The sequence below is a fragment of the Bos mutus genome, chromosome 26 (assembly GCF_027580195.1).
Source record: "Bos mutus isolate GX-2022 chromosome 26, NWIPB_WYAK_1.1, whole genome shotgun sequence".
Lineage (NCBI taxonomy): Eukaryota > Metazoa > Chordata > Mammalia > Artiodactyla > Bovidae > Bos > Bos mutus.
The window spans coordinates 15324986-15604561 of NC_091642.1; the positions used below are offsets into that span (position 1 = coordinate 15324986).

At 44.7% G+C, this 279576-nt stretch overlaps 1 protein-coding gene across 1 annotated transcript; it reads left to right on the forward strand.

Annotated features, from left to right (window-relative positions):
* Positions 1-58718: 58718 nt before the first annotated feature.
* On the forward strand, positions 58719-242685 carry GFRA1 (GDNF family receptor alpha 1). Its single transcript, XM_070363605.1, has 8 exons — positions 58719-58824; positions 80813-80827; positions 171262-171598; positions 204863-204972; positions 207783-207917; positions 211720-211901; positions 239597-239650; positions 240581-242685. Exons 1-8 carry the CDS (start codon positions 58719-58721, stop codon positions 240734-240736), a joined length of 1095 nt encoding a protein of 364 aa, XP_070219706.1. The 3' UTR covers positions 240737-242685.
* The last annotated feature ends 36891 nt before the right edge of the window (positions 242686-279576 follow it).

Below are 279576 nucleotides of genomic sequence, written 5' to 3' on the forward strand. Positions count from 1 at the left end.
CTAACCTAATCCTTTATATTCTTACACTGCTTGTCTATTCATTTCTTGTATTACATGTAGAATATTTCAGTGTTGGAAGTTCCCCAAACTACCCCCAGGTTGAATGATTTTCTAAAAAGATGCATAAGATTTCAGCATCTAGTTGTACTCACATGCTTGGTTGCTAAGTCATGTCCAACTCCTTGCAACCTTATGGACGGTAGCCCATGAGGCTCCTCTGTCCATGGGAGTCTCCAGGCAAGAATACTGGAGGGGGTTGCCATTTCCTTCTCTAGGAGATTTTCCTGACCTAGGGATCAATCCCACATTTCCTGTGTCTCCTGCATTGGCAGGTGGATTCTTTACCAGTGAGCCACTCGGGAAGTCCTGTTGTACTCATGGCCACGGTTTATTACAGTGAAAGGAGACAATGCAAGATGAGAAAGGGAAAAGGTATATGGGACAAAGTCTGAGGAAACCAGGCACAAATTTCAGAGTCTTCTCCCAGATGAGTCACACAGGATCCATTTAATTCTCCCAACAAGGCGTTGTGACAACATGTGAAAAATACTATGTAACAGGGAAGTTCACTAGAGATTTGGTGGCCAAGGTTTCTACTGGGGCTGGTCATATAGTCACCCTCTTTCCAGCATGAACCAAAATTCTAGACTCCCAGAAGAAAAGGGAGTATTTAGGATAAAGCATATTGTTTCCACAAACCATTTAGGCACAGTGAGTCATTCTTGTCAGGAAATGCTGGGAACCCTCCTGAAATCTAAGTTCCCTGATGCCAGTTAAGGGCCAATCTTTAAAACAGGGCATTCTCAGGATAGCACTTGAAGGTCTGCTGGGTTGCCTTTTTTCCCTGCACAGTTCCAAAGACATGTTTTCCACAATTCATTAGGTTTTGCTAATAAGTGTTTATGCTAACAGGGAATAGTGAATGCAGACATTACTCAGCTTCTCGGAGCACTCTTTCCAACTCATGCTGGGTTGATATACTTATCAATGAATTCAGATTTCTTCTATTTAGTAATTAAGATGACGCCTCTAAGAAGCCTGTAAAAGATGACAGAGTGAGTCTCAGCTATCTGGCAAAGCAACCTTTCTATCTCTGTTCCTACAACTCACTTGACCATGAGGTAAAAGTGGGAGTTCATCATACCTTTTTTAGAAGTATTACACTCAAGCATTTGGGTGCTGTTACAGACCAACTCCAAGCTGACCACAGGTTTCCAGAAATGAGTCTCTTTTTGGTAAGCTTGATGCTCATCTGCTCCAGGACATGCTTCTCTGCTCCAGAAATGGTGTAATCTGCAGCCCTTTCTCCTTCCAACCAAGTGACCACAAACTCAGTTACATGAAAATAAAATTGGTTGAAAATACTTTCAAGCTATTTCTCCCACGGATGCTGGTGTTTGACAGGGGGCACTAAGTATAGCAAAGCCTTAAAGATGGATCCTCAGCCAACAAAGCAGAGAATCATTTCTGTAGGATAGGAAGCTGTCCTGAACCCTCAGGTGAACCCTCTACGCACTCTAAATTGGAAGCATTCAACAGCAGCCTCAGTTAGTTCACTGAAAGGCTGCACTGACTTGATGTTCTTCACCATTTCTTATTTCTTATTCTTCATTTCTTAGTCTTCACAGTGATTACAGTGAGAATGACTCAGGTTAAGCCAACTGTCTCCTAATATTTTGCAGAGGCATATAGGTGAAGGGATCTAGGGTAATAATTCAAATCCGTATTTCCATTTGTCCATACTGTGTTTGGCCTTGATCATTCTTTAGCATTTCATGAAAGGATCAATTAGACAATTCACCAATCATTGTCACAGACATGTTTATATTCCACACCTATCAATTCAGTGCACTAGGGAGTGTAGAATATAAAAACGTGGGTTTTGCCCTTCAGAACATCATGACTCTTGGATTAATACTGTGGCATAAGGGGAAGGACACAGGACTTAGAACTTGGCTCTTCGACTAAGAAGCTGGGTAGCCTTGGGCTAATCAGTCTTTGGTAAGTCATTAAACAATCCTGAGCTTCAGTTTCCTCATCTGCTCAATCAAAAAAAAATCTTCTCTCTATCACCAAGTAGGTATCAGGATCAAATAGTGTGATTGAGTTCATGTAGGAGTGGTTGATAAACTACGAATTGTGTATGCTTGTGTATATGTGTGTGTGCGTGTGTGCATATGTACTTATAGAACAGGAGAAAGTGATTGCATTTAAGAAAACCAGCGTGTTTAATAAATGATGGCAATAACCCAGCCCCATTATGGGGAGCAGTTACTGCCATCCTTTGCTTCAACGATGGTGCAATTAACTTAATTAACACATACCTCTGCGGTGAGTCTGCTGAAATAACACTTTGCCTTTTCACATGGCCCAGCCTTGCCAGCAAGGCGTCTCCGACTCATGCATCTTCCAAGTTGAGAAGCCAGAATGTTAAATGGTTTTGAGTTGGTATGCAGAAAACAGAATTCCAGAACTCCCAAGTCGAATTACCTAGAGAAATATTAGAAACCTCATTGAAAACTTGTAGAATAAGGCAGACACCTTATTGGGAAAGATGGAAGGCAAAAGGGGAAGAGGGCAGTAGCGAATGAGACGGTTAGAGAGCATCACTGACTCAATGGATATGAATTTGAGCAAACTGTGGCAGATGGTGAAGGGCAGGGAAGCTTGGCTGCTGCAGTCCATGGCGCTGCAGAGTTAGACACAACTGAGCAACTGAACAGCAACACAAGCAACAACAACAAAGGCCGACGCCAATGCATCCTAAAGTGGAGGTATGGGATGGTTGTGGCCCCCTAAGGAAGTCATCCCCGCCAATGCCAGAATAAGTCCCCACAGAGACAGCATCCCATCCTTGCGTGTGAAAGTGACAGTCGCTCAGTCGTGTCCAACTCTTTGCGACCCCATGGACTATACAGTCCATGGAATTCTCTAGACCAGAATACTGGAGTGGGTAGCCTTTCCCTTCTCCAGGGGATCTTCCCAACCCAAGGATCGAACCCGAATCTCCCGCATTGCAGGCAGATTATTTACCAGCTGAGCTGAGCCACAAGGGAAGCCCAAGAATACTGGAGTGGGTAGCCTATCCCTTCGCTAGCGGATCTTCCCGACCAAGGGATTGAACCAGAGTCTCCGGCATTGCAGGCGGTTTCTTTACCAACGGAGCTATCAGGGAAGCCCTGCATGAGATACAAACAAAAGAGCTTTCCGCCCATCATGATAGCAACAAAGGCTTTGATAAATGAGAGTAAGTCTGTGCCTAGATAAGGAACAAGTCTGAGGATTGGCCACTTTGGTGTAGCATGGAGCCCTACTAATAGCCTTGACTGAACGCTCTAGAGGAATGCTTTAGGGAGACCTGGGATAAAGGGCATAATACTTCTCTTTGGGGGTTTTTCGTTTCATTCTAGTCCTTCAGAGTAGCTGAAAAGCTCTCAAGAATGTTCCTTCTACTCCATGACCCTCTCTTTCCCCCTTTTCTCAATTCCATGGTTCCACTCATTTTCTATCTTTCTACCTATCTCCTGCGACTTTGAAGAGCTTTATTTTTTATTTCCTTTCATGTTGACAATTCACCCTAGACTCCTTTACCATATTGATTATTTCAGGCACACAGCTCATCAATGAGATTACATTTTCCTTCAGCGCCGATGTTCTTCTGTTATTTCCCACAGCAATGGAGCAGGTGGCTGGTCCATGATAGAGTCTCAGGAAATAATTGCTGGATTTCTTTTTCTTTCTTTCTTTTCTTCCATTAGAAATTGGATGGACTAGTTCCACCAGATTGGCTGCTTGTATTGGAGACACAAGGGCTTTCCTGGTGGCTCAGTGGTAAAGAATCCACCTACAATGCAGGAGCTGGAGGAGACACGGGTTTGATCCCTCGGCCAGGAAGATCCCCTGGAGGAGGGCAGGGCAACCCACTGCAGTATTCTTGCCTGGAGAATCCCATGGACACAGGAGACTGGTGGGCTATAGTCCATAGGGTCACAAAGAGTTGGACATGACTGAAATGACATAGCACAGCACGGCATTGGAGACCCAATATAACAGTGGCTTAATAAGACACATTTATCTGTCTCTCACATAATGCTACGGAGATGGAAGGTCCAGGGTAGACAGGCAGCTTTGTTTCAGGAGGTCATCCTGGGGACTCAAGTCCCTTCTGTTTGCCGCTCTGTTTCTCTAGTTGCTCTTCTCACCTGCCTGGTCAAATGTAACACACCGAGCAGCAGGATGGAGAACAACAGAAAAATGTAGAGTAAGGATGGCCCTCAGAGATTCTTTACATCCTCTCTGTTACCTCTGATTCATCAGTTCCAGGCCACAGGACCACAACTGGCTGTAATGAAGGCTCAGAAGTATAATCTTTATTCTGTGGGGGTCAGATGTCCAAATAAAAATCAGAGCTTTAATTAATTTCGAGCAATGATTTTGAGGTTTTAACCATGATTCACGATAAGAAACACATTCTACATGACAATCCAATACAGGCATCAGACACATTCAGAAATTAAAAGTTTTTTGAAACTATTTTTACCCTTTCTCTGGGTAACGCATTTTTATATTTCATAAATGTTCTTTGTGACCAATGAATGGAGCATGGCCTGCAATTTGAAAGGTACTACTCTGAAAGGATGAGAGAAGAATCCTAGCGGGTAGTTAGGAGTCTCTATTGGGAAGGAAGTATTTGGGTCTGACCTTAGGCAAGATCAAGTGCCCGCATCCTTTGTAGTGTACATCACAGTACTATTCACAGTCCTGGATGTATACAAGAAAATAAATAAGTCAACCAAAGTAATCAGACCACGAATCAATTGGGCAATCAATGAAATCTTAGAAAATAAAGGTGAATCTCTACTGACGCTTGAGACAGAGTATTGAAGGCTAGAGGGGGCTTTCCACCAAGAGACCCTCTAGGGATGGGAAAAGAAGAAATTATTTTTGTCTCTTATTATGGGTTATGTGCAGATAAAACACTCACACAAATATCCATCCTATTGATCCTTCTGTATTTTAAGCTTAACAGATAATTCAGATCAAAACCAAATTGATCTTGTGTTAATTCTTTGTCATGGCCTCAAATTTATGAACTGTGTCAAGGGCAGTCTCACATTTTCATTGCTCTCGTGTATCTCCTAGACCATCCTAATTTACTTTTGTGCTAGAATAATCTATATAACAGATTTGTCATTCCTTCGATACATTTCAAGTCTGGGGAAAACCTCATACCGAGTGATGTTTTCTTCCTTGACAGTTTCAACTGACTTTTGTCAGATTTTTGACAGGGGAAAATAAAACCAACAACGCGAAGAACATTACACTGCATTTGTTTTCTGAGCAACAGTTTTGGATGAGTTTGAAATGACTTTTAAATGATGTCACAATCGATGCTTTAAAACAGGCCCAAATCCTTTGTGCTGCAAGCACTGTTGGCTTAATTAGTTCTGGTGGGGGCCGCATCATTAACTGCCGGCTAATTTTGTTAGTGGGCTCCTACTGCAGCGCTGCCAGAGGTTTTGGTTTTGGTAAACAGTGCATTTCCATGGCATTCATTGAAGGATGCCTGGGTAAGTGGCAGGACAAGGGTGTGCTTTGCTACAGAGCTTTTCATTGTTGCAGGCAGGGCCTCCGAACCACTCACTCCCAAGTTTTTGGTCGTCTTTCCTGCTTCTCTGTTTCATCACTGCTGGGAGAGGCCCCATCCTACCACTTTAGACCTAATGAGTAGCAAAAGAAGTCAGAAGTTTTTACTGCCTTCAAGGCTGCTAAAAGGCTTTTGAAGAAATGAGTCAGTGTTTTCAGGCTTGTTTTCATTCCACGTCCCAAAGCTCATCCGGATCGGCATCTGTGTTTGCTGCCTCCGGAGAGTGAGAGGCTAATTACTGGACAAAGCTGGGGATTAAGCTTCCCTCTTGCCCTCATGATGGAACAGTCCCTCCGGAACAGGGTTTAGGGCTTATCAGGAGAGCGGTGGAGAGAAAAGGTGTTTCCTCAGTGCAGCCCTTCCCCATCCTTTCTGGATAAAGAGGAATGAAATGTATAGGGCTTTTCATCTACCACTTTTGGCAATTGCTAAGAAAACCTCGCAAGTCCCCTGCAGATGGGGTATCTCTTGCCATCTAGCCAAGCAATAAGACATGACAGGCACTTTATTGCATCAGAGCTGCACACCTTGAATGCATTTTGTGGCATAAGGCCAAAGTACAAATGACTTCCAACTCTCACAAAATGCAATATTCGTTCACAAATGCATTAAAATGCATTGGCTTATTACTACTAAGAAATGAAAAGTGCTTGAAAACTAAGGAGGAAGTGAGGTTTCCTACCAGAGGCTCCTAAGGGTCAGGCACCTTGACAGCCAATAAGAAGCTTCCATTTGCAAATGATGTTCAAAAGACATACCTTAATATAGTCAGGCTGGAAAAGGGCTCTGAAATCTGAGAGCAACGGGCTCTTTCTATACCCACAAAGGGCAAACGTTGATGTACAGCCCTAAAGGGTGAAATTGGTGCTGCCATATTGACCCTATGCCAGCCTCCTAGATTTGGATGATTTCTAATATCTCATTTTTCTGAAAGACCGCACAAGGTCTTGCATGTTTATAAGAGAATTGCTAACACTCTGGATCAACTTGGCTTCTAAAAATTTGCTTTCGAGGATGAAGCCTACAGGTTAACTGTAATCTGGCCCTTCTAAATTCTTCTCTCCCAGAGACACATTTCTAGATGATTAGAGAACTTCAGGTGGGACTGTTACTCTGCCTCTGGCTTTATGCCTTAAAATATGACCTAAGGCAAGCTATCATTTCCCAGAAATGAAATATGTCATATGTTACTATTAAAATGAACCAGAAAAACAGCATTCTATTACAATAATGGTTTTTTTTAAAGTAAATGTCAAATCCCCAAAGGAATAATACATATTTGATACTATTATTGAAACAGCAATACCAGCAATTGCATGAGGTACTTATATTTAGTATTTTTCCTATAGTAAAGGGATTTTATGTAAATCTTTCAGTAGAATTATTGTGTCAGAGGAAAATGAGAAACAGCCTTACTTATTATGCATGGCATCAGTACATTTCTTGGAGGGGACGGTGTGTCCGTTATCACTCTAAATGGTGGGGATGCAAAAATAAAATGAGTAGAAAATGTTCCTGCCTTCAAGGAACTCACATTCCAGTTGAACATGCAGATATAGCAACCAACTACAATGCAATGTCACAGTAGTTGTGATAAAGACTCCAACTGGTCCATGAGAGGACACATTATAAACAACGATTCTTCCTAACCAAAGTCCTCACTATCCTTAATGACCTGTTAAAGCTTAGCTGGATATTCACATATCAGGATGAAAAGTGCATATGATGGAGATAGAACAGCATGGGCAAGCTTGTAGCAGGAAAAAAAACAAACAAACTATGGCACATTTAGGTAATAATGAGCAGTTTCGAGTAGTTACAGAGGTAAGCCTGTCAAACTGCCTAATGTCAAATACTTTGATAGACTAGTCTGAGTTTAAAAAAAAAAAAAACCTTGAGTGATTTGTGAGCAGTATAATTTGACAAAATGAATGTATTTTGCATTATATTCTATAGGACCAAGGCAGTGAAAGTAGGAGACAAAATACTGCATGGAATAAAACTGTCATACTCACCATGACTCATCTGTTAACTTATGAAAATACACTTACATCAAGAAATGCAAGAAAATTGCTCACTTCACGTGCTTATGGGTGGATTGAACCTAATTTTGTAGCATTAAACCAATTTCCCACTTAGAAAACATGTCACAGAGGATGGCATGAACCTTTATAATTATTAATAATATTTGATATTTCAATGTCACCTTTCATCCTGAGATCAGGCCTGTACACATGGGAACAGATAAGCTCCAAAGGAACAGAGATAATACTAATACAGTAATTCACACTGCATTTCTATCTTTTAAATTCCAAGGACTTTTCAGCCATGTATGTTTCTCGCTTTTAGAAAGTAGTGGATATAGTTGCAAAGCAGAGGTTTTTTTGAGCTCCTACTATAAGAAGTTTTAGGGTGGTGTAAGGGCCACATCTTTCTGCACACAGCTATCCTTGGCAGATCACTTCCCTTTCCTTAGTTTCTTTACCTGTTGATACTCTTCTGAGAATCAGCAGTGGGCTATGTTCTCATGGATTCTCCAACTTCCTTCGAACGATTAACATCATCATTATCATTACAATAATGGTGACTACTGTTGCTGCTTATAAAACACTCACTTTAGGCCTGCTTTGTTCTACTTTCTGAGAACTTTATATACACACCACATTAAATAATTTCACACCAACATTATAGAGTAGGACTGTTCAACAGAACTTTCTGTGATGATGGACATGTTCCATATCTATGCTGTCCGATATGGTGGCCACTAGCCACAGAGGGATATTGGGTACCTGAAATATACTTAGTGCTACTGAATAGTAAAAAATCTACCTGCAATGCGGGAGACCAGGTTTGATCTTTGGGTCAGGAAGATCCCCCGGAGAAGGGAATGGCTACCCACTCTACTATTCTTGCTTGGAGAATTCCCTGGACAGAAGAGACTGGCCGGCTACAGCCCATGGGTTCAAAAAGAGTCAGATACTGTTGAGTGACTCACACACAGTGCTACTGAGGAACTGCGTCTTTCTTTTATTTAATTTTCATTGAAATACTCACATGGCTAGTGAACTTTATATACACATCACATGAAATAATTTTACACCAACATTGTAAAGTTTTGTTCAACAGACCTTTCTCTGGTGATGGAAATGTGGCTAGTGACTATTGAGTTGGACAATACAGTTATATACTTTGTGGCTTATTTTTTTAAAACCCCATTTTCATCATCAGTAAGAACTTAATGAAGACTAGAGTGAGTGAAAAGTTCAGAAATATCTCAAAGCTTACAAATATTTTAAAAGAAGTTCTATATTTTACATTTGGAGAACTTTTATTTATATCTGCTCCCTGTCAAAATTTTATTTAAAAAAATGCCTGTGGAATGGTAAGAAAGCACAGGATACTTTAACAAAGAACCCTTATAAAAGACGTGGATGATGTCCTTAAATGAAATCTCATTGTCCTCCAACCATTCCATATGGTCTGCAATGACAAGCCCTAGTCCATCCATCCGATTACTTCCAAACGGAGATATTCACCATTACTTTTAAAATGGAGTGATCAAAGAGAGTTTTATGTTTTGGGTGTCCATGGAGAAACAGTCTTCAGATAAACTCTTAATTCACGTTTCTGCAATTCTCTCCACTGAAACCACCTCCCCAGGATTTCTCTAGTCTGTGTGTGAAAATATGGAAATAAACTGTTTTGACGTGGAGAAACTGATTGGAAGACTTAATTGCATTTCCGCTTAGTCCACTCTGTAACTTAGACTGTTACCACTGCCAGAGACTGAGACTGCAAGTAGCCTTTGGTTTGAACCATCTGTCGCGAAAATGTGACATATGTTTGCTTTGTTTACTCAACAACCAAGCGTAAACTGATACACTGAACAAGAAATCCGTGTGTGGTGTGGCTGTGTGTGTGTGTGCGCGTTTGTACGCGCGGCGCGTGTGAGGAGGGGGGGTGCTTGTTGAGGGTTTCATACCCGCCCCCGAGGAACACGTGCACAGGAGCGCAGATCCGTCGGATGTCCCCTCGGTTTGGAGCCAGTGTTGTTGCCCCCGCGCACTCCAAGCAAAGCGCAGCCCGCAACCCAGCGGCCGCCGCCGCGATGAGGGACACGCCTGATTGATGTGTAGTTGAATGGAGAGCTACGCAGCCCTCCGCTTCCTTCCTCCTTTCCCCCCGCCCTTACACCCCAGCCCCAAACTTCAACCCAAGCCCCTGCCCTTTTCAATTACCCACCCTTCCGTCGATCAAATTGACCGTCTCTCTCTGTCTCTCTGTCTCTCTCTCTGTCTCTCTCTCTCGGGCACCCCATTGTCTAGTACGATGGGTTTGCATATTTGACAGCTGGGCTCATCTAGACTGGATGCAAAACTGCTTCCTCAAGAGGTGAACTCAGACATCAGCAAAGATCCCATATATAAGTCCTGAGCGGCTGGATGAGCTTGCCACCGCGAGCTGTCGCCCAGACCCCTCTCTGGACCCAGTGTAGACGTTGGTGCCCCGTGCGCCCCCCGGCGTGTGAAGAGGGGAGCGTGTTTTCTGGGCGGGGGTGGGGTGGGGTAGGGGGTCAGCAGCCTGGCTGAGAATGAGTGGTCCCAGGGGTTGGGGTCGAGGGCTGCGCGTGTGAACCTTTAAATTTATTATTATTTTACATTTTACTCTTGAAACAGCCAAGATGGAGGTCGGCTTATAAATTTCCCAAAGCTAGGTCTAACGCGGTTGAAATGCAGTGGGCCAGGGGGTGCGCTTTTGTTTCCTCCTTTAGGCTCGAGAAGAGAGGCAGAGACTGCGTGTGCACGTGCGAGTGTGAGTGTGAGCGCGTTGGCGTGGATGACTGGCTGGACACATCCCGCGATCGCAGCCCCGAGGGCCAGGGTCTGAGTGTGTGTTCTAACACGCCAAATCTTGAGTCACAGCCGCGGGTGACGTGGGGAGAAACTTTGCGTTGAGAAGAGGCGCCTGGTTTGATTGTGCTAAGAGGGAAGGAAGAAAGAGGCCTTGTGTATTGTGCGTGTGTGTGTGTGTGTGTGAAAGAGAGAGAGAACAGAGAGAGAGAGGGAACAGAGAGAGAGAGAGACTAGCGGCGCTCGCGGCCGGCTGCAGAGCGCTGTGCGTCCTGTGCGCGCTTGCTGGATCCGGCCCTGGGTCCCACGGCCCGTGAGTGTGTGCATCTACGGCGTCCTTGCGGGCGAGTATCTGAGGGGCTGGCGGTGTGCTGCGAGGTGGCGGGAGCAGGAACAGGCAGAGGGTCCTCCGACAAAGAAATCTGGCCAAGGAACCCGCTGTTCGCCGCGCAGCTCCCAGTGACCACTAACATCCCTAAGGGACCTCCCGAGCCGGGGCTCTGCTCGGAAAACACCCTGGCCCAACTTGGTCCTCTGCGCTCTCGAAGATTACCGCATCTTTCTTCCTAGTGCAGAGAGGTGAGATTGGAAAGGGAAGGAGGGGGCGAGTACAACACCGCCCCCCGTAAATAAATAAACAAACTGGCATCTCGCCGCAGCTGGTTAAGTCCAGGTTGGTAGCATTTGGATAGATTTCTCCCATTCTGTCGGTTTGGGAACCCGTCGCCTCGCCCTCATTCCCCTCTACCCGTCTTGTGGGCGTCCCTGAACTTTGGGGCGCAGCGTCTTGCGCGGCGCGGGGCTGCACCTGCCCTGGCGCTCCAGAGCTGCGGGCCCTGTGCGCTCGGCCACGGTGACGGCGATGATGCGCGCGACTCCGGGGCGCTGGGCTAGTGTCTGCGCGGCGCGGACGCCAGAAAGCCGAGGACAGCGCGGCGGGTAGGGGCGCGCGAGCCGGGTTTCAGCCCCAACCGGGACATCGGTTCCCTCTCTCGCGACTGCCTCTGAATGGAGGCGAGCCTGAGGAGGAGGAGATACGGCAATGGGGGGCAGCGATTGGTGGTTTGGGTGGAGAGGGCCGGCTGAGCCAGAGAGCTGGCGCGAGGAGGGGGCGGTGAACTTCCCGGGAGAAGGGGCTCTTTCCGCGCCAGGGTTGGCGAGAAAGCTGCCGCCGCCGAGTGCTTCGACTCCAGGCAGCGGCCGGCTCGCTCTCGGAAAGTAACGTTATTTATTTATTTGCTTGCGTTCGACCTCTTGGATTGGACCCAGTAGACACCCCCTTGGACTTTGGGAACCCGCGTCTGACCTCTCCAGCCTTTACCCTGCGCGTGCGGGCGGCTCCCGGGAATACACGCACATGCACCCCCGGGGGCCCCCTCCCCGTGCCCAGATCCGGGTAGGGGTGGGCCCTTACCCGGGCGCTAAAAAGTCCCCAAGGCAGGAGCCAGGGAGGGGAGAGGGGCGGGGGAGGCTCCAGCGCTCTCCGCTCTGGTTTCAAAGCGCGCTCTCCCTTCCAGGTTGGGTCGGACCTGAACCCCTAAAAGCGGAACCGCCTCCCGCCCTCGCGCCAACCGCCCGCCCGGAGCTGAGTCGCCGGCGGCGGTGGCGGCGGACGGACCGGGGAGTTTCCTCTCGCCCTGGATGGAGCTGAACTTTGGGCGGCCAGAACAGCGCGACCGTCCGGGGATCACTGCATGCTGAGCTCCCTTGGCGAGACCGAGCGGCAGGCCGGGATTTTCGGGGGGGCGGGGACCAGCTGCGCGCCGGCACCATGTTCCTGGCGACCCTGTACTTCGTACTGCCGCTTCTGGGTAAGTCGAGGCCGCCGCTGGCTTTTTTATCTGCGGAGTCTTTCCGGGAGCACTAGCGGCAGCAAACCACCCCCACCCCCCAATTGTGTTGCTGGTGCGGTGGGGTGGGAGCGGGAAGTTTCGTTGCTGAACCCCCAGCAACCCCGGCTGGGGAGTGGGGCGCGGGCGGCGCGGCACTTGTCCGCAGTTTCTCTTCCTTGGTTTTTGTTTCCTACGTTTTGTATTGACCTAGCCTGCGGGCAATGAAAGGGTCTGAGCCCTCCAGCCCCGAGCCCGACGCTCCTTGCGAATCCACGGGAGCTCGCGGAGGCGCGGCGGGCAGGTTGGGTGTGGACGAGTACCCGACCAGGAGAGCAAAGTTGGAAGGGAAAAACTTTTTCCCCAATAGCATCTCAGGGCTCCCCACCGGGCGGGCCGGGGACCAGGACTCGCCTTCACCGTGGCCAGTGCCCAGCCCGCTGCTCTCGCCTTCCGAAAGCCCCTGGGCTTCAGTCGGGCCGGGCGGAGCGAATGGCTGGAACCGGGGCCGGCGGCCCTGGAGGTCGAGCGGACTCTGAGGCCGGTGGGTCTCGGGGCGGCAGGGCCGGCGCTCGCGATGGGCAGCGCTGGCTCGCGGGCAAATCGCGAGAAACCCGCAAGCTTCGGGATGGAGTAGGGGGAGACCGGTGGCAGGAGGTGCCGGGGCGGGAAGATGGACTCTGGGGCGTAGCGGGGCGGGCGTGCCGGGTTTGCCGGGAGCCCCAGAAGCAGGGTCCTGCGCGCGTCCTCCCTCCCCGCGGGCGCGCCGTGCCCCTGCCCCGCCGCACTCACGCGCCCTCCCCTCCGCCCGCAGACGTTCTCCTGTCGGCCGAGGTGAGCGGCGGGGACCGCCTGGACTGCGTGAAAGCCAGCGATCAGTGCCTGAAGGAGCAGAGCTGCAGCACCAAGTACCGCACGCTCCGGCAGTGCGTGGCGGGCAAGGAGACCAACTTCAGCTTGACCTCGGGCCTCGAGGCCAAGGACGAGTGCCGCAGCGCCATGGAGGCCCTCAAACAGAAGTCCCTTTACAACTGCCGCTGCAAGCGGGGCATGAAGAAGGAGAAGAACTGTCTGCGCATCTACTGGAGCATGTATCAGAGCCTGCAGGGTACGCGCGCCCGGCTCCTCTCCCCTCCCCCAGCCCCTGAAGGCAGGGGGCCCCTGGGCCCCGGGGTCTGGCTGACCTCATCTTCCACTCAGTTCTCCCCAGCTGCAGAATGAGGACCTTTCATGGGCCCTCAGGGACGTCGGCAGCTGGTGTTTGCTGCCTCCCTAGCAGCTCTGTCGGGGCCTGGTTGTTGGCAAACCCGTGATGGGGTGGAGGGACATCCCAGGGACCCCTGCTGACCTCTCTGAAACTTGGTCAGAACATCGGAGTTAGGAATCCATTAAAGGCCGCCTCGAGGAACCTGCGACTTCCCTCCAAGGAGGAGCACTGGCTCCACAGGATAATCGGAAAGCTTGCACTGCGTCTTGCCTGGAGTTTCTCTCTCTCTTCTCCCCTTTTATTCTGACACAAGATAAAGAATTCAGAATAAAAAGTCTAGTGGAATCTATTCTATCTTTACCATCCCTCCACCTCCAAACCTGATCAAAGGCAGATGTGGGGGGGAAAAAAATTGTCATCTTAGATGATCTGAGTCTTGAACCAGCTAGTGTGGTTCAGCCTTGGTTCATACAGAAATGACTTAGAGAGGGACAGGTCTACTTGTTATAGTCATCCATTACAATGGCAGTTTTTTGGTCCTTGTGTGCAGGAGGTGGCTCATGTTTGTAAATCTAACACAAACATTCAGTGCCTTCATTCTCCACTGAGACTCTTGCTGAAAATCTGTAATATACAGATTTGACCTCTCAGCTGCTACTTCCTCCAGAACCTGTTAATGAAAACCTATTTCAGAGGCTGACTGTTTAATAGCCAGAGTACCTGCTTTGTGACGGCATGCCATGTTTTGGGAGCAAAAAAAAAAAAACCAACCAAAATCGGGGGAGTGGGGGCTCTTTGGGGTCACCTTTCTTCCATTGGCTCCTGGAGGCAATCTGGGCGTGTGACGTCACTGATTCCTTCCTCTTTGGTTTCCTTCCTTTGCAAAGAGTGGGAGAGTTTTCTGGCAAGATCAGCCTGGGTTGTTCTCCAATGTTTTCATGGCACTCTGGGGAGAGCAAGGACAACAGAGGCAGAGGGAATGAAAAGAAATAACCAGAGCCAAATAGATGCATTTGAAATCTTTGAAAGTTTCAGCATCTTTTTGTTACACAATCATAACACAATTAGAATTCAGATTCAGTAACAAAAACTGCCTGAAATATGCCTGTTTTCCAATCTGAGCCCAGTCTTTCTGTTGTTTTTAGGAAATGATCTGCTTGAAGATTCTCCGTATGAGCCAGTAAACAGCAGATTGTCTGATATATTCCGGTGGTCCCATTCATACCAGGTAAGCAGATTCATACTTCCACTCTGATGCCTTCGCCGGCTTGAAATCCGTTGGCTTGCGTTCCCTTTGGCTCTCAAGCAGTGTATAAGGAGATAGTTGAATGGCACAGTGTTTCTGGGAAATTAGAAACAGGATGATGATAATGAAGAGGCAGAATGCCTAGAGATGATTGTACGACTTGAAAGTAATTCTAAATGAAGTAAATGTGGTGTGGTGGTTTGAAAGAGGTTGGAGGGAAGTGACTTGGTTGAATTTCTTCCCCCCGCCCCCCGCAATAAAATATGATTGGCCAACTCTTGCAAAGGGAGTGCCACTTCTGTCTGTAGGTGGCAATCGTATTCCCTTCTTGCTGCATACTGTACACGGTGCCTCCCTGGAAATGGGATCTATTTAAATGATGCTGCTTTACTTTACAAGATGCTTGAAGATCATCTTAGATTGTTGAAGACTTGGACAGACTCACGTGTCTGCCTTTGACTGAAAAGATTAAGCTCTACTATTTGTTAACATTTTTTTGTTTTGTTCTTAATTTTTCCCGAGCAAGTGTGTGCATATACGAAAGAATATGTTCCTGCCCTTTCAAAAGTGGTCTCACTTCCCATGGTTTGTTTTGTCTTTGCAAAGCTACATTTGGTTTGGAAGTGAACTTGGTTTTAGAGTTAAGTTTTCCATAACATCTGCATTCAGATAGCCCCACAAATAATGAGTGAGGCAGTGATTTCCCTTAATGACATACAGATTCCAGACTGATGTTGTCTTTATTTGTTTACAATTAAGACTTTCTCAAGTATACATGGCCATCACAAATTGTATGTTTCTTGGTGATTAAACGTGGTGGTTCACACTGAATGTAATTCTATGAGATGGTGGTTTGGTCCTGGTGAGCGTCTTCTAGTGTTCTAAATGTTTTATGCTTTCCTGCAGAAAGTCATAGAACCAAGACAGTATGTAAATACTGAAATTATGTGTGAGTGTATTATACACACATTCACTCAAGACATCCACTGAGCACCTGCTGCATTCTCACCATTGGGAGTTTGGCAGTGAGCCAGATAGAAGGCATATCTGCTCCCGTGAATCTTAGAAGCAGCCAGCAACTGGCATTTATTAAGCTCTTGTTATGTGCCAGGCACTGTTTAAGATCTTTTCATCACTGGCTTATGTAGTCATCATCAAGTGTGTCTTACATATTGTTATTTCCATTTTACAGATGAGATGATTGAGGCAAGGGGAAGTTAGGAAACCATCCCAAGATCACAGAGCTCCTAACTGGTGGAACCAGAATTTAAACTCAGATTTATTTGCAGGGTTTTGTAACATTTGTCTCTTACTGCTCAGACTGTGCTCCTCAGACCATCAGCATGAACTGATGTCACCTGGAAGTTTGTTAGAAGTATGGACTCTCAGGCTACTTCCCAGAGCTGTGGGATGAGCATTTACATTTTAGGAAGCTCCCTGGGCTGAGTGCTTTATATGCTCAAGAAACTTGAGAATCACTCTTCTCTATTATTTTTTTGGTTCAGAGAAAAAGTGTGTGTGTATGTGTGTGTGTGTTTGTATGGCCTCTTTCTGGGATAAAATATAAGAGGACAAGTTTAGTGTCAGAGACATTCATACATGATCCTAAATAATGTTGATAGCTTATACCCCAAATCCCTATTAATGTTCTCTGTCCCTTCGGCCCAGCCAGGACAGTGGCTCAGACAGTGTATCAGGAATGTGCAGACAAGAGTGTATGACCATCAGAGTTTTTGTGTTAGCAGATCAGTAGGAACTAGGGTGGGGTACCAGAAACCTGGCTGACCTTCCTGGTACCGAGAGGGGCAGTGCCTCCTGCTGGCTGCCTGTGCCCTGGAAGCATTACTGCTCAGTCTTTGTACCAATGCCTGGAAGGATATGAACCCTTCTCCCCTGCTGGGAAAGTGAGAGTAAGGAAATAGGTAAGGAAGAAGGTTCATCTGGGTTTTAATTTCAAAACTGTTATGAACTATAGGGCTGTAATAGACTCATTTTACTCTCTCTGGGTCTCTCTTTTTTTGGTATAATGAGACCATTGAAGTAAAAATCCCAATCCTAACAGTCCATGATTCTGAGGGTAGATTGAGGTCATCTCCAAAATCCCCCCCTTTTCAATCCTTGCATTCTTTCTCCACTTAAAGTGACCTGGCCATTCTTGGATACCACTGGCTTGTCTGGGTTTTTTTTTTTTTTTTTGATGGGTATCAAATGCTTCTGCCTGGACTAAGTCCCACCCATTCATTTTTTTGGATCGCTCTCTCACACAGATATGTTTTCATAACAAATATGTTGTAAGACCCAGCCTGCTGAGGACCCAGAAGTCATAACTCAGAGCCAGGAAGATCTTGTCTGGAGCTACATTTTATATCTCAAGGGCATTGGATTTAGGTTCCAGCTGTAATGAGCTTTGACCTCTACAGTGACTGTGTTCCTTAAGTGGGTATAGGAGAGCCAAATGGAGCCTCGAGAGGTTTCGAGCCATTGAATAATGCATATGATCCAGTTTGGCATTTGTAGGATGGAGAGGGACAGAGGATCGGGATGATGAATGCTGCTCTTCATGGTTTGAACCTGAGTTTCTAGAACATCTCTTCTGTTTTAAGACTGTCTCTGAGGAAACTGGGACAGCAGGGCCTTTGCCTTTTACAGATAGGGTAGCCATCAGAGTTTCCATATTTGGGTGTCTCTGCCCAAGGTGAAGAGAATGTTTATCCACATACGCTAAGGGTGAGCTGAATCCTTTCACTGAACAAGACATGTTTGACGTTCTTGCATTTCCATTTTCCTTGAACTCATCAAACCCACAGCCATCATTGGCACTGTTTACTTGATCACTAGTTAAAAGGCCATATGGAGATATTATCAGTGATGGGAACAAGGAAGGGACCAAAAATAAGGTAGAGTAATGTTAAAACTGTCATCTGAAGCCTGAACTGCAGAAGGGAAATCAAGCAGGCTAGTGTGGCGAGAATTGAGGTAGGAAGTTGGAGGGATTCTTCTCCTGGAAGCACAATAGCAGAAGTGGAAGCATTGGCCTCCAAGGCACTTTGAAGGGCTCTGGGAAGCGCCCTTTCTGCGGGTGGATGCCGGTGTGGTTTTTAGGGGTCCCACCACACAGTCAAGAAAGTGAATCAGTGAAGGAAGAAGTGAGTCAGTGCAAGAGGACGTCGGAAGAGAGGCCCAAACCCAGGAAAGTGTCTTGGGAGCCGAGAGGGCAGAGCTGTGTGGGTGCTCAGAGCGTCGGAGGTTGGAGCTGTCAAGTGATAATTTCACACTGTGACTCTTAGCCATGCCTTTACTCTTTCACTTCCATTCTGCTTTGCCTTTTCTTCCTCACAAAAGTTCAAATGCAGCAAGAAATAAATAGTAATTTGAAAGGAAGAGGAGCCTTTGAGCACTGTTTTTGGACTCTCTGGAAGGGGAGCGCAAAGCAGTGAGAAATTTGAAACGTGGAAGTGGAGTGGGTGCTGAGAAAAGCCTGGAGATGGAGGATCAGAGAGTGGATATAAGCCCCTCGAGGGCAGCAAGAGATATTTTTTAAGAAAGGGCTCCAAGGCTTAAAAGTATTGATTGGGAGGTCGGATTTTGAAGACAAGAGTCAAGAAATGTCAGACCTTCTTCAGGGGTAATCAAAGTCAATGGTATTTGCAAACAAGAGTCAAGTGGAGAGATTGTGGGACAAGACTGGTGCCAGTATTTGAACATTCTTTATCTGCTTTGGTGAAAGACAAAGTTCTAGTTCTTTGGCTTTGCAGCCATTTCCCTTCCAAACTCCCAGAGAGTGACTTAGATTTTCAGAGGAAACCTTAGGATCTTGAGGTTGGTTCCCATGTAATTGGAAATGGCTTGCCGCAGCATCAGATGCCCCTAAGCTGTCCTGAGTCTGGCTCCTTTTTGAATGATGCTGTAAATCATGAGCCAAGTTTAACATTTCTGTTTTAATGAACCATCATATTTATGTAACTATTAAATGAAAAGTTTCTTAAAATGTTTATATGTTGAAGAAGAGCCTTATAAGACCATCTGCTGTCTTGTCAAATCATGACAAGAGAGAAACGCTTGTAAGTACTAGCTGCTAGGGGTGTGTGGTGGTCCTCTCCTTTTCATTCAGCTCTCTAATCGTGTGTCCCTGTGTTGAGAACCCTTATAAGTCTTTTGTTCTCTATTCTGGTATGTATTAAAGTCCTTCACGGGGCTTCCAGGCGGTGCAGTGGTAAAGAATCAACTTGGTAATGCAGAAGAAGCAAGAGATGCAGATTGGATCCCTGGGTTGGGAAGATGCCCAAGAGTAGAAAATGGCAACCGACTCCAGTATTCTTACCTGGAAAGTTCCATGGACAGAGGAGCCTGGCAGGTTGCAGTCCATGGGGTTGCAAAGAGTTGGACACGACTGAGCGACTGAACACACAGCATACGACCATCTTCCTAGGCCACCTTGGCTCTGCCCTCCCTCTAGAAGCCACTGCCCCTCTCCAGTCAAGCTCACCGAGTAGACCATTCCCAGGTATTGCATGCATGTTTGCTTTCCCGTGCCTTGACACTTGGCTTTGCCTCTGTTTGGAAGGTTTCTATTAGTTCTTCAAGACCGAGATCAGGTTTCATCTCTGAGGGCCGTGCTGGAATTTCCCCAGACAGGCACTTCCACTCAGGATTCTCTCATGCTGCAGTTCGCTCTTGCCTTTATGGTAGCTGTTAATCACAGCCTATCGAGAGGACTTATTTATGCGTCTGTCTTTCTCACTGGAAAGTCGGGGATTTGCTTGAGATGCCGGGTGTTTGCTCAGCATCGAGCATCCTTCCCGGCTGTGAGCAGGCATTAGCACAACCATATGTGCTAAGTCACTTCAGTCCTGTCCGACTCTTGGAACCCCATGGACTGTAGCCCGCCAGGCTCCTCTGTCCATGCGATTCTCCAGGCAAGAATACTGGAGTGGGTTGCCATTTCCTACTCCAGAGGATCTTCCTGACTCAGGGATTGGACTGGCGTTTCTTACACCTCCTGCATTGGCAGGCAGGTTCTTTCCCACAAGTACCACCTGGGAAGCCTTTATCAACCATAGGTGGTTGAATATCAGAGAACAGATCTAGTCCAATCCTTTGCTTTTACAAAATTGAAGTTCAGAGCTGGGAAGCCATTTGGCCTGAGCCACATTACTTGAGGGTCTCCTCCAGAACCTTTTCTTGGATCTGGTACTGCCTTAGAGCATGTTGGCATTGACCTCTTTCTGTTCTGCCTACTGTCTGAACAGACATCATCTATCTCTGGGACCTCAGCTTCCATGGACACTATGACTCAGAGCCTTCCCTCCTACTCCTCTCCAGCCTCTCCTGAGCTCTAAACCAGCATTTCCAGTTGAAACCCAGCTGAATCCATCAGGATATATATATCTCAGTTACTTCAAACTCAGTGCATCCAAAATGGATCTCATCATCTCTCCCCTTTTCTCCTTACATCCTCCTCTCCCTGAGTCTCTTGTCTTACATAAAGGCATTGCCTGCCTAACTCGTAAGCTTTGGAATCATCTCCACCACCTCCCCTCCCCTCCTCAACTCCTTGCGCTGGACCCGTCACTAAGTCCTCCTGAAATTACTTGCTGTTTTTTGAATATCCTTTCTCTCCATTCCCTCAGTCTACCTATCTTACCTTTCACTTGAGCTTTGCATTGGCCTTCTTACTGGCTCCGTGCCTGTGTCTAGTTTCTCCTTGTTCAACCTGGCCACCCATTGCCAGATGTTACCTTAGCACCTTGGTGACTTCCAGGAGTGATCTGGTTTCAGTCTCCCTTGTTAGATTCTTCTATTAATCAACTTCCCATCTCACCCCAGTCGCCCGTGTCTAAAGAAACTAGGTTGACCAGCTGCTGTCCCACCAGTCCTCTGGGCAGCTTTGTGCCTCTTTCATCTTTGTATGTGCTGGTGCTGGAGAAGGGACACGTGCTCCAGAATTGCACTTACCTGGGTGGATCTCCAGCTCTGCCGCTTGTTTTGGGCAGGTCATTTGATCTCATGGTACCTCAGAATCCTTGGATATAAGATGAGATGGTGATACTACCTCCTTTACAGGTTCTTGGGAATTAAAAAGGCTATATGTAAAAAGCCTTGCCTCCTGCCTGAAATATAATTGGTCCTCAATAAAATCTCAGTCATTTTTAATACTGTGCCAAGGCCGTGTTAGCTGTCAGCTCACTCCTGACTCCAAAAGTGGGGCTCGTTTTCGACACACCATATTCCCTGGTCAGGGCTTCCCAGGTAGCTGAGTGGTAAAGATTCTGCCTCCCAGTGCAGGAGATACCGGAGACGTAAGTTCGATCCCTGGATCGGCAGGATCCCCTTGGGGAGGAATGGCAGTCCACTCCAGCATTCTTGCCTGGATAATCCCATGGACAGAGGAGCCTGGTGGGCTTCAGTCCATGGGCTCACACAGACTAGGATGCGACTGAGTGACTGAACATGCACATGTGATTCCCTGATCATGGAACCATGATTCTATGTCTAGAAAAGCATAGCAACCCCAAGCTTTCAGAAAGGCTGCTCATCAACTGGCTTGGACAAGAAAGAAGAAATCTATCTACTATCAAAAGGGCCCTGGAGGAAAGCCCTAACTTCTAATGACCCAATTTGAGTCTTAAATCCCCCCTGGGGAGGGTCTTCCTTTTGCCTGCTCTGATCCCCCTGTTCCTCTGGGGCCGGATCCTTCCTTTGGCTCTTGCTGCAGCTGGCTGTCACCCCGGGTGGGAGCTCTTCCTGTACTTAAGGATTCTTGTGATCAGCCTACCCTTCTCAGCTTGACTGATTCCCATTCTTCTAACCTCTCCCCATAAATCTTCTCTGCAACGCCCCTCATAGCGGGAAGAATTACTGCTGCCTGAGAAGGGCATGCCTTCAACCTGGGAAAGGCTTCCGTCTCCACAGGCCCTGCTAAGTACACTTCCATTTCACTTTCACAGACCGCTACTTTTGGCTTTTATTCTCTCACTCTCCGGCCCCTCAGCGATCCATGTTTATGGTACGACAGTAAGAAATTACAAACAGGTAGGAAAGGAAAGCGAATTTAAACCATTCATAGTCTCAGCTCCCAAAGATAACCGCTGTAAACATCTGATATGAGCCTTTGCAGCTTTTTTCCTATATATATGAATATATATAACTGTGTACATATATATTTATCTTTTTTTTCTTTTTTACAAAAATGAAGTCGTAGTCTACACCTGCTTTCTTATTACCTGCCTCATGACCTGAGGAATCTGGGTCTTCTTACGTCACTGACCCCTTCCTAAGGGCAAGCTTTATTATTTAGATGAACTGTCAACCTTGAGAAGTTCCGTGAGTAAGGCCTCAGGTCTTTGCAGTGTCTCGATACTTCTGGCAACGGCAGGAATGTTCCAGTGCAGGCTGTGGAAGTAGAGACAGTCAGATATTTTGCATAGAATTACTGTAGGTCCCGTTACCCAAAGAGGGGAGATAAAACATCGGTGAGTGACAGGTAATTGCATGAACTGAAGATTGTTACAAGGTGCAAAATTATTTATAGCCAATATGTCTGTCCTCATTCCTTCCCCTTAGTCTTCTGAAGTATTTCTTTCTGCCACCTCTTAATTTTTCTGCTGTCGAAGCTTATTTTTTCCAAAGGATGTCCTTTTTTTGTTGTTGTTGCTATTGTCTGGAATACAGTGGAGAATCATCAAGAGAAGTCATCAGGATCGTTTTATCCAAAGAGCACTGGTCCAGGAATCAAGAGCCTGTGTTCTGCCTCCAGCAGCTAGCCAGTGACCTTGGCAAGTTTTTGCCTTTCCAGAGAGACACCTTCTCCTTTTGTAAAATGAGGGCAGCCGCTGAAGATGACCTGTAATGTCTTCCTTCTTTCTCTAAGGGCCTGACTATGGAATCTTGTGTTATTCTGTGACTTACTGTTTTTCTATCCGGCCTTTTCTTCCTACCAGAGAAAATCATCATCTCGCCATATACATTTTCATATTAATGACATTTGTAAAGCATGATTTATTCAATATGTACCTTACTTTGCACCAGAGTGTATTTAAAGCATCTCATTTGAATACATGCAAGAAGATAAAATAAGAAAGTGGAGAAAATAAAGAAGAGGGCAAAACGAGAGTAGGAAAGAGAAAAGGAAGCCAGGAGTGAAGACAAAATGCATGTCATAAGATTATATTTTAACAAATCAAATTATTGGAAGTACAGTGTGAAAACAAAGGGATAAATATAATCCCTGATGGTAGATGCCATAGGACTTTTGGAGGTCATTCTAGTCCAATTCTTTTATTTTACTGATAAGAAAACTGAGAGTTCCATAAATTTCCAGGACGGTGAAACATAAATTGTCGAGGACAGTGATGACAAGTAAAATTAGGTATGTGTTTGTTTTTAAATTGATATTTGAAATTCTCCATCTCCTGGAATTTCCTCACCTCCTTTGAATTGTCCTTCACTCGCTCCTCAGCCATGCACCCTTTTAGTTTGCCAGACTTTGTTCTCACAGTTAGAGCGAGAAGCACAGCCTTTGACTTCAGTTAACGGGTTGGCTGTCCATTGTTTCGGAATTATTTCAGAACAAGGGTTAATTAATAGGTCTCTGTTTGGCAACAGAACCCAGTGGCCAGAATGTACATTTTCTTATCTTTTGACCCCCTTCAGAATTGTCTGCAATGAAAACTAAGAAATTATTTGTTGCTTGAAGCCTGCCCAGCCTTCACATTCAAAAAAAAATTAATCTTTTGTCTGGATTTTTTTTTGTTAAAGAAACTAACCACTTCCCGTAATTTAGAGACTCAACTAGCTGGGTCAGTGATGAGAACGAATGGGTAATTTGCATAAGGGGCTAATTTATTATGTCCCCTGGGCATTTCTTTCATCTCTCTTCCCATTCTAATTAATGTTCTAAGAGGGTCTATCACCATATCAGAAATTAAGGGTGAAAGCAGCCATTGTTAACCTTTATTCTTATGATTTTTTATCTTCTGTGATCTTTTAACCATTTTCTTTTCATATCCAGGGATTTACACAGATAGAGCTGGGAAGTGCAGGGAGAGGAGATTTTAGGGGTGTGCTCTTTTCTGATCTTTCTTCAAATAGTGGGTTGTTGTAAAAATAAAAATGACTCAGGGTAGCTTTCCAACCACAGAGGGATTTGTAAAACACACAGAAGGGTACAGTCATGGTGCAGAATTGTTACTGAATTTGAGCCCCTTAGAAACATCTATATAAACATGTATATACACACGCACAGATAGAGATATATTTATATATCTGCCTGTTCATGTGTATATGTGTATATTTATAGCATATGTGAGTGTGGATGTCTGTATTATTAAACATTTTGCCTCTAAAAGATCTTCCTTGACACGTGTTTCAGTCGGTTCTGGCTGTGACAAAGACAGCTGTGTGTGAGAGAGTGTGACACAGCTGAGGAAAGGCAAGAGAACAAGCAATTTCTTCGAAAATCAATTGCAATTTACTCCCACTAAATTGGCCCACGGTCCGCCCCGTCCGAGCATTAGCATATGACAGACTTTTAATCATTTGGTCAAATGGCCTATTTCTGGTCAAACCACAGTTGCCTCTGGGGCTCTGCCCTTAGTCCTAGAGCTGTATTGTCTCTAGACCTGCTGTCTCTTTAAAGAGGATATAACTGTGGGGAGAGGAGTTCCTAGGGGAGGCCCCGCTGAGTGCCCTCAAGGCCATTATTTCCTTTTGATCCCCACCTATGCTAAAAGGTGAGCCTTCCTGGTGGCTCAGACAATAAAGAATCTGCCTGTAATGTGGGAGACCCAGGTTCCATCCCTGGGTCAGGAAGATCCCCTGGAGAAGGGAATGGCAACCCACTTCAGTATCCTTGCCTGGAGAATTCCTTGGACAGAGGAGCCTGGCAGCTTACCAGTCCATGGGGTCCCAACGAGTCAAACTTGACTGAGCAGTTAGCACTTAATAGTATGCGAAAAGGTAGGTGTAATATTCTGATTCCTGAAAGGGAAACCTGAGATCAGAGAGGATGATTAACTTTCTCAGCACCACACCGCCATTAAGTAGAAGAGTTAAGTCTCACATCTTATTTCTGCATCTTCAAAGCCTGTGCTCTTTCTACTGTTATGTGATGAAATTTTAAGCACAGACCTGATCCTTTATTAAGGAGGAACCTACGTAGTTCCTGCTGTCTTCCCTTAATTCCCAGTTCCCTTTCCTCTGTCTTCTACCTTAAAGCACTATTTGACAAAAGCCCTTTAAAGTTGAAATATAAACCAATATCTATTATTTTAGTACTTAGCCCTGCATTCCGATGGGTTCTTAATTGACAAGTAAAATCCAGAACACGCGTGCTATTAAAACCATTCCTGCGGAACTGCAGAAATATTAACCAAAGAAGCAATTTCTGGTTTGTATCTTTTTTTTTTCATTTCAGTGTGAGATGGAAGGATTCTAAAGTAGAGCAGAATGCCTAGAGCCATTTTTTTTGTCATGTTGTTGTATAAATAGCATTACACAGTGGTAAAGAAAGGAGTACATACTTTAGTCCCACTTTAAGGTGACCTAATAGGCTATTCATTTGTCTTCCATCATACTGGTACCACTTCCCTTGACGTCCCTCTGATGGTGTAAGAAGCACCATGCCAACTGTTATTCCTGTTGCCCTGTGTACATTATTGTTTTGTGTATAGTTAATAGTGTATGAAAATAAGTATTGATTGCATTCTTTGTAGAAATAGGCCAGCAGGTTTCCTAAAGCCCATGTTTATGAAATGTTTCATTGATCCCTGTTAGTATGAGTTTCAAATAAACTCTTGATGAAGAAGAAACCAGGAGATCAGAGAATTCTGGAGAGTTCTTGATGGAACTATTATATTTTCATATGTTTAGGAATGGCAAGTGGGATTTGAATGGGAGGAGTGACCAGGTGAACTCTAAACATACTCCTGATGGAAATGGTTACCCTCCCCAGGAGACCTTAAGAAAAATAAAAATAATAATTAGCAACAGCTGTGAGAGGCAGTGAGCTAGGTGTTTTACACACAATAGCTTGTATTAACCTTGTTTAGTAGAAGGTGCTCTTAGCCCCACTTCCTGGCTGAGAAGACTGAGACCCAAGTAAGGAACTGGCCCGAGGGCACATGCCTAGGAATGGGTGGAGCTGCATTTTCACCCAGGAGGCCTGCTCCAGAACCCATGCTGTAGTGTCTGTCTGCATCCATATAACAGGAGAGATAGTCCCTGAAAGTCAAGAGCACAAACTGCATGAAGTCATAGACATTTTGTGCTGAGTTATATATATGTGTGTATGTGTATGATCGGAGAAGGCAGTGGCACCCCACGCCAGTACTCTTGCCTGGAAAATCCCACCGGCGGAGGAGCCTGGTGGGCTGCAGTCCATGGGGTCGCTAAGAGTTGGACACAACTGAGCAACTTCACTTGCACTTTTCACTTTCATGCATTGGAGAAGGAAATGGCAACCCACTTCAGTGTTCTTGCCTGGAGAATCCCAGGGATGGGGGAGCCTGGTGGGCTGCTGTCTATAGGGTTGCACAGAGTCGGACACGACTGAAACGACTTAGCAGCAGCAGCAGCATGTGTATGATATACACAGGTAATATATATTATATATAAAATAAGTACACTATAACGAAGAGAAGAATTGGTTGGTTTCTGTGATCTCTGTTGACTTTCAGTATTTTGGTGTGATAGAGTGGCATTTCTGTCAAATTCATTCATCACATACCTATTGAGAATGTATGATGAGCCTACTGAGAGGCCTAGGTGATTCAGACCCTACTGTTGCCTTTTAAGATTTCTTTTTTCTTGTTTTAGGGATAGGAATAAAACAAAACAAAATAGGTTATAGGTATATAACAAAACAAAAAAAAATAGGTTTTATGGATAGGTATAAAAAAAGCAGATTATGTTGCAAAATGGTAGGCAAATGAGTAGAACTCCGTACAGGCTCAGATGTAGCCCTAAGGAGAGAATATTTGACTAGATGGAGATATGGACCAGAAAAGGCTTCTGAAGGGGACTTTGAGCTGGGTTTTGAGGAGAGGATAGAAGTTTCCTACCTAGAGGTGGTGTGGGGGGAGCATTCCAGGCAGGGGCAACAGCGTGGGCAAAGATGCTGAGTGTCCAGGTTGCAGTTATAAGCTGCTGGAGACGTCAGTATGAGCAGTGGTGGAAGACAAGCTGGGCAGAGATGTGGGTTTTTCACGCTCAGAGGCTTGGCCTTTGTCTCAGCAGAACCAGGGAAGGATGACGGCTCGTGTATCTTAGCACAATCGGGATTTTTAGGTTGAATCGTATGAAATTGCCATTTTTGCAGGTCAGCATGGTAGAATAGCACACATTTCATATGGCTCAACCTAATATAGTTTTGTGTCATAAAAGCACGTAGGGTTCTGGATGCTCCCAGACTGGAGAATGACATAGGGTTAGGGTTTGTAACTCCTCATCTCAGAAAGTACCTGTTTATCTCAGCTCCTGATGGACACAGAGCAAGTGTAGGTCAAGTTTAAGCTTCTCTCTTTCAGACCTTCTCCCTGGGGGGAGAAGATGCCAAAGGTACCCATTGCACACAGCTCCCCATTTAGGTGCTCAGGGCGGGCAGAAGAGCTGGAGTCAGTGAGGCCGCCTGGACCTCACAGGGTGGGCTCGGAAAGGGAGTGGGGCGCCTGGAGAGCAGGTCACAGCGGGACTGAGTGCAGGAAGCAGGGTGGTCTGGGGCCAGGTTATGAAAAGTCTTCATGCTGTTATAGGAGACATATTGACTTGTAGCAGGAGAAAGGGTGTCCTGGAAAATTGTTCAGTGGAGCCCCTTAGCCACTGAGTGATCTGGCTGGTGAAAAGGGTTAGCCTGGAGGTCACTGGGATTGTGGACAGTTTTGGATCCCCCAGAGGAATGGTTCCCACCTGCCTTCTTTTTTTTCCCCCAAGATTAAATGTATCTATTTTTGGCTATGCTGGATCTTCATTGCTGCACGTGGGCTGTTGCAGAGAGCGGGGGCTACTCTCTGCGGTGCATGGGCTTCTCATTGTGGTGTCTTCCCTTGATGTGGAGCACAGGCTCAGTAGTTGTGGCACATGGGCTTTGTTGCTCTGAGGCATGTGGGGTCTTCCTGGAGCAGGGATCGAACCTGTGTCCCCTGAATTGGCAGTGGATTCTCTACCTCTCAACCACTCCAAGCTTCCCTCTTAGCTCAGTCGGTAAAGAATCTGCCTGCAATGCAGGAGACCTGGGTTCAGTTCCTGGGTTGGGAAGATCTCCTGGAGAAGGAAATGGCAACCCACTCCAGTATTCTTGCCTGGAGAACCCCATGGACAGAGGAGCCTGGCAGGCTTTGTAGTCCATAGGATCGCAAGGGTTGGACACGACTTAGTGACCAAACCACCACCATCTCAACCATTCCAATGCTTGCCGTCTACCTTCTGCAGTGCCTAAATCCAACCCCAGTGCTGTCCTCCAGCCTGGAATCAGGATGGGCTTCTGCTTTTTGACTTGGGGACAGTGGTCAGTCATGGGTCAGGTTTGATCTCCAGGCCAGAGTTGTCCTCCTGGCTGGGAGAGATGGCCCTGCTCACCTTGTCTGTGTCCACCTGTTGGGAGGACTTGATGTATGGGCTTGTTTCTGCATTTCTTTTCTAGATACTCTTTAATCCTTCTGGCTCCCTAGTCCTGGGTCTCACTTGGCAGTTTTCTGCGCCACATTCTTGACTTGCTTCAGAACGTTTTGCAAGAGTCTGTCTGAATAAAAACTCAAAGATTCTAAATGCTGGGAGTTGTCTTAATTGAAAGAGATGCCCGCTAACCCCAGGGCAAGCCCAGTGAGAGAAGGATGAGGAAGGAGGGCCTTTGGGATTGCAGCCAGTAATTGCTGAAGCTCACGGAGTGGTTCCTAAGAAGAAACCAAACCCTCTCTGTCGTTTTTTGAGCCCAGAGTGTGTTTATGATGGTGTTTTAATGATACCGCTGGGGTGGGAGCAGGAAGAGGTTGTACTTTGCCCTTTATGGCTGCTGCTGATCTCCTGTAAGAACGCACCCAGAGCCAGGGACCTTTTTGCTCAAGAGCCACTGGGCAGACCATCTGTATTCATTCCGGAGATTGGGGTGGGGCTGGGGAGGGGCAGGGGAATGAGGTCCCAGTGATCCTAGGAAATTATGGAATGCAGAATAGCAGTGGTAAAGAGCAAAGTCTTGGGGTTAAACACACCCAGATTTGAGTTCCACATGCCAGCACTTACTAGCTGTGGGACCCAGGGTTAATAGAGACTCGGCCTATAAGTGGGGATAATAATAGTATCCAATTCATAAAGTTATTGGCGGTAACACTTAGGATGAGCACTGAGAAGTGCTTGGGAAATGGTAGGTGAATGACTGCCAGGAGCTTCCTTTTATATGTGCCCTAACTTCCTGCCTTCTCCCTCCTCTCCCAATTTATTGGCATGAAACAGCAATAGTAGATTATCTGAGTGGATGTAGATTTCTTTTCTGCCCTGAAAGAAAAAAAAAAAGACACCAATAGCTATACGGGAAATGATGATCACCAATTCAGTTGAGTCCAAAACATCAATTATCTTCTCTAAAAATAATAGTAGTTGCATTCTCTGAGAACCTCCTGTGTGCCTGGCACTGGGCTAGTTGCTGGGGGGATGGTGGAACCAGGAAGAGGATGCAGGGCACAGGGATTGGCAGGCAGGGAGCGGGAAGGAAGAGCCACAAAGGGAAGTAGGATGCATTAGAGAGAGGAAAGCTCTGGGAGACAGAGGTGGAGTCCAGGTGAGCCAGGGTGCGCTGGTAGAAAGGGAAAGGAAACCCAGCAGAGAAATTAACATAAGATAGGCTAGCCCTGTGTTCAGCAGCTGTGAGCATGCTGCAAACCTAGTGTGTCTTTTTCTTGATTATTCTCAAGAATGTTTTAAAAAATGTGATGTTTGCAAACAAAGCAGAAACAGTCGAAGCATTGTTTTCTATTAGCAGTATAAGGTTCACTGGCTATGGCTGTTTTTTCATCCTTGTCTTCCAAATTGTAATTTTAAAAGATGAGGCATTTCATATTCAAGAGTTTCCTTTGTCTGAAATAAATTATTCATTTCTACCCACTTTTAGAAACAATGAACATAATACTTAATGCATCACAATTAAGCGGGTGTAGCTTCGTATAAAATTATGTTCTGTGCATCTTGGTGGCAAACAGAGCAGCGTATCCTATATCTTGTCGACATTTGTTCCTCATAAGCAAAACATAAAGAAGGAGAGACTCTGAAATGTGTTTTCTTTCCCCTCCCGATGGAGGAGGGGTAACTTTAGACCCGACCAGTCTTGTTTTTGACATTGCACAGCTGCTGGGGGCTGTGTCACTGCAGAGAAAGTGAAGTTACTGCCTCTATATTGTGCGCGGGGTCAGGTGAGGGTCAGGATTCTTGAGCACTGCCCATTCATCTCAGCCCCCTTTGTCTGGGTTTGCGATCCCTCTAGAATCCTCTCTGAGAAGAGTATTGCCTGGAAATGACTTCCTTCTGGATTTAGTGGCAACTGCTTCCTGAATGCTGGCCGGTTGGTCACACAATGCACTGTTTCTGAGCCTCTGGCATTTTGAAGTACCTTTTTCTTTGTGTATGTGACAAGATTCTACCTTAGGGAACTAGGCATTGCCAGCAAGGATTGAGATGTCCATCGAAAGCCTGTTCAGTCTTGAAGGGGATGGTCCCCAGGAACTCAAGTCCCAGCTGAGAGGTCAGAGTCAAAGCCGGCTATGATTGCCAGAGAGCAATTGTGAAGAACATCACTTGTGAAATGCCTGCTGGCTTCCCAGCAGTAGGATACCAGATGCCTCCTTAGATTATTTCATTTCATCCTGAGTGTTGGCCTGGGGTGGGGTGGAAACATTATTTCCATCTTATGTAAGAAGAAACCCAAACTCAGAAAAGTTAAGTGACGTGCCGAAGGCCACACAGCTAGTTTTTGGAAGATCTTGAATTCATGCCAAATTTGTCCAGCTCCTAAGATCTGGGTTCTGATAAGCTCTTCTGCTTGTTGCTTTTTTTTATTGTTAGGTCAGAAACAAAAGCAACCAAATGCAAGATGGGTTCTCAGTTAACTCTGGTCTCAGCACTATTGTATTTGAATAGAAACAATAGTATCTTTCTAATTTTAAAGAGGGTTGAAAGGTAGCTAGTAGAGCTTCCCAGGTGGCTCAGCGGTAAAGATTCTGCCTGCAATGCAGGAGCTACAGGAGATGTGGGTTTGATCCCTGGGTGGGGAAGATCCCCTGGAGGAGGGCAGGGCAACCCACTCCAGGATTCTTGGCTAGAGAATCCCATGGACAGAGGAGCCTGGAGGATCACAGTCCATGGGATTGCAAAGAGTTGGACACAACTGAAGTGACTTAGTTCACACCCATGCACAACTTAGTGACTGAGCAACAGCAACCAGGAAGATGCCCTGGACTTGGCCAAAGGTTTTCCCAGATACTTCCCTGCCCTTGAACTCTGGTATAGTGTGTTGAGTACCTGCCTTGGCTGGACTGACTGTGTCTGGCCTGTGGGTGTTCTCAGGGTCTCTGCTTCCACCTCCGTGCTGATGCAGCTCCTCTGGACTTTATTCTGAGTCCCTTGCTCTGACCCGTATCTCCCTTGGAGTCTTCGTACTCAGTTCGAGGAGCCCTCTTTGAGTCTCTTTGAGCTAAGTCAATCCAACTTCATGCTGGGTGGTGCCGCCAAATATTGGAGTTAATTCCGGTCGTAACTCAGATGTGCTCCATGTTAAATTCGCCTCTCTTAAACCAGGGGGAACCAGGAAGAGGCTTATTTAGAACCTTTAGGGAGATACTTTCATAGGTTGGGGAGAGCAGTGCCCAAGTGGAAAGAATGTGGATTTGGAGTCAGACCTGGGTTTGCATCCTGACTTCATCATCTCATAACTTTGGCAAGTTATTTACCTGCATTAAGCCTCCATTTCTCACTTTTTCCAGTGTGGATAATATCTACGCTGCAGGGTCATTGTGAGAACTGAGTTGTGAGACATTGTGTTTAAGTAGAAATGATAGAGGGCTTCCCTGGTGGCGCTAGTGGTAAAGAACCCACCTGCCAATGCAGGAGACACAGGAGATGCAGGTTCGATCCCTGGGTTGGGAAGATCCCTTGGAGAAGGAAACGGCAACCCACTCCAATATTCTTGCCTAGAAAACCCCATGGACAGAGGAGCCTGGCAAGTTACAGTCCATAGGGTCGCAAAGGGTCAGACATGTCTAAAACAACTTAGCACATGCACGCAGAAATGATAGAAATTCTTACTTAAAAAAAAATAATGATTCTTACTAAAAAAAATGAGAACTTACTCCTCAGCCTCAAGACATTGCACTGCACCCAGGGAGAGGGTGACAGTCCTGTGCCCAGCCTTCTGGATTTCCCTCAGACCAGGTGACTGCTTTCTGCGGACCTCCTGGTATATCTGCAGTTGCCACCTTGAGCTGCACGGTGACCAGTGGCCTGGTTCAGCTCATGAAGCCAAGCTGCACTGGCTGTTTCTGTTTTCTTGCTGTTATCTGAAATCCTGCCTTACAGCTCCTTGATTTCCCCAAACATTCTGCAGCCTGGTGGAGTAGGGTCGGTCCTGGACTTGTTCCTCCATGCCCTTGCCCTTAATTAAGAGAAAGTACAGCACACACTGGTAGACCTTCCAGAAAGTGCTCTTACGCCGATCCTGTGGCTGCTACTGTCGGGGTGCACCTTGGAGACTGGGGGAAGGAGAGTGCTTCGTGGGTTCACATGCCTGGTGAGGATGCTGAGTTGAATGTAGAATTTTCCTATCAGGAGCAAAACCAAAGAGCTTTTTAGATAAGCGCTCTGACGTGGGCCAGAAACGCAGGGCAAATATTTACCCTACATGTAAAACACTCACTAAGTTAAATGTTATTTAGAAGCCCTAAAATAGAAAAATTTACACTCAGGGTTTTATATCTGATGATTGTAAAAAAAAAAAAAAAAAGTCGATTGCTGTTTCCCCTTTCCTCTGAGCTGCTTTTTGTAACGTGGAATGACAGCAGAGCAGTACCCTCCTGGCCTGCCCATTCTGGAACTTTCCCTCTCAGTCCACCTTTATCCCATGCCCCTTTTAGACATGTACCCTTCCCTCCCACTCCCATCCCCAGTGACTCTGCTCTTCTGCTCTGGATGCCCTGATTTTGGACCTGGCACCACCTCATCTGTCCCTCCTTGTGGATCTCCACGTGCCAACTGTGGGATGCTGGCTTTGGCAGACTTCCCTCCCCACTGGTTTCCAGCTTCTGTTGACTGGGTTGTTTAAACTCCAAGAAGACCGGCACTGGGGGCCTTGAGAAGGTCTATGCTGCTGTCGGACACCTGGGTTTGAGACTGAGCATCCCATTAAAAGAGTTACTTTCCTTTGCTAGACCCCTCTGTTCCTCTCTGGCAAAGCAGCGAGAGGGCTGTGCTGGTGGTTCTGACCTGGCATCATAGAGCATTACGTACCATCATCGTCCTATGGGGGAGGTTTATGATATCCTGATGGCTCTCCCCACCCCACCCCAGGTGTGCTGTCTTGGCTGAAAATTGTTGGGCTACAACTCCATGATTTCCATGGGAACTTGTCGGTTTTGACCTGCCTTGTGGTCTTTGATGCTTTGTCAGGGATCTTAGGATGACTTCTTCCTTCCATTCATCAACCAGTTTTTACCGAGTCAATTGTCTGTGGGCTGGACACAGAGCTAGGTCCTGAGGACACAGCATGGGTGAGACAGATGGGGCTCTGAACTCAGGAAGCTTATGGTCTAGTGGAGGAGGCATAATGAGTCCAAAGAAGTTAGTGGTTTTTGATAACAGTAAGTAATATGAAGACGATAGGCCAATATGACAGCAAATAGAGGGGAGAGGGTAACCCCACCGTACCAGGACAACAGGAGGGCCTCCCTGAGCAAGTGACTTTGCTCGGAGCCCTAAATGACGAAGAACTACCCATCCTCAGCACTGATCGGAGTGCATTTAGCAGAGTGCAGAGGCCCCCGGGTGCCCTCTCCGTGAACAGGGAGGCCAGTGTGGTGGGAGACTTGTACCGTTTTGCCGGTGATGGTCTCTTGCTGCTGCCCTGGGCAGGGGGCCAGTGATGGGGGCAAGGCTGACACTGGGGGTCAGAAGGGAGCCACGGTGGAGGTGGGGGTGCAGGGAGCACTAGGAGGCTTTGGAGCCACGGTTCCTGCTTTGGGGAGGCACATTCATGCACCTTACACGAGAAAGGTTCCATGTCTCCGTTAACTGCTCTAGAATTCTGAGGTATGAGCAGAGCAGCTGCTGGGGTTGGACCTGGAGGCTTTGTGTTTGAGTGTTTCTGACTTTGCTGTGTTGCCCTCCTGATACATGTTTTGAAAATATAATTCTCGAATGAGAGTTCTCTTTCGAGTCTGGATTTATGGTTTCCATTGATTAGCCTCTTTTTTAAAGACAATGAAATGGAAGTTAATTGTAGACCATTGAGGATGAAAGAGTCTTTTCTGATCCCCAAGTCCAGGCCTTTGGCTGATGAATGGATGACTGGACTGGAGACTAGAATGGTTGAGGGGCTTGCTAAGGGGGCAGACTGATCCTGGGGCCCAGTCCCACACTCATGCCTCTCCCAGCTGATATATGCAGTGTGTCCGAGTAACTCATTCCTGAGGATGGGGAAGTTGAAGGCATGATGACTCTGTTCCGGCGGGCATCTGACTTTCCTTGGAAGAAGAATTTTTAAATAACTGAGTCCCTGTCTGCTTCGTCTTGCCCCTCATCTTGCCTTGTTCTCTTCCAGGGAGGGTGATAGATTCTTAAGCCACTCTGCTTTTTTGCCTGTCCCTCAAACACATTGAGTTTGTTCTGTCTCAGAGCCTTTGCTCTGGCTTCCCCTGTTTGTCTGGAGTGTTCTTCTGCGTTATCTTCCTTTGGCTGATTCCTCGTCATTTTCAACTCAGAGGGCTTCCATAACCACCTAGATAAGTAATTCGCTTCCCCCTCCTTCCTTATTCCATCTCCTTATTTCATTATCTTCACAGGTTTTACCACTGTCCAAAACTTTGTGGTTGATTTTCTTGTTTGCCTATTACTCTCACTTGAATGTTAAGTTGCATAAAAGCAAAGACCCCGTCTGGCTTGTCCTTTTCTCTCTCTTCAATCCGAGGAAGCCACATTTAGGCACCTAGCAAAAATTTGTTGAATGAATAAATGGGTGAATGGATGTACAGCGAGCTAGGGCCAGGTAGGTGAAGACAAATTATTCAGTACTTCTTCCATGCCTAGCACTTGGGTGGAACAGAAGTGTACAAAAACTAGGCTGGGAACTTTAACAGTTTTGTTAAAGAAGTACATCTATTGGATTCTTTGTCTTATAAATGGTGGAAAACTCACCCCTAAGAGGCTTGAATGCTGAATTACTACCTTTTAGATTATGCAAAATATCCAGAGATTAAGTGGGTTTATGTTATGTATGGATATGAGAGTTGGACTGTAAAGAAAGCTGAGCACCAAAGAATTGATGCTTTTGAACTGTGGTGTTGGAGAAGACTATTGAGAGTCCCTTGGACTGTGAGGAGATCCAACCAGTCCATCCTAAAGGAGATCAGTCCTGAATATTCTTTGGAAGGACTGATGCTGAAGCTGAAACGCCAATACTTTGGCCACCTAATGCAAAGAACTGACTCATGTGAAAAGACCCTGATGCTGGGAAAGATTGAAGGTAGGAGGAGAAGGGGACGACAGAGGATGAGATGGTTGGATGGTATCACCGACTCGATGGACATGAGTTTGAATAAGCTCCAGGAGTTGGTGATGGACAGGGAGGCCTGGTCTGCTGCAGTCCATGGGGTCACAAAGAGTCGGACATGACTGAGCGACTGAACCGAACTGAAGTGAATGGCGAACACTGCACCAAGAACATGGCTTCTTGACCTCTGGCTCTTGGATCTGCTCTTGGTATTGAACGGTCCCCTCCAGGGGTTGCAGGGTGACATCTTCCTGCCACCGCATACTCCTCCCTCATGGTCACAGAAGGTCCTCAGCATTTCCAGACCGTAAAGCCTCACATGTGCCATCCCTGGCTAGATACTTGGTATAATGAGAAACACAGACAGATTGGCTCTGTCCTCATGGAGTTTATAGTCTAGCAGGGGAGAGAGACACAATCACATGCATAGAAAGTTCCAGGTATAAAGAATGCTCATAAGGAGAGACAGGTGGGGCTGTATAAGAGCCAGTAATGGGGGTCAGACTTGGTCTGGGTGGGAAGAACATTCTAGGCAGGGAAGGGAGAGGTTGAGGCCGTGTGATGTGAGAGAGCAGGCGATGAAGGAGACCAGTGGGAGCTGAGACTGAGGAGCCACCTCCGGCTGGTTAGACTGGGCAGGGGAGGACTGGCCTGCACACGCAGCCTGTGTGCCTAAACGTCAGAATGCACCGTGGCAGGAACTGTGGGGCTGCATGGTTTTCTCAGCCCACTGTCGTCATTGTCACATTTGGGAAGGACTGACTACAGTCATCTGGGAAGAAGAGGCCCTGAGCCCGAGCTCTGGTTTCCAGGGCTTTCGCTCATTTGCGTTTCAGAAAGAACCCCCTTTTCTTTGATGCCCTCTGTCCTCCCAGGCTCAGTCTCCTCAATTGTGAAGTGGGGTCACACTCCGCCTGCCCTGGGTACTTCCTCGGCCCATCACAGGCAGGCGTGAGATGACACGTGGCCTGCGATGCTTTGTGAACTGGACTGGTCAAACCCAGGTTGTTTTGATTTTCCTTCAACTCTGGGGAGAGACTGGATTCAAGACAGTGTGAAATGATGAGCTCCAGAACTCTGGGACCCGAAGGAGCCCAAGGGAGCTTTTTGGTTGACGGCTCCTCTTTTCTCCTCCTGCCCCTTGGTCCCCAGCCCACCCACATTCTACGAGGAATTTGAGACTACAAATCTGTCTCATTCAACCTGTGGAACACACAAATGGCTCCTCAGTTTGCCTTCTATATTTTTCTTTTTTCTAACTTTTTATTTTACATTGGAGTGTGGCTCCACGGTAAAGAATCTGCCTAACAATTCAGGAGATGATGGAGACGAAAGTTCAATCCCTGGGTCTGGAAGATCCCCTGGAGGAGGGCATGGCAACCCACTCTATTATCCTTGCCTGGGGAATCCCATGGACAGAGGAGCCTGGCGGGCTACAGTCCATAGAATTGCAACGAGTCGGACACAACTGAAGCAACATCCACATAGTTGATTAACAATATTGTGTTAGTTTCAGGTGTACAACAAAGTGATTGAATCGTACATATACATGTAACTATTCCTTTTCAAATTCTTTTCCCAGTTGGGTTGGTACAGAATATGGAGCAGAGTTCCCTGTGCTATGCAGTAGTTCTTTGTTGGTTATCCATTTGAAGCTATTATATGTAAAGCTGATGTGTACAAAAGCATCACTAAATAACTGATTAATTCTCCAGGTGTTTTATGATTCTTTCTCTGGGCTAGGCGCTGTTCTGTATGTCGAGGATACAGTGAGGAACAAGCCAGGAAAGGGCCTTGCCCTCAAGGAGCCAGGGGGAGACAGATGATACAGGGATGTAGAATGAAAGCAAAGAGAGGAGAGAGAGATGAGAGGAGAAGAGGGTGAGCACTCACTTAGACACAGGAAGCCTTCTCTGGTGAGATGTTTGACCTGAAGTAACCGTGGAATCTGATACAGTGTTTGAGGAACCAGCCAATGCCCAGGCCCAGGGCTGGGGAACTGTTGGATCCTGAACATGGCGACCGATGGGAGGACAATGGAATGAGCTGGGGTAGAAGAGCCAGCTAGTGCTAGTGACATGGTTGGAGGACTTGCTGGGCTATGATAAGGACTTTGGGTTTGTACCACCTGGGACGAGAAGCTCTTGGAAGGACTGTGAAGGGTTCATTGTAGTTGTTGTTCAGTAGCTAAGTCATGCCCCACTGTTTGTGACTCCATGGACTGCAGCAAACCAAGCTTCTCTTTTCTTCACTGTCTCTCAGAGTTTGCTGAAATTCATATCCATTGAGTCGGTGATGCTATCTAACCAGCTCATCCTCTGTCGTCCCCTTCTTCTTTTGCCTTCAATCTTTCCCAGCATCACGGTCTTTTCCAATGAAGGATTTGTGGCAAGATAAAGTCATGATCTTAATTGTCTTAGAAGTAGCACTCTTGATTGCAGATCTTGCCTCTGGTAGGACAAGAGGAGAAGCCGAAAACCCAGTTAGAAGACTGTGTAGCATCAACCCTTGAGCCAATGGCAGCTCACACTGGGTTAGTGATTTGGAGCAGTTAGATTCGAGAGATGCACAGGACTTACTGATGGGTTGAGTATTAAGGGTGGGAGACAGAGAGAAGGCAGGGATGACTTCTAGGCAATGTGGGTGCTGTCATTTAGCTGGGTGAAAAATGGTGTCATTTTCTGAGATGGAAAAGACCAGGGGTGAGTGCTGTTATTTGCTCTGGGACGTGAGGATTTAGGATTCCATTTTGGACATGTTAAACTTTAAAATGCTTTTAGTCTTCTGAACAGAGGTCTTCCTCTCTGGAATTCAGTGTTCACAGGGCTGTTCATCTTGTCCATGTTTTGTGCTTTGCTGTATATGTTTTTTCATGAATGATAGTCCACTGTGGGTGGGCATTTAGGTTATTTCTGTGTTTTTGAGGTTACAAATAATGCCACAATAATTTTTTTTTCTGGCCTTTCTGTATGTATATGGCAGAATTTATACTTGGAAACAGAGCTACTGGGCTATGGGCCATGTACATTTTATTTTTGGTAACAGTTTTATTGAGATATAATTCACTTACCATATAAGGGGATGTATATTTTCATGTGTTTTTAAATCTTCCAAAACCACTTTCATTGTTTTTAAGTAGTCAGTACATTTTTCAATTTACTAACATATTTAACTGATTTATTTGCCAACCCTTCTGGGTGTTCTTTTTGCTGATGCATATCTTTTAATAGTTATTTCATTAAGTATCCATGCCTAGTAATTGCTGCCCTTTTTTTTCTTTCTAAAATCATAGACAATATTTTTAAATTTTAGATCTGTGGAAAAGCTAAGCAGATGGTGTAGAGGTTCCTATATAGCCTCCTCTTCCACGGTTCTCTCATTATTAATATCTTGCATTAATGTGGGACATTTGTTACAATTAATGAGCCAATATTGACATGTTATTATTAACAAATGTACTGTTCCCTTTTTCCGTTATGTAGTTCTGTGGGTTTCTGACAAATGTAGAATATCTTGTATCCACAATTACAGTATCATGGCTTCCCTGGTGGCTTAGCAGTAAAGAATCTCCCTGCCAGTGAGGAGATATAAGAGACATGGGTTTGATCCTTGGGTCAGGAAGGTCCCCTGGAGAAGGAAATGGCAACCCATTCTGGTATTCTTGCCTGGAAAATACCATGGACAGAGGAGCCTGGCGGGCTATAGTCTATGGGGTTAAAAATGAGTTGGAGAGGACTTAGCAACTAAACAATAACAGTATCAAATAGAATGGTTTCATCACTCTAAAAATCCCCTCTGCTACATCTGGTTATTTTTGCCCTTTCTTTGAGCCTGTGGCAACCACTGATCTTTTTACTGCCTCCCTAGTTTTGTCTTTTCCAAAATGCCACAGGTTGGAATTATACAACTTTCCTCCATGTCTTTTTGTGAGTTGGTAATTCATTTCTTTTTATTACTGAATGATAGCCATTGTCTGCATGAGCCACAGGTGTTTTTTTTTTTTTTTTTTTAATCCATTCACTTATGGAAGGATGTTTTCCTTCCAGCTTTGGTTGCTTTCAGTTTTTGGAGATTACAAATAAAGCTGTTATAAACATTTGTGTTGAGATTTTTTGTGGTGGCTATAGCTTTTCACACCTGACCTGCCTCTTGAGAAACCTATATGCAGGTCAGGAAGCAACAGTTAGAACTGGACATGGAACAACAGACTGGTTCCAAATAGGAAAAGGAGTACATCAAGGCTGTATATTGTCATCCTGCTTCTTTAACTTATATGCAGAGTACATCATGAGAAACGCTGAGCTGGAAGAAGCACAAGCTGGAATCAAGATTGTCAGGAGAAATATCAATAACCTCAGATATGCAGATGACACCACCCTTATGGCAGAAAGTGAAGAAGAACTAAAGAGCCTCTTGATGAAAGTGAAAGAGGAGAGTGAAAAAGTTGGCTTAAAGCTCAACATTCAGAAAACGAAGATCATGGCATCTGGTCCCATCACTTCATGGCAAATGGGAAACAGTGGAAACAGTGTCAGACTTTATTTTTGGGGCTCCAAAATCACTGCAGATGGTGACTGCAGCCATGAAATTAAAAGACGCTTACTCCTTGGAAGGAAAGTTATGACCAACCTAGGTAGCATATTCAAAAGCAGAGACATTACTTTGCCAACAAAGGTCCATCTAGCCAAGGCTATGGTTTTTCCAGTGGTCATGTATGGATGTGAGAGTTGGACTGTGAAGAAAGCTGAGTACTGAAGAATTGATGCTTTTGAACTGTGGTGTTGGAGAAGACTCTTGAGAGTCCCTTGGACTGCAAGGAGATCCAACCAGTCCATTCTGAAAGAGATCAGTCCTGGGTGTTCATTGGAAGGGACTGATGCTAAAGCCGAAACTCCAGTAGTTTGGCCACCTCATGCGAAGAGTTGACTCATTTGAAAAGACCCTGATGCTGGGAGGGATTGGGGTCAGAAGGAGAAGGGGACGACAGAGGATGAGATGGCTGGATGGCATCACCAACTCGATGGACATGAGTTTGAGTGAACTCCGGGAGTTTGTGATGGACAGGGAGGCCTGGTGTGCTGTGATTCATGGGGTCGCAAAGAGTCGGACACAACTGAGCGACTGATCTGAACTGAACTGAACAGCTTTTCAACTCATTTGTGGACATAGCTTTTCAACTCCTAAATACCTAGGAGTGCAATGGTTAGATTATTTTTTCGTGTATAGTTAGCATTGTGAAAACTGCCAAACTGTCTTCCAAATGGCCATGCGTTTTGTGTTCTCACCAGTGATGCATGAGAGTTCTGTAGCTCTGTATTCTCATCAGCTTTTGACATCGTCAGGTTTTTGGATTTTAGCCACTTTAATTGATGTGGAGTGATAGCTCATGGTTGTTTTAAACTGTAATTCCCTAGTAGCATATGCTGTCGAACACTTTTTCATACGCTTATTTGCCATCTGTGTATCTTCTTTGGTGAGAAGTCTGTTCAGATTTTTACTTATTTTGAAAACTGTGTTGTTTGCTTTCTTATTATTGATTTTTAAGAGTTCTCTATATGTTTTATATGTAATTTTTAAAATCAGTTATGTGTTTCGTTGCATCTTTTTACACTTCAAAATGTCTTAATTTAGTCTTCATTTTTGGATAATTTTCCTGAGTATAATACTTTAGTTTGGCAGTTAGTTTCTTTTAGCACTTTTACAATATTATTCCACTGCTAGTTGGCTTCTGTTGTTGCTGATGTGAAGTCTGTTGCCAGTCTACTGATTGTTTCTTGGAGCAGCCTTTTAATTTTTATTTCAAATTTTTCTTTCTTTCTACTGAATCTGAATAGTTTACGGTTTCCCTGTTGTTTTCTATTCACTGATTTCACTGATATTTGGGTAGGATTTGTTTTTAATTTGTCCTGTTTGGTAATAGGTATTATTCTGTCTTTTATCTGAACACCTGTACCTTTGTGTTGTTCTGGAAAATTCAGTGATGATCTCTTCCAGTATGTCTCTGTTCTTTCAATTCTCTTCCTTTTAAACTTCTGTAAGACAGAGGTCTTACTCTTTCCTCAATTTCTCAGAACTGTGGATCCATATTTTTATTTCTGTATTTCTCTGAGTTCTTCAGCCCTGTCTCCCTAGTCATTCTCTCTTCTATGTTTCACTGAACTCATCTATGGAAGTTTTTATTTAAACAGTATATTTTCATTTTAGAATCTCTGTGTTTTTAAAAAATCTTATTTTTTGAGCTGTGTTCTGGTGGCTCCCGTTTCTCTTTCTGTCTCACTGAATGTATATTTTTAAAAACTTTCACACTCATCTCCTCTCTCATTCTTCCAGTTGCTGCTCCTATCTACTTTGGTGTAGGTTTTAATATTTCAACTATAAGTTTATCTGTAGTGACAATGGCTTTCCCTCGAAGTACTGCAGAATTCTTGAAGGCAATGTAACTTGGCATAAACAGAGTCAAGTCTGAAGTTTTGGAAGCGTGTTTTAAAAATTTGACTAAAAACAGAAATCATTTCTTTTAAACTCCACTGTCTATAAAAAGTCACTTAAGCAGAGAATGACAATTTGTCCCCTCCCCAGACGAATGCATATTAAACAAAACATGTCCTTAACGGCTCTTCTTTGCTTCTCTCATTATTTTAGGAGAGAAGGTATCCATGAAAATAGGTTTTTTTTTTTTTAATTGCAGTATAGTTGATTTACAATGTTGTGTTAGAAAACAGTTTTTAATAACAGAGAGCCCCTTCAAAAATTGCTGCCTTCTTATTCCAGAAACCAAATTCAAGACCATAGGCTGTTGAGGTAATCTCTATTACTTGGCTGGGCTTTATGGATTTTATGGGTTTGGAACTCACACATCATGTGAAGAGCATTCTTGGGACTCCGCACTCTTAAAAGATTCAAGCTTCTTTCTGTGTTGCCCCAGGCTAGTGAACAGAGATACTCTGGGTCTCTTTTCAAGTTCTAGAACTTCTGGGTCTCTGGTTTCATGCAGGGAGGGCTTTCAGAGTTTTCTGGTCAAAGGTCTGTGACCATGGTGGCTGTTCCCTCACATCCCTCCAACAGTGTACATTGCAATCACCAGTGTACATTGGGTTGTACGCTGAAATCATTGGAATTCCATGTAGGTTGTACATGGAATGTACAATTCAAAATACATTGGAATCACCCGGGAGCTTTAGTATCCTGAAACCTGTACCTCACCACAGAGATTTTTTTTAAAGCTTCTAGTTGATTCTAAATGTGCAACCCACATTTATTAAGTTGAAAATTATTGCCTTATAAATATATACCAAGGCTTCCCAGGTGACTCAGTGGGTAAAGAATCCTCCTGCCATTGCAGGAGACATAAGAGATCTGGATTTGATCCCTGAAGTAGGAAATGGCAACCTGCTCCAGTAATCTTGCTTGGAAAATCCCATGGACAGAGGAGGCTAGCGGGTTATAGCCTATGGTGTTGTAAAGAGTTGGACACAATTGAGCATATACACATAAGCATGTGCCCAGTTCCCCAGATTTTTTTCTAGCTTTCATGAGTCTTTGTTGTTGTTTTTGCATTTAGTATTTTATCTTTTGGGGGAGGGTCGGGGAGGAGTTTATATATCTGCATCTGTTCGGGTTATCGTATTGACCGGAAATGAGAAGCACCACATTTAAACCAGTGTGTTTAGATAATCGGACTTAAATAGAAAGTTTCAAGAGGCCTCTCTGGCTTGTTGAATTCTTCGTGCAATTTTTAATTTCTCTGAAAAAGATAAGTCTTTTTCTGGAGCCCTCCCCTCTTCATTCCTTTCAGCATGTGTGCTTATCAAATATCTTTAATTAAAATGAATTTATAGTTTGGGGCTGCATTTGAGTTAGTGGCATTCTCTGCTTCTCCTTTGTGATATGAATATTTGAATATTTTCTGTAGTTGGAGATATATTCCAAAATAAGTTAGATTTGGAGGGGGGACACATGGGAATTATGGACTTTTGGGAGGGGGAAGAAAGCTGATAGTTCAAAAATCAAGGTGAAAAGAAGTGATATTTAGAAAGGAGGTCATTTTTCTAGCTGATTTAAGAAATATATTTTTGAAGTGAAAAAGGAAGCAATTTTTGAAGGGATTCTTTGTTACTAAAGCATTTGCTTTCATAGATAATTTCTCTCCTGAAATAATCAAATTAGGGCAGTTTTAAGGATTTGTTTTGTTTTATATGGATTAGGTTTTGGGGATAAATTGTCATTATCTGTGAAAGTGACTTTTTATAGGAGGTGGAGTTTAAAAGGAACAATCTCTGCTTTTAGTCAGAATTTCAAAACAGGTTTCCAAATCTTCAGACTTGACTGGTCTGGTCTGTGTTGAGTTACATCTGCATATAATTGTAACCATAGACACTTGTGTCCCTAAGTATGTACATCTGCAAATGATTGTATTTTCAATTGCCAATGCACAGGTTGGGTTTTAGGCTATGTCTAAATAAGAATAGTGGAGAGATGAAGCAATTATCTGGATAATTCAAGCTAAAAAAGAAGAGTCCCCCATATTATATCTTCACTTTTCTGGATATTTCACTTGAGAGGATGTTTTGATTGAAATCATCTGGGTAATTGCCTCAGTTTTCCACTTCACTTTGTATGTGTAAACACAGCTGTTGTATGATTGACTTTTTTCTTCCAATTTCCATTTTGGAAAGCACCATTTTTCAATGTCGAAACTCTTGCTTATGGATCGTATACTTGAACCTACTTTTCATATACTTGGGTACTGTCTGCCTTCTAGGGAAAATGGCTGGGTAGCAGGTTGATTTTCCTGCACCTAAGGTTGAAGGAGCTTCTTTTTGAACCTCGTGATATTTCTAGCTAACCTCTAGAGAAATCAGATGTCTAGCCAGTGCTATCAAGTCCTGCACATTAAAAAGGCTTCGGTCTTCACCTGTATCTAACAATCACAAATAGCATGGCAAATACTCCTGTGTTTAGAAAAATATCCAATTTGACCATCCTATCAGTTCCAGATGGTACCTGCTTCTGATGAGCCTCTGTTTACTGCCAAAGTGGAGGCTCAGCCAATGCATTTTAATTCCGTTCCCAAACTCATCTGCATTGTGCAGCAATACAGATTAATACCCGTGGAGCTGCTGCTTGGATCAGCTGAGGATGCTAACGCGGTCAGGGGGACAATGATGAGATTCTCAGTGAGGAGGTTTCGGAGACCTTCAGAGACTCTGCATTGTTGCATCAGGGTGAGAGCACGATAAGAGCTGAGAAATTGTGTGGCTGAGATCTGTTTTGACAGATTTGGTTCTCCAGGGCCCCTCTGCTTTCTCAGTCTCTTCCAGGCAATTTGAAATGCTCACAACCAGAGAGTTGGACCAAAGCATGGGGACCATGAACCTCCTGGTGACAGGTTCTTGGAAATGTGTGAATTCATTTTTTCCCCCTGTTGTTGATTTTTAAAGTTCTTTAAGTTCTGGCAAAAGACACCCTGATACTACAATGTCTGAGAGTATTGTTTTTCAAAAATGCACATGTTTTAGAAATCCAGTGTATCGTTAAATTATAAATTATCCATTATGTGAAAATAGTTGCATCTTAAGTAAGGACTTGCTTTTGAGGATTGAGAGCCATTTTATTAATCACTTAAGTACTTTAGCACAATGATTGAGAGCATAAGTTCTGGAACATATGCTTTTGTGCATGCCTGCTAAGTTGCTTCAGTTGTGTCTAACTCTTTGAAACTCTGTGGACCATAGCCTGCCGGGTTCCTCTGTCCGTAGGATTCTCCAGGCAAGAATACTGAAGTGGGTTGCCACGCCCTCCTCCAGGGGATCTTCCCAACCCAGGGATGGAACCCGTGTCTCTTACATCTCTGGCACTGGCAGACAGGTTCTTTACCTCCACCACCACCTGGGAAGCCCTATATGGTTTGATAACCAAGTCCCAATTCCTTAAGTCTTAGCTGGATAATTTAAACCTTTCTGTTTCATCATCTGCAAAACAGGATGATCTTGACATACCTTTACGTACCTTATGAGATTGTCTTGAAGATTAAAAGCTTAGTGTCTTCCCTGACATAGAGTGAGCACTCAGATGGTTTCATTCATTTATTCCTTTTAGTCTACAAATATTTGTGTGGTTACAGAGAAACATAAGATTTAGTCTCTATCCTCTGGCAAGCCGCTCATGGCTAATAGGTTTGAAAGGCAGGTGAAAGCTACCTGCGATACCCTATGATGAATGGTAGACAGACATACCCTTTCTAGTTGTTTCCTGCCTATATGAAGACCTTCTTTTTTCCCACTCAGATGTCATTTATGTGTCCATAAACGGAAAATGTTCAAAGTGAGTCATTCACTCTTTGGGTTCTTTGGTTTTTGAGAGAAGCTAAGACTCAACCCCTTGAAGAGAAATCCATCTTTAGGAAACACCTCTTTGTAAATTTAGTTTTGTTTCTGTTTATGGAGAAGAAAATAGCCATGGGTACGAAGATTTTAGTCTTAATTTTTGCTGCCTGGGGAGATGGCTGAGGCATTGTCTGAGCCCAGAAAGAATAATGCGAGGATAAAGCGGAGTCCGTGAGCCCAGGGTTGGGAGGTCTCACCATCCAGCAAGCACAGAGCTGTGGAGCAGTTAAGTCACAAGGATGCGAGTAAAAAGCCAAGTGTGTTAGGTTAGCCTGGCAAAACAGTAGGAGCTTTGTTCTAGGATTTAGGATTATGGCAGCTGATTCCTAAGACTCAAGTCACTTGGATTTTCTTGGTGGCTTGATGAACCAGATACAGAATTTTTAAATGCAGTGGCTTCCCATTTTTGATAATATACCATAGAGAAATCAAACACCTGCTGTAGACGCCTCTTTTTCTCTCGCTGAAGGTGAAGTGCTCTGATTTCCCAGATCCAGCAAGTCCTAAGAGATACATTGTGGCCTTTTAGTCTGATGACCCTCAACTCATATGATGAGGATCCCTGCTAATAGGGCTCCACTGTGCAACATTTTCAAGATTGCATTTATGGTTTTGCTCAGACTTAACTCTTCAAAAGTTTTGATAAATCCTGGGAGACTTGATTGTCGGCTTTGCTATTGTTGTTAGAGTAAAAAAAAAAAACCCAAATATAAATTATCTTTTAATGAAGACCAGTAACCTTCTTTTGTTGATGATGATACTTGTCTGTAACAAGATAAATAATCATTTTAATTATTACCATGGCATGGGAAACTACTTTTTCAAAAGAATTTCATTCTAAGTACATGACAGACTAAATTAGCATTTAGGAAGTATGAAAAGGAATTCATTGTTAAGTTACGTTTTTATCTTATGTCCTATCTGGCTTTCTTTCTTTAATTGAATGTTATTATTTTGGACCACATAATATTTGCTCTGGGTAAAATAACAATAACTCATTAGATTCACTGCCTCTGCATGAGATCAATAACAAAATTTCCATTATTTATTTTCCCAGAAGACCTTTAGACGCTGCACTTGCAGCATGGTATAAAGGAAAGGGATTTTTATAATGATTTACTTTAAAAAGATTTTCACCTCTGATATATATCCGGCAAAGACCCACTAGAATTGCACTGTGATAATAATAATTATAAAACAAAAATGTCAAGAAATTGTTCTGTCGTGATCTGCATTTTGACTATGAATGAAACCTGATAAACACAGGCGTGCAAAGCATAACAGTGTTTAGACACAGGCTTTGTTCACACAACATTTATTAACATGATGTGTTAGAAAGAACTATGTCTATAAACATTTTTAATGGAAACCCACAAATGAAGATGAACGTGTCTGTTGATTGATTGGCTGGATGTCGTCTGTCTCTTTCTCTCTGGACATCTTGGTAAAATGCATTTTTCTATTTGTTTCTAACATAGCTGAATGTGGCTCATGATATTCCTGCTTTGAGATTTCTGTTCTCCGTGTTTCAGGGTGAGCCCAGTTGAGGAAATGAAAGGCAAACACATAATCTTCAGAAATTTCTCACTTTAGGGGAATTGCAAATGTTAATCCTATAGCCAGCACGCTAGCCTTCAAGATGGGCAAAAATGATGGATTCTTTTTTGGTATTGCAACCTTTAAAAGGAATGGCCGTTTGTTTTGCATGTCAATAGTTTGGAATTAAATGGGGAGGAAGAGATTGAACTATTCTGTCTCAGGAAAATCTGTAATGTCGCATGGATTTTAGATTAAATGGATTAGATTAGAATAATTGGAGAGGACATTATTTCTTCATTGAGCAGATGACAACCAATTAAGTTGTAATTCTGAGCCCTTGTTGAATAAATAACTCTTATTATCAAACACGACAGCAAAGGATCAGAGGCAGGATGGGTGTGTGTTTCTCCAGGCAGTCACTCACTTTCCAGAAATTTCACATGTATACAGAATACACAGAGAGAACGTAGACACAGCATGGTGTATGTCATGTTCTGAGTCATTTTAAGTCTGGTTCATCTGAAGGCAGGCATCCCATGTCTTTGGAGGGGCTGGAAGGCTGAGTGCAGATGGTGATGTTTGTAATGTTCTCCTAACACAAGTCAGGAGAATTAAACCCTTCTGATACCTTGTGAGGTCACAGGGAGGTTACCTTCCTGGCCAGTTATCCCCGGGGCCTGTAGTGTTGAAAGACACAGCTTTCCTGTTGTCAGATACTGTACCTTCCCAGCAGCTGCTCACGAAGGCCTGTGAAGAAATCAGCTGTGTTTGAACGCACTTAATGTTGTATATAATTCTGGTGTTAAATTTATTGGACGGCTGAGCCGAACGTAAAACAGTGTGTGAAAACAAGGCTACATGTGTCAGCTTTTTGGCACATTTGGAAGGAGCTGAAGGTTTGGGGGATGTCTGCATTGTAGAGGAAAATCGGCTGTGAAGTCCGGGAGTGATCTGGAAGTTGGCTGTCTAATCCTTAGTGACGCTCAGATGTGTCGTTGTGGCCCCCGGGGTCTAGGCGCAGGTGTTGTTTGGCCCCAGGAACTCTCTTTTCGCACCTCCTTGTGACCTTCTTGAGCAGCCCTTTGGGGCTTTTGGCCAACAGAGGTGATGTTGCATCCATTCTAGGATGTCCTTCATCCAGAATCTGAATAGGATTAAACAATGTACAGGGATCAGGTGGGACCCGGGAATGGCTGAAAGTCTTTGTATACAGAAGTAGATGTGGGTATCTAAGGGAGTGGAGAAGAATAGTGGTTAACAGTGAAGAATGCAGGAAAGAAAGAGTTGCTCCTCTTGCTATTTTTTCTTTCTTTTTTATTTTTATATTTTTTGCAGTTTTGTTGGCTCATTAATCTACTCATTAAATATTTATTGAGTATCTGCTACATGCCAGGCATTGTGCCAGGCAACAAACACAGCAAATTGCTTAAGAGTTTAGGCTTGAATCGAATCAACTTGAGTCCTCTCTCTGCCACATACCAACTGTGTGACTTTGGACAAGTTCCTTAACCTCTCTGAGCCATAAGGTTTCTCATCTGTAAAATATCATAGTGTAAGCATCCATGTGTCTATCAGTAGAAGTGTGGTTAAATATATTCTGGTTCAATCACAGAGTGGAATTCCATATAGCTATAAGAAAAGTATGAGATAGTTTTCTATGTAAAGATCTCCAATATAAGTAAAAATTTCCAAGTGCAGAGCAACTTGTATAATATGCTACCTTTTATATAAAACATGAGACATATATACAACTGTGGTTGGATACATAAGACACGAATAATAATAGTTATATGTGAAAGGCCTTCCCTTGTGGCTCAGTGGTAAAGAATCTGCTTGCAATGCAGGAGATATAGGAGATGCAAGTTTATTCCTGGGTGGGGAAGATCCCCTGAAGGATGGAAATGCAGGAAAGGAGGAAAGGGCAACCCACTCCATTATTCTTGCCAGGAAAATGCCATGGACAGAGGAGCCTGGCAGGCTACAGTCCATGGGGTCACGAAGAGACAGACATGACTGAATGACTAAGCATAGCACATGTGAAAGGGGTGTGGCAACTTGGCCTCTGGGGGACTGCAGTGGGAGGGAGACTGTACTATATACCTTTATGTTGGTGTTTTTAAAAATATTTTTATACCATGTAAATATATTGCCTCTTATAAAATAATGATAGTAGAGCCTTGCAAGTTAGTTCTGAGGATTAAATGAGATCATGCACCTCAAGTTCTTATCCAAAGCCTGGCTCAAAATAAGCACGGGTTATGTTGCTGTGGTGGCAATGTTGAAACAAAGTTACATGTAAGAAGGAAGCCTTTCCTATGAAGTGGAGAAAGGATACTCACAGGATATTACCAATGTGGTGCCCGGGAAGGTATAAAACGTTCTGGGAGCCTAGTTGAGATTGTTTCCTCAGTGTCTTGGGGAAGAGATAGGGAGCCTTGCAGAGGTGATGACAACGCTGCTGCTGCTAAGTCGCTTCAGTCGTGTCCGACTCTGTGCGACCCCTGAGACGGCAGCCCACCAGGCTCCCCCGTCCCTGGGATTCTCCAGGCAAGAACACTGGAGTGGGTTGCCATTTCCTTCTCCAATGCATGAAAGTGAAAAGTGAAAGTGAAGTTGCTCAGTCATGTCCAACTCTGAGCGACCCCGTAGACTGCAGCCTACCAGGCTCCTCCGTCCATGGGATTTTCCAGGCAAGAGTACTGGAGTGGGGTGCCATTGCCTTCTCCAGGTGACAACGGTATATACCTTCAAATCCTTTCTTGATTAAATAAATGTGTCATTTAGTTCTAACAGCTGCTTCTTCCCTCATATGGGATACCCACAGTGGATATTTAATTTGTTTATATATGGAGGATTTATTCAGTAGTTTTCACTAGTTGCTTGGTTTTAATCATATTTTCCCCCACCTCTGGGTCTGTTTTTCCTCAGATCACCTGTCTCCTGGAAGGCAGGAACCATATTAATTTAGCTTGTTTTCTTCCTAGTGATTTGTTCTTACTTGGTAATTTTTATAAATATGAAACAGTATGTACTTTTCTCCTTTTGTATCTGGTCCTGGCAACCTTCTTTTTGGGAATGGAAGGAAAATTTTCCACCCGGGGCCCTGTTCCGTGCTGAAAGGGAATTGTTGTTCTCCGTTCTGTGGTTCCTGGCAAAGGCATTGCCTTCAGGATCCTTCCGGGGAGTTATTTGGTGAGGCAGGGGAGGGAGTGGCAGCCCCATTGTTTTGGGGCCCCTCCCCTCGGGGGACATTGGGTAGGGGTGGTTATTCTCAGCAGACACTAGGGGGCGCCCACGTTCATCTCCTGCTGGTTATGTGTCTCCAACAAATGCCAAAGCAATGGTAAATAGGTTGCGGTCAGAATAGACGTGACCTTTATGGCTCCCTTTACTGGATTCCTCCTCTGTCACTGTTCTGAAGGGCAATGGCAAAGCTCACAGGGGTGATGTCTTTCTCAGTTTACCCTATGGATTGAAGCCCGCCAGGCTGCTCTATCCATGGGATTCTCCAGGCAAGAATACTGGAGTGGGTTGCCATGCCTCCCCTCCAGGGGATCTTCCTGACTCTTATATCTCTTACATTGGCAGGCAAGTACTTTACCTCTAGCACCACGTGGGAAGCCCTTGGGCTGCCATAACAAACACCATAGACTGGGTGCCTTGACCAATAGAAATATGTTTCTCACTGGAGGCTGGGAAGGCCAAGATCAAGGTGCCAACAAGGTGTAGGTTTCATTCTGAGTCCTCTCCTCCTGGCTTGTAGGTGGCTGCCTTCTCTCTGTGTGCTCAAATCATCTCTTCGTGTCTGTTGGTAGTTAGGGGGTGGTTGGAATGTGGGGAGCAAGCTCTTTCCGGTGTCTCTTCTTCGAAGAGCTCTAATCTCAGCATGAGGGTTCTCATCTCTACCTGTCTGCCTCCCAAAGGCCTCATCTCCAAATACCATCATACTGGGAAGTGGGGTACCAGCATGATGCCATTTGAGGGGAGGGTGGTCATAGACATTCAGTCTGGTAGAAATGGACATCTGTCAGCTTTGGGGAGGGAAAGTTGCTGAAACTGATTCTGGTGGACTCTGCCATCTTACTCAGTGTGGGGCAGCCACTGGCTGGATCGACTTCTTTGGTTTGGATTGGGGTTCCATGTACTGGGGGTGGGTTATGAGTTAGCAAAATGTTCGGATATTCAATCAGATGTGGTCAGCACCATTTCACTCATTGTTAGGGAGAGTACATGCACTTGGAGATTTATTTCTTAAAAAAAGAAATCTGTGGATCAGAAAATGAAACTTTGATTAACAGCCTGGAGCTCCTTAGGAAAGGATGTACTTTCAGACAAGCTACAATGGTCCTTTCAGCTACACGTGTCTTCCCTTTGACTGGCCTTGGCAAACCAGCTCCAAGGGTTTGGTGTGGTTTGGTTATCTGATCTCTGAGAGGGGTACAGATCATCCTGACTCAGTGGATCTGGAGCTTGAAGACTGATTTTCCTAGTGCTACTCTGGGTTAGTGGTGTAGGTCCTTGTGTAACTTCAGCTCCATGCAGAGGCCCTGAGTAATACAGTTTTTGTATGTCTGTAGTATAATTTACATTACAGAGTGTTTGTGTATATAAGGGGGACAGTAAGAGATCAAATGCGTAATCTAATGGAGGGAAGAGTTTACAGGCCCATGTCTATGAAGAATTAGCTAATCTGGACCCCAATGAGTGGACCTCCCTTGAGTGAAGTCTCCATTGCTATGTATCCTGAGTTTAAGCTCTACTCTGAGGATTCAGAAATATCCACCCCAGGTGAAAAAGGCTGTCTAAATGTTAGGATTCTAGCCCTGATTTCCCCACACCAGTTGGAGCTGGTTTCTTCTTTATGTTTGTCCTTTTATATCGCTAGATCCCAAGATGCTCTCCAGTTAAAATAAGTGGTGTGACTTAGTCAAATGAGAATTCAATGAGTTTCTGTAGCTGGAAGTTCTTCCCAGCTCTTTAAAAGTTACACTGGACAGGGAACAAAACAACTCAGAGTGGGCATTTTCTTGAAAGGTAACCAAAAATCAGTGATCGTGGGGTCATCAGAGCACTTTTCTGGATTAGCACAAAAACTCGGCATGCAGCAGAGTTGTAAATGTAAGTGCAGTTCTACCTATTCCCAAAGAGTAAAGAGATTTAAAATGCTTATTTAACCCAGGGGCTGAGGAGCGAAACAAAAGGAACCATATCCAAAAGTGAATCGATTAGCAGCTGCCCATTCCAGGCATCAGTTATACTAAATAAAAGACTTTTCCCCAAAGCCATGTTAGTGAGGTTTAGGGAAAATAAATTCTTTTTTCCCCCTTTTATGTGAGACGGACTTTTATACATAATTTGTGTTGGGGGGAAAAAAATGAAAAAGTGTGTTGTGTTAAAAGAAGCCAGGCAAAGTATTTAGATTGTTGAGTTTTCAAAGAGGAAGCCATTTGGGCTGAATAGGAGAAAGATGCTGATAGATTGGGAGTGTCTCATGGGTTGTGGCTCTGGCTGGGAAGGAAGGAGGAGCCAGGTGAGCAAGGGAGCAGGCAGGCTGTGCCTCTGTGGAGCCCTAGGTGTAACAGGGCTTGGTGGGAGAGGGTCACCAGAGAGGAGAGTGAGCCCTGGGTCCTTAAACCAGGGAGACTCAGCATCCTAGCTGGGCCAGGCCAGGTTGCAGCAGTATGCGCCCTGGGCATCTGTGCAGGGAAATCATTAGCTGGATTGCTCTGAGATACTGGGGATTAATCCTGGGAACTCCCTGAGACACGGAATCCTTATAATTTAATATGCTCACACACTGCCAGGTGTACTCAGAAATCTGACTCACTCAATTCAACGTAACTATACTTTTTGAATTATCACAACACAGAACAGAAGGGAGTGTCTTAGAATTCTGGTTTAGGCGGAACTTAACTTTTTCTTTGACCTGAACAAGCAAGCTATACTGAAAGGTCAGAGATCTCCTAAGCAGGAAAATACCTGAGAAGTGGGCTTTCCAGGAGTTCCCTCTGAAGTGACTTATCAAGATCAAGATGGCACTTCACACTGATGATGACCCTTAGTTGTAGATCCTGGGAACATCTGAGCCTTTGGGGCCCTTGAATTGGAGATGGTCCCATAACCTTCCTGATTACTTTTTTTTAAAAACACCTTTGAGGAGTTTAATGATTAAAATGTGTTCCACTTCAGAAGACTTCAGAACAAGCTGTAAAAAGTAATTTGCAATTCTTCCTTTCTCCATATCTATGCCGAATGTGGTGTTTAATTACTCCATAATAGCTTTTTGTTCTGGTGATTTGTTACAAAAATAGACAAGTTCTTTATCATCATTAAACACCAGGATTCGTGGTTTTTTTTTTTTTAATTTGGAATCATTTAACTATTTTAAAAGGTTTAAAGAAAAATCCCGAGAACTTTTTTTGAGATATGGAATTTTAAACACAATGCCTTGATACTTGCAATAAATGAATTCATTAAAATGGTGTATATTTTAAAAAAGTCAAGGCACTAAAATACTCATCTCTTTAAATCACCCAATAGCTACTTAAGACAAGATTCTGGAGGGTGGCCAAATGATACTCTGTGATGTATATTCCCTGGGAGGATGAATTCTCTGGTGTTTTTATTCACGGTATTTCTGAATAATATGGAATATGTTTAATCTTTAACCTGTCTATTCTAACAGTTTCCAGAGTTCAACAGCTGTTTTGGATAGTTTGACATAAAGAGGCAGCCCTCTTATCTGAAACTCTTGACCTTTGAGTCCTTAGATATTTGTTGAAAAGAAGAGAATGTGAACCATTGAGGAAGAGAGAGGTTTGCTTCCCCTCTCTCTTCTCTTTGGCCATCCTCTCCATACCAGTAATAACATCATCATTCACATAGCCATATTTTGGGGGGAAAAAAAATCCCTCTGAAATGGTCCTCTTTGCAGATGGAAGTGCAGTTGATTCATATCTTGGCTGAATTCATTTTAAATAAGCTTGTGTGCCCAGGTCTTGATTTAGGTGCTGTGGAAATGTGAAATAATGCCTGCCACAGAGCATTAGCTTTTATATTGTAGTTAGAATTTAAATTTATGGGTATATTCCAACAGATTATTTTTCTTCACTAAGCAGGTGAGTTGGGAAAAACTTGGCAGCTGGTTTTAGTTAAGACAAAGATCTTGATTTGGAAAGGGAAAAGGGAATACTACTTTTTAAGGCTGGGAAAGGAAGACATTATTTAATCAAGGTAGCCTTCAAAATAAGAAACTTTCACCTGGATTTACTTAACATATATCATACATTAGAAAAAATACTTTACATAAATTATGTCTTTTGACTCCGCAATGAGATCCAAGTGATTTTTGAACTAGTTATCTCCATGCTTTTCATGATGCAAAGGCACATTTGCTGTGATGTGTACAGATTTGTAACTTTGTATCATAGCAGTTTAGAGCTAGATGGATTTTTAGCAATTACTTAGTTCAACCTCATCAGTTTAGGTATGTGAGGACTGAGGTTCAGGAAGTTAATCATAAGTTGACTCATGTCAGAGAGTGGTGAACAAGCTGGGACTAGAAATCTAGGCTCCTAGGCTCCAGACCTCCCAGACTCAGGACTGTACAGGGACCCACTGCCATTGCCAATCCCCATACCTGTCTCTGGAAATCTCTTAAAGCACAGCTGAAAACAGTTCCCTGTTCAGAAGGCTTCATGGTTCCCCTTGGAATGAATTTTAAATATATATATATATATATATAACAACATTTTTATAATGGAAAATAATGTCCAAACTTCCCTTAACATCATATTCAGTGCCTTCCCCAACCTGGAATCTAGCCCCCTCTTACCTTTCTAGCGTCCTCTCTGTTTTCTTCTGCCCTAAGAACACTGAGACGCTCTGTGTTTCCACATCCCCGTGTTTTCCTTCGGCTTCTGCTTTTGGAGTGTATCTTCTCTCTGAAGCGTACTCAGTTAATTTCAGCGCGTGCCTGGTTGCTCAATCTTTTCTGATCTTTGTGACCGCCTTAAACACTAGTCTGCCAGGCTCCTCTGTCCATGAGATTTTACGGGCAAGAATACTAAAGTGGGTTACCATTTCCTTCTCCAGGGGATCTTCCTAACCCAGGGGTTGAAGCTGTGTCTCGTGCATCTCCTGTACTGTCAGGTGGATTCTTTACCACTGAGCCACCTGAAGCCCATTAATTTCAGTGGCTGCTGCTTATTTAGAACCTTTCTAGCTGACAGCTTTGATACAATTCTTATTTTCTGTCTTATAATTGTGTGTATGTGTGCACATGTGTGTGTGCAGGCCTGATTTCTTTAGTAGAATGTGGGGCTCTGGCCTGTTTATATGCATGGCTTCTGTCTAATAGTTGCTCAATAAATATTTCTAGAATTGAAACCAGTCGTGTTTATGTCACCAAGAACCCGTCCCTGTACTAGTTAGAGAAGCTAGATTTCAACTGAGAATCTCATACACACACACACACACACACTGTAGCACTTTTTAAGAAATTTCTGGGGAACAAGTATTTTCCATCTGGAAGGCTGTCCAACATAGTGAGAAGAACCTGGATGCTGGCATGAGAAAGGCCTGATTCTGAATTCAAGCGCCTTTATTTAATCACACTGTGACCTTGAACATGTTATCAGTCTCAGTTTCCTCATCTGGGGATAATGAACTCGTCTTTTAGGGATGCTATTGGGATTAAATCAGAAAACACGTATGCAGTACGTTGAATAGGGTAGGCACTCAGGCAGTGGTGCTGAGAATCATCCTAATGGATCAGGAATCCCTTTGGTTAGGAACCATACTTTTGACAAGTTTGTCTGTTCTCAGTTACCCTATTTGCTATTCAGTGATTTGCTCTTTGGGTTGATGAAATTAAACACTGAGACCTCCAGAAAGTTGTCAAATAGGTGGATGACTACTTCCTTGGATGGATGATGTAATCAAGTACAAAGCGGCTCAAAGAAGCTCCAACACAATTATTTTTATCAGTGATAACTGCTTAAGATCAACTATCATCTCTTCCTTAAGGAGAAAAGGAAGAGGGAGAAGGGTGCCCACCAGTCCCTTCATCATGAACTAAGCCCCAGCAGTTAGTTCCAGAAACTAACATATTTCCTTCAAACATGTGTGTGTTGGGGGGAAGGGTAATCCTACAACTAACTTTCTGTATAGAAGCATCATGCTGCTGCTGCTGCTAAGTCACTTCAGTCATGTCTGACTCTGTGCGACCCCATAGACGGCAGCCCACCAGGCTCCCCCGTCCCTGGGATTCTCCAGGCAAGAACACTGGAGTGGGTTGCCGTGTCCTTCTCCAATGCATGAAAGTGAAAAGTGAAAGTGAAGTTGCCCAGTTGTATCCGACTCTTAGTGACCCCATGGACTGCAGCCTACCAGGCTCTGCTGTCCATGGGATTGTCCAGGCAAGAGTACTGTAGTGGGGTGCCATAGGCTTATGGTATAAGCCAGGAGAGGAGCAACCTCCTCATCTCCATTTGTCACTCCAAGTGTCTGCATTGAACACATCAGGCTACACTTAAGGAGGTTGTGTGTTAGTCGCTCAGTCGTGTCCGACTCTTTGTGACCCCATGGACTGTACAGCCTGCCAGGCTCCTCTGTCCATGGGATTTTCCAGGCAAGAATACTGGAGTGGGTTGCCATTTCCTTCTCCAGGGGATCTTCCTGACCCAGGGATTGAACCCGGGTCTCCTGCATTTCAGTCAGATGCTTTACCGACTGAGCTACTAGGGAAACCCCTTAAGGAGGTTGGGGAGGATCAAAGTCTTAGGAGCAAGACTCTGGGAATACTACTCTTGCTTTCTCTAATCTCCTTCCACACAAGAAGAGGTCTGTCTGATACTATGATGCTGAGCAGGTCCTAGATGAATAATGACGCGACAGTTCTGTAGGGTCGACAAGAACATACAGAATCAACCCAAAGTGTTGGCTCCTTCTCTGCGGCCCAGTGCTTTGGTGCAGTTTACACTTTCAGTCTCATCTTTGATGGGAGTTGTATGGGGTCATTCCATAGAAATGCTTGAGCTTCTTTGGGACAGAATGGACGAGTTGGTTAAGCCAGTTGTTTTGATTGTGCAGTCACTGCCTTGGTCACTTGTCCTCATTGCCTGATATCCCAATGTTTGGTTGGGTGTAACCAGAGTGTTGGTTTTCTTTTGCTGCCCCGACAGATTATTCCAAACTCAGTGGTTTAACCAATGTAAAGTTGTTATCTTGCAGTTCTATAGGTCAGAAGTCTATTTTGGGTCTTACTAGGCTAACGTCAACTTGTTAATAAGACTATGTTCTTTCTGCATACGCTAAGGGAGAATCTATTTCCTTGCCTTTTCCAACTTCTCGAGGACGCTTGCATTCCTTGGCTCATAGCTCTCTTCCTCCATAATCAAAATCAGCATCTTAGCATCTCTCTGGCCCTTTTTTCTGTCTGAGCATCTCTCTAGAGAAAGGCTCTCTGCTTTTAGAGATTCATGTGATTGTATTGTTTCCACCCAGATAATCTGAGATAACCTCCCCATTTTAAGACCCATCATTTAATCACATCTGCAAAGTCCTTTTTGCCAATTAAGGTAAAATAGACACAGATTGCTGGGATTAGAACATGGACATCTTTAAGGGACCATTATTCTGCCCAGCGTACTCAGAGATAAAGGAGAGGGTGTTGGCCCTGGCTATCCTTTGAAGCCATGTGGCTTCCTAGGAGTCTCTAGCTGGAGATAATTGAGATATCTTTGAACAGAGGGCTTCAGACTTAGGATGGTCTACAGTGTCATTTCCATCATAATTTCTTTACTTTTCCAAATCACACCATCCAGGGTTTTTCTAAGGCAGGCAATTGCTTACTGTCTGCCAGGCCTGGGAGAAAATGGAAGTGGTGGGAGGAGAATGGTTAATGAGAGCTTTGATTACCCGGGCCCTGCAACAGGCTGTCTAGAAATAGCCATGTTACAGCGGGTTCTTCTGAAACACAAAATCAGGTACATTTGGTAACGACTGCTATAATGTGAGACAACGTCTCAAGCCACAAACCAGCTCCAGAAATGAGCTTTGTTCTTTACAGCCCACTTTGCCCCAAACATAGGCCCTTTAAAATAACTTGGTAGGCACTTACTGAGGAACAGCCGAGAGGGCAGAGGCCCTGTTGTATGCGTCTCTGTATGTCCAGCGCTGAGCACTGTGCACGGCCTGCCTTGGGTGGTAGAACGAGCGAGCGTGGAACACGGCGTGCCCTCCACTTGTGTGGAAGAAGTGGGTCTTTTATGACAGGATGCTGAATGAAGCCCTGTGTTCCCTACTTCTTCTCACTGCACCCCCAGAAGAGGTGAAGGATCCTGAGAGATTTTGTCTCTGCTTCCATTATGCCGAGATTGGAGGTAATTAAGCCAATGAAACTTGCCTTCCATTTCAGTTTACTGGAGCCACTGAACAGAAGTAGGTGTAGGAACTGAAGAGCATCTCCCTTGAGGAGGCAGGATTCTGGTGCATATTATCTTTTCAAAACATGTCACCCTAAGCTTCTATTCACACCGCACACACCCCAGAGTGGTGTTTGTGGAATGAAAGGATGACAGTGTAGTTCAGCGCGGAAGAAGGTTGCTCGCTTTGGACTTCAGCCATCCCAAGTTGGAAGCGTAGCTGTGCCACTTACCAGGACTGCGACTCTGGATACCTTGCATCACCTCCAAACCTTCTCTCTCTCTCTTTTTAAAAAATATTCGTTTATTTATTTGGCTGCCTTGGGTCTGAGTTACGGCATATGGGAAACTCACTGTGGTTCACAGGCTCAACAGTTATGGGGTGTGGGCTCTCTAGTTTCAGTGCGTGGATTTAGTTCCCCAGTGGCATGTGGGATCTTAGTTCCCCGGCCAACAATCGAACTCACATCCCCTGTGTTGCAAGGCAGATTCTTAACCACTAGACCACCAGGGAAGTCCCCAAACCTTCTCTCTTAACTCCAGAGAGCCAAGGAATAAAAAGGTCAGTTGGCACACTTCTTTGGGCATTTGCTGAGTAAAGAAGAAACAATATGATGTTGTTGGTAGGGGGTCTCAGCTACTTTGTGATCTCAATTCATCTCCATAGCCTGCCACATCTGGGGTCCATTTCTGTGTCCTCTCCAGGGGCACAGACATACCTCTGGATTTCTTATAAAGTTTCAACAAGGTCAGAAGTGTAGAGCTTGCCTCTGCCCCATAGGCCCAGTTCTTATTACCCTGGACATGTGGATCAAAAAGGAAGTCAAAGAAGGAGAAGCGAAAATCTCTCTAAACAGCTCAGGGTTCATAAGTGAGGGCTGAAGGGAACCCTCGCAGATGACATGCAAAGCCCCTTGTAGATGGAATTTCTTTCAGCAGAAATTTTCCTTCTGTGAATAGGCGCCTGTCATTTCCGTGTGATCTTTAATCATTTTCAAAAGGCAACCCTTTTGATCGTGAGTCTTAAAGAGTTCAGATGAAATTTTCTGGGCCTGCCTTATTTGGGAAACATTTGTGCTTTGTGAAGACTCGGGCACGCCAATATTTAAAAGGCCAAGCCGAGCATCTTCATCTCTAGTCCAAGGGACCAATTGGCAGAGGGCAGCAAACAAGAGACCTTTTGTGCCTCCGTAATTGTAGAGCAGTGGGCATTTTATAACCACTGAGTGGACTTCAGAGTTAATTACCATTTAGAAGTCTGTAGAAGATAATCTTCCAAAACACTGGGGGTCAGGAAAGTTTCAGTGCTTTATTTATATTTAAAAACCTAAACCGGCACTGCCCCATAGAAATAGAATATGAGCTATAGATGTAATTTTAAATGTCCCTAGCTTCACATTCAAAAAATAAAAAAAGCACAGGTGAAATTAATTTTAATGTTTACTCTCACCCAGTCTGTCCAAAATATCATTTCAGCATGTTATTCAGTATAAACAATTATTAATGAGCGATTTTACCTTTTTTGCTCAGTCCTTGAAATTCAGTCTATTTTACGCTTTCAATTCAGACTCACCACGTTTAAGAGCTCGGTAGCCACCTGTGGCTAGGTTACACTGAAGCACTAGGTGGGGATCCCCTGAGAAATGAGGATGTTGTTTTTCATTTATGCACAGCTTTCTCGATGCCCAGTATGGTACCCAGTACCTAAGCATGATTCTTCAGATGTGTCCATAGGATGAAGTGCTGCATGCAGTTATGAGATTGGCTTGCCCGGCTGTGGCCCAAAGAAGTAGTGACCCTGCCAGTCATTAGAAGTGTAGCCAACAGCCCAAGACTCACTCTTTTTTCCCTCAATCTGTTTATTGAGATATAATTCACATACCATATAATTCACTCACTTAAAGTGTACAATATAGTGGGTTTTAGTATATTTGCAGAGTTGTCCTTCCATCAGTCAATTTTAAAATGTTTTCATTATCCCAAAAGAAACCCTGTGCCCCTGAACTGTCACTCCCTTCATCCTCTCCTGCCGTCTACCCTAGGTTACTATTTATTTTCTGTCTCTAGATTTACCTGTTCTGGACATTTCATACAAATGAAACCATACTTAGCATGCTGTTTTTCAAGATTCATCTGTAGCGTGTATTAGTACTTCATTTCTTTTCATTGCCAAATAATATCCCATTGTATGGATGTACTACATTTTACTTAAATATTTACCAGATGATGGTCATTTAGGGTGTTTTCAGTTTTTGGCTATTATGAATAATACTATTGTGAACATTCATGTATCGGTGGATGTGTGTGTTCCTTTTTGGGGGTAAACAGCTAGGAGTGGAATAGCTAGATCATATCATAAACTCTGTATTAACGACCTGAGGACCTGCCAGGTTTTCCAGTGGGTACACCATTTTACATTTCCACCAGCAGTGTTCCAGCCTCCCCAGATCTTTACCAAGTTATGTTTCTGACTGTAGCCATTCTATTACCCTAGTGGTGTGATGAGGTGTCTCACTGTGGTTTGATTTGCATCTCCCTGGTGCCTAGGGATGTGGAACATCTTTCCGTGTGCTAACTGGCCATTTGTATATCTTCTTTGGAGAATTGTCTGTTTGGATTCTTTGCCCATTTTTAAATTGAGTTATTTGTCTTTTATTTTTGAGTTGTAATTCATCTTTATATATAGTTTAGGTACAAATGTCTTATCAGATATGTGATTTGCAATTACTTTCTATAATTCTCTGGGTTGTCTTTGCACTTTCTTGATGATGCCCGTTGAGACACGTTTTTAATTTTGAAGTTGCTCAGTTTATCTATATTCTTTTTTTGTTGTTATTGTTCGTGTTTTTGATGTTGTACTTAAGAAACTCTGGCCTAATCCAAAGTCAAAAGATTTATCCCTGTGTTTGCTTTTAAGAGTTTTATAGTTTTACCTTTTTGAACCATTTTGAGGTGATTTTTGTATATGGTATGAAATTAAGTTATTAAATAAATTAAATAATCTAATTATTTTGCATGTAGATAGCAAGTTAATCCAGCACTGTTAGTTGAAAATATTATTTTCCCCCATTGAATTGTCTTATCAGAATTCAGTTGATCATAAATGTGAGGGTTCTTTTTATGGATTCTTAATTCTATTTCATAGATATGTGTCTAAAATATATAACCATGCCACAGATCACTGTTAGATCAGATCAGATCAGATCAGTCGCTCAGTCGTGTCTGACTCTTCGCGACCCCACGAATCGCAGCACGCCAGGCCTCCCTGTCCATCACCAACTCCCGGAGTTCACTGAGACTCGCGTCCATCGAGTCAGTGATGCCATCCAGCCATCTCATCCTCTGTCGTCCCCTTCTCCTCCTGCCCCCAATCCCTCCCAGCATCAGAGTCTTTTCAAATGAGTCAACTCTTCGCATGAGGTGGCCAAACTACTGGAGTTTCAGCTTTAGCATCATTCCTTCCAAAGAAATCCCAGGGCTGATCTCCTTCAGAATGGACTGGTTGGATCTCCTTGCAGTCCAAGGGACTCTCAAGAGTCTTCTCCAACACCACAGTTCAAAAGCATCAATTCTTCGGCATTCAGCCTTCTTCACAGTCCAACTCTCACATCCATACATGACCACAGGAAAAATCATAGCCTTGACTAGACGAACCTTTGTTGGCAAAGTAATGTCTCTGCTTTTGAATATGCTATCTAGGTTGGTCATAACTTTCCTTCCAAGGAGTAAGTGTCTTTTAATTTCATGGCTGCAGTCACCATCTGTAGTGATTTTGGAGCCCAGAAAAATAAAGTCTGACACTGTTTCCACTGTTTCCCCATCTATTTCCCATGAAGTGGTGGGACCGGATGCCATGATCTTCGTTTTCTGAATGTTGAGCTTTAAGCCAACCTTTTCACTCTCCGCTTTCACTTTCATCAAGAGGCTTTTGAGTTCCTCTTCACTTTCTGCCATAAGGGTAGTGTCATCTGCATATCTGAGGTTATTGATATTTCTCCCAGCAATCTTGAGTCCAGCTTGTGTTTCTTCCAGTCCAGCGTTTCTCATGATGTACTCTGCATATAAGTTAAATAAACAGGGTGACAATATACAGCCTTGACGAACTCCTTTTCCTATTTGGAACCAGTCTGTTGTTCCATGTCCAGTTCTAACTGTTTCTTCCTGACCTGCAATACAGATTTCTCAAGAGGCAGATCAGGTGTTCTGGTATTCCCATCTCTTTCAGAATTTTCCACAGTTTATTGTGATCCACACAATCAAAGGCTTTGGCATAGTCAATAAAGCAGAAATAGATGTTTTTCTGGAACTCTCTTGCTTTTTTGATGATCCAGTGGATGTTGGCAATTTGATCTCTGGTTCCTCTGCCTTTTCTAAAACCAGCTTGAACATCAGGAAGTTCACGGTTCACATATTGCTGAAGCCTGGCTTGGAGAATTTTGAGCATTACTTTACTAGTATGTGAGATGAGTGCAATTGTGCGGTAGTTTGAGCATTCTTTGGCATTTCCTTTCTTTGGGATTGGAATGAAAACTGACCTTTTCCAGTCCTGTGGAATGGGTGAATTTAACTCAGATCACCATTATATCTACTACTGCGGGCAGGAATCCCTCAGAAGAAATGGAGTGGCCATCATGGTCAACAAAAGAGTCCAAAATGCAGTACTTGGATGCAATCTCAAAAATGACAGAATGATCTCTGTTCGTTTCCAAGGCAAACCATTCAGTATCACAGTAATCCAAGTCTGTGCCCCACCTTGTAACGCTGAAGAAGCTGAAGTTGAAAGGTTCTCTGAAGACCTACAAGACCTTTTAGAACTAACACCCCAAAAAGATGTCCTTTTCATTATAGGGGACTGGAATGCAAAAGTAGGAAGTCAAGAAACACCTGGAGTAACAGGCAAATTTGGCCTTGGAATACGGAATGAAGCAGGGCAAAGACTGATAGAGTTTTGCCAAGAAAATGCACTGGTCATAACAAACACCCTCTTCCAACAACACAAGAGAAGACTCTACACATGGACATCACCAGATGGTCAACACCGAAATCAGATTGATTATATTCTTTGCAGCCAAAGATGGAGAATCTCTATACAGTCAGCAAAAACAAGACCAGGAGCTGACTGTGGCTCAGACCATGAACTCCTTATTGCCAAATTCAGACTTAAATTGAAGAAAGTAGGGAAAACCACTAGACCATTCAAGTATGACCTAAATCAAATCCCTTATGATTATACAGTGGAAGTGAGAAATAGATTTAAGGGCCTAGATCTGATAGATAGAGTGCCTGATGAACTATGGAATGAGGTTCATGACATTGTACAGGAGACAGGGATCAAGACCATCCCCATGGAAAAGAAATGCAAAAAAGCAAAATGGCTGTCTGGGGAGGCCTTACAAATAGCTGTGAAAAGAAGAGAAGCAAAAATCAAAGGAGAAAAGGAAAAATATAAACATCTGAATGCAGAGTTCCAAAGAATAGCAAGAAGAGATAAGAAAGCCTTCTTCAGCAATCAATGCAAAGAAATAGAGGAAAACTACAGAATGAGAAAAACTAGGGATCTCTTCAAGAAAATCAGAGATACCAAAGGAACATTTCATGCAAAGATGAGCTCAATAAAGGACAGAAATGGTATGGACCTAACAGAAGCAGAAGATATTAAGAAGAGATGGCAAGAATACACAGAAGAACTGTACAAAAAAGCTCTTCACGACCCAGATAATCACGATGGTGTGATCACTGACCTAGAGCCAGACATCCTGGAATGTGAAGTCCAGTGGGCCTTAGAAAGCATCACTAAGAACAAAGCTAGTGGAGGTGATGGAATTCCAGTTGAGCTATTCCAAATCCTGAAAGATGATGCTGTGAAAGTGCTGCACTCAGTATGCCAGCAAATTTGGAAAACTCAGCAGTAGCTTTGTAGTAAGTTTTGAAGTCAGGAAATACAGTCTTCCAATTTTGTTCTCTTTCAAGATTTTTTGGCAGTTCAAGATCCCTTACAATTCCATTTGAATTTTAGGATCGACTCACCAATTTCTGCAAAGAAATAATGGAATTTTGATGGGATTGTGTTGGATCTGTAGATGAGTTTGGGGAGAATTGCCATTTTTTTCCACCATAGATTAATTTTCCTTTTCTAGAATTTCATATTAATGAAACTGTACAGTATATACTCTTTTTGTGTAAGGCCTCTTCCACTCAGCCTAGTATTAATGAGATTCATTCATGTTCTGTGTTATTACTATTTATGTTCCTTTATATTGTTGAGTAGTGTTCTATTTGATGAATATGTTGTACTTATGGTTATTTATCCGTTCTTCTGTTGATGGACACCTGGACTGTTTCTAACTATTATGAAGATTTACATACAAGTTGTTTTTGAGGAATTTGTTTTCATTTGTCTTAAGTAAGTACCTAGAAGCAGAATTGCAGGATCATGGTGTAGGTGTATTTTTAGTTTTATAAGAAATTACTAGACCTATTCCCAAAGTAGTGCAGTTTTACATCCCCCCTAACAATGAATGAGAGTTTTAGCTGTTATTTATCCTCACTGGCATATGGTTTTGTGAATTTCTTTAACTTTAGCCATCCTAGTAAGTGTATAGAGATATGCTATTGTGGTTTTCATTTGCATTTTCTTTATGACTAATAATATTGGACAATTTTTGTGTGCTTATTGGTCATTGGACTGCAAGGAGGTCCAACCAGTCCATCCTAAAGGAGATCAGTCCTGGGTGTTCACTGGAAGGACTGATGTTGAAGCTGAAACTCTGATATTTTGGCCACCTGATGTGAAGAGCTGACTCATTTGAAAAGACCCTGATGCTGGGAAAGATTGAGGGCAGGAGGAGAAGGGGACGACAAGGATGAGATGGTTGGATGGGATCACCGACTCAATGGACATGGGTTTGGGTGAACTCCAGGAATTGGTGATGGACAGGGAGGCCTGGCGTGCTTCGGTTCATGGGGTCGCAAAGAGTCGGACACAACTGAGCAACTGAACTGAACTGAACTGATTGGTCATTTGTATATCTTCCTTGGTGAACTCTCTGTTCAAATATTTTGCCCATTTGAGTAACAGGTTGTTTGTCTTTCTGTTAGTGAGTTGTAGATGAATTTACCTACTCCTAAGGCACTGGAGTATTTTGCTGTTTTTTTTTTTTTTTTTCTAGAAATGTTGCAGTTTTAGCATTTATTTGCAGGTCTATGACTTATCATGAGTTTTTCTGAGTATGGAGTGAAGTAAGGGTCTAAATTTGTTATTCTCTATATGGATGTTCTGGGGAAGGCAATGGCACCCCACTCCAGTACTCTTGCTTGGAAAATCCCATGGACGGAGGAGCCTGGTAGGCTGTAGTCCGTGGGGTTGCTAAGAGTTGGACACGACTGAGCGACTTCACTTTCACTTTTCACTTTCATGCACTGGAGAAGGAAATGGCAACCCACTCCAGGGTTCTTGCCTGGAGAATCCCAGGGACGGGGGAGCCTGGTGGGCTGCCGTCTATGGGGTCGCACAGAGTCGGACACGACTGAAGTGGCTTAGCATAGCATAGCATATGGATGTTCAGGTACCAGTGGCTGAAGAGACTTGCCTTTCCTCACTGGATTGCATTGGCTCCTTTGTCAGAAATCACGTGATTGTAAAGCTGCGGGTCTGTTTCTGGACTTAACTATTTTGCTCCATTGATCTATTCGTCTATCCAAATGTTAGCAACACTCTGTCTTGATTATTATAGCTTTATTGTATGTTTTGAGGTCAAGTAGTGTCAGTCCTCTGACTTTACCCTTTTTCAGGATTATTTTGATTACTCTAGATTCTTATATTTCCTATACATTTTACAACTGGCTTTTCATTTCCCACCAGGAGTCTGGTGGAATTGCTGTTAGGATTGTGTTCCATATGTAGCTCAACTTGGGGAGAATTAGTATCTTAAAAATATTGAGTCTTCCAGCTGGTAAATACTGAAATGTTTTCTGATTCACTTATCATGCTGTTCCCTTTTCCCTCGTTTTCATGTTTTGAGTCCCAAGAGGTGTGGTGGTGAGGAAGGGCCTTACAATCAGCTTGCCTGTGGGATCTTTGACAGATTAACCTGATTGGTTAAATGGGAATAAGAATGATAGTTACTTCTTCGAGTTTTGGGGAGCATTATGTGGAATATTTAAGAAAAGTTCTCAGAATTGAGGGCTTCATAAGTGTTGGATTTGTTTAGGACTGCCCTTCAGGATCTGGCTTAGATTGTACCTGGTCCATGAAGACTGCTCAGAGTCCCAACCTTGAAGTATCTCTTTTCTTCACTGTGCTGTTTTCCTCCCTGTGTAGAATTTAGCACCTTTTCCTTGAGTGTGTATCACTTGCCTTATCATTATAAGCTCTTTGACTATAAGGTCTGGGTTTTAGCTTCTTTGGGGTCCATGAAGTGCTCATTATAGTGTGTTAGCGCTGGTAGACACTAAAAAACTATGAAGAATTTTAAGTTTTTTTTTTTCTGAATGTGATCACATCTACTATCTTATATTTTCCTCAAAGAAATAGTTAAAGCAGAGTTTATTCTCAATTACAGATGAGGAAACTGAGGTGGAGCCCAAGAGAGGCTAAGGTACTAACCATAACCATTTAGGGACAGAGCTAGGACCAGAATCTAGCCCTCTGGACATGAAGAGTAATACTGTGATGTTTTATTCTATTATATAATTTTTATATATTCTGTATTATATTATACTTGTGTATATATCATATTTATTATATTGTATATATATATATTTTTATTATGTTATCATGCTTGTGCTCAGTGCTCAGTTGTGTCCAACTCTTTGCGACCCCATGGTAGCCTGCTAGGCTCCTGTGTCCATGAGATCTCTCAGGCAAGAATCCTAGAGTGGGTTGTCATTTCCTACCTTAGGACATCTTCCAGACCCAGGGATGGAACCCATATCTCTTACATCTCCTGCATTTACAGGTAGTTTCTTTACCACTGAGCCACCTAGAAAGCCCTATTATGTTATATATGCATATTATATACAATATGTATATTACATATGCAATGTATGTTACAGTATTTATATATATATATATATACATATACGGAGAAGGCAATGGCACCCGACTCCAATACTCTTGCCTGGAAAATCCCATGGATGGAGGAGCCTGGTAGGCTGTAGTTCATGGGGTTGCTAAGAGTTGGACACGACTGAGCGACTTCACTTTCACTTTTCACTTTCATGCACTGGAGAAGGAAATGGCAACCCACTCCAGGGTTCTTGCCTGGAGAATCCCAGGGACGGGGGATCCTGGTGGGCTGCTGTCTATGTGGTCGCACAGAGTCGGACACGACTGAAGTGACTTAGCAGCAGCACATATATATATAAATTTCTTAAGGTCTGTGAGATGCTGGAATCCCTTTATTCAGGGCAAGCCAACCTCACAAATCCTTCATGAAAATGACATTTACATTTCATGACTTTGTGACTAGGTGAATAATATAATACAGGTTTAAATGAACTTCCCCTTTTCCTTTTGAAACTAGGTGAAATATACCATACGGGTTTAAATGAGCACCTTTTGCAAAGGTGCTCAGTGGGATACCGTCTGTGGTAAGCACATTTACTGCCTGCTGACTCTTCAGCAGGATGGACATTTACAACTACAGAGGTTGTTTGTAAGGTGTCCTCAGCTCTTCTCTCTGCCCCATGATCTGCCTGGCTTCACGGTAGAAGAGCCCAGCACAGTGTGAGGTCCTGCTGTCCAGCCGTGACTGACGTGGATGATGGAGGGACAAGAGTTGCGTTTGCTCCTGAGCCTGTGAGTGGGTGACTTTAAAAACATGTACTGCCTTCCACGAGAAGGACTTGTGCTCTGACCGATTCATGATGCATCTAGAGTTCACCTTTGATTACTTGCTCTGAGCTACCCATGAAAAATACTAGCACTTACGTGATGTAGAGTGTGGGGTAATACTTCTAGGCTTTAATGTTTGTTCATGTGATAAGCATTGATCCTGCTTCCAGAGCACACCTGTGACTAGGAGGGATTGCGTGCTCCCCTGCTAGAGATGTTTTCTATATCTCTCCCTGCCCCTCCGGCATTTTTCCATGCTGGAGGGTGGTGGACCTGGAGAGCAGGCTCCGTGATATTTTACTAGAGTCTGATTGTTTGATTGTAGAATCCATGCAAGTACATTTTATTCATCCCAATATAGGCTGGGGTGTCAAAGAACTTCGTTGATCTTAGTGATACCCTGAAACTCAATTTCTCCCAAGTCTCTGTCCAGATTACCTGCTTCCAATAAGTGCCTTCTGTGTATCAGGCCCTGTGTTGAGTCTTTAGGAGCTTAACATCCTTTAATCCTGACAACAGCCTCTGTCACTCCCACCGTATCAGGTGGAGATGCTGAGACAGAGAGAGGGCTTCTAACTTTGCCAGCGGCAGAGCCGGGATCAAAACGCAACTTCGGAGCCCGCATGCGTATTACCTCCCCTGACTTACCAATTACTTCCATTCTTTCCCTCCCACCACCTCTCTCCACCTGTCACACCCTCCTTTCCATGAATCCTAGTAAGATGACAGCTGGATCAGGAGCAGCTGCACACATCTTTGCAACTCAGCCATGTGTCCTTGTGTTTTCTTCTTTTCCCGATCCTCTTCTTGGAATTCTCCTCTTTTCATTCAGCGCTGCATCCTTCCCCCTTGCCTTAGCTGTTGCCATAAACCTACTGAGATAGTTGCTTTTTTTTTTTTTTAAAGAGAATTTGTAAAATTTTAAAAAGGTAAAGGCGCATCTAGGTGGTTTCTGCAATTGGACCCCAAATCTGCAGATAATAAAGGTTAGAACTCTAGACATACAGGGATTATGGTATTAAAAATATGGGCATGGCTCAAATTAACTCCTGGGGGTGGGAGGCTTGGAAAGAATGCATGCGAAGTCGCTTCACTGATGTCCTGCTCTGTGCGACCCTATGGACTGTAGCCTGCCAGGCTCCTCTGTCCATGGAATTCTCTAGGCAAGGATACTAGAGTGGGTTGCCATGCTCTCCTCCAGGGCATCTTCCCAACCCAGTGATTGAACCCATATCTCTTACTTCTTATGGATTGGCAAGCAGGTTCTTTACCACTAGGGCCGCTTGGGAAGCCCCAAGAATGTGATATGTTTGCTCAATCATCTATCCATACATCTACCAACTGGGCTATCATTGAGACAGTGTAACAGTGGTGTAGAGTTAGTCTCTGAGACCAGACTGCTTAGGTTGAATCCCAGATCACTTCTTCCCTGTGACTTTTGACAACTTTAATTATTACCTTCTCTGAGTCTCTGCTTCCTTATCTGCTTATAGTTCTAACTACCTCTTATGGTGATTGATAGGATTAAAGCAAAGTCTGTCATACACTTAAAATAGCACCTGATATATGAGAAGCTTTGAAAACACGTTAGTTATTGTTACGGTTCAGTCACCAAGTTGTGTCCATCTCTTTGTGACCCCCTAATCTGCAGCATGCCAAAAAGGGCCAGCTATGCTCTGATATTCTTCCCTGGATTTGGACACATCAGTGGACAAAACATCCCTGGAATCATAGTGCTTTCAGCTTAGTGAGAAGGAGAGAGAGAGAATTACAAGTGTGAGAGAATTGCAAGTGTGTACCTGTGCACTAAGAAGACACACAGGTGGGGTTTGAGTGTATCATAGAGGGTCCTACTGAAAGATCCTGATTGTGTTCACTATACAACTTTAGAGCAGGAAAGAATTGCGGAGACTCTCTAGTCAAACCTTCTTTGGAATCTAGAAAGCTTAGATGACTTGCCCCATTTATTCAGAGGTTTATGGAAGAGCCAGGACAGAACCTGTATCTCCTGAAACTGATGTTAGACTAGTGAACATCACATGGCCAAACCTCCTCCTTGAAGACTTGAGCCAATTTGCTGTAACATTTACTCCAAAATCATTCTCATCAACAATGCTTGATGCTGGGGCAGCTTCTCTGAACTCAGACTTTAATTGTTTCTGGCTCCCGGGAGCTCTTATGACAGTAATTTGTGCCAAGTCATCAGAATAATGATGATGCCATTGTCTTACATTTACTTAAAAGTTGTCCATCCTGGTAATGATCACCTGGCAAAGAAAGATTGTCTAGATTATTCTACTAGACATTTGTAAATATCTAGTTTGGTTTTAGGAGACTGGGTAACCAATCAAATTAAAACCCAGATCTCACAGACCTGCCTGAGGAATTCACATATGATAAAACTAATCAGTTGGCTTTGAAATGGAGATGAAAGCATCTTTAGGGAAGTATATGTTGGATGGGGGTGGAAGTGGATAAAAACTGATTCAAAGAAGCATAACCCTTAAAAGTTTCAGATGATTTATAATTTATCTGTAATGGGAAAAATACTTTACCATCAAGATAAGATCTTGGAATACATTTGAAATCACTAGCCATATTATGGATATGTTTGTGGATGTATGTGAATTGTAGGGAATGAAATTTTTTCTGTGAATGTAATTTAGCGTGAATGAGATGACAAATAAGCTATATGCCATAAAGCCCATTTGATATAATGTGTATAATTTTAAACTTAAAAGCATCATGTTTAAGAACATAAGGGACGTTAGACATCATCTAATACAAGTCACTTTGCAGATGGAGGAACAGAACCCCAGAGAAGGCAAGTGGCTTGGCCCATAGTGTGAACTGGAATCCAGATATTTAGATTATTGAGTTTGGAGATTTTTTTTAGAACATAAGGTGTGATACCCACACGCTCACTTTTAGTATTTTTTTAACCCATAGTGGTTTTATGGCATTGTTAATCATAGCTATAATTGATTTCTTTTGCAAGATGAACCAATTCTTCAGCCCTTTATACATGTCGGTGCTTAATAAAAGTATTTTCTGTGACTCCTAATTAATGCTGAAATAAATTTAGAGAAGTTATAACAATATTGTTTGTCAGCATCTTCCTTGGTTTGAGCTATTAATGTGGTTTCTTATGATTTCCCAGCTAGCTGATTTAAAAGAATTCAGAGAAAGTCATATATGCTGTGCTTTTCAAAGCAAAGCCCTGGTTGCTAGAGGGATGGAGTTTAATATAGTTTCATATCACAGAGGTTTTAATAATGCAGTCTAAAGTATTTGTACATGAATTCATTAGGCCCAGATTAGTCTTATTATAATTACTCAAAAAGTAATTCAATTTAAGAGAAAACATTTTAAATGGATATAAAATACCCTGTTAGCTGGGAAGCCATACTGTTCTACTTTATCAGCTCCATAAAGTACTAGCAGATTTGAACATAACTTTCACAGTATACAGAATGCAATCATAAAAAGTATTATTCCTAAATCTATTTTTTTATGTTCTTTCAGTAGTTAAGAGCTTTATCCTTCTGTGCTAGGAATGAGATATACTCGGGATAGAGTGTCATAAAAATGTTAGGGACTTAACTAACTCACAGCCTGTGCACCGCCTCCCCAACTCAGTGTCAGCTGATGGGCCACAAGTCCAGAGCCTCAGATTGATGCTGGTCGCACATTCCAGAGGAAGTGGAGCAGGAAGAGACTTTGGGGCTTTTGCAAGTTCTTTCTTACTCAACAACAGTGACAGGTGAAGGAGGGGTCTTCATTTCTAACATGGTAAAAGGTGAGGGGAGCCAGGAGCAAGGAAAACAATAGAACTTTCCCTGGCCCGCATCCTAAATGGGACAGAGAAGAAAAAGGAGAGCGTGATGATATAGATCATACAAGTTAAAGAACAAGTTAGTGTTTGGCACAGAGGGCAGGAGATGGGGAATGAAGCCTTGCAGTTGGTCCTTAACTACCAAGGCTCACCGGGCTCCGGGCGGTGAGAAGCTGCCTGGGTACCCCTGGGGAAGCAGGAGGGGCAGGGAGATGAGGTCTGTGGCCACGTGGCTGCCTGAGCTGTCTGTGCTGTCTGGCTTTGGAGACACAGAAAACTAATCACAGCCCCCGTGTGGTGCCATCGAGGCCAGGCAGGGGCTCTGGCTGGACTCCAAGAGAGCACAGACCTGCACTCGGACAGGAAGGGGTTCCACTTAAGTGGTTTGTTGTGTTCAAACTTTTACTAATTTATTTGATGAGTAGCAGATCCCTTTCCAGGCAAATTCTTCATTGAACCCCACTGTCCTGAGCAGAGTGGTTCTCAGTTCAGCTGCCACATGCAGTCTTACCTTTTTTAAACCCTGGACCTCCACTCATCACACCCTAGGGCAGGGATGGGTGAGCCCCTTCCCTGGTGGCCTTGAGACATAATGGCACAGGCACTGCCAGAGGGGTGAAGTGGTGCCAAAAATGAAGGCCAGGCTCTGGATTTCTGGAACATCTGGTGCTCATTACAGCCCCGTAAAACTGGAGTTTGGAGATAGGATGGCAATAGATCTTTGATCTTAAAGATTAAAAATAATTCATTCATAAAATAATATTTAATAATTCCTTAGAGTTTCTTAATGGTATGTAGCTATGGATGACAAGAAGGAATTAAAACGATCATTTAATTTTAATGGATTTTCCTCTTATGATATTTTACAGTCCTGTACAAGTCACAACTGGTGATTATTTTCAAATAAGAGCCCCTGGAGACCGGAATGGCTACCCATTCCAGTATTTGTGCCTAGAGAATCCCATGGACAGAGGAGCCTGGTGGGTATACAGTCCATAGGGTCGCAAGGAGTCAGACATGACTGAGTACCTAAGCACATTCCCCACATACAAGTCACAAATGATGATTATTTTCAAATAGTAGGCAATCAATAAATGTCTGTTGGCTAGTAATGCTATAAGTTATAGAAGTCTATCTAAATATTAGTCACTGTGCACTTTATCAGAGAAGGCAATGGCACCCCACTCCAGTACTATTGCCTGGAAAATCCCATGGATGGAGGAGCCTGGTGGACTGCAGTCCATGAGGTCGCTAAGAGTCGGACACGACTAAGTGACTCCACTTTCACTTTTGACTTTCATGTATTGGAGAAGGAAATGGCAACCTACTCCAGTGTTCTTGCTTGGAGAATCCCAGGGATGGGGGAGCCTGGTGGGCTGCCGACTATGGGGTCGCACAGAGTCGGACACGACTGAAGTGACTTAGCAGCAGCAGCAGCAGTGCACTTTATATGCTTTACCTCGTTTAATCTCCAAAGCAATTTATGAGCCAGCACAAAAATTAGCTATTTTTATTATCTGCATGTTGCTGATGAGAAAAACAAGGCTTCGGAAGGTTAAGTAATTTGCCTGTGATCACACAGCGAGAAATGGAACTAGTTCTGACTTCAGGACCTGAGTTCTTTGCTACCTTGCTACCCTATTCTGTTGCTTATTGTTACACCAACATTAAATTCAGTTATTGAATGTCTACCATAAACCAGCTCCATGTCCTAAAAGTGCTTTACATATATGATCTGGGTTATCCTTACGAATTTTGAAAGAAATTTTGTTATCATCATTTTTTACGTATAGAAACTGAGACTCAAAGAGGTTGAATAGTGGCCCAAGATGGCTAGGATAGTAGACTAGCAAGTATTTGAACCTGGTATTATGTGACTTTGAAGTCTATGAGCTGCATGCTGATTAAATGATCTAACTTGACCGTCATGATACTCCTATGGTAGGACAGAAGCTTATCTCTATCAGCTGATTGTACAAGTCAGAACATAGGCTACAGGAAGCTTCACTTTGGGTTTCCACCTGGCGAGGGGCTGGGACCCAGTCTTAGGTCATGGGTTCAGGTGGCCAGAATCATGTGGAGACTCAGCCCTGGACTGTATTTGGGAGAGAAAGCCATTGTTGGACCTAGACTTCTTCAGTTTGAAGCTGAACTATTCTGGAGTGCTGGGGAGGCTTTGGTGAGCCCCACTTGTCAACCTTGAAAATAAATAATTTCAGTTCATTTACAGAGATTTGCAGAGGTATACAGACTGAATTCTAGAAACTCTTCAATATCGGTGCCTAGAGCTTGCTGGTTTTTGAAACTTCGTGAGGGGGCAGCTCCGCTGACCTTGAATTTGACTTTGGTTAATGGTGAACTTGACCCCATCCAAGGAAGTGATGTTCATTCCAACTGCTCCCTACGTCCCTTCTTTTGCCCCTGGTTAGTTAGGTCCCAGTAGCATTTATGGGGCTTTGCTGTAATGACATTTGAAAGAGAATGGTACTTGAAAGAGAATTTTCTTTCTGTAGTTCAAACCACAGGAGGACTCACAAGACAGCTCTTTCCCCAGGTGAGACTTCCTAAATGGGAGTTAAGTACAGGCATTTTCAAGAAACTAAACTCCCTTCATACATAATTTAACCTAGAAAAGAAAGCAAAATTGAGAGAGTGGTATGATCACATTGTTCGAGGGCCAGTAACTACTTCCCCCAGTCTTAGAGAAGTCAGGCACACTTTCACTATTTGGCATTTCTTTAATGCTGTGGGATGTGGGCTAAATGTGATTCTATAATAATAGTGGGGGTTTCTCTAACCATAGTTATGAGCTGAGCTATGGATTGAAATAGTAAATTATTCCTAGCAGACTGAACGGGCAATAAGACTGCCATCTAGTTCCCCTCATAAAACAAAGCAATAGATAAATAAAGGAGATCCAACTCACTTAACCTGCGTGGCTCTGTGCACCGCTAATTATTAACCCAGGCACAAGAGAAGGGTTCACCCAGAGTGTGGTTAAATCATTTTTAATAGAGGTAAACACGAGCCATGTGGATGAGTAGCACTCAAGCAAGTTTTTAATCAGCAACGTTTAGGAATCACCCAGCCTAATTGCCATAACTTATTAATAATAATAAATAATCTGGTCTTTTTATGGCTCCTGTCTCTGGAGGACTCAGTGCATTAAAGATCTCTGGGGTGTGAATCTCTCAGTAGCTATGGGGGTGGTGGGCAAATATCCTTGATGCTCATTCCTAACAGAAGAAAGTGGACATTGAGGCCAAGAAAGGCAAATCTGAGTTCGTTCTTTCTTACTTGCTTCTTCCTACATCTGAATCGCCAATTTATAGATGCCCTTTCATCTGTCTATAGGACCAGAATGGCTCTGGTGGGGGTGGGGTCGGAGAACAGGCTTTTCTTTGTTGACGTGAATGGTTAGGGTTGAGGTTTTTTCCCTTGGGAAGTGAGTATGAGCAGAGCTTTGTCTGAAGGAGTTCATTTCCTCTGCACAAGTATCCCTGGTGTCCTTTGGGTTCAACCTGACTGTGGCTAGGCTGGGTACTGGAAACTCCTAACTCCTTAATTGCATGATTTCCAGTTCCTGGCGGAGCAGAGAAGATGGCACCGAGTCTTATTCTCAGTCATTCTCTGCTGCAGCGGATGGGGATGAGGAAAGGTTTTTGTAAATCATCAGACTTAACCTCCCCAACGCAATGGCATGAGCGTTAAAATCTCTCCAGGTCAGCTTGGTTCAAAGGTTGTAAGTGATTTACTCCCAAATAATTCTTAGTGGTTGGTTAGACTGGACGGAGATGACTGCCCTCGAAGTTTGAGACCATTTAATTCCTATAAGTGACTAGTTCTTGGGGTTGGAGGTGGTGGATACATGCACCAGAATAGAAGATGACAAAAGGTATTTCTGTGGCTGATGTCCTCTGAGGTCTGCAGTTCGGCAGGTGTAAAATGGCACACAATCTACCTTCTTCTCACTTATTTTCCATTCTTCTGTCCATGAATCATTTGAACATGAGCCTGGATGGCTGCTTCTGTCTGGAAAAGTGAAATTTTAAAGAGGATACCCAAGCAGTTATTATTCAGAGCAAAGAGCTAAGTAATGCTAAGAATGGAATGATTTATGTCATAGAGTACAAAAGACATAAATTTAGAGTGTAAATTACAAGATAACTCATGTGCAAAATTGTTGTAATATTTATACTAGTGTTTATTAAAATTTACATTTGAATAAAAAGGTGCAAAATGTAAATGAAGCTGAAAAGTGGATTTGAAAAGAATCTGAAATAGCTTATATGAAAATCAGGAGAGTTTTCTGGGATAGAAGATAGGAATAGTACTCTATGTAGGTTTGTCTGTTAAACCATGACATATACAGTGGGATTGGAATGAATAAGGTCTCTGATTCCTGAATTTCTGCCTGAATTTCCTCCCTCCCTGCCCACTGATACTTTCCAGTAACTCAGATCAGTACTGAAAGCCATGGAGAGGAGGTTGAAGTTTCTGGACGGATGTCGAGGCTGGATCCGTATTTGAAAGGCTAATCTCATTTCACTGATGTTTTCAATGTTGGAAATTTTTTTCTGTATTCATTAAAGGATAATGATAAATCTCTAATTTGTACTTTGCTACTAATAGGGATGATTTTGTGCTTCATTAAGGTTAAATGAATCTCATGTCGTCCTGGCTCAGCCTTTCACAGACACCATGTGTGATCTTGGGAGAGATCTCTTCCTTCTCTGGGACTCAGTTTCTTCATCTATAAAACAAGGGGGTTGTAGCAGATGAGTGTTGAGAGAGACCAGCCCCCTGCCCTTCCCTCCTGTGTGGGAACACCCTATGCCAGGCAGTTAGGATCCACAAAGGCCATCAAGACGCATAGCTCTTGTTCTCAGGAGCACATGGTCTTCATAAATAACTAATTATAGTATGAACTCTAATTGCAACATGCACAAGTTACTCTGGGAGCACAGAGGCAGAAAGAGCCACTTCCTTCTCTGCAGGGATAGGCTCTGAGAAACTTCACAGTGGCCGTGACATTTGAAGGGGGAGGAGGAGGGCTTCTCCAGGTGTGCAGGCTGGTCAGAGGGTGGATGGTTCAGACTGTGCATTGCAGGCGGCAGATGCCCGTGACTGTGGTAATTTAGGGAGCTGCACATGGTCCTTCTCACCGTCTCTGGACCGTCAGGGCATGGGGGCCGAGTAGCTTTGTATACACTGCTGTGTCAGAACTTGGGCCAGTGATGAATTACTGAGGTTAGAGAGTAATGTATGGCATGTATAAATTAAAGCAGGGTTTAAGTTTTCCTGTAATGGCACCAGTCTGGCCCATTTACATTCCAGTTGGCTTTCCTGAGTGTGAGAGAAGGGGTGGTGATTTAGCCAACTCCCTGGGAGTTGTAAGCCTATGTTGGTCTCATCTGTCCTATAGCCACTGGCCTAGGTGTGCCCTGGGGAGCATGTGTATTGCATGTGAGTGACACCCCTTATGAGGGCACATGTGCCCCAGTGGGGGCTTTCCTGGTGGCTCAGATGGTAAAGCATCTACCTGCAATGTAGGAGACCCAGATTTGATCCTTGGGTCAGGAAGATCCCCTGGAGAAGGGACTGGCAATCCACTCCAGTATTCTTGCCTGGAGATTTCCATGGGCGGAGGAACCTGGAATGAAAACTGTTCTCACTGGTTTTCTCTCCTTGCAGTCTGTTTAACCCATTAAGTACATGGTTATCCACACCATTTGTGGCCCCTTGGCTCTTTGTGACCTTGTGGGAGCTGATGTTTTAGCTGAAGACTGACAGCAAATACAGATGTTGATGATATAATTCTCATTTAGTTTTTAAGATGCAGGTAAATTTTAAATTCAGCTTGTAATTGTAGGGCATGTTCATTGTTAAATTTAAAATAATACAGAAATTCTTATATAATATTTAAAATGGTCCCAGATGCAATTACCTGAAGGTTAACATTTCTGTGACCATCATCACAGGTCTCTAGACATACACACCCATACATGCACATACACGGGCTCAGGATACATGTTGCATGTTACTTTCTGATTTCTTTGTTCAAAAATAATAAAAATCTTCCCCCTTTTTAAATGGCTGAACCATAGAATGGATGTATTGTTTTTGATTTGATTCTCTATTGACAGGCAAATAGACAATCTCTGTTGCTTGTCCTTTATACACAATGCTGTAATGAACATCTTTGTAGACTTTAGGTATTTCATTAGATGACATCCTTAGCAGTGGTGTTGTTAGGTTAAGGATGTATATTTAACTTTTCCATACATACTGTCAAACTATCTTGTAGAAGTTTCGTACCTATTTATAACCCCATGTTGGCTCAGATGGTAAAGAATATACCTGCAGTGTGGGAGACCCTGGTTTGAACCCTGGGTTGGGAAGATGCCCTGGAGGAGGACATGACAACCCACTTCAGCGTTCTTGCCTGGAGAATCTCCATGGAGAGAGGAGCCTGGCAGGCTACAGTCCCTAGGGTTGCAAAGAGTCGGACGTGACTGAGCATGGCACAACCCCATGATCAGGGCAGGAACTGGCTTACATCTGCATGGTGGTGTCTGTATTGCCAATGCTATCCTCCATCTTTGAATTACTGGATGAGAAAGTAGGACCAGACAGGAATATTTTGGGGGTGATTGGGAGTCTGTAGAAGCAGGGTGAGCCTGATGTCAAAAAGTACCTTGTAGGGACTTCCCTGGCAGTCCAGTGTTAAGACTGCACCTTCCAATGCAAGGGGCAAGGTTTCAATCCCTGGTCAGGAAACTAAGATCCCACATGCCTCGTGACCAAAAACCCAAAGCATAACAGAAGCAATATTGTAACAGATTAAGTAAGACTTTAAAAATTGTCCACATCAAAAAAAAAAAATTCTTGAAAAATGTACCTGACTTATGCATTCATGTTCACCAAAAGATATGGACAAAACATCACAGTTTGTAATTGCCCAACAATTGATCTTCAGAAACAATCCAAATATCCATCCACATTAGGATGGAGAAATAAATTATGATAAAATCATAAAATCACCCAGTAGAATACTACCTGGCAGTGAGAATGAATGACCTACTACATGCCACAGCATGGATGACCCCCATAATCACTGTAGAGTAAAGAAGGCAGACAGAACAAATTCGTTTTGGATTAATCCATTTATACAAAGCCTGTTGGCTCAACAGGTAAAGAACCTGCCTGCAATGCAGGAGATATGGGTTCAATCCCTGGGTCAGGAAGATCCCCTGGAGGAGGAGGCCATGGCAACCCACTCTAATATTCTTGCCTGGAAAATCTCATGGAGAGAGGAGTCTGGTGGGCTGCGGTCACAAAGAGCTGACCATAACTGAAGCAAATGAGCACAGAGCCCAGAAGTATACCTAGTGGTTACTACTGGCGGGCGTTAGCCAGTGCTTGTTAATTTATGCTCTTTGCTAATATGTGTGTTTTCAGATGCCAGACCTAGTGCTTGGCATATAGTAGCCTCTCAAATATTTGTTGAAAATGATGAATAAGTATTTTTTTTTCAACTTGTCACAGATTTTGACTTCAGATTTTATATGAAGACCTGGTGTTATTAGTTGTGAATTGTATGTGGAGAATTCATACAGATTTTGTGCTTATTATGATTTAAATACGGAACTGTAGTAGATTCACAGGTCTTTCCTCTGTTTATCCTGTGGTGTGCCGTTGTCACTTGGGTTGTTTATAAACCAGCCCGGCAGCTTAGTAGCAGGCAGGAAGATGGTTTGTGGAATCAGGAGATTGGGTTCAATCCTGAGCTCATTGCTTATTCCTCTGTGGTCTTGGATCAGTTTCTCAACCATCCGGAAGCTCAGTTTCCCTATCTATACAGTAAGGATAATATTGCAACTTGCCTCATAGGGTTGTAGTGAAAATAATAATATTAAAATGAATAGTAACTGGCAACTTTTGTATGTTTACCGTGTTCTGGACACCAGTCTAAGACTTTAAAACACAGGACACAGTTTGTTTAATCTTTCCAATGCAAATGTATTTGTGGTTTAGGAATCTGTAAGCCACAGGGTTAGTAAGCATCGAGCCAGGATTTAAACCCACGCAGTTCCCTTCCAGAGCTCAAGCTTTTAACCGCTGCCTCTGAGTAGAGGAAATATTGTACTGAGAGTGTTTAGGACAGTCAGTGTGTGTTAGCTGTGATGCTCATCACTGTCATTTGCAACATAATTACTAATTTTTTTCTCCTTTCTCTCTGCCTTTTTCCTCCTGCTTTTCCTTCCTCCTGGCAGATGTTTTCCAGCAAGGTAAGCTCATTGCCTCCTCTCTGCTTTTCTATTGCTTGTGCTCTTTTGGGAAAGAGTATCACCTGTGTGCAGAGGGTTATGGGGCTTTCCATCCTTCTGTGGACGTGCCACGGGGACTTTAGGACAGACGTACCGTGAGGAGCATGGCCCGGGGTGGCCTGAAGTGCCATGAGCCTTCCAGAGCCTCTGCTATCCAGCCTCTGCCCCTTCCTCTGGACCTTGCTTGGGGGTAGAACGAGGACTGGACAGTTGGGGCAGGGACATTGGGCACGGGTTCATGCCCAGGCATCTGTCCGAGGGCAGGGCTGCTGTGGGCTTGTGAGACAGGTGGGGAGCAGATGTCTCTGGAGGGCATCGGGTGGAGGCCCCTGTTTCTCAGAGCTCCTTCATCCAGGCCAGCTTCTGCTTGGTCAGGTCTCCACACGCCACCTCCACCTGGGGGCTTCTCTGTCAAGCAAAGGTGTGGGCAAGACCATGGCTGGCTGGTCACTTTGTGCCCTTTAGCCCAGGGGAACCTCACAACCCCTCCAATTGGGCCAGTGATTGAGAGGAACCCAGTAAGGGTATGCAGTGTCTTACACATTTTCCCAGTCAAGTTTATATGTTCTGGGGAGCTGGAGAGGGACAGCGTAGGCTACGTGTCCTTCTGGCTCATGTTTAAGTCCCCATTCAGGATACACAGCTTCTGCACTCTGGGAGTCTCGCGGGCATGGCCTTACCGAACCCACTAGATACACATTCAGGGCAACTGCCTCTTTCCGTTTTTCATCACCATCTCAAACTACTGGAAGAAAGTGGACAGACCGGATTGTTTATATATTCAAGATGGGAAGCATGTGTATTCCATGCCTGCCACCTCATTCTCGAATCCCAGGCTGCCTTAGGATAAAAGAGACCAGTGTAAAAAAAAAAAAAAAAAATCCAGGCATCCCATAAGTAGCTTCCAAATGATTTTATGGGCTGGATATTTTCTCGACGATTATTTTACCCCAAACATGCAGTGTGTGATGGAGAAGGTCTGTCTGCTTTCTCTGATCGAAGTGCAGTTGTGGGTAACAACGAAGGGACTTGTGTTGTCTTTTAAGAGTGCGGAGTCATAGACCTACTTTTATAAATAATTCATAAATCTAAACCAGCCAGAAGTAATAAGTTCCATTTGGCTGGAGACGAAGCGATGGGCAAAATTGAGAAGGTGCCACGACTGTGGGTGTAAGGCATGTGCTGCTGTCAGGGTCCTGGCTACAGTGCGTTTTCCTCCTTGACACATTGAGGGTTCAATGACATGCTCTGGGAGGCAGTTTTTATTTTTTTCTATAAACTAGAGAGCCAAGCTCTCCCCAATGCAAAACTACATGTCTTCTTTTGAGACATAAAATGCGTGAGTTTGGAAAAGTCTCACTGGAGCCGGTGTGCCGAGGCCCCTGGAGAATGGAAAGAGAAAAGGTTGGTATCAGATCTGGCTTTTCTACCTAAAACCATGAGCGTTCAGTTATTGTATTCAGTATAAAAAATGGCTTATCAGGCTGCTCATGTCAAGTTTGCCTCCTTTTTAATCAGTCATGCCATTCCATTGATGGGATTTGACTGTCGGTAACAATGATATGCAAAACTTATAATCACCTGCAAATCTCGGACTATCGAGACTTAATAGCATCTTCCACAGACAGAAGCTGCTAGCTACCCCTGGCCCTGTGAGATAGTACTAGCATTACAGATGGGGAGAACTGAACTTGCTTTTGTGAATTATTTACATGGCTCTGGCCTTGCAGGACTGTTTCATACAGAGGGACATTCTCTGAAATGATGGCCAAGAACTCACCAGCTGGTACCCCACCTTACCTCTGCTTCTGGCCATTCTGCCTGTGAAATGAATGCTCAGTAAAATGTGACAGTAAAAATGTGTCAGTGACAGTAACCTCAGGAAAAAGACAAAGCTTCTGTGTCTTGCAGACAATGTCTGAAACGTGACTGCACAGCTTCTTCTTGGGGCGGGGGATGGGGGGTGGGTGCACGGAGACTCTGCTACCAGATTGTGCCATTAACTTGAAACGCAGGGGCCATGAAGTGTGCTAGAAATAAACAGCAGAAAACTATGTGGTTTCAGGTGAACAGGAGCCACAGGGCCATTTCTGCCGCCCATCTACACGAGGCCACTGTGAGTGGCTCTGGGCTGGCCATGCCATGGGCATCAGGCCTGGCTTGCTTTGGTTTACCCAGGGACTGAAGGGCAGCTGGGTTGCGGGGTGCTGGCCTGCAAAAATGTACTCTTGGCCGTGAGTGAGTGAGGTCTCTTTGACCAGAGGAATCCTTGCATGTTGGGGCTGCTGTGCACTAGGGCTGGCAGAAGAGGGAAACAGACTTGCAAGTTGACAACATCAGATGTTCTCAGAGGAAACAAGTTTTTTCCTCTGGATAGCATTATCTTTTCTTTCACTACAGATCAATCTTGTTATAGCGGGTGACAGCGCAGCAGCTACTGCCGGCCTTTCTCTGCTGGTACTGTGGTGTGTGCACATGGGAGCCGATTTCTACCCTCAGAGCCGTTTCTGAGCTCGTCTCGGTTCTTTCATCTGTAAATGCCACTTGCTGTGACAGTTAGACCACAGGGCCCGAGGACAGTCAGGGACCAGTGGGTCCGCAGCTGGGTTTTCCGTGTGTAGGAGTTCTGGGGACCATGGGCCCACATGTTCAAGGAGCCTTAATTGACCCACATTCTCTGGCATCCACAGAGCTCATGAGCCATTGGATGGCTCTCAGGAATTCTGAAGAGCCACAGAATTGCTCTTCACAACATCAAATGCAATTGAAAATGCTGTACGTGCACATGTGTCTAGAATCTTGAGTTTTAGGGCACTTTTATACTGATTCGTTTAATAATGAAGTCAAGACTGCACACACACACTGCACAGCTCATTTGAAGTTACTGAAGCACCTTTGAATGCTCATCCATGGGCTCAACCTTGATTCTGAAATCGAACAGAAACTGAGTGGCTTGGAAATGAGAATACCACCACTCAGCTGGGCATTTGAAAGCGTCAGCAGGCACCATATAAAGATTTCACCATTGAGTTAATTCTCTGCTCAGTGAACTGAAGTCCTTTATAGACTCTGTGCCTTAAGAGGCATAGCCTTCCCTCCTCCTCACTTCTCACCTGGAGCTGGGATCTTGCTATTAGAGAGGGTTTTCTTCCAGCTCAAGTAATTTTTGATACCTTTCAAACATAGTGCACTTGTTTATCTTGTAACCGGTAACTGTGTGTGAGGTACTTTCTATGAGGATAAAGGAGTGACTGAGACGGCGAAGTCCCCTGTTCTCATGGAACTCATGGTCGAGCTTGGGGAACATTTGGTGCCAGGCATGCAAATTAATAAACAAGGTAAATTTCAAGAGGGATACAAGAAGTAAGGGCTTCTCTAGTAGCTCAGCTGGTAAAGAATCTGCTTGCAACACAGGATACCCCTTTCGATTCCTGGGTTGGGAAGATCCCCTGGAGAAGGGATAGGCTACCCACTCCAGTATTCTTGGGCTTGCCCTGATGGCTCACATAGTAAAGAATCCGCCTGCAATGCGGGAGACCTGGGTTCAATTTCTGGATTGGGAAGATCCCCTGGAGGAAGGCATGGCAACCCACTCCAGTATTCTTAGCTGGAGAATCCCCATGGATTCTCCATGGTCTGTAGTCCATGTGATTGCAAAGAGTTGAACATGACTGAGCGATTAAGCACAGCACAGCATAAGCAGTGAAGAAAATATCATGGATGGTACGCTAGGTGCTCAGAGGGCCAGGGATGTTACATGGATGTGGCCAGAGAGTGACAAGGAAGACCAGCTATTGGAAAATCTGGGGACCAGCAAGAAAACTTGCAAGGGAGGGGCCTGGTGGGCAGGAACACCCCCATATTCCAGAATCAGAAAGAGGCTGGTGTGAGAGAGGAAGTTGTATGAAATGAGCAGAGAGAGGAGGGCAGGCATGGTCTAGGGATCAGAGGAAGGAAGTCCATGGTGGTAGTGGTGAGTTTTAAGTAGAAGAGTCACATGGTCTTAGTAACATTTAAAAGCACCACACTGACTGCTGTGAAAATGCACGAGAACAGCATGTAAGAAGTTAAAACCAGGACCGAGGCTGAGTGCTGAGCATGCTCGAGCCGGGCTGAGATGGGGCCCTGCCCTCAGGCCCTAGTTGCTCCCTTGAGGAAGTGTGGTGGGTAGTGGGAACTTCCACCCAGCCAGCTCACCTCTGCTGAGCACCATATTTTGTGCCTGTGTGAAGTCTTGTGCCATGACTTAAGGCTCGCAAATTATACTCCTCAAAGACACCAATAAAATATTCTTCTATGTGTCTTCAGATTGTAAAAAGCCACTTTGCTCCAGTGCATATGTATGTGTTCATCATCTGTATTACATATACATTATTAATGTATTCGCTTCCCTGGTGGCTCAGATGGTAGGGAATCCATCCGCCTGCAATGCAGGAGACCTGGGTTCAATCCCTGGGTTGGGAAGATCCCCTGGAGGAGGGCATGGCAGTCTACTCCAGTATTCTTGCCTGGAGAATCCCCCTGGATAGAGGAACCTGGCAGGTTAAAGTCGATGAGGTTGCAAAGAGCTGAACACGACTGAGCAACTAAGCACAGCACATTACTGTGTGTGTATAAATATGCCTAGTAGACATCAGTTTTTCCCCCAGTCGGGCTGTTGCTTTGTTGAGGAGGTTGGGCCAATAGCTTTGCCCAGCAGCCTCGGTTTTCTTATCTGTAAAATGAGAGTTGGGGAGATCCTTGACCCAATGTGGCCTCCTGCTGACGCTCTGTTTTAAGAAGTTTTAAGTGAACTTGAGTTAATAAGAGTACAAAAATGTCCCATGCTGCAGATTTTGAGTATTGCCCAGAGAACATGGGTGGAAACAGGTTGAGAATGAGGTGGCTGAGAATTAAGGTGAAAAGAAGCACGGTTGCAGAAGTGTAACGTACTCTCAAGGCTTTTTGGAAACATCAGTTCTTTCCTATGTGTGTTAATAATGGAATTCACACTGGGTGGCATTGCTTTTACTAATCTGAAAAGAACAATAAATCATAGTTTGCTTTCTGGCAGCCCAGCCCAGCTCGTTAATTGTTGAGGTGGGTTTGTGATGACAGTGACCACTGCCATTTATAATGTGCTTGACTTAAGCTCTTTTGCATTTTTCAAATGTGTTGGTCTAACTGCTGGAGTTGGATCTTAGGTTTTTCCCAACCACTTCAGAAAACCCATCTGTTATAAAACTCTGACCCTTTAGCCATGAATTATGGTCCCCCTGGTAACATTATACATTATGAAATATTGTTTTCTTTATGAATGTGGGATTTGGGTGAATAAATTAAATCTATGGTTACCACCTCCAGGGAAAAACTCCAAGTTGTCATATGATGCTAACTAGTAAATGAGAAAAATGCGTGAACATTCTTATGGTGGAAAGTGGCTGGTTCCCTGGTCACACGTTTCTATGCTAATATTTATGTTGTATATATATCATCCCCCTTTCTGTTCAGACTCAGTAGAATATTCCGAGTCATGTAGGAAATGCATTCATCTTTCCAGCACAAACTGAACATTACCATTTAATTTCACGTAGATTCACTTTGTGTGAGTGTGTTGTGTAGGAAAACGAGAGGCATATTTAAATAATCACATTCTCTGAGATGCTTCATAACATTCTGCGTGGGCTCTGCAAGGTGATCTGTTCCCTGCCAGCTGGCCTCGAGTAATGCTTTTCCTTGTAGCAGATTCTCTGTCCTCACTCCAATCCTGAAGTATGCATTTCAGGTGAGGTCTCAGAGTCTCCCTCCCAGTTACTTGAGTTTCACAATTGCCAGATCAATGAAAGGGGGTCAGTTTTATTGTTGAGATGGTTGCTAATAACAAGAGGAATTTTTATTTTGCAAATTTTATTTTATTGGGATGATAATAATGATGATGATGGGACCATCAGTATTTGTCCACGTCCTGTATTCCAGGCATTGGGACAATTGCTTTGTACACATTTTCTCGTTGAATCTGTCCCCGTATTTTTTGAAGTAGGTTTTATAACCAATAATCCCACTTCACAGGGGAGAAAACTGAAGCACAGAGTAGAATTCATCTAGTGATGTTTATATAAGTAATGAGTAGTAGAGGCAGGATTTTATTTTATATTTTGTGGGTTCGAATCCCACCAGGGTCAATTTTATTTTTTCCTTTCCTCTTTTTCTGACTTTTTCTTAAAGGCTCCCACCCTTCTCCCCCTACACTATCTCAGTGTTTTCCAGCTGGTTTCAGTTCCAACCTCAGCCTCTGCTCTGCTCTCTTCTTTACTTACCTGTCTGCCCTGGGGGGCTTGGGCCGAGGAGAGCAAGACTGGGAGTGGGAGACAGAAGGGGAGGGAAAGTGGGTGTGAATGCTGAGATAAAGGCAGGGCCCTGGCTCTGGGAAGGAGAAGACAATGGCAACCCACTCCAGTACTCTTGCCTGGAAAATCCCATGGACGGAGGAGCTTGGTGGGCTGCGGTCTATGGGGTTGCACAGAGTCAGACACGACTGAGCGACTTCACTTTCCCTTTTCACTTTCATGCATTGGAGAAGGAAATGGTGACCCACTCCAGTGGTCTTGCCTGGACAATCCCAGGGACGGGGGAGCCTGGTGGGCTGCCATCTATGGGGTTGCATAGAGTCAGACATGACTGAAGTGACTTAGCAGCAGCAGTTGGCTCCGGGATACATGGGGATTTAATAACCACTTTATACTATGCACTAGGGACTCAGGAAAGGACTGGGGCTGGACTGGGGGCAGAGGGTACAATCTTAGACACAAGAGGCTGGGAACAGGGAGAAGGGACAGGGACCAGGGAAATATATATTTATTTATTTTGGTTGAAAGACCTTATTCTACAGTAAAGTTTTAGATTTTCTGAAAAATTGTGAAGCTAGAGAGTCACCATATACCCTGCATCCCGTTTCCCCATTACTAACATCTTACATTAACGTGGTTCATTTGTTACAACTAATGACCCAATATTGACCCATTATTATTAGCTAAACTCCATGGCTTATTCAGATTCCCTTGCATGAGTGCATGTGTGCATGATCATTCGCTCAGTTGTGTCTGATTCTTTGCAACCCCATAGACTGTAGCCTTCCAGGCTCCTCTTTACATATAATTTTTTCAGGCAAGAATACTGGAGTGGGTTGCATTTCCTCCTCCAGGGGATCTTACCAAGCCAGGGGTTGAACCTGCGTCTCCTTTGTCTCCTGCAGTGGCAGGCGGATTCTTTACCACTGCGCCACCTGGGAAGCCCATTCTTATTCCCGTAGTTTTTACCTAAGTTCCATCTCTTTTCGGGGATCCTATCCAAGACATCACATTAACTTTTAGTATCCATGTCTTCTTAGACTCCTCTTGGCAGTGACGGTTTCTAAGACTTCCCTTGTTTTCGATGACCTTGACAGTGTTGAGGAGTCCTGGTGTTTTGAGAAGTCTCTGTTGTAGATGTCCCTCTCTGGGAATTTGAATGATGTTTTTCTCATGATTAGACAGAGGTTATGGGTTTTGGGGAAGATCACAGAGATAAAGCTCCATTTGCCTGACTTCATATCAAAGGCATTTCCTGTCATCATGATCTATGACTCTTGATGTTGATCTTGAACACCTGGCTGACGTAGTGTTTGTCAAGTTTTTCCACTGCAAAATTACTTTCTGACTCCTTTCCACACTGTACTCTTTGGAAGGAAATCTATGCATAGCCTAGTCTTAGTGAAAGTGCGGAGCTATGTTCCATTGTTCCATCTTATTATACAGAGGCTAGCTACTCAAGTTATTTTTCTACAAGGGAGATTTGGTTCCTATGCTTCATTTATTACTTTATTCAATCATATATTTAGATCAGTATGGACTTATGATTATTTATTCTATTTTGTTGTGGTCATTTAGTCGCTAAGTTGTTCCTGACTTTTCGCAAGTCCATGGGCTGTAGCCTGCCAGACTCCTCTGTCTGTGGGGTTTCCCAGGCAAAAATACCAGAGTGGGTTGCCATTTCCTTCTCCAGGGGATCTTCTTGACCCAGGGATCCGACTCACAACTCATGCTCTGGCAAAGGATTCTCTATCTTACGTGATAGTTGCTCAGTTGTGTCTGATTCTTTGCGACCCCATGGACTGTAGCTCACCAGGCTCCTCACCTCATAGAATTTTACTCTAAACCTTGGGTTACAATGTAATACACATTTAATTTATTTTCTTGGCTTGTCGATTGGAAGCTCTTTCAGCAGACTTCTTGTGTCCCTTTGACATATCACTGTCAATTATTTTTTGAGGCCTTCTGCAATACTTTCTGATACTATAAGATGCTCCATGCTCATCTTGTGTATTTCCCATCTCTGTCCTTGACTCAGGCATTTCCTAAAGAAGCCCTGCTTCCTTTTATTGGAGAATGATGTTAGAAACCAAGATCTGGGTGCTGGGTATGCTTATTGTTATTGGGGTGTCATTTCTTTTAGGCCCTCTCAGTTAACAGAGCAAAAAACGCATGTGTGTGTATTCTAACCCATGTATATATGCCTGTCTGTTTCTATGTACAACCAGTTGTATCTATATTAAATGCGAGTTCTTACTGGTGTGTCTAGCTCTCATCATTACCACATGGATCATTCTAGGCTTCTCCCCTTGCTTATCTGCACATTCCTACTCCCAAGGTTAAGTCAGGGTTTTCAACTCACGAAGTCTGACTTAGGTTTTACAACACACTGTCATGATTCCCACTGAAGGACTTTCTTCTACTCCTGGTGAATTGCAGTCGCAGATCCTTGACCTTCCCTAGGCTCAACAGGACCACCCAGATGCAGAGGGGTGAGTTTATTAGATACCTATCTATGTCAGTTCCGGCTGTTGTAACAAAATGCCATAAACTGGGGAGTGGGGTGGGGTGTCGAATAGCAAGCATTTATTTCTCATGGTTCTGGAGCCTGAAAGTATGAGATCAAGTTGCTGGTAGATTCCATGTCTGCTGCGGGCTAGTTTCCTGATCTGGAGAAAGCTGTATTTTCTCTGTGTCCCCAGGAAGCAGAAGGGAATGAGCTCTTTGGTCCATGCTGATGTCTCCAATGAGTGTGTGTGTGTGTGAGAAGCAAGCTTGCATTTTCACAGTCTCCTCTAATGTCTTTATTAGGATCATGCTTACAATCCCTGCAATGACATTTTATCTTGAAATGGTTGTGAGTTCAGCTCCCCTCCCAGTTCCTCTCCTAGATATGTCCCTGCTCCTGCTCACTTTGTAAAACTCAGGATAAGTCTCTGCTGGGTTACCCTGACTCACTCGTCCCAACAGGTGGGGAATTTGCCTTCTACTCTGTGGAGTTTCGTATCACCCCGTCCTGCCTCCTTCAGCACTTCTCTCAACTCATGTTGTTGTAATGATCTGTTTGAGCAAGTCTTCCCACCCCAGATTAAGCCCCTGGACAGAAGGAACTGTGTCTTTTAATTTGAATTCCCAGCACCAAGTGCAGTGCTTAGCACATAGTGGGTGCTCAATAGATGTTTGATGAATAACAGTGGACTAAAACAACAAAGCTCAGAGGAACTGCATTTTGTGTGTATGGTTTATGTGTGTGCACATGCATGAACGTGCACACACATGTACACACACTTCCTTTTATATTCGACAATTTAAGTGCTTAGTAAGGTTGAAGCAGATGCTGTCACTGCATCAGTTGGATGTTGACAGCAAAGCCAAATCTTTTCTTATCCATGAGTCCAAAAGTCTTTTTTCCATTCTGTTTCCTTCACCAGTGTTTTGTTTTTTTTTTTTTTTTGAGGGGACAGGTTTTGGACCCAGAATGAATCAGTAGGTATTACGTACTGTGGTCTGTGTGGGTATGAACAGAAACATGAGGTATATAGCAGACACATTTCTACCTTCCAAGAGTTGACACTTTATTGGAAACTCAAAGCCAGTCTGTCTAGGGGCCAATGGGCACTACCCTTTCTCAGTGCTGGAGGAAGTCATAGAGGGTGGGGGTTCTTCCGCTGAAAGAGCGGGGCTGGAGATGGTTTAAAGAAGGCGGAAGACCTGAGTGGACAGGACCAGGGCAGACCTGTAGGTGGGCAGATGGAAGACAGTCTGAATGGAGGTGGAGGCAAAGACAAGTTTGGTGTTGTGCTTGTGGGATGTTGAGAGTGCAGTAAACTCACCAGGCTCTAGGTTAGGACTGGGTGGGACCAGTGATGGAGGCTTCACAGACTGTCAAGGGCCAAAAGCCTCTCTGCTTTCTTGTGCCCCAAAATCTACCAGTGTGATTGAAAAGATTTTGTCTACCAAGTGCATAGTATTGTTGTTGAGTTACTGCACTTCCTTATTCATTTTATTATGCCTTTTGCTGTTTAAGGTTGACCAATCAGTGTTTCTAATCTTTACAGTGAATTAGTTATGCCCTTGAGTTGATGGAAGTTTAATCCATAAAAAAACTAGCTTGATATTTTAGATAGCTTGAACAATAGTTTTCTTGGTTATTTTTAAATCTAGGCAGCAAAATTTAGATTTGTTCTAGGAACCACAAGAAAGCCATTGTAGCTTTTTGAGCAGAGAAATAGCATGTACTGTGTACACGATGAAAGTGCTATGTGTTGGGTGGCAGAGGATAAAGACGGCCTCTGCTTACTTGTGTACAATGTGCCAGGCACATACTTTAACGCCTTTCTTCCCCAGAATGACCCTAAGAGTTTCACGTACTCATTTATCTTCATTTTTTATCCCCATTTTTCATATGCTGAAATAGATTCAGAAAGCTCACGTAGCTTTACTTTGTAGAGGGTCTCCCATCTAGTAAAGAACAGGGCCTGAATTCAGAACCAGGCAATTGGACTTAGTTCAAATTCTTACCACCGTATCACAAAGTCATTTTGGAGGGACCAGATTAATGGTTAATGTAGGTGTTAGCTATATGGGTGTTCATTGCAAATTATCTCACCTTTGCTATATGTTTGAAGACTTCATAATAAAATATGGAGAAAACAAAGAAACCTTAGTTGGGTTCTTCATAGGAATAGAGATCACATGGCCTCCACAGTCATGGATAACGAGAAGGTCAGTCAGAGGTTGGGCCTCCCTAGAGGAGTGGGCCGGTCCTGGGGTCCAGCTGTGGGACTCCAGGTGAGGTGGGGACCCAGGTGAGAGACAGGTGGAGAGCAGGCTGAGTGCTCTGCTAGTTTCCTGGGTGCTCTTGTAATGAATAACCAAAAACTTGAGGGCTTAAAACAACAGAATTTTATTCTCTCACAGTTTCAGAAGTCAAGGGTCTGAAGTCAGGATGTTGGCAGGACCCTGCTCTCTCTGAAGGTTCTAGGGGAGGGTCCTTCCCTGCCTCTTAACCAGGCTGTGGAGGCTCCCAGAAACTCTTGGTTTTCCTCAGCTTGTAGCTGCATCTTTCCAATCTCTTCCTTCACCATCATACAGCCTCTTCTCATAAGTACAACAGTCACTGGATTTAGGGGCCACTCTAATCCAATGTGACCATGTCATAACTTGATGACATCTACAGAGACCTTATTTCCAAGCAAGATCACGTATTGAGGTTCAGAGTGGACATGAACTTTTGAGTTGGGGACACCACTCAACCATGACAAGTGACCAGCCAATCTGGGAGGTCCAGTATAAGGAGAGGGGATTATGGGAGGACAAGGTGGCTGAAAAGAAAGTAAAGGGTTAAAAGATAGGGAGGGAACCCTGAGCAGAGTGGAGAAGAAAATTGAATTAAATTTGGTAAGAGAAAGAAACAAGGGCTCCAGAGAGAGGAAAACAAGGCAAGTAGGTTTTCGAGGAAAGGGCTGTGTCTCAACCATGGGCCTCTCTGTTTATTTATCTCCTGAGTATCTTAAAGAATTAAAATGTAAATCTCGGAAATTAAATCTACGGGCACAATGTCAACAGAGAGGGCTTTTGCAGAGCAGACAAAGCTGTTCTTTTTCCTTGTGAAACAGCCATGGTGGGAAACCACGTCTGTATGCACAAGATTTATTTGAGATGGATTAAGGTTCGTGATGAGCGAATCTCTGAAGGATTGGAGGTGCAGTTCTCATAAGCCTGCAAAAGTTCAGCTCCTTATCTGAGGCTTATCCAAACCTGACGAAACCTTTTAGGCCAGCATGGAGGTTAGGGACCTCCAGCAGCTGAAAGCTAATATCCTGCGTCAGGAAACCACCTGCATTGTGAGGGGCGGTGGGGAGAGAGGCGTATAAATTAATGTGCTCTTGGAAGGGAGGCCCTCTGTGGCTTGGGGCTTCCTGAGCGTGGACCACCCACTCTCTTTGGTGGGGGGATTACAAGCTCAGTCCTTTGAGCCCTTTGAGGGAGGGAGGTAATACCTCCTGGTTCTTGAGATCTTTCACCACATTCAGTTCTCATGTCAGATTCAGTTCTCGGTCACCTCCTTAGGCATCCATTTGGGCTCTTGGACCCCAGAACATTCTTCCTGTAGCAGGCTGCTCTTTGTTAGGCAATCACCTCTTCAGAGATGCCTTCCCTGGCCATCTTTGCTGAAGATATTTCCCCAGACACGTTCCTCCATGGCCTCATCTATTTCCTTAGAGCGCTGAACAAGATGGGTATTGGGGTAATAGTGTGCCCAGGGAACTTCCTGGTGGTCCAGTGATTAAGACATCGCACTTCCAAGACAGGTGGTGCCTGTTCAATTCCTGGTTAGGGAACTAAGATTCCATATGCCACAAAGGACAGCAAAATCTTTTTCTTAAAATTTAAGATATAAAGGGTACAATTAAATGGTTTAAAAATAACTAGTATGCCCCCCAAATTCATGCTCCCTGAAACCTCACAATGTGACCTTATTTGGAAATAGTGTGAGTGAAGGATCTTGAGATGAAATCGTCCTGGATTTAGAGGGGGTCCTATAATGACTAGCTATTCTTGTAAGAAGAAGAGAGGCCCCAGAGAACTACAGAGAGAAGGTCACATGAAGATGCAGGCAGCAATTGGAGTGATGCTGCCACAAGCCGTGGACCACCTGGAGCCACCAGAACCCGGAAGAGACAAAGAAGGATTCTCTGCTAGAAACTTTAGAGGGTATGCGGCTCTACTGATGCCTTCATTTTAACCTTCTGTCCTCCAGAACTGCAAGAAAATACATTTTTGTTATCTTCATTCACCAAGTTTGTGGTCATTTGTTGTAACAGTCCTAAGAAACGAACATGGCACCCAATACTGTCTGAAATCATTTGTTCATTTTTTTGTTTGCTTATGGTTTTCCTGTCTCTCCAGCTGGAATATAAACTACTCAGGTACCAGGGCCTTGCTGTGTTGTTCATCCCTACATCCCAGTGTTTAGAATAGTGCTGAGCAGAGTGTAGGTGCTCAATAAGTATTTGTCACATTAATGAACCCTGTGGGATAAGCGTTGTCTTGATCTCTGGGTGATAAAAATGTCACCCAGAGAGGTTTATTCACTCACCCAAAGTCACACATTTGGAAGAGTCGGGATTCAAACTCAAGCCTTCTGGTCCTCAGGTTGAGGTTTAGTCTACTACATCACAAAAGCTTTATTGAAATTAAAAATGTTATCCTTAGAATCTTTATGACTTATTTGAAATGCATCTCCCCCAAATAGTATAGTTTTATACCTTACCAAGCCAGAGCTGGAACGTTCCCTGGGAGGTTTGGGGTCTTAGCCTGTCCTGGAGCAGAAGGAAGTCCTCACAGGCACAGGGACAGGCAGCCTCCATGCACACCCCACCGGAGCCCAAGGCTGGACTCCCCTGGGGCCTGACCTTCCATGAGGGAGCTGGATGCTGTTCACACCTGGGCCAGATGAGTATGCCGCTATAGACAGACCGGGAAGGCACAGCACTCCGGTGGACTGTAACTCTGATGGTCACCCCTCCTCTCCTCTCCCCGCAAAAAGAAAAAAGAAAACTTGGATTTGACTTTTTTTTCTCCTTTTCACTCAAACACATCTCTTTCACCCAGTAGGGCCTGCTGTTTGTCTTAGAATTGATCATCCTGTGGATTTGACTCCTGATGAATCTCTTCGTGCCTTATCTTAACTCTCACCTCTAGTTCTCAAGGTCAGCAGGCTCACGTCACTCGTCATTTTAGTTCCTGAGGGTCTGCTTGTGCCTGCATCTTTTCTAGCCCACCCTAGTGCCATTTACCTGCTTCTCTCTGTCTCTCTCTTTCTCTCACACATACACATGATTTTAACTTTTTTTTGGTAAAAATGTACATACTTTGATTTTTTTATTGAAGGAAATATGCTTTGATGCACCCGCAGACCTTCTCTAGCCTCTCTGTACTGTAAGACTATGTGACTTCATATTTAGTATCTACAAACAAATTTTCCAGTTTTTACAGTTTTTAGCCAAAGGGAGTTACATTGTAGGACTTTTGTATAAAGCTTGTCTTTCCCCTTATTATAACTTTCTCTCTCTCTTTTTTTTTTTTTGGTAAATAATAAAACGTGATTCTTAAGAAAAAGTAGTATAGAATATAGGTTTTCTAATATCCTTTCCTAGTGCATGTCTGGTTATATGAGGATGACTGGATTTTGGAAATAAGTTCAAGGTCACTCAAAGTTCATATCGCTATCTGAAGTGAGCCAGTCATCAGCTGTGGTATTGCCAGTCTGGGTCTGAAATAGAATGTAGTGTTAGGGGTAGCAGAATGGCTTTCCTGTCTCCTCCACTAGACTACAGGCTTCTTGTTGGGGGGACCCATCTTAGTCATCCTTTTATTTCTAGGCCTGCTACACAGTGGGTATTTAATGGGAGTTTGAATGAATGGATGGGTGGATGGATGACTAATAGCTTTATGGTGAGCCTTATTCTGAAAAATAACCTTGTATAGAATTTAGAAAAGTGATTATATGTGTGGCCACTCTAAAGGTACATATTAGCATTCTGTTCTGTTCAAGGAGGCCCCTGGCTGTATGGTCATGGCTTATATGTTTGAGTGGATAAGTGTTAATCGCACAGTCGTTCCTGACTCTCTGCGACCCCATGGACTGCAGCCCACCAGGCTCCTCTGTCAATGAGATTTTCCAGGCAAGGATACTGGAGTGGGTTGCCATTTCCTTAAATTCTTGCCTTATGTTTTCTTTGGGGAAGGGGGTGATGAAGTATAAAAGGATAGCTTTATTGCTTTGCTAGGCAAAGGGAGACACACCAGGCTTCTGCTTCAAAAAACTATGTGTCTCAACCCCAGAGAACTTGATGAGGGTTTTTATAATGATGGATCAAAGGTGTGGTTCTTATGTTTTCTTATAGTCACTAAAGTGTAATTGCTCTAAAATCTTAAAAATGTATAGAGTGAAAAGTAGAAAATTCATGTCGTAGTACACTGGCATTGAGGAGGACTTGGGGACTTTTGGGGGGATTGTACCTAACTACTGTGTTATCAGGGAAGTTAGTTTCAATGCTTGAATTTTCTCATCTATGAGATGAAGGGATTAGACAACATCTTGAAGACTAACCCTGTGTAGTCTATTATTCTATGAAATGATGACTTCCAACCACTTCTGCTTTGATACTGTAAGCTGTTTATACCTTGTCTCTCTCCCCAACCCCACCCCCAGTTTGAATCTTTCCTTCTTAACTAGCTTTTAGGCCTCTCCTCCATCATGGCATCCCCAGGGGCATGGTGAGCTGTGTATGTGTATTTCATCTCACTTTGAACTAAGTGTTAATCACCCTGAGACTGCCTTGGTTTTTTCAACAGCTCATCAGGACTTTATCTCTTCTGTGAACCTGCTTCTTGTTTGAAATAGTGGTATTCAGGTTTCCAAAAAGTCAATCCGAATTTTGGGGGCAGCTTTTGAAGCCTTACTCAAAAGGTTTCTCTGTTTCTGGTGGGGATTCCCAGTGTGGAGCGGCCCGGCTGGCAGCACAACGCTCCTTCAGAAACTAATGCCTCTCTCTTTCTCCATTCATCCCCTATTCTTTTAGATTTTAAAGATAGTATGGCAGACAGAATATTGGCCCACCAAGGATCTGTGCCTCGAAATCCTTGAAACGTGTGAACTACGTTATGTTGCATGGTAAAAAAGACTTTGCTTAGGGCACCCATGTATGCAGGGATGAGGGGTGCTCAAACATTATCAAATATGGTTTAGAAAAGCCTATAAGACTCTTCTTAAAAAAGAATACAAGATATATGTGGAAAAGGTTGTTTGATGCATAGTTTGGGATAACTAGAAGAACCCTAAAGGAACCCTCTTCCTTGGTGAGGCTTAGGGTTCACTGAACAGAGTTTGCAAGTTTGAGTCTGAGCTGAATTGCTGGAAACTAAGTAGGGAATCTGAGAGCCCCACTGATGGTCCCGGTTACCCTCCCCTGAAACAGCACTTGTCCTGCCTCCTACAAGAATGCTGAGATACTGTTTAAAGGCTGTCAATTTGAAGGGCACAAAATTAGCAGTCCATTTGGCAGGCTGTGACACTCAGTCTGATAGTGAAAGTATAACAAAAAAGGTAGAACTAAATCAGTAGGTCAACTTAAAGTAGGGAAGAAGTTCTCCCCAAAGACACTAAGGAAGGCTCAGTGGGGGATTTTTTTTTTCTAAACTTGGTCCTGAAGGAAACAAAAGTATTATTTTAGTATAGGGGGCTCATAAACTGTGGCCTGCTAGCTGGTTATTTTTATGAATAAAACTATGTTGGAACACAGCCACACCCCCTCATTTGAATATTGTTTATGGCTGCTTTCATACTGTAGTGGTGGTTGAATGGTTTCCACAAAGCCTGTGTGACCTACAGACTGAAAACATTTAGTATTTGCCAACCCCTGTCCTCCTTTCCTCCGCAGCAGGTGTTTGGTCAGCAGACAAAATGAATCAGCGGTTTCAGAGATGGTTCTCAGTCTGTTGAGGGAATTAACATGAAGATGTTGATGGACTGATGAAATGAGCTTCTCAATGTCTCAGAAGGGCTCCTAAAAGTTGGAGTATCTTCTTAATTCAGTCATGTAGCAAAAAATTATTGATGCTCCTCTATGTGTGAATCAGTAGGCTAAGGGTTGGTTATAAAAAAGTTTCTGAGTGTTTTTGTTTTGGTTCTAATTGTTAAGCATTGGTAATCCATGGATATAGGGTAATTCTGTGTCAACCAGAATACTTCATTATTCAGAAAACTGGTCCTTGATCCAGCTAAATATTGTGCACTTAGTTAGATATCGACAAGAGCTATACTAGAAATTTTAATTAACCTTTCAAACTCCCTTTCGATTTCTTCAAGATAATTTAGAGAGCATGGAGAGTCTACTGGGTTCACCCAAAGTAAGAAGTAGTTTAAAGGTGACCCAGAAAGGTGAGCTGGGTCAGGAATGATTCATTGGAGATGGCTTTGTTGTCTTGACTTTCTGGTGGAAAAGAATTTCTGTGGTTATTTTTAGATTTTCTGTTCTCATTTAGCAGTCAACTTTGGCAACATTGATTTACCTAACAGACCCAATTTGTAAATAGTGAAATAAGTCCACAGGAATATTTAGAAACTAATGTCTGCATATACAGCAGGTTGAGAGACGGCAAATTATTAGTAACTCGTTCACCATCCTAAAGCTTCTCATTTAAGAGTTTATAATGAGCTTCCTTTTTATAGACTGTTGACTGGTTGACTTGGGTATAGGGCTGGCACAGGTAAATGGAGGGAGGGAGTGAGTGCTACCTGGAAGCAAGTTCAAATGTAAGAGGACCCCCACTGGACTTGGCTTTGAGACTGTCTGCAGCCTCTTTGCCTGTCTTCTGAGGTAGCAGAATACAGAATTTTTCCAACAAAGACAGGATTTGTATCTCTTAGGAGACCAGTCCTTCTCTGCTGGCTACATCAGAAAATACAAGACAGATGTGATTGATGGTGAGGGATTGGTGACATTTCCATGAACTTGGGACTTAATGAAGCCCTTTATCTCTTATCCCCAACGTAGTTTTTTTTTTTTCACTTCATCTCCCCAGAATGTATTTGGTTTTAATTTCCTTTGAATGGTAAAGAATAAGTTAATAGATTTTTAAGAATCAACTCAAAAAACCCCAACGTCTTAAAAATCTTTTGTGTTTCCTGCCCCTCCCCAGACTTTAATAGCCCCTGGAGTGGGTGTGGAGGTGGCAGGAGTCTTTTGTACTTTCTAAACCTGCTGTTTGCAGAAGTGGCTGTTATGACTGCCACAACATAATTGCTCTTAAAATGCCTCAATAATGAGGAAAAAAAATCTATTTTTATTTCATAATCTTGATGCTCCTTGGCTTCCATTTTTTCAGGCCACTTTTGTAACTTCCGAAAATTAGCCTGACAAATATGGTTTCCCAGCTTGATCAGAGAGCAGCTCTTTGTCATGGGGGTTGGCTGTGTGAGTGGAGGGGAGCTGGGGAGAGATGAGGGTGGAGGGGCAAGCTGTGAGAAGGGTGGAGGGACTTGATTCCTAGGTGGCAGCTGTTTCTGCCTTCACTTGACCACTTTAAAACATAAAGGCAGAAAGTGTACCTTCTCACACTCCCCTGGGACTGCCTCTGTTTCTCCAGGCTTGGTTGAGAAAGAAAGGAAACATTTCAAATTCTCTGACTGTTCTTGGTGCCCAGAACTGGTTGTTGGGACGGCCAGTTTGGATCTTGAGCACTGTGGAGGGCCCAGCCACCTTCATATGGAGTTTTCCGTGTTTTTATAAGCCCTGCTTCTAAGAGGATGTGCTTGGGCTGAGGCTGGATGGACAGAAACTTATCAGCTTTGAGAGAGAGGTTTTCTCCTGGGGTGAAGGTGCGCTATGCAGGTTCTTATGATTCTCAGATTCTTCAGTTTGACTCTTCGTGGATTCAGCCTCCAGACAAAGCCAGCTCTGTATTTGCCTTGGACAGTTCACTCACCCCTCACTAGACCCTTGGTGTTGATCTGACTTGGGATGCCCTGGAAGCAGGGACTCCATCTACTAACTTCCCTGGTGGCTCAGCTGGTAAAGAACCCGCCTGCCAGTGCAGGAAACTCAAGAGACCTGAGTTGGATCCCTGGGTCACGAAGATCTTCTGGAAAGGGAAATGCAACCCACTCCAGTATTCTTGCCTGGAAAGTTCTATGGACAGAGGAGCATGGCAAGCTACAGTTCATGGGGTCCCAAAGAGTCAGACACAACTGAGCGCATATGCACAATCCACCATTAAAGATGGAGGTGCTGGGGACAGGTAATTGAATGGTGGTTCCTGGGCATAACAGCCCCTAACAACTAGGTGCAAACAGAGACCTACCTCAGCTCTTTTCCTTGATGAGAGGCCTCAAGGCACCCAGCCTGCAAACCCCAACTCCCAGTCTCTGGTCGGAATGTGGATGTATTTGTTTGCTTTAAGATAGACATTCTTCACCCAGAGGGACAAAGAATTGCTTGGGGGTGGGGTGGGGCATTCAAAACAAGTTCATTTTATCTCAGTACAGGCAAGAAGCCCCAAACCACCAAGTAATGAAATTATTCCTTTACTCGTAGGGACGAACAAAAGAAAGGATTCATTTGTGCTCTGCCAGACAATTCCTACCCTCCTGTTGGCTGCAAACTAACTTGGATTTGTTCATGTTATCCTGATCACCGAAATATCGTCAGGCCTTTAGTTTTCTTTTAAATGCTTTAGCTCATTTCAAAATGTTTTTAGGTACAGTCCACCTCCCAACCCTGTCCCGGAATTGTAGAGGATCAATTCCAGGACCTCCCATGGATACCAAAATTTGAGGATGCTGAAGCCTCTTATCTAACATGATATAGAATTTGCATATTACCTACACCCATCCTTCTATATATTTTAAATTATCTCTAGAAATCTCTAGATTATTTATAATACCTAATACAGGGTAAGGCTTCCTTGGAGGCTCAGTGGTAAAGAATTTGCCTGCCGTTGCAGAAGACACAGGTTCTATCCCTGGGTCAGGAAGATCCCCTGGAACAGGAAATGGCAACCCACTCCAGTATTCTTGTCTGGGAAATCCCATGGACAGAGGAGCCTGGTGGTCTGTAGTCCATGGGGTCACAAATTGCTGGACAAGACTTGGCAACTCAACAACAACAACAATACTAGGTAAATAGTTGTAAGTACATGTAAATGCTATGTCTCACTTTATGGAACTTTTGTAGAATTTTTTTTCTTTTTTCTGAATACTTTTGATCCGTGATTGGTTGATTCCACAATGTGGAACCTGTGGCTCCAGAGGGCCAACTGTATTTGGAGGAGACAGCCTAGTAAAAACCTTGTCATCTTTCCCTGGCAATGTGTGAGTTGTCCCTTCTTGCAGGGTGAAAGGTGTCATTAAAATTAAGTCACCTTGCAGGATGCTGTGTGGTTTAGAATGTCAGTTTTTCATGGTGTGGCTGCTGAAAAGTTTATTGCCTTGTGCCAAAAAAAGTCATTGTGATTTCATTTTTGAAAGTTGAATTTAAAACTCAGAATACACTTTCTTTATAATTATGCTTCTTATTTGGCAACATATGGTGAAAATTTATACGGCCTATCAATGTAAAAGAACAGAGCTGAGGCTCTAGGCTTTTATGGTGATTACATCTACCTGTATGGGGGCTTTATGTGCTTACAATTTGAATCATTTATAGATGCACACTCAACAGAGTTCTAGCATAACTAGTACTGTGAGTTTTTTTTGCTGACTAAATGATAGGCAAAGCAATTTTCCACAAATGTCTCCCAGTAGGCTGTCATCATAGAAGCCTTGTAATATTGTTTTTAACCTTCGCACTGGCAGCTATCCAGAAATTATTGCATTGATACCAAACTGCCTTGCACCAGGCAGTTGCCCTTTTCTCCATGGGAACCCCTGAACGCTCAAGTAGGTGCCTGCTCCCCCTCTCGAGTCCCCTTGTTTTTTATTTCAGAGAGATCTTTTACCTGTTCTTGTTCAGCTGTAGGTAGCCGGGCACACGGAAGTTTAAAAATATGGCAAAACAATTCTCTGGATTGTGTTATTATGCCTTTAATGCATTCAATTAACATTCAGGGCTTTGTCACCAAATAAATGACGCACATCGGTGGCACAAAGGGAATGAAGGGAAAGGCTTTGTGGGTTTTTTTTTTTCCCCCCTTAGACAGAGTCAGATCAGACTTCCTTTTTTCTTCCTTCTCTCCCAGCTCTTTGCTTTCCGCTTTCTTTCAGAACCTCTCGTAAATGGCTTTTGGGAATTGGCAGATCCTGATTCTGTGTTTGGGGGAAGGATTTTTGAGACTTCTTTGGAAGGACTGAATGAGACATACATTCTGCAGTTTTCCTGCATAGGAGGTGGAGCAGAGGGTGGGATCCAGGTGGCAGTCTTCAGGTCTCTGCAGGAAAGGAGCCCCCAGTGGGAGGAAATGATAGCTCCCCACCCCAACTTCCTGTCTGGGAGCCCTGGCTCCAGTGGACCTGACCTCCTGGGAGCCCACTGCTCTTGAACCTCAGTAAGTGCAGCGCTCAGCTCTTCTGTCTAGGTTGAGAGAAGTACAATCTGGGGATGATTCGGTTCTAGAAGTTTGATTTCAAACACCCGTGAAGTTTTGGGTACACCCACTGTGTGTCGTGGTGGGTGCTGGGAACCTCACAGAGAATAAACGATTCTGATTTATTCGATGGGAGCCAGCTGTTGTGTTTGCATGCTGTATCAGCTCTGGGCCTGACTTTTGACTGCTCCCCTCAGCTGCATCCCAATTATAAAATGTGAGCCCTCCCCAGCTCTGGTTTCTCTGCCTGCCTTGCCTGGGGGCTCTCATCAGGTTTGAAATGCCTCCACGAGGGGTATTTGTCTCCTTCTAGAATGGCACCCCACTCCAGTACTCTTGCCTGGAAAATCCCATGGATGGAGGAGCCTGGTGGGCTGCAGTCCATGGGATCGCTAAGAGTCGGACAAGACTCAGCGACTTCACTTTCACTTTTCACTTTCCTGCATTGGAGAAGGCAATGGCAACCCACTCCAGTGTTCTTGCCTGGAGAATCCCAGGGACGGGGGAGCCTCATGGGCTGCCGTCTATGGGGTCGCACAGAGTTGGACACAACTGAGGCGACTTAGCAGCAGCAGCAAAAAGCCTATGCCCACCTTCACCTTCTTCAGGAAAAGAGTTCTTTCAAAAAAAAACAACCCCCCCCCAAAAAAAAACCCTCTAGCCTAATACATTTGCCTTGACCGTCTAAAATGATGAGTGCTATAAGTGGAGAAATGGATAACTATTATATATCCCTGGTTTTCAAAGAAAATTCTGTCTTTGGCTTGGAAAGAAAGCATTGTACTGGATAAAATTGGAACTGTAAACTGTAATAGAAAATCAAACTCAAAGCGTTGAATATAATTGGGGAAGTCAATGGTTTTCAATCTACTTTCTTTATTTCTCTTGCCTAAGAGATGTTTCACTCAAGAAGTATCCATGAACAGCTGTATGACTGAATTTCAGAACCTGTTTATGTACTAATTCTGCTGCACCTGATACTTGAAGGGAATAAAACTTAAGATGGTTAATGTATCTAGTTGCAGATATAAATGTTGCCCCAAAGAGTAAAACAGACGGGGTATATCCGGAGTAGGGGTGGGAGCGTGTGGCGGCAGGACAGAGGGACGATGCATTCCGAGGCAGAGCGGAAGGTGAATGTGTAGATGAACACAGCAGAGAGCTCAGTGGAGCTGAGGGGGTGCTAGTCCTTCGGTAACAAGATATGTTGGTCAAGAATGGTCCTTGGAGGAAATGTTTCTTGAGCTGGGACTTGGAGGAACAGAAGTATTGTGTGCCGGTTGCCCCCCGAGACCCTCCGCCTCAAGCACTTGCCCTCTTTGGGGGGAAGGACGTTTATTCCACCTTTAAATCAGGGAAGAGGCAGAACCACATCTCTCCCTGCAGGTGGATTCATTAACTGGCCCAGGGAGCATGTTTTGGTGCATTAAAAATGCCCAATTGCCTGCCCATCTATCTTTTCCTTATAATTCTAGTAATATACATGTTACTTGTTCAATCATGTCCAATTCTGTGTGACCCCTTGGACTGTAGCCCATCAGGCTCCTCTGTCCATGGGGATTCTCCAGGGGAGAATACGGGAGTGGGTGGCCATGCCCTCCTTCAGGGGATCTCCCCGACCCAGGGATGGAACCCACGTCTCTCGCATTGCAGGTGGATTCTTTGCTATGTGAGCCACCAGGGAAGCCGTATTTAATGCCTCTGAACTGTACACACGTAAGTGGTTACAATGGTCAATTTTATGTTAGGTGTGCCTAACGTTTTAACCATTTTTGTGTGTACAATTCAGAGGGGTTAAATACATTCACACTGCTGTGTAGCCATTGCCACTGGGCATCTCTAGCACTTTTTCACGTTCCCAGATTGAAACCCTGTACCCCTTATACAATAGCTCCTCTTTCTCCCCTACCCTCGCCCCTGAGAGCCTGCCTTCTGCTTTCTGTCTCCGTGAATTTGACAATTCTAGACACCTCATATAAGAGAAGTCATACCACATTTGTCATTTCGTGCCTGGCTTACTTCATTGTTGTCTACTTTTTTGGAGACTGGTTTATCATAACCAAGAGTCTATGTAACAGGTATTTGTTCTTCTCAACCTCGGCTCCTATGGGCATATTTTCATGTGACTAGATCCCTCCCTCTGCAGATTTTTTGGCTTAAGTGGTGTTGCCTCAAAAGGGGCCCCACACCCCAACCGTCCTAAGAGGTTCTGTTTCCCCATCTTGGTCTCTGAATTCTCCTTGTTGCCCTGTGCTGTGTGCTAGGGCTTCCCAGGTGGTGCTAGTGGTAAAGAACCCGCCCACCAATGCAGGAGACATAAGAAATGCGGGTTCGATCCCTGGGTTGGGAAGATCCCCTGAAGGAGGGCATGGCAACCCACTCCAGTATTCTTGCCTGGAGAATCTCATGGACAGAGAAGCCTGGTGGGCTACAGTCCATAGGGTTGCAAAGAGCATCCTATCTTTGTTTTTTTTTTAATTAATTTATTTATTTTAATTGGAGGCTAATTACTTTACAATATTGTGGTGGTCTTTGCCATACATTGACATGAATGAGCCATAGGTGTACATGTGTCCCCCATCCTGAACCCCCTCCCACCTCTCGCCTTATCCCATCCCTCTGGGTTGTCCCAGTGCACTGAAGAGCATCCTATCTTAAGATCCCTTCCCCCTCTTGGCCCCTGTATTCTGCTTATTGCTCTAATTTTTCCTGTCTGCCTGAATTATGTATAGGTTTATGGTTTCCTCCTCATTGTCTGATGGCTCCACCAGCTTACAAGATCTGAGAGGGCTGGGGCGTCTAGGCATCTAGATGTCTATCTGGAGCATGACCTAGTGCTCACTTATCACATGATAAGTGCTCAGTAAACATTGTAGTGTAGTGTAGTGGATGGAGGGTGAAGGAAGGCGTCTGGCTCTAGCCTTGGCTGTGAACCCTCATGAGGTCATACATGTGTCTGTGTTTTGAGCGCTTCAGAGATAAATGCTAACTTTTCTCATTAGAGTCTGCCCAACCTTTACAAAGGAGTTTCCAGCACAAGCACTTGGATTTCAGACTGCTCCTTTTCCTAGTGCAACAAGATTGTGAACGGCTTTGCTCTAGCCCTTCCATGGGTATGTACTCGGAGAAGGTTAATATCCACCTAAATAAAACACAATTAAAAGCTAAAACATTTCTTCTACAGAAAAGTCAATCCCCACCTTCCTGTGCCTGATAAAATGATAAAATGCCTTATGGCTGAGCTGCTTCACTGGATTATTGAAGCCGCTAACTCTTAGATTATTATGCTAATTAGACCTTATTAATATTAAAAATAAGATAGCAGTTTTCAGGCCTGGAGAATTCGAATATAACTCTTTGAAGAAGGCTAGGAAGTGTCCGAGGGGCCTCACTGAGCACCTAGTCCAACTGAGTCACTGTGTGAAGGAGATACTGCAGGAGGTGACTTCCGGGGACACCCAGAGTTCTCCAGAAATGCTGGCCGAGCAAACACTGGAACAGGGTTCTGAGAAAACAGTGTGTGAATACTAAACACTCACAGAGTATTTGCATTCAGGAAGAGTGAAATCTTTTTCTAGAATTCTTGGTACTTTTTAAAACAAATATAAGTATTGCCCTCATTGTTTTTTACACCTCACTGCCCTGAAAACCTCATCTTCCACTGACATGCAGTGCTTTAAATAGCAGTCATCTGAAGGCACCTGTGAAAATCCTCAAGGTACCTGTACATTGAGTTCTCACGTTCGAGTTCCCAGGAACATTACTGGTTCTTGAGAAAAGTGCAGAGATGTGACCCCGTGTGCACAGGTCATCTCTAGTTTGGGGGAGTAACAGCTTGAAGGGACATTAGCTTGAGCCTGGCTGGTGAGTGGAAAAAGCATTTGATGTTTGCTTAAAGCTCACATGGACTTGAGACATGAACTGCGGTTAATATTGTTCTGTTTCTTTGAGGAAAAAAGTCATATTCCTTATAAATACCATACCTTCATTTGCTGGGAAAATCTCATTTCTTTTATGTTCTGTTCACCTGAAATGCAAATAGGAGTTTGCTTGCGATTAATTAAGCGGATGATAGATGGCACTTAAAATGAACATTCAGCATTTCCCCCCATCTGTATACAGAGTACAGAGATAATTGGATGGGAAACAATATGGCATTTAAGTGTAAGTTTTTTTAAAAGAGCCTTTCCCCTTTGACTTATGCAGATAAAGAGTCTGGCCTTTCAGAATTGTGTAGTGTCACTGGCATATGTATGAACCAATCAGTTGGGCCACATGCCCTCATTCTGTAAGTGTCCCGCTCACTTGGCTGTTGGCAAGACCTTGCTTAGTGGCGCATCAGTAATTAGGAACTGCCACCACCTCTGCGGGAAGTAATGTGGCTTCTTTTCCTCTTGTCATTTGGTTCCTCGGAGGAGGTATGGGGGAGTTACATTTCATCACTGGTAAAATGCAAACCTATTTGGAAATGACAAGGTGGTCCGGAACTGTTTTAACTGCATTTGAACCTTCGGCCGTCTCTCTCTTTCCTGGGGACTGTCACTGGGCTGGTGCTGCTGCCACTCCAGTTAGCACTAGAGGCTTTCTTGCAATCCCGTGCTGGGATCAAACCACAGAATAGGTACTGCTGGCTGACCCAGTGTCCTAAGGCCCTGAGAAGAAATTCCCTGTGGTACTTTCTCCATCACACCCCCCAAAAAAGAATAAAGTAAAATAAATTCAAGAGGTTCAAAACGGAGTGGCATTGACATTTATACACTACCATGTGTAAAATAGGTAGCTAGTGGGAAGCAGCTGTATAGCACAGGGAGCTCAGCTCGATGCTCTGTGATGACCTAGAGGGGTGGATTGGAGGGGTGGGATGGTGAGGTGGGAAGGAGGCTCAGGAAGAAGGGGATATATGTTTACATACAGCTGATTCACCTCTTTATAGAGAGGAAACTAACACGACATTGTAAGCCAACTATGCGTGCCCAGTCGCATCCAACTCTTTGCGACCCCATGAACTGTAGCCCGCCAGGCTCTTCTGTCCGTGGAATTCTCCAGGCAAGAATACTGGAGTGGGTTGCCATTCCCTTCTCTGAGGGATCTTTCTGACCCAGAGATTGAATTCGAGTCTCCTGCATCTCCTGCATTGGCGGGAAGATTCTTTACCACTAAGCCACCTGGGAAGTCATCCCCAAAATAATGAAGTTCATGAAAAAAAAAAAAAGAGGCCCTAAACTGCAGCTTTCCTGACGGTACAGAGTTCGCCTGCCTAGATATCAACTAGGGGAATTTAGTCCTATAGGACATTGTGAAAGGTACAATAATACCTATAGTTTAAAAAGTAACGATAACAATGGTTCCCAGCCTTTATTGTCCAGCTAGCATTCAGCAGACTCTGAGAAGAGAATGTGTGTGCAAATAATTCCTTAAGGAAGAACTGCCTGAAAAACTGGGAAGGGAGCAGGGGAGGCAGGACAGAGAAGCGGGAGAAGCCAGGACAGATTTGGATGAAGGCCTTTTGGCATGTGGGCTCCTGGGGAAAGGGGTGTCCCGCCAAATACGCTCTCCACATGGGTCCCCGCTCCAAAGCGAAGAAGCTTCTAGTTCATCGGCCAGGGCTCTGGTTAAACAGCCAAGACCCCAGGGTGTAACTGATGTGGCCAGTTTTCCCTGAGCCTCCTGCTTTGAGAACTCAATCCTGCCGCCTGCCATGGCAGAGAAGAGGCACCGAGGGGGCCTCGTATCTCTGCTGTGACCTCTGAGAAGACGTTTCAATTAGTCCTGGGGCAGCCAGCCAGGGAGCCCGGCTACGGTGCCACCTCCTGTTGGAGGTCAGGGCCTTGTGAGAGAGCAGCCTTCTCTGGTGGCCAAAAGCCACCCCAGCCTGTCTGGCGATTGGTTTGGGGCTGTACCCAGAAGCTGCAGGTCCCTGCCAGGCCCAGTAAAGGAACACGTTGTTCCTCTAGGGAAACGCTGTCACTTATCATTAGCTTGGTGAGTTGAGGGCATATTTGAAAATTAGGGAAGCTGATGGATGCTGGCATGTGGACCTAGAGAGAAGGAGCCCGCCTGCCCTGTCTTCCTCTAAGCTGGGTTATTTCTCATTCTTCTAGTTGCTCAGTTGTGTCCGACTCTTTGCGACCAGGTGGACTATATAGTCCATAGAATTCTCCAGGCCAGAATACTGGAGTGGGTAGCCTTTCCAAAACCTCTCCTGTAACAGCCAGTCAGGAGGTCCTGGCAGCCTGTGCTTTTGAGGGGCTCCCCTGGTTGTCTGGGGGCTTTGGAGGGCATCTCATTGCTTGCCTGGCAATATGACAACCTGGTTAATAGAAAGTCAGGAAAGCTTCCCCTCTGGGCCTGTGTTTACAGGATACGGAAATCATAGAATCTGTTACAGGTGTGCATTTCATGAGTAGTTGGGCTTAGGCAAAAGCAGGTGACTTTCTTGGAAGGCTTCCTGGTGTGGTGGGCACCACACCTTGTGAAAATGATCCATGCGACCTCAGGAAGCACTTTCTGCAGCCGGTGCCCTGGGATGCTCCCGAGCACTGGCCCAGGCAGTGACGCTCACACCAGTGAACTTCCCAGGGGAGGCAGTGGTGTGACGTGAAGAACATTAGTCTGGTGATCTGGAGATCTGTCCCGGATCCTGATCTTGAAGTCAGAGCATGTCCCTGGGGATGTTGAGATGGAGAAAACACTCTCCCAGCCTTCAGGGATCTCGAGCAGAAACTGGATCTATAGGTGGGCAGTGATGCTCAGATCAGCCCTGATGGGTCACCAAACACAGAGCAGCCTGGCACCAAAATGCCTAGTCAAGGACATCAGCCCTTGTTACCTTTATCTGAATGAGGGACCCAGTGACCATCGAGAAGGAGTAGGTGAATGAGCAAAGGAAGAAACGGGGACAGGGTGAAAAGAAGAGGGAGGACCATGAACTGGACATCTCTTCCCAGCCTGAGGAGCCCTCGGCCTTTCCCAGAGTGGAGAAGGATGGGAAAAGGAAGAACTGCTAGTGTCTTCCTCTTCCTGCTTCTCATGCTTTTACCAGTTTATGGCATATAAGCACCTTGCCCTCCATCCACTGGGTTCAGCCCACTTGGTGCTGAAAGTGGGGGTGAAACAGCATGACCCACCAGTATTCAAATCCAGCCTCTTGATCTTGAGTAAGTTAACCTCTCTAAGCCTGAGATCCTCCAGGGAATGGGTATAATAAGGGGCACCTTGTGGGCTGTTGAGACAATTTCATAACATAATGCATTTAAAACCCTTAGTAGACAGTGGCAAGGGATACACACTGCAGGCAGTGAGTATGAGCTGTTAGAATGAGGATGGACCAGTTGGGGTGCTCTCTGAATGGTGGGTAACCTCCCAGTGTGAGGTGCTGTTCTTGCCCACTTGGCTTTATCTGATCCGAGGGGATCAATCAGCATTGAACTCCAGTCCCAGGGAGCCAAGCTGCTTCCTTGTCTTTCCAGAATGTACCGATGAGATGGTATTGAAATAGTGAAAGAAAAGAAAATTGATCAACAAATGCCACGCTTGTTCTCTTAGAGGAAAAGAATACATTTTTTTCTCCCTTTAATACTCAAGACTTGGGAAAGTCAGGAAGTAAAGAACAATGAAGAGGGAAAAGTGTGTCCAGACAGATATTTGGGGAGGCCCTTGGACTTCCCTGGTGGCTCAGATGGTAAAGCATCTGCCTATAACACGGGAGACCTGGGTTCGATCCCTGGGTTGGGAAGATCCCCTGGAGAAGGAAATGGCAACCCACTCCAGTGTTCTTGCCTGGAGAATCCCATGGATGGAGGAGCCTGGTGGGCTACAGTCCATGGGGTCACAGTCGGACATGACTTCACTTTCACTTTCTTTCTTTTGGGTGACCTTGATTCTGATGGATAAATTGCCCTGTGCTGTCATCACAAACTCCTGGGCTACTTTAGGCTGGAAGTGTGGGGGAACCAGGGTCTCAAGATTGTTGTGAAGTGTATTCCTGGTGGGCTCAGCCCTTGGTGAGACTTGAAGGTGGAGGTCATTGCCCAAGTGACTACAGCCATCAGTCCTAGACTTGGCTTGCTGCCTGCTGCGCTCCAAGCCCAAGCCTGGACAGCTCTCACAACCAGCAAAGTGGTAGCGACTAGTCCTTTGCATGTCTTTCCATCTGTGGTGCGTGAGAATGGTATGGGTGGGGTTTTCTAGTGGCCCAGAAGCTGGACAGGAGACAAATGGTGGTTTGTTGGCTCCTGAGTCACTGAGTCACGGAGCTGCTTCTGGATCATCTCCAGTTCAGAAGATGGGGAACAACTTGGTCTGCTGTGATACTGGCCTTAGCATCTAGGGTGTTCCTGAACGTCGGGCAGTGACTGCTGCTGGCCACAGAGTCGAGAGCGCTGCAGATCTGCTTACTCAGCAACTTTGGAAGTGCTTTTTAAATTAGGCTTTGACTTCTGGGGCTTGGGGGCAGGGGAGTGATTACAGACAGAATGATGTTCAATCCAAATTCTGCCACTTAAAACACGTTTGCTTTTTAAGTGAACATATAAGACATGTTCTCTTCCTGTGGTTCCTAAATGAAATTCAGAGCCAGAAAGAAAATTCTTGTGTTATTATTAATATCATTTTGTCAGTTAGTCATCCTCCCTGATTTATGGAAGACAGTTGTCACTACATTGTCAAAGGGGCAGCATCAGGCTTTTTGGTTTATCTAGGTTTATCTAGCTTTGGTATATCTAGGTTTCCCCCCTTCCTTTCTCATCTGTGCCCTCCTTCCCACCCTTGACCCCCACTCACATGTGTTTAGTCTGTGTTCTTGAATATGTGTGTTCATGAATATATGTGTATCCATGAAAAAGATGCTTTTATGTGCCCATTTTTTAAAAAGCACAAATGATATTGCACTTCAGAGCTTGTTCAGTTTCTTATATTTCCACACAAAACTTTTTAAAAGATCAACTCGTGTTTTTGAAGGTAGAAAGAGTTCATAGCTTCTTCTGCAGGAGCATTTTAATAAATTCTTGGAGGGACTTCCTTGGTGGTCCAGTGGTTAAGACCTCGCCTTCCAATGCAGGGGGCTTACAGGTTCGATCCCTGGTCAGGGAGCTAAGCTCTCACCATGCCTCGCGACCGAAAAACTAAAGCATAGAAGCAATATTGTAAAAATTCAATAAATGCACTTTAAAATGGTCCATATCAAAATAGTCTTTAAGAAAATAGTAAATTCTTGGAAAAAGTTGTGCTATTATGGCTATTTTGCAAATAACTAAGCTGAGACTTCGAGCCTAAGAACATATATGAAGGTGTACAGCAGAGCTTCCCAGGTCGTTCTAGTGGTGAAGAACCTGCTTGCCAGTGCAGGAGATGAAAGAGATGTGGGTTCAGTCCCTGAGTTGGGAAGATCCCCTGGAGGAGGGCATGGCAACCCATCCCGGTATTCTTGCGTGGAAAATTCTATGGACAGAGGAGTCTGGTGGGCTACGGTCCATAAGGTCGCAAAGAGTCAAACACGACTAGAACGACTTGGCACATACACGGCAGAGCCAGGCCTCACCTCTAACTCCCATTCTGTGCTCTTTCCATCACTGTGTCCGTGACCTCAGTTTTTTAAAACCTCTCGGTGACTTGAGCCTGTTAAAGGGTCTGATCATGGTCATCTTGTTGATTACATCCTTATCAACCCCTTGGACAGAGCCTGAGCACCCAGGCTTTTGGCCTCTCCCCTCCTGTTCTATTAGTCTCACAAAGGCTGTGCTCACAGACACAGCCATTTCTACCCATGTTTTCTGCTCTTTGCTACTCAACAGGAGCTAGCAGTGCCTCCCATACTCTAGTGCAAAGGTAGTCTTCCCAGCATGTGATTATTCTTATGGGCATAAGAATAATAGTGTCTTTGTTTCTAGGTTCTCACAAATGGAGTCCAGTGGGCTTGTTTCAGTTCATTATTAGCATCCACCTCAAGAGCTTCATCAAAATCGGCGCTCTACCAGGAAACACATTACTTACGGATGACAATAGTTGCGTGCGATGATTTAGAAGGGAGGAGAAGATTGGGCTTCTGGACCCAAGGCTTTTCCTTATTAGAATTGTGGCTCTGTGGCTCTGTTCAGAAATGGAACAAAGATCTCAGAAGAGGGATGCTTTTTCTAAAGAGACTACAGACACAATTTACAGACAAGTCTAGAAAGAATATTATTTGAAGAGGGTGGTGATGGAGCTATGGAAGCTGAGAAGGGATGGAGCTTTTAATTGGAACAAAAAAGAAGCTTCAATCCCAGAATTCAAAACCGAAACAGAGCTTAGAATCCTTAAAAGAAGATAAGAAGGAGGGGAAAAGCAGGTAGAAAGAGGCCAATGTCTGTCTGTTGTTGGGGATAGAAGCTAGAAAGTAAGGATGAGGGACAGGCACACCTCGGAAATACTGCAGGTTTTGTTCCGGACCACCACAATAAAGCAGGTATTGTAATAAAGTGAGTCACACAGTTTTTGGTTTTCCAGTGCATATAAAGGTTATGTTTACACTATAAACATATATTTACTACACCTAGCCTGCTAGGTGTACAGTAGCATTATATTGCTAAAAAAAGTACATACCTTAATTCAAAATACTTTGTTGCTAAAAACCATCTTCTAACCATCATCTGGGCTTCCCTGGTGGCTCAGTGGTAAAGAATCTCCCTACTAAGCAGGAGACTCGGGTTCTCTCCCTTGGTCGGGAAGATCTCCTAGAGAAGGAAACGGCAACCCACTCCAGTATTCTTGTCTGGGAAATCCGATGGACAGACGAGCTTGGCAGACGAAAGAGTTGAACACGACTTACTAACTAAGCAGCAACAATAACCATCATCTGAGCCTTCAGTGAGTCTTAGTGGTCACATCAAAGATCAGTGATCACAGATCATGGTAATAAAAATAATAATAATGGAAAAGTTTGAAATACGGCGAAAATTACCGAACTATGACCCAAACTGAGCAAACGCTGTTGGAAAAAATGGCACCAATAGTCTTGGTAGACATGAACTGTCAAATTTGCAAAAAATGCAATATCTGTGAAGCACGATAAAGCAAAGTGCAATCAAACCAAACGAGGTCTGCTTGTAATTAGTTTTGTTGGGAGGAAAAGTTAAGAAGTTAGTGACAAAATTTGTAGTGACTGAATATTGGCTGAAAGTTGGTACATAACTTTAATTATATCTTTCTGTTATTTGTTACTCTATTGTTACAACCCTTATTATTTAGCAACTGAATAATGAGAGAGAGCATTGATATTGATGAAGACCTTCAAGCCGAAATATTTATCACGGGCCCCAACTTTCTTGGAATATGTGTCAGGGAGCATAGATTCACAAAAGAAAATTTCATATTTGTGAGGACAGTATAAGTATTTGGCTTTTATTTATGTTCCCACACGCTACACAAATAGGTTTTCTGTCCAGTGTGCTGGAATTTATGCTGCCAAGTCTTATTACAGTATTGTAAATTGAACTACGTATGATTTTTCCTTTGGAAATACCATTATTTTTCCTGCATGTTCACCTCAGCCAAGCACTTTAAAAACCTTTGAGTCAAAAAGGTGTTGTCTGAATTAATTCTGTATTTGTTCAGGAAGAAATATTTGCTGAATGGCGTGGATGGGAATAATGATTATTAGGGAATTGAATTCTTTTGACAAATTGTGGATTAACAGCGTTACAGGAGTCAGGAAATAACATGTCTCCTTTGCAAGGTCATCTTGGTGGGTGACCTCAAGTCTGGGGGACAGTGCATAGGGCCAGCCTCTCTGGACCAATGACTCCTGAATTCTAGACTCTGCCCCTTGCTCTTCTGTTCCCATAAAACATGTGTCTCTCTAGAGTACCTGCTCACTTCCAAACCCCTGTGACTCTTCAGAGCCTTCAGGACTGGTGAGTTGTCTCCAGCTGCCTCGTGCAGGCGCCTTTGCCCTATGATGAGCACAGGACACAGTCCAGCCTTCTCTCCCACTGACTCTCCCGCTGTCCCCAACACTCCAGCCGAGCGAGTTTATTCAGGATCCCTCAGCACTTTCTGGGCTCTCTTTCTGAGCCTTTTTCTGCCTGGAGTAGCCTGTTTCCAGCCCTCTCTTTCTGTCTAAATCCCACTCCTTATTCCAGGCCCACACCGTGCCTCTCCATCTCTGACCATTCTCTCAGACCACTGGCCCCAAAGGGCCGGCTGTGTCTTTTGTCTCTGGAGGCCAGTCCTGGTGTCTGCACGAGTGAAGGACCATGTATTGTGATGGCCAAGGGGATGGTTCAAATGCCAGCTCAGCCACCTACCAGCCACGTAACCACAGCTGGCCACTTATCCTCCATGCCTCCGTTTCCTCATCAGCAAGAAGGTGATGAAAGTATTTGCCTCATAGGTTTTGTTTTTTAAAATTTTAAAATGTATTTATTTTTGACTGAAGGATAATCACTTTACAGAATTGTGTTGGTTTCTACCAAACCTCAGTGTGAATCAGCCATAGGTGTACATATGTCCCCTCCCTCTTGAACCTCCTTTTTACCTCCCTCCCCATTCCATCCCTCTAGGTTGTTACAGAACCCTGGTTTGAGTTCCCTGAGTCATACTGCAAATTCTCATTGGCTATCTATTTTACATGTGGGAATGTCCTCATAGGGTTTTAATGAAGAGTTAATTAGTTACTCTTTATGAACTTAGATCAGTACCTGACATATCCTGGGCTTAATATGTTAAATAGAGTCCTGAGAGTATAGCCATTTGATACTGAGGGCCTAGTTGGTTAGGTTGGGGTTGCAGTTGGTCTTCTCATCTGGACCATCATCTTCTTGGGGGCCAGCCAGCCCCATGCTTCTGTGTAGCTCCCTCTCCATCTAACACTGTATAACACATCAGCATGGTTGAGGAAGGAAACAGATGAGAGCTGGGCCTGGCTGGGAAGAGCTTTGGCTCTTGCAAACAGAGGTGGTCCCCCTATATACAGAGTGCTCCAGTGCTTATGAGGGCTTCAAAGGATGGACTTGAAACTCCTCTTAGTGACCCCGAGGATGACCCCTTGGGGGAAGGGCTCTAGAAGAGCACAGGGGAGAAGGGGGAAGGCACAGGGCGATGCTTCTCTATTTGTGTGCCTCTGTTCCTTTTGGGACAGTGTTTTTGGGTTCCACTCAAGGCTCCCTTGGTTTGAGTATATTTACTGACTAGCCAACAAAGGTCCATATAGTTAAAGCCATGGTTTTTCTGGTAGTCATGTACAGATGTGAGAGTTGGACCATAAAGAAGGCTGAACACCAAAGAGATGATGCTTTCAAACTGTGGTGCTAGAGATGACTCTTGAGTCCCTTGGGCTGCAAGGAAATCAAACCAGTCAATCCTAACGGAAATCAGTCCTAAATATTCATTGGAAGGACTGATGCTAAAGCTGAAGCTCCAATACTTTGGCTGCCTGATGCAAAGAGCTGACTCACTGGAAAAGACCCTGATGCTGGGAGAGATTGAGGGCAGGAAGAGAAGGGGGCAAAAGAAGATGAGATGATTGTATGGCATCATCAACACAATGAACATGAATTTGAGCAGACTCTGGGACATAGTGAAGGACAGGGAAGCCTGGCATGCTACAGTCCATGGGGTTGCAGAGTTGGTCACTGCTTAGCAACTGAACACCATCAACTGACTTCAGCAAAGACGTACACCATGAAGGACCTCGATCAGATCACAGATGGTAATTAACCCCAGCCCTCTTCTGGGTGTCCAGTGCCCATGGTTTCTCCCTCTTTTAGAACTTGGTGCAGTTACTCATCGGTTATGGATGTGTCTCCTGCACCCAATTTTGAAACCTTTTGGATTGCTTCTCCAAACTGCTAAATGACATTCATGAAGCGGTGAAGTTGTTGAGTGCATTCCTGCATGGGAACTCACAGAACAGTGTAAATCTGCCCATCTTAAGAAGCCTGACATCTGACTAAATGACAATTAAATAATAATAAATCAAGAAGTAGTTAATTAACAATACATTCTGTGTGAGTTTTGGTGGGGGAGAGAGAGCCCCTATCCCACCACACACACACCTTGTGGGCTGGAGTACTCCAGGGGAGGGCTCCTGGTGCTGTGAAGATCTGTGTGTTTATAATTCAGCTTTATTTGAAAACTTCGCAATTTACCAGTTGGGAATAAGCCAAGCCCTGACAAAATCTATATGCAGTTCAAGGAACACTGCAGGCAGAACTGTCCCTGCTTTTGAAAGTGTGCATTTTATAAGTCTAATGTGCATACTTTATTGTAAGAAGTGCCAAAGTGCAGATTTTGAGAATGTAGTTGTAGCAGTAGGACCTGTTGTTAGTGGATATGGCAGAATGGGCTTAGACTGGGGTCTCATGGCTGCTCTGATCCTAGGCTCCTTGGTGGAGACTGTTTCGTGGTAGCTCAAGAATTGGAAGGACTGATCCTGAAGCTAGAGCTCAAGCTCCAATACTTTGGCTACCTAATGCGAAAAGCCAGACTCACTGGAAAAGACCCAGACATTGGGAAAGATTGAGGGTGGGAGGAAAAGGGGAAGACAGAGGATGAGATGGTTAGATAGCATTATCGACTCAATGGAAATGAGTTTGAGCAAACTCCAGGAGATAGTGAAGGACAGGCAAGCCTGGTGTGCTGCAGTCTATGGGGTCACAAAGAGTTGGACATGACTTAGTGACTGAACAACAAAAACAGGAGTTGGGACATTTGGCTTTGTCCTCAATGCTCCCAAATACACAGGTGTGTGTACTTACTTGTCAAGAGGAATAAACAGGAGGAGGTGAGTAGAGGTGTTTAATATTTATAGTGGTATGATGCAGATGTTCAGGAAGCAGTTTTATTGCTCCTTGTCCGTGTGATACATTTTCCAGGGTAAAGTACCATCTCGGTGGTGCCTCATGTTCCTGTGGAGATTGGGAGTGAATGCTTGCTCCCTCTTTTTTTCCCCTCGCTTTCCTGCATAGTCTCATCTGCCCTCCTGGTTGCAATCACCCACCTGTATTCTGATACCTGCCAACTGGCCCAGGCCTTCCTCCCAAGCTCCAGATCCTCATTTCTGATGCTTCTCCCTCAGCCTTCTCTGCCTCATCCGTGCCCCAAGCCCAGGCCTGCGCGCTTCCTGTGTTTCCTATCAGAAACACTGTGTCAGCCCTGAGCCTGGACTCAGCCTATTTCCTCCTGTTCCTCCCCTCTCCATTCACCACGTGGATATTCCTTAGGATCCGGGATTCTTCCTTCTGGGTCAATTTTGAGTCCTCCTCGTTGGTCCCATTCCTGTAGCTCCTCTCTTAGCCCAGGCCCTAGTTATGTTGCCTGGACTATCACACATGCCTCTTGATGGCCATGCTCTCTCTGTCCTCCGCACTGCCGCTGTGGTCACCGTCATCACACACAGATATGCCCCTATAATTGTCTAGTTCAAGAAACCTGGGTGACTCCTTATTGCTGGAGGAGGAGGGTTACGTTTCTTATAAGCCTTTGATATTCTTCACAGTCAGGGCTCCATGTTCCTTTACACCTTAGCTTATCTAGCATCCTCTATTTTTAGTGACTTTTTGCCTTTCCCAAACAAGCCAGATTTGGTACAACCTCTGTGCTTTTGATCATGCTGTCTGTTCGTCTCTGTCTATCTTGTTTCCTTCAAGAATGACTGCTCAGCCTTCAAGCCTCAGCTCAGAAGTCTCTTCTCTGTAAAGCTCTGTACACAGACCCCAGCTCTACATCATCACCTGCCATACTGCCTGGCAGTCTCCTGCATGTCTGTTGGTGCATTAGTAGAAGGTAACTTCTTGAATCTTATCTTTGTATCTCCAGGGTCAGTCCATGGTAGGCTTGATATCACTGGTGCAGGGATGGTTTGAAAGATAGAAGGAGGGATAGCTGGATAGATGGAAGGATGGAAGGAAGGAGAGTTAGGGAAGACAGGAAGGAAGGGAAAAGGGGGAAAGGTGGAAGAAAGGAATGAATGAATTCCGTTCGGTATTCTGTTCTCCAAGCAGACGCTTCTGTCTCGTCTCCCTGATGCCTGAGGATGTCATGGACTTTTTGTTTGCTGCTCCATGTCTAACCAGGAGCACTGGCACATTGTAGGCTCTTAGTATTTATCGATGGATGTGTTTATGAAAAATGTGCTTTAAAACTCTTGGGCTATGGAAAAGAAAAGAAGAAAAGCTGGTTGGTAGTTTTTTTCTGCTTATAAATTGAAGATTTTGTTTGTCATCTTTTTAAAAAATAGTGCATTTGCTGGGTTACTTGTGGTGGAAACAGTCTGCCCGCATCAGACATTAGTAGCCCCTATATTTTTTAAAGCCTCCACTTAGGAAAAAGCTAAAGGAAGGGCATTTGGTAACCAGCTGGGAACTCCATCTCCCATGCAGGCCTGCTTTTTAACTTAATGCTTAGGCCCTGCAAAGTTGAAATGGCCAGGTCCCTTTGGAAAATAAGGCAATGAACTTAACAAAAAGAGAAAATCAAGATTTCCATTTTCTCCTGAACATGGAAAGCAGCATAACTAAATTCTTTGTTTCCTTTTATTACCGTATTGATGGTTACATTTTGTAACTATGGTTAAATGGAGCAGTCCCGTGGTGAGGGATGCAGGGTAAGCAGTGCCCCATAAACATAGGGACCCTGAGGATGGGAAATGTCTGTGCAGTTACCTTTACTCATTTTTCTGAAGCTCATAATTTAGCCCACAAAGTCAAGCTAAGCAAGGGAATCCTAAGATGAGGTTCCCCGGCAAGGATTGTAATGAGCGTAAAATCAACCCGCATTCATCTCGCCCTTTAATGATCTATGCATGGTAATCTAACTTTGCATTTTTTCCCTTCTCTGTCCTTGGTGGAAGGCAGCCTGCTGGGCTCTCACTTGCCCACGCTTTCTGATAAATGTCAAGCCTATCTTGTGGAGCTGGCACGTAGTTAGAAGTCACATGTTTCCTCCAAGTCATCCTTTCTCCCAAGGATAAGGCTCCATGTTGAGGATAAAACCCAGTGCACATTCTGCACTCGGCTCAGAACAAACGCTATTAACCTGGAGGAAAGCTGACATTTCTGCAGGCTGCTGCAGCGTTGGTATTTTATTTGCTTCCCCTGGGGCCTGACTGTATCCTGCCTTTCGCCGTGATGTGCTCAGGTGAAGCTTGAATGCCGTGTGCAGGTTTTCTAACAGGTTGCGGAAGAAAGAGATTTCATTTGGAGTCCTAGGACCAAGGGAACCAGGTGCACCTGCCACCCAAAATTGATTAGGATAGTGCATTTGCAGGCAGGACCCGTGGTTGGGGCTTTCTCATCAGTTACGGGAAATGGTCGTGCAAATCTTTTGGAAAAAAAAATACGATAAATCCATAGCTCTCTCAGAGCCATTTATATATTATATTTTGCTTTCAATATCGAGAGAAAAATCATGGTTTAAAGCTTATTAAAATGTTACCCATATAGATAGTTTTAAAAGATAATTTATATTAGCACTGGTGCATAGCTTTTTAAATTAATAATTCAGAACTGTGACTAGAGGTTTCAGTAATCTCCAGTAGTATATTATCTGACTGTTCCACTGAGAAATTAGCACTTATGGACTAAGGAATAAAATTGAAAAATCTAACCCATTTGGTGAGTCTGTTCTCAGTTACGAGAGCCTTCTTAAATGAAAGTCTATTAGTGTGAGAATTCTGATTTCTAGAATCAAATCTGTTTTAGGTCATTATGGAGTTTTATAAAGAAAAGCCTCCTCTGCTCAGCCTAACAACACGTTGAAGTCTTAAAAGTAGGCAGACTATTGATTTTTAGCAAGAGTTTTACTGCCCCAGACACTGAAGAATGATTCTCATGACTAAAATTTATAGGTTATTAAGGAGAAGAATGCAGAGAAAAGACTAGTTGAAAGATTCAGAAAATTAGCTCATTTTGTTCGTTAGAATTCACTAAGCACCCTTTCCTGAAATATAGATATATCAGAGTCTGGAAAGGGCCTCTTGGTTACATGGTAAATTTATATGGATCAGAAATATAGTGGAATCGTATTTTAGCCCACAAGGACACGATCACTCTTTGGAGGTTTGTGAGGAAAAAGCAAAGTGCTCTTTTTAAAGAAGCTTAATTCGAAAAGATCAGGGTTGGCAGATCGGACCACTGGTGGACTTTTTTTTTCACCTGCCAAAAAACCTGTTCAGTCCAAACTAAACAGACATAACAGAAAGCTTCTTCTAGATTAAGGAGGTAGTCATGCAATGTTTTGTTTTTAAAATATCAAATTCTGTGCTTCAGTTTCGAATAGGGGAATCGTTCTGAATCCTTGGGGGTACTAATCTGTCTGGTACCTTTCAAAGGGAATGTGTAGAGTTACTGGAAAGCCAATCGTGTGAAAGCAGTAGGGGTACTCTTCATTGTACTTGGATTAAAATATAAAATGTGCCTTATGCCAGAGGCAGGGCAGTATAGGAGAAATCACTGCACGGGGAAGGTTTGAAAGGGGCATCTGGTCTCAGCTCCATCATTGAGCTTCTGTGACACTGGACACTCTGAACCTCAGTTTCTGTATATGTGTGATGGGGTTCGTAGCAGCCATCATGCCTCCATCATACCCACCCTCAGAACTGTGATCCAGCCTTTCCTATAAAGGAATCGAGACCACGTGGCTCAGCAACCGGAAAAGCACCGGTCCCATAGCACCTGCTCCAGGAAGTGAGGTAGAAGTTCTCACTACCCAGGACTGCAGGGGTGAAGTGTGAAGTGTTCGTCAATGAGTCATGTCTGACTCTTTGCTACTGCATGGACTGTAGCCCGCCAGGTGCCTCTGTCCATGGAGTTCTCCAAGCAAGAATACTGGAGTGGGTAGCCATTCCCTTCTCCAAGGTATCTTCCCGACCCAGGGATCAAACCCAGGTCTTCTGCATTGCAGGCAGATTCTTTACCATCTGAGCCACCAGAGAAGCCCCAAAGAGGTGGTGGTGGTGGTGGTTTAGTTGCTTAGCTGTGTCCAACTCTTTGCAACCCCATGGACTACAGCCCGCCAGACCCCTCTGTGCCTGTGGAATCCTCCAGGCAAGAATACTGGAGTGGGTTGCCAACCCAGGGCTCAAACCTGGTCTCCGGCATTGCAGGTAGATTCTTTACCCTCTGAACCACCAGGACGGTGTTCTCAGTATCCAGGGCTGCAGGGGTGAGGATGAGACCAAATCATCTATACGAAAGTACTCTTTAAAGTGTATTGATGTACAGTATACTAACGCATATATATGGAATTTAGAAAGATGGTTAACGATGACCCTATATGGGAGACAGCAGAAGAGACACAAATGTATAGAATAGTCTTTTGGACTCTGTGGGAGAAGGCAAGGGTGGGATGATTTGAGAGAATAGCATTTAAACTTGTATATTATTATCATGTATGAAACAGATCACCAGTCCAGGTTCGATGCATGAGACAGGGTGCTCAGGGCTGGTGCATTGGGATGACTCTGACTCTGAGGGATGGAATGGGGAGGGGGGTTCAGAATGGGGAACACATGTACATCCATGGCTAATTCATGTCAATGTATGGCAAAAACCACTACAATATTGTAAAGTAATTAGCCTCCAATTAAAATAATTAAAAAAAGAGAGACACATGTAACCCAGTGTTCATTGCAGCAATATTTACAATAGCCAGGACATGAAAGCAACCTAGATGTCCATTGACAGATGAATGGTTAAAGAAGATGTAGTACCTATATGTGATGGAATATTACTCAGCCATAAAAAGGAATGGATTTGAATCAGTTGTATTGAGGTAGATGAACCTAGAACCTGTTATACAGAGTGAAGTAAGTCAGAAAGAGAAAAACAAGTATTGGAATATATATATGGAATTTAGAAAAATGGTACTGATGAGCCTAGCAGAGAACAGACTTGTGGCCAAGGTGAGGGTGAGACGAACTGAGAAAGCAGCGTTGACTATCATGTATAATGTGTAAAATAGATAGCTAGTAGGAAGTTGCCGTATACACAGGGAGCCCAGCCTGGTGCTGTGTGATGACCTAGAGGAGAGGGATGCGGGGAGGGGAGGGAGGTTCAAGAGGGAGAGGAGATATATATATATATGATTGATTTACGACAGAAACCAACACAACATAGTAAAGCAATTTTCTACCAATAAAAAAAAAAAGTGTGTTGATATAAGAAACTGAGCCTGTAACAACTTATGATTGTAAAGAGTTATGTATCCAATACCAGAGACACAGAATATATTCCGCAGATGTGTGTATATGTGTATATATATGTGTATATATATATTTATATAGCATGAGTGAATGAATTTACGTATCAAAATTGATACTGCCTCCTTCAAAGTAACCCCTGAAAGGTGCAGCTCACGGCCCACTGAGGATGTTTTTGTATCAGGTATCTTGTCCTCACGGCTCTAGATGTCGACAACAGCTAACCAATAGGCTCTGGGTCTCTGAGCGCGCCCTTTCTTAAGCCCGCCTTCTCACAGAGATGCCTTCCGCCAGCACAGAGCTGAGCAAGTCGGTCTGTCCAGCAAGCAAGAGGGTGGGGATTGAAACCCTCAGGTGGTGACTGCGCAGCCCTGTTGGAATAGGGTCCCCACACCTCGTCCTACACGCAGGCCATGCACTTTGTGACTCCTGCCAGCTCTCCAGCCTCCTCCTACACAGACTGCGCTGCAGGCGGGCTGGAACTACTCAAGTGCCCCCTAAGTTCCAGTCCCTGTGTGGCCTCCTGCCTTCACAGCTGCCCCCCTTTCTGCCTGGCCCTCTCTCTCTGGACCTGTCCCTTTCGAGAAGGGACACAAGTACTACTTTTTCTTGAAAACCTCTGCATCTTCTCTTCCACCAATGTCTGGGCTTCCTCCTGTTTCACACTGACAACCTTACCATGTTGGACTGTGATTTTTAGGATCTGTGTCTGCCTTCCTTACTAGATTCTGAACTTAGCAAGAGGAGGATTCCTGGGTCTTTGTTTCTCCTCCCTACCACCTCAGCCTCATAGGCTCTCACTAAACATCTGTTGGGAGGGTGGATGGATGGATGGATGGATGGAGATATGAAAGCTTCCACGTCTTACCTGGTAACTTCTAGTATATCAATTCCCAGGATCAAACAGCCTGGCAAAGAGATTGGGGACTGCATATTCTATTAAGATAGTGAGTCATCCCGGATTCTTTCTGCTCTTGTTCCAGCAAAACCCCAAAGGCTTTTTAAGGCTTTTGGCAAAATCTGGCTCAGAAACATTTGACCTGGTCTCAGTTTCCAAGGGGTTCTCAGAACTGAGGATAGTCAAGGATAATGTCTTGAAATGCAGCTTCCGGACAAGGAAGGCATTCAGTTGGTGGGGGGCAGGGGGCGGGGGGAAGTTGCTGTTGGAGATGCAGGAGAAGGGAAGAGGTGAAACCACCAAGCTGGAACGTGAGACATTTGCGTGGGGACTAATCTGAGTGTTTTTTTCCTTGACACACCTTCCCCTCTGCTTCTTTCCACACCAACACCTGCAGGGTGACCCTTCCTGGGGACTCTTCTTTAATTGCAAGTGGGAGGGAGTCAGTAGGCAGAAACATTCGAAACCTCAGAGTCCATGGGAGAGGGCATGTGAAACTGATGAACTCTTGGTCTGAGAAGCAGGGAGGTTCACGGAGAGCCACTGCCAAGATGTGATTGTGGTTCAGCATCTGCCAGCAGTCACCATCGTTCCAGCTGTGTGTGTCCTGCTTCAGGAAGCCTAATAAATCTGGTGATTTAATTACACTAAATTACTTCATCAGAGAACTTTTTTATGCTGCAAATTCTTACTTTAATAAACCAGAGAGAATAAAGAAAAATTTCTTGAATATCTTTGCCAAATCAGTCTAGGCATCCATTTTCAATATAATAACTAATAGCGGAGGAGATTGAAATAGATGTTATTACAGATTTTTACAAGGCAAAATATATTTAAACAGGATCAGAAGGTTAATTAAAATTATAGTTGGGTCTTGTCATTACCCAGCCACCCTTTTTTTTCTGCACAGTTGCTCCCAGTTTAGCGTCTGTTTGATAAAAATGCTTAAAATGGAATCCTCATTTAAAAGAGAATTAGGCTCGGTATTATTTCTGAGCCTGATCTCATGTACCTACGTCGGAAATAAATGCATAATTAACCCTTTTTCATGATAAATTAACATTCATTTTCCTAGGATTAGTAGGAAATAGCATAATACAGGGCAGGGTTTGCCTTCATTCCGACAGTCTCCCGGGACCTCTAACACTCTTAACGGATTAGTGAAGCCTATGATTCACAGTGTGTCTACGTACATGAAAATACAAGGCAGTTCCTGACTGTCAGAGAGAGAGCGTGTTTCCTAATTGACAGCTTTTACAACTAAACATGGAAAGATTAGCCTGCAAATATTGTGAGGATGACTTTGGAGTCCTGGCCAGGGTGTGTTAGCCAAAGGAAGTGTCCTGTGAATATTTAACATTGAAAATGAATTCTTCTAGAACTTTTCGACATCAGGTTAACAGCAGCCATGCAAATCACGTTCCCTGGAGAACAGATAAGCTTTCAGGAGAAGCTCTTTGTCTGGTGCCTTCTCGTCTAAAACTCTTGGAGGTTTTCTTTGCTATCTGAGCCCAGCTTTATCAACTGATAGGTTTAAATTTACATAAACAGTCTAGCTTGTTTCATTTGATTTATTATGATCAGGTTGGAAAAAGCAGGGGCCTGTTGGAGAATAGAATCCCGAGCCTTGTTGAGTCTTTAACTCAAAATTTCCAAAGCCTTGACCAACATGAATAAATTGCCTTCAGATATTTATTGAACATTCCAAAGTCACAGCGTCAGATCTGCTTTTTATGTGTTTAAGGGAAGAGGTGGGGAAGGAGAGAGTGGAAGAGACTTCTGCTATTGCAGTCAGTTACAAAGAGGTACAGGTTTTCTTTGATTTGGCCCAAAATATGGGAGTTTAGCAGGGCGAGTGGAGCAGCATCTGTTGAGTAACTATGATTTCCAGGTCATATTCCTAGCATTTTGCGTGAATTATCTGTTGAGAACTTGAAAGTAGAGTGAGATGCTTGTGAGCCTTGTAGCCCAGAGAGAGTACAAGGTTAACCTCTCCCTCTTCCTTTGCAATGTCACATACCCAGTGGATGCTAAAAAAATGGTTAAGGATTCTTCTCAATGTGTCCTATTCACTTGTTGTCGTTCAGCGACTTAGTCATGTCCGACTCTTTGCAACCCCATGGTCTGCAGCACACCAGGCTTCTCTGTCCTTCACTATCTCCTGGAGTTTGCTCAAACTCATGTTCATTGAGTCAGTGATGCAATCCAACCATCTCATCCTCTGCCACCCCCTTCTTTTCCTGCCCTCAGTCTTTCCTAGCATCAGTGAGTAAAAGTCGCTCAGTCGTGTCTGACTTTTTGCGACCGCATGGACTATACAGTCCATGGAATTCTCTAGGCCAGAGTACTGGAGTGGGTTGCCTTTCCCTTCTCCAGGGGGTCTTCCCAGCCCAGGGATTGAACCCAGGTCTCCCACATTGTGGGCGGATTCTTTACCAGCTGAACCACAAGGGAAGCCCTTCCCAGCATCAGGGTGTTTTTCACTGAGTCAGCTCTTCATGTCAGGTGGACAAAGCATTGGAGCTTCAGCATCAGTCCTTCCAGTGAATATTCAGGGTTGATTTCCTTTAGGATTGACTGGTTTGATCTCCTTGCTGTCCAAGGGACTCTCAAGAGTCTTCTCCAACACCACAGTTCGAAAGCAGCTCGATACTTCAGCGCTCGGCCTTCTTTATGATCCAGCTCTTCACTTAGTAGACTCCGTAACAAGACAGGCTCAGTGTCAAGTTGTGGATAACTTGGTCCTTTTCCTCCTAGTCTATCCTTATAGTGAGTTCATTGAGGCCTTTGATGAGTGGGTAGTTAGGGTCAGCTTTGGGGGAAGGAGTATTTTATTTCACTTTTTAAAGTTTAGGATACAGATGAGCCTTTGAAAGGCAAAGAATGAACTATAATACTCAAGTCAAGGAGAATCTTAATGCCCACATGGTGCACTGGGTGAATCTGACAAAGGCCCTGGAGTTCATCCTGTGTTTTGAATTTGCAGGCAGAACTTCTTAGTGGAGAGAAGCACCAGTGCAGGGAATGGGTACAAAGTGAGTAAAGGTCAGGGAATGAGACCCAGCCCACGGCCTGCCTCGAGAAATGGCTGCTCATTTCCCAGGGGCAAAGGCTGCCCCATCTGGATACCCCCTGAAATACCACTTGGGGTTTTGTTTTCAAAGGGAAGCTACTGATGTGATCAGAAGTACTAACAGATTGTTTACATAGCAGAGGCATTGTGGGTTTTATCTCTGAAAGAAAATCTAGTATGTATGTAATCTGCACGCTGAATGTGGTTGGCGTCAAGAAACAGTTGGATCAAATAAAAGTAACAATGAATAAAACAGCTCTAAAACAGCAGCCGATACACATGAAAGATGCAGCACCCAGCCCCACAGCCTCTGCCTGCCAGACAGTGGAAGAGAGGCTCTCTGGGGACCTTAGGAAAACCTCTTGCCCAGACCCCTCAGGGCTACCCTGTCCTCTCCCTCCCCTGCCCCCCTGCCGTGTCACCTGAAGGGGGACCGAGCATTTACTTCCACAGGGCAGCCCCTCTGCCCTTCCTTCAAAGGCCTTCTGAGCAGGTGGGACCGGACCAGGGCCAAGGATGACACAGCAGCAGACAGACATTTGGGGAAGGAAGTAGCTGATGCAGGTGGATCTCGGGCCAGGGCTGCCCAGTGTGGAAACTGGTTTCACAGGCTCTGGATACACTTGTGGTTTGACCCTATGAGAAACTTTGGAAACCAGTTTTTCCCTGCCTTGTCCTCTCTTGAGACCTGGTAACAGGTTTGGGGAGAGCACTGATGCCCAGGCTCCTCCAAAAGTCAAGCCTCTCAGGTGGGCAGGTTTTTTGCTTTGTCTAACTCATTGCCATATTCCAAGTACCTAGAACAGTGCCTTGTACCTAGTAGGCTCTCAAGGAATAATTATCAGTGGACAATCACGCTTACCTGTTTGACCTAAAAAGGTTATGACCACTGACTCTTAATAAGAATTTCATGAATCAGGACTGAACTTTGCACCTGATCCAGAGGTTCACTCTCATGGGTATTTCATAAGCAGGGTTATATTGGGATTCTGAGTAGAAAGCAGGCTTCCTCGAAGTGTGTCATGGTATCACAGAATGCTTGATGAAGATACAGGTTTTGGAGATCGGGCCTAGACCCACTGCTTCAGCTGATCTGAGGGGCAGAGCCTGGTAATCTCCATCTTAAACTCCAGGTTCTCTGAATTATTCTGCACAGTACAGTCTGAGAGCTTTTGGTCTTCCGGGGCCACCAAATGAGATTCTAACAAAGAAACTGGGAAAGGAAAAAAACGACTTGGGTCACAGGTAATTTTGAAAATGAACTCCTTCAGCATGCAGCAGGGGTTCCATACCAGGCACTGGGCCAAATGCACAGAGGTTTTAAGAGGATAGAGACAGTCTCCATCAGCAACAAGGTTAGGATCTGGCCAGGGAGGGAATGATGTGAATAGAGATGACCTTGAGGTAGAGAGGAAGAGGGTGGCATCAGATAAAGTGTTAACAGTTGTTCAGGGGAGAGAAAAACAGAGGGGAGCAAAGACAAAGGCATCATGGAGCTGGACCTGCAGTGGTGGGTTGGAGTCAGACAGTTGGTGACAGCAGGAAGACAAGTTCAAGTCTGAGGAAATTTTTAGCCTAAGTTCTGATATGGGAAAGACTTGCAGAGCAGATGGCAAATTAGGAAGACCTTGAGAGTCTGGTGTCAGGGAGGGATGCCCATGAAGGGAACAGTTGACAGTCTCCTGCTATTTCAAGGTTAAAAAAAATATGTCTGAGAACACGCTGTTGGATTTGAGATTAAGGAGGGCATTGGATCTTTCAAGGGAGGAACTTCCATGGCCGGTTTTGGCTGAAATCAGAGTTAAAGAAATGGGTTGGTCTGTTAAGGAAAGGATAAGAAAAGGGATTGAAGTGTTAGCTCTACTCTTTCCAACTTCAGGACGGATCTGGGATTGTCCATAGTACCATGGCAATTTGAGGAGCTGAGGGGAGGTGTTTTTTGGAGAGGGGATCTGAATATATTTATGCACAGAAAAAGACTTTGTGGAGAGATCGAGATTAACTGAAGATGAAAGATATAAGGGAAGCGGCCCCACAAAACAAGGATAGATATGGGAATGGGTTTAATTAGCCATGAGGTCACATTCCTGTCTCTGTCTCTCTTTCATGTGTATATGAGGAGGGTGTTTGTGTGTGTGTGTGTGTATGTTAGAAAGAGACAGAGATAGATAGAGAGACACAAACAGACAGACCAAGACCAAGGCAGTAACTGGAAACTTCATAGCTGCACAGTGGCTTCCAGAATTGTTCTGTGGGCTGGGAGAGTAGCAATAATTCCCCAGTCTTATCCTGGCTAGAAGTGATTTCAGGGACCAAAGAAAATACTCTTAATAACTGTGGGTGGGTAGTTGATCTGAAGCACTACTGAGCGAGCAGAAAGAAGGGGGAAGCAGAGGATGAGATGGTGTTAGACAGCATCACTGATTCAATGGACAGGAATCTGAGCAAACTCGTGGAGATAATGAAGGACAGGGGAGCCTGGCGTGCTGCAGTCCGTGGGATTGCAAAGAGTCGGCCAGGACTGAGCGACTGAACAGCAACAATCCACGATAGGAGATGCATATTTGAGTGATAAAAACAAAGTATCACAATGCAGAGTCTTCATATGTCTGCTCTTTTGAGCCTTCTTAAGATGTTTTTGACCACTGGGACGTGTTGAAGACAGGCCAAGGTACTTAAGAGAGAGCCACCAAAGAAATTTAAGACTAGTTGATTCAAAACTTAACGCAGGTGCAGAGACTTTAGGACTAAAAGCTCTGAGAAGCCTGGTGTTTCCAGAGAAGAGAGTCTGAAGACCAGTTATAAAATCCAGTAACTCGTTATTAAGAGCTGTCTGTCCTTGAGAGGTAGAATGCGAAAACACAATATCAGGAAGTAGTGTCAGTAACATCTGTGAAAAGAACAATAGTTTTTTTTTTTATAAGAAATCTTCCAAAAATTTCGTATGAGTGATTTCATAAGTGAGGAACAAGATGTCAGCCATACTTTTAAATGATCTTTTTTGACACTGGTCGTTGGGAAAAAAAACAAGGGATGGTTTTTGGAGGGAGGACAGGTCTGGTCAGGCTTCCACTTGCTAAAGGGTGACACTGAGTTGCTGCTGTTTGGAAGTGGAGTAAAGATCTTATTTTTCAAGTGCAAATCGTATCTGACTCTAATAGTACGAATTCTGTCAAGTAGTCCATAGAATAAATTTGCACACAGTTTAACATAACACAAGTACATTAAATAGGATTTGGCATTAAAAGACCCAACACCAAATGGGAATCCGAAAATAAATGCCCACATTCTCCCCAGAAGACCATTCACCCTGAGGCCTTGGGCATTAATTTAACTGAATGAGGAAGCCACTGGGGCAGCTGTCAGGAGCTTATTTGATTTGTGAATAAACAATGCCTTCATTTTAAATGCTGTTCACTCTAGCCCAAACCCAAGCAGGACCTACAGCACAAAAGAGACTAATTGGTTACACAAAAACTACCAAAAAAACCAAGCAGTCTGAGGGTTTTAGGGGGCCAGTGTTGAATTTTTATTCAAAGGGAAATACAGAATAGGAGAGGTGCTGGAGGGTTTGATGCTCTGTGAGTGCTGCCTCGCCCCAGGTTGTGCCTTGCTGTTCGTGGATACGGTGCATTCAGACATCCAGTAATGAGGAGCTGGGGTGTGACGGGCCATCCAGGAGAGTGTGATCTTTGGGCTTGTCAGTCTGAATTAGCCAGCATTCTGTCTGGGGCACACAGAACCCGTGTGACAAGAGGGGCTAAGAAGCACGGCTGTCCTTTGTCGATCCCCTCAGGGGATCTAGGGCTGTGCAGACCTCTTCAGGGACAGGAATGATGTCAGCTGAACAGAGGTTCAGTGGGAGCATCTATGGAGCATCCGCAGCAAGGACGGTTGACACTGTGTAGGGACCACTGGCGTGCAACGTCCGGATCACCCTGGTGCTGGGGAGAGGGACTAAATTGAAGACACAGACCCTCAAGGGCTCACCTGAGTCAATCCCTAAATGTGAAGACCTGTGACCAGCGTTGAAGGAGAGTATGAGGCTGTGGCTCACCCAGGGTCCCCCTGCCTCTATGACCCCCACAGTCACCGTGTGCCTTCCAGTCTGCAAAGGGAAGGTGGGGGGTCCAGGACCCCTAAGTGAGGGCCATGTGCTTTGCGTTCTGTGGACCTGCCTTGGGCTATCTCATACGGGGGGCAGGGACACAGCCCAGCCCAGCGGGGAGGGAGGCCTCTTGGGAAAGGCCAAGGCCTGTTTCCAAGGAGCAAATTGTATTTATTCATGAATTCACATGAATTTCAAGATGCTGCCGGGCATTTGCACTTAGCAACTGACAACCAGCAATGAAATGGGCCTTGAAGGATTGTGATGCTAGAAATTTTGGACTGTGGATAAGTTTTTTTTCAACAACGTCTTCCATGAGTTCAGAACAGATAGCTCATCTGGGGTGTGGGCCTCTGCTTTGGCCCCTGGTGTTTCTCCAGCAAGTACTGGCTTGTAGGCACGTAGTGAATGCTGAACCCCAGCAAGGGTGGTGGGCATGTACAGAAACGAGACTGAAAGTGTTATTTAGAGTGCTCGTGAGTCCTTTTTCTCCCCAAGTCACGTGTGTTAATGGAGCGTGGGGTTATGCCCTATTCACAGATTTTTATGGTATTCTCTTTCCTGAAGAGCCAGCTAATAACCAGAGGTGTTCAGTGACCTTCTTTATGAGTGGGCTTCTCTTATGGGTCATTACATTGATTTCCCCGTCCAGGCCCAGGGAGGTTAAGAGTGGGGCACTTGGTCTTTCCCACACTGTGGACCAGGGGTCGCCTGCCAGCAGCAGCCTGTGGCATGAGAGTGGTCAGTTGCCTTGCGACCATTACAGTGAGGAGGTGGCTGCTTCCCATTCTATTCCACATGAAGGTATATCTTGCCCTTTGTAAGACAGAGCCTCCAGATCCAAAATCTGTCTTTGTGAATCTAGTCACCTTGTCCTTCCACTCAAGGCAGGTGTAGCCGTGGCAAAGAAGTCTTTTCTAAGTCGGTGTCTTTTTTTAAGCAAGTGGGATATAATTTGCATACCATTGACGTCACCCTTTGGGGTTCCCCCGTGGCTCAGCAGTGAAGAATTCGTCTACAGTGTAGGAGTCGCAGGAGTCGCAGGTTTGATCCCTGGATGGAAGATCTCCTGGAGGAGGCAGTGGCGCCCCACTCCAGTACTCTTGCCTGGAGAGTCCCTTGGACAGAAGAGCCTGGCAGGCTACAGCCATGAGGTCCCAAAGAGTCAGACACGACTAAAGTGACTTAGCACACAGGCATGATATCACCCTTTAGAGTGCCTGTTAGTATATTCACAGAGCTGTACAACCGTCACAGCACAGGGTCCTTTGAAGGATGGAATAGTTGTCTTTTAAAAAATCTATTTTGATGGTTGAAAGTTTTAAACATGAGATTTTTGCACTCCTGTGAGCTTTTTGCGTTGTGAAGTGTCCGTGTGTGTGTGTGTACGTTGTGTGTGTGTGTGTACGTTGTGTGTGTGTGTGTGTGTTCTCCAGAGGCTCTGTAGATGAACTTTGGGATGGACTGTGAGGCCTGACCGCGTAGCAAGAAGGGACTGTGAGCCAGCTGAGCTTTGGAAGTCCTACCCAGGAAGGCAGCAGTTTGGGGAGGCCATCAAGATTGCCTCAGCCCCCAGCCACTTCCTCACTGATTAATTTGGTGTTCAGGTATTCACCAAAGCTGATGGAGAAGTAATGCTCTGAGCTCTGAGACTAGAGTTAATGCTACTCTGTAGGCTCTCTGATCTCTGCCTCTCTTACCTAGACCTCGGTCCCTGGCCTTCTCTGGCTTGACTTTCTCCCACTCTGATCCATGACATGGGCCAGGCCAGGCCTGGCTGCAGAGACTCCAGGTCCAGTTACTGCTGGCTTAACCCAGTCTTGGCATCTTTGGATTCTGCCAGAGCTGATAAGACATGATGTGGTCAGAACTCAGGAGAGTCCCAGATAACAAATTCAGGAAGATAATCCTACGAACCTGAGGGGGAAAGTGGTAGCAGGAAGCAACATGGAAAACAAACCCCTTCTTAGCTGAGTGTTACTATCTGAGGTTGTGGCCTAAGGGAATTCTGAGTGTCTTAAATGGCCCTCTGCTGCTGCTGCTGCTAAGTCGCTTCAGTCGTGTCCGACTCTGTGCGACCCCATAGACGGCAGCCCACCAGGCTTCGCCGTCCCCAGGATTCTCCAGGCAAGAACACTGGAGTGGGTTGCCGTTGCCTTCTCCAACGCATAAAAGTGAAAAGTGAAAGTGAAGCCGCTCAGTCCTGTCCGACTCTGAGCGACCCCATGGACTGTAGCCTACCAGCTCAGTACTTTGTTAACAAGGGCCATTTGAAAATGAGCTTATATGTGAGCCATTTGCAGATGAGCTTACAATTTTTGTGCACAATAGTAGTGGATTTTGCAAAGGATGCCCTTTTTTCATGGTGTAGTTGTAATCGGCTTCCTTCTTGACATAGGCGATTTCCAGGCTCTGTTACAGAAACGCCACTATTTCCAAATTTGTTCTTGTACAACATGGTGGGGTTTATCCTACATGAGAATCTGCAGGTTTGGGAGTTGGAAGGTGAGAGTCTTGGATTCCGAACCAGCAGGAGAAACAACACATCAGATGCTGTTAGTCATGGGAGAAGCATCAGATTGGAGAATTGATCTCTCAGTGACCTCACTGAAGAAAACTTGGAGTTTCAGAAGACCATGCAGAGTATGTTTTCTAGAGGGAAATTTCCCCAACTGTGCTTAAAGATGCACCCTCCCACCCTAATTTTGTTAGTCTTATGAATGAAGCCCGAGGCACTGGGGCTCACCTCTCTTCTCCCAGTTGGCAGCTTAGCTCTCATGCCTGTACTGAGTTCTGCCTCCCCAGCCCATCCTGCAGGCTGAAAACCAGCCTCTGTCTCTGGTTGCCTGCTGAGAAGGAGACACAGCCCCTGGTATGTCCCGGTTTCTACTTTTGCATGGATTTCCTATGAGAAAATGAGCAGTAAATTAAGATCCTGTAGCCATAGAATTAATAATTCATTGTTGTTATTGACAGGTGTCCTCCTTTCCGAGTAGTTCAGGAACCCATGGTGGCTTGCGTAGAATTGAATGTGGCATGTGAATGGAGATTCAGATCTATTCATGGCCGTGTGCCTGGTGGTCCCTGCCACTTGGGGGTTGTCTAAAGGCATGATTTGTTAAAGGCAATACATCCTTTTGTGAAACTTATATTGCCCATTAATTGGTCATTGATCTCCAGCCCATTTAGGACAGTTATTCTTACAGATAATTGTATGCCTTTGTCATGTTGTATAACACTGGATCTTAGTTTATTGCTTGTGGAATATGGTTTCATCCCAGGCACTTGAATGATGTCTAATGATTTCTTACTGACATTCATCCAGCAAATATTCCTTGAGCATCTAGTGTGAGTGAGATGAAACACCATGCCTGTGCTACTCAGATGCATAAGTGATGCTTGCTGCCCGCTAGGCATTTTCTAGACTGGTTGTGAAAATAAGACATACACCCAAATAACTATTACAGGAAAGTGCTCAGCACCCTTCTATAGTGTTGGCAGGAATGTAAAATGGTTACATCAGTTTGGGAGAGTAATTTGACAATGTCTTTTAAAATTAAAAATAGCCTTTCCTATGACTCTGCTATCCCGTCTCTAAGAATTGAGGGTAAAAACGTGATGCCTAAAGACATAAAGTCTGGAATACTTATTGCCACATTATTTGTAACAACAGAAAATAAAAGCCAAAAGGAAAAAAAAAATCTTTTATGTTCAGCAACAGAGGACTGGGGGATAAGTGACAGTTAATTACAAGGGGGTAGAGTGAAGATGGCGTGGATGAGGAGGTTGTGTGATGACCAGGAAGGATGTCCTTAATATATTGGTTGGTGGGGGAAAAAAAATCACTTAATTGTTTTTGTAAAGAAAATCAGTGTTGCATATTTGAATCTTTAGGGTTCAGTCATCAATGGGAGGTGGGATTAATTAGTAGCTTACATGATTTGTAAGGGCATCCCAGGTGGCACTAGTGATAAAGACCCACCTGCCACAGGCAGGAGACCTAAGAGACGTGACTTTGATCTCTGGATTGGAAGATCCCCTGGAGGAGGGCACGACAACCCACTCCAGTATTCTTGCCTGGAGAATCCCACGGACAGAGGAGCCTGGCGCACTACAGTCCACGGGTCGCAAAGAGTCGGACAAGACCAAAGCGACTTAGCACAGCCCAGCGTGCTGTGTAAATTGCAAATCGGTGTTCTCTTTGTTTTCCAAATCTATCTAAATGCAGCTCTGGGGCGGAGGGGTGGGGAAGCATGTACTACCCTCTGGCCCTCTGTACGTGGCCACCTATGGCCCGCACGCCGCAGGAGGGCACCTAGGGTCAGCAGAGCGGGCTGGCGGCTCCTTCGCAGCCACAGTCTCTCACCTCACCTGTCTGCGGACAGTGTGAACCAAAGCCTTGCTGGGTACAGAGAGCCTTCTGAGTTCTCACTTCCGGCCAGCCAGACCCAAGGGTCTGGGCACCATGGAGCTTTAGACCCTGAAAGGAGCCCCGTCCTGTGGGGAGCTTTCCTGTGACAGAAAACTCTGGCTTCCTCTATTCTGGGGCCCATTCTGGGAAGGACGGTGGGGGACACGTGTTACCCGCTTGGGCATCGTCCACACGGTAGCCTCTAAAGTCTCTGAGGAGGTCTGCAGTGACAACACGTGCTCACGGGAGAGGGACTGGGCCCAGGAGGCAGGAAGATGGGGTAGGGGGAGGAAGGGGAACAAGAAAGAAATGTGTTCCGCTTCTTTTGAACCAGGATGGCCCGGGTCTTTTGGACTGAGGAAACCTTCACGTGACCCCCTTCCTCCAGTTCTGAGGGGCACGTGAGGGAAGCGCTGGGTTGGGAGATCCACGGGTGTAGAGGGAGTTGGGGACAGTGGGGTTCCGGGTTACCCTGCCCCCCTTCAGAGAGGCTGGGCCAGAAGGTAACCTGGGGCCCTGATCTTTGTGACTTTGAGGTCAGGACAGAGACTGGTTTGCTTTTCCTCCACCATTTTGGCCTGCGCTCACTCATTTTGGCCCATGGCTATGTCATCCGTATTTGAATACCGTCAGGACACACACTGGCGTCTGTTTTTAACGTAGCTGTTTCTCTCAGGGTGTGAGAGTGCACTCTTGCCTTCCAGCACAACAGTCTGCTGTGGACGATGGGCCGCCCCTGTGTTTGGTGGCGCCGAGGGGCCCAGGGTGTGTGGGTGTATCATTTGTGGGGTGCAGGTTGTGTCAGTGTGGGGCCTTCAGCACTGCTACCGAGCTTGGAGCACCCTGCACCCCCGTGAGCTCGCCCCTGGGCACCCGCTGCCCTTGCACCAGGGTAGCCCCCAGGACTCTGGGCTCTAGCTTTCTGCAGGAACCCTCTTTGTTTTGCTCTCTCTGAATGTTCCCTGGGGGCAGAGGGAACAGGTCTCCTCTCCCCCTTCCTCATCTCTGGTGGATCCAGCATCCGCTGAGCATTGGCTAGACCCCAGTGTCTTCAGGCTGACTCTGTCCTCCCAGCACTGCTGGCTTCTCCTCTGGACTGATGGTCTCCTGTCTGTTGACCTGGCCCCGCTCCAGGACCTTACGCCTCATGCCTGCCTTGCATTAGATGCCTGATGTTCAACTGCAACTTGCATAGAGCCATCTCTTTGGGCCTGCAGACTTTCCTCATGAGTAAAATGCACAGCAAACCACCTGTTTTGCCCACCATCCAAGTGTTTGCCTGAATCATTCCTTCGACCTGCCCATCGTTGATCCCAGCCCTCAGGGAGTTTTCATTCCAGAAATCTGGTCATGGCATTTCTGAATGCGCTTGATCACTGGCACAAGGGAGAGCTTCAGTCATGGGGTCACTCTGACTACATTGCTCTCTGGGCAGCATGCTGACCAGGAGTAGCCCTCTCACCTTCCAGCCCATGGATGTTGACTCTTGGCAGAGTGTACTTACTGCCTCCACTGGTGGGTAGGAGAGGGGATGGATCTGGTAGGGATTCTGCATCAACATAACTCAGGGACAACTAGTGAAAGCGGGAATGACAGGTCACACACCACCAGGACTAGTTAGTAGAAGTAAATCCAGGATGGATGATGATCTTCCTAGTTGGAGGTTTTCAGACCTGCCGAGCTTACTCTTTGAGGAACAGAAGGTTCCGGTCAGTTCAGGTTTGCCGTGTTTATGCAAAGCTAGGGGCTTGCCTGGTGGCTCTGATGGTCAAGAATCTGCCTGCAATGTGGGAGACCTGGGTTCATTCCCTGGGTTGGGAAGAACCCTTGGAGGAGGGCATGGCAACCCACTCCAGTATTCTTTCTTGAAGAGTCCCACGGACAGAGGAGCCTGGCAGGCTACAGTCCATGGGGTTGCAAAGAATTGGACATGACTGAGTGACTAAACACAGCACAGGGGAACCTCAGAGCACATCAGAGATGCCCCTCATCACCACCCCGAGATTCAAGACGAGAACTGGACTCTGTGGCCATCTGTCTATCCATTCACTCAGTCCTTCATCAGGAATCACTGCTGTATACGGCACTAGGAATGCAAAGCTTATGAAGGTAGTTCTGTAGTAAAGAACTCTCAGTTTAGCAGGACAGACAGACATGCCCACAAGTGCGGGACAAGGGTCACCGGTTCTGTGAGAGTGTGGCCTGGCCCAGAAGAAGATCAGCCTCATGGAGGACAAAGGCAGCATGGTAAAGCTGGCAGGGAAGGCTTTTTCTTTAGGGACAAGGAGGAAATTGGCAGAAGAGTGAGGAGGTGCTAAGGGCATAGGGGCGGCGTGTTCAGAAGCATGAAGGCCTGGTCAAGCAGAACCCTAGATTCTATGGAAAGTGGTAGAACAGATGGTGTCTCCTTTTGCCATTAGTGACCTAAGAGCAGGTGGGCAGAGTATTCCCCAGGCGGCTAGTTCAGAAATGTGCAAGAAACAGCATATCTGCCTCTCCTGGGCATTTGACACCCTGATCTTGCAGCTTTTGCGAATCAGACCCTCAGAAGAAATCACTAGAACCCTACTTTGGAATCCACCTGGAGAGGAATTTGCATTCAGGTCAGCCAGCAAGATTTTCTCAATAAACTCTTTGGGAATACTCTCCCTCCAGATTTTACTGTCCACTCACGTAACGCATCCAGAGAGCTGAGGCCAGAGGAAGTGTTTGGATTCGCCTTTCCTTTTAATGTGTGATGTTTGAAAGCACCTTTTCACTTAGTTCTCACCTGAGTCATTAGACGTGGGAGACCAACGCGGGTTGAGATCGAGTCCATTGTCTCATGGTTTGAAGACAGTTTCTGCTGCTAAACTGCAAAGGAGTTATTCGTTAGTTGAGAGTAGTTGGTTATAATTAGCCAGCATTGGCAATGTTAAATTTATAAATGAGGGCACTGTAGTGCCACACATTGAAGGAGGAGATAATGAACCCTCCCCTAGTTTGGTAAAACAATGGGTGTAACTCAAATTAAAGAACAAAAGAGAAACAGTATAAAGCCTACAATGAAATATCGTCTCTAATTGGGTTTTCCTTCCACAATAGCACAGTTGAAATGCAGAAGAGTATCAACGTAACCTTTCCATTTGCTGCCTTTGTCAGCCAAAAACAGATGGTTAACATGATTTAGATTTTTGTTCTTATTGTAGTACTTAGCCGTTTAATTGGAATCCGATTATCAAACCACTTTGTAAACAACCTAGAATTGAGGTGTTTGTTTTATCACTGAATAAAATAAATAAAGAATCAGTTGGGATGGAACGTGTGATCGATGGAACTGGAAAAAACACTGTCTGGCAGACGTGCGGGGCAAGACAGAGTTTTGAAACAGTTTTAGTTGTATTTCAGCATTCCGACTACCACACGGTTCTATACACGGACAAGGTTTGTAAAACATGTAAATATTACTTGTCTTCTGAATGAAACATGCAAAATAAAATTCTCGGTAAATTCTGTGGAAAACTGAAGAAAATCATTGAAACCCATAACTTAATTTGAAATTACTCCTAATGACCTGTAATTTCCTCCTTTTGAAATAGTCCCATTACATTAATCCGATTGATGTGGTGGTGATAGATTATTCTCATTAAAAGGAATCTTCTTTTGTTGTCCTTGCCAATCTACCATCTAAGTTCTGGAAGCAGGAACCGTTCAGAAAGCTGTGGTTCTATCCCACCCTTCAGTTTGGTTGAACATGAAGCCCTTTATCGCTTTCTTCCTTGACTCAAGAGACCCATTTGTAGATGCAAATAATCTCGTTAGGTACCAGCTTCACACGCAGCCAGTTTTTCGGGGCCACCCAGGTCTGCGTGGAATGGTGGCCTTCTTTGTTTTCTAGCATTTTCTTTCAGCGGGTGTGCTGGAAAGCCTGTTCCAACAAAGGGCTTCTCCCTTTCCAACGGGCTAGATTCATCACCCAGGGTTGGTCTTTATAACCATCTATTTTTTTTTACCAAATCTGTAAAGCGTTATGGCTCTTGGCACAGCCCGTGGCTCCACCATGCATCTAGCGTGATGGCTTTGTGGCACGGAAGCAGGGCTGTTTACACCCTGACAGCCAAACCTTCAATTTTTCATGAGGTGCTAGAGAACTAATTGTGCCTTCTTGCATTTTCCCCAGCACACTGCTTTCAGAGCTTGCCTTTGTTCACTGGGTTTCCTTGAATCTGACTGTTGATAAAAATTGCCCAGCAAATCAGTGAACCTGGGCGGTGAAATATAAAATCATATTTTATCATCTTGTATTCCATTAATGTTTGATCAGTTTCTGGGCTCTGGAAGAGAAAGGTCTTTGTTTCCATCAGGGCCTTCTCTAGATGTTGACGGATGACTTGGAGCAAATCGTTCTTACCTTGAGGCTGCCTGTCCGCACCCTGTGAGTGACAGGCAGGTGACAGCTGGCCTCCTATGTTTACCTCTTCCCTACCTCGACTAGTGGGTGGAGGATTTAGAGGTAGAGTGTGTCGCTGTGTTGCTTTAAGAGCCACCAGTTCTTGAAAGGTATGCAAGCACAGGAACCTGCATTGAATTCGTTTTGTTCTGCCAGTCCTCGGCTTCGTGACCGGGGGGCAAGTTACTTCACCTGCTTTAAATCTATTTTCGTATTTTAAGTATGGGAATAATAAGATATATCTCCTCGGATTGCTGTGAGGATTAAATGACGTCAAATTCCTGACATATAAGAGTTCTGAGAAACTCTTTAAGAGGAGACTGAAAGTAGCAAGTATTTTCAGCTTTACTATATCTAGTAAATAACCCCCGACTCTAGAACACAGGTAAGGTTCTGGACTGTTGATTCTGTTACTCAGGGTGATTCCCTTTTCTGAAGAACTGGTAGAGTTGCTTTCAGTTGGATATCTCCTGGTTAGTGTCTGGTTAATTGTCTATTGATTTAATAGTCTCCACTGATTAGGCGGCAGCAGCCAAGGCGGTGGGACTCAGGGACTTCAAAGCTGGAAGTGAGGGGACCTGATCTTCTGCAGGAGCAGATCTCCTTTCCTCTCTGCTGCAGGCCAGGACTATGTATATTGTAGGTGCTCAATAAGTGCTTGTGATGAAGGTGTTAGGGGTCGGTATTTTTAAAGTTAACTTTTCACTGAAGTTAACTATACAGCTAGGTGCAGCTGTGCAGAGTGAACCCAGCCATGGAAGCACCACCTGATGGAGAAGTAGGGCATTGCCAGCATCCAGGAGCCCACCTGTACCCTCCTGGTCACTGTTCCCCCAGAGGTGGCCACCCTATTCTGCCCTCTTTCAGCATGGATTGAGTTTGCCCATTTGCACATTTCATACGTGGAAATTGTATAATATGTACTTTTTGAGGCTTGTTCCTTTTTACACAACTTTATTATGTTCATGAGATATATCCGTGTTGCCACATGGAGAGACAGTCTATTCATTTTCATTGCTATATAGTATTCCATCTTGTGACTACATCACACCTTGCCTGCTCTATAGTTGTTAGACATTTGGTCATATTCAGTTTGGGGCTATGGATAATGTTCCAATAAAACTCTGCTCAATGTTATGTGGTAGCCTGGGTGGGAGGGGAGTTTGCAGGAGAATAGATACATGTATCTTTTTGACTGAGTCCCTTTGCTGTTCACCCTAAAGTATAACAACCTTGTTAGTTAGCTATACCTCAATACAAAATAAAAAGTTTTTAAAATTCTTGTATGTTTCTTTTGGTGAATATGTACATACTTTTATGCTAAATAAAATGACAATGCTTATATGCAGTTTTATGTTACCAGTTTATTTTTCCAAAGTGGTTGTACCAATTGATGCTCCCACCAGTAGGCTATAAGAGAACTACAACTCCAAAATCTCCCTTACATATTTTTTAAAAATTTGTCCCTTCATTTTAGTTATCTTGGTGGGTTTGTAGTGGGATCTCATTGCAGTTTTATTTTGCATTTCTCTGATGACTAATGATATTGAGCACTTTATATGGTTTTTTTCGGCCACTTGAAAGTTGTCTTTAGTGAATGCATGTTTGAGTGTTTTGCCCATTTTTCAACTGGTTCACCTGTCTTTCTGTGATTCATTTGTAGAGTGCTTATAAAGCCCCGACACAAGCCCTTTGTCAGATAAATGTATTGTAAATATCTCCTCCCACACCATAGATTGCCTTTCATTTTTGAAATGATACCATTTGATGAACAAAAGTTTATTTAGTGTATTCCAACTCATCAGTTTTTTCTATGATAACTGCTCTTTGTGTTTAGTTTTAGAAATTTTTGCCTATCTCAAGTCATTAATATATTTTCCTATTTTCTAGAAAGTTTGTTATTTACTTTCAGAGATAGTAGAATTACTACTTTTTAAAGAACTCTCAAACAGGGAGTTATCCAAGGGGACATCGTAAGGTGATGACTCTTTAATTTCCAAAGCAGCAGGTAACACCCAACTTGTCAGGAACTCTAGCATGGCTTAGGTGGGATGGATTTTATAAAGTCCTGTTGCTCCACAAAGGACCTGACCCTGACCAGGTAGCCATAGGAGATTGCTGACTTTTCACAACTGTCCTAGTCTTCTTCTGTAGTAACCCACTTCTGCTCTAGGAATTCCAGATAGATTTATAAAGGGAGAGGGCATGGTGAAATGGTAGCCTTGGGTGCTCTGAGAAAGTCTTAATTTTTTGTTCAGAACTCCTCTTACTTACCTTGTCTCTGCATCCTTTGAAAATCCTGGCGTCCATCTTCTAAGCAGTTCGCCTGGCTCAGGAACTCCATAGATTGCTGGCTTTGTACTGTTAAACAGATTACTTAACTGTCCTGAGTCTGTTTCTTGATCTTTAAAATTGGGACAATAAAGAGGACCTCTTAGGGTATTTATTTGTTGGATGGATGGATGGATGGTTGGTTGATTGATTGTTCTGTCCATTACATAAGACTAGGTTTATAAAGTACTCAGTCCAGTGTTGACATATGGTTTTGTGTTCAGTAAAAGAACTTACAGGGCTTCCCAGGTGGCTCAGTGGTAAAGAATCTGCCTGCCAATTCAGGAGACACAGGTTAGATCCCTGGGTCTCCTGCCAATTCAGGAGACACAGGTTAGATCCCTCCCTCCCTGGAGGAGGAAATGGCAGCTCACTTCAGTATTCTTGCCTGGAAAATCCCATGGACAGAGGAGACTGGTGGGCTATAGTCCATGGCGTTGCAAAGAGTTGGATACCACTGAGCGACTGAGCACCTGGAAAAGGACTTATTTTTCTACTCCCTGCCTAACTTCAGCAATAGTTATTTGTTCAATAATAATGTCATCAGCTTAGCTTATCTAGTGCAGCAGGTACTAATATAAGTTTAAATTATGTAAGACGTCCACTTTGTCCATGTACAGCTTTGTCCTGTGATCATGGTAGCAAAGGTGTGCGATTTTGAGATAACATCCAAATAAATGTATAAAAGACACTGCATATTTAAATTGGAGTATAAGTGACTGCAGAAAGTTCTTCTTCACTTCTGCACTTTCTGCAGAAAGCGAAGAAGAACTAAAGAGCCTCTTGATGAAGTGAAAGAGGAGAGTGGAAAAGTTGGCTTAAAACTCAACATTCAAAAACTAAAATCATATCTTCTGGTCCCATCACTTCGTGGAAAAGAGATGGGAAAACAATAGAAACCATGACAGACTTTATTTTTCTGGGCTCCAAAATCACTGCAGATGGTGACTGCAGCCATGAAATTAAAAGACGCTGACTCCTTGGAAGAAAAGCTATGACCAACCTAAACAGCATATTAAAAAGCAGAGACATTACTTTACCAACAAAGGTCCATCTAGTCAAAGCTATGGTTTTTCCAGTGGTCGTGTATGGATGTGAGAGTTGGACTATAGAGAAAGCTGAGTGCCAAAGAATTGATGCTTTTGAACTGTGGTGTTGGAGAAGACTCTTGAGAGTCCCTTGGACTGCAAGGAGATCCAACGTGTCAGTCCTAAAGGAGATCAGTCCTGAGTGTTCATTGTAAGGACTGATGTTGAAGCTGAAACTCCAATACTCTGGCCACCTGATGCAAAGGACCAACTCATTAGAAGAGACCCTGATGCTGGGAAAGATTGAAGGTGGGAGGAGAAGGGGACAACAGAGGATGAGATAGTTGGATGGCTTCACCAGAGTGATGGACTTGAGTTTGAGTAGGCTCTGGGAGTTGATGATGGACAGGGAGGCCTGGCGTGCTGCAGTCCATGGGATCGCAAAAAACCGATACGACTGAGTGACTGAACTGAACTGATACCTGACTGCTACCAAGTGGGTGAATATGCTGTTAGAGAGGGACGTTTGGATGAACATTGTTAAATGGTGGTCATGAAGATGATATTGTGATATTATATAGCGTGGAGGGTACAAAATAATTGCAGTAGCCTCCCAGCTGGGATTCCTGCTTCCTCTCTGGTCCACCTAACACCACCATGCCCATCCACTGTCCACCCAGCAGACGTGAGTTGGGTCTTGTCACTTCCTTGATGAGAACTCTTCAGTGATTTCCCGTTGCACTTAGGATATTATCCAGATGCTTTCCTGGGCTTCTGAATCTGCATAGCTGACCCTTGCCAGCTTTTCCATCTTATTTCCTACCTCTTCTCCCTCTCACATTGTGTTCTAGACACAATAGTCTCCTTCCTGGAGTCTCCAAGTCACCAAGCTTGGCTTAATCCTTGAGATCTGAGAAAGCTCTTCCTTGACTTCTCCCCCTATAGTTGGGTGGTAGAATTGATTGTTTCTCTTAGCACGATATTATATATCTCTTAGCACGATATTATATATCTTGTTTGTGTATTTGTTTGTTTTTCTTGCTTCTCTCCCTCACTAAATCTAAGCTGTGGTTCACTCCTGGAACACAGCAGATGCTCAATAACTGAATAAATAAATGAATGACCACCTGTCATCAGCCTCTGCACATCCTGGATTCTAGGGCCCCCAGCCTGCCAGGTGGTCATCATGGATCTGTTCTCCCACATCCTACCCTCACCAACCACCAGGCCGGCTCTCTTCCCCTTTCACTGACAGTCACAGATTCCGGGCAGGCTCTCTTCCTTCCATTTTGCCATAGGAGCTTGAACCTCTCGTCTTCCTGGCAGATTCATCATTTCCATTCAAGTATCATCTCCAGTTCCATTTTATCCAGTGATAAGTTACTGCTCCAGTCCCCCATTAATGATCATAGGCTACCTGCCCTTACAAAGAGTCAGTGGTTGTGACTTAATACGTGCCCTTCCCAGTTTGGCCTAATGCGTGCCCCTCCCACTTTGGCCTCATGGTGGGTGTGTGTTTGTAGCCTCCCTGTCTGAGGGGCTTCCTTCATCAGTAGCATAAAGTATCAAGCTTCCCCTTTGAAATGTTTCTTCCTCCATGGTTTCAGTGGTTGGGAAAACAGAAACCAACTCCACCTGCTTAATTTATAGAGGGGACTAGGAACCTGGGTGTGTCTTTTGGAAACCTAGGCACTGAAGGCCCATTTGGGGCTTATAAAAGGGTCTTGCCTCAATACCCTTTTTTGGTTTTAGCAGTTAGCGGAGAGCACTGGAATCCTGTTCATCAGAATAGAGAAAGGAAGAGGAATATGCTGGACTGGGAATATGCTGGCCTGGGGTGGGGGTGGGAGCAAGAAGGACCTTCAGGAATGCAGTGGACTGAGAGGTGAGGCCTCTGCCTGAATTCAGATCGCAGCCCCAGCACCTCGCCTTTCTGGGCCTCCATTTCCTCATCTTTAAAATGGGAAGAACAGAGTAGGATGATGCGGGTAGAGTGCTTAGTTGACACCAAGCTAGACATATAGTCAACCCTCCATAAATGTTAACTGATATAACTAGTAATCTTCAGAAAGCTGTAAATATTAATTGATGTAACCAATAATCTTTAGAAGGCTGTAATTGACCTGCCCCCAGTGGGTCATTCTTGGAGCACTTGGAACATGTTAAGAAGGAAGATTCTATATGAGTCTCTCTTGGCCCCTGGGACCCTGATTCCAAACTTTAGAAGAATTTCCCAGGCAAGAATACTGGAGTGGGTTGCCGTTTCCTTCTCCAGGGGATCTTCCTGACCCAGGGATCGAACCTACAGCTCCTGCACTGGCAGGTGGGTTCTTTACCACTGAGCCACCAGGGAAGCCCTTTAAAATGGTAGTGGCTTTATTTTTATAAATACTAAACCACTCTCATATGTGACCCACCCGGAGGATTTAAGGGACTTATTTTTATCTTTACATAACTGGGAATGTGCATAAGAGGGTCCTAGATCGGGTCCTTTTTTTGAATGCCCTCAATGAACATGTCAGAAGGTACAACATTAAGGATGGGCTGAGTCCTTAAGTAGATTGGTAATGAATCGACCTGGACTGATATGAAATGCTTGGAAATTATAAAGCAGTGGAGATCACGTACCAGAAAAAGAATACATTTTCTACTTCTCAAATTATCGGTGCCTTCCTGCAGGGGGACACGTGTTTTCTGCCTTCAGTGTGTAGTAGGCAGTTTGTGTGCACACAGCTTAATACCCCTTCAGCTATGCATTTTCTTTGATCCTGAGCTTATTAAAAAATGCAAATCTAAATTGTATCTTATTAATGTGATCCTTTGTGTTAAAGCTGTGGGGGTTAAAAATCCCAGTTTCTCTGGCATATTTGGATTTTTAATGTGCAAAGTGCGACAAGAGCCTGACTATCTGCAGGCCATATTTTCTAATCAGCTGTTATATGAAAGATCTTTTATTGTGCTGCTATTTCTTGCTTTCTTGGAATTCAGGGAGATAAAGAGTAATGACTTCATTGTTATACCCCAAGTATTCTCAGGCATATTGAGACCCTTATTAATTTGCTATAACTTCTCCAACATGACAGTGGCTCTTGTCTTCCAGGTGCACACTGGAAGCATATTTTAAAGATGCGTGTAACATGGGAGATGGTTAATCCATATAATTTGCTAGTGACTCCCCTAGGCCTGGGCTTCCCAGGTGGTGGTCGTGGTAAAGAACCCACCTGCCACTGCAAGAGATGCAAGAGACATGGGTTTGAGCCCTGGAGGACAGCATGGCAACCTATTCCAGTATTCTTGCCTGGAAAATCCTATGGACAGAGGAGCCTGGTGGACTGCAGTCCATGGGGTCACAAAGAATCAGACACAACTAAAGCGACTTAGCATGCACACATGCTCCGGGGCTTCTGGGGCACGTGCGTGGTGACCGTGCCCAGATAGACTTTTGTCCAGGTATGTGCAGTCACCCTTAGACCCAGTGGGTTCTTATTATTAGAGCGATTTCTTTCCTTTAAAAAATACCGTGTTGGAGATTTTATTTGAATCGAGTCAAAAATTGATTCCATGAGAATAGAGATGCATTTTTCTCACTTGTCTTATTTCTAGTTTACCAGCTTCTTATCTTCTCATCCTTCCTCTCTTTTCTCCATGTCTTGAGAAAAAGCTGCATCCTCGTGTTTAATCATTTTTTTACTTAAGATCAAAGCCAATTATTTTATAGAAGTCATCATATGGAAATGCTCATTTTCTGTGTATTAGTCTGTCAGTAGGTACCCACAGTAAAGCTCTTTCTGGAACAAGGCAGGTGATAGTGGAGTCATGGCAATGTGGAAGAAGTAAGCGAACTAGTTAATGATAAAACTAGAACAGGCAACACTATTGGCGGGTCTGTGTGTGAGGCAGACATTATCTCATTTAATCCTCACAACACCTCCAAGAGGTTCCTACTCTGATAGCCTGTCCCCATTTAACAGATGAAGAGATGGCAGAATAGAGGTTAAGTAACTTGTCCAGAATCACGTGACTGTAGGGGTCCGGGTTGAAAGTCTGTGCCCAGAGCCACTCAGGTTCCTGCTGTGGGAAGACTGAGTGCTTGTCCTGCTTCTGCTCTTAGCTTTGCTGTGTGGCTTTTTCTCACCTTTAAATGAGAATATTGGACTAGATGATCTCCACACTGAGCCTTTAAGTTTTAAAATTCACCATAATTATTACAATAAAGTGCTCCAAGCTTAAGCCAGAAGACAAAAGGCACAATTCTGAAAACATCCTCCCCGCCTCCTCCCCTTTACCTCCCACCAAATAATTTGCATCAGTATCACTTTTGATGACAGCACAGTGGAAAGAATTCCAGCAGTCCCATGCTATAATATCCATCGTTTCATGAAGAAACTGTTACACAACTCATATTCCAAAAAAGGCTCCGTGTGGCTTTCTGACACCTCCACGGTGGTCCCCGGGAAACAAGTATCTGGGGAAGGAACGTTCGTCGGCGGGGAGAGTGGAGGGTCTATTTTTAACTTGAGATCTTTTTGGAGGGTTGCTTCCTCCTCTGTCACCTCCAGTTGGAGGAGGCGAGATTTCACCTCACTGTCATTCACTGAGGTGGCCATCGTGGTTCATAAAGGAAATTTTCTGTTGCTTGCTGTTGAAGTGTTTTACAAAAGGAGGTTTGATGTGCTCTGTGAGAGCGTGGCAGGTGGCAGCTTCTTGTGTCACCCTTTGACATGTGCTAGCTGATGTGAAGTGACATGTGGTGAGAGTCACACTTGGCGCGGGCGCTTTCTTTTGTGTTGATAAAAACAGGTAGCCTTTCTGTGGGGAGTCAGGAGCAGGGACAAGAGCCGGCCTCTCCTGGAAGAAGGATGTGTCACCGTGTGCATTTTTAGAGGCATCTGTGACACTCAGGCATCTGGATAAGGGGAAGCTGATGTTGCAGATACGTTTAGTTTGAGTTTAGCAGGATATATTTAGGTGTGAACCCCCAGCTGTAGCCAGTAGTGCCCGTGAGCTTGACCTTTGGCGATGGTCAGCTGTCGCAAGAGCCGTCGGGCTTTCAGTGCCTCTGGAGCCGTGAACTCTCATAGCTGTTTCTGCAGGGCTCTCTGCCACCCTTCCCCAGGAGACTTGGGAATGCAGGCACATTCAGTGGGCTCCATGTTCCCCGCCAGTATCTCTTAATGGAACATTTCGCTTATACAAACATAAACAGTAACATAAATGTAATATACAAGTACCCACCAACCCGGCTTCCTCAAATCTTAACATTTTGCTGTATTTGCATCTGATCTGTGTGTGTGTGTGTGTGTGTCTCTCTCTGTCTCTCTCACACACAGACTCAGACAGACACGCACATGCAGATAAATAAATCATTGCAGATCCCTTCATCATCCCCAGCTCCCCAGGGACGGATTTGCTGTGAAGCTAATGAAACTTAAGGTGACGGTCCCTTTCTTCTACAATCTCTAAGAGAGGCCCTAGCAAAGTGTCTCAATAATTATATATTTTTATAAAGCTTTGCAAAATTCACACAAGTGAGAGATTTTAGCGGCAATTGGTGAAGATTGCAGTCTCTTTCCACCCTGACCTTTCTTCCATCACATATTCCCTCCTGTGTCCAGAGGATCAGACGTGTCTCAGACACTCAAGCATCTGGATAAGGGGAAGCTGATGTTGCAAATACCTTTAGTTTGAGTTTAGCAGGATATGTTTAGGAGGCTCCCAGTTACTTCATTGTATTTTTAAGTTACAGCAAGACATCCCGGTAGAGGCATGATGGCACAGCTTCCAGGAATACCCCACTGCCCACTGTTCCCACCCACTAGCAACACGACATGAGGGCACAGGACCAGAAGTCATAGAGTAACATGGATGTGTCCTGTGGTGCCCACACCTGATATTTGTGGGTAGAAGAGGAGAAACAGTTTGAGATGTATAGAGTCAGAAACTAGCCTCTGAAAAAAATGTCACATCATTCAACATGTTAAGTTATAAGCAAACTGTCCTACTTTGATCAATCCTAACTCACATTGGAAATACTCTATTAGAAATATATTTGATAATGTAGCATACACAGTGGTAAACACATCGTGATTTCTGCTCAAAACTCTGTGTTCATGTTTCAAAGAGCTCCTCCTGTTGTGTATGCTGTGGCCTCCAAGCCTGTGGTGTGCTTAGACTCTACATTCTCTTCCCCTCTTGATTTGGTGTTTCTCATTCTCTTGCATGTTTTTCTTTTTTAAAAACATATGTGTTTGTGTGTGTACACTTTTTAAAAAATTATTTCTTTATATAAATTGTTACTGAAAGAAAGTGAAAGTCGCTCAGTTATGTCTGACTCTTTGCAACCCCATGGAGTTCTCCAGGCCAGAATACTGGAGTGGGTAGCCTTTCCCTTCTCCAGGGGATCTTCCCAACCCAGGAATCAAACCAGGGTCTCCTGCATTGCAGGTGAACTCTTTACCAGCTGAGCTCTCAGGGGCGACCCCATGGACTGCAGCCCACCAGGCTCCTCCGTCCATGGGATTTTCCAGGCAAGAGTACTGGAGTAGGGTGCCATTGCCTTCTCCAAAATTGTTATTAATTCAGTACAAATACTTCTACAACTTATTTTCAGACATTGTTTTGAGAGTTATACATTTTGATACATATTGCTCTTGTTTGTTTATTTTCACTGGATTTATAGTTTTTATATGGGGTTCCCTGGTGGTTCAGATAGTGAAGAATCCTCCTGTAGTATACAGTACAGTGATCGAATCTGCCCAGGTTCAGTCTCTGGGTCAGGAAAATCCCCTGGAGGAGGAAATGGCAACCCACTCCAGTATTCTTGCACAGGAAGTCCTATGGACCCAGGAGCCTAGCAGGCTGTAGTCCATGGGGTCGCAAAGTCAGACACAGCTGAGCGACTAACGCTTTCATAGTTTTCAAGGTGTGAATATACTATAATTTATTTGTCCTATGTTCTGTCTATGGGCACTTGGGTTATAATAATGACGACATGGAAGTAAACAGCACACAATGAAAATCTTATTCATCTGTGTGAGAGATGCTCTATAGCTGTGACCTGTAAACTCTTTTTGCTCGGATATTTCCTAAAAAAATTTTGAAAAACTGTGTAACTCTTCATACATTTTTAATTGGCATCTAAAAAGTATTTCAATCTAACTTTATGTAGTTGGAAAGGATTAATTTGCATAACATTGTAATATAGATATTTAAAAATAAAACTGAAGATTGAAAAAGAATTCAATGAAATGAAAATAGTGTAATGATTTGACTCTCACTAGCATCCATTTAAACAATATACTATTAAGATATCCTTTAATAGTTAGAAAGTTTATATTATTTCCTTTGCCCTTTGAATTTGAAATTCTATTTTTCCATTCTCAGAATTTTATCTTGATGCAGTATATTTTTATGTTTGACAGTCTATTATTGATAATCCCATCATATTTCTCTCTCATATTGATTCAGAGAAGTTCTAAATGATTTTGGGGTATCATTCTGTTGTCATTTTTTGGGTTTAAGTACCTTTTTCTAGTCGTGGCATGTCTTTGTTCTGTGTGTTTGGATATTTTTTGTTCTACTAGGTTTTAAATTTTAATGCAGTTAGTTTATTAACATTTCCTTTATGGTCTGAGGATTTATGTGTCTTCTTTAAAAATTTCTTATCTTAAAGTGATAAGTATAATTTATGTTTTCTTCTAAAGGTTTAAAGTTTTGTTTTTCATATTTAATTCTTTCATTTATTTAGAATTTATTTTTGTAAATGGATGCCTTAGATATCTAATTTTATTTTAGTTTTTTTCAAGGGAATATCCAGTTGTCATAGGACTGTTTTTAAATAGGTCAACTTTTGCCTAGTGACCGTTTTTGCTAAATTCAAATATGTATATATATATACACACACACATTCATATATATATATATACACACACACATACATACAAACACATATATGTGTGTGTGTTTTATTCCTTGGGTATGCTTGTTCCTTGAGATTTTTAACATGAAAGGGCTAACTTGCTTAGCTGGCATTATTTTGTAGTCTTCACAGGTAACCAGCACTGCAGTTAAGCCCATGCAATTTGTTTAGCTAATATTCACTAACTTGACCTAAATGTAAGTGAATAGTCACGTGCATTTCCTGTCTTAGAATAACAGGGGCAAAATTTAGGCAACTTAGCCTCATAGTAAACACAATAAATGTTAATGTTAAAATATGAGTGAATGATTGAATGAGTGAATTGATGAAGGAGTTATATGATAGAATTCTTAAAGGATACTTGTTATAGCTTAGATTATTATTGGTTTATCTTATACTTTAGGATGCAGGAAATTGATCTCATTAATGGACTTGGCTTTCTAGGAAGCCGTTTTCTCTTAGGAGAGCAGTACTTCTCAAAATGTGGCCTTGCAGAATCACATGGAAGTGTGTTAAAATGCACATTACAGGATCCCACCCCAGATCCACTGAATCAGACTCTGTAGAGTGGGATCCAAGGTCTCCAGGAGATTCTTAATCGCTCATCAGAATTTTAAGTCACCTGTTTAGTGAAATGTCATTCAGAATCCCTGTTCAGATATTCTACCCGACAGAGCAGCGTCATTTAGGCCAGCTCACCTCTTTTAGCAAATCCATCACACTCGCAGGTCAAAACACATTAGAGTGGAGAAAACATTAGCTTAAGATTGGATCCTGGAGTCTCATATTCCTGGCTTTTTCTGAGGTCATGTGACCTCCTCATGCATGTTTCTTATTTCCCTGTGTGTTAATTTCCCCATCTGTGGCTCTTCCTGCTCCTTGGAGATACAGTTAAATTGGCCATGTTCATTGTAGGGGAGAGAGAGTTAAACTAGGACCAGAAGCCCTGCCACCTGCTATCTTGTCCTCGGCCCGTAAATCTAAATAACATTCGGGTAGCAGTTGCAATGTACAGATATTTTGTTATGAGTTCAGAGCAAAATGACCCTTTCTGAAATCTGGCTTGGGGGTCCAACCTGGAAACCACCATCACTGGCATTTGTAGGTTGTTAGCCACTCAAACAGTTGTTTACACAGAGTGCCTGAGGGTCAGTGGACCCATCGTGCTATGCTAAAGACAACCAAAGAATTTTATTCAATCCATCCTTCTTAGGAGAGTCATTAGGACTTCTAGGTATTAAAAAAAAAAATAAAAGGGAACTGACAGTTCCTGTTTGTCTGAGAAGTGCTTTGCCCAGTGTCCTAAAACCCAGCCTCAGGAACTAGTTCATCACAAGTCTCCAAAATACTCCCAGCCTTTTCTCTTCACAGTAATTCAATTTGAATGAACATACACTCAGAGTATATGAACCGAACAACTGGTTTTAAGCAGGGATAAAGCTGGGATCATCCTCACCTCCATCCTGAATGGTACAATCATCTTTTATTTCATTCTGCTCGGCAGTGGTGGCAATTAAAGCTCCCAAAGTATGAAATGTTTTCATCAAGTCAGGCATTAAAAATACCGGCCTGTCAGAGAGGGCAGTGGACCTGTGCTTAACTGCCGCTATTCTTCAGCTGCACCAGGGCATGGAGTGGTGAGAAGCATTCATTTCATGCAGTGGGGAAATAAGGCCAACTTCGGCTTTAATCTTTATTATGAGGAGGCAAGTCTCTGTTGGAGGGTAATGAGTGGATGCACCCCATTTAGCTTAAAGTAACAGATCTATATAGAGTTGTTAATTTGTAGATAAATATGGGTTTTTTTTTTTTTGTACCATCGATGTCTCTTGATCCACACAAAGTGGTTATATTAATACTGAAACATTATTAATCAATAGTTTGCTCTTTAAAAATACATCAGTAGGACTACCCAATTACCTTTAAGTATATATCAAAGAGCACAAAGCAATCTGATGTGTACTCAAAGTCCATTAGAGGCCACCAGACATATTAATTAAAATTTCTAGTTACAATGAACTTTACAATGTGCATAAAAATTTTCTGCTTTGAGTAACAAATAGGTATGGGCTAGCTGAAAAGCTGGAGCTTGTAGATCTATTTGAGGGCAGGGGAGGGCCTTCGTGGAACCTGGGAATGATTTTATTTTACTTGAATCCAACATATAAAGGGCTGTTACTCAGGATTGTGAATGGAAAGGGACAGGGTCCTCTCCTGTGTGTGTGTTGAAGGGAAGGGAGGAATTCTCATAATTTGAAATTAAGCATTACCAAAATGGTGCGTAGGCCTTCCCTCATAGCTCAGTTGGTAAAGAATCTGCCTGCAGTGCAGGAGATCGGGGTTCAATTCCTGGGTCGGGAAGATCCTCTGGAGAAAGAAATGGCAACCCACTCCAGTATTCTCGCCTGGAGAATCCCATAGATAGCGGAGCCTGGCAGGCTACAGTCCATGGGATCACAAGAGTCGGACATGACAGCAACTAAAAACCACCACCCAAAATAGTGCCTGTGTGAGTGCTGAGTTGCTTCATTCGTATCCAACTCTTTTCGAACCTATGGACTGTAGCCCGCCAGTCTCCTCTGTCCATAGGATTCTCCAGGCAAGAATACTAGAGTGGGTTGCCATGCCCTTCTCCAGGGGATGTTCCCGACCCAGAGACTGAACCCACATCTCCTGTATTGGCAGGCAGGTTCTTTCACTACTGCCACCTGGGAAGCCTGCGAAATTGGTGGGTGCAGTGAAACTTCACTGGAGATTAAAGACGAAACTAAACACTAAGATGTGTGTCATCCAGCCTAGCCGATCCTGCTGTGTGGCCAGGCAGTGTTGCATTTGATCAATCTGGTTGTGGCAAAGGCCCACAATGAATGAGCCCCACAGCAGGGTCTCTGCCCTGCAGTAGCTATTTGTACTAATGGACACCTCTGAATTTGTACTGAGAGGTAGATAATCTACCATTTTGTCATCTAACAACAGTAGTGAGCTTTCCTTTCAGACTTCGGTTCTTACTGCCAACAGCCCAGCTGTATCTCCTGTCCAAGGAGAAGACTGATTGAGAAGACTCAATCAGCTAAACTATTTACCAGACTGGTCCCCAAATCACAGACAATCTAGGCGCTTAAAGAAAAGGAGGAGAGAAAGCCAAGACATGAGAATGCTGTTTCCCCCGCCTCCCCTGCCTTGCCCACACCACCCCCACCCTCCCCCACACACATCTGGGTTCTGTGCATCTGGTTATTGCAAGGAGAGAGAGCATAAGCTCTTAAGGCCCAGGAATGGGATTTACAGTAATATGCTCACTAAACAAAACTCAGCAACTAAGACCTGGATGCCCTGAGGAACGTGCTGTAATGGTTCTGGACTCTATAGCCTCGTACATTTCTAATGACTTTGTCAGAAAGTGGCAGCCTCATCAGATCTAAGGAGGTGGCATTTAGATATGAGATCCATATTTAAGCATCACATACCCGAGCATCGCTGATTTAGGGATGTACTCTCCCCCTACCCCTTGGCGTCTGTCCCTGGGCCGTTATCCAGCACAAGTCATCCACCGAGACTAGTGTCAGGTGTAACTGATTGTCATTCAACGCAAGTGAAATCTTTAGGTGGATATTAGTCACTGCTTTAGACATGTTAGCTTCAAGTGGAAGCAGTCAATTACAGACCAGAGGTTTTATGGCTACATTATTACCATCATACGATTAGGTTTTCAGCAGTAGCATTCTGTCTGATCGATCTGTTCAAGGACATTGATGGATCACTTTGTTCTTCAAATGTCAAATATGTGGGACTTCTGTGCTTTATGTATTTACTGACACGCTCATCTCCTGTGGATACCTTTTCCCCTCTGTGGTGTTCAGTTTTAGCAGATGATTGCCATCCCTTTCCTTCAAAGACAGTGTGGATTATATGTAATCACGTTTATAATTTTCTTCCTATTCTCTCTCCAGTGAGAAGCACTTCTGAGTTAACAGTACTATAAAGAAGTCTTTACCACACTAGGAGGATCTCTCATTGGTGTCAAGAAATAGATTTAGACAATTTTATTTAGCTTTCTAATATGCAGAGATTAATTCCCAATTGCAGGGTATAGGTTAGACTTCCAAAAGTTTGATTCTCTGTTATTATGCTATTATGCTATGTTTAATTTTTGCTTTTTTTTTAACAAATGTATTCCTAAGTCAAATCTCCGAACTGCATAAGCCACCACTATCACCTTCAAACACCAGTAAATATGTTCACACTTTTAATATTGAACAGGATTTCTTATGTGAACTCCTTGACGGGCTCATAGAACAGAGAGGGAGCTACTTTCAGTAAAACTGTTAGGTCTTAAATCTTACCCTGAAGATCATCAGTCCTATGCAATAGATAAAACAAAAACTGGGAAAGCTTTATTCCCCAAAAAATAGCCAACTGGGCTTCCATTTTGTTTTAAGAACTTCTCAGAGTGCACACGATGGTCCTGGGAATGCCAGCTTTCTTACTGAGTCAGAGCAATCCCCATTTCTACTTTAGGACCTATAGTTCTACCATATTTCTCTTTATATTTATTTTGTTTATTTGGCTGCTCCTGGTCTTAGTTGCTGCATGGCACATGGGATCTTTTAGTAGCAGCACACGTGATATACTTTGCTGACCAGGGATTGAACCTGGGCCTCTGGCATGGGAGCGCAGAGTCTTAGCCACTGGGCCTCTACGGAAGTCCCCTCTACCAAATTTTCTACTTTAGGAACTTTCCCAACTCTCTTGGGTCAATTTTATTAGCTAGTACCACAGGGAGAAAACCGTCTAGTTTTTCCCAGTAAGGGAGGCAACTCTAGACACATCAAGGGAAATTCTCAGGAGTTGTTCATTATTCATTTTTTAAGGCCAACCGTGTGTTTGGCAATATTGTGGTGTGTGCTTAGTTGCTCAGTCGTGTCTGACTCTTGCAACCTCATGGATTGTAGCCCGCCAGGCTCCTCTGTCCACGGGACTCTCCAGGCAAGAATACTGGAGTGGGTAGCTGTTCGCTTCTCCAGGCAATCTTCCCAACCCAGGAATCAAACCCTGGTCTCCCTCACTGCGGGCAGATTCTTTACCATCTGAGCTACCAGAAGGCTAAATCACAGACCTAAAAGGTCTGGCTTTGTGTGGTTGGTTCTTCTTGTGTCTTGAAACAAGATTTTCTGCAACACAGAGCTTCTTCCATGAATGCAGGGGTGTTTGGGGCCCAGGCCTTCCTCCCATAAAGCAGAAATTCACAGCTGCTTTTCTTCTCTCTATCCCTTTCCTACCAGAGAGCAGCGTGGCTGGCCACTCTGCAGCTGGCCCTTCTCACTTCTGTTGTCCCTGAATGCCCTCGCAAAAGGGTGACCCTGTACCTCTGGCGTGTCCACGGGTGCTGAGGACAGCATTAGCAGCTGGCCTGCACCCTGGCACTTACGCTGAATGTCATTCTGATCTCTCCAGGCATAAAGTTGATGGAATCATCTTGACCCCAGCACTCACATCCAGCTTCAGCCCAGGGTTAAATGTAACCATTTGAGTGGCCATTTCTTGAAAAAAAAAAAAAAAAAAAACAAACTAGCTAATACACAAAACTGGATCTCTTATCAAAAAAGGCACATTTTGATGCTTGAAGAAGTTTTAGGGTAGAACACATGTATTTTGCCTAAAATGTATCTTTTTTTTCAGGAAGGGGGCTTCCCTGGTGGCCTATATGGTAAAGAGTCTGCCTGCAATGTGGGAGACCTGGGCTCAATCCCTGGGTCAGGAAGATACCCTGAAGAAGGGAAAGGGCACCCACTCCCAGGTGGTGCTAGTGGTAGAGAACCTGCCTGCCAATGCAGGAGACATTAGAGATGTGGGTTTGACCACTGGGTTGGGAAGATCCCCTGGAAGAGGGCATGGCAACCCACTCCAGTATTCTTACCTAGAGAATCCCGTGGACACAGGAGCCTGGTGGGCTACAGTCCACAGGGTCGCAAAGAGTTGGACACGACTGAAGTGACTTAGCACACACAGTACCTGTTTTGATGAAGTGCATGTTGTTTAGTTGCTAAGTCGGGTCCAACTTGGAAAAGAGTTGGACACCACTTGGCAACCTCATGGACTGTAGCCTGCCAGGCTCCTCTGTCCATGGCATTTCCCAGGCAAGAATACTGGAGTGGGTTGCCATTTCCTTCTCCAGGGGATCTTCCTGACCCAGGAATCGAACCCACAACTCCTGCATTGGCAGGTGGATTTTTTCTTTTTTTACCACTGAGCCACCCGGGAAGCTCTCTGAAGCACATAGCTAAGTGGAAATATCAGGTTCTAGGAGCTGTGGTTGCTCTCATTGAGCCCAGTGTTCTTCAGGAACACACTGTGTGTGTACATCAGAGACACAGCCGCTCTGTAGCTGATATGCTCCTGTGAGACAGTGAGGAAGGACGCGTTCTAGAAGCAGCCTGAGACTTCTGGGTTACCCCCTGCCTCAACCTGCCTCAGCAGCCTTGCAGCATCCCATGGATGGGAACCAGGTGGGAGAGCACCTCCAGGGAGGAGATGTGGCTAGGTGCCCACTAACCACCATGTGGAGATAGCTGTATTTACTCTGCCATTCCTGCAGGAGACAGAGCTGCAGATTAAGTTGCACAGACACAACGGAGGTAATGTAAAAATTCCTGGGTTTTAAACTTAATCCTTGAGCTCACTGATACAGTCATTCAAATGGGGATCTAAGGAAAGTTATGCTGGGGCTCAGAAGGGTAAACGTGTGAATGCATTTGGAACCAATTTACAGCTAGAAATGAAATGAACAAGGACGCTTGCTAATACACCATTAAAATAAAACCCGTAGGCTCACTGAGGCACGTACATAGACGGACATACATGCCCGTTCTGGTCCTGCTGTCTGCTTTCTCTGCAGCTCATGAGAGGTTGTGGGGGACATGGGGTGGGAGAGGCCTTGTCTTAGCCCACCTTAGAAGTATCCGGGCTGGGACTCCCTGATAAATCTATTCTGGGCTCCATTATGAAGTTACACTGGAAGCACAGTCATGGAGGATCCTCTCCTCAACGAGGTCTTCATGGAATGAGGCCTGAATGAGCCACCCACTGGAAGGTACCTCTTGGGGACTGCACTCCTGAAAATGTTACCAGAACCAACCAGAAAGTCTAGATTTCCTAGGAAAATAAATGGAGGTACAGGTGGATAGTAAAAAGAAATGCTTAACTGACTGAAGACCAAGGAATTCCAAGTCTGACCATTGGTAGTACCTGCTCCTGCTGCTGCCAAGTCGCTTCAGTCGTGTCTGACTCTGGGAGCTTTGTAAAAATACAGATTCTTGGGAGGATAGCACAGGAAAAACTTAGGAATCTGTGTGTTTGGGGCTTTCCCCCCCTTATTTCTTCAAGTTTGTTCTCCAGAGGTTTCTGAGGTCCCTGAGGTTTGTCACTGCTTGAAGCAACCAACTTTTCAAACACTTAAAACCTGTTGGCAAAAAAGAGAGAAGGTGTGCTAATTTTCATTGAAATAGGTCACCTAAGAATCTTTAACCAAACAAAATTTTATTAACCCAACTTGATATGAAACACCTTCTTGAATAAAGCAAAAACATCATTTAAAAAAACATATATAAATAATGATGAGCTTCCCTGGTGGATTAGCAGTAAAGAATCTGCCTGCAATGTAGGAGCCATAGGAGACATGAGTTCGATTCCTGGGTCAGAAAGATTCCCTGCAGAAGGAAATAGCCACCCACTCCAGTGGGGAATTCCATGGACAGAGGAACCTGGCAGGATACAATACGGTCGCAAAGAGTTGGGCACGAATGAAGCAACTTAGTATGCACGCATGCATATAGATAAAATCCAGATTCACAAATCCAGTTAAGATGGATGTCCCTTCTCCCCATCATTTTCTGGAATGTGGCTACACTAAGTCTAGACATTTCTGCCCAGCTGGTGGCTTTCTCTCCCTGAAACCAGCCTCAGCGTCTGGCTACTATCTTTTGAGAAAGCACACCCTGAAAATACAAAAGCCTGCCATTATTATTCATGCAGCTTTTGTTTATCTTCCCCAAAGAAACAATTGAGCTGTAGCAGATGAGTGATGGTTGCCGGGCTGTGGCAGAGGTAAAAGCCACTGCAGGTGGAGCGGCTTAATGGGGTATTAATTGGGAAGCAGGTGAAGGCAAATAGGTAGCACAGCAGGTATGTAAATAGGCTCGTGGGAAGAAAGGCATTGGATTTTATGCTCTTTAACTAAAAATAAAGACCTGATATTTAGCTTATCTTTGCTGAAATCCTGCACCGTGAGGGCCCTGACAAACGCCAACATCATCAGTGATTCATTATTATCTCAGCATCGTCCAGGGGACTTAATAGGATCTTCAGCCTCTTCATTTTTCATTGTTTCAGCTGATTCTTTGGCTTTAGAATGCATATTTTTCTTCTCTGTTTATATATCAGAGGTCAGAAAAACTGTTATAGAATGTATAGTGATGACAACATTTAAGCCTCCAGCCTGCCTTCTGGTAGCATCCTTTTGCTGTGTCTCATTGGAGAAATGCAGCACATCGGTATGAGTATGGATAGAAAAACTACCAAGAGCACATACATCCAAATTCATCTTGTCCTTCCAATAGTCACCTCGAGGAAAAACACTTATTCCAGGGCTCTCATTGGATCAAAACCTGTTCAGGAAAACCACTTCAATGGTCATTTTCATGACCAATTTGTAAGTGCCCCCATATGAAAAAATTCTTACATATATTTATCACTTATTTTCTTCCCCTAAACATTACCCAGTGGCACCCCACTCCAGTACTCTTGCCTGGAAAATCCCATGGATGGAGGAGCCTGGCAGGATGCAGTCCATGGGGTCGCTAAGAGTCAGACACGACTGAGTGACTTCACTTTCACTTTTCACTTTCATGCATTGGAGAAGGAAATGGCAGTCCACTCCAGTGTTCTTGCCTGGACAGTCCCAGGGATGGGAGAGCCTGGTGGGCTGCCATCTGTGGGGTCGCACAGAGTCAGACACAACTGAAGCAACTTAGCAGGAGCAGCAAACATTACCCAGCATCATCACCTATTTCATGACCACACTTAGTGCTATATGACATTTAGCTTTTAAAATCCATCCCTGATGCAGAGGTTCGCTGCTGCTCAGAATATTCCAGAGAACACGCCTCCTTAGGCTTCTAGGGAAGAGTTCCATGAAACGTCCAGAGTGTTGGCAGCCTGTTTGGGATAAGTGTCCAGCTTCTCAGAGCAAAGACTTTCCATGGCACACACTTAGAAATTTCTAAATTTGGGCATGCTAGTTTGAAAGTTCAGGCCCATTATTTTAAGGCTTTCTTATTTTATAGTAACTCAGAAAACTGTTAAACAAACCACTCCATGTTTCCTTTCCAGTTAGCTCTCTTTGGCATGTTGGTGGAAAAGCGATGGGAAATTTAGGTTCTTGGTTGCTTGGTTGGCCCACGTTTATTGTTTTCTCAGGGAAGAAGCAGCAGTAGTTTTGAAGAAGTGTTTAGCACTTCACTGTTGAAACGACTAGATATCAGTGAAGCTTTCACAAGCTAAATATTAGTGGAGCCACAGTGTATACCCCGTAAAATGAATTAGGTTTACATTATCATACAGATCTTTTCCTGTAGTTGAAGTACTCATTAATTTTACTGCTAAAGAGATGTTAGTAATTAAATACCTCTAATTAATGAAAATCAGACAAAAGCAAGGGCTGCTCTTTGTATCTTCAAAGATAGAGATGTTTGTAGATCCATCTCGTTGTGACTTTTGTCTGTAGCAGGACCACAAATCTGAGCTAGTTGGGATCAAGTGTTTGGGTCCAGAGAAAGTCATTTAAAGACTTTGCTTTTGGAAAATTAAAGGAGTAGGCATTTGAGGATGTTATAAAGATGATCTGAGATTCGGGGGGAAAAAATACTCATAAGTGAGAGTCAGTCTACATGTAATAGCAAATTTCATGGTTGAAGATACAACAGCGTTGAAGACAATTAATAGTTCTGAAGCAGTGGCTGAGTTCTGGGGTAGGCCCTCGAACACATAATTAGATTATTAAAAATGGCCTGTCTTAGGCTGACTATTACTAAATTGAAATCCAATTACGGCTTTATGATTTTGCTGAAAAATATTTAGCTGTTTTATTTGAATCCTTGTAAGAGATCATTTCCTCTTTGCATCAGCGTTTGCACATGTCTTAATATATTTTCCAAACAAATCTGACCTCAATTATCTTGGAATCTATCGTACATTAGATAAAATATATTTTAATGAGTGTTTTTATGTCTAATATCATACTTGTGCCTCTCCACACTTGAGGAATTGAAAGATGGCAGTAGAAGACTTTGCGAGTATCTTTTTAATGAGAGGCATGCATATTTTAGAAATAACTAAATTGTGCCATCTTAATACACAGAAAGGCATTATGTTCAAGTATGTGCCTGAGTGTGCTGCAACGCAGACTTGGTTCAATTCTCAGTAATTGGCATTGGAACTGAAATAAAGCAGTTGTTTGCAAAGAGATGGGCTTGGAATTTTCATGCACTCCTGCAGTGTGGATTTAAATGCTAAGTTAAATATTTATGAACCCGAGATTTTTATAATTGATCATTGTATGATTTATACACAGTAATTATAATTAGGTTGAAAGAGATTTTAAAAAGCCAGTTTCCTGGTAGCCAAGGCCATTAAATAACGCTAAGCTGCCAGAACAAAAATTAGATGGGAACCCAGCCATCAAGTTCCGAGTGCCTGTCCCCAGGTCCCATGTACAATGAGGCACTGCCCCTCACCAGCCACCTCACCTGGGCACCAGCTCCTGCATCACCTGCTATCGTTTTTCATGCCTTTGTTTCAAAGCTAGTTGAACATAAACAAGTAGAAAACTTCAGAGATCCGATGTGTAACAAAAGGAAAAGGTGGAGGAGGTTGGAAAGGTTAATTAAAAATGTAATGATCCCATTTGCTGAGACAGCACTATTAATCATTTTGCAGCAGCAAGCATGTGACTTACTTACACACCACTTATAGGAGGCATCTAATTTTTTAAGATATGGATGGTGTGGAGGGTGTGGGCCACAGTGTGTTCTTTATGGAAACAGAAGCTCTAATGGGTGAACTTGGAGTGAGCAAGCATGGGGCGAGTGCCTGACTCGTGGTTAATACAGGGCACTGTCTTCACCAGGCAGAAGAATTATATCCAAATTCACAGATATTCAGAATAATTCAGTCACTGTGAACCCTAGAGAGAAATCTTGGATATGACTTGAGGCTTAATGTAGTTGTGGAAGGTGTGAAAAAACAGGGCAAGGAGGAAATTCATCATTGTGTAATACAATATGTCTCAAACGGTGTATGAAGGACAAAATGGGCTCCAAAGAGCCAACATTGCCTTTTAAATGTAATTTTTAGCACCCCAGCTGGAAAAGGCCAAGCTCTTGTAGGATCGATTACAAGGGTCACAGCCTGTACGATCAGATTTGCCATCTGATCCACGTGGACAGCAGAAGACCAGACTGTCCATGTGAGCTTCCAGAAAAGCCTGCTCTACCCCTGTGAAGAGCTTGGAGCTTTTTGAGTATTTTTTATTTGCTGGGATAACACGTTAGAGGGAGCCTATTAGGAGAAGAACAGTAGTTATGTCAACATGGTAATTAATCAAGCCAGAAAGTAAGAGGAAACTGGTTGTGAATTCAATTCTGCAGCCTTAAAAAGAAAGGCAGAAAGATACCCGGAAATTGGCAAGCATTTGTAAACAACGGTCTTTCACTGTGTCTTGTGAACTTTCTGCTTAATAAAAACGCATCTTCATGCGAGCCATGCAAATTTTAATATAGTTACTGTTCTATTCCACCTCATAACCTATAGAAATGATTTCTAGATCCTTGCATCTGTGTTTCATCCTGAATCATTTTGACTGGTTTGCTGGTCTGAGCATTTGCCAATAATGGTGGCGTTTTCTAACTGTAAATAATGAAGGGCTGCCAGACACAGCGATAGCCTCTTTGATTTGGGACAGTGTGAGGATTGTACTTGAGATAAAGGCAGATCCTTGCGCCAGAGGAATTTAGAATGTGAAAACGTCTCCCAGTGCGTAATTCATCCTTGACACCTCCACATCTCCCTGTATTGCAGGGACTCTTTACATTTGCTCCGTCTGAAGGTCGGGGTGGAAATCGTTGGTTCGTATACTCTTCGGAGCAGCAAACAGCTGAGAGGTCAAGAGCTGGCTTGGTTTTGGTTTTCGTTTTTTATCTTCCATCCCTGATCAAGTTGTATCCTAAATACTCGATATTATAATCAGAAAAGGCAATTTACATTATAAGCATCAAATAAAAAACCCTGAGGCTTGAAGGGACCTTAGATATATCATCTTACAAGTGGGGAAACTGAGGCCCACCCAGGAAAAGCACTCAGGTAACTGGACCATGTTTCAACCCCCTGACTCTGAATTCATTGCTCCTTTAGCAACATCTTTTTATTCTATGGTCTGGGAGCTGGCCCTCCAGTTGCTGTGAAGGTTATACCTCCCAAGAAAACAGGAAACAAGTCACATCAGATGTGATCACAGCCAGAAAAGCTTAGAATGATGACAGAGAAAGCCATATGTAACCCGCAAAGTAACAGCGGGGTGATGTGTAACTTTGAAAGGAAAAGCTGGGTAATGGGCTTCTCCATCACACAGTGCCCGGCGGGTGCTGGAGGGAGTTCTTTAGCCCGCCAAACCCACATGCACACGCCCTCCCCCAGAAGAAAGAATTTCTAGTAAACAGCCTTCATTCTGAGAATGCTTCCCATTCAGACAGCATCCCAGACATTCTACCGAGTTAAAGAATGAGTAACAGCAGATGGAGGGGGAGATTAGAGTTGGAGGAGGAGGGGGGTAGCAACAGTTTAATGCTGAGCTCTAAAATGAGCTGTGGAGAGGATGGTGCTCAGAGTTATGGTAAAGCTGTTCCAAAGCCCTCCCACACAGGCGAGAAGGTGCGCGTGCCCAGCCCGTAAACCAGGCGCGCGCCTGCGCCTCCGCCCTCCCGTGTGTGAGTGGATGGGGTGTTGGGTGTGACTCAGTGCCCTAAATCCATGTCTTCTGGCCACTTCTCCCTCTGCCCTCAAATCTGTGAGGTCGCAGTGTTGTGCACTGGGAAATGCATTTAATACATATGGGGCATCAATCTTCCCACCAAGTAAAAGCTCACTTCTGACTGCTATGTCCTTCACCTCTGCTTATTGTGAACTTCACTGCAGCAGGGTATCTGAGAGAGAGCTGGCAGTGAATTTGTGAGGACTCTTAAGAGGGAGGTGAAAGTTTTCGGTGCTAAGGGTTGTTGTTTTCCATATTCTGTGCATGTGAGACTTTTCTTTAAAAAAAAGAATAAGGTATATACATGAATCAACTTTTTTCAGTGTTTTGTTTGCACATTTTCAAACATACAGTCGCCTTCTAGAAGCTACCATGACATTTGAATGTAGTTGCTCTGTAAGTATCCATCCACCCATCCTTCTGTGCATCTAGCAGTTCATCAAAGTTTTAAAAATTCAGATATCAATATGCTTCCCCTAAATGCTTCAGGATATTTACCATTAGCCAGTTTTTAATATTTATTTTTCTTTGAGGTAAAATTTCTGTATGTACAGACGTTGTGTCCCATTCTGAGTTTTGACCAAAATTTCTACTGAGATAGAGAATATTACTGTCACTCCAGAAAGTTCCTCTTGCCTTTTTCCAATCAGCCCCCACCTCCATCCCCTAGAAGCAACCACTCTTCAGATTATTTTTCAATCATAAATTAATTTTGCCTTTTCCAGAACTAGCAAGTATATGTTGAGTTGGATAAAAAGATGTTAAGGAAAAAAAAATCCAAACGAACTTTTTGGCCAACCCAAAATTATTCAGTGTGTACTTTTTTCGTAAAGCTTCCTCCCTCCCCCTTAGAACAGTGTTTTTGAGATTTATCCATGCCACTGTGTGTATTAATAGTTCATCTGTTCTTATTTCTGAGGGTTATTCCATTATGTGGATAGACCACGGATTGCTAGGCATTTTCTTACTGATGGATACATAAGCTGTTTCTAGTCTTTGGTTGTTATCAATAAAGTGCTGTCATACTCTTGTCCTAATATTTTTATGGACATATATCCTCATTTTTGGGGGTGAATACCTAGAAGTGGAAATGCTGGGCTATAGGGTAGGTATATGTGTAATTTTATAAAAATCTGCCCCCAGCTTTCCCAAGTGGATGGACGATTTTACTTTCCTTTTGGAATGTATGAGATTTCAGGAGCTCCACATCTTTGTAAACATTTGAAGTTGTCAGATTTAAATTTAACCACCAATATAGTGGTTGTAATTTGCATTTCCCTGATAACTAATGATGTTTGACACTTTTTATGTGCTTACTGACCATTCATACAACTTCTTTTATGAAGAAAAACCCGTTTTTCAATTGGGTTGTTTTTTATGTTGGGCTTCTCATGTAGCTCAGTGGTAAAGAATCCCCCTGCCAATCACCCCTGCAGAAGACACGGACTGGATCCCTGTGTTGCAAAGATTCCTGGAGAAGGAAACGTCAGCCCACTCCAGTATTCTTTCCTAGGAAATCCCATGGACAGAGGAGTCTGGCAGGCTACAGTCCGTGGGGTTACAAAGAGTTGGACATGACTTAGCGACTGAGCAAGAATGCAAATATGTTTTAGATATTTGTCCTTTGTCAGATACATGTTTTGCAAATATTTTCTTCTAGTCTGTGATTTGTCTTATTTGTTTTCTTCATTTCTTAAGAAATTAAGTGTCTTTTGATGAGTTTTTAACTTAGTGAAATCTAACTTATCAGTTTATTTAATGTTGTTGTTTTTTGTACTCTTTTCTAAGAAATATTTGCCTGTAATTTTCTTCTTGTTTTGCATTAGATTCTACTATTTGGGCAATGCTGGCTTCATGTATCAATTTGGGAAGGGTTATGAGAATGTTTTGTGTGAATAAGAATTAGAAGCAAAAAGTGACTCATTTACCTGTAAGCTGGAAATCAGTTAGTGGCCTCTTGCCTATCGTAATGTGCCAGGTTTCACACTCTGGAATCTGGCTGAAATGATGATAAGGAGATGGTGCTCTAGCAGTGTTATTTATCAGTGAAAACAGAATCAGCTCAAAGTGAGGCTGAAGCATGCCAGGTGCTGAATGGAGTGAACTATGAGCCATTGGTTTGGACATAAAATGATTCATCCTATTCCCACTTCATGCAAAACTTTTCTTTGGATTTCACATATAAATGTGATCAGACGATATTTGTCTCTGTCTGACGTATTGTACTCAGCATAGTGCTCTCCAGGTTCACCTGTGTTGTTGCAAATAGCAGTATTTCCTTCCTTTTATGGCTGGATAGGGTTCCATTGAAAATCTACACCACATTTTTGTTATCTGTTTGTTCCTTGATGAACACTTGACTATTGTAAATGATGCTTTAATGAACATGGGAGTGCAGATATTTCTTTGACAAAGTGATTTTGTTTCCTTTGGATATATACCCAGGAGTGGAATTGCTGGATCATATGATAGCTCGCAGTCGTGTGAAAATGTTAGCTCTATTTTTAATTTTTTGAGCAATCTTTTTACTGTTTTCTCTGTTTTCTGTAGTGACTGTACCAATTTACAGTCCCACCAACTGTACACAAGGCTTCTCTTTTCTCCACCATCTCACCAGCACTTATTATCTCTTGTCTTTCTGACAAGTTCTCTTGATGACAGTTATTCTAACAGGCCTGAGGTGATATCTCATTGTGGTTTGATTTTCATTTCCCTACCAATCAGCATCTTTTCATGGACCTGTTGGCCTTTCATATATCTTCTTTGGAAAAATGTCTCTTCAGGTCCTTTGCCCATTTTTAAACTTGAGTTATTATTATTATTGTTGTTACTTTGGTGATTGAATCGTATAAGTTCTTTATATATTTTGGAAATTGACTCCATATCAGAACATGATTTGCAAGTATTTTCTCCCATTCCATAAGTCACCTTTTCATTCTGTTGATGGTTTTCTTTGCTGTGCAAAAGCTTTCTAGTTTGGTGTAATTCATCTTGTTTATTTTTTGTTGTTATGGGTTATGTCATACCCAAAAAATCACTGCCAAAACCCATGTCAAAGAGCTTTTTTCCAGGCCAATTTTTAAAAACTGTATTATATGGATAACTGCCAGAGAGAAGTAAATTTTCTGGACCTTGGGTGTTAAGTTTAATTATTTTCATTATAATTTTATTTGAAGTTTATAAACATAAAACCATCAGCTCTTATTCTTTGCTTTTATACAAACTGTAAAGACAACACACACAAATTAAGTGTTAACAAAACATTAAAAACTATGAAATGTGAGTTGATAACATACATGTAATATGAGAAATAATACTGTCTGCTGAAACTTACAGTTTGTATGTAATTCTCTGTTTCAGCATGTACTGTTTTGAGTTTGACAGTTTGAGTTTGACAGGCCTGCACTTAATTTTTCTGTCATTTTTCTCCATTTGAACTTACATGAACTGTTTGTTCCTATGTCCCTGGCTACATCATGTAAGTATTAGGTCAACCTCTGCGCCTGTATTCCTTTCATTTTAGCCAGAGATCATAAAGTATATCCATCTGATGCGAAGAGCTAGCTCATTGGAAAAGACCCTGATGCCGGGAAAGATTGAGGGCAGGGGGAGAAGGGGGCGACAGAGGATGAAATGGTTAGATGGCATCGCTGATTCAATGGATGTTAGTTTGAGCAAACTCTGGGAGATAGTGAAGGACAGGGAAGCCTGGCATGCTGCAGTCCATGGGGTCACAGAGCGGGACACGACTTATCAACTAGCCTTAAGGGCCTTATCCGGATGATCCAGAGTTTGGTCATATTCCTTTATTTTAGATCATCATTCCAAAATGCATAACTTAGAAAGCTCCAAATCTTCCTTTGGTAGTCCAGTGGTTAAGAACCTGCCTGCCAATGCAGGGGACCTGGGGGGTTAGATCCCTGGTCTAGGAAGATTCCAGATGCCGTGGGGCAGCTAGGCCCATGTGCCACAGCTACTGAGCTCACACACTCTGGAGCGCACGTTACGTACCTAGAGCATATCCCCACTGGCCGCAACCAGAGAAAACCCAGGCGCAGCAATGAAGACCCAGACAGCTTTAAATGAAAATAAATAAAAGAAATCTACAGTTGTAGTCCTTCAGGATTATCCATCACTGCTGCCAGCGGGCCCAACAGCACCACCTCTCAAAAGAGGAAAAAACCAGAAGTGTCACCAGGGCCTGGTGGAGGCCCTGGGGATCTGTTGGGGCATGTGGTGAATATTTCACTCCTTGGGTCCTGAAATGCCTGAGTGTGAAAACAGAGGCGCAGGAGCGAAGCCACTTTGGGAAGATCATGATGGAGAAAGTGCTTCAGGTGTGCTTGTTAAACCAGCAGGATGTGCGTGCAGCTGCTGGCGTCCTGCACTGCTCACCTAAGAAGGGCGGAAGGTCTTGTTTATAGCCTTGCACATTAAATTGTTCAATTCGCATGTCATAGAGAGAAACATGAACCCGGGGCATCGTAAGATACTGCTGGTAGTGCCCAAGTATATTTTTGTGATTTCAGATATTTACACATAGTTCTTTCTTAAAGTGAGGCACACCATCAGTAGACCAAGGAGAATTTTTGATTCCCTGAAATGTTGGACTTATTGTGTCTGTTCTTGTATAAAATTTTGCTTTATAACAGTAGAATATTTAACATGAGATCCCGGTGGCTCACATGGTAAAAAGAATCTGCCTGCAATGCAGAACACCTAGGTTTGGTCTCTGGATTGGGAAGATCCCCTAGAGAAGGAAATGGCAACACATTCCAGTATTCTTGCCTGGAAAATCCCAGGCCCAGAGGAGCCTGGTGGGCTACAGTCCATGGGGTCACAGAGTCAGACTTGGCTGAGTGACTAACACTATATTCTTAACATATTTCTTTTTTACATTTTATTGATTTACAGTGTTGATTTACGATGTTCTGTCAGTTTCCATACACATATATACATTCTCTCCCATTTTTCTCCACCATGGTTTGTCACAGGATACTGAATATCGTTCCCTGTGCTATACAGTAAGGACCTCATTGTTTATCCGTTCTATATATAATAGTTTGCCTTTGCTAATCCCAAACTCCTGTATCTTCTCTCCCCTAACCCCACTCCCCCTTGGCAACCACAAGCCTGTTGTCTTTATCTGTGAGTCTGTTATTGTTTCATAGATATGTTGATTTGTATTGTATTTTAGATTCCACATATAAGTGATATCATATGGCATTTGTCTTTCTCTTTCTGACTTAGTTCACTTAGTATGATAATTTTTAGGTACCAGTGGTCAGAAGACCTAAATAGACCTTTCTCCAAAGAAGATATACAGATGGCCAATAGATGGATGAAAAGATGCTCAACATCACATTAAGAGAAATGCAAATCATAACTACAGTGAGGTATCACCTCACATCAGACAGAATGGCCATCATTAAAAAGTCTCCAATATGCAAATGCTGGAGAGGATGTAGAGGAAAGGGAACCCTCTTCCACTGTTGATGGAAATGTAAATTGGTGCAGTCACTGTGGAAAACAGTTTGGAGGTTCCTCAAAAAACCTAAAAATAGAGCTGCCTTATGATTCAGCAGTCCCATTCCTGGGCGTATACTCAGATGAAACTATCATTTGAAAAGATATATGCACTCCTATGTTTACTGCAGCACTATTTACATTAGCCAAGACATGGAAACAACCAAAGTGTACATGGACAGATCAATGGGTAAAGAAGACGTGGTTTATATACACGGTGGAATATTACTCAGCCATCAAAAAGAGTGAAATCATGCCACTTAGATTTTAAGTGCACAATATGGTATTGTTAACTGTAACTGTGATGCTGTACAGCAGATCTCTAGAACTTACTCATCTTGCATCAGTGAAACTGTATACTTCTTGAATAACAACTCCTCATTTCCTCCCTTGCTGGAACAAGGGAGGAAATGGGGAGTAGGACCACTTATACTATTGAGTAGCAGCAACTATCATTTGTACTGTTGAACAGCAGAAACTACCATTCAACTCTCTGCTTCTATGAGTCTGAGAGTTTTAGATGCCTTGCACATGTAGAGTCATAGAGGATACTGTCCTCCTGTGACTGGTTTATCTCACTTAGTATCATGTCCTTAAGGCTCATTCATGTTTTTGGACATGGCATGTTTCCTTCTTTCTTTAAGGTGGAAAAACATCCCAGGTGCCCTTTATATGGACACTAAACGCACTGTCCTGTCTTTCGGTCCCATCCAGTCCGGCCGAACTCTCTTTCCTCTCGTGCTAATTCTCAAATGCCTTCATGGTCCCCATCAATGGGGGACATAAAGAGAATGAAAGGGGGTTTCAGGACCCAAGAAGGGACTGAGGCCTGAGCGGAAACTTCCTGGGCTTTGAATCCCACAGTTGTAGGGTGCCTGCCTGTTGCCTCCTAGCTGTTTCCGGAGGGTCATTGCTGCACCTAATTGTTAATTTTCCATGGGCCATATTATATATAACTTGGCTCTCGGAGGTTTTTCCATCACTTTCCCCTCTCTTTAGTAAGACCTATATTGTGAAAAATAGGCTTCGTTTCCCTTGTCCATTCATTTTTAACTTTGCCCATTGGACTTGGCCCTGCCAGCCCACCCAGCCACCCCAGTGGGCCCCACCTCCTCTGTGTTCTGTCTCCAGCCTCACAGAAGGCCTCCTGGCCGTGGATGGCCCTGGTTTCTCTGAAAGCCTGAGCACAGAGGGCTTGGGCAGAAGGCAACCTATGTTTTGTGAGATTTCTAAGGCCTATGGTTTGTAAGCCCCCTGAAATTCTATCCAGGATACTAACTGAATTTTTCTAATCTGCAACCTCAGTACTCATAGATCCCACATTTTCTGTGTGGTAAGTTAAATGGTAATTGAGGTTTGCAAATTTTTACATAATTTATGCTGGTTTCCTTCCAGTGGCCTGTGAGCTCAAACTTAAATACAGCTTCGATGTAGTGGCTTCTTCCTGTTTAGAGAGCTGGCATAATATTTTGTCTTCTGGGCTCAAATAACCATGCAATTACTCTGTAATCATATAGTAATTAGCATGTGCTATGTGCATTTATTACATAATTATATTCCTGGAGGATCGCATGGCAATTATACTTACATTCAGCATATCATTTTATATACTATATAATAAACAAGTATATAATTTGCTGCTTTTTTCTTTTATCCTAATTTCAGTTTACCAGCCAGGAGCTGGAAACTTGTTCTCCTGTTGCCTTGTTTAGACCCAGGCAGGCAGGTGTCTGAGCTCCTTTGGCCTCACTCAGTACCTCCTAATTATACCTCTGAGACAATGCTAGGAGCTTGTGTGCAGCCTCGGGCTCCTAGCCTCTGTGCCCCTGATGCTTCCTCATTGTCACAAACTCATTAAGTTATTAGCTTCAAAACACAGAGCTGAGGAGAGCTGCCAGGCCTGCCAGGTGGTGAGAGGCCAGGTCTCCGTGCAAGCAGAGGACCTGTGCAAGCTGCCCCGGCACCCAGCCCTGTGGTCACCTGCCTCTCTCTCCTTTCCGCAGTGGAGCACATCTCGAAAGGGAACAACTGCCTGGACGCTGCCAAGGCCTGCAACCTGGACGACACCTGCAAGAAGTACCGGTCGGCCTACATCACCCCGTGCACCACCAGCATGTCCAATGACGTCTGCAACCGGCGCAAGTGCCACAAGGCCCTCCGGCAGTTCTTCGACAAGGTCCCGGCCAAGCACAGCTATGGGATGCTCTTCTGTTCCTGCCGGGACATCGCCTGCACCGAGCGGAGGCGGCAGACCATTGTGCCCGTGTGCTCCTACGAGGAGAGGGAGAAACCCAACTGCTTGAACTTGCAGGACTCCTGCAAGACCAATTACATCTGCAGGTAAGTGAGCTGGCAGCTGCGTGATGAATGAGGTGGCGGAGAGAACCTTTTCGCGGCTTCAGTGGCCCGGTTTCTGTTTTCTCAATTTATGCATGGGGTGGGAGAGGGGAGTGGTTGGGATGGATGGGGCCAAAACTGACCTCTGCCTCCAGTACAAGGTCCTTCAGAAACTGGTCAGGCATCAGGCTCTTGCACTCAGGAAGGTTTCCATCTTTAATGTGAGAATGAGGGAATGAGGGAAATAGGACTGTACTCAGTAAGTTTGGAGAGTCACCTGAGGTCAGGTGAGCTTGAAGGCATGTGCCCTCACTACTAGAACTGAGATCTGCCAGGGGTCCAAAAGGGTTAAGTAAGGGGGATGAGGGCTGATAGAAATATAGGGGCTCTTTGCATCAAGATCACAAAGCTGGAAGACAGCAGCAAGAGGGTGGAGCTGTGTCCAGCCCTGAAGAGAACTTCCAGAATGCCTAGGTCTGTTCTGGGCCATTTAATCATCAACCTGTCTGAGAATAGATACTTTCCATGCTTCTGGATCTTAGCCCCGATCAGAGACCTGGCAGAGTCTGGGCTGTGTTGCCGAAAACAGGCACTTGCTTTTCCTTTTTGGCCATGTATTAATTTATTTTAATGTTTCGGGGACTCCATGAATATATTCTATATATATATATTTTTTTTTTTCAGAGCAAAAAAGCTGTAGAGAATTAAGTAGAAAGAAAGGAAAGGTTTCTTTTCTTTCTGTTCTCACTTGCTCCCAGCCGTCACTGTCAACAATTTGATGTGTGTCCTTCCAGAACCTCGGGTTGAATTCATTGCTGATGGAAGCCGGTAGATTTTGATTAGCAGAGGCTCGAGTCTTCGCAGCCTGAGGCAATGCCGGTGCTGCATTCAGAGCACAGGGTGGATGTCAGGTTAAAGATGCAGACGGGGGCATCGTCGGTCAGCGCCTGTACTCTGCCCCTGGGACAGAGTCAGGAGTCTTCAAATACGGTCGCTGACAAAATCCCACGCACTTGATGAATTTCACGGGCGGACAAGTAGGTGAAGGTGTGACTCTATGCTTGTTTTCTTGTAAGTTTCCCCTTTCTCAGGAGCAGAAGGCAGAGAAGAATCTGTCTGATTAGTTGGGAGGATTCTGGTGAGGGAAAGTTCTGGTCGGTTTTTCTTCTGATAGACTGGAGTCCCATTCTTTCCTTAGACTAGCTCTAATAGTGACCAAAGGAAAATAGAAGTGCTCGTTAATCGTAGAACCCCCCTCGTGCTGAAGACTTTCTGGAAGTAGTGTCTCCATTTTTTTTCCAAGACGGAAATTATATGAGGAAGAACTCAAATGACTGAGCTCGTTGTGGGAGAAGTCAGGTGTTCAGGCAGTGAGGCCCTTCCTCACCTGTCACCCCTGTTTCAGTGAGACCCTCCTAGCTGAGCGCTTCGAGCAGGGATGGCTGTATTCTAAGGGTCCTGAGGAAGAGGCAGGGCCTCCTTGCAGCCATAACCTGGGGAAACCAGTCATCCCGGGACTCTGAGAACTCTCTAATGCTAAGTCACTTCAGTCCTGTCTGACTCTTTGTGATCCCCATGGACTGTAGCCCGCCAGGCCCCTCTGTCCATGGGATTCTCCAGGCAAGAATACTGGAGTGGGTTGCCAGGCCCTCCTTCAGGGGATCTTCCCCACCCAGGGATCAAACACACGTCTCTTATGTCCCCTGCATTGGCAGGCAAGTTCTTTACCACTGAGTGCAATGAGGGGCCAGACCAAGGGAGAAACTGCGGAGCTTCCTCTCAGATTAGAATGCCAGGGAGCTGAAAATCTAAAAATTATCACCTGAAGACCCTGCACCTGAATCCCATGTTCCTGGTCCCCTTCAGTCTTTGGTTTGAGCAGAAGGAATCCTTTTGCTAAGAGCAGGACTTTCCAGGGTTTTCCTTGGCTGGAAGCCAGCTACAGCCATCCCTGTCTCTGCAGGAAACATTACCTTTTCACTGATGGTTCAAGCCAGGAGGCCTGGAGATGGGAGGCTGCTATAAGCGGGGAATGGAGCAGTGAGTCAGCCCTCTGTCCACTGGGCCACGGCTGGGAGGAGGGAGAGAGCATGGTGATGGAGCCTTCCCTCCTCTTCTAGCGAGGTGTGTCTTGCACGAGAGGTCCAGAGGGGGTTCCTGATACCCCTCTGCAGCCTGAAAGCCTATTCTGAGGGTTCGTTTGCATCACTTGGCCTGCCCTATGAAAAGAGAGACTCTTTGGAGGGTTGGTGAGAACTAGTCAAATCAGATTGCTTCCCTGCTAAGCTGCAGTGAGAAACAGCAAGAAGTTTGGGAACTTGCGAGTGTTCCGAGGAGGAGGAAGGAAGAATCTGTAGGTAAGGGGATGGTTTGGGTGCTGTTTAGGGACCAGGTTGGCTCCAGGGACTATGTGTGTTGCGGCAGCCCTGGTGGCATGGAGTGACTTCAGCTGATGGAGTGACAAGGAACAGGGGACAGCTGGACAGCCCTCACCTAAGGACTGACTGTGCCTGGTCACTCCGAAGGTCGGGCTGTGGTGACAGCAGCCACCACTGGACTGGAAGTGACAACCAGAAGCCGCTTTTGTGTGTCTGCCGTGTTTCTGGCTCTGGGCTGTTTGGGAGTCTAGATCCTAGACTGTCGGGGGCCCTACCAGGGGAAATTGGCCTCAGTGTGATTGATGGGTTTTATACCCTGTCTTGAGTCCTCTCTAGGAAGGTGATTCAGTGACTTCCCCTGGTGTTACCTGTCGTTATTTAGGCTGGAATTTCTTTCCCTAGCTGAGCCTGGACTTATTACTCATGATTACCCCCTCCCTGTCGCATGTGGTAAATGTAATTTAAGCTGCTAGGTAGGCTGGCAGTGTTTTCTTTCATCAGGTTTTATTAATCTTGTCTTTAATTTTATGCCTTTTATTGCATCCCTGCTCGATCCATCTCGGTGAAGCCATTGTAGTTACTACTACCCACAGCAGCAACTGGAGCTTTGGCGGAGGGGGATTCCTGTTAAAGTAGCTACAATGTTAAAGTAGCTCTGACCTAGATCCACTGGAGGAAGGGAGGTACCCCCAGTGGGATGGCGAAAGGCCCAATGTGAGGATCCCTAAAGGGAAGGGATGACAAGAGGGGAAATCACTTCCTAAAAAGCATATTCTTTGAAAGCTTGCCTTTCAAATGCTCCATTGCCATCTCAACATCAGCCATTATCAAAGAGCTGCTGAAGCTCATTAAAACTTCCCTGCACTTAATGTTTTCCAACTCGAAGCACACAGGTTTCCTTCCCCAGGGATCAGCAGCGCCTCTGCACAAAACCTGTCTCTCCGGCCTTATGCCTTCAAACAGAGCAGATGCAACTTCAGCGTTGCCTTTTGACTTTATTTGCCTTTACTGCCTTCCCCTTTTAGAGAAGCCGACAGGTTTTTTTCCTCTTGGAGCGGCAAGGGAGAGGCGAGAGCTTGAGTGTTTAGTCCTCCTAAGCTTGTCTGCAGAAAAGCAAACTGGGAGGCAGTAGCAGGAAGGGGGTGATGAAATGTAACAGCCTCCAGGTCTTACCCTGAAGCGCAGTATCTCCCTTGCCAGTTTTCTCTGGTTGTCTTCCTTAGTGCCTGGAAGAATGTCAGGACTGGGTTTGATCCTAAAGGGAGCCGATTCCTTTATCCTTGATGCACCTGGTTATATGTACAAAATTTAAACTGGCAACTCTTCTCCTTCCCCCCAAACTCTGACATACTAAGTAAGCTCAGCACTTGGACCCTGGCTCAGTTCAGTTCAGTCGCTCAGTCGTGTCCGACTCTGCGACCCCACGGACTACAGCACGCCAGGCCTCCCTGTCCATCACTAACTCCCGGAATTTACTCAAATTCATGTCCATTGAGTCGGTGATGCCATCCAACCATCTCATCCTCTGGCGTCCCCTTCTCCTCATGCCTTCAGTCTTTCCCAGCATCAGGGTCTTTTCAAATGAGTCAATGCTTCACATCAGGTGGCCAGAGTATTGGAGCTTCAGCTTCAGCATCAATCCTTCCAGTGAATATTCAGGACTGATTTCCTTTAAGATGGACTGGTTGGATATCCTTGCAGTCCAAGGGACTCTCAAGAGTCTTCTCCAACACCACAGTTCAAAAGCATCAATTCTTTGGCACTCAGCTTTCTTTAGAGTCCAACTCTCACATCCATACATGACTACTGGAAAAACCATAGCTTTGGCTAGATGGACCTTTGTTAATAAAGTAATGTCTCTGCTTTTTAATATGCTGTCTAGGTTGGTCATAACTTTTCTTCCAAGGAGCAAGCGTCTTTTAATTTCATGGCTGCAGCCACCATCTGCAGTGATTTGAGAGCCCCCCAAAATAAAGTCTGTCACTGTTTCCAGTGTTTCCCCGTCTACTTGCCATGAAGTGATGGGACCAGATGCCATGATCTTAGTTTTCTGAATGTTGAGTTTTAAGCCAACTTTTCCACTCTTCTCTTTCACTTTCATCAAGAGGCTCTTTAGTTCTTCTTCGCTTTCTCCCATAAGGATGGTGTCATCTGCATGTCTGAGGTTATTGGGTGCTACAAACAAATATGTTCATAGCTCTTTAATTTTTCTAATTAATCACTCAGGCACCTTCGCTGTTCTTCATTATCAAAAGGACTAGCATCTTCCTCTTGAGCAAGCCCCCTCCTGTTTTCATCTACGAATTATAGACTTATGTGCCAGAACTTGTTCTGCTTCCAAAGAGGGAAGCCGGAGGCAAAGAGGGAGCCAGAGGCTACTGACCAGCGCTCCTGACTTGTGACTCTTGCAGCCGCCTCATGGTGTCGCTGTTGCGAGCAGCCTGGACTATGCTTGGTGGTTTGGTGGCTGTGCCCTTCTTGGTTATTCTGCACCTGCAGCTCAGGTGCCACATCCTTGGGTGCAGACTAACAACTCTTAGTTCCTACTCAGTCTGCACCCACTATTTCCCAAAATGTGACATTTTGCCCTGGGGGCTGGGTCCTAGGGGATTCCCATCAGATCCAGCCCTGCAGCTTGAACACAGCATCTCAGACTCTCCCTTGACTGGCAGTGCATCCTAGGTGGAATTGAGTGTTGTAGTTAACATTTTCCTTCTTTTCTTGAAGTTTTATTGTGTTCAGTTCAGTTCAGTCACTCAGTCCTGTCCACCTCTTTACGACCCCATGGACTGCAGCACGCCAGGCCTCCCTGTCCATCACCAACTCCCAGAGTTTACCCAAACCCGTGTCCATTGAGTCGGTGATGCCATCCAGCCATGTCATCCTCTGTCATCCCCTTCTCCTCCTGCCCTCAATCTTTCCCAGGATCAGGGTCTTTTCAAATGAGTCAGCTCTTCGCATCAGGTGGCCAAAGTATTGGAGTTTCAGCTTCAGCATCAGTCCTTCCAATGAACACCCAGGACTGATCTCCTTTAGGATGGACTGGTTGAATCTCCCTGCAGTCCAAGGGACTCTCAAGAGTCTTCTCCAACACCACAGTTCAAAAGCATCAATTCTTTAGCACTCAGCTTTCTTTATAGTCCAACTCTCACATCCATACGTGACCACAGGAAAAACCATAGCCTTGACTAGACGGACCTTGGTCGCCAAAGTAATGTCTCTGCTTTTGAATATGCTGTCTAGGTTGGTCATAACTTTCCTTCCAAGGAGTAAGCGTCTTTTAATTTCATGGCTGCAATCACCATCTGCAGTGGTTTTGGAGCCCAGAAAAATAAAGTCAGCCACTGTTTCTACTGTTTCCCTATCTATTTGCCATTAAGTGATGGGACCAGATGCCATGATCTTAGTTTTCTGAATGTTGAGCTTTAAGCCAACTTTTTCACTCTCCTGTTTTACTTTCATCAAGAGGCTCTTTAGTTCTTCTTCATTTTCTACCATAAGAACACTTAATATGAAATCTACTCTCTTAGCAGGTTGTTAAGTGTGCAATATGGAATTGTCTACAGGCAAAATATTGTACAGTAGAACTCTAGAACTTACTCATCTTGCATAATTGAACTTTTGTTCCCACTGATCAGAAACTATCTGCTTCTGCTTCCCCTAGTTCCTGGCAGCAGACAGTTCTGTTCTCTGCTTCTGTGAGTTTGATGATTTTAGGTACCTCATGTAAAGTGAAATGATGCAGTATTTGTCCTTCTGTGACTGTTTTATTTCACTTAACATAATGCCCTTCAGGTTCATCCATATTGTTTCATATTGCTTTTTTAAGGCTTAAACAGTGCTTGGTCAAGGGTATTGCATACCTTTTCAACAGATTCTGATAATATTGAATTTTAAAAGGAAAGGGATCGGGACCCTCTGTCTCCAAGGCTTTCTCGTCCACACCTACTCCAGGATTGACTTGCTTCTCTGCCAATGCAGGGGCTTTCTAGGGGGCGCTAGTGGTAAAGAAAGCATCGACCAATGCAGGAGACATAAAAGACGTAGGTTCAATCCCTGTGTTGGGGAAGTCCCCAGGAGGAGCGCATGGCAGTCCACTCCAGTATTCTTGCCTGGAGAGTCCCATGGACAGAGGAGCCTGGTGGGGTCACAAAGAGTCATTGGGTCACAAACAGTTGGACATGACTGAAGCGACTTAACATATACACACACTGCCAGTGCAGGAGACTGGTTTTCGATCCCTGGGTTGGAAAGATCTCCTGGAGAAGGAAATGGCAACCCACCCCAGTATTCTTGCCTAGGAAATCCCATGGACAGAGGAGCCTGCAGGCTATACAGTCCATGGAGTTGCAAAAGTGTCAGGCACAACTTAGCAACTAAACAAAACTGACTCAGTACCCAGGCTCTGCCTCCCCATAGTTGCTAAGAGTGGTAGCTTTGACCAAGTGACCAAGCATATACGGATTTACCTTTTCCCGGAACTAAGGATCCTATAATTGTATCCTGGAGGCCTGGTTGTGTTGTGTTTTGTTTAGCTTTTTTAGCAGAACCATGAAGGTCTGCTTTGGTACAGCTCCAGAGGAACAGCATATGTAACTTTCAAAATTCTGCCCTAGCCAACACCACATTTTCCACACTGAGGCTGACCCTGTTATACGTAGAGGAAATATGTTGTTGTTAATGTGTTAACTGGACAACTGGGGAAGCATGTTACAAGACCATGCAGCGAATTTCTTCTCCAGTGACTTACTTGGTCTGACAGTGTTAATATATCTTTAAAAGAGGAGAATGTATTTCCTTTGCTTGGAATCAAAGCTCTTTTGCATAGTAAACTGCGACTTTTAAAGAGCAAGGACATCCTCCGCTCTTTGGGCTACCTTCCTGAGTTGAAAACTAGATTCGACATCACGCGATCTCCGGGCTTGTGTTGACATGTGGCAAGCGCACGAGAAAATGGCTCAGAGGATAATTAATGCCTAAAACTAGAAGGGGAGATTAATTTGGCACTTAATTTTATTTTACGCTGATTCATTCACAAATGGAAATCAGCAATTAGACAATGCAAACTTTTGAACCATGGAAAGAAAGGTTCAGGAATATGACAAAACACAAGTAAAACATTTTCCAGTTCATTTGAGCAGTTTTCATTTCAAATGATTACATGGGTGTCTTTAGCGATGCAGGGTGGGATGGCTCATCCTGCCACCCAGTCCGGGCTGGAGCCCCCCGGGACTCCCATGGGGTCGGGGAAAGCTTCTGTATGTGTAGAGATTCAGCAAGCAGAGAGTAGGGCTGTCTCCCCCCAGCATCTGCTGAATGGTGGGGAGGAGCGCACTTCCTGGTGGATCTTCCAGATCTCCACCCCCGAGCCAGCGCATCCACTTGGCACCAGCTAAGCAGGGTCTGAGCCTGCCATGTCCCTGTCTCACAGGGGTAACCTGAGCTGTGAATCAAGCGGAAACCCACTACAACTTTCTCCGTCTTGTCGCCTCCTATCTCTCTCCTTATCTCTCCTTTGGCAGAGGCGGGTGTGAAGCCATTTGTCTGTTCCTGCTGGAGCCTGTTGTTGAAAAATGCCTGTCCAGATATACTCAGCTTTCTGGCTCTCCCCAGCCAGGCCCTCCCTGCGCCTGCGCAGCGCAGGGGCTCTGCTTCCTTCCCCCCACCCAAGATAAGAGGTGCTTATCTTGTCATCTCACCATCAAAGAGTGGGCTTCCCCCACTGAAACCTGTTGGGAAAATCCCAGTCACAGACTTTAGCCTTGTTTGGCTCGTGTGCCCATCCCTGGACCAGCCAGAGGGCCCATGTCCTCTGGCCCAGTGGAAGCCACCGTTGGCAGTGTCTACAGCAAGAGGGAGGGGAGAGTACCAGCCTCAGGGAAATGAAATGGGGTTCACAGTGCACGCTTCCACCCACCTGGAAGTGCCCATACAGCCAGGCACTCAGAGATGAAGGCGCAGGCCTTCTAATGATCTCAGAGTCCAACATGAACCATCCCCTTGCCCTTGCCTGTCTGGCTTCTTCTCTGGCTCCCCTGTCTCTGCTTCATCTGTTTCAGACACTCTGGTCCCTTTGCTGGTCTTCGAATGCACCATGCGTGTCCACCTCTAGCCTTTGGTCCAGCTGTTGTCTCTGCTGGCCCACTCTTTCCCCAGATGCTTCCAGACAAACTCCATCACCTCCAAGTCTCCTTAAATCTCCTTTTAATGTGTTCACACTGGTCACCTTATTTAACATGTAAGTCCTTGCCCACTCCCCTAATCAGCTTCTAACATACTATATAATTTATTTATTTGTTTTGATTATCGTTTGCCTCTTTTGTCCACTATAATGTAACTTCCCCAGTTAGGGTTCTTGAACTGTGATATATCCCAAGTGCCTAAAACTGTGCCTGAACAGTATTCTACACTTAGTATTTGCTGAATAAATAAATGAGTGAATCAGTGTAAAACTTGAGGGAAGGTCCGAGAAGGGGGTTGGATATAGGGATAGATTTGAGGATCATCAACATAGAAGTCATTGAGGGTGTAAATATGATAGAATTTATTCCCCAGAGAAAGTGGGTGAGAGGAGAAATAGGCCAAAGACTGAACCTGTGGAACACCAGGTTTATGGTAAAAAGTATCTGTAAAGGCAATGGCACCCCACTCCAGTACTCTTGCCTGGAAAATCCCATGGATGGAGGAGCCTGGTGGGCCGCAGTCCGTGGGGTCACAAAGAGTCGGACACGACTGATCGACTTCACTTTGACTTTTCACTTTCATGCGTTGGAGAAGGAAATGGCAACCCACTCCAGTGTTCTTGCCTGGAGAATCCCAGGGATGGGGGAGCCTCGTGGGCTGCCGTCTATGGGGTCACACAGAGTCGGACACTACTGAAGCGACTTAGCAGCAGCAGCAGCAAAGGCCTTACGGAGGCAGGAAGTTGGAGAGTTGGAGAATCCACAAAAGACCTCAGCAGAGCTGAGGGAGATCAGGTTCTTAGGAATAAAAGTGGGGTGAGCCTTGTTGTGTCATTCAAAGGTATAGAGGGTGGAAGAGGAGAATTCAGAATGGATTTAGCATACAGGAAATCTACCTGCCCATCTATCCATCCATACCTATATCTCTCCCTTCCTCCAGTTACCCATCCATCCATCCCTCGTCTATCCATCCATCCTCTTATCCATCTGTCTGTCTATCCGTCCATCCATCCAGCTGGTCTGCAGTTACTGTGCCAGGAGTAAAGACCTGGTTTCTCAGCAGCCATACAAAAAAGAAGACAGCTGCAAATACAGTTATTTCAGCCTGGTGTGGGAGTCTGTGCTCAGGAAGACGCAAAGTGCCATGGGAGGGCAGAGGTAAGAATAGCCGACTGGGCCTTGGCCTGGGTGGGGGTCAGCAAAACCTCCTGGAGAAGCTGCCCTCTGAATAGGGCTGAAAGGATGAGCGGCATGGAGGAGACCAGCGGTGGTAGAAACGGGATAGAGGCCCAGGGCTGTGGATTTGAGGAAGACGTGGGAGCAACAACCCATTTGCTGGGTTTTAATGATGAGAGGCGCTGGTCTCCGTGATCCCAGCCCACACGGAGGAGCTGGATATCAGCCTGCTCTCGCTCACTCCGAAACCTGTTTTCTGTCATTCTTTCCAAACGATTGTCTTTCACGACAAGAATGTAATGTTCTTACATCGTTCAGCCTTACTACCTTTCGTTCCAGACAGGCAGAATGATCATCCTGGCCAGCCTCTGGATCTCGACGCTCTTTATGGCTCAGTAACTAAGACAGCATCAGTTTTAAAGACAGTTTTCACAGAGCTTAGGACATAATGTTCATCACAGCCTCTTAGCATCATTCGAAACATTAAAAAAAAAAAAAAAGCGCTCCTCAGGTAATACATGTTCATTAAGTTCTTACTTTATCTAATTTCCTTTTGAGCACTCATTGCTTATTGTAGAGTGGTTTCTCTGTGACAGCTTACTGATGGCAAAAGTTGTTTCTACAAATAGGAAAAAATCTTTCCAGACCACACTGATTTTCTTAGTATTAACTCAACCGCTTACTCGGGCGCATTCACTGAGCACAGTCTGTCTGACCCGAGGGTCCCAGCTGTGTAAGTCACGTGACTGTTACCCAGGAGTTCCCACTCACCTGGTTGCCTGGGCTCCCTCCATAACTCCTTGCTGAACTGTCGCCGGAGTTTAGAGTCCTTGACCCTCACCTTGCCCTGGGCAGCAGATACCAAGGACTTGGCTGTGTATCTCAGGGGGAGATGAACTCTCTGCTGTCACAGAGTGACAGCTGGCTCTAAACAGTTCATGGTTTTGTCCCCAAGTTGGGGTCATCCAAGTGCTGGTCTTCCTACGTATGTTCTCCTTGCCCTCTGGCCAGTTCATGAATCATAGGAAGACCTCCATGCTGTGGCTTGCGTCTTGAATGAAGTGTGGATAAAACAGGCGGTGGGTGAAAAGTGATGAAACGGAGGTGGGTGGGGGACTTGCAGGGAGCTCTGGGACCCTAGATTTCAGCCCATTTTGTTGAAGATCCCAGTTGGTCCCCTCTGCTGCTTTGTGCAGATTGTTACTCTTCCAAGGGGACTCTTCTGCTCTGCCCAGTGACCTTTTCAGGTACTAGGGCCCATGAAGTTCCCAGACAGCGTCACCTAGCTCCCCTCTTAAGTCTAGACCTAAATCCAACATACAGATTTTGGAGTCTCTCTCTCTCTCTTTTTTTTTTTTTTCTCTGTTGTTTCAGAAGGGGATGCTTTCATTTCATACCCTTCTTTTTTTCACATGTGTTTTATCCACGGAGCAAACAATTGGGGGGAAGAGAGGTCCTAGTAGTCCCAGAGGGCTTTCCCCTTATCCAGACCAACAGCCTTTGGGGTCCACGGGTACCCATTCTGGCGGGCATACTGGGCCCTTAAGCTGAGGCTGCTCCCTCCCATCCCAGCCTCCACAGGACACTCAACTTCTTTTGATTACGCGCAGTTTGTTGCTGACAGTGGTTCCCTTAGCCTGTGACCCAGAGCCATCTCATTTTGTGCAGGAAAGTCCGCCCCCCACCCCGCCCTGCACCAGGTGGCTGTCACGTTGACTAGTGCCTGGCTCTCACACCCAAACTTGGAGTCCCACTCCACCCGAGAACACCCCGGATCCCCACTCAGGCAGTGCCCCAACTTAGACATCCTGCAGTCACGTTGGCATTTGCATTTCTACGAGGCATTTCCAGCTCAGTGAATGGGAAATTGCTCTGTGATTTCCGAAAGCAATTAATTATGCAGAAAATGTTGCATCAAAAAAAAAAACCAAGCATTTAAAACAACCATCAATGTGAAAAGTGCCACCAAGCTGGAGTTGGGCCTTTCTTCCCCCTTCAGTAAGCTGTCAGTGTGTTTGTGAGTGAGGCGGCCCTGGGCTCTCATCTGGGTTCTGCTGGTTCAAGGACATGAACAGCTCATGGCCTCAGTTTTGCATCTATAAATGGAGGTAATGACTCCATCTTCACAGGGCAGCCATAAGGGTTAAATGCAATATCTAGGCAAAGGCGTTAGCACAGAGCCTGCCACCTAACAGAGCAAACATTCAATAAATCTTTTTTCCTTTCTCCCTCCCTCACGCTTTCCACACATTTTGATCATAGAGGACAAAGGAAGTGTAAGATTCCAAATGCAACATTTCCCACCCCATCCCTGCTCCATCAGCAGACGGAGACCTTTAAAGTAGGATTTGTGGGTGGAAAGGGTAGATTTTTACTGCTTTACACTTTTATGCACCCACAGCATTAAGCAGCACGCGGAAATTCCAACACTGTTACATCCAACACAGCACTGAAGCTGTGCTGCTAAGCTTCGTATTGATACATCACCATCTTTTCAGTTGGTACCATTAGGGAAAAGTGGGAGGCGGAGGTGGGGGTTGACAGAGTCCAGAGGTGTTTGGAGCATGCGTCATCTCAAGAACGCTTCTGTCTATAAGAGAGAATTATCACCATACAAAGATACCCACTGAGATGCGGATGGAGCTGGCCACGAGTTTGTTGGGCCTGGAGTCCTAGATTCACTATTGTTTAAACTGAATGGGCAGTGGGGGTGCCCCTGGCAGCCTCTCCGGGCACGTGCTGCTTCAGTGACCCAGAGTAACCATGAATAAAGTGTCCTTAGAGGTGCTTGTGTCTGAGTCAGGGATGTGAGGCACCCAGCAAAGGGCAGTCACTGACTCAGGGCTGCTGAATCTGACCCTTCGTCTTGTCTGCGTGGTTCTGTGCCATGATTCATCTGATCCTCCTGTCAGGAAGCAAGCTCCTGCCAGGCGCAGGATGGCTCGTGCAAGACTCAGGGGCTCAGAATCCGCAGAGCAGGGGCATTACTGCAGGAACGTGTGGGTGACAGCGATGATGATGGAGGTGATGACAAAGAGGGTGACATTTATGTGACATTTGCAGTGCGCCAGGCACTGTGCTGGGCACTCCACCACCTTGGAAGTGGGGGCTGACATCCTCCTCCCTGGTCCACAGAGGAGGGGGTGTGGTCTTGAGCAGCTTCTGCAGTTTTCCAAGTGGTGTCACTGGAACCAGAGCCCAGGGGGTCCAAGGGGCTGCAAAGCCAGAGTTCTGTCCGCTGTCTGCCCGTTTCTGGTGCGATGCGTGTGTCTCCTGAAAACCACCCGCTCGGGGTATGTGGAGTCGGATATTACAGGTGATTTTGTTTCTAACTCTATTCATTTTAAAGCAAAAATTTTAAATAAGAGACCTTAGGATCTTGATAAGGCATAAATGCCCCCTCATTAAACATTTTGGATTGGCCAAAATGTTCGTTCAGTTTTGCATACGATGTTACGGGGGGTGGGGGAGGTGGAAGTGGAAGAATCCCTGAAAGAACTTTTTGGCCAACCCAATGATTCACTTCTCATTAGGACAGTGGTTTTCAAACTTTTGGTTTCAGAACTCCTTTATATTCTTAAAATCACTGAGGATCCCAAAGGGCTTTTGTATATGTGGGCTGTCTATCTATGCTTCAGTATTGGGAGTCAAAGCTGGAAAAGTGTTTATGCATTTATTACTTCATTTAAAAATAGGACCAAGATACCCATTACAGGTTACCAGAAATAACAGAACATAGTTTTATTTTTTAAAAATCCTTACATTTTTCCAAAACAAAACAAAAATTCAGGGAGAAGCGTGACATCGTTTTACACTTTCAGAAATCTAGTGTCTGACCAGAGGACTGCTAAGTCACTTCAGTTGTGTCCGACTCTGTGTGACCCCATAGACGGCAGCCCACCAGGCTCCCCCATCCCTGGGATTCTCCAGGCAAGAACACTGGAGTGGGTTGCCATTTGCTTCTCCAATGCATGAAAGTGAAAAGTGAAAGTGAAGTCACTCAGTCGTATCCGAGTCCTAGCGACCCCATGGACTGCAGCCTACCAAGCTCCTCCATCCATGGGATTTTCCAGGCAAGAGTACTGGAATGGGGTGCCATTGCCTTCTCCTCTTGCCTTACTAGATCAGGGGACATGTGGATTCTTATATCTGCTATGGCATTCAGGCGGTTTCAGTATTGCATGTCACCTCTGGCCTCTGGAAAAACTCCGCAGTACTCTCGTGAGGACATGAAAATGAGAAGGATAAGCCAAGACTTAGCGTGGCTGGGAAAATAGTTCTGACTCAAGAACACCTAAAAGTCTCTCTGAGGGTTCCCAGGGTTCTGACTCAAGAACACCTAAAAGTCTCTCTGAGATTGCCAGGTTCCCAGACTTTACTTTGAGAACTGCTGCACTAAGATCAGAATCGTCTTGGGCTGGAAGACGTGTGCCCACAAGCGTCCATGTGGTCTCCTGGAACTGAGACAGTCTGAGTGTGTGTGTGGCCGCCTCGTATCCAGCCTGTTCACTCCAGCAGGTCAGGATGGTGAGGCTGGAGGAGGTGGCTGGGAGCCGCTGACACAGCCCTTCCAGGTGGAAGTGGGTACCAGTAACCAGGAAGCTGCTGAACTTCCCATCGGCTGCCACTCCGGGGCTGTGTGGCAGTGAGGGAGTCTGGCCCAGCTTGGTTTCCTGCCCTGGGAGATGCCTTCCCGACAGACAGCACCTCCCTTCTGGTTTCTAGTGCAACAAAGCTTTTCAGTGTCGTATTCAGCGCAGTCAGGCAGAACTCTGGACTGACGTGTGAAAATACATTGTGTCCAAGACTCACTGGTGCTTTTTTCTCCGGGAAGGGCTTGGTCAGAGTGTCCCCGGTAACCGTCTGGTCCTTGCAATATATGGAATGTGGACCATGTCAGAGGCAACCCTTCTCTGCTTTCTGCTCCATCATCATTTGCTGTGGGGGAAACTAAAGGATTGTAATGGAATCAGGCCCGAGATAACCCTTAGAATAAGAGATGCTGGGAAACTGGCAGTTTGAGAGTCCTGTGAGCACCTAGACATTCCTATTAGATGGTTAGCTGGCTCCATATAACAGCTTTAAACTTCTTAGAACGGGGGTCTGGGGAGATGTTCACTCCAGCAAAGGATCCTGACATTGTCTTGTGGGAAAACCTTTCTGTGGAAATAGACCAAAGCAAATGGGAAATGCCTCTTCCATGTTCCAAGTTCAAAAATTCGAGATGAAGCATTTTTAACTACAAAGATGGTTTGAGAAAGCTGACTTTCTGCTCAAGCCTTCTAGCAGGTGGTTGGTTCCTTCAGTGGCTCAGCAGGGCTGGGGTGCCTGGTGCTTTGTGGGGCCCAGAACGTTCCCAGTGATGCTGATGCTGATCTGGGGCCCACACTTGGAAAGACACTGTCTCAAGGAACGTTGCTACAGGAACCTGGTAGGCTACAGTCCATGGGGTCACAAAGAGTCAGACTCAACAACTGAACAAAAATAAGGAAGGTTGACCAGGTGATAGCCAAGGCTAATGGGCCTCACCCTGCTTTCGGGGTCTGCTAGCTGAGGACGAGAAGGAGTGGGCAGCCACATGGGCCCTGTGGGGCACTGAGACTTAGGAGGGGCCCTAGAAGAGGCCAGCACACTGTGGCTGAAGTGTGGACTGTTAGCCCAGATTTGGGGGGTGGTGCATAGGAGGAGACAACAGCTGGGCAGTTTCTGTGCTGCCCTAAGTTGGGCTCTATCTGGATGGCTGTGGGACCCACTGTGGAGGACTCTAAGGTCTTCTCAGGCCATAACTGAGCCATGGGTGGTTCAGAGGATGCTGAACCATGGCCAAGGTGCATCTATTTAGTTCCCGCCTGAACCGGTCCAACAGCAGGGCAGAACCCTGCCGCATTGATTGTGCAGAGGAAGTAGACAGTCTGGTCATCCATAGGCTGAGCTTGGCCTGAGACTGGAATTCATTTGGCTGAGTTATGCCAGAAAAAAAGGAAAGCAAAGCCGAGCGTTTTAAGACAATTATCTGAATAGAAATCTTCCTTCTAAAATGCCCTTCGGAGCACTCTTCGGCATGAATGATTCACATGAGGAAAGCTGACATGCGTATTCTGCTCTTCTTGTTGCTTTTTCCAAGTGGAAGTGTCTCTGGTTGTCAGGAGGGAACTCGGATGGGCTGTGCCTTTGGAGGAGCTGTGACACAGGTTACTCAACCACACATGGATGTTCAAGATTCAAAAGTGCTACGATTCCATGAGCATGATCACCGTGAACCTTGACTTGTTCAAATAAATAAGCAGGCTGTCTCCCTGCCGCTAGCTCTTTGCTGGTCATAGGGCAGGTGCGGCTGGTGGGGGACCAGATGCAGTGTGCCAGCGGGGCTGCATCTCCATCTCTGTCCCTGTTCCACCAGGGCCACACCTCACACGCAGCATCTCGCGTCGTAGGTGCTTAGTGACTGTGGTCCTTGGGAAGTGGGTGTCTTTGTTGAACCCAGTGCAGCCTGTGCCAGCCACTGTGCCAGGCGCTAGGTGATCAGCGCCCTTGGTCTTGGGCACCTAGATGCCAAGGTACCTTTGTTAGTCTGTTAGTCAGATGCTGGGGTTCTGTCTAGGCTGTTCCCCAGCATCCCTAGGCTCGGAGAAAGCAGGAAGGGCTGTTTTCTGGATTTATAAGAGGTGCCACTAAACACTGCTTGTCCATGGGACTCTATCTCAAGCCCCTTGGGAGAGCATCCTCTTGAGGGAGCCAGGCTTAGTGTCCTCGTCCACCTGGGAGTGGAGGGTGCTGGCCTCAGGTGCCTCCAGAACCCAGCTGATGTTGTGACTCTCCTAGGCTGGGGGTCCTGGAGAACGCGCTTGCTTCCTCTCTACCTGTCCCTTCACTTAACTCACCTGCCCTGTTACCTGCCCCTCAGGATTGAGACTGGAGACACAGAGCCGGCCTTGAAAGCCCTTTGGTAGTAGTAACGGCTGCACTCATATCCGGTCCTTCGTGAAGTGCTGAACTTGGTGCCAGGCACTGGATTCTGGGCCTTAATCCTCCCACAGCCCTGCTGTCAAGCGCTTGTATTTCACACTCAGGGAGCTGCAGGGACAAAACGCAGCAGGGGTTCTTGGGATTGGAACCATGGTCTGACTTCAGGACTCACGCACACCCTTTTACACTATACCCAACACCCACCAGTGCCAGGGAGGGCCCACATGTGTGTCTGCTCTGCTGGGCGAGGCACCCAAAGAGGGTCCCAGCCAGACCAGTCCCTGTCTCCTGTCTCCAGACTCAGGAGTGGCCTCTGTAGCCAGAAAAGGGTGTTTAGGGAGCTGCTCTCTTCTCCCTGTGGATCTGGGGAGCCCCACGTATTGCACCCCTCCCTTGATGAGGATGACCGTCTTTACCGCCTGGGGAGGTGAGATGCTCAGGGAGGGCCCACCTGGGCCAGGATGACTTCTCCACATGGCTGTGTCCTCAGAATGCATTTGGACCTTACTGAGCAGTAACAACAGATATTATTTTTTATTTTATGTTTTTAAACTGCAAGCACTATTAAACCAAAAGAATGCCCACTAATTCTGTCATTACATTTTATTGGGCCTAGTAAAGATCACTTATATCCCTTTAAATCAGATTTCGGCTTCTTATATGCACAGTTCACAGCAAAATGGCGGCAAATGTCCAAGAGCTAGAATTAAAAGATGGAACATTAATTCTTCTTTCATTGCTACAGGAGTAAGTGTAAGCTGGAGGATCCCTGATCTTCTTTGCAAAATCTGGCTCTATCCCTTACCAGCTGGATGTTGGCCTTTCTGGACCCCAGGGTCCTCCACTGTAAAATAAGACTAAGCTGGCTAGTCAGGTTATGGGGTGTTATGGGGCATGGTGACAGGCTGTGAATAAACCTAGCTGTTTGTGCAGCGCCTGGAGCAGCTGGACGTGGACTGCTGTATCCCCTCATCTGAACCCAACTCTTAACACCAAGATGTCCATGAAGAATATTGACCAGCAGGTGACTGGAGCCTGTGGCATGTGGCACTTGGATTCATTTGTTCGCTCACTCATTCAGTGAATGTTTTCTGAACATTGCCTTATTGTTGTTCAGTCGCTCAGTCCTGTCCGACTCTTTGAAATTCCATGGACTGCAGCACGCCAGGCCTCCCTGTCCTTCACTATCTCCCAGAGTTCTCTCAAACTCATGTCCATTGAGTCGGTGATGCCATCCAACCGTCTCATCCTCTGTCACCTCCTTCTCCTCCTACCCTCAATCTTTCCCAGCATCAGGGTCTTTTCCAATGAGTCAGCTCTTCACATCAGGTGGCCAAAGTATTGGAGCTTCAGCATCAGTCCTTCCAGTGCATATTCGCAGTTGATTTCCTTTATGATGGACTGGTTTAATCTCCTTGTTATCCAAGGGACTCTCAAGCATCTTCTCCAGCACCACAATTTGCAAGCAATTTGCTCAGCCTTCTTTATTGTCCAACTCTCATTTGAGTACATGACTACTGAAAAAAGCATAGCTTTGACTATATGGATCTTTGTCAGCAAAGCAATGTCTCTGCTTTTTAATACACTGTCTAGGTTTGTCATAGCTTTTCTTCCAAGGAGCAAGTGTCTTTCAATTTCATGGTTGCAGTCACAGTCCGACTGTGCCAGGCCTAATCCCAGTTGCTTGCCTTCTCATGGCGGAAGCAGTGTATCATTAAAGTGAAGAGGTGAAAAAGAAACTGATGGAAGGGAGATGTGGATGCAAAGGCCAAAGCCAACATGCTCCATGGGGCTCAGAGCGGGGAGGAGAGTTGGTGGGAGGGCTCAGAGGAGACCCTTGATGTCACTGTAAATGAGTCAAAATAACTCTTCAAGATCACCCGTTTGGGTGGAGTGGTTGAGGGAACAGTTTATTAGAAAATGGTTTATGAGAAGCATGGAAATCAGCTGCTCTGCTCTGCAGGGGGGAAAAGGTGGAATGTAGTTTTAAATTCAACTGAGAGCATTAGGTAACATGTAGAAACTGGGATTGGGAGTGTGGGTGCAGTGGGGTATGGAGTGAAGTGGAAGTGTGCTGTTGAAAGGAGGGTGTTAAACATGAGAATAGGTCCCTAAAAAGAGGATGTATTTTCTGAAATCTGGGGGAGTCATCGTCTGATGGTAGTGGAATAAGTGATTTATTCTTTTGACGTGTAACACCACAATCCCGTCTCCTGAACAGTGCCCCATCTAGGAAGGAAGATATTAGGGACTAGTTGTTTGCTGAGCTCAAAGTCTTTGTTGACCTTAAAACAACTTGCCTGGAAGAAAAATGACCTCGTGTGTATTTACTATTGAACATAATTTTCCTTAGGAAGTCTGCAACCCTATTAAAGATTAATAGGAGATCTTCTTTTCATATGTTTCTGCTTAAAGTCTGTTTGTGCAAGTGCAGGCTGTAACCATTCAGACATCCGTGTGCCTTTCCCCCTCTCCACCCCCTCGAAGGGCACAGAAACTAGGCTCCTTTAATATGTGGCAGATTAACATTCAACTGAGCGGAGCTTGGACCTTGGGGCTCAGGTCTCACAGGACAGCCGTTTTGGGGTAGAGAGGGACAAAGAGGGAGCTTTGCAAATTGGTTAAGTTAAGAGAGCCTGTGTAATTTTAATTTTTCATCTTTTGGGAACCCTTGAAGCAGCAAGGTTTGACTGAAGAAGCTTGGCAGCATTTGGGAGAATTTCTAGAATTTACCTGTGTTTCATCAAAGAAGTATCCATAATTATTGTTCAGTTTCTCTGGTCATAAACATTGTTGTGCAACATTATGTCCTTCTGGGGGTGCAGACAGCACCTCCTTAAATTTCACTGGCTTGATGCCAGCCAGGCCAGTAGAGGATATCGTATGGGGATCATGGGTGGTGACCTGTAGAATTGCCTTGACCTGTTTCTGTGGGTGTGATTCCACTGCCTTAAAAACTTATTTCTCTGCTTGAAGATGTAGAGGACTCACCAGAAAAATCTCTCTTTGGTCCTAATGGAAGGAAAAAGCCTGATGTTAATCGTGAGTTTATCGAGCACATACAGACCCTGAACAGGTGGATTAGTGACCTCAGGACAAAGCATTTCATCTGCCAACTTATTAGCAGATGGATTCTAAGGGAAGTATCTGTGTGGTCATCTCTACCCTCGGGCTTCACAGAGGTCTCAAGGTCAGAGCAGAACAGGAAACAGCAGCGCAGATGAGTGCTCCCCTCATCTAGGAATCTGCTTTGGTTGTAAACAGGTGATAGGTGCCAGGTACACATAATCCTTCAGGAACACTTGGAAGGACTTCCTGTCATTCAGCCAGAGTAAATTAAGCTTCAGGACAGTTAAGGTACTTGCCCCAAATGTCATGGTTTAGTAAGCGATTGAATTGAAATTTAAGTCCTGGCCCATTTTCAAATTCTATATGCAAAACCTTTACTGAGTCCTGCTTTTTCATAGTGTTTTCATTTTCTGTTGCTGCTGGAACAAATTACTATAAATGTGGTGGCTTTAAATAACACAGATGTATTCTCTTCCAGTTTCTGGAGGTCAGAAGCACTACCTGGATCCCACTGAGCTGAAATCAAGGCATCTGCAGGGCTGAATTCCTGCTGGAGGCTTAAGGGGAAAATATACTCTATTGTCTTGTCTCATTTCTTGATTCACGGCCCCTCCCTCCGTCTTCCAAATCGGCAGCAGCCAGTCCGGTCTTTCTCACATGGTATCACCCTGACCTCCTCATCTGACTCCCTCTTCCACTTTTAAAGACCCTTGTAATTACATTGAGCCCATCTGGACAATCCAGATTAATCTCCCCACCTCAAGGTCCACAACTTTAACCGTATCTGCAAGGAGGCACTATTACTGTGGCAGCTGACATAGTCTTAGGTCTCAGATTCCAGCGTCTAGAATGCACGCATCTTCATGGACCACTGTTCCACCTCCCATAGTAGTTTCTCTCCTGAGTGTCTATCTTGTTTTTAATTTTTGGTGTACCATGGATTGTGGAACCAGATTCCCACCCCCCACCCCTTCCCAGTGGTTTCTAGAAATCACAGAGCCAGGTACCTAGCTTTAATCTAGCCAGGACAATGTGTGCATTTTGTACTAACCACACCACTGCCTCTCTATTATCTTTCTTCGGCCCCAAATACCCACATTAGTTTTTGCATTTATTCTGTTGCTTTAAAGCTACATCTGAATTCATCTCAAAATTCTTTCTGAAGCAAGAGTGGGCATAAATAAATGAAACCATGGTGGGTGACCTTTGCTGCCCTGGGTACCTAAGGCAGTTGACTTAGAGTTTCTTAGATTCCAGGATGAATGTCAGGCCACTTCTGTAATTCACTCCTAAGGATGGAGGTGCCTGCAGAGTTCTTGATTTTGTTTTTTAGTTTGCTACTCTGTGTCCAACTCTTCCTGACCCCATGGACTTGATTTTGTTTTTTAGTTTGCTACTTTGTGTCCAACTCTTCCTGACCACATGGACTGTGGCCCACCAGGCTCCTCTGTCTGTGGCATTTCCCAGGCAAGAATATTGGAGTGGTTGCCATTTTCTACTCCCAGGTATCTTCTTGACCTGGAGATCAAATGTTCATCTCCTGCATTAGCCAGCAGATTCTTTACCCCTGAGCCACCTGGGAAGCCCCACCTGCAGAATTCCACATGAAGTAAATTCACAGCTTGTTGGTTTGAAGTTTTTAGGATGTGGTTCTACTGGCGATAGATTGGGTGAACATCTAGATTTCTATTTCTCCTAGTGGCCAAAAGTCACAAAACTGATTACTGAAGTTTTCCTGCAGAAATATTAAAGGAAAAAAAAGTATTGGATAAGATTCACTTCAAGAGGTTTAGCATCTTTGTCACAGACAGCTGTTGGATACTTGAGAGCATAAATGATACTTTCATTATCCAGAAAAAAAACTCCCAATTTCTTTTCTACCTCCATTTCTTCCTGTAAAATCAAGTACCACCAAAGTTAGGTTTTCTGCAATAATGGGCGTTCTATAGCATGGATAATACAAAACAGATCTATTTGATTTGACTATGCAGCATAGCATTGTTTGTGATGTAGCTATACTCCCATCATGACTGAGGTCTGCTTACCGCATGACTAGCGGTGTGTGCATTGGAGAAATTTGCTGAGGGAGCTGAAGGGAGGAGTCTCAGCTGAAGGATAGCTCTGGGGCATCAAGTCAGGGACTGCAAGGAGCCTCTTCTGGGTTGGGATGGATCCCCGTACCGACTACCCTAGCTTGCTTTTCAGATTTGCCATGTAGAGATGAGCTGTCAAGCCCTGTCAGCCCTCTGCAGATGTGGATGGATGGCTGTTATTGTTGATGCTGGGTGACTTGGTGAGGGGTGTGGAGATTGAGCTGATGCTGACCTGGACTTCCCTCTGGGGCCTGCTGCAGTTCGATGTGAACAGAAAGGCTGAGGAGGCATCGCATCTCTGCCCTGCAGCCTGCTTTTACCAAGCCCACCACCCAGAGATAGACCCCAAGCCAGATGCGTGGACTAAAATGATGCGTGCCTCCACCTACATTCGCTCTTGTTGTGGGTCAAGCCCAGAGGGCAGTGACCACAGCCTCCTGGGACCCATATGCTAGACTGGGAGCCGCCAAGGAGCCAGCGGAGCAGGGCCTCCCGAGGATGAGGGGCACAGGTGCAGGGCGTTGGGTTAAAGGGGCTGGAACCTCCCCAAGAATCTGGATGAACCTGAGCAGGGATTTGAGGGGGAACAGGCATTGACTTCTGCTTGGTCACAGGGGCCTTCCTGTTCCAGGAAACACAAATATTAGGCAAGCCTTGAAGACTGCTGGGACCTCACACCTCCCTTTCCCAGTCACATGTGGCTGCGGTCTGGCTAAGTCACCAAGAAACACATCAGTTGGCTGAGGTGGGAAGCCGCATCAAGGGGCCGAGGAACACAGCGGGGCTTTGGCTTTCTGCGCCTGGGGCATGCGAACCTGCCCCGGGCCTTTGCTCCAGGGAGGTCACATTTGCTCCCAGGGAGTGGGAGGACCCGGGCTTTCTGAAGGACAGCCTGAGCCCCTCTTCCCAGCCCGTCCCTGGCAAACACTGGGCCTCTGCTTCAGGAAGCCAGAGTGTACTGTCCAAGGAAGGAAGGGACCAGCAAGTCAGGAACCGCCACCCCAACCACCACCACCCCTCCACCGCCCGCCCGCAAAATCTGTTCAACATAGACTCTGATTTGCTGAAGGATGCTTTCCAGATGTGTTCTCCAGTAGGCTGCTGGAGAAGAAGGGCTAAGGTAATTTTCTAAAAACAGAAAGAGGAAAAATCTGTTTTGTGTCACTGTTCCAGAAAATTACCATTCCCCTGCTCTTGCTTTGTCATCCTAGGCAGCGTGTTTTTCTAATTGATTTTATTCTTCATAAGAGATCAGCAGTTTTAACAAACTTACTGATGTTTAGTCATTTAAAAAAATATGTTTTCCCCCTAAACTCCTGGGGGAAAAATAGCTTTTCTTAAAATGCTTTTGTTCTATGAGCTCATATGGCTGAGAGGTTTTTAAGTAACACCTCAGGATCCCTAGCTTCAGATTTGTTGAGTTTGTTTTGGTCAGTCTTACTGCCCTCAGTGACACAGGTTAACCTGTTTTAGGCACAGATGTGTTAATACTTCATTTTATTGCACTTTGCAGAAGCTGCGTTTTATACAGATTGAAAGTTTGCAACAACCCTGCATTGAACGAGTCTGTCTGCACTGTTTTTCCAGTAGCATTTGCCCACTTTGTGTCTGTGTGTCACATTTTGGTAATTCTTATACTAGTTAATACATAAGTGATTTGTTGTGGTGGTCTGTGATCAGTGACCTTTGATGTTGTTATTGCATTTGTTTTGACATTTTTAACAGCAGAGTATTTTTAACTAAGGTATGTACATTTTTTGGACCTAATGGTATCCCTCACTCAATGAGAATGCTATATAGTAAGAGCAAAACTTTTACATCCATGGGAAAGCCAGAATATTCGTGTGACTTGCTTTATTGCAGTATCTGCTTTACTACTTGCAACATCTCTGAGGTCTGCTCGTCTGTCATATAAAGAGCAGCGGAAGATAGATTAAGATACATATTTCTCTGTGTTGAGCTTGCTGTATTTTTTTGTGGCAAGTGCTTCGCATTAGAATGGACCAGAAATTGGGGAGAAAAGATGAAGGGGTGGGAAATAAAAATGTGTTGCACAAAGTGTATTCTAGGCTCTGAGCAAGGTGCTTCATATAACTGTTAGTAAGGTATCACGGCAGCCGTTTAAGGCAACTCTAGTTCCATTACCCCATTTTCCTGGTGATGAAACTGAGGATTAGAGATGTCCAATACGTAGCTAAGTTATTTAACCATGGAAGGTAGGACTGGAATTAGAAACAGGTGCATGCCACTCCCAGGGCCGTCATTTTTTGGCTCCTCCAACTGACCCACTGAGAGTGCTTTTAGAAACCAAATGGCTTGAGTTGAGATCCAAGACTTTAAAGCCCTAACACTCATGTTGGATTCAGAGCAAAACGCCAGTGATTTCTAACACAAGCAAATTAATGAATGGATTCTATTCCAAGCTTCTGAGTTGCTAGTGGGTCAGCAAGCCTTGCGGTCCTGTATGGGCAGTGGTGTTGCCCCAAAGACTCCTTAATAAAAGGTAGCCTCGTCCATGGACAGACTCACCACCTTCTTGGGCAGAGTCCTCCACCCTCTCTGACCCCTCCTGAGCCCCAGTGTTGCCTGCAAAGTGCTCACTGAGGCTGTCAGTGGAATCTTAGGAAGAGGACTGAGAACACTCTGGTCAAACAGTGGGAAGGCCAGAGCAGTTATACACTGCTGCTGCTGCTGCTAAGTCGCTCCAGTCGTGCCCGACTCTGTACGACCCCATAGATGGAGCCCACCAGGCTCCCCTGTCCCTGGGATTCTCCAGGCAAGTGGGTTGCCATTACACTAGATGACTTTAATTCAATCGCAGGGAAATTAAAGTCCAACACCCTCCTTACTTCTTCCTTCCTGGGCTGTTACAGACAGCTAGCAATTCCTCTTCCAGTGAAAGCCCTCTGCCACCGCTCACCATGTGACAGTGAGCAGGACCTTAACCTCTTCGGCCCTCAGCTTTCTTGCATGTGAGATGCGGGGATCCCGTAGAAGGATCTGGTCTTTAGGGACTTCGCTGGTGGCCCAGTGGTTAAGCCTTCACCGGCCAGTACAAGAGGGTGCGAGTTCTATCAGCGGGGAGCTGAGATCCCGCATGCCTTGGGGCCAAAAACCAAAGCACAAATGGAATCAGTATTGTAGCAAATTCAATAAAAGACTTTAAAAAATGGTCTTCATCAAAAACATCTTAAAAAAAAAAAAAGAGATGTGATCTCTATACTCAAAAGAAGCCAAATGCCTTGACACTAAAATCGTGTGTAATGGTGGAGTGGAATCATGGATGAAAATAATAATAACGCATGGAAAACAAGTGGGTTTCTTCTCCAAGTAGCTTCAAGTGTCCAACAGACTGTTCTGAAGTGGAAGGGAAATCCAAAGTTGTCAAACATCATATGATGATGTTTAGGAACTCTGGTTAATTAGTGTCAGAGCCTGGATCCCATTCAGGATCTCACAGTTCTTCGCCCAAGGCTCCATTCCATCAACCACACAGCTTGTGTCCAAGTATGGGATTTGCCCTGGGGAGAAGAAAAAAAAACACAAACATTTACAGGATTAGAATAATCCAGGATGAGTGAAACTGGGCATTACTAGTATGTTTTTGAACTGTTCCCCATAACTCTATTTTCCTAAAAATGTTAGCAGAAAAAGTAGGTAAATGATTTTTCCTCCACTGTCAAAAGACCATCTGCTGTTTGAGAAGACTCTCCTAGATTTTATCATTATAATCATTTTTCTATTTCCAGTTAGCAGCATGCTTCCTTTAATACGATATTTTCTGCATAAACCACTGTTTTCTCTTCAGCAGATTTCCTAAGGCCAACTTGGCATTTGCGGGCATTTTTCTCCTCTTTAAGGGTGGGAAATTTCTCCTTTCAGAGGGAGATACATTTCTACATTAGTGCCTATTCATTTTCTTTTCATTTTCTCAGAGAAAAACAATCAGGTTCATCACTGCTGTTGTCATGGAGATTTCATGTCTCCAGAAGACATGCACTTGTGGAATTTCTTTGTTAATCCCACCCTGGCCGTGTAAGCTTTCTTGTTTGGATCACTGCAGCCCAGGCAGAGGAAGTCATTGAAAAAGGTTATCGTGTGGTTCTTTACCCAGGGTGGGCAGGAGGATATGTGTACCGGGCCGTCCTGGGATGCGGGGCTGGTTGGCCACTGGACAGATGGAGGTCTGAGAATCGTGCAGCCTGCTAGATGCTTGACTCCCGTGGTGCCATGACCTCAGCACAGTCACAAGCCACCTCTCTTATCTTCCCTGCAAACTGTCCTCTCCTGGGTGCCCCACTACACTCTGTGACTCCACAGTCTACTGAGCTGATTCTGCCCCCTTCTTTTTGCAGTCTTGATTTTCTTTTTTAAAAATATTGATTTGTTTGGCTGTGTCGGGTCTTTGTTGTGGCACTGAGGATCTTCGATGCATCACTCGGGATCTTTGGTTGTGGCACACAGGCTCTGGAGCACGAGGGCTCAGTATTTGTAGCACTAGGGCTTAGTTGCTCCATAGCATGTAGGATCTTGGGGCCTTTCAGGTGGCGCTAGTGGTAAAGAACGTGCCTGCCAATGCAGGAGACATAAGGGATGCGAGTTTGATCCCTCAGTCAGGAAGATCCCCTGGAGGGGGACACGGCAACTCACTTCAGTATTCTTGCCTGAAGAACCCCATGGACGGATGAGTCTGGCGGGCTACAGTCCATAGGGTCACACAGAGTCAGACACAACTGAAGCAACTTAGCACACAGGCATGCGGGATCTTAGTTCCCCAATCAAGGATTGAACCTGAGTTCCGTGCATTGCAAGTCAGATTCTTGGCCACTGGACCACCAGGGAAATCCCCAGTCTTGACTTTGATTCCATCAACACCCACCATGAGCTTCCCTGGTGAATCAGCTGGTAAATAATCTGGCTGCAATGAGGGAGACTTGGGTTCAATCCCTGGATTGGGAAGATCCCCTGGAGAAGGGAATGGCTACCCACTCCAATATTATGGCCTGGAGAATTGCATGGACTCTGTAGTCCATGGGGTCACAGGTTGGACTGGACTGAGTGACTTTGACTCACTCACTCAACACCTACCATTCAGGGCATCCTCCTTCGCTCCTCCTCCTCTAGTCCTCAGTTCTTGCCTCTGGGTACTCACTGGCTCAGCCTCCTTCCTTCCTTTGGCCAGTTTCCTGCTCTTCTCATCTCTGCTATTGCAGGGAGGGCACAGAAGAAGCTTCAAGCAAATCTTTGCTTAAGAACGGAAACACCCAAGAGTCCTTCTCTTCTGCAGACCTGATCGTGTTATTTCTCTGTTTAAAATCCTTTGGTGGTTCCCACTGCTTTCAGGATAAAATCCAGCCTCTTAGGTCATTCAAGGCCCTTGCTGATCTTGCCAGCACCATCTCCTGTCACTCACCTGTGGCCCCGCCATCCCAAGTGAACAATTGACAATTTTCTGGATGAGGCATGTGTTAGCTGCTGCTGCTGTTTTTGTTTAGTTGCCAAGTCATGTCTGAGTCTCTTTGACTCCGTGTGTTAGGTGTAGTGGTTGAGAATGTCCTGTGGCTCTGGAGTCCCATAGAATGTGGTCACATTACAGCTCCAGCACAGAGTTCTACAACCTCCGAGGAGTTACTTAATCTCTCTTTGCCTCAGTGTCTCCATCTGCTAAATGGGACTGGGAGTATCAACTATTACAGTTAAAATTAAATATGTGAATAGATGCCAGACACTTCGATCAGTGCCTGGCAGGTACAAATACTCTGATTGTTCTCCTGGGATTTTTATGAATGTGGTTACTTTATCACTTACTGCTTCCTTCTGCAGAGGGAACACCCTCTTCCACCTTTACCTGAAGGATCCTACTGATCCTCCAAGCCTCAGTCTCAATATTACAACTTCTCTGAAACGAGTTCCTGTTGTGTTAAAAGCTTAACTTGTAGAGTAAGAATTTGTTGTTGTTCAGTTGTTAAGAAGTGTTCAACTCTTTGCAACCCCATGGACTACAACATGCCAGACTTCCCTGTCCCTCACTAACTCCTGGAGTTTGCCCAAGTTCATGTCCATTGACATGTCCATTGATGCTATCCAACAGTCTCATCCTCTTCCACCTTCTTCTCCTTCTGCCTTCAGTCTTTCCCAGCATAATGGTCTTTTCCAATGAGTCAGCTCTTCACATCAGGTGGCCAAAGTATTAGAGCTTCAGCTTCACATCAGTCCTTCCAATGAGTATTCAGGATTGATTTCCTTTAGGATTGACTGCTTTGATCCCCTTGTTGTCCAAGGGACTCTCAAGAGTTTTCTCCAGCACCACAGTTCCAAAGCATCAGTTCTTTGGCACTCAGCCTTCTTTATGGTCCAACTCTCATTGAGTACATGACTACTGGAAAGACCATACCTTTGACTGTACAGACCTTTGTCAGCAAAGTGATGTCTTTGCTTTTTAATATGCTGTCTAGGTTTGTCATAGTTTTTAAATCCTGGTTCTGCTATTCACTATTTCACTCTAGTCAAAACTCAATAAGATGTTGTTTCCTCCTCTGTGAAATTAAGATAACAGAGTAATTGTCCTTACCTTATTAGAGTTGCCAGGGAAAAATATAAAGTATATGAAGACGTACCTAACATATTCTAAACACTTGATTCATGTTGTGTTACTTTTATTAGCAACCTTTCCTGTCTTTTATTGAGAACTAGCCATAGTGGTATTATCATCTTTTTACTTGTTTCTCTCGGCTTCTAGATGACAGGTTATTTGGGTTCAGGGACAGGGAACTCATTCATCCTTATTAACACATGCATTTGACCCGTCATTCAGTCAATACAAAGGACAAGAAGTCAGCTGCTTTGTCAATACCTGTAATCATTTGCACACGTTGCTTTGAGAGATTTCAGTGGCTGTGTTGTTGGGATGGGAGCATCTTTAGAGAGAACTGTTTTCTTTCTTTGGAAGATACTGGAGATGGGAGGTTAATTTATGACACCATTTCACATGTCATTTGACACAAAGGTGATTAGGGATGGGAGAGGTAGCTCATCCAGGAAGCTCTGAAATTCAACTCCCAAGAACTTTGAGTTCCCAAGAACTCGAAGGAAGTAAAGATACTTCCTTTATCTGTGGGATTGACTACACCATGCTGGTATTTTGAGAGCATTGTGCTAGTAGAGGAAAACAACAGAATGGGAAAGACTAGGGATCTCTTCAAGAAAATCAGAGATAGCAAAGGAACATTTCATGCAAAGATGAGCTCGATAAGGACAGAAATGGTATGGACCTAACAGAAGCAGAAGATATTAAGAAGAGATGGCAAGAATACATAGAAGAACTGTACAAAAAAGATCTTCACAACCCAGATAATCACGATGGTGTGGTCACTGACCTAGAGCCAGACATCCTGGAATGTGAAGTCAAGCGGGCCTTAGAAAGCATCACTACGAACAAAGCTAGTGGAGGTGATAGAATTCCAGTTGAGCTATTCCAAATCCTGAAAGATGATGCTGTGAAAGTGCTGCACTCAATATGCCAGCAAATTTGGAAAACTCAGCAGTGGCCACAGGACTGGAAAAGGTCAGTTTTCATTCCAATCCCAAAGAAGGGCAATGCCAAAGAATGCTCAAACTACCGCACAGTTGCACTCATCTCACACGCTAGTAAAGTAATGCTCAACATTCTCCAAGCCAGGCTTCAGCAATATGTGAACCGTGAACTTCCTGATGTTCAAGCTGGTTTTAGAAAAGGCAGAGGAACCAGAGATCAAATTGCCAACATCTGCTGGATCATGGAAAAAGCAAGAGAGTTCCAGAAAAACATCTATTTCTGCTTTATTGACTATGCCAAAGCCTTTGACTGTGTGGATCACAATAAACTGTGGAAAATTCTTCAGGAGATGGGAATACCAGACCACCTGATCTGCCTCTTGAGAAATTTGTATGCAGGTCAGGAAGCAAGAGTTAGAACTGGACATGGAACAACAGGCTGGTTCCAAATAGGAAAAGGAGTACGTCAAGGCTGTATATTGTCACCCTGTTTATTTAACTTACATGCAGAATACATCATGAGAAACGCTGGACTGGAAGAAACACAAGCTGGAATCAAGATTACCGGGAGAAATATCAATAACCTCAGATATGCAGATGACACCACCCTTATGGCAGAAAGTGAAGAGGAACTCAAAAGCCTCTTGATGAAAGTGAAAGAGGAGAGTGAAAAAGTTGGCTTAAAGCTCAACATTCAGAAAACAAAGATCATGGCATCCAGTCCCATCACTTCATGGGAAATAGATGGGGAAACAGTAGAAACAGTGTCAGACTTTATTTTTCTGGGCTCCAAAATCACTGCAGATGGTGACTGCAGCCATGAAATTCAAAGACGCTTACTCCTTGGAAGGAAAGTTATGACCAACCTAGATAGCATATTCAAAAGCAGAGACATTACTTTGCCAACAAAGGTTCGTCTAGTCAAGGCTATGGTTTTTCCTGTGGTCATGTATGGATGTGAGAGTTGGACTGTGAAGAAGGCTGAGCACCGAAGAATTGATGCTTTTGAACTGTAGTGTTGGAGAAGACTCTTGAGAGTCCCTTGGACTGCAAGGAGATCCAACCAGTCCATTGTGAAGGAGATCAGCCCTGGGATTTCTTTGGAAGGAATGATGCTAAAGCTGAAACTCCAGTAGTTTGGCCACCTCATGCGAAGAGTTGACTCATTGGAAAAGACTCTGATGCTGGGAGGGATTGGGGGCAGGAGGAGAAGGGGACGACAGAGGATGAGATGGCTGGATGGCATCACTGACTCGATGGACGTGAGTTTGAGTGAACTCCGGGAGTTGGTGATGGACAGGGAGGCCTGGTGTGCTGCGATTCATGGGGTCGCAAAGAGTCGGACACGACTGAGTGACTGATCTGATCTGATCTCTAAGAACAGCATAGAGTTGTGATTTGTAGAGCTGGCAGATTACCATGATGAAAATTCTCCTACCTAGTCCACTTTCAAGCTACCACTTTGAAGTTGACCAACTCGCAGAATTCATGAAAATGTACCAGTCCACCTGCTTGCGCAACCACCGTATAAACTTCTTCTGCCTTCAGTTTTTGTATCTGTTAAATGTGAATCCCATAAAGTGATCATTGTGTCTCCAAACATGAATGGCAGAGGGAGGTGGATCAGAGGTGAAGGAACCAGCGAAATGTTCATGTTTCAGCAATGCCTCGTGGGCTCACCGTTATTTTTGAGACTCTTGCCATCCGCTGGCTGGTTTTGTCTTAGTACTGAGATCTGGGCTGACAATCTTCTCTCCAAAACCAGCCTGTTCAGGGCGATGCTCAGAGCAGTATATCTAGTTTTATCCTCCCAATCAGGGTTATGTTCTCTGCAGCAGACTAACTCAATTAGCCTTTCATTCCAGAGTCCAATTGTGAGTCAATTCTGAGGTTGTTAAGCAAAATGAGTCTGGTGGCATTAGCCTCCCGCTGGAGGATAGTAATCCGAGTCACGGTGCTGTTCAGTTAATAGTCTGCTCGAGAGACTACGAGAAGCAGGAGGCTTGGAGACAGTGCGACCTTTCATCCCTCTCTGGGGGGCAGCTGGGAGCGCGGGGCTGCCAGGTCAGGGAGCTGATCAGCTTGTGTGCAGAGCTGGAGTCCCAGCTGCCTGAACCACACAGTTGGCCTCTGCAAAGTTAGAAGCCCAGTGCCATGAGATCATTAACTTTCATGACCAGGAAAACTCTTCTGAAATTGACACTCGATCCAAGATGGATGCCATTGGTGCCAGTTGAGTAAGTCTGAGTCACCTTTAGGGATTTCTTCTGAAAGATAAATCCTTTAACCAGGCTACAGAAAATGGCCAGGTTTTACGCCCTTCGGTGTGTTCAATTAGAGTCAGAAAACGCCAGCTAGGCTCAGACTGTGGGAGGGATGCGGGCACACACACACACACACACAGACGCATGCACCAGCCTCATTTGGAGGATTTTTGCCAAGCCACTTAACTGCACCACATGGCCCCGCTTGGGAAGCATTCTGAGGAGTGTCAGGTGCTGTGCAAAGAAAATAAAACAGAACTCCAGCACCTGCCCCGGGGAGTCACAGTTATGGAACCAGGCACACGACATACGGAGTGTACAGATCGGCGCAGATAGGAAAGCTCAGACACGCCTTGTTTACATGGGTTCAAGGAGAGACCAATCCCATAGGAACACTGTGCAGCCTTTCCAATGTGCTGTGCACACAGATCATTTCATCAGGCCTTTTAATCTTCTTCCAGTTCAAATTGTAGGAAAAGGGCCCAGAATATGCTTCCTACAGACCCTTTACAAACCCCTGTGATCTCCACACATTCTACCTTGCTCAGCCCCACCCAGGCAACCCTGTTTATACCATTAGAGATGCTAAGTAAATACAATTTCTTGGGTGGAAAGAGGTAAAAACAGCCCTGGGTATGTTGGCTGCCAACTCGAGTGCACTAAAGAGAAGAAGCTAAGACAGCCATCCATTGTCTCCTGTAATCGCCAGATAATTTAGCTTCTCTTGAAGTCTGTTGTGTTCCTCACATAGAAACAGAGCTGTTGTCTGCTCGGATGACCTCAGAGATGGCCCAGTTCTCATTTAGAATTTCTCCAACAATATCCTCTTCAGACTGAAAAACAGCCGGTTGGCCACAAAGAGCCCCTTTCCTCTGCAGACCAGTGATGTCTGCAGCCCCTTTGTACTTCGGCAACTTCACCACCACCCAGGGCTTCTGGGTGGACTGCGCTGGCCCGTGGAGGCTTCCCGAACTGCAGACAGATGCTGCACTTCGACCAGGGGACCCCCTACAGCCAGTCGCATCCTGAGCCAGTGTCACCCGGTTCCTTTTGCCTTTCCCTGCAGTGCTGGAAAGGCGAACTTCCCCCTCAGCATCCCTTGGCTGGAATATACTACTGCCCTCCCTGGGGTGGTAGATGAGAGATGACTTAGAAGACCAGATACGCATATTTTTAAAGCCACTAGGAACTACGGGAGCAGATGGGCTGTAGGATCCTATTTGGACGCCAGGGACATGTTTCTGTATAAAGTAAATATTTTCCCACTGTGGATCTCCGGTGAGTGTGTGCAGAAGCATATTTCCTAAAGATGCAAATAAGTCTAGTCAGAAATAAATATTGAAGGGAAACTTCAAAGCGTCAAGATTTCTCCAGTTGCAGGCCCTGAAGACTTCTCTGCAAAGAAGCAGACACAGGTGGGCGAGGGGATGGCCGGGGGCTTGTATATAAGAGAAGATGCTAACCTTTTAAGAGTCTACTCTCTCTGTATTTGGGGATGTTGAAAAAGGCCTATCGAGAAAGGAATAAGGAAAAATTATGTCTGTGCAGAAGCTTGGGCTATTTTGAAACACATCCTCCCCCCTCCCCCAACTTTCTTCTGTTGCAGATCTCGCCTGGCCGATTTTTTCACCAACTGCCAGCCAGAGTCAAGGTCTGTCAGCAGCTGTCTAAAGGAAAATTACGCTGACTGCCTCCTCGCCTACTCGGGGCTTATTGGTAAGATGGGGAGACATGGGATGGGAGAAAATGCTGGTTCACAAATACCCAGAGTCCTTCCATTGTAGCCTGTAGCCTCTGTGGTTGTAAAAATCTCCCCGGAACCCTCTGTGCTGGCGTTTTGATGTTCAGTTCTTTAGGACTTGTCTCTAAAAAAGTGGGGTAAAAGAATAATGAATGCACAAAGGCAGGGATTATTAAAGAGCAGGGAGGCAGCAAGTGTGAAGACCGGGGACGCATCTCAGTTGAAGAACTGACTGCACAGAACAGACGTAAGCAGGGAAAGCATGGTTATGGAGGAGGAGAGCAAGTCAAACCAAGTGAAGTACATAACTTTGGAGAGGGGGAGCTTGGAAGTCATGCAGTCTGGGGAAGTCAGAAAGGCTGTTTCCCTGAAATGGCCCTTTGGAAGGAAAATCCCTAAAGACTTGGTGTTCTGCTTGCCATTAATAATCTGGGTAATTCAGCTCCTGGTGGCGGGGGGAGGTTTCCCTAATATTTTTTCCCTGAGAACAAACATAGCAGAAGTAGTCTTGTTCTGTCTTTTAAAACCTGAGGTTCTTGGCATTCAGGAGAGCAGTGCAATTAGGCAAGGCACTGGTGAGTTGGGAGAGGACAGGAGTGAGGCAGGTTCATGCCCAGAAATAAACAGGGCAGCAGGAGAAAAGGATGAGGCTCCTGGTACCGGGGCTGTGGGAAGCCTTGGAGGCAGGGCTCCCTCACGACTGTCGTGTGAGAAGGAACACGTAGTGAAAGCTGGGGAAGGATGAGGGAAATCACAGTTGTCAGAAGCCTGATGGCTCAGCCAGGGCGCCAGCTCCTGCCACTATCACACTAGTCCCTGGGCAGAAGAACGTCCTATCAAGAGTGACAGCACAAACCAAAGTCTTTGTCGCCAGCATGTCTTCAGCAAGAGTCACCGGGAAAATCACTGGCCATACTGAATGCTGGGATATGCAGGTGCTGTACACTCAGCCCAATTTTATTTGCAAGGATACCTGTGCTGTCTTGGGTAATACCTTTCACCAGCGACTGACCATTCACACTGATAGTTCCCATGAACTTGTCTTCCTTAAGTCAGCCCTCCATTTTTATTTATTTTTTTATTTGGCCATGCTGTGAGACTGGCAGGACTGGCATGCGGCTTCTTAGTTCTCTGACCAGGGATCAAACCCATGACCACCCTGCAGTGGAAGCCTGGAGTCTTAACCACTGGGCGGCCAGGGAAGTCACTCCTCCAAATTTGCATTCAGATTTTCCTTCTCTTAAATAAAGTAGTCCCTAGTAAGGGTTATTTATCAACGATAGAATTACATGTTTAAGAAATAACAGAATGAATTAAGTCGTGTTCATTGTAAAGAGTTTTTTAAAATGCAGAGAAACCCACAGTGTTAAAAGATCTCTAGCCCCACTCGCAGATATAATCACTGTTAATACCTTAGTCTGCACATTCGAGGTGCACATCCTCATTGAAAACTCCATGTGGGTTCAAGCTCAACAAACTATTACATGCCTGAGGATAATGAAATCACTTAAGGGAAGAACTAGTTGAAACAGTGCATTCTGTGAGCCAAAATTTATTTCTCTCTTGGGTCCAGATCTTTCCCTCCACTCTGGTCATAGGTTTCTAAGATCTCTGAAGACAAAGCTAGTTCCTGCCTTTTCCAAATGTCAGGGATCCATTCTGGAGCCAGACATACAGTGGGTGCTTAGCAGACATACTCTAACCTCTTCATTCAGTGTTGGGGGGTGCCTGTTCTTTCTCACCTAAAGTTACAAGCTTCTCTTTGCTGTGGGTCGAAGTTTTCCTCCCAAGGTAGAATGGGACATTGTTTAGTTCAAGTCAGTAAGGAACGTACAGCAAAGAAGATAGGCCCTTGATCCATAAGAGCTTAAAAAGAATTCTTTTTTTTTTTCTGTTTCTGAACCAAATATATCCTGTGGCTCACTGGACTGCCTATTACTTCTTACTTCCAATAAATAATATAAAAACAGAAGGCTTCTTGGCATGAGTAGGCATTGCCTGGTGTGAGCCACCTGGGAGAAGACATTTGGGTTGTGTTAAGTGTAAGTGCATTGTTTATTTGCACCAATACAGAACTCATCAGAAGAACAATGGATACACAGGAAGATGTGGGCAAGAGACCACCCAGCATTTCTTTGAGGATTTTTGAGGACTATTAAGACAATACTGGAGGAGCCACTGGCTTAGGAAATTTCCACTGTTTGTTTCCAATTCCATCACAACTTGGAAGACCTTGTTTAAATCTGTTGAGAGTCTAGTGAGCAGAGGCGTCCTTGAATACATCTAGAACATGGGGTAACCCATAAGGAAAGCTTCTAAGCTTCCCTGGGTTACTCTGAAGGAGCCATTTGCTTCCGAAGGAAGTAGATGGCAAAGTCCTAAAAGGCCTTTTAAGATATGTAAAACCAGCTCTATCTATTTGTGAAGATTAATGACGTTTTCAAGAAAATGCAAGGGATTTGGCAATTCATGCATTCTAAGTTAATTCTCTCCTGCTCCATGACATCCATACCATTTGTGCAGAGAAAAATACCCTAAGCGCAGCTCAAGGAGTTCTGTTAGAATTTTTTAAGTAAATGTGTAAATTATTTTATGTGCTCAAGATAAATTGCCGAGAAAATGCACTGCTTAACATAATTTCCCACTCAGCAAACACAGTGTTTGTAATTATCCACGGTGTTATCCACGGCGCATCCGTAGTCAGAGGAACATTTGTTTCTTTTCAGGCTATAGGAAAGTTTATATCATCACACAAGAATAAAACGCCTTGTTTTTACTCTTTTAGGTACAGTCATGACCCCCAACTACATAGACTCCAGTAGCCTCAGCGTGGCCCCCTGGTGTGACTGCAACAACAGTGGAAACGACCTGGAGGAATGCTTGAAATTTCTGAATTTCTTCAAGGACAACACATGTCTTAGTGAGTTTGAAAAAATAGACAACAGCCACACAAACGTTTTCCCCTAAGTTCAAACTGTAATTTTGTGTTTCCTATGTCCGCCTCCTCTGTTTGTGTGTGTGTCTCTCTCTCTTTTTTTTTTCCCTGATCGCTCATGGTGAATCCAGATCCTTTTAGCCACACTGCATGTTGCAGCAGGACCAGAGCAAGTGATGAACTGGGTGCTGCCAAGGTGGCAAGTCCAGAGGCCCCAGGAAGCGAAAGACTCAATAGCCAAGGGCACAGCGTGTGGGGAGGAACACTTCCACCCACAGATGAAATGTTGATCTTGGCAACCAGCCCCACATCAGTTCCAGAGGTTTTTAAAACCTGGGCAGCATACACAATGTGAAAGACTCGGGCAAGTTAGATGAGGGTAGGCCTCCAAGGGCTCTGAGAAAAATTAGAATGTTAACGTCAATAGCCCCCTGGATGTTCAGGGTTGGCTCAGAGGAGAAGCAGCAGTTCTTGAGTGGAATGGGCTGGTGATGCAGCCAGGAGCTTTGAATACCTCCGGAGATGAGATGAGCTGGGGGTGGGAGTCGGGGGGAGGTTTCTGCTTGGAAACAGTACCATTATTATTGCAGGGTCCTTTAGGCAATTTGGAAACACGTTTCCCAGGGGAAGAGGGATAGAGAGAAATGTACGAGTGTGAACGATGAGCCTCATCAAATGAACTTCGAAGCACTGTGCCAGGTCTCCCTCCTATCCACCGAGATGTGTGCCCCAGGCAAAGATCCAGCCGAATACCTCATTCGTGTCTTGCAGCAGCCACCATTCATTTATCGGCTGCCTCCTCTGTGTGCAAACTCCCTTTTAGGAGGAGTGTAACTTATATCCAGTTGGCCAAAAAGCTTGTTCGGGTTTTCATGTAAGATGTTAGGGAAAACTTGATCAAACTTTTTAGCCAGCCCAATACATTGTCTCATTGACTGTAACCTGCACAAGAATCCTAGGAGATGCACTTAATGGTATCTCCATGTCACAGTGGAATAAGCGGCTGGTATTCACCTAGACCAGCCACGCCAGAGATAGGATCCAAAGCCCCACCCCGTTCCTTCCTCTGCAGCCCCTGCACCCCGTGGGCTTCTGCATCAGGCCTGAGATTGAGGGGCTGGTGGATAAAAACACAAGCCTGAACATCAAGGTCCAGGTAGAACTTCCCCGTGGGAAGCGTGGGCCAAGGTTCACCTACCTCTGAGCACTGTGCCCTTAGGTGACAATTTCTCCATGGTACTCTGACTGATTTTTAAAGAATTAACAAACTTTTTACTGCTTGTACACAGGAAAGCTATTAAGTGATACTTCAAAAACCTCCTCATTGTTTCTTTTGTTGAAAAGAAAAATCTAAGAGATTCACTCAGTGGGTACTTGGCTATAACCAAATGCTTTGATCATCTTTAAAATGAAAACAAGCTTTTGGATGCTGAAGTGAAATTTCAAACCAGTCTAAAGTGTGGAGACATTTGCCAGAATAACATTGGGCACTATATCGTGGAACTATACCTTAAGCCTCTTCTTTGGTCTTGACTGAAATAAATCATGTGTGTGTGTGTTTGTGTGTGTGTGTGTGTATCCTCTTTTTCACGTCCTGCACACTCTTCTGGCAGAATCCAGGTTTTAATGAAGATAAAGCAATGACAACAGAGGTCAGTGTGAGAAAAAAAAGATTATACTCACTTGGGCTGGAAAACCACTGCCTCAGAGAGAAATTAAAGTGGTCCCTGCTTAATAATATTTTGGTGAAGGGAAGAATGGCATCTTAATGCTAATGATTTTTTAATAAACATAAACACATTTGGTCTTCAATGAGGACCAAAGCCAGCCAGAATTTTTCATAGTCGTTCCATTTATACTTTGATTAGATGGAGCACAGCCTACCAAAGACAAAGACTAAATTCAGCCTCTTGCAACAGGCCCTAGGGTAGAAGGAACTGGAATTTGTAGGTTTCAATCCAAATGTAATAACCCAGTTCCCCATCCCTTCAAATTAACCAAACCTCTCTAATTCCCCTAGCACAAGCACGATGCCAATCTATTGCTTCCCTGGTGGCTCAGAGGGTAAAAGAACCTGTCTGCAATGCAGGAGACCCGAGTTCAGTCCCTGGGAAGGGAAGGTCCCCTGAAGAAGGGAATGGCAACCCACTCCAGTATTCTTGCCTGGAGAACCGCATAGACAGAGAAGCCTGGCAGGCTACAGTTCATAGGGTCGCAAGGAGTCAGACATGACTTAGCAACTGAACAGCAACAGTGTATTGTGTACTTCCTCTGTTTGCCTCCTCAACCAGAATATAGCCTCCAGGAGGACAGGGACTTCTCTGTCGTGTTGGTGTCGTTCGTCCCCTGCTGATTCTCAGCACAGAACGGTGCCTGGCACTTAGTAGGTATTCCATTGACACCTGAATGACTGAGTGAGCAAGTGGACAGTCTTCCCAAATGACAAGGCAAACATGCTGGAAATCACAGTTCCAACAAATGACGTGGGTCTCCTGAATCTACGTGCCTTAACGGGACAAAGGAAGGTTTTGTTTTATTGTTGTAGTCCGGGGTCATTGAAGGAAACTGGTTGCCCAAGTACCACCTTCTTTACCCTCCACCCACCCGTTAAGCTCTGTAACCCAGCCGGGAGCTCAAGAAGCATTGATATTAATTTGAAGCTGTTTCCTACAGACTAAAAAATGTAAAGTTTTCAAAAACAAGCTTCCAATTTGCTGAACTTCAAGGATAACAATTTTAGAACAAAATGTCACTTCTGAGAGGAAGATTAGGCTTAAATTATTCTGTCTCGTATATCGAAAAATGCCAGCTAAGAGTCATATATTAACAATTTGCACATTCAGGTCCCAAATGGAAGAGTTTGATTTCTTATACAATGAATATGAAATAAAAAAATTCCTAAATCCAGGCCAAATCCCTGAGGACCTGATTAAAACCTGTTTTTTATTCATCTCGGGGAGGGAAACAACACACAACCAATTTACTCTTGCCATAAAAAACAATCTAATCCCATGAAATTGTAATAAGCTTTTAAAGTTTTACATTTTAAACTTTTCATTTAAGCAGGGCTGCACCTTCCTAATTATGCAGATTTTGTTCAGAAGACTGGGAGCAGAAAGGAAAAAAATAATCTTGCTTACATTTTCATGATATATTATTGATGAGGTTTGGGATATATTTTTCTTTTAAAGAAATCGGTTGTGTTTATACTTTGAGCAATGCCGAGCTCATAGTAGGTGCTCTTTGGTAGCAGATCACTTTTTTTTTTTTTTTTTTTGCTGTTTGATTTCACTGCCTGCTGAATTCGTATGAATGCTACTGAGTCACCCCAGTCTCATAATTAGGGATGTGGTACTTACTAATTAGCTTGCCTTTAGTATAAAATTTTGACACAAGCATTTTTTTGAAAGATGGAACAGTGATTATGATCCCAAATAGCAGATCTGAGGCTATTTTGAGTCACGTTTCAAAAGACTTGACTGATGGATGTTTCAGGGAAAGGATCTTATTCAGTACTTGGTACCTGAAGAGAGACATGGTAAATATTTGTTGCACTTACAGAGCATAGCTAAGTGTCCAGTTCAGGGTTTAATGAGTGAATTGATTTTAGAGCACCTGACCCGTGGCTGGCTCTCAGTGTGTAGGGGGTGGATGGATGGATGGGTTTTGCTTAGAAAAGTCCAGTGCTCTCATCAGAATTTCTAGTGTGCCTCTCTGGCTTCACGTATCCTGTCTGTTACATTTGCTGCTTGAGTTTGAAATTGGATTTCCTCCTGTTTTACTGCAGAAAATGCAATTCAAGCCTTTGGCAATGGCTCGGATGTGACTGTGTGGCAGCCAGCCCTCCCAGTTCAGACCACCACTGCCACCACCACCACAGCCTTCCGGGCCAAGAACAAGCCCCTGGGGCCAGCAGGCTCTGAGAATGAAATCCCCACTCATGTTTTACCACCTTGTGCAAACTTACAGGTAAGAGAAGAGGCCCGAACTCTCCGTCGGCTCGGTCTTCTGGGTGGGGACGCAGACTCGTTTTCTGAAATGTGTTGAGAGATGGTTGGAAAGAGATAGAATGCGGCTCAGGTTTAAATCTTAAAAGTGCATTTTAACCACAAGAGGTGAAGATCATGATGTACTGTAGAGTGGAGAGACAGATGGCCTCTGGGACCAACTCTGCCATTTACAAGGCATGGGCCTTTGGTCCAAGCAGTAAAATGAGGGGCTTGGGCAGATGAATCCTTAAGCTTTCTGTTTGCGAAGTGGTAGATTTGAGCTGGCTATTTGTTTATTTAGTATGCTTTTCAGTGTTCTGTCCAAAGCAGCAGCATACAGAAAAGGAAGAAGGAACTCTTGGCTTTCTAAAAAGAATTTTTTTTAATTTTATACAACTGTTAAAGGTTACTCTCCATTTACAGCTATTACAGAATAGTGTCTATATTCCCTGTGTTGTATAATACATCCTTGAACCTATCTTCTACCCAGCAGTTTGTGCCTCCCACTCCTGTATTGCCCCACCCCGCCCAACCCTTCTCTGTACTTGTAACCTCTAGTTTATTCTTTCTGTCCATGAGTCTGCTTTGTTTTTGTTATATTCACTAATTTATTGTATCTTTTAGATTCCACATATAAGTGGTATACAGTATTTGTCTTCTTCTGTCTGACTTATTTCACTTAGTATAATGCCTTCCAGGGTCATCCGTGTTGCTGCAAATGGCAAAGTTCCATTCTTTTTAATGGCTGAGTGGTTGTCCGTTGTGTGTGGGTGTACCTTCTTTATCCATTCATCTGTTGATGGACACTTAGTCTGCTTTCGTGTCTTGGCTATTGTAAACAATGCTTCTGTGAACATTGGGGTGCAGGTATCTTTTCAAATTAGCATTTTGTTTTCCTTGTATATATACCCAGGAGTGGAACTGCAGACTCATGTGATAGCTCTGTCTTTAGTTTTTTTTGAGAAACCTCCCATACTATTTTCCACAGTGGCCATACCGACTTACATTCCCAGCAACAGTACTCAAGAATCCCCTTTTCCCACATCCTCCACATGTTGTCCGTGTCCTTGTTGATGATAGCCATGCTGACAGGTGTGAGATGATATCTCCTTGTGGTTTTTATCTGCATTTCCTCTTTGGAAAAATGTGTATTCAGTTCTTCTGCCCATTTGTTAATTGGGTTGTTTATTTCTTTGATGTTACGTTGTATGAACTGTTTATATGTGCTGGATATTAATCCCTTATCAGTCATATCACTTGGCAAATATTTTCTCCCATTCAGAGGATTGTCTTGGGAACCCTTGGCTTTGTCTCCATCACTAGCATTTAGACTCAATGTGGAGTATTTAACTATGTCTTAAGCTATACCAGAGACAGTGTTATTAGTGAAGTATTAAGGCAAATGTAGCATCCTGGACAGCTTCATTCTTCAGGAAGCACAAGAAGATACTCTTTCGTTTGAGTTGCTGTGAAACACTGCACTGAAAGCCCCTCGCGTGAACAGAATCCAGTGAAAATGGCCCAGAGGCTTATTTGGGGTTGAGGCAGATCTCTAAGGGCCAGGACCACAGTGACCTACGAATGGTCATTTCCTGACTTTAGTCAAAGCAGAGTGCCTATTCTGCCTTTTTATTTTTTTCATCATAATGAGTATTCAGCTATTTGGGAACCTCTTCATATCCTCGCCAAGGATTTCCACACACCTCACCTCCTCGGATACTACCCTCCTGGGGGCTGGGGGAGGGATGGTATGATTGTGCTCTTACTGCAGCATTGTCCACCTTGTTCTTTCATCAGAGGATGTGGGGCTCAGTGAGGGGACACTTCGGCTCGAGCCCACAGAGCTGGCAAGTCATGGAACCGGCCCTGGAATCCAGAGGCTTGTGTTCTTTCCACGGTTCCTCCTGGATGTGAGAAGCAGTGTTGACCACGTGGCGACTGCTACCTCCTGCCATGCTAGGGGAAGGGACATGTGCCAAGCACAGTGCTGTCCCTTCAGCCTTGTCACAGAACCATGTCCTCCCACCTCTCCACCACCCCCGCCCGGGGCCCCACCGAGATCCCCCTCACCAGAACACTTACCAGAAACTTCTCTGCGAATACCTTCTCGACTCACCGCCTCGTCTGTTCCCTAGAAAGTATGGGGGCAATTTTTCTTTTTTTCTGTTTTACACTATTTATTCACTTATTTGGCTATGCTGGGTCTTAGTTGTGGCACATGGGATCCTTCGTTGTGGCGCTCAGGCTCCTTGCTAATTCTTCTCTCTAGTGCAGTCCTCAGGCTGAGTTGCCCTGCTGCATGTGGGATTTTCATTTCCTGAAATGGGTCAGGGATCAAACCTGCGTCCCCTGCATTGGAAGGCAGATTCATAATCACTGGACCACCAGTGAGGTCCCGGGGGCAGTTTTTCTCCTTCTGCTTTGCTTGCTATCTTCTCGCCCCAACACTGCCCTCTTCTTCTTAGATATCCCACCTGCCATTCAGCTGAGCTATGTTTCTGTTCTCGTCCTCCTGGGTCCCTACCAACATCACACTCTCAAACGCACTCACACAGAAGACTAAGGAGAAGGTGGGTGGGAAGGCATTCAGGGTCAACCAGATGTTCTTCATACTTCTAAAGCATTTCCTGAGCTGTCCCCATCTTCAAAAGCACCATGCATAAAATGCCAGAAGTAGGAGGAGGCTTGGGGAATACTGCGGCATCTAACCACCCTGCAGCAGAGCCCTGCAGTTCAGGGAGGGGAAGCCGCTTGCACCAAGTCACCAGCTAGTTAGAGATGTGTCTAGAAGCAGATGTAGCACCACAGAGCAGTCTCTTCTTTCTCTGTGGCCAAGCCTCAGTGTCCTGCTTCCTCCTAGGTCAGCCTTCAGTTCTTATCGGGTCCGCTCAGACTCCAGCATCAATAAAGACTGGTGGCCAGATGAGGACAGGACCCTGTTATAATGAGGTGATAACAGTGGCCAGAGGTGGTTCCTGACCACAGGAAGAGGCAAAGCTCTGGCTGCAGCAGAAACAGGTTCTTCTCTGCTCGTGTCTAAGTACATGGAGCTTGACGGCAGAGGCAGTGTCCAGCCTGCTTATTAACCTCCTTTGGTGTTCTGGAAACTTCATGGAGGTGGGCATTCAAAACTGAAATTCTGTCCTCTGTGAATGTACAAATAGTAGGCAAGATGCAGCTGGTCAGTGTCTTTGGAAGTTCAGACTCTGTGAATAGGTGGCATCTCAGAAGAATAGTCATTTTGGAAGCTCCTTGAAATCAGTTTTTCCCCATGGGAGAGCAATCTGCCAGCCATGAGGAGGTGTTCTTCTCTGCATCTCCCTGCCCGCCCTCACCCCACCAGGTCCTCTGTCCTCTGCTTTTTGGGGTGTGGTGCTTGGTCTGGCCACCAGTATTTACCTCCATCTAGATCTGCTCGACCATCTCCCCTGTAAGGGGAACCCTATACCAAGGCAGGGTTTCCCTGACAACGTCAGGGGATCCATGAGATCTATTCCCAAGAAATAGCCTTTCCTTCTCCTATATTAGTGGTAGGGACTCTGCCTCATAAACAGAGGGACTAAGTACAATTAAAGCGTGATGTTTCTCTCAGGATTGCCATTTAACTTCTCAGCAGAGTGGGGCAGTGGAAACGGGGGAATACAGAGGAAGCGGGGGGACAGCTATACCTCTCTTCCTGATGACACACGCACAATCCACCCACCTGGGAGCTAAACAGCATTTTACTTCTAGGGAGCTCTTAAGGGTTCCACGAAACCTCACCTTACCTCCTAAGATGACTCCCTATCAGAGCTCATTTTTGCACATGTGAGGCAAGGGGTGAGGGCTTGGGTTTTGCAGTCAAGCATGTGTGCAGACCCACACTCTCATCCTCACCAACGCTGTGACCTCTCCAAGCCTCCACTTCCTCATCTACAAAATTCTAGGACTTCTTTGGAGAAGGAAATGGTAACCCACTCCAGTATTCTTGCCTGAGAAATCCCATGCACAGAGGAACCTGGCCAGCTGCAGTCCACGAGGTTGCAAAGAGTCAGACTTCCTAGCTGCTAGATTGAGAGGATTAAATGGTGGTAATTTTTCATTGCCTGGGGTAGAGTAAATGTTCCAGAATGTCACATGTGATGCTTAATCCCAAGTCAGCTGGCCATTTAGTCCCTTTGCAAGAGATGGATGGTGGCATTGTGCTTTGCTTGGGGTGTTACACTGGGGAACGGTGGTGTGAGTTAGCACTAACAGTTGTAGAGTGAGTTTCATTTTGTGAAACATTTCACATGCATTGTGCTTTTTAGTCCTCACAGCATCCCACAGTCAGGTATGGTAGTCATCCTTCTCTTTTACAAATGAGGCAACTGAGGCAGGGACATGCTAGGAACTTAACTGAGATCGCACAGTAATTCTTTGGTGGGGCTAAGATGTCTGACTCCGAGGCCAGTGCACGTTCACCTTGCTCCATGACCTGGGCTCTTTCTTTGAATTAGGACTGGATAGAGAGGAAAAAGTAAAAAATAGAAAAAGAGGTCATGCAGTATTTGTCTGTGTCTGGCTTATTTCACTTAGCATAATGTCCTCTAGGTTCATGATCTCATTTATATGTGGAATCTAAAAAAGTTGAACTGTTTGAAGCAGAGACTAGAATGGTGGTTACCAGGGGCTAAGAGTGGGGAAAATGGGAAGATGCTGGTTATAGGGTACAAACTTTCAGACATGCAAGATGAACAAGATCTGGATATATATAGCATGGCGACAGTACTTAGCAAGGCCATATTACATGCTTGAAATTGCTTAGAGAATACATGTTAGTTGTTCTTACCCCGCCCCACGCCCAAAACTGCTAACTATGTCAGGTGTGTAATAATATGTTACTCAGCTTGACTGCTGTAAGCCTTTCACAGTGTATGAAAGTGAAAGTGTTAGTTGCTCATTTGTGTCTGACTCTTTGGGACCCTATGGACTGTAGCCCACCAAACTTCTCTGCCCATGTGATTCTCCAGGCAAGAATACTGGAGTGGGTAGCCATTCCCTTCTCCAGGAGATCTTCCAGGCCCAACTATCATACCTAGGTCTTTTGCATTGCAGGCAGATTCTTTATCATCTGAGCCACCAAGGAAGCCCCCAATAGACACATATATTGAAACATCAAGTTGTATGCCGGAAGTCAGTACAATTTTTATTTGTCAGTTATACCTCCATAAAGCTGTAGCAGGGTAGGGAGGATAGAAAAAAAGGAAAGGAGAAGCTGGATTTGACAGACCCATGTGTCCCAGTGCTTCCTGAAGGCAGCAGTTCGAATGATGGAAAAAACAGAAAGCTCATGCTTTAGGCAGGGATGTTTCAAGACTAAATCCCAGGAGAGAGAGTATAAAGGAAAGACAAAGTTTGCCAGTGAAACTTCTTGCAGCTTGATGATCTCTTTAAAATGACCTACATTAAGAATGGTTGAAAGAATCAGTGGAAGCCAGAGGATCGGGAGGGATGAGTGACTGATGAGAAATGGGACTTAGCCCATGAGAACGTGGTCCCTGGCGTTGATTTAGGACTCCTGCTTCAACATAGGGCTCCCAGGAGACTCATTCTTCCCATCTGTCCTTCCTTTGCCTGCCTGGCTGTCTTCAGACAAATTACCATTTGCCAGGGGGTCCTAGAAATATCTTAGCATGGCGTTTGTCCCAGTGCATGTGTCATTACTCAGAATAGAACTGACTTAAACCAGCTTGGGATCCATTGGTAACAGATTTGGAGAAAGTCAACTATCTTTGGCAGCTTTAAAGTTCACTTCCCTTGAGAAGCACCCTCTTGTAATATTTTTAAATATACAATAATATGAGAAAACTCGGAGGGACTTGGGTTTCTGTCTTAACATTTGAGATAGATTTCCCCCTTGGAAGGGAAGAAATAAGAATAAACATTTTCAAAAGTCGGTTTCAAAGTGTAATTATCAACAAACCAAACACAATTCTGTTTGAGGAAAAGAGTAGCTTTGGGTGTGGTGTGCATAGGGCTCATCTGCAGTTCCTATGAAAGGCTCAGCTTTAAAAAAAGCAAAATTGATTGATTAGTATAAAATGTCATAGAAACATCCAAGAGCTAACCCCCTGAGGTGATAAAATACCAGGTTTTGGGTAACCAGCCAAGCTCCCATGTCAGGATTAATTGGCAGGCATATTAGTAACAAGCGTGACACAGGCTGTGCTATTATTGGCATATCCCTTTGACTTGTACAAAGTGGTCACATGATAAAGAAACATTAAAAATCCTACCAATTATTTCATCTTCTGTGCATTTGAGTGGCCTGGGAGCTGGAAAAAGCTCAGCATATTTAAATCAAATGGACTGTACTTGTCACTTATTTAAAGTAAATATCTTTTGGAAGTGTAGGTGTTAGAAAAAAATCTCTACTTTGCATTGTTGAACATCACTTAACTCTGGTGGCTTAAAGTGACAACCTCTTAAAGTAGCCTTTTTTTCGGCCCTAGCTTACAACGATCAAATAAGACTGTACAGACTGGGGGATATAGCCTTGGGACTAGTGCTGAGGATCCTTGAGAAATCTTCACTGCCTCTGTCCCTTTTCTTGGAAGGGGATGTGATGTGTGATTGAGAGAAGAAAATCTGATAGGTGGGGACACACCCTCAGAGCCAAAGCTGCAGGATGGAGGTCAGGTGGTTGTGGGCACTTGGTGGGGACTCTTGGGAACACGGCTAGTGACATCCAAAGTCAGTTTGTTTTTATGAATCAGAAAAACATATCTGTGAGTGAGACATGGAGGGACAGCAGTTGTGCATCTCGGGTTTAAGTCCCCTCCCCTCATCCTAGTGGGACTTTTAAGGCAGCATTCTAGGGGAGGATTCATAAAAGCAACTTTTTCAATCAGAAGGGAGATGTGAGCAGGGTCTAAATGAATAATTTTTGCAAGAATGCTTATTCCTAAAGTCAGCAATGCAAAGCCTGGCTGTCCCTTCCCCACTTCAACAATCGTGTCATTTTCTTTGGCAGTCAGACTGTGCTAGCCCTGAGAAGGACCGTGCTGGCCCTCTGTGGGCCACGAGGGCAAAGACTTTGAGGTGGGCATTTTTTTTCTGGAGCAGACCACCTGGATTCAGTTGATTTCAGGCTAGGTCTGCACCTGCCTGGCCGCTCAGCACAGTCCCTTCTCTTGGCCGAGTACAGTTCGGAGTTTATAGAAATATGCTGGGCGCTTGAATGTTGTTGTTTAGTCATTAAGTTGTGTTCAACTCTTTGCAAACCCATGGACTGCAGCCCAGGTTCCTCTGTCCATGGGATTTTCAGGCAAGAACCCTGGAGGGGTTGCCATTTCCTTCCCCTGGGAATCTTCCCAACCCAGGGATCTAACCCACGTCTCCTGCATGGGCAGGCGGATTCTTTACCACTGAGCCACCAGGGAAGCCCCCTGTTTGCTGTAGCACAACATTTACAGATTGGTAGTAGGGGCAGGAAAGTGAAAAGTGAAAATGAAAGTCGCTCAGTCATGTCCAACTCTTTGTGACCCCATGGACTATACAGTCCATGGAATTCTCTAGGCCAAAATACTGGAGCAGGTAGCCATTCCCTTCTCCAGGGGATCTTCCCAACCCAGGGATCAAACCCAGGTCTCCCACATTGCAGGTGGATTCTTTACCAGCTGAGCCACCAGGAAAGCCCAGTAGGGGCAGGGGGTGATGCAATTTGGCTGTCTTTAACCTCTGCATATAACCTCTTTAACTCATACATATTAGAATGTTTGAATATTGAATATTAGAATATTGCAAAAATCTCTATCTGAAAGAAGATCTTCCATCTTGGAAAAACAGCATGCCTTACCCTTCCATTGCCCCAGTACTTCATCAGACCTTAAACAAAGTCCATCTGCCCGGATAGGGCCAGACCAGACCAGAAATGATTTTGAAGCTCTTCCCAGACAGGCCAAACCCCAAAAGTCTCAATATGGCAAGAAGGCAATTATCCAACCCTGCTAAATACCCAGGACTCTGCTGGCTGTGACCAGTGAAAATTTTAAGTGTTGAGTTTTAAAAGGAAAGCTGCCAGTGGGTGTTCTGTAAATCATTTGTGCCAGCAGACTGACCCCATTATGTCAGCTAATCCTGGAAATACAGGAGGTAAATTTAAATCTTCTAGCATGAAGCACTTAATCAATATTCTAAATGTTTTCCTTGCAATTTATGCTAGCAGAGCAATGGGGTGCTTTGGCGTCCCGTTAATCTTCTGGAGAAGAGGCGCTGGAGAGCAAGGCCAGGGTGGTGGGGTTTTGCACAGGCTGACTGCTGGGAGAGATGCTTATTCTACACTCGGTCCCTTGCATGGCGGACTTGTCCCCTGGACTCATGCCATGCTTGCCAGTGGTTAGAGCTGCCTTGCAGGTGCCTCCTTTTCAGCCTGTGGTTGGCAGCCTAAGAGTTGCTTTGCTGGGAGGAGTACCAGCTTTGGAGTTGGTTGAACTTGAGTGAGATTCCTAGTCACTTCCCATTGCTCTCTGCCCTGGGGCATATTTCTTACTGTCTCTAAATGTCTCCTGTAAGTTATCACCCACCTCTGAGGTTTGTTGTGAGGATTAGAGAACCAGTGCCACTATGCAGAGGGCTCAGCGTGACTAGCCAGCCCTCTGCACTTGGAGGTGGCCGCTGTTACCATGATTGATGAGCTTTAGCTCTGGATCTTGGAGCCATACAGGAAGGTTGTTCTCTGGTTTGGGCTGGGGGTGAGGGGGACATGGATGAGGAAAGATGGAGCCCTTTAGGTTTTGCTTCCTTAACTTGTAAGAAGGGTTTGAACCTCATGATACCCTGCTGCTTTCTCTATGTGGTCATTGTAGGATGTCCCAAGGAAGGAGGGGAAGGGAAGGAATATTCTATGGACAGCCGGCCAAGAAGAAAAGGAAACCCAAGGCAATAAAGAAAGGACCTGGGATTAGAACTGTTTGAAGCTCCATCCCTCCATGCCCAGGAGTCTCATGAGAGAACTGCCTAAAAGCAGATTCTCGGTGCTGTGAACTTGGAGCTATGACAGTAGTCAGGTCTTGGTCCAGCCTGGGTGTCAGAGTAGGACTGTCTGCCCTAGGCCGTCGCCACATCTCCTTAACTAGTGCTGACACTGGGAAGAGGTGACACGCTGGTAAAAAGGAAGCACTCTTATTTGCTAAAAAGATAGTGTTTGAGAGCTAACCCTGCCTCTTAGCCTCAAAGACCAAGAGTTTGCAGTCTTTCCTGTTTCTGCATTCCACCAGCGCTCTTATTTGCCTAATATTTATCTTTAAACTCAATGTCTATTAATAGGTATACCGTTAATAACATTTGTGAAACCAGAGTCAATGCAATAGCTCTCTATATTAAAAAAATCATTATATATATTAAAGTAATAAAAATGTTTTTATGCTACTAAATAATGTCCCATATGCAAGTGGTTCCCAAACCCCACTTTAGGAAACATTAAAATCTATTCATATGACAGATCCTAGAGCTATTTTCTTTGGTAACTTGCATCACCTCTGCTTTTTATGGTTTTGTATTAATAAAGCAAATATGCAAATGGTTCTCTCGGCAGGTCAAGAACTATTCTAAGCACATTGCATAAATATATTTATATGCTATATGATGCTGGAAAAGATTGGGGGCAGGAGGAGAAGAGGGTGACTGAGGATGACATAGTTGGATGGAATCATTGATTCAATGGACATGAGTTTCAGCAAACTCCAGGAGATGGTAAAGGACTAGGAAGCCTGACATGCTGCATTCTGTGGGGTCACAAATGGTCGGACATGACTGAGCAGCTGAACAACAATATGTATGTGTGCATATATATATATGTATGTATATAAACTCATTCAGTTTTGATAGTAACTTCATGAGGTTACTACTGTTATGATTCCCGTTTTTCAGATGATAGACCTGAGACACAGAGAGGCTTGATCAGGAGAAGAGAAATTGAACAGCAGCCTATTTCTCCTCTGTGCCTTTTTAACTGGCTATACTGTACAATACGTGAATCAGAACATTTTACCTTTTTGTTTCTGGATAACATTTTTCATTCAGTAGAGACTAAATCAGTCCCTAAATTCTTGTTGAACATCTGGCAGATTGAGGTGCCAGACTGGTTCATAAACCAGCATAAAGAAAGGTAATGATGCTTATTCTGATGCCAACTGGTGTCCTGCGGTACAACTCAATTCCAACGCTAGCCCCCTGAGTTAGCACAGATGCTACAGGTTAAGCGCACGGTCCCAACAAGACTGCCCACTTCAGATGCCAGCCAAACTTCAGGGGTCTCCAGGCCACCTGCTTTTCTGACCAACTGGCTAAAAATTCAGTCGTGGAAACTTCCGTAAAGGCTGTTCAGTGACCTCTTGGCTGTGAACGGAAGAGTTCTGTAGGTCAGGCTTACTCAGTTCCAGCCCTATTAACCTGTTGGCCTGGTAATGCTCTGTTGTGGGGGTTGCCCTATGCCTGGTAGGTTGTTGAGCAACACCCCGGGCTTCTGCCTTCTAGATGCCGGGAGCCCCTTTCCCCAACTGTGACAACCAAAAGTGGACCCACACACCTAGCAAATGTCCCCAGCAGGACATACTCACCCCTGGTGGAGGACCACTCAGGCAGCTCAGTGGTAAAGAATCCACCTGCCAGTGTGGGAGACACAGAAGGCTCAGGTTCGATCCCTGGGTCAGGAAGACCCCCTGGAGGATCTTCAGTATTCCTGTATTCCTGGAATACAGTATTCCTGCCTGAAGAATCCCATAGACAGAGGAGCCTGGCGATCTGCAGTCCATAGGGTCGCAAAGAATCAGACATGAATGAGTATACACACTCACCCAGGAAATGAGGGCTGCTTCAAAAGCCCTCTTTCTGCTAATATGGGCGATGGCAGTATGTGAGAGTCTTTTCGGGTTTCTTGTGTGTGGTGAGGAACATCAGGAGATGGAAGAGCAGACGGGTGCGTTGGACCAAATCTTTCTAAGTTGTGCCAGCAAGAGCAACGAAAAGGGGCTCTTGTGACCACCACATGCCCAATTTGTGACACTTAACTCCCCCAAGGCCACACTCGCCTCAGAGTGAGGCCCGTGATAGAGTCCTAAGCGGTGTTAACAGAAGTATTTGACCTGCTTCTCATCATTCAGGGACCAGCAGGTGACTGCGGCCTTCGGGCCTCCTCTGAGGCCTCAGCCCCTCTGAGTGATAATTTCACCCAGCCAGCATCCCAGATAAGTGACACATCAAAAGACTTTTACTCTGCAACCAGATTGGATAGAAGTGTTTAGACCAAACTGCAGTTGGGTTTCTCCTGCGTGGACTTTGAGGCTGGGGGAGTTTTAGGAAGGGCTGGGACCCACTAGGATCATGAGGCCAGTACCAGACGGATCAGCACTGAGCCCTCAGCACATGCGCTGAATCTAGATAAATGTGACTTCTGGGTGCCATTTCCTGGGCCTTCTGTTTAAGAAAACAGTCTTGGTGCGGTATGTTATTTGTGGCGCTTGGTTTATGGTTTCTGTGAGGCTGCCGTCATTTCTGTGTAATACACAGTGTTTTCTAGCACCCACTGTTGTTTCATGTGTCATAAAAAAAGAAAAAATCCAAATTTTTGCTGCACCTGGAGTTTCCTTTGCAGAATGCTCTCCTGCTCAGACGGAGTTTATGTCCTGGGAGAAATGAGCTGCGGGGAGTTGGAGGGGTGGGGGTGGTCTTCCCTTAGCAGAAGCATGAAACCTCAGGGCCCCCCACCCGCTGTGGCCCCTGGGTCCCCCCAGCAGCCTGGTGACAGAGCTCGGGATCAGACTGCCAAGTGGCCCCAGGGCCTGTGTGATGGGCCCAGCTACTCACAGCGTGGAGACTGACAGTGACCTCCTGGGACTTAATCTTCCCGGCTTCAGGTGCTAGAATCCGCCCACGGTAGCCCCGGGAGGAAACAGGCTTTTGTTGTAAAAACGCTTTTGGAAATAACTGCTTGTAGAGCGTTTTCAAAGCCCTTCATCCAGGAGAGTGCTTGAATTCAGAGTTCAGAATTGGGGAGGACTCTGTTAAGGCTGCCATACAATCCAGCATGCCAGAACGCATTTTCAACTGTGTAGTCAAAGCCTATTGGAAATGGAAGCTTGCAGGGTAAAACGGGTACCAAAACACAGGAATTTCATCTCGGAGCCTAGGCTTCCTAGTAGGTGCGTATGCACATCACCCTGTCGCCCAGAGTGCAGCGTCATGCCTTTGTTCATTTGCTGGGGCAGCCTTAACAAAGTACCGTAGACTCAGCGGGTAAGACAACAGAAATGTATTGAGTAGGGAACCCGAACAAACTTTTTGGCCAATGCAGTCCTTCCCACAGTGTTGAAGGCTGGAAGTCCAATGTCAAGGTGTCAACAGGTTTGGTTTCTCTGGAGGCTTCTCTCCTTGGCTTGTAAATACTTTTCCTTCTTGCTGTGTCCTTACTCTGTGTGTGCACACCCTGGAGTCTGTGTGTCCAAATTTCCGTTTTGTATAAGGATGCCAGTCAGACTGGGTGAGGGGCCACCCTAATGGCCTCATTTTAACTTAGTATCTCTTTAAAGACCCTGTCTCCATCCACTGTCACCTATGTGACCACCCCACCGAAAGTCATATCCTGAGATCACTGAAGGTTAGGAATTCAATGTATGAATTTTTGAGCCCGTAACATAACACAGATGGCAGGTACTCAGCAACAAAACATTTGGCATTTTAAAAATCTCACCTATGGAGTGACTTTAAGGGGAGAAGTTTGCTGTTATCATAAGCAGTTCTTCAATCCCCAGGGCTCTGCTAAATGTCCCCTGTGTAGCCTTTGAACATGAGAGGCTCTGACTGTTGGTGGTTCTGTGGTTGAAGGAATATGGGGAGAGGAAAGGCACCTCCCTAGGGGACCAGCTCTCCTGAGAAGCCTACAAACATCAGGTGTTGTCTGCCGTGCTGAATCAGATGCTATCAGATTTCGGGCTTCTGCAAACTTAATTCAAGTAATGATTTCTTTGTGATTGGCATATTTGCATGGTAGCTGACTTCAGTTCAACATATTGTTGGAATCCACAATACTGTAATTTAAGATTATTTTATCAGCAGTAAAGGGTTTTATAATTCATTTAAAAAGTTGTAATGGGCTTGAGCATCTTCAGTATAGTTTAATAATATAGCATTTTATAGCTGGCTGTAAAATTTCAGATTACAATTTTAGCAATTGCGCAATTCTATTTTATAGTTTAATAATTGTTCAAATGAAGGAGAGTGTAAAGTTCCTAAAAACCAATTTAATGACTGAGAAAAATAGCCTTTATCCAAATCTATTGTACACCTTTAATGAACCCAGATGTCACCTTCTCAACAAAGGCAGATCGCGACATCTATTTTTCTCAGCCGCAAAGCCCTGCAAATTAAGCGCACAGAGTACAGTATCTCTGAGTTATAATTTTCCCCTTTTTCCCTCTTAAATCCCTAATCTCCTAGAGCTGGAATAAGCCTGTGGCCCCCACGTGGTGAATGGCAGCCAGGCCAGTAAAGTTTCAGTAGGAACAGGGAGTGAATTGGCTCTCTCTTAAGAAGATTCTGCATTTTACAAATAGCCCCTTGATCTCACCACTTCAACTCCAACTCTTAACTCTAAGAAGTTCAGAACTCTAAGAACTCTATGAAGTCTTGTAGAAATGCCTCCAGATAACCCCCTACTTCACCTTCTGTGGTGTGAGTGGCAACACGGGGAGCCCTACATTATTACATTGCTCTGCTGTGCTTGGTTGCTCAGTCACGTCCAACTCTGTGACCCCATGGACTGTAGCCTGCCATGCCCTCCTCCAGGGGATCTTCCCAAACCAGGGATCGAACCCACATCTCCCACATCGCAGGCAGATTCTTTACCGTCTGAGCCACCAGGGAAGCCCACATGATCATACAATTGTACACTATTGTTGTTGTTCAGTTGCTCAGTCTGTCCGACTCTTTGCAACCCCATGGACTTTAGCACACCAGGCTTCCCTGTCCTTCACTATCTCCCAGAGTTCGCTCAGACTCATGTCTATTGAGTCGATGATACCATCCAACCATCTCATCCTCTGCCGCCTCCTTCTCCTCCTGTCCTCAATCTTTCCTGACATCATGGTCATTTCTAGTGCATCGGCTCTTCACATCAGGTGGCCAAAGTATTGGAGCTTCAGCTTCAGCATCAGTCTTTCCAATGAATATTCAGGATTAATTTCCTCATTACACATAATAAAAGTGTTGACATGTGATGTCAGGGAGAAGGCGTTGTGTCATGTTATCATTGGAATTATAGTTCGTGTTATTGTATTTCCAGGGTTTTCCAGGGTATATCGTCCCACCACTAAATCAGTAGATAAGAGGTCCTGGGCCAGGTACCCAAACCCGGTAACCATGGAGCATGCAGAGCATACCTTGGGAATACAGTCCCAGAATCCTTGGGTGCAGTGTGTTTCTCCGGGGTTGTGAGCGGGGTGGAGCTCTGGCTCAGAGCCCTGTTTCTGTTACAGAGAAATGGCATCAATCAGAGGAAGCCCTGTGTGGCTGGAGTCCTTTCTCTCTGAGATGCAATCTGAGGACTTGGGCCCCACAGCCTGTTTCTACTCTGTTATAAGCAGCCTTGTCTGTGAACAGTGGGGAGGCTGACTCTGAACTGCCCACCTGAGAAGTAAAAAGGGAGTGGTCGTCCACAGTGACTGCAGCCGTCTCCTGCATCCCCTGGAGATGATGCAGCCTTAGCTCCTTTTCTGTCTCACACTCAGGGCTCTAGTTGACTGTTGTTGTTTAGTCCCCGAGTCATGTCCAACTCTTTTGCAACCCCATGGACTGTAGCCCACCAGGCTTCTCTGTCCATGGGATTTCCCAGGCAAGAATACTGGAGTGGGGTTGCCATTTCCTTCTCCAGGGAATCTTCCTGACCCAGGGATCAAACCCGCATCTCCTGCGTTGGCCCACAGTCTTTACCAATGAGCCACCAGGGAAGCCCTGCTCTAGATGACACACCCTTCTTAGTCAGCTCCAGAGAATTTCTATTTGAAATTTGATGTTGCTTAGGAGCAACATAAGGCTGTCCATTATCCAATGGCACTTGGATATCTTTTGCCGGGTCAGGGTCATCTCAGCATTGATGCCACAGCTGAAGGGCATTCTTGCTGCCCAGGGACAGGCATGTGCTCCAGGCTTCAGCTGCTATCTGCACTTATTCCCCACCCCGGCACTTGACAACCCCTATGTTATATCAGGGGAGGGTATCACTTAGTAATTCTGGATTCCTTTGGAGAGTCAAGGCAATGCCATCATTTGTTTTTCTCCAAAACCAAGTTCACTTTCAGGTAATGTACCTCAAGCCTTGACCGTGCCGATGCTGGACAAGGGATCATGCAGACAGTATATCAAGAGTGGCATGGTTGTTTCTCAAAGTTGCTTTTTTAGGAAAAAGAGGCCATGTGCTTCGAAGTAGAAAATACTGAAGGACCAGACTTCTTGCTACAATAAAACCGGGCCTTCCTGTGGACTGCGGCAGACAGTAGTTTCAGCTCCTCAGTCCTTGGATTCATTGTCTGTAATATGGGGGAAATGTGCAGACCACCTGGGAGGGTTGTGATAATTAAGCAAATTAAAATTCTTAAGCATAGTAACTGAGCCTCCAGCACAGTAACCGTTTATATCATTATTTTATCCTCTTGGTTCGTCTTTGCTGACCATGAGACAGAAGGAGCCTCTATGCAGGGACCATTCAGTGACTTTTATCCCAGAATAATCTGGGAAATGAACGTGGGCATTGTACAGGGTGTGGACCCTGTGGGAGTAGGTGTCAAGTTGAAATAATTTCATATGGTCACTCATTTATGATGTGTTCTCCTAAACTTTTTATTTTTTTTTGCTACTTTTCTCAAAAAGGGAGAATAACCACTTAAGGATGGGGAGGGGAAGAGTAGGCCCCCTCAGTGCATTCTGGGAAAAGCTATCAGGCCACCAGCCCCTGTGGTCCAGAGGGCAGTGAGGCCGGCCCATCAGAGGGATAGTAATTCAGCAGTTGGACAATTGCTTAACCCAATTGCTGGGTAATAAACATGCTTAATAAAAAGGAATAGGACGTCTGCACCATCTTGGCTATAAATATGTTCTCTTGTTCTGGGGAACCTACAAGAATACCTCTGAGCACACTTAGATCGCATACTATAAATAAATCCAATTTCTTGTATCCCCTACTGACCTTTTATCCTTTGGACTTCTAACCAACGGTGCTTCCCTGAATAATAGACTGTGCCTTGTGTTTGAACCGTGGAGCTCACTTGTGGGAGGAAACTGGCTCTGGTTCTCTTGGGGGGAGGTTCAATGAAGGGCTCCCCTCCCCTGCGTCCCTCCTGTTTGAGGCCCAGTCACATCATGGATAAGGCTAGAGTGTGAGCTCAGGATGGTGGGTACTGAGAAGACATCACAGGATTTTCCCCCACGGCAGCTGTCCCCTGCCTGCCCCTTGGCTCCAGGGACCTTAAGTGTGATCTGACAGATGCTCACTTCTGGGGGCTCTTGGGGGAGCAAAACCCACCAGGCCTGGCTTGACCTCTGACCCTTTGGGTTGATTCTAGGCTCCCTCAGCTGGCTTTGTCCATGGTGGCTGTGTGACCCCAGACATCTTACTCTTATTATTCTAAGCGTTGATCTAAGGATTATGGGTGATAATAGGTAATGTGTGCCCCGGTGGCTCAGACAGAAAGAAGCTGCCTGCAATGCAGAGACCCAGGTTCGATCCCTGGGTGGGGAAGATCTGCTAGAGGAGAAAATGGCAACCCTCTCCAGTATTCTTGCCTGGGATATCCTGTGGACAGAGGAGCCTGGCAGGCTACAGTCCTTGGGGTTGCAAAGAGTGAGCGACTTAAAACTTCAGTTTGCCCTGTCTGGCATGGAGTTATATGCATGAGTTTTACATTCGAAGAGACTGAAATCAAAGAGATTCAAATCTCAGGACAGCCACTCAGAGCTGTGGAAACTTGGGGAGATCCCAACCTCTCTGAAACCCCTGTGTTCTGATCTGTACCAAAGGGGAATGCCCCCTCAGAAAGTCATTTGAGTTCTTGGAGAGCATTCAGTACCATGTGGATGGAATCATTATCAATGGAGGCTATACTCAAGAGTAGCAGTCATGATCATCACAGTCATTATCACTATCAGTCCACTTGGTTTTCCTCTATTTTCTAGAATATTTTTCTCTGGCTACTAAAAGCACGGTTTTTTTCAAAAGTTTTTCAGTTTTTTGCCTTTACTTGTTTCTTGCTGCACCACGAGTGCTCTGTCTTGCCATCCAGCAAGTGAACAAAAGCCCAGGGTCCGTTCTGTCTCCGGACCTGGGCGTTTTATATCGAACCTTAGTTGCCACCATAAGTCACAGAACCATTACAGGGACACTCTCAGCTGCACATAAATGCACAGGAGAATGAGAGGCTTAATAAATATTATCTGATGGTGATGAGGGCACGTGTCTGATGAGATCGGCTTTATGCGCTTCTCATCAGGGACCACGATGAATCTTTTCTGCTGCTGTCTGCACACTTGCATTTCTGAATGCACATTTGAGAAAACAGATTTTTCCTTTTAGGGCTTCCCCCCCAGTCACTGTTACAGCATGATCACTGAATATTGGCTCCACAAAGCTCCTCCCCGACCCCCAAACCAAAACGTCTGTTTCAAGCAACGTTTGGCATAATCTTCCTGTTAATTGGGCCTAATTTTCTAAAATGCAGCTCATAATTGCTTCTTGTCTGAATATTTTACTAATCAAGCAAGTTAAGCATGAATGAAAACACACGGTTCTCTGATGTAGTTGGCAACCTGTCTTTGCCCTAACTTGGGGGAAAGCGAAATAGATGTAAGATGATCCGGTGAAGTTAGGGAAAGAAGAAAGACCAGGCCGAATGCCACGTTGAGCTCCCTGCTGTAGACAGTGTCTGCACACAGCGCTACTTGCCATCCTGCCATTAGTGTTAAATTACAAGCGCCAGGCTGCAGACATCCTTTTATGGTGTGCGGGAGACTGACAGGCCAGCCCGAGGGACTGCTTAGCTAATGGAGGACTGTTGATATATCTTACAGGACTGTATCTCTTTCATCACATTCATTTTTAAATCCGAGGAAACACAGAAGATCACGAGCCAGTTCTATTCAGTGTCACGTTCACAAGGCAAATTAGCTGAAGCTTTTGCATTTTTCCCACCCCTGCCTGAATCCGAGAACACTCAGCGTAGGGACCACAGAAGAGCTCAGAGATCATCAACAGCAACTTGGATTTTAAAAGCACTTCCAACACGAGTATCACGTTTGATTCTCACAACTCTGTGAAGTGGGCAGCAGGGTGCGGTTATTATAATTATAGATGATGGTTGAAAAGCCAGGACACGATCTTCCTAACCTGTGTTCTTTATAGCATACCATATCAATCAAGCTGGTACCAGGAGTGATTTCTAAATCATTCAATTTAGAGTTCTCAGTCAGTTCTAGAAGTTCTAACTGACCCACATTTAACCAATTCACCACATAAGCCAACCTCTCCACCATTCCCCTGTAAATATCCGATGCCTAAGGCAGGCTGAATGCCCCACACTAGGGGCCTCTCTCCTGCTCACCTGGGCCCCTTGCTTTCTCCAATGGAGATGCAGGCTTGAAAGATTCAGGATCACTTGTTCTCAAACCTTTAGGTGCCATTGTACTTGGTATTTTGCTTACCTATTTTAATTAAATAAGCTGGCTACAGCGTAAATTCCCCTTCCATTGAAAAATGGCTTTGGATTAGGTGTAGGACAACCAATAGTAAAAGACTGAAAAAAAAATTTAAGTATATGGAAATTGTGCACTGAGATTCCCCGATGGGTATCAAACAAAAGTCATTCCTGTTTTAAAGAAATGAAAACTGGATGTTGCAGATTGTAAATGATAGGTGTAGCTTAGGCAGAACGTAAGCCAGGGAATTCCAGTCAGCAAACTCTTTCTTTAAAAAACTTTTCAAAGTGGCCTTGATTACGTATCCAAAAATCAGTCAATGCATGACATTCAATTTTTAAATTAAAATGTTTGATACAATACAGGCAATGGAATATTCAGTTCAGTTCAGTTCAGTCGCTCAGTCATGTCCAACTCTTTACAACCCTATGAATCACAGCACGCCAGGCCTTCCTATCCATCACCATCTCCTGGAGTTCACTCAAACTCACGTCCATCGAGTCAGTGATGCCATCCAGCCATCTCATCCTCTGTTGTCCCCTTTTCCTCCTGCCCCTAATCCCTCCCAACATCAGAGTCTTTTCCAATGAGTCAACTCTTCGCATGAGGTGGCCAAAGTACTGGAGTGTCAGCTTTAACATCATTGCTTCCAAAGAACACCCAGGTCTGGTCCCATCACTTCATGGGAAATAGATGGGGAAACAGTGGAAACAGTGTCAGACTTTATTTTGGGGGGTTCCAAAATCACTGCAGATGGTGACGGAAGCCATGAAATTAAAAGACGCTTACTCCTTGGAAGAAAAGTTATGACCAACCTAGATAGCATATTGAAAAGCAGAGACATGACTTTGCCAACAACGGTCTGTCTAGTCAAGGCCATGGTTTTTCCAGTGGTCATGTATGGATGTGAGAGTTGGACTGTGAAGAAAGCTGAGTGCCGAAGAATTGATTCTTTTGAACTGTGATGTTGGAGAAGACTCTTGAGAGTCCCTTGAACTGCAAGGAGATCCAACCAGTCCATTCTGAAGATCAGCCCTGGGTGTTCTTTGGAAGGAATGGAATATTACTTGGCCTTTTTTAAAAAAGGATAAGATTCTGCAATATGCAAGGATGTGAACCTCTTGATAAGTGAAACATCTGCATCACAGGGACAAATACTGCATGATTCCACTCTCGTGTGGTATTTAAAATAGTCAAACTCATGGAAGCAAAGAACAGAATTTGTGTTTCAGGGGCTGAGGGAGGGGAGCATGAGATGTTCAGCAGTAATGCAGGGTCACTTTGCAAGATGAGTAAGTTCTAGAGATCTGCTGTATAACCTCGTGCCTGCCCATAACAGTGCTGTGTTGTACTTAAAAATTTAGGAGGGTAAATCTCATGTGAAGTGTTCTTATCACAGTGATTTAAAAAAAGGAGTTTCTAAGTTAAAAAAAAAAAAAAGGATACAAATGTGTAATTTTAAAATGATTTAGTGATTTTGCTCTTAACTTAATTTCTCAAATGACCAGGGGCCCAGCCCCCAGTGCTGTCAGGTTAGGAAGTTTCTACTCTAGGCTTGGCCGTGCGTGCTAAGTCAATTCAGTCGTGTCCGACTCTTGGCAACCCTGTAGACTGTAGCCTGCCAGGCTCCTCCGTCCATGGGATTCTCCAGGCAAGAACACCGGAGTGGGTTGCTATGCTCTCCTCCAGGTGGTTTTCCTGACCCAGGGATTGAACCCACATCTCTTATGTCTCCTGCATTGGCAGGCGTGTTCTTTACCACTAATGCCAACAGGGATTGAGCCTGCACCCCCTGCATCGCAAGGCAAAGTCTTAACCACTGGACCACGAGGGAAGTTCCTCAGGCTTGGCCGTAAACTCAACCTAAATCGCCATGTTACACTTGGAACAACCCACAGGTACCAAGAATCCAAGACCTTCTAGACTCTAGAACATGAATCCGCATCACCTTCAAGGCTACCACACACACACACGCACGCACACACACACACACACGCAATCTAGCCTCATTTGAGTTCACTGCACTCTGGTTGTTGGAGGCCTTGTCTAAACAGCCCAACTGGGATCTGAGCCTGCGCTTTCTTGGGGTGAGGAAGTATGCCTTCAGGCCTCCAGTCCTCTCCCCACCCACTTCTTATGACCAGCCTCAACCTGCCCAGAGCCTGCCAGACTAGCTAAACTTGGCACCCAGTGAGCCTTCCGAAACCTGTACTGAGTGAAACATCTTTATAAGGTCTTCTTAGAGCTTAATATAATGAAAGCCTTTTGGCTGAGGTTCAGGGAATATGCAGACACAGTGTCTTGGGGGGAGTAGGTAGACGAGACGTGGTAGGAAAGCTGCCCAAGAATTATTTCACTCCTATCTCATTTGTACCCTCCTCACAGACCCTCCTCCGCCCCTTCCCAACCCGTGGGGCTGGCAGAAATCGGCGTGGAGGAAACAGCCGAACATAGGCTCTGAAAGACAAACACCCGAACCCAGGGGCTTAGAGCAGACCTTATTTATGTGTCCACTTGTTTTACACGCTGACTTGACTACACATTATTCAGACCAGTGGTTGCAAGCGGTTGTTACCAAGTTCGTAGCAAAAGCAAATCACCTGGAAGGTGAGTTTCAAAACAGACAGGGACAGGGATTTTAGAAAGCCTAGCCAACTGCTTGTGACCTGACCAGAAATAAAACATCTCCTGCCTCTCCCAAAGTCAACAGGCAAAATCCGAAAAGCTGAAAAGTGTGCCACTGGGCACACGACCGTTACTTTGCTCAGATCTGCTAAGCAGGCAACTTCTTTTTTCTGTCTTCTGTGTGTGTAGAAATTAACTTGGGCAAATACGTGTCAAGTGCACATACAGAATTGTTATATAGTAAGATGTACCCATAAATGTCTATAATCGGGTGAATCCATTTTGTTAAAATGCAGTGTGAAAAATGAGAAAGTAATAAGTGATTGCTCTGTTATCCTTCAAATTAGGTACACAGCCTTCTTAGGCTTTGTCTTATGAGAAAATATAAAATGTGCAGATTTAAATTGAGAAGTGGCTTTGAGTTCTGGACTATTTCAGAAAGAACTCATGCGATGGTTTTCCCTAGCAACGGTCCAATTTGTGCTGCAGAAGAGGCTCGTATGCTGATAAACTGGTATTGACAAGTGTGATAGATACAGCTTGGTACTTAGTGAGTGCTGGAGAGCAAAGTTGATTGCATTTTACAGTCTGTGTATTTCTCTGTTTATTGCTTGTATTCTGTCATTAAGCAAACAGGTTCTTAATATAGCAAATCTCTCTAATCAGTAAAGCAAGGGAGAAAAGAACCAGAAGCATCATTAATTATGACCATTTGGCTGCAGCCTGGGCAATCTGTTGCTATTGGATTGAGCAACTTCCTCCAGTTTTATTTTCTGGAGGTAGAGCAGAAACTGGCTTTTCTTATACATGGAGGAGAGTAGAGAAATCTCCAGAAAATAAAACTGGTTAAACACTGGCTTCTCTACAGAAATGGAGTCCTGGGGCAGCAAAAGCCAAGCTGCAAGTGGGTATGGTATTAAACCTCCAGTTCTATAAACAGAGCAAGTGTGCAACTCCAAAGCCTGATCCCGCCCGAGGCTCCGGGAGAGCCCACTGTGGCCAGAACGCGTGGGGCACGCGGTGCCTGATGAGTTAGCTTGACCAAGAGTTCTGGACTCTATGTGTGTCTGAGCATTCTGTACAGGAAAGCAGTCGGCACCAGGCAGGCTTTCCAAATGTTAATCACAGGGTTAAAAAGCAGGAGAGTCATTGTCTGACTCCAGGTAACAGAGATTAATAGCATCTAATGCATTTATTAACCCTCTAGTGCCAGGGACTGGCGGAGTCCGGCAGCAATTACAGTGACATGAAAATTCTATTATGTGACGTGCCTGGACTTGGGGATTACTGCCAGTGACAGTCTTATAAGACTGTTGGAGGGACAAGGGTTGTGAAGAGCCTAAAGATTAAGTTCCAGAAAGAGAGAAAAGCTACTGGTTTGTGGATGGATTTCTCCAGCAGCCTGTTCACTGTCTCAAGATAAAACCTTGTAGTCCCATGTTTTGGTGGTGTTTTCCCCAAGTTGGAGGCTTCTCCCATAACCACATAACTATCAGTTAGGTGATAGGAAACCCTCTTTCACAAAAGAGATTAAATAATTCATTTTTCAATATGCTGGAACTGTGGTTAAAATTGACTTTTAGAAAAACTGAAATCCATTCTCTTCCTTTGTATCCCCCCCTTTTTTTTAAAGAGAAAGATAGCATATTTTAAAGCCACAGACGGTATGGTTTGGTGTCTAGATAGATCTAGCTAGTCAAGCTCTATGTTGGGCCCCTTCCTATCTTTCTTTCTTTCTTTCTTCCTTTTGACTGCTTCACATGGCATATGGGATCCTAGTTCCCAGACTAGGGATAGAATGGCGACCCCTGCAGTGGAAGGCGGACTCTCAACCACTAGACCACCAGGGAAGTCCCCTGTCTTCTTAATAAGCAGGGCTTGGCAGATGGGATGCGTTCCATTATTACACTCCTGCTTTTATCAATTTGGGACTTGGAAATGGTGCTCTTCCAGTTTCTTCTACCTTACCTTATACTTTGCAAAGTCTCAGAAACTTTTGTTGGTTTGTTTTGTTTTCAGTTTTCCTGGGACTGTTGCAATTTTCATCAATTGAGGCCATGTTCAAAATATGTAAATAATCTTTGTAATAGCTAAAAGTGGGAGATGCCCTGTAATTGTATCTGTTTGCATTTATCAGACCTGACTAGTAAGGCAGTGATAGCTGATGTTTTAAAAAGCACTCAGGATTGTTGCCGTTGTTGTTCAGTCGCTAAGTCATGTCCAACTCTGCGGCCCCGTGGACTGCAGCAGGCCAGGCTCCTCTGTCCTCCATTGTCTCCCTGAGTTTGCTCAGACTCCTGTTTATTGAGTTGCTGATGCTATCTAGTAATCTCATCCTCTGCCACCCCCTTATTCTTTTGCCTTCAATCTTTCCCAGCATTGGAGTCTTTTCCAATGAGTTGGCTCTTTGCTTCAGGTAGCCAAAGTATTGGAGCTTCAGCATCAGTTCTTCCAATGAATATTCAGGGTCAATTGCCTTTAAGAATGACTGGTTTGATTTCCTCAAAGTCCAAGGGACTTTCAAGAGTCTTCTCCAGCACCAAATTTGAAAGTATCAATTTTTCAGTGCTCGGCCTTCTTTATGGTCCAACTATCACATTCATACATGACTACTGGAAAAAGCTTTGACTATATGGACCTTTGTTGGCAAAGTGATGTCTCTGCTTTTTAATATGCTATCTAGATTTGTCATAGCGTTCCTTCCAAGGAGCAAGTGTCTTTTAATTTCATGGTGGAAGTAACAGATTGCTCAGGCTTCTAAAAGGGACTTCCCAAGAGCTGGATTTTCTTAAGTGGGCTCTGGATACGCATAGGGGGATTTCTGACCCTTGCTGGTCACAGGAGGGATTCAGAATGAATACAGGACTTATAAGCATGCACACTGCTAGTGCATGCACAGGTATAAATTCCCAGGCTCTGCCCCTCCACCTGCAGCTCATGAACCCTTAGAGGCATTGGACACCCAGCTGACACCATTGAGTCCAAGCAGCAGACCACTGGCCCTCCAGCCCAGGTTTGGTGTGGGATTTTAAAAGATCTCATGTCTGTGTGCAATCTGATTCGTTTATGCAGGTGTTATCTTCCCTCCACCTCCTAATCACATCACAGATCTTACTGCAGTTCTCATGAGGTTCTGGTGGAACTCAGGGTCTGCTCTGCCCTGCCTCTGAGGTTGTGAGGGTTTCTGGGCTCCCGCAATCTCTCGATGGGAAGCAGTGTCAACTCAGTATATAAGCAGAGTATTTAGAAGCCAGCGTACATGGACTGCTAAGCTTCTGGGGTGCTGAGTGCTTCTGTGGATTGGTCATGGGTTTGATAGGAGAGAAAGCATTTTCTCAGAGACTCTGCAGAAGCCTGGTGGCACATGGTTACTTTCCCTCAGCAGTTCATCCAGTTCTGCCCACTGAATAGTTCTTGAAGCCAGATGAGCTTGAAGTTTCTGCCTCTAGCTTTAATGAAGCCATCGGGCTGCAGGGAGACAAGGCCAGAAGTTGACTATTTGCTTTAGACAGAGGCCAACAAGAGGCCCGCCTTGCAGGGAAGAGGAGCTCAGAGCCTTCACAGGCTTGGAGTTGATCTCCATGTATTTTCCTGTGTGATTTGACCAGTCATCCCAACCATTCTCAGACAGAAAGCAAGAGCCTAGGAATTTAGACCAGGGCGTGTCTACCCAGTTGTACAACTGTAATCCTGTACACAGTTGAACTCTCAGTGACTAGTTGAGGACCAGAATTTACCTGTGTCAATGCAGAATCCATTTAAGAAAATTAGTTAAAGTAGCGACAGGGTTGCAAAGAGTTGGACACGACTGAGCGACTAAGCATAGCACAGCACAAAGACCTTTTAAACTCCATTGGTGGTAGCCCCTTTACAATCAGGTAATATAGACGGGCATTTTTTTCTAATACATCAGCAGGTTCCTAAAGTGACTTAGAAGTGTAGCCAGTGAGTCTCTCAGATGGTGCAAACAAAGAGAAAAACACTGTAGTCTGTTGCTAATCATAGAGAACAAAATAGGAGGGAAACCCAACCAGCCCTTGGATCTCTTGGTGGGCACTGCAGTCTAGGACACGGAGGTGTAGCTTAACTATGACAATAGCACAGAAGCAAATTGAAGGATTAATGCATCCCAGACAAGTCAGGCTGCCTTCTCTGCACGTTTTAGTGAACTTCTGAGTTATGCAAAGGCCCTTGGCAAGGCTTTATGTCTCTTACAGATTGGGGGCTTCCCAGGTGGCACTAGTGGTAAAGAACCTGCCTGCCAGTGCAGATAGATACTGGAGACATTGATTCCTGTGTTGGGAAGATTCCCTGGAGTAGAAATTGACAACCCACTCCAGTAGTCTTGCCTGGAGAACCCCATGGACGGAGAAGCCTCGCCAGCAGGCTACAGTTCATAGTGTTGCAAAGAGTTGGACATCTTAGTGAACTTCTTACTTATGCAAAGGTACTTAGCAAGGTTTTATGTCTTTTATAGATTACCACCTGGAAGAGAAAAGACAGAATGTGATGTTTTAGGGCCATTTTGGTGTGTGGCACAATTCCAGTTTTGAGCAGAAATAAAATGTGCAAAGTTCTACATATTGTTCTCTACAGGTTACAATGCAGTGGACCAGATTTGCTATTAATATAGATTAAAAGTAGGCTTTTGAGGAAGGCTCCATCCCTCTTCTGATTTGCCCTCTGATCTTCTTATACGTAACATTTAGTGACCTTTGAACAGCCCAGGGGTGCTTCACAGTGTCTTTTTCTTGATGCCTGTTTAAAGGTTTCAATTTCATATTCACAGCTGGCATATGCAAATATAGGTAAAGATTATGATGCCTCCCAAGTAGCATTATGGTCAATAAATTACTCCTTGTGTGACTATACCATGATCTCAGCCTAGCATGTCTTCAACAAGTTGCAAAAGTTGTCCTGCAGCAGGCAGCCTGCCAATGCATCCCCATAGAGCTGGTTGCCCAGATGCTCCTAGATTCAGGTGTGATGCTTAACCAGGGCCATCCTGTTGACAAACGAACTCTCTGTCTTTTGCTACCAAAGGGCTCCTAGTTTCAGGGGGAGGGGGTATAGGAGGGTTTCTCTGAGTGGATTTGGGGGGCAAGTAGCGCATGAAGAGTCAAGCATGCTAGTATCTCTGGGAGAAACACTGGAAAGCAGGAAAGAGCACGATTCCATTCAGAAGTTTCAGAGACCTGTATTCTAAACGTTGACTACAACTTAGATCACTCTGTGACCCTGAATAAGTCGCTTAACGTCTCTGCTCTCTAATTTGTCTTCCTTTATAAAACAAGAGAGCTGTATTGGGTCAGCAGTTTTTATTATAATTGAGCAATGGAGTTTTTCCTCTAACTTGATTTCTCAGGTAGAAACCCAGTGGAAACTTGTTCCATTTGTGAGAAAACAGGGAGCTTAAAGCCCTCACAGCTCAGGAACTTATAACTTCAGGAAGCAGTTTTAAGATGGATAGAGCTGGGGTCTGTGATACCCTTCATGATTCTTGGAAGGGACCTGTCAAAGGGTCCCTGCCCTGTGCCTGAGCCCCCCAGCGCTGAGTGGTTTACCCACCAGAAGGCAGGCCCAGGAGCCCAGGACCACAGCCTTTTTGTCATATCACTGTATGCCCAACCCTGGAAAATTGTTCAATAAGTATTTGTGGACTGGAACAACTAATAAACAAATGGACAAATACACAAGATTCAGGAAGACCTATCTCTATATTACTGATGAATGAGAATTTTTATTACAACATTTTTACCTAGAAGGCACTTCATAAACATTAATATTCAGAAATATAAATGAGTACAGATCGCAAATGACTTTAAAACTTTTTTCTTTTGTAACCTGAGCAGTGGCTTTGAGAGGGGGCGGGTACAAACTCAGGTGTATTTTGTCCAACACACCAAATTTTTTTTTCACACCAAATTTTGAAGGCTTAGTATGAAAGTTTAAAGAATGTAGAAAAGCATCTCATTAATCATCTTTTATACTGGTTACATGTTGAAATGGTAATATATTGAGTTAAAGAAAATGTCATTAAAATTTTCTTTACCTGTTATCTCTTTATTTATGGGATTAGTAGAAAAATTTAAATTATGTATGGGCTCACAGTTGTGACTTACATATTTCTAACAATGACACAGTCTTATACTGTTGATCATCAACAACTACTCTTCCATAATGGTTTAGTCGCTCAGTCGTGTCCATCTCTTTGCGACCCCACGGACTGTAGCCTGCCAGGCTCCTCTGTCCATGGGATTTCCAGGCAAGAACGCTGCAGTGGGCTGCCATTTCCTTCTCCAGCTCTTACATAGTATGTACAAATAATTGTGTGTGTTTGTCTTTTCCCAGGCACAGAAGCTGAAATCCAACATATCAGGCAGTACCCACCTCTGTCTTTCTGATGTAAGTTGTTTCTTTCTGAGTCTCTCTGCATCTAGAAACAGAGCCTTTGGGTCCCTGGAACAGGGTGTGATGGGAAAGGGCTCAAAGACAACAAGGTTTCAGGCCCAGAAAAAAAATCTAAGTCTCCCTTGGTGTCCCTCTGCCCTCGGAACCAGGTGCAGATGCTGGTGTACAAAGCAGCACGAAGTGTGGGACCCTCATCTCAGAACTGGACCAGCACAGATACCATTGTCCTGGTACCATGAGAACCTCTGTGATCACAGTCACATAAGTTCAACCGGCACAGAGAAGATACATAACACCTCTTGCTGCTTACCAGATATCCCCTAGACTGCTCCTTTGACTTTCACAGTGACCCAGAAGTAGCCAATGCAGGCCACGTTACCCTCCCCAATTTACAGTTATAGCTCATCGTGGCAGGATGTGATTTTCTGGAGTTGAGCAGTGTCCTAGGGATGGGGGTGAAGGAATCCATCCTGGGGAAGAACGGCTGTGCTGACTGAGAGTTCAGGAGCTTGGGTCCTTGCTGGGACTCTGACAAGCAGGGCAAGATCCTCCATCTGTAAAGTCCAGGGTTGAACCAGCCGGTGGAGGGAAAGGCTACTGCCAGGCTCCAATGTGATTTGTGACCCATCTCTATGTGAGCCCGTACTTGCCTGGGCAGGCTTCCTGAGATGATTCTTCCTGCCCTCCTTCATGACAGAGAGAGAGGGTGAGCATCCCTTCTCAGTCAGTGATACCCAAAGGGAGGATGGTTCCATGTTGCACAGCTGATGGGTGACCTTAGGAGCAGGGGTAAAAATCTTGGGCTTTGGTAAACCATATAGCTAGTTGCGGGCAGGGATCGAAGAGGGAAAGAGTGCAGCTAAAATATGCCGTGATAGAACAAATACATGCAGTGGGTGATAATGAAAACGTTCTTTCTTACAGCGTGATTATGAAAAGGATGGTCTCGCTGGGGCTTCCAGCCACATAACCACAAAATCAATGGCTGCTCCTCCAAGCTGCGGTCTGAGCCCACTGCTGGCCCTGGTGGTAACTGCCCTGTCCACCCTATTGTCTTTATCTTTGGCCGAAGCATCGTAGCTGCATTTACAGAACCATATGGACGTGTGAAAAGACAAAAACCAAGTTATCTGTTTCCTGTCTTCTTGTATATCCGAAATTCCAGTTTTAGGAGCTCAGTTGAGACACTGCTAAAACAGTTTCATCCAACTGGAACTTTTTTCTTTCTTTTTTTTTTTTTCTAAGAAAGCTTCTTGTGATCCTTAAGGCTTTTATGGGATCCCCCGATACAGTGCTACATTCCACACTCAGAAGGCTTTGGGGCATGCTGGATTTTAAAGAGATGGTTTGTTGTTGATGTGGCTGTAAAGCGGACTGGAGCCTTGGCTTTCAAGATCCTGATAAGGATGATGATTTTTAACAGTTTCACTCTGGTCTTGACTAGCTAGAGAAGGAGTCAGTAATCCTAAAGAATCTTCTATATCTCATGGAATAGGTTTGCTTTCCGATGACATGACCATACCATGGCAGTGGTACGTGGAAGCCAAACTTTTTTTGTCACAAAGCGAAGATTCTCATGACAATCTTGATGGACTTTGTGCAAACAAGCTTGTACCAGTGTTCTTTCTATACGTACTAGCGTTTGCCACGCTAATGTTTATGTACAGTAAACAGCTCTGCACTCTCTTATGAAAACAAAAAACACACCTGCCACATTCAATGTAGTGTCTGTCTCCTAGTCAAAATAGAGAATGAGAGTGGGTGTGAGACTTCGCAGAACCTTGAGCATTGAGACAGTCTCCAAAGCCTTACTTGAGTGAGAAGCCCTTACACTAACAAGAGTCAAATATAGCTGAAGCATCATTCTAATAATCTTTACATGTATGAGGTTATATGTAGAAAAAAAATTTTACTACTAAATGATTTCAACTATTGACTTTCTATATTTTGAAAGTAATGATATTGTATTCTTTTTTTTTTTTTTTTTTTTTTACCGGTGGTTTAATACAAAATACATGGAGCTTGTTTTCCTCTCATAAGTAGTGTTAGCTTTGATGTTGACTTCTCGAAGACAGGTCTTCAACAGCAGACTCTGAGGAGCCTCATGCTTTAGCAGAAAGCTCTGCATCACGTTACTGTGGACAGGCAGCAGGAAATAGAGCAGCCAAGCATTGTCTTTTATCATTTCTGGAAACACAAGCGTGCATACCTGTGGGAAAACTGGTGGCCACTCAGTGTTCTACAAACACTACAAATGGCACCGTTGCCAGCTGACACAAACCAGGGCCTTGGTTTTCATGTTACCTGACAATGGCAGCTTTGACTGGGACAGGAGACAGGACGTGCTGCCCTGTTTTCTGAAGCAGATCCATGCCCGGGATACACAGCTCTTATCCTAAGGATTGTCTTGACTTTCACCTGTGATGGCTTGGCCGCTCTGTGGATCGGTTTGGTCTGAAGTCATCAGATATCTGCTCGCACTGTGTTCTGTGTCCTCTGTGATAGACTGTGACTGACTCTGCAAAAAAGAAAAAAGTTTGGGGGATCAAGAGAGTCACGGTCACCATTAGGTCCATGGAGATAAGTTGGCCCAGAGACACAGAACAGGGACTCTGGATATAAGGCATCTGACTTGTTAACTGCACGTCCCTTCCATCATTCTCTTCCTTCAGTGAATAGCCCCGAAAGTGCACTTCTGAAGTCTGGTTGAAATGCTGAGATTTGAAATCTACAAGGATCGAGTGCTAGTAGCCATGTTTCTTTGCAACTGAACAGAGGCGAGGAAATTTCACCCAATAGAGTATCCGAAAAGTTGGCTTTCTTCTGACATCAGTAGAGTGGATGGAGGAGAAAACCCACAGTGCCCATTTCATCCTGATTCCCTTTGCCCACGGATGTTTGCCTTGTAAGAATTAATCCACTTACTAGGGCGGGAAATCTGTTAAACCCAAGATGAAGGCATAGTCTTTTAGCTCTGTTGGTGTTTGAAGTACATTTATATCCAAATGTTAATAAACATAAATGTATAATACTAAGTACCGAGTTTTTTCACTTCAAAATGTTTTCAAGGGAAATTCATCAAACAAATTCGATTAGTGAAAGGTTTCATAAAGACTCATACTTTAAATAAACACATTAAATGTGTTGAAATACTTGGAATTCCAGTCATCTGTGAAAACATATCTCTTCAGAGCATATTTTGTTTTAATTAAGGTATCTGTGTATCTACATTGGACTAATTGCATAGAGGTCTGATTCTATGTAATCTACTGTAGAAAGCTATTGATTACTTCTGTAATAAACAGCATCTCTAATTAGTTTCAAATGACCAAATAGGAAATGGAAGTTACCAGAGCTAACAAGGGTAGCCTTCAGTGAAGAATGCGTGGATGTGCAACACATAAATTAAATTGTAAACAGCCTCATTTCTCACCAACATAGATCGCATTTTTCTTCAGAGATAGAAGCACATGAGAGTTACCAAATCGTCAGTCTGAAAATAAATCACTGATAAACAGGGGGAAGGATGTTCCATGACAACTCATTACAGAGATTCTTATAAACTCATGCCAGGACTTTCCTGATGGTTCAGTGGTTAGGACTCTACATTTCCTGTGCATGGAGTGTGGGTTTGATCCCTGGTCGGGGAACTAAGATCCCACCTGCTTCTCGGTGCAGCCAAAACAAGAAAAATCACGCCAAGCAAGTGTTTATGCCATTTGGGGTGATCTCAGTTTAACATGGTGACCCAGAAACACGATCATTTGCCCCAGTACTGGAACAGGCCAAACCTTTTATCTTCTCTGGCTTCCTCTGGCAGCACTAAAAGCAAAAAATGATTCACTACTTCCTGTCCTTCACTGCCCTGCATTGAAAGTGCCACCAAAATCCAAGGACTGTTTGCTGAGGTCTGGGCCTGTCGCAGAAAGCATCTTGTAGTTGATTTTGGCAAAACATAAAATAGTAACTTAAATGCATGGAGACCAATGGCCTCCAAGTCAAGTCTAGCCACGCCCCACTCCTTTCAGAGAGGAAAAAAAAAAAAGCAAGACTGCAAAACCGATTAGAAGCACATTCAGTCCACTTGAGAATGTTGAGTATCTTTGACCAAGAGGTGTTGGAGTAAGTGTTGGAGGTGTTGGAGCATTTAAAATAGAGCACATGAAAGAAGAAGGGCACAATAAAGAGAGGAAATTCAGAATGCCACCGAATATTTATTTTTCCATATTTGATTTATTCCAAGGCTCTAGTAGAAGCAGTGTAAGTTGAGAATGACATAGATTATTTTTCATTAAGTATAGCAAACTGTATCCAAAGTGTGATAGGAGTGTTGCTTCCATTTAGAAAAAAATTTTTTTAAATAATTCTTAATCCTGTAGTAAGAAATGTTTTAAAAGCTGTGTCTTCAAGCTCATCAAATATAGGCCACGGCTCCTCCAGAGCTGCTGTGGCCTTTGATCTGGTCTATATTAAGATTGTTCCTATCCTGCACATGCTCCAAGGATGGGTTGTCTCCAGCTGTATCCCCATCCCCCACCTGCCCTTTGTAGTCTAAATCAGACACTCCCAAACACTCCATCTGCTGAGCTGGGGAAGTGGGGGAGCGGAAGCATTTCTGAATCAGTGTTAAGTGCTTGGGAAAAGAGATGTAAGAGCAGTGGGAGTTTATATAATTAGCAAATTCTTTTCTTAGAATCCAGCTAACATGTATTTCTGTTGTTATTATTTACAAAATAGTGGCCTCCAAGGAGCTGTCTTTTGGAAAATAAGTTTTCATTCATGTAGTCAGGCATGCACGACTTATTTAAGTCAATAAACTGCAGGGCCAGAAAATGCCTGTTTAAATGAACACACAGTTTCTCATTCTCTTTCAAACTGTCTTGATCTCTTGGATTCATACACCCCTGATCTTTGTTGCTCCTGCTCTTTGATTAAACAGATGAGACTATGTCAGACCCACCGTTTCAAGAACGACCCCAAAGCAATGACAACACACGAGTGAATTATCAATGGCCCGAACATGATGTTGGCCAAAGGGCCTGTCTGCCCTGAGCTTGGAGAGTTTGAAGACATGGAGCAAAGATCAAGGTGCCACAAGAGACCACGTGCTACGGCTGAATGGAGCCTGCCGTCTGATCCAAATAGGCAACTTGTCCCAACCAAACAGCCAGAGTTCCCTGAATTAGATACCAGTGCCTTTGCAGAAAGCAAGCCAGAGCTAATATCTCGAGGACAGAGGAAGAAATTCTTTTTAGAAATTCTGAAACAACAAAACAGCTGGGAATTTCATTAGACACCCTTACAAGCTATGTTTCTCTCTCCTCCCTAAGATAAGCACCTCATGTGTTTATCTGATACTTCTTGACTTTGACACAGCTTTTATTTCCAAGTGACCATTTGTTTGAAGTCTGTTGTCTAGGATTTTCAAGACGACTAAACCTCTGAACTTCATTCTCATTGCAGAGGCCTTAAATCTGTGGATTTGGCCACTGCCTCCATCCTGGGATGTATTCAGTGAGACACCTCATTGCCCAAGGGTCATTAACTTAAGATACCGGCTGATTCCCTTTTCTTGCATACTGATTATTGATAACCCCAGTCCCTGCCCTTGTTACTTATTGCCCAAGTAATTAACAGAGTCTCTTCCTATCAGTTCTTCATTGTAATCATTCTGAATTTAGTCCTACCCAAATTAATTCCTGTTCAGTCAGATGCTGGTTCGACACGTAACCCTGGCTTTTTGAAGCCGGAGAAGTCTCTCTGAGGAGCCAGGCGATTTGAAGATGATGCTAATCCCGGAGTAGAAAGTGCATCCAGCCAGCCCTCTCCCGAGCTCCGTCTTCTGAACTCTGGGATTGTCTTGTCTGCTGCATCCCTTTGTTGCTCCCAGAGCTCTCTGTCGAGCTTCTCCTCCCTCCCGGAGTTAGCCCGGCTCGTTCAGCGGGCTGCACCACCTGCACTTGTGATAGCTCTGAGACCCAGCCTGGAGGGGTGGGGAAGGCACGCAAGCCCTGTCTCAATAAACTGCCTGCAGAGAACGCAGCCTGCTCACAGCCATGGCGCTCCCAGCCCCCTGAGGGCTCCAGGCTCATTTGACCAGCACAGCTGCGACTTCGGCGATCTGCTGCTGGCAGGTGCCCGTTTCAGCATCTTGTCCCACTGCCACGGGGAGTTTATTTTTGCTCAAGGGCAGCTGCCAAACCCAGCACCAGCATCAATAGAAGGTTTTCTCCGATTTTTTTCTCTTCATCCCAGACCCAGCTTTCTTACCCATCCCCGTTTTTCGTTTTGCAGAAAATGCCAAGGCATTGGCCAGAGACCATCACCTCCTTCTTTCTAACATTTTTTTTCTGCACCTTACCAGCTTCCCTAGCAGAAACTGTGACCCATAGTAGGAAGTTAAACACTGCTGGGTAAATGAAAAACTTCAGGACGTCAAACGGTTTCCTCTGTAATACAGTAGTCAGGACTGGCCCATTTAACATCCTCTTGCAGCCATGAAGATGCTGCAAGGTATCCTCATGAAGCTATTGAGGGTGACCTGGGAGAAAGGGTGAAAAAAAGCATTAGAGTCAAAGTGACCCTCAATCTGTCTGCTGCGTTTTCTGCTGAGAGATGAAAACCTAGCATTTGTCCCCAGGAAAAGCTGAGCGTGATGGACCAGTGTCACCAGAAAGGAAGGACAGGACTCCACATGGGGTGGACTTTGTGGGAAATTAGCCAGTGAGTCTGCTGATGTTTTAACCTTGCCTCAAATGCAGGATGCTGGCAAGAAAGATGGAGCCTTCCACCAGTCTTGACCAACCCCAGGGATACAGCCTCTGCCAGCATCCTGAGAAGCGAACTCGGGTGCTGAACAATTCAGCATGTGTGTGGAACATCTACTGTGCTTGAATGAACCATCATTTGGAGCCGAAGCTAAGTTGAGAATACAAGACCCTCTGACAGCCACTTAAGGGAACAACCATCATTTCCAGATTGGCATAATCTTTCACTCTGATATCTCTTGGAGAATCTAAATTGTCTTTGTAGATAGTCCATAAAGCTGTTTTTCAGACTCAGTCTGTAAGAGGTAAGTCCCAGTCCACATGCCTACAACCCACCCAGCCCACCCATCATGAAGAAGGCAGATATATCCACTCTCAGCCTGTACCCAAAAGGCCACATGGAAAATCCAATGGAGTCACCCCTCTGAGCCTCCAGGGGCTGTGAGCACGGGAGCACGGCCAGCTTCACAGGCCAGTGGAAGTCCCAGCTGCCAGGCATCAGCCATGGTGCTGGTGGGAATGGGAGACCCCAGAGCTGTCCGCCAAACACAAATCTTAGAACTAGCGAAGAGCAGAATGAGAAATCAGAACACCCAGTGGATGCCCTGGGTGTAAGGCTGTTAGAAGTCAGTAAAAGCCTGCCACCTGTCACCAGGCTGGCAGGATGTCTGCATGGGTCCAGGTGAAGGTACTCTGGGCTCTCTGGGCTCAGCGGCACTTAAAGCTCCATCTGTAAAGCTCCCATTCTCTTTCTGTGTCACAAGTGCTGCAGGGCTGGATGATCCAGCTTTATCTTCCTGGTGTGCAAAGTGTGCTTGGTCTAGAATTCGGTTTTGTATTTTTTAGCTTTAGCTGAAGGCGTTTCTGAAATGTGGGGGCGGGGGGGAGAAAAAGAATGGAAACGATAGAACCAAATCACAGATTGCCTGCCTGATTTGGCTGTGGTCTTCTGGTAATCAGACATTCCTGATGTGTTTTTCTGGATTCAGAAAGAGCTGATTGTCCTCAGAGGGTTGAAGCAGTGGTTTCGGAAACCTGAAATCCAGGGCCTTAGAGTTCTCCTAATTATCTGTCTTTTCTCTTTTTCTCCCTTCTCTCCCCCAAGGGAGGTGGGCAAACACTTTTTAAACCAGAGTTTGCTTTAAAGAGTTTTCTCATCCTCTGTGCATTTCCCCTTGATATTGAAATTATTTTCTCTTGTTTAATCCAGCTCCTGCTGAGAAGCCCTGTGAGCTGTAGGAAGTGGGGCTGTTTTACTGTGTCTTTTGGATGGTGTTGCATTTTTCCTCTTAACCGGAGGGTACATCTCAGTTATGTTAGTTCTATTTCACGCAAGTTAACGATATAGGTGGAAGAGAAGAAGGATTCTGGGTTTTAGGATCATTATAGAATTCTGTCCTGGGAGAGGGGTTCAGATACCCAGCCTCATCAGAGCTGGGGTGAGGGGTAGAGTGAGCCCTGCAGAAGCCCTCAGTTAGAAGAGGGTATGGATGAGCAGCTTTCTTTCTGGTCTCCTTTTCACATTGTGTGTTTCCTGAGTTTTTCACATGTAGAAGATAATGTGTTTATTTCATCATCTCATGTATCTGCTTCTTGAGGAACCTGGATGTTCTCCTGGGGTCCTTCCCATGCAGCATCCTCACGCAGCTGTTTTGCACCTTGCTTTATCACCACCACCCACACAAGACCATCTCCATGCAGAAGTACACCTTTTTTTCTTTGGACTTTTGGAAGTAGCTTTGTGATATTTGAATTTTCTGTTAGCATATTGCTCAAGCATTACAGAATGTACGTACGGAGTCCCTTCAACCATCTCCCCTGCCCCAGAATATCCTAATAAACATTGTTTTCTTTCTTTTTTTTTTTAAAGTGATTATCGTGGTGCCTTTTTCTTTTATTGTAATTCATTGGAAAGTGACACTGAAATCTCCCAACACTAGAAGTGCCCAGTGTCATCACATCGAGGGGTTTCTGGTCCTATGCTTTGTAAGATGTTTAGCAGCATCCTTGGTCTCTACCCACAGATGCCAGAGGCAGCCTCTCCCCTCCACCAAAGACACTGCAAGTCCCTGGGAGGGTGCAGCAGCAAATCGCCAACATCACCACTTGTTGAAGCCACAGTTTTAGACCCAACCTAATAGCTCCTTTGTGCTATACCATGAGGAACCTGGTTCTAGTGTGAGGCCACAGCTGATATTTATCTCGTGTCTTCAGTGTGCAGTTTTATATTAAGAGGATGAGGTTGGTGGGTTCTCTGGTTACTATCATACATGTATTATTTGTGAAACCAAAGGGAAAGTGAAGTTGCTCAGTCGTGTCCGACTCTTTGCGACCCCATGGACTATAGCCTACCAGGCTCCTCCATCCATGGAATTTTCCAGGCAAGAATACTGGAGTGGGTTGCCATTTCCTTCTCCAGGGGATCTTCCTGACCCTTGGATCAAACCTGGGTCTCCCGCATTGCAAGCAGGCTCTTTACCGTCTGAGCCACCAGAGAAACTTGGTAAATTATTTGTATTCAGTTACAAATTGTAAATATTTTGATAAAAACTAACGACAGGATTTCAGCAAACTCCAGGAGATAGTGGAGGACAGAAGAGCCTGGAGTGCTACAGTCAAAAAGAGTTGAACACGACTTCGTGCTCAACAACCACTGAGACAGACCATTTCGGCATGTGGGGTTTTAGTTCCCTGACCAGGGGTCAAATCCACACGCCCTTTAGTGGAGGCGCAGAGTCTTAACCACAGGCCCACCAGGGAAGTCCCCCAGGGACATTTTCTTATTTCCAACTTCTAACTCAGTGCTGGGCAAGGAGAAATCACTTTATACCACATAAGGCTGGATTTTTATCATGATCATGGTTGCTCAAAATATGACTTCCTCACTTCCCTGGGAAAGTTATTTCTGGTACCAAATCACCACCTGGCTTTTTTAAGATAAATTATTAAAACCCAAATCACAGCAATTAATACCACCATTGTTATTTGCTTCAGTCTAAAAGCTGCAGCCCACTCAACACCAAGAAGACCTTGCTGTTTGTTAGGACAGAGAAGGCTGCATTTTGCTTGAGATTCTGTAGAACGTATTTTTATTCTTTGTGAATTTTCATTCAATTGTGTTTTCCTATTCCCTTTCTGAGCTGCTTTCAAATGATCAAGTTTAGGGTGATTTCTGCCAGACTCAATAGTTTGGATTCAAAGTTTGGGAGCCTTTGGAGCTGAGCCTGATATTTTAAAGATACAAGAAAGCCCTAGACCCCAACATATCAGGCTTGGGGCAGCCTGATCAAAACTCCAAGCTCAGTCTGAGACCAGCAGCAGCAGGCCGGCCCCCCAGGAAGGACAGAACTCTGCCGTCCCCTGAATCACCAAACAGAAAAGGGGAGGGAGACCTCGAGCTTCCTCCAGCAGTTCTTAGTATTCTAATCATCTCCTGAATACAACCAAATCCCCAGCATGCAGGTGATCGAAATTTTAGGAGCTGGAACAAGCAATGACTAATAAAACCCTGAGAGAAATACCAAGAAAGTGAATAAAAGCGGTGACAGAAACAAGATACAAGACTGTGTTTGGTGAAATAAATAAAGCATAAACGAAAACACAATGATGTGAAGGATACGAGAGGGGTATTCATAAAAGTCACATAAACTGGCAGTGCTGCTGCCCTGATGGGCTTTATCCTCGAGAAGGTTTCTCCCTTCCCAGCTAGTAGACAAAGACTTCACCATGTTTCAAAGATAAAGTGAGCGCCTGGCCTAAGAAAACCTTGGGTGGGTAGATAAAAAGGGGCAATCTTTTTCTAGAAAACCGTTTGCCAATACACGTCATAATTTAAAATCCACGTCCTCTTTGAGCCAACAATTCCACTGCAGGGAGTTTCCCTGCATTCTTACACGGAGTGCCAAGATACATGCAAAAGGATTTTCATGGCGAATAATTTGCAATAGCAAAGCACTTGAAACCATTTGATGTCTGTCAACAGTGAACTGGTAAAAGAACTCATGGTGCATTTGGATAAGGGGATATTAGGGCACCTGATGCAAAGAGCCGACTCATTGGAAAAGACTCTGATGCTGGGAGAGATTGAGGGCAGGAGGAGAAGGGGACGACAGAGGATGAGATAGCTGGATGGTATCACCGACTCGATGGACATGAGTTTGAACAAACTCTGGGAGATAGTGAGGGACAGGGAAGCCTGGTGTGCTGCTTCTGTTCATGGGGTCACAAAGAGTCGGACATGACTGAGTGACTGAACAACAACGCAACTATTTTTAAAATTAGATGTACATCCACTGAAAAGGAAAGTGGTCTATGGTATATGTTAAATAAAAAGCAAAGGTACAGAACAATGAAAATACAGTCCTATTTGTGTACATTTAAAAACATGATAGATACATAAGACAGAAGGTGTAAATAGGCGGATAGATAAATAGATGAATAGATGGATGGATGGATAGATATTACCTAGATTCAGCATTTTTACCATGTCTGGATATTATTTTTACCAATAGTGTTAAAGAAGAAAAGAATAAATAAACTGAGGTGTGCAGTGGCTGGAAACCAGCTCAGAGTTCCCGCCCTTCGGAAGAAAGAGGCAGGTGCAGCCTTGTCTCAGCCCACACTCAGGACTGGAGTTTTTCTACTTTGTCCAGCAAAGCCCCACAGAGCCCAAGAGGCAGTGAGCATCCGCCCCGCAGAACCTCTTTAGAGATGAATTGCCACAGTTTGGAGAAGAAGCACCTCAGAGGTGCTGTGTACACTCTGTGCATAGGAGGATTTTTTAAATAATTCCTCACTCTGGTTGGTGACATGGGATGAAGTCCTCTCTGTGCAGGGGCCATCCAGACAAGGGGAGGCTGGGTCAGCTCTTCTGGTGACAAGAGCGTCAAGGGTTTGCCTACCCTGCACTGTGGATAGTGCCCTCAGAATGCTCAGGACAATAATGGCCTGGTAATAACAGCTGGTGGGACCGGATGCTCACCACGTGCCCCGCAGACCAGGATGGATGGGCTCTGTGCATGGGATCTCATTCAGTCCTCACAGTAACTCCTAGATAGAATTAATCTCATGTTGCTGCAAAAGCCACTGAGGCTCAGAGAGGGTGAATGACTGATGCAAAGTCACACAGCCATGGGAAAGCTGGACAGGAATTCAGATTTTCGAGGGCTGTGCCCATTCAAACTCTTCTCTGCCCTCCAGCCTGTCGGGGGAAAGTCTCCTGACTTCTGAGTAGGAAAGCTCACAGATCCACCCGCATTCCCACTTCATTTCCCTCCACCCACACTGGAGGCCATGTTATGAGAGCAGCCCAAGCTGACATATTGCAGCATGCGTTCGTCTTCAAAAGATAATTACATTCCCTCCCTCGCCTTAAGGAAAAGAACAGCAGATTAAAAAAGAAATGTAACAAGCCATCTGAGCGCCAGGACCGCTCCCCCAAGAGTCCCACTTCCATCTCGGTCCCTCACTCTAGACATAAAACCAATTAAAGTCGCTGCAACATACACAGTTAACAAGTGACAAAAGCCTGCCTAACTGCTTTCAGGATCTCATTTACCCGCAGACTGTGCCCAGAAAAGCATGGCTGGCCTGTTACTGTGAGATGTTGGAGGTACTTGACCCAGTACCAACTTCGAGGGGCGCCCAGTCACATCCTCAGAACACACCACCCCAACTCCCCCAGCTGTCACTGTCAGGGTGGCTGGCTCAGGAAAACCACTTCATCCCTTATACCCTAAATTTGACCTCTCCCACTTCTGCCCCCATGACTGGAAGATGTGCCGGGAGAGAGAGCCTGTGGCTTTAGCAGCTGCTTTTATCTTATCTCAGGCCTAGGGTATCTGCTTTCGAAGTGGACAGACCAAGAGTAGTAATGGAAAGTGGGTCTTATTCCTTGACTTGCCAAGATTCCATTCCTACTCCAGGACAGGATCTTCAGAAAATGGTACCCAAATTGAGAAGAAAATGGACAACAGGCAGAAAGAAAAGGTGATTTCTGCAATGCACGAGCTTCATCTAGGCTTGCTTCCCTTGAAGTCAATCGAGAATGAATCCCCAAGCCTCTCCCACTAACCGTGGGAACCAGTATCGGAAGAGGAAAGAAGCCACTGCGCTCTGATGCGAAGCTCCTTGGTTTCCATTCTTCCAGAACATTTCTGTCTCTGGGGGACCCTTAGGGTATTCAGATAATATCTCCTTTACCTGCAAGTGCTTACAGCTTACCAAGCTCCTTTACACACATTCTCCTTCCGTTCTTCTGCTGCCAGGTGGGGAGTTGTTGAGCACCTCCATTTTATGGATGTGAAAATAGAAGCCCAGAAAGGTCTTTATCCTGCAAGTGATAGAGAAGCCCCCCTTCCCCACCCTAGTTGTCACTCAGCCCCGCCTCCGACAACATGACCTTCTCCTTAGCTTCCCTTCTCCTTTGCTGGCATCTTCTCACTCACTGGGGAATAGCAAACTGTTTTGACTATCAGCTTTTGCCGAGCACCTCTAGAGTTTATTTTTTAATTCCACTGAGTTTTTCAAGGCAATTTTTAAAGGGTATTAAGTGTTCTTCTGTAATCTGTGCTGTGTGCTTAGTTGCTCAGTATTGTCTGATTCTTTGCGACCCCATGGACTGTAGCCTGTCAGGCTCTTCTGTCCATGGAATTCCCCAGGCATTAATACTGGAGTGGGTTGCCATATCCTCCTCCAGGGGATCTTCCCAACCCAGGGATCGAACCCAGGTCTTCTGCACAGCAGACGGATTCTTTACTGTCTGAGCCACCAGGAAAGCCTAAGAACACTGGAGTGGGTGGCCTATCCTTTCTCCATGGGATCTACCCAACCCAGGAATCAAACCGGGATCTCCTGCATTGCAGGCGGGTTCTTGACCAGCTGAGCTACCAGGGAAGACCTTTTCTGTAATCCAGAACCTTCGCACCCATCTGCTAGGTGATCTGTGCTCTTCTCTTACTCTGAAGCCTCGGCCATGGCGGACCAACAGATGAAGCCGAGGCAGGGGAGGGTGGTCTCCGTTCCAGGGATGGTGGCAACCTCGATAAAATGTCTCAAGGTTGCACACCAAGAGCAAGGTGTGGGGGCAGGGTGACGAGGGCTGTGCCCAGGCTGCCCACTGGTGGACCCCGTTACCTCTAGGTGCTGATGAGCTGGCCTTGCCTCGCCCGGCAGGGAGCCCCCACGTCCAGCGTGGCTGCATCCTCAGAACTCAGCACTTGCACAAAACCACAAAGCCCAGGCACCAGCTGGAAACTGCAGATCTGTCTCTGGCCCCAACTCCCAGTCCCTCCCGTATCGAGCCCATTTCTTGTCTGGTCCCTGCTTGTTCCTTGCCTTTTCCTATCTTCAGTAGAAGACCTGCGTTTCCTTGCACCCTTCATTTATTGAGCACTAATACTGACCCTGTTTTTGGATCTTTCCAGCAGTCCTGAAACGAGAGCTGCTGTCTCAGTTTTGCCGATGAAGAAATCACCTCAGGGGTTAGGTAACTTGGCTGGGAGACCCCAGCATTCAAACCCCAGCAGCTCAACCTGAGGGTCTGCCTGATACCAACTGGCTGTTTATCCTGCAACTGCGTGGCTCCTGAAGTGGCTTCCTGCAAAATCACATCATTTGTAAAAGCCACAGAGGGATTAGGTCTTTGGAAACCTGAGGTTTTAAATTGGTAATCCTCTTGTGATGTGAAAAAACCAATGTATGTGTTTGGATTTTTTTTTTTTTTAATTTGGGATTTACTGACAGTAAAACAGAACTGTCCTTTAGGCAATGAACTTCTGTCATACAGAGTGAAGTCAGAAAGAGAAAACCAAATATATGTTAATGCATGTACATGGAATCCAGAAAAATGGTACAGATGAATCCATTTGCAGGGCAGGAATAGAACTGCAGATGTAGGGAATGGATGTATGGACGCGGTGGTGGTTGGGCTGAATTGGTAGACTGTGATTGACATATAAACATCTATACCATGTATAAGACAGATAGCTAGTAGGAACCTACTGTCCAGCACAGGAAGTTCAGTTAGGGGCTCTGTGATGACCCAGAGGGGTGGAATGGGGGCTGGGGTGAAGGTCCAGGAGGGGATACATGTACTGCTGCTGCTGCTAAGTCGCTTCAGTCGTGCCCGACTCTGTGCAACCCCACAGACGGCAGCCAACCAAGCTCCTCCGTCCCTGGGATTCTCCAGGCAAGAATACTGGAGTGGGTTGCCATTTCCTTCTCCAAGGATATATGTACACATATAGCTAATTCACTTTGTTGTACAGCAGAAAGTAACACAACATTGTAAAGCAACTATACCCCATTTTTTTTTTTAAAGGCAATGAATGAAATGGTGGCATTTTCATGAGTTCTGACTCCAAACTTTGTCTGTGTATCTACACAAGCAACTTCCCTGCCCACAAAGGCTCGGTCTCTGTTCCTCTGCTCTTTATTGCTGCCCTGTCCTCTTTGGCAATTTTATCGTTTGCCCTGGCTTGGCTTTAGTTGCCACCTGGAGTGAGGACCCAGGATGGCTTTCCCTATGCCCCCCCCACCCCCACAGCTTCCAGTATTTCCCGCCTCCCTGGGAAGAATGAACCTTCCTCGAACCAGCCTGCCCACAGGGGAGGTTTTCCTCCCTCCAACTCTCGCAACCCACTGGCTTTTTTGACTTCTGTCAGCCCTACTCAGTACCAGGCATCCTTCCCACAGGGGATGGTTGGAGGATCTTTTTTGTGTCTGCTCAGTCGTGTCCGACTCTTTGCAGCCCTATGGACTGTATGCACCAGGCTCCTCTGTCCAGGAGATTCTCCAGGCAAGAATACTGGAGTGGGTTGCCATTTTCTCTTCCAAGGGATCTTGCTGACCCGAGGATGGAACCCAAGCCTCTTACATCTCCTACAGGCAGGTTCTTTACCACTAGTGCCACCTGGGTGGCTCAGGCTGGAGGATATGAGAAGACAAACTTTTCTTCCCATTGGCCCTTACCCAGGCAAGGGAAGAGCATTTATGATGGTAAACAAAAAAAATGTGAGCTGGCCAGTTCTCTGATCTCCTCATCTGAGAAATAAGGACGATAATACCAGGGAGATGCTGAGGATTATGTGAGCTTATTCAGGCAAGGTATTTATAATATGGGCACTCAGTGAAGCACTAAATACATGGGAAGTGCTTATTGAGTTTGTGTGCCCAGTCGCTTCAGTCATCTCCAACTCTTTGTGACCCTATGGACAGCAGCCTGCCAGGCTCCTCTGTCCATGGGATTCTCCAGGCAAGATTTCTGGAGTGGGTTGCCATGCCCTCCTCCAAGAGATCTTCCTGACCCAGGGATCAAACTCATGTCTCTTATGTCTCCTACATTGGCTGGTGAGTTCTGTACCACTAGCACCACCTGGGAAGCTCGTCCTCAGATGTAAAGTCTAAACGTTAAGAATGCACCAGAAGTGGGGAGGGAGTGCTCCAGGCAGGTGAACGGCAGTGTCAAGGCCAAGAGGTGGGAACAAATGTGGTCAGTCCAGGGAGGCTGAAGGCTGTCATGGAGGGACTGAGGAGAGAGATGGGGAAGCTGGAGATGGGCAGGGATGCTGTGCACTAGGAGAGGGCACAGAACTGTAGGCAGGAGGTCTCCCATACCCACGAGGACAGCAAAGGGCCAGAGAGAACAGTCAGGGCCAGTACAGGGCCTGTGCAAAGGAGGGTGGGGCAGGTTCTGAGGGCAAGAGAAGTGGACAAAATTAGAGGGTAGAAGTCCCTTACTACCATATGTTAGGGGCTTCTCAGGTGGCACTAATGGTAAAGTACCTGCCTGCCAATGCTGGAGACATAAGAGACACAGGTTCGATCCCTGGGTCGGGAAGATCCCCTGGAGGAGGGCATGGCAGCCCACTCTAGTATTCTTGCCTAGAGAATTCCATGGACAGAGGAGCCTGGCGGTCTAAAGTCCATGGGGTCCGAAAGAGTCAGACACGACTGAAGTGACTTGGCATGCATGCACCATATGTTGGATTCTGCCAAGACAAGCTCCTACTCCAGTGACGTGTCTGCACATTTCCCCAGCCAGGTGGATGGTGTTGCTCCAGGACTTGACAGAAAAGAGCCGCCTCTGCATCTACTCACCTTTTCTCACTTCATCATCATTATATAGAAGCTCATTGACATTCCCTCAATCTGTTGTGAAGAGTTAAGATGGTTTCAAATCTAGTCAAACTCAAAACTAGTTTATTTGCCTTTTATGATGATCGAAATGATGCAAACTGTAAAAAAACCTTATGTTCAACACTCAGTGATATTAATTTCACTTGACTTTATGACTTAAGGTCAAATATGTTAATCAAAGCCGCCATCATTAGCACAGTTTCCTTTTCTATTAAGTGATTATGATCACTTACTATTAATGAGTCGTGAAGTTTTAATAAATTTTTGCTGGTGTGAAATTGCAAAACAGTAATTATGACACATACGGTATGGATGGCTTGTTCCACAACGTAAATTTGGTCTAATGTTGGTAAAAATGCAAAAGAACATTAGGTAATTAATTAGTTGCCTCTATGGAACCAAAATAAGCTTTCACCACGATGGTAAATGAATGAAAAAATGGAAAGCCTTTTGCTGTTAATTGTGAACTGTTAAACGGTGAGACCTAGCCATTCAAAAAGACCCAGTCCACCCCAACCCCAGATAATATCATGACTTAAGGAGAAATAGCTTTGCAAGAATTTCTTGTGTTGAATCAATATTTTTGGCATGGGGCTGATTATATGACAGTATGGGGCAGTATAGGACAGTATGGGGAGGCTTCCCTGGTGGCTCAGCTGGTAAGAACCTGCCTGCCAATGCAGGAGACTCAAGAGATTTGGGTTTGATCCCTGGGTCAGGAAGATTCCCTGGAGAAGGAAACGGCAACCCCCTCCGGTAGTCTTGGAGAATTCCATGGACAGAGGAGCCTGTTGGGCTATATCCTGCAAACGGTCAGACTTGACTGAGCACACACACATCATCATGGGGCAGGAAGAGGATTTGGAAATAAAATTAAATGTTGATACAAAGGAATTGATGGGAATGGGCCCGAAGAATCACCATCTCAAAGCTGAGAGAGGTCCTCCGAGCCTAGGATAGAACCAGAGGCAAGGATCAACACGCACATCGGTTTACAGGGCGCACAAGAATCTCTAGATGTGGGACTTCCCTGGTGGCCCAGTGGCGATGCAGAGGATGCAGACTTGAACCCCGGTCAGAGAACTAAGGCCTCCATGGCTCTGAGCAACTAAGCACACACACCACAACTAGAGAGCCCACACGCAGCAAGTGGAGAAACCGTGCACCGCAGTGAAAGATCCCCCATGTCGCAACAAAGGGCCCACAACTAAGATCCATGCAGCCTAATTAATTTTAAAAAGAATCCCTACATAAATATGTTGAAATGCAGATTCCTGGGCCCCGGGAAGTCTGAAATAAGCTCTCGGCAGTTCCACACGCTCGGGATGATTCTGATACAGGTCATATCTGACCCACACTTTGAGATAATAATCTATCAGTCCAAAGCCACAATTCTGAAAAACTATATAGAAAGTCAAAATTTTCACTGAGCAAAAACATATATGTCAGGCCACTTATGAAGCACTAGATTATAAGTCTTCTGGGTTAAATTTGTAATCGAATAAGAAAAGCATGAGATGTCTTTAAATAATGAATAGATTGTCGTCTAAGATTTCCTGAACACTATTCATAATGTGCCAGCCATAGAGCTGAGGATTTTTTATGCATAGTTGGATCTGACTTCACTACAACCCCATTTTACAGATACGGAAACTGAGATGCAGAGAGACTGAGTGGCACGCACTGACTTACCCAGTGTCACACAGCCAGCAATACCAAGCTGAGCAGTGGGTTGTATTAGCAGTAGACAGTTTAGGCAGGGAAGGAACATAGCCGGAAGTTACCAAAGATACCCCCTGTGACAGCGGCATGCAGCAGGGGTTGGGGCCCTTTGGAAGGCAGTCACAGTTGTCCAGGGCAGTGACTTTCAAACTGTTCCCCAGAGCTTTGGGGTGAGCCCCAGGGTCAGGGCTAAAGGGGAGGGTTAGGTGCAGGTGCTCATTCTATTGCCCTCCACTCCACACTCCCCATTTTAACTTATATATTTGCTCTTGGGAAATGCTGTCATATTGAAAGTCCCTGGCTTGGGAAAGCAGGGAAAGAGGCAGTGGATGCAAGGAAGGTTCAGAGATGCTTCCAGGGATAGGACCAGGCGAGGAGGGGTACGGGGATCATGTTGGATATCGGGGCCAGGATATTTAACCTGCTGGCAGAGTTTTGGTGAAAAAGTCTACCGAGAAGTCAGGCAATTGAGTTGGCAGTGAGGAGATGAAAGACTTGGTGAAAAGTGAAAAGGTGAAGGTGTTAGTTGCTCGGTCATGCCCAGTTCTTTGCAACCCCATGGACTGTAGCCCACCAGGCTCCTCTGTCCCTGGAATTCTCCAGGCAAGAAGACTGGAGTGGGTTGCCATTCCCTTCTCCAGGAAAGACTTGGTAATTGTTTTTTAATCATCTATGGCCAGTGATTCCTCCGGAAGGCAGTATAGTCAACCAATTCACCTCAGAGTGAAGCTGAGAAGGACCCCAGTGGCAGGGACATTCAACCCCCATCTCCCACCCTGGGAGCTCCTCACTGTTGCCCTGCCCACTTGATAAGAAAACACTCACTGAGTGCATCGACCACCATCGGCATCTCAGCTACCCTCACGCAGCAGCCCCCGTATGTCAGGCACTGGCAAAGCGCTTTACGTTTCATCTCATTAACTCCTCGAGGCAGCCCATAAGGAAGACGTGATGATTTCTCCCATTTTACAGATGAGGATTATAAATGCATCTCTCTCCTGACCTAGCATGTTGGGAAGTGAGATCCCTAAGCTCATGTTCTTTCTCTCCACCCGTGATGACATGGATAAGACTCGAGCCATCTTAAGAAATCAGTTTTAAAAATACAGAGCAGCATCGCTTTCACAGTGTAAACTGGATAAATGGGCCCTGCCTGTTATAATAATTTACAACAACATAAAGGACTGATCTGATCTGATCTGAAAGGTCATTCAGGCACTTCCTAAAGCTCACCCCATCTTGGAATCACCCTACCCGCAAGAAGAGATAGGCTGTCTAAACACAAGAATAAGTTAAGAGTGTCTAGAGACCAGAAGTCCTGGAACTGGGATACAAAATCTCACAGAAAATGGACGAGATGTTTCCTGTTACCACCAAAGACTTTCCCTGGATCACTTACCTAGGAACTGATTCTTTCCCCTTAAACATCCCATATGTCAGTATGAACCCATGAGTCCTATAAGAACTTTCTGTTGACTTCTTCACTAACAGGTCTCAGACCTCAGAACCTAGGCATGGAATCCCTGCCCTTGCGATGACTGTCATCCAGGTTTGCCAAGAGCAGTGTGAGAACCAGACCCCAGCTGGCACGCACTCCTCCCCATGTTCCTCCCAAATAGGGCCCCCTCTTTTATTCTTGGCAAGACTGTGTCATCTGACCTTCACATCATTAACTTTTTCTCAATCTTTACCCATGTAGGAGGCAAAACTGGTAAGTGAAGACAAGACCGTGCCAACACAGGAATGAAAATAATGAGTTGATAATCTGTAATTCAGCAGCTTACTCTCAAGTACTTCAGAACAGAAAAGCTGTTTGTAGCGTCCTTGTCAAATTTTGGGGTAGGTTTGAGATTGTTTTACACACAGTTTGGAAATCACTGGTGTACAGAATGAATGGGCTGTATATCCAGATTCTGAAATAGATGAGGAAGCCACTCCATCTCCACTTGGCCGTGATGAAAGATGCCCCTGCAGACAGACCCAAGATTTTCCATAGCACACTCTGTTTTAGACAAATAGGGTTTCTTGCCTAACATTTTCATGTCATAGAACTGTAATAATTTTATCTCAAGATGTCTTCGCAATAGGAAAACTAAGTATCTACCTCATCCATGAAAATACACCATTGAAACACCTATGGGGTGCAGTGCTGAGAGTTTCGCCCACCTACCTGAGCAAGTTGCCAAAATTTAATGGCAAGGTGCGTGAATGAGGTGAATGGCTGAGGTGGTTTATTAGCCATACAACAGCTCCTGATCAGTTTTGACTCTGGCAATTATTAAACAGCAGGGCCAGTTGTTCTTGAGATTAATTAGATGAGATCACCTGGATTGCTAAGTCTGGGTAAGTCGCAAGAATGGTGAATTGTACAAAGTTAACCCCCCAATGTCATCCTCTAGCTCATTATTGTTACTGGCCACTCCCAGGTAGTAATAACAAACTATCTCCCTGGCATATTTTTCTATTCTTTATTGCATCCAGGCACTCTCCAAGCTCATTCAAAAAAGTGCCCTCAATCACTAAGGAACAGGTTAAAAAGATGCGGATGCCAGAAATTGTTTCCTTGGTGCTGGAAATTATTAACTGATCATTCTGGCAACCATTTGGGGCTGTGACAGTGATACGCTCAGTGGTATCCCAGAGCATGGTCTGGACAAGCCTCAGTTACAAGACTTTGTTAGGTTCACACATATTGGCCTATAATTGATTGTAGCCAGGGAATCAACAGGGAGAGAAAGGTCTGTGAAAACAGCTATCTAATAGCACTCCTGACTTATTTTTCCATCTGCACCTCCTGTAAAACACTGACCTAAGAAATCCAAGCTGGCTCTGCACTGTGTATAAAACATGTATAGTTATAAGTGTCATGCCCAATACACTAATTGGTCTGTAACCAGGGAAAGAAAAAAACAGGGAACTTGATATTCATTTCCAGCAAAATAATAAACGAGGTACCTTGACCAATTTTCCCATTGAAAATTGTTTGAAATGTTAGCAAAAAGAAAAATTGTAAACACCTTCTGAAGTGCATGATGAGCTGGCAAGAAAATAAGGAGCATGAACACACACACACACAAAAAGCAAAGGTATGAACTCAAGAGGTAAATAGAAAACCGAGCAGCTTTCATTCACCCTGCGGGTATTTGCAGAACTAAATATAGTGAGCTTAGATTTTTCACAGCTTCACAGGGTGCAGAAGACAAGAGGGCAGGGTCCGTCTGGGAAGGAGTTGAATAGGAGACACTAAGTAATAAAACTAGGATCCCAGGAGCCACGAGTTCCATGTAAGGCTGAATCAGAAGTAACTACTACCAATGGCATTCCTGGAAATGTTACCTTGAACTTTGGAAAAAAGTATTCCTGAGAACTGATACCCACAAGCAAGTCCACGCTCAGATCTGCAGTCAGAACTCTTATGACCTGGATTCTGAAAATCCTCAACCCCACAATTTAAGTGACGCTAGATTAGCAGTGATTCCAGGCATACAGCTGAAGCCAAATTAGACCCTCACTAAAGGAAGCCACCTTTATTCCACAGATAAGAAATCCCCACATATAAAGTCCCAAGGAAAATGAACACCTCATTTGCTCAGCATACACAGAAATGAGGGAAGAAAAGTGATGATTGGCAAAAACAAAAATCCGTATCAACTTTGAATACTAAAATTATCAGAGACAGAACCTAAGAGAATTATGTTTATTCATATAAAATATAATATTGAATATAAGCAGAGATAAGGAAACTATGGGGCTTCCCAGGTGGCTCGGTGGGTAAAGAATCCACCTGCAATGCAGGAGACGCAGGCAGATGTGGTTCGATCCCTGAGTCAGGAAGATCACCTGAAGGAGAGCATGGCAAGCCCATGACAACTTACTCCAGTATTCCTGCCTGGAGAATCCCATGGACAGAGGAGCCTGGTGGGCTACAGTCCATAGCATCAAAAAGAGTCGGACATGACTGAAGCGACTGAACACTATAAAAAATGACAATATAGCTTAAGAAAGTGGTAATGAAGAAATTATCCAAATTACTGTCAAGAAATGACAAAGATTTAGAATATATGAACAAGACATTAAGAAATAGGAAAGATAAATTTAAATGTTTAATATTAATATATGTCTAAGTCAGCAATTCTCAACCAGGGGTTTGGGCTTCCAGAAGAAGTTCTTAGTTGTAACAACTGGCAGAGGTAGAGGGTATGAGTTATTAGTATCTAGTAGTTAGAGGTCATGGGTGCAGGTCCATTCAGCTCACTTCGGTTGCTCAGTTGTGTTCGACTCTTTTCAACCCCATGGACTGAACATGCCAGGATTCCCTGTCCATCACCAATCCCAGAGCTTGCTCAAACTCACATCCATCGAGTGGGTGATGCCATCTAACCATCTCATCCTCTGTCACCCACTTCTCCTGCCTTCAGTCTTTCCCAGCATCCGGGTCTTTTCCAATGAATCAGTTTTTTGCATCAGGTGGACAATTTATTGGAGCTTCAGATTCAGCATCAGTCCTCCCAATGAATATTTAGGACTGATTTCTTTCAGGATTGACTGGTTTCATCTCCTTGCAGTCCAAGGGACTCTCAAGAGTCTTTGCCAATACCACACAGTTCAAAAGCATCAATTCTTCCGTGCTCAGCTTTCTTTATGGTCCAACTCTCACATCCATACATAAATACTGGAAAAACCATAGCTTTGATTAGATGGACCTTTGTCGGCAAATGTCTCTCCTTTGAAATACGCTGTCTAGATTTGTCAAAACTTTCCTTCCAAGAAGCAAGTAGATTTTAATTTCATGGCTGCAGTCTTAGACAGCCTAAATATTTTGGATAGCCTTGCACCACAAATAATTGTGACAATAGTGCTGAAGTTGAGAAATTTGGATCTATGTTAAGCTCCAGAATTAGAGTTAAAAGGAATGGAGCAAAAGTAATATTTGAAGAGGTAAAAGAATAAATCACAGTGATCCCCACAAATATATAAAAAGAAACACACATGTATGAAACTTTAATACACCAAAGATAAAGAGTAAATATTTAAAAAGCCAGAGTACATTAGGCTTCATTATACAGTTCTGTGTTCTTTGAAATTTTCCACATGGAAGATCTGAGAGTAAAGAAGGAATAGAGGAAAGAATATGCTTAAACTGAAACATTGATTGTTCAGAATAATGATGATAATAATACTGTTAATGGTCGTGTCCTAAGGTTTAAATTCTAACCAAGTCTCCACTGGGAGAAAGTTGAGGGACTTCCCTGGTTGTCCAGTGGTTAAGAATCCACCTGTCAGTGCAGGGGACAGGGGTTGGACCCCTGGTCTGGGAAAATCCCACATGACTTGGGCAACAAAGCCTGTGTGCCATAACTATTGAACCTGTGCTGTAGAGCCCACTAGCTGCTCAGGCCCTTGTGTCATTGAGCTGGAGCTCTGCAACAAGAGAAGCCACTGCATTGAGAAGCCCACGCACCCCAATGAAGCATAGCCCCCACCTGCCGCAACTAGACAAAAAGCCACAACCAGCAGCAAACACTCAGCACAGCCAAAACAATAAAGAAAGAAATTCTAAAAGAAAATGGATGTAGTTGTATTAGTAGCAGATCGTCCATTTTGAATTTTGAGAAAAAACCGTTAGTGGAGGTTAAGGTCTTGAAAATGATAAAAGCAAAACACAAAGAAACCTATACAGATTGTTTTAAAGATCTGCATCATATCTTCAAAATGTGATACAAATATTGACAGTCTACAAGGATGACTAGATGTATTTATAATCATTTGGAATATTTTGACACATCTTCCAGCAACTGAGAGATTAAACAAGCAAAAATTCGGTAAAGATAAAGAACGTTTGAAAATAATCAAGTCTGGTCTAATGGACATGCAAAGAAGACTGAACTAAACAAATATTCCTCTCAAACGCACATGAAATGTTTAAAAATTTCATCACATACTCAGCCGTAAATAGGATAACACACATTCTGGTTTCTAGGACAGTACCAGTTTATACATCTTGTCTTCCCATCTATTCAGTTTGGCAGTTACTCCAGATAAAATTGTCCCTGTGTGTACATTACATTATATGATCATTCTAGCTATGAGTCTGAAAAAGTTCCATATAACTGTTATCATGCAAAGCATGTTTTCTCTGTAATATGATTAAGTTGAAAATCAATAATTAATGTGACTAAGAAGCATTGGCTTTCTCCTTTCACCCAGCCTGCTCTCAAAGGATGAAATCTCTACCTTGATCAAGACACCAGTAAGAATACTGGGTCCTGGCCATCATCGAAAAATCTACAAACAATAAATCCTGGAGAGAATGTGGAGAAAAGGGAACCCTCTTGCACTGTTGGTGGGAACGTAAAGTAATACACCCACTATGGAGAACAGTGAGGAGGCTTCTTAAAAAAACTAAAAATAGAACCACTATGTGACCCAGCAGTCTCACTACTGTGCCTATATCCTGAAGTGAAAGTGGCTCAGTCTTGTCCGACTCTTTGCAACCCCAAGAACTATACAGTCCATGGAATTCTCCAGGCCAGAATACTGGAGGGGGTAGCCTTTCCTTTCTCCAGGGGATCTTCCCAACCCAGGGATCGAACCCAGGTCTCCCGCATTGCAGGTGGATTCTTTCCTAGCTGAGCCACAAGAGAAGCCCGTATATATGCTGAGAAAACCATAATTCAAAGGGACACGTGTTCCCCAGTGTTCATCACAGCACTACTTACAGTGGCCAGGACATGGAGACAGCCTAGATGTCCATCGACAGATGAGTGGATGAAGAAAATGTGGTGCATATATACAGCGAAGTGTTTACTCAGCCAGAAAAATGAACAAAACTGGGTCATTTATAGTGATGTGGATGGACTTAGAGTCTATCATATAGAGTGTAATAAGTCAGAAAAAGAAAAAGAAATACAGTATATTAAAGCATATGAACGCAATCCAGAAAGACAGTAAAAATGAGGCTATCTGCAGGGCAGAAATAGACATGCAAGACGGAGAGAACAAACATGTGGGCACAGTGAGGGGAGGCGAAAGAGAGCGCTAAGTCGTGCCCGACTTTTGCTATCCCATGAGCTGTAGCCTGCCAGTCACCTCTGTCCATGGGATTCTCCAGGCAAGAATAGAGTACTGGATCAGGTTGCTATTTCCTCCTAGGGGCGGGGAGGGGAGGGTGGGATAAATTGGGAGAGTAGGATTGCTAAAAATACATGTGTAAAACAGAGAGCTAGTGGGAAGCTGCTGTAGAGTACAGGGAGCTCTGCTCGGTGCTCTGTGATGACCTAGAGAAGTGGCATGGGGGGCGGGGCGGGCTCACGAGGGAGGGGATGTATGTATACTTATGGCTCAGACGGTAAAGCGTCTGTCTGCAATGCTGGAGACCTAGGTTCGATCCCTGGGTTGGGAAGATCCCCTGGAGAAGGAAACGGCAACCCACTCCAGTACTCTTGCCTGGAAAACCCCATGGACAGAGGAACCTGGTAGGCTACAGTCCATGGAGTCGCAAAGAGTTGGACACAACTAAGCTACTTTACTTACTTTACTTTACTTATGGCTCATTCACTTCATTATACAGCAGAAACTAATAACACTGTAAAGCAATTATGCTCCAAAAAAAAAAAAAAAAAAAAGAATACTGAGTCCTAGTCACCCTTGTCCTGGCTCACAAGACGATGGTTCCATGTCAGGAGCTGCAAGTTGAGAAGTTCCGAGTCTATTGCCTCCCCATCCCATCCGCCTACCAACATAGGGTTGTCACTTGGCTCCTAACATAGGGTTGTCACTCAGATAGAATCACACCTTTGTGCCCTCATCCAACTCCACAACTGTAGAGCAGAGACTTTGCTTGGGGGAAGAAACAGAACTCCTAATCTCTCCCCAAAGTAACTGACTTCGTCAGCAACAGAGTGTGAAGTCTAAGAGCACTCTCAAAAACTGTGGAATTTGTAGTAAAAGGCATTTGAGAGGAGACTGGTGGATTCCCTGGAGATACAGGCTAAATTGTAGGCCAGTAAGTTTGCTGGAGAGACCCAGGGAAAGAGACAACAGGGAGGAGCCCTCCAAGGGTCAGAACAAATCTAAAACACCAACTGTGGGAATTATCCCTTCAAAGAAGCTTGGATTTGATTGAGTTTATCAGTTTATGCCCTCAGGGCAATGTTGAAAAAGTAGAATAATCAGATGGCAATTAGTGTAATATAACAGCTGAGTATGGTCAGGGAGAGAGACAGCCAAAACCGACCCTGTCAAATTTACTGTCGTCCCTGGATGATTGTAGGCTTACTCTAAGCCATGCCCTCTGACAAGTAATGTTGGCAGCTTCACATTTTGGGGAGGGGAGATGAAGTTCTCAGTCACGTCTGACACTTTGTGACCCCACGGACTGTAGCCTGCCAGGCTCCTTCGTCCATGGAATTTTCCAGGCAAGGATACTGGAGTGGGTTGTCATTTTCTTCTCCAGGGGATCTTCCCAACCCAGGGATTGAACCCAGGTCTCTTGCACTGCAGGCACTCTTTACCCTCAGAGTTACTAAAATCATCCAGCCAATCACTCAACAAATAAAGATGATAGCAACAAGTCCCAGGGAGGGGCCAATAACCAGAGTGGCTGTGACATATTATCTAAAATGTCTTCTTTCCAACAAAATGTATGAGACATACATAGATAGAGGAAAGAATGGCCTGTACACACTGGGGAAAAAAAAAAAGACGCTAGGTGACAGAAAATACCTATGAAAGTGTCTAGATGTCCTATATCTATAAAAGAGAAAAGATTTCAAAATAGCCATTGTAAATGTGTTCACAAAACTAAAGGAAACCATGCTTAAGGAAGTAAAGGATGGCAGTATTATATCAAATAGAGAATATCAATAATGAAATAACAATTTATAAGAAAAGGACCAAATGGAAATTCTGGATTTGAAAATTCAGTAACCAAAATTAGAAATTCATTAGAAGGACTCAACAATAGAATGGAACCAAAAGAAAGAATCAGCAAATGAGAGAGACAAGAAGTCTCTCACCTGTGAGGTTGGTAAAGTTTAACTTAGAAAGGTATAGTTCTTGATGAAGTCTACTGATGAGAAATCTTACCCAGGCATTTATGAAACTTTAAGTTTTTGACCAGTTACACAATAAAAGGCGACATTATGTGGCTTTCACTAGTTCCACAGCGATAACTGAACTCTGGTTTGTAAAGCTGTGACTAAGCCTTTGAGGTATCCTTCAGGATCTGGGTCAATACAGCCCTTGCAACGTGGTCACATCAGCTAAGTGAAAGTTCTCTCAGGACCAGATCTGACTGCCAAACTTAGCCTCCCCTGGAGGTTCATTTCAACTGGCTTCTTTGAGAGCATGAGAAATACTAGCTAAGCTTTCAATTTTAATGAGATCCTAATAGCCCCTTCTGATTTTTATTTCACTTGCCATAACAAAATCTTGGCACATATTTCGTATTTCATTTGTTTGTGATTATTTACTACTCAGAAGTTCTTATGAAAGCCTATACACGTTGAGGCGATGTAGTGTTTCTGGGAAACATAACAGAGAATTGGTTTTAGCTCATCCACAAGCCATTGAGAAGCTATGATAGAACAAACTTTAATTGCCAGAGATAGTTAATAGAAGATCCTATACTGGAAACGGCAACCATCAAGCATAAAGGTGCATGGTCAAGTCCTTTTAAGTCTCTTAACTTCCTGGTAAGCTCTGGATAAGTTATAGCAAGGATTAAAATGAGAAGAAAAGAAGTACCTCCAATCCATCCTTTATATATAGGATGGTAGATAACAAAGCAGGTCTGGTTAACAGTAGCATAGAATAGCTCTTGCCCCAACAATCACCCTACTGTATTTCATAGAAATTGTTTTCATAGGAGGCAATAGTGTTAACTAACGCTATGATCCATCTCCCCCTTGTGTTTCAGATATTCTGGGACTAGGTGAGCTAAACCTTTCACCTCCCTCCTGTCGACCAGGAGGAATTTAGGTGATGGCTCTAGAAAAGCAGTTTTCTATTCATATGCAATCCTGCTGCATATAATAAAATCCCATACCTCCTGTACCTGTGCCCTTTGTAAAGTAACTCTGCATCTCCTCCCTCAAGACCTGGCGTCTATTTCTCCACCTGTGAATCGGGACTGGCCTTGTGACCTGCTCTGCCTGGCAGAGGACAGTGGGAGTAACTTGCCAAGAGAGGACAGTTCTGAGTCCAGGTTCCGAGAGCCTTGAGACCTTCTCCTGTCCCAGAGCATGTCATCGCCCTGTGAACAAGCTCAGCTGGCTTGATGTTGGGTGGGAGACTGTGTGAGCAGAGCCCAGAGCAGTCCTGGCTGAGTCCCTCTTAGATCAGTGAGGCCCCAGCTGGCCCAGCAGCTCACTGCATGCATGAGCCCAGCTAAGACCAGAAGAATCATACGGTTTCAACTAGCCCAAATGACCTGCCTATGAGTTGTGACCCATATCTAGATGGCCCCAGACTTAACCATAGTTCAACTTGAGATTTTTCATCTTCATTTGGTGTGAAAGCCATTGTAAAAAAAACCCAAACTTCAAATTTTGAATTTTAATCTTTTCTTGGGCTAGTAATATTCCATATGATACTGCCTCGTGGTGCTGGGCAGATGCCTCACAATCACGAGGCTGAACAGCCTACACGCAGACAAAGCCAGTCTGTTCCCAGAAAACCATGCCTTTTTTCACTTTCAATACAGTATTTAAAAGGGGAGGGGGTGCTTCCCTGGTGGCTCAGACAGTACAGAATCTGCCTGCAATCCAGGAGACCTGGATTCAATCCCTGGATCAGGAAGATCCTGTGAAGAAGGGAATGGCTACCCACTCAAGTATTCTTGCCTGGAGAATTCCATGAACAAAGGAATCTGGTGGGCTACATACAGTTCATGGGGTCTCAAAGAGTCAAATGCAACTGAGTGAATCAGCACATACACAAACATTCAAAAAATTACATGAGATATTCAACACTTCATTTTAAAATAGGTTCTGCCTTAGATGATTTTGCCCAACTGCTGGCTCATGTGAGAGTTCTGTGCATATTTACGGTGGGTGAAGCTTAGCAATGCTGTTTTGGGTAGGTTAAGTGCATTAAAGGCACTTTTGACATGATAATTTCAGCTTCAGTTCAGTTCAGTTCAGTCACTCAGTTGTGTCCGACTCTTTGCGACCCCATGAATTGCAGCACGCCAGGCCTCCCTGTCCATCACCAACTCCCAGAGTTCACTCAGACTCACGTCCATCAAGTTGGTGATGCCATCCAGACATCTCATCCTCTGTCTTCCCCTTTTCCTCCTGCCCCCAATCCCTCCCAGCATCAGAGTCTTTTCCAATGAGTCAACTCTTCGCATGAGGTGGCCAAACTACTGGAGTTTCAGCTTTAGCATCATTCCTTCCAAACAACACCCAGGACTGATCTCCTTTAGAATGGACTGGTTGGATCTCCTTGCAGTCCAAGGGACTCTCAAGAGTCTTCTCCAACACCACAGTTCAAAAGCATCAATTCTTTGGCGCTCAGCTTTCTTCACAGTCCAACTGTCACATCCATACATGACCACAGGAAAAACCATAGCCTTGACTAGATGGACCTTTGTTGGCAAAGTAATGTCTCTGCTTTTGAATATGCTATCTAGGTTGGTCATAACTTTTCTTCCAAGGAGTAAGCATCTTTTAATTTCATGGCTGCAGTCACCATCTGCAGTGATTTTGGAGCCCCCAAAAAATAAAGTCTGACACTGTTTCCACTGTTTCCCCATCTATTTCCCATGAAGTGATGGGACCGGATGCCATGATCTTAGTTTTCTGAATGTTGAGCTTTAAGCCAATTTTTTTACTTTACTCTTTCACTTTCATCAAGAGGCTTTTTAGTTCCTTTTCACTTTCTGCCATAGGATGGGTTTATACCCATCATAAGGCAAAGAAGATCTGTAAATAGTGGTTGCAGTCAGCTACGACTGTGGAGCAGGTTGTAACACAGCAAGAGTGGGTTCATACCATTAGTGGGGATCAAGGCTGGGAGGTGGTAAGCACATCAGCAGCCAGGAAGCACAGGCCATGCAGCGGGCATGGGAACCCAGCCTTGGGGCTGAGGGTTCTGCCCAGGTGCAGGGAAGGGCAGCGTTGGGAGCACTTTCCTTCCAACCAGATGGACTTGGAGGACCTGATGGCCTCTCCAAGGTGCAAAAACCCAGCCCTTGTGTTGGTCTGTAATGTTCGGGAGACAAGAATACTTGGCACAGGAAACAGGGGAGGATGTGGATTGGGGTCCCCAGAGGGGAGTGGGCAGGTTTTCCACATGTGCCAGAGGCAGCCAACTCACACTTGACCCCCTGACCACAGATTCAGGTCGGGTCCAAACCCTGGGCAGAGGGTGTGGGGAATGTCTTCACTAAGCAAAAGCGGCAGAGAACTGGGGACACCGCTGGCCACTCACTCGGGGACACTTCCTGCAATTAGTGAAATGGAAATGTGCTACTAACAATCAGCGGGATCAAAAGAGAGGTCTGCCCCTCGCAGGTGCTCTTCTGAAGTGCCATCTGTTGCCACTGGCCTCTCTTCTTTAGGGCTCAGTGTTCCAACAAAAAAAGATGCCAAAAAATGAAGAATCGGAATGGAGTTGAACTCGCACTGTGTTTATGATTTAACGCAAGCAGCAGGCCGGGTCAGTCAGGAGGTGGCGAACGGGTGTAGCCCTGACGAGCAGGTGGAAGGATCTTCCCCCCTGCCACCAGGTCTCTCACTTGTCCCTAGCTGGTAGATGGTGGGGCTGGGTGTACGGAGGGTGTGGTTAGTCAACCTTCCCTGGGTCCCAGCCTCAGTCTCCCAGCTCTCCAAATCACCTGATGGACAGCCAGCCCCAGAGGGCTTCTCTCCACCATAACGCATCCCACTCCCAGACACCAGTAACCCCAAATCAGCCCAAGGTACTGGATGCCTGCCCGCCCACTGGGCAGTCAGACACCCCGGGTTTGAATCCTGGCCCTGGCAGGTGTTAGCTGAGGGGCACTGGGCAAGTTGGTCTTCTGTCTTCCTCATCTGTTCCGTAGACATGAATTCGGCGCTCCCTTCACTTCCAGGGGCTGAGGTGAGGCGTGAACGGGGCAGCTGAGGACACAGGCTCAGCACAGGGCCAAGCACAGAGGAGGGTGAGCAGACGGAATTTTCAACTCCTGTTTACCAAGGACCCACCAAGGGGCAGAGTCAGGGACATCTCAGTTGTGGTTCCTGCTCCTGAAGGACTCCCCTGAACGAATGAATGATTTACAGAGCAGCTGATTTACAAAGAGCCACCCCTGCTCCGCGAGCACCAAGGGAGCCATTATGGAAATCGAAGCCTGAGCTCCCCTCTCTCTGGAAGCAGGGTGAACAGACAGAGCCGTCATTGGGGGCCTCCTTCTCTGTCTTCCCCCTTTGCTCCCTCACTGCTCATCCTCTCAGTGGATGAAGACTGGCAGGAGGGTCATCACTTTTGTAAATGAAAATGGCCCAAGTACAATACACATGTTTCCTACAACATGTGACTTCAGGGAAGCTTGGAGAAGCTGCCCCACACATCCGGGAATCTCCAGGATGAGGCTGTCCTAGTGGACAGAGGCCTGGGGAGGTCATTACCGTGGCTGTCTCCCAAACTTGAACGTGCACAGGAAGCCACTGGTACTGTTGTCAAATGCAGCCTCTGATCCAGCAGGTCTGGGGTGGGACCTGAGGACCTACACTCCTAACAAGGCCCAGGTAAGGGAGACGTGCCACTGCTGAGCCTCCACGCGGCAACTCCTGAAGCCCGCGCACCCTAGAGCCGGTGCTCCGCAACAAGAGGAGCCGCTGCAACAAGAAGTGCTCAAATGGCAACTAGAGAGTAGGCCCGGCTCACCTACACAGCACATAGATCCTGCACAGCCAAAAATAAGTGAATTTAATTTAATTTAAAAAGAAGCCCCAGATAAGGCCAGGACTGCCACTCTGTGGCCCATGCTTCAAGTGGCAAGTGTTTCTCAAATTCAGGTCATAGGAGAATCACCCTGGGGAACATTTTAAACAGGTTGAGATATAATTCACACACTATACAACTTACCCATTTAAAGTATACACTTCAGTGGTTTTGTTGTATCCACAGTGTCATGCAACCAACACCTAACTGATTCTAGAACATTTCATCACACAAGAAGAATCCCTGTATCCATTAACAATCCAGTAAACTAGAATCCTCATTTCTCCCCAATCTGCCCCCAGCCTTAGGCAATCATTAATCTGCTTTCTGTCTCTATAGGCTTTCCTCTTCTGGGCATTTCACATAAATGGAATCATATGTATGTCCTTGTGTCTGTTTTTTTATGCTTAGCATAATGTTTTCAAAGGTCAACTATGCTGTAGCATGTATCAGTACTTCATTTCCTTTTGTTACCAAATATAGTCTATTGTATGGATATACCACATTTTATTTATTCCTTCAAGGGGCTTCCCCAACAGCTCAGTGTTAAAGAATCTGCCCACAGTGTAGGAGACACGGGTCAATCCCTAGGTTGGGAAGATCCCCTGGAGTAGGGAATGGCAACCAATTCCAGTATTCTTGCCTGAACAATTCCATGGATAGAGGAGCCTGGCAGGCTAGTGTCAATAGGGTTGCAAAGAGTCAGACACAACTGAGTGACTGAATACACATTTATCCCTTCATCAGTTGATGAGCATTTGTGTTGTTTCTGCATTTGTCTATTGTGTATAAAGTTGCTATGAATACCCATGCACAAGTTTTTAAGTGAATGTATGTTTTCATTTCTTTGGAGTTTATACTTAGCAGGGGAACTGCCAGGTCATATGGTAATTCTACAGTTAACATTTTTGAAATGTTCAGGCTGTTTTTCAAGCTGGCCGCACATTTCACATTCCTACCAGCAATGGATGAGGGTTTCAATTTTTTCACATCTTCAACAATACTTGCTGTCATCTGTCTTTTATATTATAGCCATCCTAGAATCTCATTGATTTTCATTTCTCTGATTGCTACCTGGGGAGCTTTAAAAAAAAAAAAAAAGAAAAAAACACTGATTTCCTATCTATACCCTGAGTATCCTGGTGGGCTACAGTCCATGGGGTCACAAAGAGTCAGACATGACAGCACTATACTTTCTATCTATACCCTGACCAACTAAATCAGAATATCTGATTATGGGGCCCAGGAAATTAGTATTTGTTTCAAAATCCCTAGAGCGTCTCAGGAGGTTCACGTTTAAAAATCTGTTAGGTCTTGTATTAGTTAAGGTTCCCCAGAGAAACATAACCAATAGGAGATAAAGAGATAGAGACAAGATATAGAGATAGATAATAGATCTATGTGTGTGCTAAGTCACTTCAGTCGTGTTCACCTCTTTGCTATCCTATGGACTGTAGCCTGATCAGCTCCTCTGTCCATGGGATTCTCCAGGCAAGAATACTGGAGTGGGTTGCCATGCCCTTCTCCAGGGGATCTTCTCAACCCAGGAACTGAACGTGTGCCTCTTACATCTCTTGCATTGGCAGGAGTGTTCTTTACCACTAGCGCCACCTGGAAAGATAGATGCCTATCTATCTATCTATCTATCTATCTATCTGAGAGATTTATTTTAAAGGATTGACTCCCATGATTGCAGAAGCTTGCCAAATCCAACATCTGCAGGGTAGACCAGCAGGCTGGAGGCCCAGAGAAGCATTGCAGTTCTAGCCCAAAGGCAGTTTGTTGAAAGAATTTTTTTTTTTTTTTTTCTTGTTTGGAGAGAGCAGGCTTTTTCTATTAAAGGGCTTCAACTGATTAGATGAAGCACACCACTATTATGGAGGATAATCTGCTTTACTCAAAGTCTCCCAGTATAACTATTAATCTCATCCAAAAAAAAAAAACCTTCACAGAAACATCTAAGAATAATGTATAATCAAATATCTCAATACTGTGGCCTGGCCCAGTTGGCACATAAAATTAACCATCACAGGTTTGTTATTCATTATTCAGCAACATTGACTAACCACCTATTATGAACTGCCCTACACATTGGGGACATGGAAATGAAGACATGGTCTCTGCCCTCAGAAAGGTCACAGTGTAAAACAGGGACTTTCACAATGCCTTCCTCATAGGAAGAGCAGGAAGCTTAGGTGGAAAAATGGTAAGCGTGGCAACCAGCATCAAGCCTGGCACCAGCGGGGGCCCAGGACAGTGTCTAAACATTAGGACCCAAAGAGCAACAGTTCTAAGTAGTATTTATCCAGATGATAAGACTAGTCTTATTTTCAGAGCAATTTCATACACTAAGCCACTGCCAGAGCTGTCCCCTGGTACAATATAAGAAGCCCTCACCCGAGAGAGATTTACTGCTATAGAAATATTGCCCTGTTGGCCAGGAAGCCACAGTGCCTGCTGCGCCCAATGGTGGCCTGCTGCCCACAGCCACACATACCAATCTAAGCAGGATTATTAAAGCATAAATCCCCATCTCTTGTCTCCCTCTCATTGGGCAGAAGCATCGCCATGTTCATTAGTGGGAAATGTGAGGTTATATAATCTAATTTTTATAACTCTCCAAGGATAGCATGGGTCATACATTAGGCTGAGATTTCAACCTTTAAAGATAAGGGGAATGTCATTTTTATTAAAAAGGTTCACAAAGCATAAGAAGAATTATTACCCCCAAATAGACAAAATAGCCTAGGATCCACAGAAAAGCGTGTTTCTAATTCTAACACTCAGTCTCTGAAGCAGGAGTGCAAATTATGCAGCTCAAGGGCATTGACAGAACTGTTCAGATGCATCAGGGCCTGGAACACAGGCTGAAGGGGGTGTGGGGCCCGACTCCTGATGCCTGGATAGCGGGAGTCTTGCCGCTACATTGCCGCTACATGTCTACATTCCCTGCTTGAGCATGTGGGGCTTTGAAAGGAAGTGAGGCCTGTAAAGGGCAGATTCCATGGCTACCACGAGCAACCCCCATTCTGGAAGACATGGGCGGGCACCCAGGAACATGCAGCATGAGAAGCCCATGCTGTCCATGAGAGGAAGACAAACCACTATGTCCACTCCAGATCTACAAACGCCAGTGCTGGCCATTCCCTCCTGGCCCTGGCGGTCCCTCTCAGGCTTCTGTGAGCTGCTGGGGCAGGGGGCTGTGCTCCCAGGAAGAAAGTGCTCTGGAGTCAGAAGTGACCCCATAGACATGGGCTCAGAGGCATCAACAAAAGTCAGCAGCATCTAGTTCTGTCTGTTCATATAGTCAAGGATCTCATGATAGTTTTAATTAACTGTGTACAGAAGTGCAAATCCATCGGTGGTCAGCATGTTCTCAAATTTCACAGCTTCAAGAGATTCTAGAAAACACTTAAGATTCAAAAGCTTTGACCTCAAATGGAATACAAATCATTGGTTTCCTTGGTAATCCCATGGATCTGCCAGGCTAGTTGCATGTCCCACCAGGCTCAGGAGGTAAGATCTCAAACATGGAATGCTTCCTTCTTTGACTTTTCCTGTCCTCACCCCACAGCTCTGCAGGCATGGATGGGGAACCCACTGATTCAAATCCGTCTATTCCCCCACCATCCCACTGCCCCCATCTCTCCTTGGTCCCCTGCCTATCCATCTTTGAAACCGTCCTACCCAGTGGGTGGAATCATTTCCTAAATGGTCCTCACTGTCTGCCCTTTCCACCCTCTCATTTTCCTGAAGCTCTGCCTATGGATGAGATTGTTGGGTGCTTACGGATTGCTTTGCTGGCCAGTTGATAAGATGTTGAGTGTAGCCACCCAGCAACCAGAATGGTGCCCACGGTCATCAAGCTGGTCTCAGTCCTCCTGCATTGGTTGACTCCATCAGAATCTTTTACAATTGCACACATGGGAAGTGAGGAAACAAGCTAAGTTCCTTGAAATTCACTTTACCATATTTCCAATTATGCTGGAGACACATCCTGTCTACTCTGCAGCTCAAGGAGAAGTTCAAGTTCCAACAAGGAGATGTGATGGAAGTCTGAGGACAGTAAAGCCTATCTAAGAGTCCTTCACTCTCATAACCCAGGTTGGTCAGGCAGGAAATCTTACCTCAGCTAATCTACATCTTTCTTGTTGCCGTTTAAGCCAATTTCCTGGGCAGCATGATGCACTTTTCATCAAGGATACATGGGTGGCAATTAACTTTGAGAGTGGTTATTACGGGCAGGCTTAGCAGATGACAGCCTTTTAAGTTTTCAGAAGTGTGTGTGTCTTTATTCCATGCCATATGGACTTCCTGCTCTGTTGCTCTGCCTATTTAAAACCCCGTCTTCTAGCTTATCTATTTGAAATACATTTAATCCATTGGAACGGTCAGGACATAAAGTAAAACCATATATGCAGCTTCTGATCAATACCCCACCAAGATAAGTGCTTAAGGCAAGACGACTTACCCACCAATCCAACTGAGGCTCTCTCAGAAATGTTCCAGAACTTCACTTCTCCCCAAAACCCAAAACTCCAGAGATTTCTGATGAAACACAGAGACAGATGTTTATAACCAGGTTATTCTAACTTCAAGGTATGTTTCCTTAAAAGATCATGTGCTATTTTGCAGTGTTTATTATCAGGTTATACTAACTTTGAAAGTATGCTTCCATAAAGCACCCTGTGCAATTTTAAATAATAAACTTTTATGTACAATTTCTAAAGTCATCCAAAAGGAACATTGTAGCTAGGATTTTGGTAGCTTCTTTCCCATAAAAAGATCTAGACCCTGAACCCAGACTCTGTGGAAATAAATATTAATGGAGATTCTGGTGCTGAGCTAAATCTCATGTTATCTTTTCAAACTATCCAGAGTGAAACCAAACATTGCAAAAAAATTTTCTCTGTGCTTTAACAAAGATCTGGATGAAGACTGAAACTTAATTAGAAATGTCTCCTTCACCCCTCATTTTGTACAGGAGACATGTTTTCTGTCCTGGTGGTCTGCTTTGGGATGGTATTAATTTTTCATAATATGTGCTTATAGGAACTTTGTCTCTTCCTATCAGCCTCTGCTTCTCATTAGTGCTGGGTATGAGGAGAATACTCAAGTTTTGAAATACTCCCTCGAGTTGGGTGTGTGCTCAGTCGTACAGTCATGTCTGACTCTTTGTGGCCCCATGAACTGTAGCCTGCCAGGCTCCTCTGTCCATGGGATTTCCCAGGCAAGAATACTGGAGTGGGGTGTCATTTCCTTCTCCAGGGGCTCCTCCTGACCCAGGGATCAAACCATGGGATCTTCCTGACCCAGGGATCAAACCTGCATCTCTTGCATTGGCAGGCAGATTCTTTACCTCTAGTGTTTGATGCAGGAGGAACAGACAGCTCTTTGCCGAACTGTAACAAATCTGTGCTTATGATTTAAAATGAGGGAAGTGCTCATTATTTCAAAACAAGTTTTGGGGGTTCACCAAGGCAGGTTTCTGGGTTTCTAGATGCCAGACTCACTAGATCCTCAGGACAAGGTTTTCTTCTACAAAGGCTGGAGCCCCTACAGGGAAGATGGCTTTATTGTGACCCAGAGTAAGGGGAGATTTTTGTCGGGTCAGGGTAAAATGGCAGGGTGTTCTGGTGACAGGGTGGGGTTGGGAATGGCTTTTGGACCTCAGTTCTGGGACTTGTGGGTCATGGAATGCTTCTAGGATGAAAAGCCAAAAACACAACTTTAGCTTCCATGAGTGACTGACCTGTTCCTCCTAATGGTTTCTTGGAACAAAATGCCAGTGGAAGAGGGGCAGAAGGAAAATCAGTTCTGGGCAGGAAATCAGAGGGATTCTCAAAGGGGATGGGAGAAAGAACAGAAAGTGTTGTTCATCCAGTTACAATTGTTAAAACAAACATCCTAAGTGTTATGAATAATCAAAAGAGTCATTAGTCTCTTTAGAGACACCATTGTCAAGTTTCAGAGCTGAACAAATCAACTTGGTCTTTGTCAGTTCAATAGATATGTGTTTAATTTTAGTGACAATTTTTTTTAAAGATATGTGTATTATATGGGTTTTTTTCTAGTCTTCAATACTTTTTCTCCTTCTTGGATGAACAGGAAATCAAGACATTAAAATAAAAAATTCACTTCCAAACCCCTCAAAAAACTAAGTGCACTTTTGTGTAAAAATTCTAAAAGCTAAGTCTATCTGTTAATACAGATAGAAAAATATTAAAATCAAAATCACTTTATACTAAAATATCCCATTATACCCTTCAGCCTCCACCCCCTTTCACTTTACTTTATTGTCTTTATTTTAATAAGCACAAGAAGAAATAAGATGTAAAAGCAAGAAATCCTGGCTCCAGAGAGGCAATTGCATTTCCAAGCACAAGAATTGATCATCTAGTCTTCCTTTTCATGCTGTTCAAACTCATATTGGTCTTTCTAATTTTAACACCAAAAGTCAGCCTAGAAAGAATGATTTTGTGCATATTTTCACAATATGTTAACAATTCCAACTGCGAGGAGTCAACCAGTTACAACATACATCATAATCATCGAGACTGCGGTAAGAGAAGATAATTATGAATGGAAAAAATATATATTATTTGTGTCTAATAGTAGCTCCGGATGATGAGACAAGGGCCTTGCTCATGAGAACACATGTTTGGTAATTGAGATCTCATTTTGAAGATTAATTGTTCAGTGACAGCTGTCTGAGACATACTCCCTTGTCACTGACAGAAAATGGCTCCTCTGCGTCTGTCCTTCCGGAGTCCTCGGCTTTGGGCTGACAGTCGAGCAAAACCATTGAGGGCCCAGGGCCATGGTTTTGAAGGGGCCTTTGGTTAAGGATCTGCCTTAAATCAATATTCCTTCCCACCAGACTCTTAGGGCCAGAGCCCCCCAAAGGATGCCCTGTGTTCTAAAGTTGGTGGACAAGCTCATTTTAGGTGAGACACATGTAGACTTCATTTTAATCTCTATGGAGTTACTTCCCTGGGTATTATTGAAAGTACAATTAGCACATCCAAATGTTCCAATAATTTTAGAGGTAAGATTACTTAGAATGAGGCAAAATAATAAAAGTCAGTATGTTTGAAATGAAAGTGTTAGTCGCTCAGTTGTGTCCTACTCTTTATGACCCCATGGACTATTGTAGCATGCCAGGCTCCTCTGTCCATGGGATTTTCCAAGCAAGAAAACTGGAGTGTGTAGCCATTCCCTTCTCCAGGGGATCTTCCTAACCCGTGAGTGTTCAGTAGCTCAGTTGTGTCCAACTCTGCGACCCCATGGACTGCAGCCCACCAGGCTCCTCTGTCCATGGAATTTTCCAGGCAAGAATACTGAAGTGGCTGCTATCTTGACCCA

Bases quoted from the DNA above. Each gene is read 5' to 3' on its own strand.
- GFRA1 (XM_070363605.1), top strand. From the start codon at position 58,719: ATGCTGAATGAAGCCCTGTGTTCCCTACTTCTTCTCACTGCACCCCCA. The intron at 207,918-211,719 runs GTGAGTTTGAAA...GTTTTACTGCAG, and splicing joins CAAGGACAACACATGTCTTA to AAAATGCAATTCAAGCCTTT. The intron at 239,651-240,580 runs GTAAGTTGTTTC...TCTTTCTTACAG, and splicing joins CCCACCTCTGTCTTTCTGAT to CGTGATTATGAAAAGGATGG.